At 37.0% G+C, this 288,358-nt stretch overlaps 3 protein-coding genes across 7 annotated transcripts; all 3 read right to left on the bottom strand.

Moving 5' to 3' along the window:
• Nucleotides 1-154,981: 154,981 nt before the first annotated feature.
• Nucleotides 154,982-232,658, bottom strand: LOC311296864 (E3 ubiquitin-protein ligase rnf213-alpha). Of its 5 annotated transcripts, none has more exons than XM_084418844.1 (72): nucleotides 232,454-232,658; nucleotides 230,506-230,612; nucleotides 225,284-225,438; nucleotides 224,392-224,909; nucleotides 224,235-224,310; nucleotides 223,907-224,046; nucleotides 223,737-223,812; nucleotides 223,402-223,532; nucleotides 223,199-223,265; nucleotides 222,225-222,373; nucleotides 221,981-222,151; nucleotides 221,692-221,903; nucleotides 221,327-221,616; nucleotides 220,356-220,615; nucleotides 219,118-219,336; nucleotides 218,784-218,976; nucleotides 217,192-217,247; nucleotides 216,728-216,887; nucleotides 216,465-216,617; nucleotides 216,273-216,371; nucleotides 215,741-215,863; nucleotides 211,347-211,539; nucleotides 210,695-210,868; nucleotides 210,464-210,616; nucleotides 209,791-210,377; nucleotides 209,525-209,684; nucleotides 209,213-209,430; nucleotides 208,992-209,129; nucleotides 208,107-208,271; nucleotides 206,742-208,017; nucleotides 206,371-206,552; nucleotides 206,128-206,283; nucleotides 202,426-206,025; nucleotides 200,490-200,614; nucleotides 200,297-200,392; nucleotides 200,089-200,210; nucleotides 199,879-200,010; nucleotides 199,698-199,792; nucleotides 199,462-199,615; nucleotides 199,236-199,371; nucleotides 198,908-199,099; nucleotides 196,463-196,584; nucleotides 196,125-196,282; nucleotides 195,087-195,296; nucleotides 194,820-195,007; nucleotides 194,088-194,208; nucleotides 193,903-194,003; nucleotides 193,109-193,291; nucleotides 192,494-192,660; nucleotides 192,260-192,365; nucleotides 188,831-188,945; nucleotides 184,453-184,666; nucleotides 183,377-183,573; nucleotides 183,167-183,289; nucleotides 181,306-181,416; nucleotides 180,715-180,957; nucleotides 180,548-180,623; nucleotides 179,492-179,526; nucleotides 179,228-179,328; nucleotides 178,320-178,476; nucleotides 176,345-176,516; nucleotides 176,155-176,249; nucleotides 175,540-175,791; nucleotides 172,159-172,297; nucleotides 171,861-171,944; nucleotides 171,394-171,574; nucleotides 170,018-170,219; nucleotides 160,913-160,990; nucleotides 159,417-159,614; nucleotides 157,320-157,409; nucleotides 156,919-157,097; nucleotides 154,982-155,830 (listed from the first exon to the last, which is right to left on the bottom strand). In XM_084418844.1, the coding sequence occupies exons 2-72, from the start codon at nucleotides 230,609-230,611 to the stop codon at nucleotides 155,677-155,679; spliced, it is 15,960 nt and encodes a 5,319-aa protein (XP_084274970.1). In that variant the 5' UTR covers nucleotide 230,612; nucleotides 232,454-232,658; the 3' UTR covers nucleotides 154,982-155,676. The 5 variants fall into 5 exon arrangements, with proteins under 5 accessions (XP_084274970.1, XP_084274972.1, XP_084274971.1 ...); XM_084418846.1 differs by having other exon boundaries at nucleotides 199,725-199,792; XM_084418845.1 differs by having other exon boundaries at nucleotides 223,402-223,529.
• Nucleotides 232,659-234,742: 2,084 nt separating this feature from the next.
• LOC311276593 (guanine nucleotide-binding protein G(o) subunit alpha-like) lies at nucleotides 234,743-246,628 on the bottom strand. Its single transcript, XM_084386373.1, has 10 exons — nucleotides 246,497-246,628; nucleotides 246,300-246,408; nucleotides 245,490-245,581; nucleotides 243,757-243,849; nucleotides 241,687-241,847; nucleotides 240,070-240,198; nucleotides 238,005-238,134; nucleotides 237,849-237,920; nucleotides 236,784-236,871; nucleotides 234,743-235,051 (listed from the first exon to the last, which is right to left on the bottom strand). Exons 1-10 carry the CDS (start codon nucleotides 246,530-246,532, stop codon nucleotides 234,861-234,863), a joined length of 1,101 nt encoding a protein of 366 aa, XP_084242499.1. The 5' UTR covers nucleotides 246,533-246,628; the 3' UTR covers nucleotides 234,743-234,860.
• Nucleotides 246,629-250,908: 4,280 nt separating this feature from the next.
• Nucleotides 250,909-278,916, bottom strand: LOC311296856 (ethanolamine-phosphate cytidylyltransferase-like). Its single transcript, XM_084418833.1, has 13 exons — nucleotides 278,647-278,916; nucleotides 266,287-266,375; nucleotides 264,226-264,387; nucleotides 263,844-263,910; nucleotides 263,676-263,760; nucleotides 261,917-261,958; nucleotides 259,036-259,174; nucleotides 256,332-256,414; nucleotides 254,630-254,707; nucleotides 254,470-254,535; nucleotides 252,603-252,668; nucleotides 252,431-252,519; nucleotides 250,909-251,163 (listed from the first exon to the last, which is right to left on the bottom strand). Exons 1-13 carry the CDS (start codon nucleotides 278,718-278,720, stop codon nucleotides 251,061-251,063), a joined length of 1,143 nt encoding a protein of 380 aa, XP_084274959.1. The 5' UTR covers nucleotides 278,721-278,916; the 3' UTR covers nucleotides 250,909-251,060.
• Nucleotides 278,917-288,358: the final 9,442 nt, after the last annotated feature.

The following is a 288,358-nucleotide window of genomic DNA, read 5'->3' as shown; positions in this document are numbered from 1 at the left end:
TAATCATTTACTTCTGATGTTTCTTCAGCCATACAGTAGTCCAGATTTGACATGTTGAACATATTTCTGACCAAAGAGATTTTGATCTTGAACTTTCTATTCATAATTATAGACTCTTTCAGAAAGTTACATCGGACAGACAATTGTCCATATTAATTATTAAACATATTTCTGGCCAACAAGTCCATGAACTTGAACATTCTGTACATGCTAATTGACTCCTTTTAGTGTTTCATCAGCCAATTCATCATAGTGAATCATCATTCAATTATTAGTCCATAATTGACCTACTGAACATATTGCTGCCCGAAGAGTCTTGAACTTGAACTTTCTATATAGGCTCATTGACTCCTTCTGATGTTTCACAAGCAGACAATAGTCCATAATTGACCCTCTGAACATATTTATAGTAAAAGAGTCCTCTGTCTTGAACTTTCTATAGATTCTCAGTGACTCCATATAGATAATTGACCCACTGAACATATTTCTACCTGAAGAGTCTTTGAACTTGAACTTTCTATTCATAATCTTCTTCCTCAATCTTCATTGACTTCTGATTCATCAGCCAGACAGCAGTCTATATTTGACCCACTAAACATATTTCTGGCAAAAGAGTCCTCGATCTTGAACCTTTTAAACATACTCATAGACTCTTTCTGGTGTTTCATCAGCCATGCAGTAGTTCTGATTTGACATAATGAACATATTTCTGACCGAAGAGTCCTCGATCTTGAACTTTCTATTCATACTTATAGACTCTTTCAGATAGTACATCGGCCAGACAATTGTAGATATTGACTATTGAAGTAAAAGAGTTCTCGATCTTGAACTTTCTATACATTCTCAGTGATGCCTTATTTTGTTTCTTTAGCCATACAGAAGTCCAGATTTGTACATGCTAATTGACTCCTTTTAGTGTTTCATCAGCCAGACAGTAGTCAATAATGGACCTACTGAAAATATTTCTGGTAAAAGAGTCCTCGATTTTGAACTTTCTATACATTCTCAGTGACGCCTTATTTTATTTCTTTAGCCATAAAGTAGTTCAGATTTAACATGTTGAACATATTTCTGACTGAAGAGTCCTTGATCTTGAACTTTCTATTCACACTTATAGACTCCTTCAGATAGTACATCGGCCAGACAACTGTCCATAATGACTCTTTTTTTTTTTTTTTTTTTTGGCCAACGAGTCTATGTACTTGAACTTTCTATACATGCTCATTGACTCCTTTTAGTGCTTCATCAGCCAGAGAGTACTCCATAATTTACCTACTGAACATATTTCTAGTAAAAGAGTCCTCGATCTTGAACATTCTATACATGCTCATTGACTCCTTATGCTGTTTCTTTCTACACATAGTCGTTTACTCCATCTGATGTTACATCAGCCATAAAGAAGTCCATAATTGACCCAAGGGACATATTTGTGGCCAGTCTTGAACTTTCTATACATACTCATAGTCTCCTTCTGATTCTTCATAAGCCATATTTATGTCCATATTTATGACTTATTATTATTTCTGGTCAAAGGTTCCTCAAAAGTTTTTAAACTATGTAAAATTATAGACTCCATCTGATGATAAATCAGACCAAAAGAGGTCAAATTTTGACTCTTGAGTCAATATGTATAGAGAGTTAATGTTCAATGATTCTTTGGCCAAAAATATATTCAGAGGGTCACATACCTGTTAAAGTGATGTATCATCAGAAGAAGTCTATGAGTATTTAGTAAGTTAACTTGTGAGGACCTTTTTGCCAAAAATATTTTCAATTCGCCAGATATGGACATCTATATAGCTAATGAAGAATCAGAAAGAGTCAATGAGTATATATAGAATGGTCAAGTTGAGACTCTTTGACCAGAAAAAATTTCAGTATGTCAAATATGGACTTTTGTCATGATGATATAACATCCGAAGATATCAATCTGAATGTATAGTGTTAATCTTTAAGGACTCTTTGGCCAGTAATATTTTCGGACATCAGAAGGAGTCTATAGATTATGACAGACAAAATCCTTTTGAGAACTCTTTGGTCAAATTTTTTTTCAATCGGTCAAATATGGACTACTGCCTGCCTGGTTTGGCATTGCAAGAAGTCAGTCTATATTGTATAGTGAGTTAATGTTCACGGACTCTGGCCAGAAATATTTTCAGTAGGTCAAAAATAGACTACTGGCTGGTTAATATAACATCACAACAAGTCAATCTGTAGTCAAAAGTCAAAAGTTCAAGCAACTCTCAAACTCTTTGGCCAGAAATATGTTCAAAAGGTCAAAAGGTGACCTTTGTATAGCTGATTTATCATCAGAAAGAGTCTATAACTTTATATAGTTTAAAAACTTTTGATGACCAGAAATAAGTTCAAAAGGTCAGATATGGATATCTATATGGCTTATGTAACATTAGAAGGAGTCTATGAGTATGTATAGAAAGGTCAAGATCGAAAACTCTATGGCCATAAATATATTCCTTGGGTCAAATATGGACTTCTGTATGGCTGATTTAACATCAGAAGGAGTCTATGAGTTTCTAAGAGTAAAAAACATTTTGAGGATTCTTTGGCCAAAAACATGTTAAATCAGTCAAATATGGCTACAGTCTGGCTGACATAACATCACGAGAAGTCTTTATGGTAGGAGAAATATAAATAGTAAGGTAAATGTTCAAGGTCTCTGGCCAGAAATATGTTCAGAAGGTCAAATATGGACTTCTGTATGGCTGATTTAACATCAGAAGGAGTCTAAACATTTATGATAGACAAAATCCTTTAGAGAACTCTTTGGTCAAATTTTTTTTCAATCAGTCAAATATGGACTACTGTCTGCCTGATTTTACATTACGAGAAGTCAGTCTATATGTATAGTGAGTTGATGTTCACGGACTCTGGCTAGAAATATGTTCAGTAGGTCAAAAAAAGACTACTGGCTGGTTAATATAACATCACAACAAGTCAATCTGTAGTATAGCAAGATAATGTTCAAGAACTCTTTGGCCAGAAATATGTTCAGAAGGTCAAAAGGTGACCTTGGTATAGCTGATTTATTATCAGAAGGAGTCTATAACTTTATATAGTTTGAAAAATTTTGAGGACACTTTGACCAGAAATAAGTTAAAAAGGTCAGATATGGACATCTATATGGCTTATGAAGCACCAGAAGGAGTCTATGAGTATGTATAGAAATCCCAATATCGAGGACTCTTTGGCCAGAAACATGTTCAGGAGGTCAAAAGGGGACCTCTGAATAGCTGATTTATCATCAAAAGGAGTCTATAACTTTATATAGTTTGAATTTTTTTATGACACTTTGACCACAAATAAGTTCAAAAGGTCAGATATGGACATCTATATGGCTTATGAAGCATCAGAAGGACTCTATGAGTATGTATAGAAAACGCAAGATCGAAGACTCTTTGGCCAGAAATCTGTTCAGTAGGTCAAAAGGGGCCCTCTGTATAGCTGATTTATCATCAAAAGGAGTCTATAACTTTATATAGTTAGAATTTTTTTTAGGAAACTTTGACCACAAATAAGTTCAAAAGGTCAGATATGGACATCTATATGGCTTATGAGGCATCAGAAGGAGTCTATGAGTATGTATAGAAAGCATAAGATCGAGGACTCTTTGGCCAGAAATATGTTCAGTAGTTCAAAAGGGGCCCTCTGTATAGCTGATTTATCATCAAAAGGAGTCTATAACTTTATATAGTTTGAATTTTTTTTTAGGACACTTTGACCACAAATAAGTTCAAATTGTCAGATATGGATATCTATATGGCTTATGAAGCACCAGAAGGAGTCTATGAGTATGTATATAAATCCCAATATCGAGGACTCTTTGGCCAGAAACATGTTCAGGAGGTCAAAAGGGGACCTCTGTATAGCTGACTTATCATCAAAAGGAGTCTATAACTTTATATAGTTTGAATTTTTTTATGACACTTTGACCACAAATAAGTTCAAAAGGTCAGATATAGACATCTATATGGCTTATGAAGCATCAGAAGGAGTCTCTGAGTATGTATAGAAAGCATAAGATCGAGGACTCTTTGGCCAGAAACATGTTCAGGAGGTCAAAAGGGGCCCTCTGTATAGCTGATTTATCATCAAAAGGAGTCTATAACTTTATATAGTTAGAATTTTTTTTAGGAAACTTTGACCACAAATAAGTTCAAAAGGTCAGATATGGACATCTATATGGCTTATGAGGCATCAGAAGGAGTCTATGAGTATGTATAGAAAGCATAAGATCGAGGACTCTTTGGCCAGAAACATGTTCAGGAGGTCAAAAGGGGCCCTCTGTATAGCTGATTTATCATCAAAAGGAGTCTAGAACTTTCTATAGTTTGAAAAAATGTTAGGACACTTTGACCACAAATAAGTTCAAAAGGTCAGATATGGATATCTATATGGCTTATGAAGCACCAGAAGGAGTCTATGAGTATGTATAGAAAGCCCCAAGATCAAGGACTCTTTGGCCAGAAACATGTTCAGGAGGTCAAAAGGGGATCTCTGTATAGCTGACTTATCATCAAAAGGAGTCTATAACTTTATATAGTTTGAATTTTTTGTTTTAGGACACTTTGACCACAAATAAGTTCAAAAGGTCAGATATGGACATCTATATGGCTTATGAGGCATCAGAAGGAATCTATGAGTATGTATAGAAAGCATAAGATCGAGGACTCTTTGGCCAGAAATATGTTCAGTAGTTCAAAAGGGGCCCTCTGTATAGCTGATTTATCATCAAAAGGAGTCTAGAACTTTCTATAGTTTGAAAAAATGTTAGGACACTTTGACCACAAATAAGTTCAAAAGGTCAGATATGGACATCTATATGGCTTATGAGGCATCAGAAGGAGTCTATGAGTATGTATAGAAAGCATAAGATCGAGGACTCTTTGGCCAGAAATATGTTCAGTAGTTCAAAAGGGGCCCTAAGTATAGCTGATTTATCCTCAAAAGGAGTCTATAACTTTATATAGTTTGAATTTTTTTTTATCACACTTTGACCACAAATAAGTTCAAAAGGTCAGATATGGACATCTATATGGCTTATGAAGCATCAGAAGGAGTCTATGAGTATGTATAGAAAGCATAAGATCGAGGACTCTTTGGCCAGAAATATGTTCAGTAGTTCAAAAGGGGCCCTCTGTATAGCTGATTTATCATCAAAAGGAGTCTAGAACTTTCTATAGTTTGAAGTTTTTTTAGGACACTTTGACCACAAATAAGTTCAAAAGGTCAGATATGGACATCTATATGGCTTATGAAGCACCAGAAGGAGTCTATGAGTATGTATAGAAAGCATAATATCGAGGACTCTTTGGCAAGAAATGTGTTCAGTAGTTCAAAAGGGGACCTCTGTATAGCTGACTTATCATCAAAAGGAGTCTATAACTTTCTATAGTTTGAAAAAATGTAGGACACTTTGACCACAAATAAGTTCAAAAGGTCAGATATGGACATCTATATGGCTTATGAAGCACCAGAAGGAGTCTATGAGTATGTATAGAAAGCATAATATCGAGGACTCTTTGGCAAGAAATGTGTTCAGTAGTTCAAAAGGGGCCCTCTGTATAGCTGATTTATCATCAAAAGGAGTCTATAACTTTCTATAGTTTGAAAAAATGTAGGACACTTTGACCACAAATAAGTTCAAAAGGTCAGATATGGACATCTATATGGCTTATGAAGCACCAGAAGGAGTCTATGAGTATGTATAGAAAACCCCAAGATCAAGGACTCTTTGGCCAGAAATATGTTCAGTAGTTCAAAAGGGGCCCTCTGTATAGCTGACTTATCATCAAAAGGAGTCTAGAACTTTCTATAGTTTGAAAAAATGTTAGGACACTTTGACCACAAATAAGTTCAAAAGGTCAGATATGGATATCTATATGGCTTATGAAGCACCAGAAGGAGTCTATGAGTATGTATAGAAAGCCCCAAGATCAAGGACTCTTTGGCCAGAAACATGTTCAGGAGGTCAAAAGGGGATCTCTGTATAGCTGACTTATCATCAAAAGGAGTCTAGAACTTTCTATAGTTTGAAAAAATGTTAGGACACTTTGACCACAAATAAGTTCAAAAGGTCAGATATGGATATCTATATGGCTTATGAAGCACCAGAAGGAGTCTATGAGTATGTATAGAAAGCCCCAAGATCAAGGACTCTTTGGCCAGAAACATGTTCAGGAGGTCAAAAGGGGATCTCTGTATAGCTGACTTATCATCAAAAGGAGTCTATAACTGTATATAGTTTGAAGTTTTTTGTTTTAGGACACTTTGACCACAAATAAGTTCAAAAGGTCAGATATGGACATCTATATGGCTTATGAGGCATCAGAAGGAGTCTATGAGTATGTATAGAAAGCATAATATCGAGGACTCTTTGGCAAGAAATATGTTCAGTAGTTCAAAAGGGGCCCTCTGTATAGCTGATTTATCATCAAAAGGAGTCTAGAACTTTCTATAGTTTGAAAAAATGTTAGGACACTTTGACCACAAATAAGTTCAAAAGGTCAGATATGGACATCTATATGGCTTATGAAGCACCAGAAGGAGTCTATGAGTATGTATAGAAAAGAAATATGTTCAGTAGTTCAAAAGGGGCCCTCTGTATAGCTGATTTATCATCAAAAGGAGTCTAGAACTTTCTATAGTTTGAAAAAATGTTAGGACACTTTGACCACAAATAAGTTCAAAAGGTCAGATATGGACATCTATATGGCTTATGAAGCATCAGAAGGAGTCTATGAGTATGTATAGAAAGCATAAGATCGAGGACTCTTTGGCCAGAAATATGTTCAGTAGTTCAAAAGGGGCCCTCTGTATAGCTGATTTATCATCAAAAGGAGTCTAGAACTTTCTATAGTTTGAAGTTTTTTTAGGACACTTTGACCACAAATAAGTTCAAAAGGTCAGATATGGACATCTATATGGCTTATGAAGCATCAGAAGGAGTCTATGAGTATGTATAGAAAGCATAATATCGAGGACTCTTTGGCAAGAAATGTGTTCAGTAGTTCAAAAGGGGCCCTCTGTATAGCTGATTTATCATCAAAAGGAGTCTATAACTTTCTATAGTTTGAAAAAATGTAGGACACTTTGACCACAAATAAGTTCAAAAGGTCAGATATGGACATCTATATGGCTTATGAAGCACCAGAAGGAGTCTATGAGTATGTATAGAAAGCCCCAAGATCAAGGACTCTTTGGCCAGAAATATGTTCAGTAGTTCAAAAGGGGCCCTCTGTATAGCTGCTTTATCATCAAAAGGAGTCTAGAACTTTCTATAGTTTGAAAAAAATGTTAGGACACTTTGACCACAAATAAGTTCAAAAGGTCAGATATGGATATCTATATGGCTTATGAAGCACCAGAAGGAGTCTATGAGTATGTATAGAAAGCCCCAAGATCAAGGACTCTTTGGCCAGAAACATGTTCAGGAGGTCAAAAGGGGATCTCTGTATAGCTGACTTATCATCAAAAGGAGTCTATAACTTTATATAGTTTGAATTTTTTGTTTTAGGACACTTTGACCACAAATAAGTTCAAAAGGTCAGATATGGACATCTATATGGCTTATGAGGCATCAGAAGGAGTCTATGAGTATGTATAGAAAGCATAATATCGAGGACTCTTTGGCAAGAAATATGTTCAGTAGTTCAAAAGGGGCCCTCTGTATAGCTGATTTATCATCAAAAGGAGTCTAGAACTCTCTATAGTTTGAAAAAATGTTAGGACACTTTGACCACAAATAAGTTCAAAAGGTCAGATATGGACATCTATATGGCTTATGAAGCACCAGAAGGAGTCTATGAGTATGTATAGAAAGCCCCAAGATCAAGGACTCTTTGGCCAGAAACATGTTCAGGAGGTCAAAAGGGGATCTCTGTATAGCTGACTTATCATCAAAAGGAGTCTATAACTTTATATAGTTTGAATTTTTTGTTTTAGGACACTTTGACCACAAATAAGTTCAAAAGGTCAGATATGGACATCTATATGGCTTATGAGGCATCAGAAGGAGTCTATGAGTATGTATAGAAAGCATAATATCGAGGACTCTTTGGCAAGAAATATGTTCAGTAGTTCAAAAGGGGCCCTCTGTATAGCTGATTTATCATCAAAAGGGGTCTAGAACTTTCTATAGTTTGAAAAAATGTTAGGACACTTTGACCACAAATAAGTTCAAAAGGTCAGATATGGACATCTATATGGCTTATGAAGCACCAGAAGGAGTCTATGAGTATGTATAGAAAGCCCCAAGATCAAGGACTCTTTGGCCAGAAACATGTTCAGGAGGTCAAAAGGGGATCTCTGTATAGCTGACTTATCATCAAAAGGAGTCTATAACTTTATATAGTTTGAATTTTTTGTTTTAGGACACTTTGACCACAAATAAGTTCAAAAGGTCATATATGGACATCTATATGGCTTATGAGGCATCAGAAGGAGTCTATGAGTATGTATAGAAAGCATAAGATCGAGGACTCTTTGGCAAGAAATATGTTCCTTGGGTCAAATATGGAATTCTGTATGTCTGACGTAACATCAGAAAGAGTCAACAATTCTGTATGGAAAGGTCAAGTTTCGAGTACTCCTTGGCCAGAAGAAAATTCAGTATGTCAAATATGGACTTTTGTTAGGAAGATATAACATCCGAAGATATCAATCTGAATGTATAGTGTTAATCATTTAGGACTCTTTGGCCAGAAATATGTTCAGTAGGTCAAAAGGGGTCCTCTGAATAGCTGATTTATCATCAGAAAGAGTCTATAACTTTATATAGTTTAAAAACTTTTGATGACCAGAAATAAGTTCAAAAGGTCAGATATGGATATCTATATGGCTTATGTAACATTAGAATGAGTCTATGAGTATGTATAGAAAGGTCAAGATCGAGAACTCTATGGCCAAAAATATATTCCTTGGGTCAAATATGGACTTCTGTATGGCTGATTTAACATCAGAAGGAGTCTATGAGTTTCTAAGAGTAAAAAACATTTTGAGGATTCTTTGGCCAAAAACATGTTAAATCAGTCAAATATGGCTACAGTCTGGCTGACATAACATCACGAGAATTCTTTATGGTAGGAGAAATATAAATAGTAAGGTAAATGTTCAAGGTCTCTGGCCAGAAATATGTTCAGAAGGTCAAATATGGACTTCTGTATGGCTGATTTAACATCAGAAGGAGTCTATAAATTTATAAGAGAAAAAAAAAAACATTTCGAGGCCTCTTTGGCCAAAAATGTGTTCAATCGGTCAAATATCGACTACTCCTTGCCTGAGTTAACATCACGAGAAGTCAATATGTACGTATAGTAAGTTAAGTTTCATGGTCTCTTGGCAGAAATATGTTTAGTAGGTCAAAAATGTACTTTTTTTATGGGTGATGTAACATCAGAAGGAGTCTATAAGTTTGTTTAAAAAACTTTGAGGACCCTTTGACCAGAAATAAGTTCAATAGGTCAAATGTGCACCTCTATATGGCTGATTTAACATCAGAAGGAGTCTATAAGTTTATAATATACACAAAATACCTTTTGAGGACTCTTTTTCCAAAAATATGTTCAATCAGTCAAATATGGACTACTGTCTGGCTTACTAAACATACAAGACTGACTTCTTGTGATGTTATATAAGACAAGAGGGACCTCTGTAGGCCTGATTTGACACATGACATATGTGCATTGGCATTGCACAATAACTAACTTATTCATTTATTCTTTTAAGGGAAATTATTGCATTTACCTCTTGCATTACAATGCATAGAATAAACTACTTCATACCTCATGTGCAATGAAAACATAACATGAGTGTTGCATTGCACAAACGATCTAAGAATTAGCGTTGAATAATAATGTATTATTATTATATCTAACTATATCAGTTAGATATTTTATGCAGTGGAATGTAGATAGTTGAGATAGTTATTGTATGTTTGTGATGCACTCATAGCTTATATGTTATTCTTCAATGCACAAAGTTTGATCTTGTGTGAAATGCAATGCAATAGCACATAATGTATTTCCTCAAAGCAAAACGCAATGTAGTTTGGGAATGAGTTACTTCTGGTGTGTAATGCAATGCAAGAAGTGCATAGCCTATATGTTATTCTTCAATGCACAACGTTAGATCGTTAGTGCAATGCAATGCAATGCAATGCAATGCAATTGCAACAACACGTTTATCTCTTTAATGACCATGGGAATGATTTAGTAGTCTGGAATGCAATGCAATGCAATGCGAAAAGTGCATAACCTATATGTTATTCTTCAGTGCACAACGTTAGATCGTTAGTGCAATGCAATGCAACAACACACGTACCATCTCTTTAATGAACATGGGAATGGTTAAGTTCTAGTGTGCAATGCAATGCAAAAAGTGCATAACCTATATGTTATACTTCAGTGCACAAAGTTAGATCGTTAGTGCAATGCAATGCAATGCAATGTAATGCAATGCAATGCAATGCAATGCAGTACAAGGCATTGCAAATCAATGCAATGCAACAACACACGTTATGTCTTTAATCAACATGAGAATGAGGTAGTTCTGGTGTGCAATGCAATGAAATGCAAAAAGTGCATAACCTATATGTTATTCTTGAGTGCACAACGTTACATCGCTAGTGCAATGCAATGCACCAACAAACGTTATCTCTTTAATGAACATGGGAATGGTTAAGTTCTAGTGTGCAATGCAATGCAAAAAGTGTATAACCTATATGTTATTCTTCAGTGCACAACATTAGGTCGTTTGTGCAATGCAATGCAACAACACATATGTTATCTCTTTAATGAACATGGGAATGGTTAAGTTCTAGTGTGCAATGCAATGCAATGCAAAAAGTGCATAACCTATATGTTATTCTTCAGTGCATAACGTTACATCGCTAGTGCAATGCAATGCAACAACACACATATCATCTCTTTAAAGAACATGGGAATGATTTATTTCTGGTGTGCAATGCAATGCAATGCGAAAAGGGCATAACCTATATGTTATTCTTCAGAGCACAACGTTAGATCGTTTGTGCAATGCAATGCAATGCAATGTAATGCAATTGCAACAACACACGTTATCTCTTTAATGAACATGGGAATGATTTAGAAGTCTGGTATGCAATGCAATGCGAAAAGTGCATAACCTATATGTTATTCTTCAGTGGACAACGTTAGATCATTAGTGCAATGCAATGCAACAACACACATACCATCTCTTTAATGAACATGAGAATGGTTAAGTTCTAGTGTGCAATGCAATGCAATGCAAAAAGTGCATAACCTATATGTTATTCTTCAGTGCACAAAGTTAGGTCGTTAGTGCAATGCAATGCAATGCAATGCAATGCAATGCAGTACAAGGCATTGCAAATCAATGCAATGCAATGCAATGCAATGCACCAACAAACGTTATCTCTTTAATGAACATGGGAATGATTTAGGTCTGGTGTGCAATGAAATGCAAAAAGTGCATAACCTATATGTTATTCTTTCTTGCACATAGTTAGATCGTTAGTGCAATGCAATGCAATGCAATGCAGTGCAAAGCAATGCAAAGCAATGCAATGCAATGCAATGCAATGCAATGCAATGCAATGCAACAACACACATATCATCTCTATAATGAACTTGGGAATGATTTTGTTCTGGTGTGCAATGCAATGCGAAAAGAGCATAACCCATATGTTATTCTTCAGTGCACAACGTTAGATCGTTAGTGCAATGCAGTGCAATGCAATGCAATGCAATGCAATGCAATGCAAAGCAATGCAATGCAATGCAATGCAATGCAATGCAATGCAAAGCAATGCAAAGCAAAGCAAAGCAATGCAAAGCAATGCAAAGCAATGCAAAGCAATGCAAAGCAATGCAAAACAATGCAAAGCAATGCAAAGCAATGCAATGCAAAGCAAAGCAATGCAAAGCAATGCAATGCAATACAATGCAATGCAATAACACACGTTATGTCTTTAATGAACATGGGAATGATTTAGTTCTGGTGTGCAATGCAATTCAATGAGAAAAGTGCTTAACCTATATGTTATTCTTCAGTGCACAACGTTAGATCGTTAGTGCAATTCAATGCAATTCAATGCAGTGCAAAGCAATGCAAATAAATGCAATGCAATGCAATGCAATGCAATGCAATGCAATGCAACAACACACGTTATGTTTTTAATCAACATCGGAATGAGGTAGTTCTGGTGTGCAATGCAATGCAAAAAGTGCATAACATATGTTATTCTTCAGTGCACAACGTTAGATCGTTAGTGCATTGCAATGCAGTGCAAAGCAATGCAAATCAATGCAATGCAATGCAATGCAATGCAACAACACACGTTATGTCTTTAATGAACATGGGAATGATTTAGTTCTGGTGTGCAATGCAATGCAATGCGAAAAGTGCATAACCTATTTGTTATTCTTCAGTGCACAACGTTAGATCTTTAGTGCAATGCAATGCAGTGCAAAGCAATGTAATGCAACGCAAAACATTGCATTGCATTGCAATACAATACAATGCAATGCAATGCAATGCAATGCAATGCAATGCAAAGTAATGCAAAGCAATGCAAATCAATGCAATGCAATACAATGCATTGCAACAACACACGTTATGTCTTTAATGAACATGGGAATGAGGTAGTTCTGGTGTGCAATGCAATGCGAAAAGTGCATAACCTATATGTTATTCTTCAGTGCACAACGTTAGACCGTTAGTGCAATGCAATGCAATGCAATGCAATGCAATGCAATGCAATGCAATGCAATACAATACAATGCAATGTAATGCAATGCAATGCAGTGCAAAGCAATGCAAATAAATGCAATGCAATGCAACAACACACGTTATGTTTTTATTCAACATGGGAATGAGGTAGTTCTGGTGTGCAATGCAATGCAAAAAGTACATAACATATGTTATTCTTCAGTGCACAACGTTAGATCGTTAGCAAAAAGTGCACCAACAAACGTTGTCTCTTTAATGAACATGGGAATGATTTAGGTCTGGTGTGCAATGCAATGAAATGCAAAAAGTGCATAACCTATATGTTATTCTTTAGTGAACAAAGTTAGATCGTTAGTGCAATGCAATGCAATGCAATGCAATGCAATGCAATGCAATGCAATGCAATGCAATGCAATGCAATTCAATTCAATTCAATTCAATTCAATTCAATGCAATGCAATGCAATGCAATGCAATGCAATTCAATGCAATGCAATGCAATGCAATGCAATGCAACAACACACATATCATCTCTATAATGAACTTGGGAATGATTTTGTTCTGGTGTGCAATGCAATGCGAAAAGAGCATAACTTATATGTTATTCTTCAGTGCACAACGTTAGATCTTTAGTGCAATGCAATGCAGTGCAAAGCAATGCAAATGAATGTAATGCAACGCAAAACATTGCATTGCAATACATTGCAATGCAATGCAATGCAACAACACACGTTATGTCTTTAATGAACATTGCAATGATTTAGTTCTGGTATGCAATGCAATGCAATGCAAAAAGTGCATGACCTATATGTTATTCTTCAGTGCACAACGTTAGATCGTTAGTGCAATGCAAAGCAATGCAAGGCAGTGCAAAGCAATGCAAATCAGTGCAATGCAATACAATGCAATGCAACAACACGTGTTATGTCTTTAATGAACATGGGAATGATTTAGTTCTGGTGTGCAGTGCAATGCAATGCAAAAAGTGCATAACCTATATGTTATTCTTCAGTGCACAACGTTAGATCGTTTGTGCAATGCAATGCAATGCACCAACAAACGTTATCTCTTTTATGAACATGGGAATGATTTAGTTCTGGTGTGCAATGCAATGCAGTGCAAAAAGTGCATACCTATATGTTATTCTTCAGTGCACAACGTTAGATCGTTAGTGCAATGCAATGTAATGCAACAACAAACGTTATGTCTTTAATCAACATGGGAATTAGGTAGTTCAGTTGTACAATGCAATGCAAAAAGTGCATAACCTATATGTTATTCTTCAGTGCACAACGTTAGATCGTTAGTGCAATGCAATGCAATGCAATGCATCAACACACATATCATCTCTATAATGAACATGGGAATGATTTAGTTCTGGTGTGCAATGCAATGCGAAATATGCATAACCTATAAGTTATTCTTCAGTGCACAACTTTAGATCATTTGTGCAATGCAATTGCAACAACACATATGTTATCTCTTTAATGAACATGGGAATGAGTTAGTTCTGGTGTGCAATGCAATGCAATGCAAGAAGTGCTGTTAACTCTGTTATTCTTCAATGCACAACGTTAGATCGTGTGTGCAATGCAATGCAATTAATGAACATGGGATCGAGTAGTTCTGTTGTGCAATGCAATGCAAGTAGTGCACAGACTATATGTTATTCTTCAATGCGCAACGTTAGACAGTTTGTGCAAAGCAACAACACATATGTTATCTCTCTAATGAACATGGCATTGAGTTACGACACACGAAGTGCATAACCTATGTTTCTTTAATGATGCTCAACGTTAGATCGTTTGTGCAAAGCACATAATGTTATAAGAATGAGCTATACATAGGTACGCTTTTGACCTGCTGAACATATTTCTGGCCAAAGAGTCCTTAAAGATGTTATATCATCCTGACAAAGGTCCAAATTTGACACTGAATTTTTTTCTGTCCAAGGAGTACTCGAAACTTGACCTTACCATTTATACTCGTTGACTTTTTCTGATGTTACGTCAGCCATAAAGAAGTCCATATTTGACCCAAGGAACATATTTTTGGCCAAAGTCTTGGGCTTTCTATTCATATAGTCCAACTCCTTCTGATGCTTCATAAGCCATATAGATGTCCATATCTGACCTTTTGAACTTATTTCTGGTCAAAGTGTCCTCAAAATTTTTCAAACTTTATAAAGTTATAGTCTCCTTCTGATGATAAATCAGCTATACAGAGGTCCCCTTTTGACCTACTGAAAATATTTCTGGCCAAAGAGTCCTAAAAGATTAACACTATACATTCAGACTGATATCTTCGGAGTTATATCATCCTGACAAAAGTCCATATTTGACCTACCGAATTTTTTTCTGGCCATGGAGTGAGTACTCGAAACTTGATCTTTCCATATATACTTGTTGACTCTTTCTGATGTTACGTCAGACATACAGAATTCCATATTTGACCCAAGGAACATATTTCTGGCCAAAGAGACCTCTATCTTGGGCTTTCTATACATACTCATAGACTCCTTCTGATGCTTCATAAGCCATATAGATATCCATATCTATCCTTTTGAACTTATTTCTTGTCAAAGTGTCCTAAAACAAATTCAAACTATATAAAGTTATAGACTCCTTTTGATGATAAATCAGCTATACAGAGGGCCCCTTTTGACCTACTGAACATATTTCTGGCCAAATAGTCCTCGATCTTGGGCTTTCTATACATACTCATAGACTCCTTCTGGTGCTTCATAAGCCATATAGATGTCCATATCTGACCTTTTGAACTCATTTGTGGTCAAAGTGTCCTAACATTTTTTTCAAACTATAGAAAGTTATAGACTCCTTTTGATGATAAATCAGCTATACAGAGGGCCCCTTTTGACCTCCTGAACATATTTCTGGCCAAAGAGTTCTCGATCTTATGCTTTCTATACATACTCATAGACTCCTTCTGATGCCTCATAAGCCATACAGATGTCCATATCTGACCTTTTGAACTTATTTGTGGTCAAAGTGTCCTAAAAAAAATTAAAACTATATAAAGTTATAGACTCCTTTTGATGATAAGTCAGCTATACAGAGGTCCCCTTTTGACCTCCTGAACATATTTCTGGCCAAAGAGTCCTCGATCTTGGGCTTTCTATACATACTCATAGACTCCTTCTGGTGCTTCATAAGATATAGATTTCCATATCTGACCTTTTGAACTTATTTGTGGTCAAAGTGTCCTCAAAATTTTTCAAACTATAGAAAGTTATAGACTCCTTTTGATGATAAATCAGCTATACAGAGGGCCCCTTTTGACCTCCTAAACATATTTCTGGCCAAACAGTCCTTGATCTTGGGCTTTCTATACATACTCATAGACTCCTTCTGATGCCTCATAAGCCATGTAGATGTCCATATCTGACCTTTTGAACTTATTTGTGGTCAAAGTGTCCTAAAAAAAATTCAAACTATATAAAGTTATAGACTCCTTTTGATGATAAATCAGCTATACAAAGGTCCCCTTTTGACCTCCTGAGCATATTTCTGGCCAAAGAGTCCTTGATCTTGGGCTTTCTATACATGGTCATAGACTCCTTCTGGTGCTTCATAAGCCATATAGATGTCCATATCTGACCTTTTGAACTTATTTGTGGTCAAAGTGTCCTCAAATTTTTTCAAACTATAGAAAGTTATAGACTCCTTTTCATGATAAATCAGCTATACAGAGGTAAACTTTTGACCTCCTAAACATATTTCTGGCCAAACAGTCCTTGATCTTGGGCTTTCTATACATACTCATAGACTCCTTCTGATGCCTCATAAGCCATGTAGATGTCCATATCTGACCTTTTGAACTTATTTGTGGTCAAAGTTTCCTAAAAAAAAATTCAAACTATATAAAGTTATAGACTCCTTTTGATGATAAGTCAGCTATACAAAGGTCCCCTTTTGACCTCCTGAACATATTTCTGGCCAAAGAGTCCTCGATATTGGGATTTCTATACATACTCATAGACTCCTTCTGATGCTTCATAAGCCATATAGATGTCCATATCTGACCTTTTGAACTTATTTGTGGTCAAAGTGTCATAAAAAAATTCAAACTATATAAAGTTATAGACTCCTTTTGATGATAAGTCAGCTATACAGAGGTCCCCTTTTGACCTCCTGAACATGTTTCTGGCCAAAGAGTCCTCGATCTTGGGCTTTCTATACATACTCATAGACTCCTTCTGGTGCTTCATAAGCCATATAGATTTCCATTTCTGACCTTTCGAACTTATTTGTGGTCAAAGTGTCCTCGATATTGGGATTTCTATACATACTCATAGACTCCTTCTGGTGCTTCATAAGCCATATAGATGTCCATATCTGACCTTTTGAACTTATTTGTGGTCAAAGTGTCCTCAAAATTTTTCAAACTATAGAAAGTTATAGACTCCTTTTGATGATAAATCAGCTATACAGAGGTCCCCTTTTGACCTCCTGAACATGTTTCTGGCCAAAGAGTCCTCGATCTTGGGCTTTCTATACATACTCATAGACTCCTTCTGGTGCTTCATAAGCCATATAGATTTCCATTTCTGACCTTTCGAACTTATTTGTGGTCAAAGTGTCCTAAAAAAACTTCAAACTATATAAAGTTATAGACTCCTTTTGATGATAAGTCAGCTATACAGAGGTCCCCTTTTGACCTCCTGAACATGTTTCTGGCCAAAGAGTCCTCGATATTGGGATTTCTATAAATACTCATAGACTCCTTCTGGTGCTTCATAAGCCATATAGATTTCCATTTCTGACCTTTCGAACTTATTTGTGGTCAAAGTGTCCTAAAAAAACTTCAAACTATATAAAGTTATAGACTCCTTTTGATGATAAGTCAGCTATACAGAGGTTCCCTTTTGACCTCCTGAACATATTTCTGGCCAAAGAGTCCTTGATCTTGGGCTTTCTATACATACTCATAGACTCCTTCTGATGCTTCATAAGCCATATAGATGTCCATATCTGACCTTTTGAACTTATTTGTGGTCAAAGTGTCATAAAAAAATTCTAACTATATAAAGTTATAGACTCCTTTTGATGATAAGTCAGCTATACAGAGGTTCCCTTTTGACCTCCTGAACATATTTCTGGCCAAAGAGTCCTTGATCTTGGGCTTTCTATACATACTCATAGACTCCTTCTGGTGCTTCATAAGCCATATAGATGTCCATATCTGACCTTTTGAACTTATTTGTGGTCAAAGTGTCCTAACATTTTTTCAAACTATATAAAGTGATAGACTCCTTTTGATGATAAATCAGCTATACAGAGGTCCCCTGTTGACCTACTGAACATATTTCTGGCCAAACAGTCCTTGATCTTGGGCTTTCTATACATACTCATAGACTCCTTCTGATGCTTCATAAGCCATATAGATGTCCATATCTGACCTTTTGAACTTATTTGTGGTCAAAGTGTCCTCAAAAGTTTTCAAACTATAGAAAGTTATAGACTCCTTTTGATGATAAATCAGCTATACAGAGGTCCCCTTTTGACCTCCTGAACATATTACTGGCCAAAGAGTCCTTGATCTTGGGCTTTCTATACATACTCATAGACTCCTTCTGATGCTTCATAAGCCATATAGATGTCCATATCTGACCTTTTGAACTTATTTGTGGTCAAGGTGTCCTAACATTTTTTCAAACTATATAAAGTGATAGACTCCTTTTGATGATAAATGAGCTATACAGAGGTCCCCTTTTGACCTCCAGAACATATTTCTGGCCAAAGAGTCCTCGATCTTGGGCTTTCTATACATACTCATAGACTCCTTCTGATGCTTCATAAGCCATATAGATTTCCATATTTGACCTTTTGAACTTATTTGTGGTCAAAGTGTCGTCACAATTTTATCAAAGTATATAAAGTGATAGATTCCTTTTGATGATAAATGAGCTATACAGAGGTCCCCTTTTGACCTCCAGAACATATTTCTGGCCAAAGAGTCCTCGATCTTATGCTTTCTATACATACTCATAGACTCCTTCTGATGCCTCATAAGCCATATAGATTTCCATATCTGACATTTTGAACTTATTTGTGGTCAAAGTGTCCTAAAAAAACTTCAAACTATATAAAGCTATAGACTCCTTTTGATGATAAATCAGCTATACAGAGGTTCCCTTTTGACCTCCTGAACATATTTCTGGCCAAAGAGTCCTTGATCTTGGGCTTTCTATACATACTCATAGACTCCTTCTGATGCTTCATAAGCCATATAGATGTCCATATCTGACCTTTTGAACTTATTTGTGGTCAAGGTGTCCTAACATTTTTTCAAACTATATAAAGTGATAGACTCCTTTTGATGATAAATGAGCTATACAGAGGTCCCCTTTTGACCTCCAGAACATATTTCTGGCCAAAGAGTCCTCGATCTTGGGCTTTCTATACATACTCATAGACTCCTTCTGATGCTTCATAAGCCATATAGATTTCCATATTTGACCTTTTGAACTTATTTGTGGTCAAAGTGTCCTCAAAATTTTATCAAAGTATATAAAGTGATAGATTCCTTTTGATGATAAATGAGCTATACAGAGGTCCCCTTTTGACCTCCAGAACATATTTCTGGCCAAAGAGTCCTCGATCTTGGGCTTTCTATAAATACTCATAGACTCCTTCTGGTGCTTCATAAGCCATATAGATGTCCATATCTGACCTTTTGAACTTATTTGTGGTCAAAGTGTCATAAAAAAATTCAAACTATATAAAGTTATAGACTCCTTTTGATGATAAGTCAGCTATACAGAGGTCCCCTGTTGATCTTATGCTTTCTATACATACTCATAGACTCCTTCTGATGCTTCATAAGCCATATAGATGTCCATATCTGACCTTTTGAACTTATTTGTGGTCAAAGTGTCCTAACATTTTTTCAAACTATATAAAGTGATAGACTCCTTTTGATGATAAATCAGCTATACAGAGGTCCCCTGTTGACCTACTGAACATATTTCTGGCCAAACAGTCCTTGATCTTGGGCTTTCTATACATACTCATAGACTCCTTCTGATGCTTCATAAGCCATATAGATGTCCATATCTGACCTTTTGAACTTATTTATGGTCAAAGTGTCCTCAAAAGTTTTCAAACTATAGAAAGTTATAGACTCCTTTTGATGATAAATCAGCTATGCAGAGGTCCCCTTTTGACCTCCTGAACATATTACTGGCCAAAGAGTCCTTGATCTTGGGCTTTCTATACATACTCATAGACTCCTTCTGGTGCTTCATAAGCCATATAGATGTCCATATCTGACCTTTTGAACTTATTTGTGGTCAAGGTGTCCTAACATTTTTTCAAACTATATAAAGTGATAGACTCCTTTTGATGATAAATCAGCTATACAGAGGTCCCCTCTTGACCTACTGAACATATTTCTGGCCAAAGAGTCCTCGATCTTGGGCTATCTATACATACTCATAGACTCCTTCTGATGCCTCATAAGCCATATAGATGTCCATATCTGACCTTTTGAACTTATTTGTGGTCAAAGTGTCCTAAAAAAACTTCAAACTATATAAAGTTATATAAAGTTATATAAAGTTATATAAAGTTCAAATTATAGAAAGTTATAGACTCCTTTTGATGATAAATCAGCTATACAGAGGTCCCCTTTTGAACTACTGAACATATTTCTGGCCAAAGAGTCCTCGATCTTATGCTTTCTATACATACTCATAGACTCCTTCTGATGCTTCATAAGCCATATAGATGTCCATATCTGACCTTTTGAACTTATTTGTGGTCAAAGTGTCCTAACATTTTTTCAAACTATATAAAGTGATAGACTCCTTTTGATGATAAATCAGCTATACAGAGGTCCCCTGTTGACCTACTGAACATATTTCTGGCCAAAGAGTCCTCGATCTTGGGCTATCTATACATACTCATAGACTCCTTCTGATGCTTCATAAGCCATATGTCCATATCTGACCTTTTGAACTTATTTGTGGTCAAAGTGTCCTCAAAAGTTTTCAAACTATAGAAAGTTATAGACTCCTTTTGATGATAAATGAGCTATACAGAGGTCCCCTTTTGACCTCCAGAACATATTTCTGGCCAAAGAGTCCTTGATCTTGGGCTTTCTATACATACTCATAGACTCCTTCTGATGCTTCATAAGCCATATAGATGTCCATATCTGACCTTTTGAACTTATTTGTGGTCAAAGTGTCCTCAAAAGTTTTCAAACTATAGAAAGTTATAGACTCCTTTTGATGATAAATCAGCTATACAGAGGTCCCCTTTTGACCTCCAGAACATATTTCTGGCCAAAGAGTCCTTGATCTTGGGCTTTCTATACATACTCAGACTCCTTCTGATGTTTCATAAGCCATATAGATGTCCATATCTGACCTTTTGAACTTATTTGTGGTCAAAGTGTCATAAAAAAATTCAAACTATATAAAGTTATAGACTCCTTTTGATGATAAGTCAGCTATACAGAGGTTCCCTTTTGACCTCCTGAACATATTTCTGGCCAAAGAGTCCTTGATCTTGGGCTTTCTATACATACTCATAGACTCCTTCTGATGCTTCATAAGCCATATAGATGTCCATATCTGACCTTTTGAACTTATTTGTGGTCAAAGTGTCCTAACATTTTTTCAAACTATATAAAGTGATAGACTCCTTTTGATGATAAATCAGCTATACAGAGGTCCCCTGTTGACCTACTGAACATATTTCTGGCCAAAGAGTCCTCGATCTTGGGCTATCTATACATACTCATAGACTCCTTCTGATGCTTCATAAGCCATATAGATGTCCATATCTGACCTTTTGAACTTATTTGTGGTCAAAGTGTCCTCAAAAGTTTTCAAACTATAGAAAGTTATAGACTCCTTTTGATGATAAATCAGCTATACAGAGGTCCCCTTTTGACCTCCTGAACATATTACTGGCCAAAGAGTCCTTGATCTTGGGCTTTCTATACATACTCATAGACTCCTTCTGGTGCTTCATAAGCCATATAGATGTCCATATCTGACCTTTTGAACTTATTTGTGGTCAAGGTGTCCTAACATTTTTTCAAACTATATAAAGTGATAGACTCCTTTTGATGATAAATGAGCTATACAGAGGTCCCCTTTTGACCTCCAGAACATATTTCTGGCCAAAGAGTTCTCGATCTTGGGCTTTCTATACATACTCATAGACTCCTTCTGATGCTTCATAAGCCATATAGATTTCCATATTTGACCTTTTGAACTTATTTGTGGTCAAAGTGTCCTCAAAATTTTTTCAAAGTATATAAAGTGATAGACTCCTTTTGATGATAAATGAGCTATACAGAGGTCCCCTTTTGACCTCCAGAACATATTTCTGGCCAAAGAGTCCTCGATCTTGGGCTTTCTATACATACTCATAGACTCCTTCTGATGCTTCATAAGCCATATAGATGTCCATATCTATCCTTTTGAACTTATTTGTGGTCAAAGTGTCCTCAAAATTTTTCAAACTATATAAAGTTATAGACTCCTTCTGATAAAAAAGAGTCCTCAATCTTGAACTTTGCATTCTCACTCCTAGACTCCTTCTGATGGTTCATAAGCCACATATAGAATTCCATATTTGACCTACTGAACTTATTTCTGGTCAAATGGTCCTCAAAGGGTTTCTTATTATGTTAATTCAGCCATACAGAGGTTCCTATTTGAACTACTGAACACATTTTTGGCCAAAGAGTCTTTGAACATTAACTTTCTCTGCTTATTGACTTCTCTTAATAATACATTAGCCATACAAAAGTCCATATTTGACCTACTAATATATTTCTGGTCAAAGAGTCCCTGATCTTGACCTTTCTGTACATGCTCATTGACAGCTTCTGATGTTTCATCAGCCTGAAAGATGTCCATACTTGACCCATTGAATATATTTCTGACCATAGAGTCCTCGATCTTGAACTTTCTAAACATACTTGTAGACTTGTTAATTAATTATCTGCTATCCAATGTATTTGAACAGTAGTTCAAATTTTATATTTTGAACATATTTCTAGACATGAGACATGAGACTAATTGCTTTTACAATCCTTCTGATGTTTCATCAGCCATACAGTATAGTTCAAATTTGACCTATTGAACATTTCTATAACCAAAGTGTCCTCGATCTTGATCGTTCTATACATAATCATAGGCTTGTTCTGATGTTTCATCATTGAGACAGAAGTCAGTTATTGACCTACTGAACATATTTCTGGCAAAAGAATCATCAAAGTTTAACTTACTGTTCCTTCTCCTAGACTATTTTTGATTTTACATCCACCATACAGTAGTCCATATTTGACCAAGAGAACATATTTCTGGCCAAAAGAGTCGTCAAAAGGTATGTTTATATGCATTCTCATCGACTACTTTTGATGTTAAATCAACCATATTGTTAGTCCAAATTTGACCCATTGAACATATATCTGGCCAAAGAGACCTAGAACTTTAAATATCTATACATAATTACTATCTCCTTCTGATTTTTCATCACCCAGGCTATTATCCATATTTGACAATTGAACATATTTCTGGCTGGAAGAGTCCTTGATCTTTCTATACGTACTCATAGACGCTTTCAGATAGTACTTCAGCCAAAAAATGATCCATAATTGACTACTAAACTCATTTCTGAGCGATGGGTTTATAATCTTGATTTCTCTATACATTGACTCCTTCTGATGTTACAATAGCAAAACATTATTGTATTGTATTGTATCAATATGACCTATTAAACCTATTTCTGACCAATGAGTCTATGAACATTTTTCAATACATACTCAATGACTCCTGATTTTACAACAGCAATATAGTATTTCAAAATTTGATCAATTGAACATATTTCTGGCCAAAGAGACCTTGATCTTATTCTTTCTATACATACTCCTTCTGATGTTTCATCAGCCAGATAATTGTCCACAATTGACCTACTGAACATTTTTCTGCCCGAAGAGTCTATGAACTTGAACTTTCTATACATAATCATTTACTTCTGATGTTTCTTCAGCCATACAGTAGTCCAGATTTGACATGTTGAACATATTTCTGACCAAAGAGATTTTGATCTTGAACTTTCTATTCATAATTATAGACTCTTTCAGAAAGTTACATCGGACAGACAATTGTCCATATTAATTATTAAACATATTTCTGGCCAACAAGTCCATGAACTTGAACATTCTGTACATGCTAATTGACTCCTTTTAGTGTTTCATCAGCCAGACATTAGTCCATAATTGACCTACTGAACATATTGCTGCCTGAAGAGTCTTGAACTTGAACTTTCTATATAGGCTCATTGACTCCTTCTGATGTTTCACAAGCAGACAATAGTCCATAATTGACCCTCTGAACATATTTATAGTAAAAGAGTCCTCTGTCTTGAACTTTCTATAGATTCTCAGTGACTCCATATAGATAATTGACCCACTGAACATATTTCTACCTGAAGAGTCTTTGAACTTGAACTTTCTATTCATAATCTTCTTCCTCAATCTTCATTGACTTCTGATTCATCAGCCAGACAGCAGTCCATATTTGACCCACTAAACATATTTCTGGCAAAAGAGTCCTCGATCTTGAAACTTTTAAACATACTCATAGACTCTTTCTGCTGTTTCATCAGCCATGCAGTAGTTCTGATTTGACATAATGAACATATTTCTGACCGAAGAGTCCTCGATCTTGAACTTTCTATTCATACTTATAGACTCTTTCAGATAGTACATCGGCCAGACAATTGTAGATATTGACTATTGAAGTAAAAGAGTTCTCGATCTTGAACTTTCTATACATTCTCAGTGATGCCTTATTTTGTTTCTTTAGCCATACAGAAGTCCAGATTTGACATGTTGAACATATTTCTGACTTGAAAATTTTGTACATGCTAATTGACTCCTTTTAGTGCTTCATCAGCCAGAGAGTACTCCATAATTTACCTACTGAACATATTTCTAGTAAAAGAGTCCTCGATCTTGAACATTCTATACATGCTCATTGACTCCTTATGCTGTTTCTTTCTACACATAGTCGTTTACTCCATCTGATGTTACATCAGCCATAAAGAAGTCCATAATTGACCCAAGGGACATATTTGTGGCCAATCTTGAACTTTCTATACATACTCATAGTCTCCTTCTGATTCTTCATAAACCATATTTATGTCCATATTTATGACTTATTATTATTTCTGGTCAAAGGTTCCTCAAAAGTTTTTAAACTATGTAAAATTATAGACTCCATCTGATGATAAATCAGACCAAAAGAGGTCAAATTTTGACTCTTGAGTCAATATGTATAGAGAGTTAATGTTCAATGATTCTTTGGCCAAAAATATATTCAGAGGGTCACATACCTGTTAAAGTGATGTATCATCAGAAGAAGTCTATGAGTATTTAGTAAGTTAACTTGTGAGGACCTTTTTGCCAAAAATATTTTCAATTCGCCATATATGGACATCTATATAGCTAATGAAGAATCAGAAAGAGTCAATGAGTATATATAGAATGGTCAAGTTGAGACTCTTTGACCAGAAAAAATTTCAGTATGTCAAATATGGACTTTTGTCATGATGATATAACATCCGAAGATATCAATCTGAATGTATAGTGTTAATCTTTAAGGACTCTTTGGCCAGTAATATTTTCGGACATCAGAAGGAGTCTATAGATTATGACAGACAAAATCCTTTTGAGAACTCTTTGGTCAAATTTTTTTTCAATCGGTCAAATATGGACTACTGCCTGCCTGGTTTGGCATTGCAAGAAGTCAGTCTATATTGTATAGTGAGTTAATGTTCACGGACTCTGGCCAGAAATATTTTCAGTAGGTCAAAAATAGACTACTGGCTGGTTAATATAACATCACAACAAGTCAATCTGTAGTCAAAAGTCAAAAGTTCAAGCAACTCTCAAACTCTTTGGCCAGAAATATGTTCAAAAGGTCAAAAGGTGACCTTTGTATAGCTGATTTATCATCAGAAAGAGTCTATAACTTTATATAGTTTAAAAACTTTTGATGACCAGAAATAAGTTCAAAAGGTCAGATATGGATATCTATATGGCTTATGTAACATTAGAAGGAGTCTATGAGTATGTATAGAAAGGTCAAGATGGAGAACTCTATGGCCATAAATATATTCCTTGGGTCAAATATGGACTTCTGCATGGCTGATTTAACATCAGAAGGAGTCTATGAGTTTCTAAGAGTAAAAAACATTTTGAGGATTCTTTGGCCAAAAACATGTTAAATCAGTCAAATATGGCTACAGTCTGGCTGACATAACATCACGAGAAGTCTTTATGGTAGGAGAAATATAAATAGTAAGGTAAATGTTCAAGGTCTCTGGCCAGAAATATGTTCAGAAGGTCAAATATGGACTTCTGTATGGCTGATTTAACATCAGAAGGAGTCTAAACATTTATGATAGACAAAATCCTTTAGAGAACTCTTTGGTCAAATTTTTTTTCAATCAGTCAAATATGGACTACTGTCTGCCTGATTTTACATTACGAGAGGTCAGTCTATATGTATAGTGAGTTGATGTTCACGGACTCTGGCTAGAAATATGTTCAGTAGGTCAAAAAAAGACTACTGGCTGGTTAATATAACATCACAACAAGTCAATCTGTAGTATATCAAGATAATGTTCAAGAACTCTTTGGCCAGAAATATGTTCAGAAGGTCAAAAGGTGACCTTGGTATAGCTGATTTATTATCAGAAGGAGTCTATACCTTTATATAGTTTGAAAAATTTTGAGGACACTTTGACCAGAAATAAGTTAAAAAGGTCAGATATGGACATCTATATGGCTTATGAAGCACCAGAAGGAGTCTATGAGTATGTATAGAAATCCCAATATCGAGGACTCTTTGGCCAGAAACATGTTCAGGAGGTCAAAAGGGGACCTCTGACTAGCTGATTTATCATCAAAAGGAGTCTATAACTTTATATAGTTTGAATTTTTTTATGACACTTTGACCACAAATAAGGTCAAAAGGTCAGATATGGACATCTATATGGCTTATGAAGCATCAGAAGGACTCTATGAGTATGTATAGAAAACGCAAGATCGAAGACTCTTTGGCCAGAAATCTGTTCAGTAGGTCAGAAAGGGACCTCTGTATAGCTGATTTATCATCAAAAGGAGTCTAGAACTTTCTATAGTTTGAAAAAAATGTTAGGACACTTTGACCACAAATAAGTTCAAAAGGTCAGATATGGACATTTATATGGCTTATGAAGCACCAGAAGGAGTCTATGAGTATGTATAGAAATCCCAATATTGAGGACTCTTTGGCCAAAACATGTTCAGGAGGTCAAAAGGGGACCTCTGTATAGCTGACATCATCAAAAGGAGTCTAAAACTTTATATAGTTAGAATTTTTTTATGACACTTTGACCACAAATAAGTTCAAAAGGTCAGATATGGACATCTATATGGCTTATGAAGCACCAGAAGGAGTCTATGAGTATGTATAGAAATCCCAAGATCAAGGACTCTTTGGCCAGAAACATGTTCAGGAGGTCAAAAGGGGACCTCTGTATAGCTGACTTATCATCAAAAGGAGTCTATAACTTTATATAGTTTGAATTTTTTTTATGACACTTTGACCACAAATGAGTTCAAAAGGTCAGATATGGACATCTATATGGCTTATGAGGCATCAGAAGGAGTCTATGAGTATGTATAGAAAGCATAAGATCGAGGACTCTTTGGCCAGAAATATGTTCATTAGTTCAAAAGGGGACCTCTGTATAGCTGATTTATCATCAAAAGGAGTCTATAACTTTATATAGTTTGAATTTTTTTTATGACACTTTGACCACAAATAAGTTCAAAAGGTCAGATATGGACATCTATATGGCTTATGAAGCATCAGAAGGAGTCTATGAGTATGTATAGAAATCCCAAGATCGAAGACTCTTTGGCCAGAAACATGTTCAGGAGGTCAAAAGGGGACCTCTATATAGCTGACATCATCAAAAAGAGTCTGTAACTTTATATAGTTTGAATTTTTTTATGACACTTTGACCACAAATAAGTTCAAAAGGTCAGATATGGACATCTATATGGCTTATGAAGCATCAGAAGGAGTCTATGAGTATTTATAGAAATCCCAATATCGAGGACTCTTTGGCCAGAAACATGTTCAGGAGGTCAAAAGGGGACCTCTATGTAGCTGACATCATCAAAAAGAGTCTGTAACTTTATATAGTTTGAATTTTTTTATGACACTTTGACCACAAATAAGTTCAAAAGGTCAGATATGGATATCTATATGGCTTATGAAGCACCAGAAGGAGTCTATGAGTATGTATAGAAAGCCCCAAGATCAAGGACTCTTTGGCCAGAAACATGTTCAGGAGGTCAAAAGGGGATCTCTGTATAGCTGACTTATCATCAAAAGGAGTCTATAACTTTATATAGTTTGAATTTTTTGTTTTAGGACACTTTGACCACAAATAAGTTCAAAAGGTCAGATATGGACATCTATATGGCTTATGAAGCACCAGAAGGAGTCTATGAGTATGTATAGAAAGCATAAGATCGAGGACTCTTTGGCCAGAAATATGTTCAGTAGTTCAAAAGGGGCCCTCTGTATAGCTGATTTATCATCAAAAGGAGTCTAGAACTTTCTATAGTTTGAAAAAATTTTAGGATACTTTGACCAAAAATAAGTTCAAAAGGTCAGATATGGACATCTATATGGCTTATGAGGCATCAGAAGGAGTCTATGAGTATGTATAGAAAGCATAATGTCGAAGACTCTTTGGCAAGAAATATGTTCAGTAGTTCAAAAGGGGCCCTCTGTATAGCTGATTTATCATCAAAAGGAGTCTAGAACTTTCTATAGTTTGAAAAAATGTTAGGACACTTTGACCACAAATAAGTTCAAAAGGTCAGATATGGACATCTATATGGCTTATGAAGCACCAGAAGGAGTCTATGAGTATGTATAGAAAGCCCCAAGATCAAGGACTCTTTGGCCAGAAACATGTTCAGGAGGTCAAAAGGGGACCTCTGTATAGCTGACATCATCAAAAGGAGTCTATAACTTTATATAGTTTGATTCTTTTTTTAGGACACTTTGACCACAAATAAGTTCAAAAGGTCATATATGGACATCTATATGGCTTATGAGGCATCAGAAGGAGTCTATGAGTATGTATAGAAAGCATAAGATCGAGGACTCTTTGGCAAGAAATATGTTCCTTGGGTCAAATATGGAATTCTGTATGTCTGACGTAACATCAGAAAGAGTCAACAATTCTGTATAGAAAGGTCAAGTTTCGAGTACTCCTTGGCCAGAAGAAAATTCAGTATGTCAAATATGGACTTTTGTTAGGAAGATATAACATCCGAAGATATCAATCTGAATGTATAGTGTTAATCATTTAGGACTCTTTGGCCAGAAATATGTTCAGTAGGTCAAAAGGGGTCCTCTGAATAGCTGATTTATCATCAGAAAGAGTCTATAACTTTATATAGTTTAAAAACTTTTGATGACCAGAAATAAGTTCAAAAGGTCAGATATGGATATCTATATGGCTTATGTAACATTAGAATGAGTCTATGAGTATGTATAGAAAGGTCAAGATCGAGAACTCTATGGCCAAAAATATATTCCTTGGGTCAAATATGGACTTCTGTATGGCTGATTTAACATCAGAAGGAGTCTATGAGTTTCTAAGAGTAAAAAACATTTTGAGGATTCTTTGGCCAAAAACATGTTAAATCAGTCAAATATGGCTACAGTCTGGCTGACATAACATCACGAGAATTCTTTATGGTAGGAGAAATATAAATAGTAAGGTAAATGTTCAAGGTCTCTGGCCAGAAATATGTTCAGAAGGTCAAATATGGACTTCTGTATGGCTGATTTAACATCAGAAGGAGTCTATAAATTTATAAGAGAAAAAAAAAACATTTCGAGGCCTCTTTGGCCAAAAATGTGTTCAATCGGTCAAATATCGACTACTCCTTGCCTGAGTTAACATCACGAGAAGTCAATATGTACGTATAGTAAGTTAAGTTTCATGGTCTCTTGGCAGAAATATGTTTAGTAGGTCAAAAATGTACTTTTTTTTATGGGTGATGTAACAGAAGGAGTCTATAAGTTTGTTTAAAAAACTTTGAGGACCCTTTGACCAGAAATAAGTTCAATAGGTCAAATATGCACCTCTATATGGCTGATTTAACATCAGAAGGAGTCTATAAGTTTATAATATACACAAAATACCTTTTGAGGACTCTTTTTCCCAAAATATGTTCAATCAGTCAAATATGGACTACTGTCTGGCTTACTAAACATACAAGACTGACTTCTTGTGATGTTATATAAGACAAGAGGGACCTCTGTAGGCCTGATTTGACACATGACATATGTGCATTGGCATTGCACAATAACTAACTTATTCATTTATTCTTTTAAGGGAAATTATTGCATTTACCTCTTGCATTACAATGCATAGAATAAACTACTTCATACCTCATGTGCAATGAAAACATAACATGAGTGTTGCATTGCACAAACGATCTAAGAATTAGCGTTGAATAATAATGTATTATTATTATATCTAACTATATCAGTTAGATATTTTATGCAGTGGAATGTAGATAGTTGAGATAGTTATTGTATGTTTGTGATGCACTCATAGCTTATATGTTATTCTTCAATGCACAAAGTTTGATCTTGTGTGAAATGCAATGCAATAGCACATATTGTATTTCCTCAAAGCAAAACGCAATGTAGTTTGGGAATGAGTTACTTCTGGTGTGTAATGCAATGCAAGAAGTGCATAGCCTATATGTTATTCTTCAATGCACAACGTTAGATCGTTAGTGCAATGCAATGCAATGCAATGCAATTGCAACAACACACGTTTATCTCTTTAATGACCATGGGAATGATTTAGTAGTCTGGAATGCAATGCAATGCAATGCGAAAAGTGCATAACCTATATGTTATTCTTCAGTGCACAACGTTAGATCGTTAGTGCAATGCAATGCAACAACACACGTACCATCTCTTTAATGAACATGGGAATGGTTAAGTTCTAGTGTGCAATGCAATGCAAAAAGTGCATAACCTATATGTTATACTTCAGTGCACAAAGTTAGATCGTTAGTGCAATGCAATGCAATGCAATGCAATGTAATGCAATGCAATGCAATGCAGTACAAGGCATTGCAAATCAATGCAATGCAACAACACACGTTATGTCTTTAATCAACATGAGAATGAGGTAGTTCTGGTGTGCAATGCAATGAAATGCAAAAAGTGCATAACCTATGTTATTCTTGAGTGCACAACGTTACATCGCTAGTGCAATGCAATGCACCAACAAACGTTATCTCTTTAATGAACATGGGAATGGTTAAGTTCTAGTGTGCAATGCAATGCAAAAAGTGTATAACCTATATGTTATTCTTCAGTGCACAACATTAGGTCGTTTGTGCAATGCAATGCAACAACACATATGTTATCTCTTTAATGAACATGGGAATGGTTAAGTTCTAGTGTGCAATGCAATGCAATGCAAAAAGTGCATAACCTATATGTTATTCTTCAGTGCATAACGTTACATCGCTAGTGCAATGCAATGCAATGCAATGCAATGTAATGCAATTGCAACAACACACGTTATCTCTTTAATGAACATGGGAATGATTTAGAAGTCTGGTATGCAATGCAATGCGAAAAGTGCATAACCTATATGTTATTCTTCAGTGGACAACGTTAGATCATTAGTGCAATGCAATGCAACAACACACATACCATCTCTTTAATGAACATGAGAATGGTTAAGTTCTAGTGTGCAATGCAATGCAATGCAAAAAGTGCATAACCTATATGTTATTCTTCAGTGCACAAAGTTAGGTCGTTAGTGCAATGCAATGCAATGCAATGCAATGCAATGCAATGCAGTACAAGGCATTGCAAATCAATGCAATGCAATGCAATGCAATGCAATGCACCAACAAACGTTATCTCTTTAATGAACATGGGAATGATTTAGGTCTGGTGTGCAATGAAATGCAAAAAGTGCATAACCTATATGTTATTCTTTCTTGCACATAGTTAGATCGTTAGTGCAATGCAATGCAATGCAATGCAATGCAGTGCAAAGCAATGCAAAGCAATGCAATGCAATGCAATGCAATGCAATGCAATGCAACAACACACATATCATCTCTATAATGAACTTGGGAATGATTTTGTTCTGGTGTGCAATGCAATGCGAAAAGAGCATAACCCATATGTTATTCTTCAGTGCACAACGTTAGATCGTTAGTGCAATGCAGTGCAATGCAATGCAATGCAATGCAATGCAATGCAATGCAATGCAATGCAATGCAATGCAATGCAATGCAAAGCAATGCAATGCAATGCAATGCAATGCAATGCAATGCAAAGCAATGCAAAGCAAAGCAAAGCAATGCAAAGCAATGCAAAGCAATGCAAAGCAATGCAAAGCAAAGCAATGCAAAGCAATGCAATGCAATACAATGCAATGCAACAACACACGTTATGTCTTTAATGAACATGGGAATGATTTAGTTCTGGTGTGCAATGCAATTCAATGAGAAAAGTGCTTAACCTATATGTTATTCTTCAGTGCACAACGTTAGATCGTTAGTGCAATTCAATGCAATTCAATGCAGTGCAAAGCAATGCAAATAAATGCAATGCAATGCAATGCAATGCAATGCAATGCAATGCAATGCAATGCAACAACACACGTTATGTTTTTAATCAACATCGGAATGAGGTAGTTCTGGTGTGCAATGCAATGCAAAAAGTGCATAACATATGTTATTCTTCAGTGCACAACGTTAGATCGTTAGTGCATTGCAATGCAGTGCAAAGCAATGCAAATCAATGCAATGCAATGCAATGCAATGCAACAACACACGTTATGTCTTTAATGAACATGGGAATGATTTAGTTCTGGTGTGCAATGCAATGCAATGCGAAAAGTGCATAACCTATTTGTTATTCTTCAGTGCACAACGTTAGATCTTTAGTGCAATGCAATGCAGTGCAAAGCAATGTAATGCAACGCAAAACATTGCATTGCATTGCAATACAATACAATGCAATGCAATGCAATGCAATGCAATGCAATGCAATGCAATGCAATGCAAAGTAATGCAAAGCAATGCAAATCAATGCAATGCAATACAATGCATTGCAACAACACACGTTATGTCTTTAATGAACATGGGAATGAGGTAGTTCTGGTGTGCAATGCAATGCGAAAAGTGCATAACCTATATGTTATTCTTCAGTGCACAACGTTAGACCGTTAGTGCAATGCAATGCAATGCAATGCAATGCAATGCAATGCAATGCAATGCAATACAATACAATGCAATGTAATGCAATGCAATGCAGTGCAAAGCAATGCAAATAAATGCAATGCAATGCAACAACACACGTTATGTTTTTATTCAACATGGGAATGAGGTAGTTCTGGTGTGCAATGCAATGCAAAAAGTACATAACATATGTTATTCTTCAGTGCACAACGTTAGATCGTTAGCAAAAAGTGCACCAACAAACGTTGTCTCTTTAATGAACATGGGAATGATTTAGGTCTGGTGTGCAATGCAATGAAATGCAAAAAGTGCATAACCTATATGTTATTCTTTAGTGAACAAAGTTAGATCGTTAGTGCAATGCAATGCAATGCAATGCAATGCAATGCAATTCAATTCAATTCAATGCAATGCAATGCAATGCAATGCAATTCAATGCAATGCAATGCAATGCAATGCAATGCAATGCAATGCAATGCAATGCAATGCAACAACACACATATCATCTCTATAATGAACTTGGGAATGATTTTGTTCTGGTGTGCAATGCAATGCGAAAAGAGCATAACTTATATGTTATTCTTCAGTGCACAACGTTAGATCTTTAGTGCAATGCAATGCAGTGCAAAGCAATGCAAATGAATGTAATGCAACGCAAAACATTGCATTGCAATACATTGCAATGCAATGCAATGCAACAACACACGTTATGTCTTTAATGAACATTGCAATGATTTAGTTCTGGTATGCAATGCAATGCAATGCAAAAAGTGCATGACCTATATGTTATTCTTCAGTGCACAACGTTAGATCGTTAGTGCAATGCAAAGCAATGCAAGGCAGTGCAAAGCAATGCAAATCAGTGCAATGCAATACAATGCAATGCAACAACACGTGTTATGTCTTTAATGAACATGGGAATGATTTAGTTCTGGTGTGCAGTGCAATGCAATGCAAAAAGTGCATAACCTATATGTTATTCTTCAGTGCACAACGTTAGATCGTTTGTGCAATGCAATGCAATGCACCAACAAACGTTATCTCTTTTATGAACATGGGAATGATTTAGTTCTGGTGTGCAATGCAATGCAGTGCAAAAAGTGCATACCTATATGTTATTCTTCAGTGCACAACGTTAGATCGTTAGTGCAATGCAATGTAATGCAACAACAAACGTTATGTCTTTAATCAACATGGGAATTAGGTAGTTCAGTTGTACAATGCAATGCAAAAAGTGCATAACCTATATGTTATTCTTCAGTGCACAACGTTAGATCGTTAGTGCAATGCAATGCAATGCAATGCATCAACACACATATCATCTCTATAATGAACATGGGAATGATTTAGTTCTGGTGTGCAATGCAATGCGAAATATGCATAACCTATAAGTTATTCTTCAGTGCACAACTTTAGATCGTTTGTGCAATGCAATTGCAACAACACATATGTTATCTCTTTAATGAACATGGGAATGAGTTAGTTCTGGTGTGCAATGCAATGCAATGCAAGAAGTGCTGTTAACTCTGTTATTCTTCAATGCACAACGTTAGATCGTGTGTGCAATGCAATGCAATTAATGAACATGGGATCGAGTAGTTCTGTTGTGCAATGCAATGCAAGTAGTGCACAGACTATATGTTATTCTTCAATGCGCAACGTTAGACAGTTTGTGCAAAGCAACAACACATATGTTATCTCTCTAATGAACATGGCATTGAGTTACGACACACGAAGTGCATAACCTATGTTTCTTTAATGATGCTCAACGTTAGATCGTTTGTGCAAAGCACATAATGTTATAAGAATGAGCTATACATAGGTACGCTTTTGACCTGCTGAACATATTTCTGGCCAAAGAGTCCTTAAAGATGTTATATCATCCTGACAAAGGTCCAAATTTGACACTGAATTTTTTTCTGTCCAAGGAGTACTCGAAACTTGACCTTACCATTTATACTCGTTGACTTTTTCTGATGTTACGTCAGCCATAAAGAAGTCCATATTTGACCCAAGGAACATATTTTTGGCCAAAGTCTTGGGCTTTCTATTCATATAGTCCAACTCCTTCTGATGCTTCATAAGCCATATAGATGTCCATATCTGACCTTTTGAACTTATTTCTGGTCAAAGTGTCCTCAAAATTTTTCAAACTTTATAAAGTTATAGTCTCCTTCTGATGATAAATCAGCTATACAGAGGTCCCCTTTTGACCTACTGAAAATATTTCTGGCCAAAGAGTCCTAAAAGATTAACACTATACATTCAGACTGATATCTTCGGATGTTATATCATCCTGACAAAAGTCCATATTTGACCTACCGAATTTTTTTCTGGCCATGGAGTGAGTACTCGAAACTTGATCTTTCCATATATACTTGTTGACTCTTTCTGATGTTACGTCAGACATACAGAATTCCATATTTGACCCAAGGAACATATTTCTGGCCAAAGAGACCTCTATCTTGGGCTTTCTATACATACTCATAGACTCCTTCTGATGCTTCATAAGCCATATAGATGTCCATATCTATCCTTTTGAACTTATTTCTTGTCAAAGTGTCCTAAAACAAATTCAAACTATATAAAGTTATAGACTCCTTTTGATGATAAATCAGCTATACAGAGGGCCCCTTTTGACCTCCTGAACATATTTCTGACCAAAGAGTCCTTGATCTATGGGCTTTCTATACATACTCATAGACTCCTTCTGGTGCTTCATAAGCCATATAGATGTCCATATCTGACCTTTTGAACTCATTTGTGGTCAAAGTGTCCTAACATTTTTTTCAAACTATAGAAAGTTATAGACTCCTTTTGATGATAAATCAGCTATACAGAGGGCCCCTTTTGACCTCCTGAACATATTTCTGGCCAAAGAGTTCTCGATCTTATGCTTTCTATACATACTCATAGACTCCTTCTGATGCCTCATAAGCCATACAGATGTCCATATCTGACCTTTTGAACTTATTTGTGGTCAAAGTGTCCTAAAAAAAATTAAAACTATATAAATTTATAGACTCCTTTTGATGATAAGTCAGCTATACAGAGGTCCCCTTTTGACCTCCTGAACATATTTCTGGCCAAAGAGTCCTCGATCTTGGGCTTTCTATACATACTCATAGACTCCTTCTGGTGCTTCATAAGCCATATAGATGTCCATATCTGACCCTTTGAACTTATTTGTGGTCAAAGTGTCCTAACATTTTTTCAAACTATATAAAGTGATAGACTCCTTTTGATGATAAATCAGCTATACAGAGGTCCCCTGTTGACCTACTGAACATATTTCTGGCCAAACAGTCCTTGATCTTGGGCTTTCTATACATACTCATAGACTCCTTCTGATGCTTCATAAGCCATATAGATGTCCATATCTGACCTTTTGAACTTATTTGTGGTCAAAGTGTCCTCAAAAGTTTTCAAACTATAGAAAGTTATAGACTCCTTTTGATGATAAATCAGCTATACAGAGGTCCCCTTTTGACCTCCTGAACATATTACTGGCCAAAGAGTCCTTGATCTTGGGCTTTCTATACATACTCATAGACTCCTTCTGGTGCTTCATAAGCCATATAGATGTCCATATCTGACCTTTTGAACTTATTTGTGGTCAAGGTGTCCTAACATTTTTTCAAACTATATAAAGTGATAGACTCCTTTTGATGATAAATGAGCTATACAGAGGTCCCCTTTTGACCTCCAGAACATATTTCTGGCCAAAGAGTCCTCGATCTTGGGCTTTCTATACATACTCATAGACTCCTTCTGATGCTTCATAAGCCATATAGATTTCCATATTTGACCTTTTGAACTTATTTGTGGTCAAAGTGTCGTCAAAATTTTATCAAAGTATATAAAGTGATAGATTCCTTTTGATGATAAATGAGCTATACAGAGGTCCCCTTTTGACCTCCAGAACATATTTCTGGCCAAAGAGTCCTCGATCTTATGCTTTCTATACATACTCATAGACTCCTTCTGATGCCTCATAAGCCATATAGATTTCCATATCTGACATTTTGAACTTATTTGTGGTCAAAGTGTCCTAAAAAAACTTCAAACTATATAAAGCTATAGACTCCTTTTGATGATAAATCAGCTATACAGAGGTTCCCTTTTGACCTCCTGAACATATTTCTGGCCAAAGAGTCCTTGATCTTGGGCTTTCTATACATACTCATAGACTCCTTCTGATGCTTCATAAGCCATATAGATGTCCATATCTGACCTTTTGAACTTATTTGTGGTCAAAGTGTCATAAAAAAATTCTAACTATATAAAGTTATAGACTCCTTTTGATGATAAGTCAGCTATACAGAGGTTCCCTTTTGACCTCCTGAACATATTTCTGGCCAAAGAGTCCTTGATCTTGGGCTTTCTATACATACTCATAGACTCCTTCTGATGCTTCATAAGCCATATAGATGTCCATATCTGACCTTTTGAACTTATTTGTGGTCAAAGTGTCATAAAAAAATTCTAACTATATAAAGTTATAGACTCCTTTTGATGATAAGTCAGCTATACAGAGGTCCCCTTTTGACCTCCTGAACATGTTTCTGGCCAAAGAGTCCTCGATATTGGGATTTCTATAAATACTCATAGACTCCTTCTGATGCCTCATAAGCCATATAGATGTCCATATCTGACCTTTTGAACTTATTTGTGGTCAAAGTGTCCTAACATTTTTTCAAATTATAGAAAGTTATAGACTCTTTTTGATGATAAATCAGCTATACAGAGGGCCCCTTTTGAACTACTGAACATATTTCTGGCCAAAGAGTCCTCGATCTTATGCTTTCTATACATACTCATAGACTCCTTCTGATGCCTCATAAGCCATATAGATTTCCATATCTGACATTTTGAACTTATTTGTGGTCAAAGTGTCCTAAAAAAACTTCAAACTATATAAAGCTATAGACTCCTTTTGATGATAAATCAGCTATACAGAGGTTCCCTTTTGACCTCCTGAACATATTTCTGGCCAAAGAGTCCTTGATCTTGGGCTTTCTATACATACTCATAGACTCCTTCTGATGCTTCATAAGCCATATAGATGTCCATATCTGACCTTTTGAACTTATTTGTGGTCAAAGTGTCATAAAAAAATTCTAACTATATAAAGTTATAGACTCCTTTTGATGATAAGTCAGCTATACAGAGGTTCCCTTTTGACCTCCTGAACATATTTCTGGCCAAAGAGTCCTTGATCTTGGGCTTTCTATACATACTCATAGACTCCTTCTGATGCTTCATAAGCCATATAGATGTCCATATCTGACCTTTTGAACTTATTTGTGGTCAAAGTGTCATAAAAAAATTCTAACTATATAAAGTTATAGACTCCTTTTGATGATAAGTCAGCTATACAGAGGTCCCCTTTTGACCTCCTGAACATGTTTCTGGCCAAAGAGTCCTCGATATTGGGATTTCTATAAATACTCATAGACTCCTTCTGATGCCTCATAAGCCATATAGATGTCCATATCTGACCTTTTGAACTTATTTGTGGTCAAAGTGTCCTAACATTTTTTCAAATTATAGAAAGTTATAGACTCTTTTTGATGATAAATCAGCTATACAGAGGGCCCCTTTTGAACTACTGAACATATTTCTGGCCAAAGAGTCCTCGATCTTATGCTTTCTATACATACTCATAGACTCCTTCTGATGCCTCATAAGCCATATAGATTTCCATATCTGACATTTTGAACTTATTTGTGGTCAAAGTGTCCTAAAAAAACTTCAAACTATATAAAGCTATAGACTCCTTTTGATGATAAATCAGCTATACAGAGGTTCCCTTTTGACCTCCTGAACATATTTCTGGCCAAAGAGTCCTTGATCTTGGGCTTTCTATACATACTCATAGACTCCTTCTGATGCTTCATAAGCCATATAGATGTCCATATCTGACCTTTTGAACTTATTTGTGGTCAAAGTGTCATAAAAAAATTCTAACTATATAAAGTTATAGACTCCTTTTGATGATAAGTCAGCTATACAGAGGTTCCCTTTTGACCTCCTGAACATATTTCTGGCCAAAGAGTCCTTGATCTTGGGCTTTCTATACATACTCATAGACTCCTTCTGATGCTTCATAAGCCATATAGATGTCCATATCTGACCTTTTGAACTTATTTGTGGTCAAAGTGTCATAAAAAAATTCTAACTATATAAAGTTATAGACTCCTTTTGATGATAAGTCAGCTATACAGAGGTCCCCTTTTGACCTCCTGAACATGTTTCTGGCCAAAGAGTCCTCGATATTGGGATTTCTATAAATACTCATAGACTCCTTCTGATGCCTCATAAGCCATATAGATGTCCATATCTGACCTTTTGAACTTATTTGTGGTCAAAGTGTCCTAACATTTTTTCAAATTATAGAAAGTTATAGACTCTTTTTGATGATAAATCAGCTATACAGAGGGCCCCTTTTGAACTACTGAACATATTTCTGGCCAAAGAGTCCTCGATCTTATGCTTTCTATACATACTCATAGACTCCTTCTGATGCCTCATAAGCCATATAGATTTCCATATCTGACATTTTGAACTTATTTGTGGTCAAAGTGTCATAAAAAAATTCTAACTATATAAAGTTATAGACTCCTTTTGATGATAAGTCAGCTATACAGAGGTTCCCTTTTGACCTCCTGAACATATTTCTGGCCAAAGAGTCCTTGATCTTGGGCTTTCTATACATACTCATAGACTCCTTCTGATGCTTCATAAGCCATATAGATGTCCATATCTGACATTTTGAACTTATTTGTGGTCAAAGTGTCCTAAAAAAACTTCAAACTATATAAAGCTATAGACTCCTTTTGATGATAAATCAGCTATACAGAGGTTCCCTTTTGACCTCCTGAACATATTTCTGGCCAAAGAGTCCTTGATCTTGGGCTTTCTATACATACTCATAGACTCCTTCTGATGCTTCATAAGCCATATAGATGTCCATATCTGACCTTTTGAACTTATTTGTGGTCAAAGTGTCATAAAAAAATTCTAACTATATAAAGTTATAGACTCCTTTTGATGATAAGTCAGCTATACAGAGGTTCCCTTTTGACCTCCTGAACATATTTCTGGCCAAAGAGTCCTTGATCTTGGGCTTTCTATACATACTCATAGACTCCTTCTGATGCTTCATAAGCCATATAGATGTCCATATCTGACCTTTTGAACTTATTTGTGGTCAAAGTGTCATAAAAAAATTCTAACTATATAAAGTTATAGACTCCTTTTGATGATAAGTCAGCTATACAGAGGTCCCCTTTTGACCTCCTGAACATGTTTCTGGCCAAAGAGTCCTCGATATTGGGATTTCTATAAATACTCATAGACTCCTTCTGATGCCTCATAAGCCATATAGATGTCCATATCTGACCTTTTGAACTTATTTGTGGTCAAAGTGTCCTAACATTTTTTCAAATTATAGAAAGTTATAGACTCTTTTTGATGATAAATCAGCTATACAGAGGGCCCCTTTTGAACTACTGAACATATTTCTGGCCAAAGAGTCCTCGATCTTATGCTTTCTATACATACTCATAGACTCCTTCTGATGCCTCATAAGCCATATAGATTTCCATATCTGACATTTTGAACTTATTTGTGGTCAAAGTGTCATAAAAAAATTCTAACTATATAAAGTTATAGACTCCTTTTGATGATAAGTCAGCTATACAGAGGTTCCCTTTTGACCTCCTGAACATATTTCTGGCCAAAGAGTCCTTGATCTTGGGCTTTCTATACATACTCATAGACTCCTTCTGATGCTTCATAAGCCATATAGATGTCCATATCTGACCTTTTGAACTTATTTGTGGTCAAAGTGTCATAAAAAAATTCTAACTATATAAAGTTATAGACTCCTTTTGATGATAAGTCAGCTATACAGAGGTTCCCTTTTGACCTCCTGAACATATTTCTGGCCAAAGAGTCCTTGATCTTGGGCTTTCTATACATACTCATAGACTCCTTCTGATGCTTCATAAGCCATATAGATGTCCATATCTGACCTTTTGAACTTATTTGTGGTCAAAGTGTCATAAAAAAATTCTAACTATATAAAGTTATAGACTCCTTTTGATGATAAGTCAGCTATACAGAGGTTCCCTTTTGACCTCCTGAACATATTTCTGGCCAAAGAGTCCTTGATCTTGGGCTTTCTATACATACTCATAGACTCCTTCTGATGCTTCATAAGCCATATAGATGTCCATATCTGACCTTTTGAACTTATTTGTGGTCAAAGTGTCATAAAAAAATTCTAACTATATAAAGTTATAGACTCCTTTTGATGATAAGTCAGCTATACAGAGGTCCCCTGTTGACCTACTGAACATATTTCTGGCCAAACAGTCCTTGATCTTGGGCTTTCTATACATACTCATAGACTCCTTCTGATGCTTCATAAGCCATATAGATGTCCATATCTGACCTTTTGAACTTATTTGTGGTCAAAGTGTCCTCAAAAGTTTTCAAACTATAGAAAGTTATAGACTCCTTTTGATGATAAATCAGCTATACAGAGGTCCCCTTTTGACCTCCTGAACATATTACTGGCCAAAGAGTCCTTGATCTTGGGCTTTCTATACATACTCATAGACTCCTTCTGGTGCTTCATAAGCCATATAGATGTCCATATCTGACCTTTTGAACTTATTTGTGGTCAAGGTGTCCTAACATTTTTTCAAACTATATAAAGTGATAGACTCCTTTTGATGATAAATGAGCTATACAGAGGTCCCCTTTTGACCTCCAGAACATATTTCTGGCCAAAGAGTCCTCGATCTTGGGCTTTCTATACATACTCATAGACTCCTTCTGATGCTTCATAAGCCATATAGATTTCCATATTTGACCTTTTGAACTTATTTGTAGTCAAAGTGTCCTCAAAATTTTATCAAAGTATATAAAGTGATAGATTCCTTTTGATGATAAATGAGCTATACAGAGGTCCCCTTTTGACCTCCAGAACATATTTCTGGCCAAAGAGTCCTCGATCTTGGGCTTTCTATAAATACTCATAGACTCCTTCTGGTGCTTCATAAGCCATATAGATGTCCATATCTGACCTTTTGAACTTATTTGTGGTCAAAGTGTCATAAAAAAATTCAAACTATATAAAGTTATAGACTCCTTTTGATGATAAGTCAGCTATACAGAGGTCCCCTGTTGATCTTATGCTTTCTATACATACTCATAGACTCCTTCTGATGCTTCATAAGCCATATAGATGTCCATATCTGACCTTTTGAACTTATTTGTGGTCAAAGTGTCCTAACATTTTTTCAAACTATATAAAGTGATACACTCCTTTTGATGATAAATCAGCTATACAGAGGTCCCCTGTTGACCTACTGAACATATTTCTGGCCAAACAGTCCTTGATCTTGGGCTTTCTATACATACTCATAGACTCCTTCTGATGCTTCATAAGCCATATAGATGTCCATATCTGACCTTTTGAACTTATTTGTGGTCAAAGTGTCCTCAAAAGTTTTCAAACTATAGAAAGTTATAGACTCCTTTTGATGATAAATCAGCTTTGCAGAGGTCCCCTTTTGACCTCCTGAACATATTACTGGCCAAAGAGTCCTTGATCTTGGGCTTTCTATACATACTCATAGACTCCTTCTGGTGCTTCATAAGCCATATAGATGTCCATATCTGACCTTTTGAACTTATTTGTGGTCAAGGTGTCCTAAAATTTTTTCAAACTATATAAAGTGATAGACTCCTTTTGATGATAAATCAGCTATACAGAGGTCCCCTCTTGACCTACTGAACATATTTCTGGCCAAAGAGTCCTCGATCTTGGGCTATCTATACATACTCATAGACTCCTTCTGATGCCTCATAAGCCATATAGATGTCCATATCTGACATTTTGAACTTATTTGTGGTCAAAGTGTCCTAAAAAAACTTCAAACTATATAAAGTTATATAAAGTTATATAAAGTTATATAAAGTTCAAATTATAGAAAGTTATAGACTCCTTTTGATGATAAATCAGCTATACAGAGGTCCCCTTTTGAACTACTGAACATATTTCTGGCCAAAGAGTCCTCGATCTTATGCTTTCTATACATACTCATAGACTCCTTCTGATGCTTCATAAGCCATATAGATGTCCATATCTGACCTTTTGAACTTATTTGTGGTCAAAGTGTCCTAACATTTTTTCAAACTATATAAAGTGATAGACTCCTTTTGATGATAAATCAGCTATACAGAGGTCCCCTGTTGACCTACTGAACATATTTCTGGCCAAAGAGTCCTCGATCTTGGGCTATCTATACATACTCATAGACTCCTTCTGATGCTTCATAAGCCATATAGATGTCCATATCTGACCTTTTGAACTTATTTGTGGTCAAAGTGTCCTCAAAAGTTTTCAAACTATAGAAAGTTATAGACTCCTTTTGATGATAAATCAGCTATACAGAGGTCCCCTTTTGACCTCCTGAACATATTACTGGCCAAAGAGTCCTTGATCTTGGGCTTTCTATACATACTCATAGACTCCTTCTGGTGCTTCATAAGCCATATAGATGTCCATATCTGACCTTTTGAACTTATTTGTGGTCAAGGTGTCCTAACATTTTTTCAAACTATATAAAGTGATAGACTCCTTTTGATGATAAATGAGCTATACAGAGGTCCCCTTTTGACCTCCAGAACATATTTCTGGCCAAAGAGTTCTCGATCTTGGGCTTTCTATACATACTCATAGACTCCTTCTGATGCTTCATAAGCCATATAGATTTCCATATTTGACCTTTTGAACTTATTTGTGGTCAAAGTGTCCTCAAAATTTTTTCAAAGTATATAAAGTGATAGACTCCTTTTGATGATAAATGAGCTATACAGAGGTCCCCTTTTGACCTCCAGAACATATTTCTGGCCAAAGAGTCCTCGATCTTGGGCTTTCTATACATACTCATAGACTCCTTCTGATGCTTCATAAGCCATATAGATGTCCATATCTATCCTTTTGAACTTATTTCTGGTCAAAGTGTCCTCAAAATTTTTCAAACTATATAAAGTTATAGACTCCTTCTGATAAAAAAGAGTCCTCAATCTTGAACTTTGCATTCTCACTCCTAGACTCCTTCTGATGGTTCATAAGCCACATATAGAATTCCATATTTGACCTACTGAACTTATTTCTGGTCAAATGGTCCTCAAAGGGTTTCTTATTATGTTAATTCAGCCATACAGAGGTTCCTATTTGAACTACTGAACACATTTTTGGCCAAAGAGTCTTTGAACATTAACTTTCTCTGCTTATTGACTTCTCTTAATAATACATTAGCCATACAAAAGTCCATATTTGACCTACTAATATATTTCTGGTCAAAGAGTCCCTGATCTTGACCTTTCTGTACATGCTCATTGACAGCTTCTGATGTTTCATCAGCCTGAAAGATGTCCATACTTGACCCATTGAATATATTTCTGACCATAGAGTCCTCGATCTTGAACTTTCTAAACATACTTGTAGACTTGTTAATTAATTATCTGCTATCCAATGTATTTGAACAGTAGTTCAAATTTTATATTTTGAACATATTTCTAGACATGAGACATGAGACTAATTGCTTTTACAATCCTTCTGATGTTTCATCAGCCATACAGTATAGTTCAAATTTGACCTATTGAACATTTCTATAACCAAAGTGTCCTCGATCTTGATCGTTCTATACATAATCATAGGCTTGTTCTGATGTTTCATCATTGAGACAGAAGTCAGTTATTGACCTACTGAACATATTTCTGGCAAAAGAATCATCAAAGTTTAACTTACTGTTCCTTCTCCTAGACTATTTTTGATTTTACATCCACCATACAGTAGTCCATATTTGACCAAGAGAACATATTTCTGGCCAAAAGAGTCGTCAAAAGGTATGTTTATATGCATTCTCATCGACTACTTTTGATGTTAAATCAACCATATTGTTAGTCCAAATTTGACCCATTGAACATATATCTGGCCAAAGAGACCTAGAACTTTAAATATCTATACATAATTACTATCTCCTTCTGATTTTTCATCACCCAGGCTATTATCCATATTTGACAATTGAACATATTTCTGGCTGGAAGAGTCCTTGATCTTTCTATACGTACTCATAGACGCTTTCAGATAGTACTTCAGCCAAAAAATGATCCATAATTGACTACTAAACTCATTTCTGAGCGATGGGTTTATAATCTTGATTTCTCTATACATTGACTCCTTCTGATGTTACAATAGCAAAACATTATTGTATTGTATTGTATCAATATGACCTATTAAACCTATTTCTGACCAATGAGTCTATGAACATTTTTCAATACATACTCAATGACTCCTGATTTTACAACAGCAATATAGTATTTCAAAATTTGATCAATTGAACATATTTCTGGCCAAAGAGACCTTGATCTTATTCTTTCTATACATACTCCTTCTGATGTTTCATCAGCCAGATAATTGTCCACAATTGACCTACTGAACATTTTTCTGCCCGAAGAGTCTATGAACTTGAACTTTCTATACATAATCATTTACTTCTGATGTTTCTTCAGCCATACAGTAGTCCAGATTTGACATGTTGACCATATTTCTGACCAAAGAGATTTTGATCTTGAACTTTCTATTCATAATTATAGACTCTTTCAGAAAGTTACATCGGACAGACAATTGTCCATATTAATTATTAAACATATTTCTGGCCAACAAGTCCATGAACTTGAACATTCTGTACATGCTAATTGACTCCTTTTAGTGTTTCATCAGCCAGACATTAGTCCATAATTGACCTACTGAACATATTGCTGCCCGAAGAGTCTTGAACTTGAACTTTCTATATAGGCTCATTGACTCCTTCTGATGTTTCACAAGCAGACAATAGTCCATAATTGACCCTCTGAACATATTTATAGTAAAAGAGTCCTCTGTCTTGAACTTTCTATAGATTCTCAGTGACTCCATATAGATAATTGACCCACTGAACATATTTCTACCTGAAGAGTCTTTGAACTTGAACTTTCTATTCATAATCTTCTTCCTCAATCTTCATTGACTTCTGATTCATCAGCCAGACAGCAGTCCATATTTGACCCACTAAACATATTTCTGGCAAAAGAGTCCTCGATCTTGAAACTTTTAAACATACTCATAGACTCTTTCTGCTGTTTCATCAGCCATGCAGTAGTTCTGATTTGACATAATGAACATATTTCTGACCGAAGAGTCCTCGATCTTGAACTTTCTATTCATACTTATAGACTCTTTCAGATAGTACATCGGCCAGACAATTGTAGATATTGACTATTGAAGTAAAAGAGTTCTCGATCTTGAACTTTCTATACATTCTCAGTGATGCCTTATTTTGTTTCTTTAGCCATACAGAAGTCCAGATTTGACATGTTGAACATATTTCTGACTTGAAAATTTTGTACATGCTAATTGACTCCTTTTAGGAGTCATCAGCCAGAGAGTACTCCATAATTTACCTACTGAACATATTTCTAGTAAAAGAGTCCTCGATCTTGAACATTCTATACATGCTCATTGACTCCTTATGCTGTTTCTTTCTACACATAGTCGTTTACTCCATCTGATGTTACATCAGCCATAAAGAAGTCCATAATTGACCCAAGGGACATATTTGTGGCCAATCTTGAACTTTCTATACATACTCATAGTCTCCTTCTGATTCTTCATAAACCATATTTATGTCCATATTTATGACTTATTATTATTTCTGGTCAAAGGTTCCTCAAAAGTTTTTAAACTATGTAAAATTATAGACTCCATCTGATGATAAATCAGACCAAAAGAGGTCAAATTTTGACTCTTGAGTCAATATGTATAGAGAGTTAATGTTCAATGATTCTTTGGCCAAAAATATATTCAGAGGGTCACATACCTGTTAAAGTGATGTATCATCAGAAGAAGTCTATGAGTATTTAGTAAGTTAACTTGTGAGGACCTTTTTGCCAAAAATATTTTCAATTCGCCATATATGGACATCTATATAGCTAATGAAGAATCAGAAAGAGTCAATGAGTATATATAGAATGGTCAAGTTGAGAGAAAAATTTCAGTATGTCAAATATGGACTTTTGTCATGATGATATAACATCCGAAGATATCAATCTGAATGTATAGTGTTAATCTTTAAGGACTCTTTGGCCAGTAATATTTTCGGACATCAGAAGGAGTATAGATTATGACAGACAAAATCCTTTTGAGAACTCTTTGGTCAAATTTTTTTTCAATCGGTCAAATATGGACTACTGCCTGCCTGGTTTGGCATTGCAAGAAGTCAGTCTATATTGTATAGTGAGTTAATGTTCACGGACTCTGGCCAGAAATATTTTCAGTAGGTCAAAAATAGACTACTGGCTGGTTAATATAACATCACAACAAGTCAATCTGTAGTCAAAAGTCAAAAGTTCAAGCAACTCTCAAACTCTTTGGCCAGAAATATGTTCAAAAGGTCAAAAGGTGACCTTTGTATAGCTGATTTATCATCAGAAAGAGTCTATAACTTTATATAGTTTAAAAACTTTTGATGACCAGAAATAAGTTCAAAAGGTCAGATATGGATATCTATATGGCTTATGTAACATTAGAAGGAGTCTATGAGTATGTATAGAAAGGTCAAGATCGAGAACTCTATGGCCATAAATATATTCCTTGGGTCAAATATGGACTTCTGTATGGCTGATTTAACATCAGAAGGAGTCTATGAGTTTCTAAGAGTAAAAAACATTTTGAGGATTCTTTGGCCAAAAACATGTTAAATCAGTCAAATATGGCTACAGTCTGGCTGACATAACATCACGAGAAGTCTTTATGGTAGGAGAAATATAAATAGTAAGGTAAATGTTCAAGGTCTCTGGCCAGAAATATGTTCAGAAGGTCAAATATGGACTTCTGTATGGCTGATTTAACATCAGAAGGAGTCTAAACATTTATGATAGACAAAATCCTTTAGAGAACTCTTTGGTCAAATTTTTTTTCAATCAGTCAAATATGGACTACTGTCTGCCTGATTTTACATTACGAGAGGTCAGTCTATATGTATAGTGAGTTGATGTTCACGGACTCTGGCTAGAAATATGTTCAGTAGGTCAAAAAAAGACTACTGGCTGGTTAATATAACATCACAACAAGTCAATCTGTAGTATATCAAGATAATGTTCAAGAACTCTTTGGCCAGAAATATGTTCAGAAGGTCAAAAGGTGACCTTGGTATAGCTGATTTATTATCAGAAGGAGTCTATACCTTTATATAGTTTGAAAAATTTTGAGGACACTTTGACCAGAAATAAGTTAAAAAGGTCAGATATGGACATCTATATGGCTTATGAAGCACCAGAAGGAGTCTATGAGTATGTATAGAAATCCCAATATCGAGGACTCTTTGGCCAGAAACATGTTCAGGAGGTCAAAAGGGGACCTCTGAATAGCTGATTTATCATCAAAAGGAGTCTATAACTTTATATAGTTTGAATTTTTTTATGACACTTTGACCACAAATAAGGTCAAAAGGTCAGATATGGACATCTATATGGCTTATGAAGCATCAGAAGGACTCTATGAGTATGTATAGAAAACGCAAGATCGAAGACTCTTTGGCCAGAAATCTGTTCAGTAGGTCAGAAGGGGACCTCTGTATAGCTGATTTATCATCAAAAGGAGTCTATAACTTTCTATAGTTTGAAAAAAATGTTAGGACACTTTGACCACAAATAAGTTCAAAAGGTCAGATATGGACATTTATATGGCTTATGAAGCACCAGAAGGAGTCTATGAGTATGTATAGAAATCCCAATATTGAGGACTCTTTGGCCAAAACATGTTCAGGAGGTCAAAAGGGGACCTCTGTATAGCTGACATCATCAAAAGGAGTCTAAAACTTTATATAGTTAGAATTTTTTTATGACACTTTGACCACAAATAAGTTCAAAAGGTCAGATATGGACATCTATATGGCTTATGAAGCACCAGAAGGAGTCTATGAGTATGTATAGAAATCCCAAGATCAAGGACTCTTTGGCCAGAAACATGTTCAGGAGGTCAAAAGGGGACCTCTGTATAGCTGACTTATCATCAAAAGGAGTCTATAACTTTATATAGTTTGAATTTTTTTTATGACACTTTGACCACAAATGAGTTCAAAAGGTCAGATATGGACATCTATATGGCTTATGAGGCATCAGAAGGAGTCTATGAGTATGTATAGAAAGCATAAGATCGAGGACTCTTTGGCCAGAAATATGTTCATTAGTTCAAAAGGGGACCTCTGTATAGCTGATTTATCATCAAAAGGAGTCTATAACTTTATATAGTTAGAATTTTTTTTAGGAAACTTTGACCACAAATAAGTTCAAAAGGTCAGATATGGACATCTATATGGCTTATGAGGCATCAGAAGGAGTCTATGAGTATGTATAGAAAGCATAAGATCGAGGACTCTTTGGCCAGAAATATGTTCAGTAGTTCAAAAGGGGCCCTCTGTATAGCTGATTTATCATCAAAAGGAGTCTATAAATTTATATAGTTTGAATTTTTTTTATGACACTTTGACCACAAATAAGTTCAAAAGGTCAGATATGGACATCTATATGGCTTATGAAGCATCAGAAGGAGTCTATGAGTATGTATAGAAAGCATAAGATCGAGGACTCTTTGGCCAGAAATATGCTCAGGAGGTCAAAAGGGGCCCTCTGTATAGCTGATTTATCATCAAAAGGAGTCTATAACTTTATATAGTTTGATTTTTTTTTTAGGACACTTTGACCACAAATAAGTTCAAAATGTCAGATATGGATATCTATATGGCTTATGAAGCACCAGAAGGAGTCTATGAGTATGTATATAAATCCCAATATCGAGGACTCTTTGGCCAGAAACATGTTCAGGAGGTCAAAAGGGGCCCTCTGTATAGCTGATTTATCATCAAAAGGAGTCTATAACTTTCTATAGTTTGAAAAAATGTTAGGACACTTTGACCACAAATAAGTTCAAAAGGTCAGATATGGACATCTATATGGCTTATGAGGCATCAGAAGGAGTCTATGAGTATGTATAGAAAGCATAAGATCGAGGACTCTTTGGCCAGAAATATGTTCAGGAGGTCAAAAGGGAACCTCTGTATAGCTGATTTATCATCAAAAGGAGTCTATAACTTTATATAGTTTGAATTTTTTTTATGACACTTTGACCACAAATAAGTTCAAAAGGTCAGATATGGACATCTATATGGCTTATGAAGCATCAGAAGGAGTCTATGAGTATGTATAGAAAGCATAAGATCGAGGACTCTTTGGCCAGAAATATGTTCAGTAGTTCAAAAGGGGACCTCTGTATAGCTGATTTATCATCAAAAGGAGTCTAGAACTTTCTATAGTTTGAAAAAATGTTAGGACACTTTGACCACAAATAAGTTCAAAAGGTCAGATATGGACATCTATATGGCTTATGAAGCACCAGAAGGAGTCTATGAGTATGTATAGAAAGCCCCAAGATCAAGGACTCTTTGGCCAGAAATATGTTCAGTAGTTCAAAAGGGGACCTCTGTATAGCTGATTTATCATCAAAAGGAGTCTATAACTTTATATAGTTTGAATTTTTTTTATGACACTTTGACCACAAATAAGTTCAAAAGGTCAGATATGGACATCTATATGGCTTATGAAGCATCAGAAGGAGTCTATGAGTATGTATAGAAAGCATAAGATCGAGGACTCTTTGGCCAGAAACATGTTCAGGAGGTCAAAAGGGGCCCTCTGTATAGCTGATTTATCATCAAAAGGAGTCTAGAACTTTCTATAGTTTGAAAAAATGTTAGGACACTTTGACCACAAATAAGTTCAAAAGGTCAGATATGGATATCTATATGGCTTATGAAGCACCAGAAGGAGTCTATGAGTATGTATAGAAAGCCCCAAGATCAAGCACTCTTTGGCCAGAAACATGTTCAGGAGGTCAAAAGGGGATCTCTGTATAGCTGACTTATCATCAAAAGGAGTCTATAACTTTATATAGTTAGAATTTTTTGTTTTAGGACACTTTGACCACAAATAAGTTCAAAAGGTCAGATATGGACATCTATATGGCTTATGAAGCACCAGAAGGAGTCTATGAGTATGTATAGAAAGCCCCAAGATCAAGGACTCTTTGGCCAGAAACATGTTCAGGAGGTCAAAAGGGGACCTCTGTATAGCTGACATCATCAAAAGGAGTCTATAACTTTATATAGTTTGATTCTTTTTTTAGGACACTTTGACCACAAATAAGTTCAAAAGGTCATATATGGACATCTATATGGCTTATGAGGCATCAGAAGGAGTCTATGAGTATGTATAGAAAGCATAAGATCGAGGACTCTTTGGCAAGAAATATGTTCCTTGGGTCAAATATGGAATTCTGTATGTCTGACGTAACATCAGAAAGAGTCAACAATTCTGTATGGAAAGGTCAAGTTTCGAGTACTCCTTGGCCAGAAGAAAATTCAGTATGTCAAATATGGACTTTTGTTAGGAAGATATAACATCCGAAGATATCAATCTGAATGTATAGTGTTAATCATTTAGGACTCTTTGGCCAGAAATATGTTCAGTAGGTCAAAAAGGGGTCCTCTGAATAGCTGATTTATCATCAGAAAGAGTCTATAACTTTATATAGTTTAAAAACTTTTGATGACCAGAAATAAGTTCAAAAGGTCAGATATGGATATCTATATGGCTTATGTAACATTAGAATGAGTCTATGAGTATGTATAGAAAGGTCAAGATCGAGAACTCTATGGCCAAAAATATATTCCTTGGGTCAAATATGGACTTCTGTATGGCTGATTTAACATCAGAAGGAGTCTATGAGTTTCTAAGAGTAAAAAACATTTTGAGGATTCTTTGGCCAAAAACATGTTAAATCAGTCAAATATGGCTAAAGTCTGGCTGACATAACATCACGAGAATTCTTTATGGTAGGAGAAATATAAATAGTAAGGTAAATGTTCAAGGTCTCTGGCCAGAAATATGTTCAGAAGGTCAAATATGGACTTCTGTATGGCTGATTTAACATCAGAAGGAGTCTATAAATTTATAAGAAAAAAAAAAAAACATTTCGAGGCCTCTTTGGCCAAAAATGTGTTCAATCGGTCAAATATCGACTACTCCTTGCCTGAGTTAACATCACGAGAAGTCAATATGTACGTATAGTAAGTTAAGTTTCATGGTCTCTTGGCAGAAATATGTTTAGTAGGTCAAAAATGTACTTTTTTTTATGGGTGATGTAACAGAAGGAGTCTATAAGTTTGTTTAAAAAACTTTGAGGACCCTTTGACCAGAAATAAGTTCAATAGGTCAAATATGCACCTCTATATGGCTGATTTAACATCAGAAGGAGTCTATAAGTTTATAATATACACAAAATACCTTTTGAGGACTCTTTTTCCAAAAATATGTTCAATCAGTCAAATATGGACTACTGTCTGGCTTACTAAACATACAAGACTGACTTCTTGTGATGTTATATAAGACAAGAGGGACCTCTGTAGGCCTGATTTGACACATGACATATGTGCATTGGCATTGCACAATAACTAACTTATTCATTTATTCTTTTAAGGGAAATTATTGCATTTACCTCTTGCATTACAATGCATAGAATAAACTACTTCATACCTCATGTGCAATGAAAACATAACATGAGTGTTGCAACGATCTAAGAATTAGCGTTGAATAATAATGTATTATTATTATATCTAACTATATCAGTTAGATATTTTATGCAGTGGAATGTAGATAGTTGAGATAGTTATTGTATGTTTGTGATGCACTCATAGCTTATATGTTATTCTTCAATGCACAAAGTTTGATCTTGTGTGAAATGCAATGCAATAGCACATATTGTATTTCCTCAAAGCAAAACGCAATGTAGTTTGGGAATGAGTTACTTCTGGTGTGTAATGCAATGCAAGAAGTGCATAGCCTATATGTTATTCTTCAATGCACAACGTTAGATTGTTAGTGCAATGCAATGCAATGCAATGCAATGCAATTGCAACAACACACGTTTATCTCTTTAATGACCATGGGAATGATTTAGTAGTCTGGAATGCAATGCAATGCAATGCGAAAAGTGCATAACCTATATGTTATTCTTCAGTGCACAACGTTAGATCGTTAGTGCAATGCAATGCAACAACACACGTACCATCTCTTTAATGAACATGGGAATGGTTAAGTTCTAGTGTGCAATGCAATGCAAAAAGTGCATAACCTATATGTTATACTTCAGTGCACAAAGTTAGATCGTTAGTGCAATGCAATGCAATGCAATGTAATGCAATGCAATGCAATGCAGTACAAGGCATTGCAAATCAATGCAATGCAACAACACACGTTATGTCTTTAATCAACATGAGAATGAGGTAGTTCTGGTGTGCAATGCAATGAAATGCAAAAAGTGCATAACCTATATGTTATTCTTGAGTGCACAACGTTACATCGCTAGTGCAATGCAATGCACCAACAAACGTTATCTCTTTAATGAACATGGGAATGGTTAAGTTCTAGTGTGCAATGCAATGCAAAAAGTGTATAACCTATATGTTATTCTTCAGTGCACAACATTAGGTCGTTTGTGCAATGCAATGCAACAACACATATGTTATCTCTTTAATGAACATGGGAATGGTTAAGTTCTAGTGTGCAATGCAATGCAATGCAAAAAGTGCATAACCTATATGTTATTCTTCATTGCATAACGTTACATCGCTAGTGCAATGCAATGCAACAACACACATATCATCTCTTTAAAGAACATGGGAATGATTTATCAATGCAATGCGAAAAGGGCATAACCTATATGTTATTCTTCAGAGCACAACGTTAGATCGTTTGTGCAATGCAATGCAATGCAATGCAATGCAATTGCAACAACACACGTTATCTCTTTAATGAACATGGGAATGATTTAGAAGTCTGGTATGCAATGCAATGCGAAAAGTGCATAACCTATATGTTATTCTTCAGTGGACAACGTTAGATCATTAGTGCAATGCAATGCAACAACACACATACCATCTCTTTAATGAACATGAGAATGGTTAAGTTCTAGTGTGCAATGCAATGCAATGCAAAAAGTGCATAACCTATATGTTATTCTTCAGTGCACAAAGTTAGGTCGTTAGTGCAATGCAATGCAATGCAATGCAATGCAATGCAGTACAAGGCATTGCAAATCAATGCAATGCAATGCAATGCAATGCACCAACAAACGTTATCTCTTTTATGAACATGGGAATGATTTAGGTCTGGTGTGCAATGAAATGCAAAAAGTGCATAACCTATATGTTATTCTTTCTTGCACATAGTTAGATCGTTAGTGCAATGCAATGCAATGCAATGCAGTGCAAAGCAATACAATGCAATGCAATGCAATGCAATGCAACAACACACATATCATCTCTATAATGAACTTGGGAATGATTTTGTTCTGGTGTGCAATGCAATGCGAAAAGAGCATAACCTATATGTTATTCTTCAGTGCACAACGTTAGATCGTTAGTGCAATGCAGTGCAATGCAATGCAATGCAATGCAAAGCAATGCAATGCAATGCAATGCAATGCAATGCAAAGCAATGCAAAGCAAAGCAATGCAATGCAATGCAATACAATGCAATGCAACAACACACGTTATGTCTTTAATGAACATGGGAATGATTTAGTTCTGGTGTGCAATGCAATGCAATACGTGCATAACCTATATGTTATTCTTCAGTGCACAACGTTAGATCGTTAGTGCAATGCAATGCAGTGCAAAGAAATGCAAATAAATGCAATGCAATGCAATGCAACAACATACGTTATGTTTTTAATCAACATGGGTAGTTCTGGTGTGCAATGCAATGCAAAAAGTGCATAACATATGTTATTCTTCAGTGCACAACGTTAGATCGTTAGTGCAATGCAATGCAGTGCAAAGCAATGCAAAGCAGTGCAATTCAATGTAATGCAATGCAATACATTGCATTGCAATACATAGCAATGCAATGCAATGCAATGCAATGCAATGCAATACAATGCAATTCAGCAACACACGTTATGTCTTTAATGAACATGGGAATGATTTAGTTCTGGTGTGCAATACGTGCAATGCAATACGTGCACAACGTTAGATCGTTAGTGCAATGCAATGCAGTGCAAAGCAATGCAAATCAATGCAATGCAATACAATGCAATGCAATGCAATGCAATGCAACAACACACGTTATGTCTTTAATGAACATGGGAATGATTTAGTTCTGGTGTGCAATGCAATTCAATGAGAAAAGTGCTTAACCTATATGTTATTCTTCAGTGCACAACGTTAGATCGTTAGTGCAATGCAATGCAATTCAATGCAATTCAATGCATGCAAAGCAATGCAAATAAATGCAATGCAATGCAATGCAATGCAATGCAACAACACACGTTATGTTTTTAATCAACATCGGAATGAGGTAGTTCTGGTGTGCAATGCAATGCAAAAAGTGCATAACATATGTTATTCTTCAGTGCACAACGTTAGATCGTTAGTGCATTGCAATGCAGTGCAAAGCAATGCAAATCAATGCAATGCAATACAATGCAATGCAACAACACACGTTATGTCTTTAATGAACATGGGAATGATTTAGTTCTGGTGTGCAATGCAATGCAATGCGAAAAGTGCATAACCTATTTGTTATTCTTCAGTGCACAACGTTAGATCTTTAGTGCAATGCAATGCAGTGCAAAGCAATGCAAATCAATGTAATGCAACGCAAAACATTGCATTGCATTGCAATACAATGCAATGCAATGCAATGCAATGCAATGCAAAGTAATGCAAAGCAATGCAAATCAATGCAATGCAATACAATGCATTGCAACAACACACGTCATGTCTTTAATGAACATGGGAATGATTTAGTTCTGGTGTGCAATGCAATGCAAAAAGTGCATAACATATATTTTATTCTTCAGTGCACAACGTTAGAGCGTTAGTGTAATGCAATGCAATGTAATGCAATGCAGTGCAAAGCAATGCAAATCAATATAGTGCAATACAATGCAATGAAAAAACACTCGTTATGTCTTTAATCAACATGGGAATGAGGTAGTTCTGGTGTGCAATGCAATGCGAAAAGTGCATAACCTATATGTTATTCTTCAGTGCACAACGTTAGACCGTTAGTGCAATGCAATGCAATGCAATGCAATGCAATGCAATGCAATGCAATACAATACAATACAATGCAATGTAATGCAATGCAATGCAGTGCAAAGCAATGCAAATAAATGCAATGCAATGCAATGCAACAACACACGTTATGTTTTTATTCAACATGGGAATGAGGTAGTTCTGGTGTGCAATGCAATGCAAAAAGTACATAACATATGTTATTCTTCAGTGCACAACGTTAGATCGTTAGCAAAAAGTGCACCAACAAACTTTGTCTCTTTAATGAACATGGGAATGATTTAGGTCTGGTGTGCAATGCAATGAAATGCAAAAAGTGCATAACCTATATGTTATTCTTTAGTGAACAAAGTTAGATCGTTAGTGCAATGCAATTCAATGCAATGCAATTGATTTGCACTGCATTGCATTGCACTAACGATCTAACTATGTGCACTGAAGAATAACATATGTTATGCACTTTTTGCATTGCATTGCACACCAGAACTACCTCATTCCCATGTTAAAGACATAACGTGTGTTTTTGCATTGTATTGCATTGCATTGCACTGCATTGCATTGCATTGCATTGCATTGCATTGCATTGCATTGCATTTATTTGCATTGCATTGCACTGCATTGCATTTGCTTTTATTTGCATTGCATTGCACTGCATTGCTTTGCATTGCACTAACGATAGATCAGTGCACGTTGTGCACTGAAGAATAACATTTAGGTTATGCACTTTTTGCATTGCATTGCACAACAGAACTAAATCATTCCCATGTTCATTGAAGAGATAACGTTTGTTGGTGCATTGCATTGTATTGCACTGCATTGCTTTGCATTGCATTGTATTGCACTGCATTGCTTTGCATTGCACTGCATTGCTTTGCATTGCACTAACGATCTAAAGTTGTGCACTGAAGAATAACATTTAGGTTATGCACTTTTTGCATTGCATTGCACACCAGAACTAAATCATTCCCATGTTCATTAAAGAGATAACGTTTGTTGGTGCATTGCTTTGCACTGCATTGCACTAAAGATCTAACGTTGTGCACTGAAGAATAACATATAGGTTTTGCTCTTTTCGCATTGCATTGCACAGCAGAACAAAATCATTCCCAAGTTCATTATAGAGATGATATGTGTGTTGTTGCATTGCATTGCATTGCATTGCATTGCACTTATGATTTAACGTTGTGCAATGAAGAATAACATATGTTATGCACTTTTTGCATTGCATTGCACACCAGAACTACCTCATTCCCATGTTGATTAAAGACATAACGTGTGTTGTTGCATTGCATTGTATTGCATTGCTTTTATTTGCATTGCTTTGCATTGCTTTGCACTGCATTGCACTGCTTTGCACTGCATTGCACTGCATTGCACTGCATTGCACTGCATTGCACTGCATTGCACTGCACTGCATTGTATTGCATTGCATTGCACTAACGATCTAACGTTGTGTACTGAAGAATAACATATAGGTTATGCACTTTTCGCATTGCATTGCACACCAGAACTACCTCATTCACATGTTGATTAAAGACATAACGTGTGTTTTTGCATTCAATTGCATTGCATTGCATTGCATTGCATTGCATTGCATTGCATTGCATTGCATTGCATTTAATTGCATTGCATTGCATTGCATTGCATTTGCTTTTATTTGCATTGCATTGTATTGCATTGCATTTATTTGCATTGCATTGCACAGCATTGCATTGCTTTTATTTGCATTGCATTGCACTGCATTGCTTTGCATTGCACTAACGATCTAACGTTGTGCACTGAAGAATAACATTTAGGTTATGCACTTTTTGCATTGCATTGCACACCAGAACTAAATCATTCCCATGTTCATTAAAGAGATAACGTTTGTTGGTGCATTGCATTGTATTGCATTGCACTGCATTGCAATGTATTGCAATGCAATGTTTTGCATTGCATTACATTGATTTGCATTGCTTTGCACTGCATTGCACTAAAGATCTAACGTTGTGCACTGAAGAATAACATATAGGTTATGCTCTTTTCGCATTGCCTTGCACACCAGAACAAACTCATTCCCAAGTTCATTATAGAGATGATATTTGTGTTGTTGCATTGCATTGCATTGCATTGCATTTCATTGCATTGAATTGCATTGCATTGCATTGCACTAACGATTTAACGTTGTGTACTGAAGAATAACATATAGGTTATGCACTTTTCGCATTGCATTGCACACCATAACATAACATTCCCATGTTGATTAAAGACATAACAAAGTGTTTTTGCATTGCATTGTATTGCACTATATTGCATTGCATTGCATTGCACACCAGAACTAAATCATTCCCAAGTTCATTATAGAGATGATATGTGTGCTGTTGCATTGCATTGCATTGCATTGCATTGCATTGCATTGCATTGCATTGCTCTAACGATCTAACTTTGTGCACTGAAGAATTAACATATGTTATTCACTTTTTGCATTGCATTGCACACCAGAACTACCTCAATCCCATGTTGATTAAAGACATAACGTGTGTTGTTGCATTGCATTGCATTGCATTTATTTGCATTGCATTGCATTGCACTGCACTGCACTGCACTGCACTGCATTGCATTGCATTGCATTGCATTGCATTGCTTTGCACTGCATTGCACTAACGATCTAAAGCTGTGCACTGAAGAATAACAAATAGGTTATGCACTTTTCGCATTGCATTGCATACCAGAATTACCTCATTCCCATGTTGATTAAAGACATAACGAGTGTTTTTGCATTGCATTGCGTTGCACTATATTGATTTGCATTGCTTTGCACTGCATTGCATTGCATTGCATTACACTAACGCTCTAACGTTGTGCACTGAAGAATAACATATAGGTTATGCACTTTTTGCATTGCATTGCACACCAGAACTAAATCATTCCCATGTTCATTAAAGACATAACGTGTTTTGTTGCATTGCATTGTATTGCATTGCATTGCATTGCAATGTATTGCAATGCAATGTTTTGCATTATATTACATTGATTTGCATTGCTTTGCATCTAACGTTGTGCACTGAAGAATAACATATAGGTTTTCGCATTGCACACCAGAATAAAATCATTCCCAAGTTCATTAAACAGTTCAATGTTCAAATAACATCATTGCTTTGCATTGCTTTGCATTGCTTTGCACTGCATTGCATTGCACTAACGATCTAAAGTTGTGCACTGAAGAATAACATATAGGTTATGCTCTTTTCGCATTGCATTGCACACCAGAACAAAATCATTCCCAAGTTCATTATAGAGATGATATGTGTGTTGTTGCATTGCATTGCATTGCATTGCATTGCATTGCATTGAATTGCATTGCACTAACGATTTAACGTTGTGCACTGAAGAATAACTTATGTTATGCACTTTTTGCATTGCATTGCATTGCATTGCATTGCATTACACCAGAATCATTCCCAAGTTCATTATAGAGATTATATGTGTGTTGTTGCATTGCATTGAATTGCATTGCACTGCACTAACGATTTGACGTTGTGCACTGAACGTTGTGCACTTTGCAATGCTTTGCAATGCTTTTGCATTGTATTGCATTGCATTGCATTGCATTGCATTGCATTGCATTTATTTGCATTGCATTGCACTGCATTGCATTTGCTTTTATTTGCATTGCATTGCATTTATTTGCATTGCATTGCACTGCATTGCATTGTTTTTATTTGCATTGCATTGCACTGCATTGCTTTGCATTGCACTAACGATCTAACGTTGTAAGCACTGAAGAATAACATATAGGTTATGCACTTTTTGCATTGCATTGCATTGCACACCAGAACTAAATCATTCCCATGTTCATTAAAGACATAACGTGTTTTGTTGCATTGCATTGTATTGCATTGCATTGCATTGCAATGTATTGCAATGCAATGTTTTGCATTACATTACATTGATTTGCATTGCTTTGCACTGCATTGCACTAAAGATCTAACGTTGTGCACTGAAGAATAACATATAGGTTATGCTCTTTTCGCATTGCACACCAGAATAAAATCATTCCCAAGTTCATTAAAGAGTTCAATGTTCAAATAACATTGCTTTGCATTGCTTTGCACTGCATTGCATTACACTAACGATCTAAAGTTGTGCACTGAAGAATAACATATAGGTTATGCTCTTTTCGCATTGCATTGCACACCAGAACAAAATCATTCCCAAGTTCATTATAGAGATGATATGTGTGTTGTTGCATTGCATTGCATTGCATTGCATTGCATTGCATTGCATTGCATTGCATTGCATTGCATTGAATTGCATTGCACTAACGATTTAACGTTGTGCACTGAAGAATAACATATGTTATGCACTTTTTGTATTGCATTGCATTGCATTGCATTGCATTACACCAGAATCATTCCCAAGTTCATTATAGAGATTATATGTGTGTTGTTGCATTGCATTGAATTGCATTGCATTGCATTGCATTGAATTGCATTGCATTGCACTAACGATTTAACGTTGTGCACTGAAGAATAACATATGTTATGCACTTTTTGCATTGCATTGCATTGCATTGCATTGCATTACACCAGAATCATTCCCAAGTTCATTATAGAGATTATATGTGTGTTGTTGCATTGCATTGAATTGCATTGCACTGCACTAACGATTTAACGTTGTGCACTGAACGTTTTGCACTTTGCAATGCTTTGCAATGCTTTTGCATTGTATTGCATTGCATTGCATTGCATTGCATTGCATTGCATTTATTTGCATTGCATTGCATTGCACTGCATTGCATTTGCTTTCATTTGCATTGCATTGCACTGCATTGCATTGTTTTTATTTGAATTGCATTGCACTGCATTGCTTTGCATTGCACTAACGATCTAACGTTGTGCACTGAAGAATAACATTTAGGTTATGCACTTTTTGCATTGCATTGCACACCAGAACTAAATCATTCCCATGTTCATTAAAGAGATAACGTTTGTTGGTGCATTGCATTGTATTGCATTGCATTGCATTGCATTGCAATGTATTGCAATGCAATGTTTTGCATTGCATTACATTGATTTGCATTGCTTTGCACTGCATTGCACTAAAGATCTAACGTTGTGCACTGAAGAATAACATAGGTTATGCTCTTTTCGCATTGCATTGCACACCAGAACAAACTCATTCTCAAGTTCATTATAGAGATGATATGTGTGTTGTTGCATTGCATTGCATTGCATTGCATTGCATTGCATTGCATTGAATTGAATTTGCATTGCATTGCATTGAATTGCATTGCATTGCATTGCACTAACGATTTAACGTTGTGCACTGAAGAATAACATTTAGGTTATGCACTTTTTGCATTTCATTGCACTACACACCAGAACTAAATCATTCCCATGGTCATTAAAGAGATAACGTTTGTTGGTGCATTGCATTGTATTGCATTGCATTGCACTAATGATCTAACGTTGTCCACTGAAGAATAACATATAGGTTATGCACTTTTCGCATTGGATTGCATTGCACACCAGAACAAAATCATTCCAATGTTCATTATAGAGATGATATGTGTGTTGCATTGCATTGCATTGCATTGCATTGCATTGTGCATTGCATTGCACTAACGATCTAACGTTGTGCACTGAACAATAACATATATGTTATGCACTTTTTGCATTGCATTGCACACCAGAACTAAATCATTCCCATGTTGATTAAAGACATAACGTGTGTTGTTGCATTGCATTGTATTGCATTGCATTGCATTGCATTGCATTGCTTTGCATTGCTTTGCTTTGCTTTGCATGGCATTGCATTGCATTGCATTGCATTGCACTTAGCGATCTAACGTTTTGCACTGAAGAATAACATAGGTTATGCACTTTTTGCATTGCAATGCATTGCACACTAGAACTACCTCATTCCCATGTTGATTAAAGACATAACGTGTGTTGTTGCATTGTTGCATTGCATTTGTGCATTGCATTGCACTAACGATCTAATGTTATGTTGTGCACTGAAGAATAACATATGCACTTTTCGCATTGCATTGCACTGCATCGCATCGCATTGCACACCAGAACAAAATCATTCCCATGTTCATTATAGAGATGATATGTGTGTTGTTGCATTGCATTGCATTGCATTTCGTTACATTACATTACATTACATTGCATTGCATTGAATCGCACTGCACTAACGATCTAACGTTGTGCACTGAAGAATAACATATGGACTTTTCGCATTGCATTGCATTGCACACCAGAACTAACTCAATCCCATGTTCATTAAAGACACGACATGAGTGTTGGGTCATTGCATTGCATTGCACTAACGATCTAACGTTGTGCACTGAAGAATGACATATGCACTTTTCGCATTGCATTGCACACCAGAACTAACTCAATCCCATGTTAGAGAGAGAGATAACATATGTGTTGTTGCTTTGCACAAACTATCTAATTGTGAATTGTGTGAACTAATTGTTTATTGAAGAATAACATATAGTCTGTGCACTACTTGCATTGCATTGCACAACAGAACTAACTCAATCCCATGTTCATTAAAGAGATAACGTGTGTTGTTGCATTGCATTGGATTACATTGCATTGCACACACGATCTAACGTTGTGTATTGAAGAAGGCTTTGCACTTCTTGCATTGCATTGCACTAACGATCTAACTTTGTGCACTGAAGAATAACATATAAGTTATGCACTTTTCGCATTGCATTGCAGAACTAACTCAATCCCATGTTCATTCAAGACATATGTGTGTTGTTGCATTGCATTGCATTGCATTGTTAGATCGTTAGTGCAATACAATGCAATGGAATGCAACAACACACACATCATCTCTTTAATGAACATGGGATTGAGTTAGTTCTGGTGTGCAATGCAATGCAAATTTGACTAGTAAAAACAGAGTTTGTGTTGTTGAATCATATTTTTTTCTAGTACCTCTTAAATATAGGCTCATGACAAATAAAAGTTCCAGATGGACAAACATTAACTGCAAAACCCAGTGTGAATACCAATATCTTAAAATAAACTAGAGAGTGGATACACAGATATGGCCTATTTATGAATGAAATTCATGCATTTATTTGTCATTTAAACTTATGCAAACAGGGAAAGAGAGTAGAAAACACTTATTGTCCTGTCGCCCCCTCTAGTGGACAGCATTAAGTATTACGGCCTTCATTACTCAGAGAACGCAAGTCAATGGATTTTTTGGGGAAAGTAAGTCTTTTTTTTAATTTTTTTTTTTTTATTAATGTTTATTACAAACTCTCGTGGAGACAACAGCAAAGAAAAAGGCAAGGTATCAACAAAATGCAGTTTTGACAATGAAAAAGATAAAAAAAATAAAATAAAATAAGGCATTGTTCTCAAATAAATATTATGTGTTACAGGACCAAAAACATTTCAGCAGCATAACAAATAGCTTCTACAGTTTGTTTAGAATTTTTTTACAAGGTTCAAGGAGGATAATAACATAAGAAATTCATTTTTAAAACAGTTTACAATTTGGCAATTGTTTTTTCCATTTATTTTTGTGAATGTTCAAACCCATAATGATGATAAGGTTAATCAAAAGTGAAATGTCCCTCGTCAGTTTAGAATTATAAATAAGAATATCTTCGATTGTAAATTGTTCAAGTTCACTAATTTTATGGAAAAGCTGGTTGAACAAAGACTTTTTGTTTGATACAAATTACTCTATTATTCCACAAGGTGGCACAATGAGGGGTAAAGTTATGGGTAAAATACCATCTTCCAATGATGCAAACTTGTTTATGAAACTCAGATAATTTAAAAAAAATTAGAAAATTTCAAAGTCACATTTCAAAAGAAAGTTTAACCCACCGAACCTCTTGAAAATACTTTTTGGAATTTGAAACCATATTGAATCCGGCTTCAATAGAAACTCTTTCAACCACTTTATTTTAAATAAAGTTTGTTCCTAACATTGCCTCAAAATCCAATGTTTTGATCCCCCCCTTTAACCAACATAGTAGGTCTTATTTCTCCACATAAATTTATATATAGTTAATTTTCCTCGCGTTTTTTGGAGCAATGTAAAGAGATTGACATGGATAAATCAGTTTGGATACCCTCAGCGTTGGACAATAAGTAACGCCCAAAAATGGAAAGATCTCTACTAAGCCAGTGGTTTAAGGAAAATTGATATTTGATCAATTTTTTCTTTCATATTAATTTCCTCTCTTTGTTTTTCATCTTTAACCATCTTAACTCCAAGATATTTAACTTATTTTTTTAACAGGGATTTCTGTATCTATACAGTCATATAACGCAAGTAGTTCACACTTTCATATTTAAACGAAGACCTGAAGCTTTGGAAAAAATTGAAATTATTTGCAATGAATTGCTAACCATAGATTTATCCCATTAAAGATTCGCGCAAAACTTTTGCGATTTTTTCTAAATATCGATAAAAAACTATTGCGAAATGACGGCGTTTCCATTAACCGATGTTATGCGACTGAAACGTCATTTCTTCCTCTCGCGATAAGTCATTCCAACGGACGATCATGGCAACGGACGTTGGTAAGTTTATATATATATAACAGCCACGTACCGCACTAGACATTATTATTATTATTAATGGAAGGAAACGTAGGTGTGTTATCCAAGCATTAATGGCAAGGAAAGACCCTTATACTGTGAGCGGCACATATGAGGTGTTTCTGGGTGTTTCTCCCTCATTTCTGCTTCGAGGTCTTGATTGTGGCATTTCTTTGAGGTTTAGAATCCAGTATTTCTATCATTATTTTGTCTTTTATGAATTTAATAAAGAACTCTGTCTCGTAGGCTATTCTGTCCAAACACACCGCGTCATCTACGTCAGGTGACCTGTATATGCGCAAAAACTGTTTCCATTGCAGTTTTGGGAAATATTTATTTTTCGAATTGCTTGAAAAACCAGCGGAAAAACTTTTTTGCAATAAATGGGAGTTTTGGCGAAATTGACGTGTTTCCATTGGGCGTATTTTCAATTCGCAATTTCAGTTTGCGCTATTTGAAGGGTAATGGAAACGCGGCTAGTGTCGTCTGCAAACTGACTAAGGCGAAATTCGTAATCAAAAAAATGTATAGGCTACCCTGAAAATTTGGATGATTTAATATCAGATATACTAGTAGCTGTGAACATAAAACGAACAACTTTGGACTAATTGGACATCCTTGTCTTATTCCGCAAGTTATATTTATTCTTGGTGTTAGTCCTGCGTTTAAGGAGACATAACTGCAAATATCAGTATAGAACATATTGATTACTGAACAAAATTTTTTGTCGAATCCAAAATTTTCTAAAGTAGAAAATAAAAAAATCGAGTTCTATAGAATCGAAAGCTTTGTAAAATAAAATCAGGCTTTCCGATTCCAGAATAGACCGATAGTCCAGCATGTCCAATATTAATCTCACATTATTACATAGGCCTACTTCTACCTTTTATAAACGCAGACTGAGTTTCATCTACTATTTTATCAATTACTGTTTTCAATCTCTCTGCATATATTAACGCTAATAACTTATAGCCTATAATATAACTTAATAATAGGCCTCCAATTGTCTAAATTTGTTTAATCTTTTTTTGTTGTTTTGGGGAGTAGGGTTATTATACCAGTTTTCATTGTTGGAGTAAGACATTCGATAAATGCATTCAATAACAATTCTTTGATATCTTCCCCAAAAAACGTAAAAAATTCCGAGGTAAACCCATCAATTCCAGGTGACTTCCCATGTTTCAGTTTTTTTCAGGGCATTTTCTATTTCTTGCAGATTTATTTTGCCGTCTAACCTTTTTTTTTTGTCATTCTCCCCAATCCTCAGAGTAAAAGAGTTGAACTTCCTCCTGTATTTGGCTTTAGGCTCTTCTATGACTGTGTCATTTTCTGTTAATTTGCAGATTCTTTTTTTAGACTACCTAGACTTTTCTAAGCCATAGAAATATGTTGTGGTGTTCTCACCTTCTTCGATCCATCTAGCCCTGGATCGTACACTTGCTTTTTCTTGCTGTTTTTGGAGGGAATTCAACTCCGTTAGTTCTTCCTCCGAAGCATTAGTTTTACCACAGAGTATGTTAATCCTTTTCAGTATTTCTTTCTGTTTAAGTTTACTTGTTTTTTGACATGCTTTTTCCCGTTTCAATTGCCAACCTCTTTGTTTCAAATTTAAACCATTCCCACTTCCCTTTATTTGACATATCCATTCCTTTTACTTTTAGACAGAGGGATTTTATTTGTTTGCAAAAACCATCATTTGATAAAAGTATATTATTTAGTTTCCATATATTACCCGAAGAGCGGGAAAGTAAGTCAGACCAGTTAGAAAAGATATAAGCGAGTCAGACCAGTTTAAAGGTCTGAGCTGAGTTTGGTGAAGCATTAAGGCGGAGGCAATTTCTCATAATAATAATAATAATAATAATAATAATAATAATAAAAATAATAATAATAATGTTTAAATATATGCTGGCTTTCTAAAGCCAACATAATAAAGAAAACTCAGAGAAACATCGACCAATTCAGTATGTAATAACATTTTATTAGTTTTATAATAAAACTAATAACATTTTAAAGGTAGGCCTATGCCGTGCTCTTCAACCGACATGATTTTAATTAATCCCAAACCTGCTAATTTTGTCAGTATTAATGTACGTTCACTAGCTTCTTACACATGCATACATTCATAAATATACATTTTGTGTCTATTAAAATTTCTAAATTATTTATAGCCTACATATGTCACACACGTCTACCTGCCTTTTGATGAAAATAAAAGACGAGAGTGGTAAATGTTACGGACATATGGTCCGTACTGTAGGCTACATATGGTACAGTTCAGCCTATTATTGCCTCATTTTTATTTCCACTTTCCTTTTACACAAAGAAACGGAACTATTTGCACCGTATTTATCAATGGGAAATACATCATGCTAAAATAATCTGTCATATACTGTGGTTCACATTATTGGGGTCGCTTGCAAGTCTCAGCAGCGCGAATTACGTGACCAGCAACATATTTCTGCTTCAAATATTGTAGTTAGTTAACAGTGAGTGGTGGTTTCGGACATTTTATATTTTATTACAGTGCATTTGTCAGTGCCGCACTCGTACCGACTCTTATTCTGCCTGACAGAAAGAAAAGCTCGTCGCTTACTGAAGGCGGAGCGTTTCGACCAATCAGATGAAAGGGGCGTTTCTGCGCCGCCCACGTGTGCAAATGAAATATCTAACCCATAAACCGATTTGTAAACCACAAACGAAAAATGAAAAATCAAGCCAAAACCTCATTTTTCATTTTTTAAACTAAACTAAAAAACGAATAAACGAGCTGGTTTTCATTTCTCGTTATTCCATTCCAAACAGGAAATCAAATGATCAAAAAGTTTTTATTTTTATTTTTTATGTTTTATTGAACACCAAAAACGTAACAAAAACAGAATATACATCTATAATGGCACTGACAAATACAGATAACTGAGTAGGCACATGTCAGTCAAATAAATGGATAATGACAATGACATAATGACATATATATTTGAAGGAAAAAAAGAAAAAAAGAACAAGAAGGGGTCTCTTCATTCCTCTTCTAAGAGATCAAGGTCTCTTATTATTCTAGCCAATTTCTGGGCTTTTTTACTTTTCATACATTGCAACGATGGAAAGAAATTACAAATAAAGTCTCTTTTAAATACAGAAAAATAAGGTTTCGTCTTCGCATTTATGAATAAAGAATTTGCCCAGAATCAACATTACATTAATAAAAAATTCATTTTTTTTTCTTGTGAATTTGGGAGTTTTTAATTAGGAGAGCCAACATCTCTGTAGCCAGAATAAACAATGAGGGTGAGATGGGGCATCCTTGTTTAACTCCTCTCTTAATATCAAATCTGGGTGAAGTACCTGTTGGTAGGGCCACTGAACTATTGGTATTTGTGTAGAATAACTGAATAACATTACAAAAATGTTCACCAAACCCATACATTTTCAAACATTTAAAAATAAATGAATGTTCTAACATATCAAAGGCTTTATAGAAATCTAAAAATAAAATAACCCCATCATCCTCTGTTTCTTGATTATACTCCAGCAAGTCCAAAACCAGTCGAATATTGTTATGTATAGATCGGCCTCTAATGAATCCAGTTTGTGTCTCCCCAATCATTTTTGATAAACCAAGTTTTAAGCGATTATTATATGTGGGTTAGTAATTTATAGTCATTGTTTAGTAAAGGTATAGGTCGTAAATTGTCTTGTCTCATTGAATTAGGCAAAACCACGGTTTTAGTGATTTCCTGAAAAGCTGCAAAAAATAAATTCCCTTAATAAGTCCCAAAAATGACGCTAAAAATTAGACGTAATACCGTAATACCGTAGGCCAGGTGATTTATCCAATGACAAACACATAACAGCAGAATCAAGCTCTTCGATTGTTAATTCTGCATCACATATCATTTTGAACTGTTCATCTATATGAGGAACAAATTCTCCGTATTTTTAAGGATTTAAATTGCCATTATTTTATATAAAAAGTTAATAATTTTATTTTATTGACAAAATATTTTATTTTGTCTTTTGTATATATTTTTTATTAGATCAGATAACATTTTAATCTGTCATATGATCATGTGATAATGTCTACTTGGGGCATGTCTCATTTCACTTCATTCATTCAGGGTAAATCAAGAGAAAAGTATACGCTGTAATGAAACAAAACCACTAGGCTACTAGACGTGTGAAATTAAGGGGAAAATAAATACTCTGAACCTTAAGTAGATTTACACAAACTGAGAAAGTCTAAAAGCGTAAGGTTGTGCCCCGCTCTCCCCTATCTGTAAACACTTTTTTTTTTTTTTTAATGTAGGCCTATGTCTCAAAAAAAAATAAAAAAAATAATAATAATAAAAAAAAAATTATGTACAATTTAACATTTGCTTCTTTAATAAAAAAAAGACAAGGACAAGCGTTAATGTCGAGCCCTGGTATGTTTTCCTTGACTGGTTTTCCCTGCAGAATTACGTTGTTGAAAACGAAAAGCGAGTGTTTCTGCATTAAACAACTATCTCAACTGTTAAATAACAGATGTAAGATTAAAATAATATCAGATCTGTCTTATTTTAAATAAACACACACAAAAAAAAAACAAACAAAACAACCAGAGATGAAAAATTAACATGAGTAAGAAATGTTCATTTGCTCCATCTAGTGGCAATCGTCATGAAATGCCATGTTATACTATTTTTGTCCACAAGAGGTCGGCAGAGCAAAGCAATGCAATGAGTTATTTTGTATTTAAATTAAAGAATGTGGAAAATGTGCTTTTTTTTTGTTAAAATGTAATATTGTTTTATCTTGTTTGAGAACAATGACTCAAGGACTTGTCATTCTGATGGCAGAGTTCACTGACATAAATACTGACTTTTGAGAGGTGAATTAAGGGTTTTTAGGCTTTTGCAGATAATCCATTGTGTTCTGCGGTTTGTATTGTTTGGAGAATTGCACTTACTGGTTTGCAAATGTTTTTTTTTTTTTCTCACTTTATTTAAATTTTCCATTTAAACAAAATATAACATACACTTACAAAACATATACTTATATAACCTTCATATATATATATATATACACACACATATACAGTATATATATATATATATATTGTTAATAAAAGGATCCACACAACAAATAACAAAAGAATACAATTTATACTAAAAAAAAAGAACAATAATAATATTAATAATAATAATAACAACAAGATAGTAAGACAAGCAAATAGTAAAAAAAAAAAAAAACTATGGTCATCCAAACCTATAAATAAATGAATAAAATAATAATAATTAAAAAAAAGAATAATTTCACAGGTACAAAAAGGTGCTAAACATCCTGAGCACATCCGACATATCCCTAAAGCAGGGTACCAATCTATATACCGGGGGAGGGAAATAATTACTACCAGAGGAGATGTGTAGTCAGGTGAATGAAGGCCTTTCATTTCCCTACATATCCTATAGGAAAGATCCCCAAATTCTATTGAAATTATCCAAGGATCTCTTCATTGTGTGTCTGATTTTTTCTAGCTTAATAAAATGGAAAATATCTTGAATCCGTAAAGAATGAGTCGATTTCCAGTTTAATAAAATTAAACGCCTTGCCAGCAGTGTGACAAAGGCTACGAAGTCAGACTTGTATTTGGGCATATCAAGAGAAGTGGGAAGAGTACCGAATAAAGCAGTGAAAGCCAGAGGTTCAATATGATTTGTTAGAACTTCAGATAATGTTTTACAAATTAATTTTGTAGGGAGGGACAGGACCAAAACATGTGTGCAGTAGTTGCGTGGGCCTGGTGACAACGGTCACATGTGGGATCCACTTCAGGATATATTTTTAACAGTCTAACTTTGGTCCAGTGGGTACGGTGGAGAATTTGAAACTGAATCAGAGCATGTCTGGCACAAAAAGATGAAGAGTGCACACTTTCCACTGTTCTTCTGACATGTTTTCTCCAATGTCCTCCTCCCACTGAGATTTAATAGTTGCAAGTGCTGGGCAAAGTGCAAATGGCATTATAAAGATATGAGATCATACCCTTCATAATATGGGTGGGCTTGAAAAAAAAGTCAATAGGAGTAGCTCTAGGGAGATTGAGGGTGCATGTCTCGAACGAAGCTACGAACCTGCAAATACCTAAAAAAGTGGTGTGTACATTTTTCTGCTAGTTGCTGGAAAGATGCAAAGACATTATCTATATATAGATCGTTAAATGTTATAATGCCCAGTGCTGACCACTGTGAAAAAGTGCTATCATCAATGATGGTGGGAAAGCAACATTTGCTGCTACAGGTGCGAAGATAGAATAGGTTTGTTATCCAAAGTGGTGTCTGAATTGCCTCCAGATTCTCAGCGTAGTTTTAACAATGACATTTTTAGCACAGGGAGACGAAGAGCATTTAATGGGGGCATGTCAGTGAAGTGGGCATGCATGAAGTAGCCTCCATATTAAACCACCCAGATCCTGATCCTGATTTAACCAGTATTGCATGACTCTGAGATTTGAAGCCCAATAATAACATTGTAAATTAGGTAGAGCCATTCCCCCCAAGTATTTTGGGTCTATGAAGGAATGTCTTAAGAATTGTGGGTATCTTTTTATTCCAGATAAATCCTAGGATCAGGGAATCAATTTTACGAAAAAAAAAGTGTTCAGGCAGGAAAATGGGTATACACTGAAAATAACAGGAGAATTTGGGAAGAATATTCATTTTAACTGCTTCCCCTATCCTTGGCTGGAAGAATTAATTCAAAGACCAGCGCTCAAAATCTTTCTCCATCTGGAGTAACAAATTAGCAAAGTTAAATAAGTAAATATATGGTGTGCAATCATAAATGGAAAATTATAGTCCATAGCTGCAGAATTCAGTGGAGAAATTTCACTCTTGCTCAGATTTAATTTGTAACCAGAAATTATTCCGAATGATTTCAAAATATTAAGAGCTGCCGATATCGATCTAGCTAAATCAGAAATATAAAGGAGGAGATCATCCGCATACAAAGACACTTTTTGCTCTGTACCCATTCTTTTTATACCTTTTATAGTTGAATCAACCCTCAGTGCAAATAGCAAGGGGTTCGATAGCGATGGCGAAGAGGAGTGGACTCAAGGGACATCCCTGACGAGTGGACCGCGGTGGAGGGAAAATAGTCAGAACGGGCATTGTTGGTTCTGACAGACGCTTGGGGGGCGGAATATAATAACCTCACCCAAGAAATAAAGTTATCACCAAAACCAAATTTCTCTAGTGTGTAAAAGAGGTATTTCCACTCCACCCAGTCAAAAGCCTTCTCTACATCTTCTCTGCATTCTCTGTGACAGTAAATAAAGTCAGTCTGGTTAGCAATAAAAAGTGAAGCTGGTAATGCTGTTTGTGGAGTTGTTTAGTCAGATCTTCAGAGAGAGTTTATGTCTTTTATCTTCAGTTCAAGGCTGTGTCTGAATAAAGTTGTAGTTTGTGTTCTTATTACTCTTTTGAAAGCTGATTGAAAGAATGTTTCAGGAACATCACACTAACCATTCAATAACATTCCAGCAACATTCAGGAAACTGGACATTTTTATGTTCTTGGAATGTCACGTTTCAACAAGAACGTTTCAGGAACATTATACCTTTTAAAACACGTTCCTCTAACGTCAAGAAAGCTGGACATTTTTACTCTTTTACTTTCTTTTTCAACGTAATTCTCCTCAGGGAAAGGGAAAACAACACACAAAAAAGCACATTTTCCACATTCTTTCATTTAAACACAAAAACCACAAAATAACTCATTGCATTGCATTGGGTGTCTCTGCCGACCTCTTGTGGACAAAAATAGTATAACATGGCATTTCATGACTATTGCCACTAGATGGAGCAAATGAACATTTCTCACTCATGCTAATTTTTCATTCTTTCATTACTGTAAAAAAGAGGGAGAATTGATGCTAAATTTATGTTTTTGATTAAAGATTAAAGTGCACACGAATTAAACAATAAGAATAATGATAAACATTGCAATATTCTGTTAAAAAAATATGATCATGGTGACTTTAAGTGAATGTCGTCACTTCCTCAGTTCCCGTCACTATGGTTACGGTAAACAGACACGGCAGAACAGCAGTGGGTGGAGCTGAACTAATGTTCATTCGCATCATTTATAATCTAACAAACAAACAAACAAACAAACAAACAAACAAACAAACAAACAAACGGCCTCCACTTTCGTCTTGTTATGAAAGCGACGGAGGCAGGTGAGAAAACTGATTTTTATTTTCTCTCACTAAGTATAAATCATTCGAGCGATTAATAACGCGGTGTATATTGGGAAATAGTTTGATAAATTATGTTTTTTCCCCTGTTTTGCAGAGGAAGACATGAACGAGTCATCCAGTTAGAACTATGAAGAACTATTATAAGGTTATTATAACTATATAATAGTTATAAACTATTTTTTTAACCTTTATAAAGGGCATTTTTTATAAAGGGCATTTTTTCCCTAATTTTATTAAATGCATGCTCCATCTTTCATTTCAAATTCTTAAATTTGATCAATACATTCAATTACAATAATAAGACACTAGGCTGTTACCAATCAAATAAAATAATTAACATTGAAAAATTACTGTATTAAATGAGATTATGGGAGTGTAAATATTTTTTGAATAAACAAATAAGGAATGTTGAAAAGAATGATACTTTGAAACTAAACCGCCAGTAGGAGGCGGCAGGCGACCGTGTTAATGAGCGAGTCATTGAGTCATTCATTCAAACGATTCATTCAATGGGCCATTGAATCTTTGAGTCAACCGATTCGTTCAAAACGCTGAATCATGGCTGAGTGTTCATGTGAGATGCGCGTGATCTGTGCTATCAATCGCCACTTACATTAAATGAAATAAAACCAGAATCATCCTCGCGGTGTCGGTGATTCCCTAGTAATTTTTTTTTATTTTTTATTTTATGTTAAAAATTATTTTAATCGTGGCATTTGTCCGGTTGGGCGAATCAATTCTATTGAGAAACCATGAGAAAAACGTGGTTGAAAACGAAAGTAAAAAAGGGGGACGCACGTTCATTGCGTTTTACAGTGATGACTTTATTAAACTCAACACATTATAATGATTTATCTGTCATCCACCCTCGATTAATTAGAATGTTTTTTTTTTATTACTTGGCTCGCCCGACCCGCGGGTTATGATGATCCGCAGCGCTATCGGCAAACTATACGGTTTGCATTGCACTGCTTTGGGTGTCTCTGCCGACCTCTTGTGGACAAAAATAGTATAACATGGCATTTCATGACTATTGCCACTAGATGGAGCAAATGAATATTTCTTACTCATGTTAATTTTTCATCTCTGTTTTTTGTGTTTATTTAAAATAAGACAAATCTGATATTATTTTAATCTTACATCAGTTATTTAACAGTTGAGATAGTTGTTTAATGCAGAAACACTCGCCGGGTTTAAAAACCGGTTTAAAGTGCACACGAATTAATTAGCATGTTGTCACAATGAATGTTACTATTAGAACTATATATGCTATTCTATACTTTTATCAATTCTATTGAGAAACCACGAGAAAAAGGTGAATAAAGACTGAAATTATTCATTATTATTATGTTTTGAACTATGCTGTATAGCTGTGTTTTGCAGTGTGTGTGTTGTCAAAATGTATTTTTAATTATTAAAATTGCAAAAAAAAATTTTTTTTGGTCTTTTTTATATTTTTTGATTAGATCAGATAACATTTTAATCTGTCATATGATCATGTGATAATGTACTCCACCTATGGGGCATGTTGTCTCATTTCACTTCATTCATTCAGGGTAAATCAAGAGAAAAGTATACGCTGTATTAATGAAAGTTCCGTGTATCTTTTGATCATTTCATTTCCTGTTTGGAATGGAATAACGAGAAATGAAAACCAGCCCGTTTATTCGTTTTTTAGTTTATTTTAAAAAACGAAAAATTAGAGTTTTGGCTTGATTCATTTGCACACGTGGGCGGCGCAGAAACGCCCCTTTCATCTGATTGGTCGAAACGCTCCGCCTTCAGTAAGCGACGAGCTTTTCTTTCTGTCAGGCAGAATAAGAGTCGGTACGAGTGCGGCACTGACAAATGCACTGTAATAAAATAATGTCCGAAACCACCTCTCACTGTTAACTACGCACAATATTTGAAGCAGAAATATGTTGCTGGTCACGTAATTCGCGCTGCTGAGACTTGCAAGCGACCCCAATAATGTGAACCACAGTATATGACAGATTATTTTAGCATGATGTATTTCCCATTGATAAATACAGTGCAAATAGTTCCGTCTCTTTGGATAAAAGTGAAGTGGAAATAAAAATCAATAATAGGCTGCTGAACTGTACCATGATGATAATATGTCCGTAACATTTACCACTCTCGTCTTTTATTTACATCAAAAGGCAGGTGTGTGTGACGTATAAATCATTTTGAAAATTGAACAGAAATAAAGTTTATATTAATGTAAGCATGTGTAGCCTACTCAAGTTCACATGCTAGAATCAGTGAACGTACATTAATACTGACAAAATTAGCAGGTTTGGGATTAATTAAAATCATGTCGGTTGAAGAGCACGGCATACCTTTAAAATGTTATTAGTTTTATTATAAAACTAACACAATTTTATTAAATACTGAATTGGTCGATGTTTCTCTGAGTTTTCTTTATTATAATTCGTGAAAATGTTACGCAAAACGCTGATTTCACGCAGCCGTTATTTTGAAATCGAAATCGAAATCGGTGGGAAGAAAATGGGAAGTATCGCCTTTCAGGAGAGTCGTGAATGCGATGGCGTATTGTTGTGTTTAATGATGTTGTGTCAATTCTAAAACTGTACATTTCTTTCATACGAGTGATGAAAAGTAAAAAAGTGGACTATTGTAAATGACTATATACAGTGAAATTCATTTATAAATAAAATATTTTATATATATATATATATAATTCAGATAGTAAAAAAAGAAGCAGGAATGAACTATAGTTATCCTACATATCCTATATTGGATATTAAAATCCAATAGTGTAAATCGCCACACATCAACATAACATTAACCCTTTCATGCATAGAGGGTCACTACAGTGGACAGCTATTAAAAAAGCATTTTCTTGAATTTGCACGGGTTTCGATGGCCTCTTCAGTGGACACTGGTGCATCATCATATACATTGCAACCAAGTGGCAAGCCGTTGTGTGTCGATTTTTTCCCTCCAAACCAAGATGGCCAATGGTCAGTCAGAGTTGCTCCGGAATAAGTTGCTCCATTCCTTCTGTCCTAGGTCCTTGTAGGTAAAACAAATATTGCAGCATCAAGCAATATCTAATGAGTCCTATCACAGTTATATTTTCCAAGTTTTGATGTTAGATTGGGAGAAAAATCTGATCTGTCCACTATAGTGGACCTCGTGCATTAATGGTTATATTCCAGCTACAATTCATACTTATACTGTGAATGTTGTTTTTGAAAATACTTAATCTGCAGTGACTTTTTTGACTGTAAATACATTTATTTGTATTATTAGAATGTAATTTTCATTGACATCAAAAAAAGTTACGTGATTACATAATGTATGTGACTTCTAATGCATTACTTTACTTGTTAGATCAAAAAGTAATCTGATTACGTCGTGCACGTTATTGTAATGCGTTTCTTTACTCGTAACATCAAAAAGTAATCTGATTTCATAATGCACATTACTTGTAATTAGTTACTTTACTTGTTAGATCAAAAAGTAATCTAATGCATGTTACTTGTAACACATTATGTCACTCAATAACGTCTTGTAACATATTATTCATATTTTTAATGAACACTCGTAACATTAAAAAAATCTGTACATCAAAAGTAGTACATCCGTTTGTTAATGGTTTTGATTACCTAGGAATTAAAATAACCCCCAAAATAGCCTCACTCAGTTCAGCCAACTATGAACCTTTAATGGCGAAGGTGTCTGAGGAGACGACTAGATGGCCCCTGTCTTTAATGGGAAGAATAAATGTGATAAGATGAACGTATTTCCCAGATTTTTATATGTCTTTCAATCGTTACCACTTGCCCCTCCTCCTGCTTTTTTCCAAAAAGTGAGTAAGCTTCTTTCTAATTTTGTCTGGAGCAACAGGAAGCCTAGACTTCGACTTTCCCTTTTTTTAGGACAATATCTGCCCTATGATGGGGAGGGGCTGCTCAAATGAGGGCTGCGATGTTCTGGTTCTCTAGAGATACCAATATGCCTTGGTTACAGGTTGAAATGTTGGCTGTAAAAGGCTTGACACTGGACAGCTTTTTACATTCAGCACCCCTTCAAGAACTAAAACGAAAAACAGACAATCCATTTGTGAAGAATACCATTATGATCTGGTACGAAGTTCATAAATGTCTCGGAGAGGCCCCATTGCTGTCTTGCTTCTCCCCAATTTGGAGGAATGAATATTTCACTCCAGCTAAAAATGATATGGGGTTTAAACTGGTTAAATAAGGGTTAGATTGATGGATTGATTCAGAATATGAAGACAATATTTTAATGTCATTTGACAATCTGGTATCAAAGGAAACATTTTTTTTTTTAATACCTGCAGCTTAGAAGGTCTATTTTGTTAAAACTAAAGAATTCTGTGCAACTCCCTTCATTATCTACACTGGAAACCTTTTCCACACAAGAATGTGGAACACACAACGGCTTGATGCTAATTCGTAAAGGGCGAATTACCCAATTATATAATATAATATAGTACAGAATCATAAAGAAAATACTGAAAATAAAAGACGAGAATGGATGCAGGATTTAAATAAAGACATTTCATTAGATGAGTGCGGTAAAAGCACAAACTCAAACTATAAATACTCGTTTGAGACTTACAGTATAACTGTAGAACTTATATCACTCCTGTGAGAAATTTAACCCGAGTATTTCTGACTTATGGTTTAAATGCAATAATTACCAAGGCACATTTTTTCATTGTGTGTGGGAATGCGCCGCGGTGAGGTCCAAAAGTTTTGGAGGAAAGTGACTCTGATGTATCTCAATTTACTACTACCCCTATCTCTTTAAGCCCGGTAATATGTGTATTGGGTAAATATGTGGACAATTGCTCTCTGCCCGTCAAAGAGAAAAAACTGGTGGATTTGTGCCCACTACAAGCCAGGCGTTCAATTGCCCTTTGCTGGAAGAATACAAGTTGTCCTTCCCTTGAACTTTGGCTGAAAAACTTGATATCCAGTTTGGCCCTTGAGAAACTAACATATGTGATTAAGGGCAAGTCTTCTGAATTTTACGAAATTTGGGAGATGTTCTTGAGATTTGTCAAAGAAGGAGATATTGAAGAGGCTATAGATGTGTGAAGTTGTAGTAAATGCAGATTATATCTTAACAGATATAAATCACTCTGTGTTTAAGGATTTTTTTAAATTTTTTTATTTTAATTTATTTTATTATTATTATTTCTGTATTTATTTATTTTTTTTTTTAACCAACTGCCAGGCTTATTGTGGAGGGGGAGGGATTTGAGTAAGTTATGTTTGTATTTAAGAGGACTATGTTTGTTCGTTTGTTAAATGTGTTGTAAAATTCAATAAAAAATATGTTTGCAAAAAAAATCTGATTAGGTAATGCATGTTACTTGTAACACATTACTTTACTCGTTACATCAAAAAAAGTCATCTGAATGCGTAATGCATGTTACTTGTAAAGCGTTTCCCCCAACACTGCTCATTTCAGATGAGACTGATAAAAACATATCTCTAGATTTTCTCAGAGGAGGACTGTGCTAGAAATGTGTCCATCTTGACCATAAAATCTCTTTATGAGATTCTCACCTTGAAAATCTCTTTGAAAAATGTGTAAAAAATAAATAAAAAAAAACCTTTTTCATGCCCTAAGAGCAATAAAAACACATAGGAAAAAAATCCTGACTGAGGTTATCACAATTCATGCATGAAAGGGTTAATTTAGTTTGATATCATGTTTTTTCTTATATGATATTACAGACATTAATATCCCCATTTTCCCCATTGATGTAAATATCAGCTTTTCACGGGTTTCGCTTACAAATTAGAATAAATAAAATTCCATAAAAATAATGCAGATATGCAAATAAAATACATTTGAATAGTTTTAATAAGAACATGTGTTAGTGGAGGATAAAAAAGCACATGTTATGTGTAAGTGCAAATCTCGTGTGCAATGAGTGGAAATTATTGAGATCGCTTGTGCATTTGAAGAAGTATTATCTGCAATAAAAAAAAAAAAAAAAAAAAAAAAAGCCATTTCTCATATGGTTGTTATAGAGCTTTTAACCACAGCAATAATTCGTCTTTGCTTGTTAGTTCTTTAACTAACTATCTTTAAGAAATCTCAACACAACAACATTCTTTGATAATAGAAATCTATGAAATAGAGTATATCTGATGCTGTCATCGAAACAAAAGCTTATAAAATGAAAATAATGTGCAATTTCAGATAAAGCCACTAGATGGCATCAATGGTATGGAAATGGATGATACCATTTCCATACAATAATAAATCTTTACACAAGTTTCCCATTTACATTTTTACTTAGACATTAGAAACATAACACTACTATTTAGTACTATTTAGTACTATTTACTATTATCCTAATTTAAACTTTTCTCCTTTGCCAGAAATGTCAATTAAACAGGAGTCAATTATACATTGTTAATTTCCAATTGGATAAAGCCACTAGATAGCTGCTATAAATAAAGAAACAGTTATGAATAGGTTATATTCACCAACAATACTTTCTTGCCACAGATCAGACATTCTGCATATGAATATCAACAATTGTGACATGCTTCGTGCCGCAATGCATGCTGGGAGTCACCATAGTATAAAACTCATTGCTCCCAGCATGAAACATGTCACCATTGTTGAGATTCATTTGCTCAATCTTGATGTCTGTGTGTGTCTAAAAGTAGGCTACATATTTTACTACACACAATGTATAAAAAAGTCTGATCTGGAGCAAGAAAGCTTTGTTTGATGAAAATAATCTATTAATAACAAATATCCACTATTGGTCAGTGATAAGATGAATGAATTATTCATTACGTATCATTTATGACATCATTTATGATGCTGAAAAGTATATCACCTGATCATCTTTGTTTCTGGTTCCCTTTGCAACATATTATGTGTTTTGGTTCACTGTTACAAAGACCATAACTCGCATAAAAAGGACCATGGTGTAATGGTGACCAAACATTTTCAATAAAAAAACATCTGAATCTGTTAATTCTCAAATGATGTTCTGTAGACTGTAGACGTGTGTTTGTGATGATCTTTTTTCTGTTCTTTTTCCTCTTTCCTTCAGTGATTCTGCTTGTTAACAGCAGGCGTTCATCACTAATGCTCAATCAGAACTTAATCCGTTATTCATCTCATTATCTTTAACTCTGTGAGTGTGGATTCAGAGAGTGATTTAACTCTGGGGGTTTTGCTGTGAACAAGTATCAGTCTCTTATGTCTGATATTAAGGACAGTGGCTCAGTGGGAAACACTGTCGCCTCAGAGCGAGAAGGTTCTGGTTTGAGTCCCAGCTGAGCCAGAACGTCTTTACCCTCACACCTGAGATGTGTGAATCATCTGAATGTGTGCCTGTCGATGGATCCACGGCTGAGTTTCTTGGTGTCACTGGGCTAAAATCTGGGTAGAATACTGCATTTCTGAATTATGAGAGTTGTTGACCCATCATATGACAGTACACAGAGCTGTTTATGAACCATCATATTACAGTATACAGAGCTGTATATGAACCATCATATTGACAGTACACAGAGCTGTTTATGAACCATCATATTACAGTATACAGAGCTATATATGAACCATCATATGACAGTACACAGAGCTGTATATGAACCATCATATTACAGTATACAGAGCTGTATATGAACCATTATATTACAGTATACAGAGCTGTATATGAACCATCATATTACAGTATACAGAGCTGTATATGGACCATCATATGACAGTATACAGAGCTGTATATGAACCATTATATTACAGTATACAGAGCTGTATATGAACCATCATATTACAGTATACAGAGCTGTATATGAACCATTATATTACAGTATACAGAGCTGTATATGAACCATCATATTACAGTATACAGAGCTGTATATGGACCATCATATGACAGTACACAGAGCTGTATATGAACCATCATATTACAGTATACAGAGCTGTATATGAACCATCATATTACAGTATACAGAGCTGTATATGAACCATCATATTACAGTATACAGAGCTGTATATGAACCATTATATTACAGTATACAGAGCTGTATATGAACCATCATATTACAGTATACAGAGCTGTATATGAACCATCATATGACAGTACACAGAGCTGTATATGGACCATCATATTACAGTATACAGAGCTGTATATGAACCATCATATTACAGTATACAGAGCTGTATATGAACCATCATATGATAGTACATAGAGCTGTATATGAACCATCATAACAGCTGTATATGAACCATCATATGACAGTACACAGAGCTGTATATGAACCATCATATGACAGTAGACAGAGCTGTATATGAACCATCATATGACAGTACACAGAGCTATATATGAACCATCATATGACAGTAGACAGAGCTATATATGAACCATCATATGACAGTAGACAGAACTATATATGAACCATCATATGACAGTACACAGAGCTGTATATGAACCAACATAAGAGCTGTATATGAACCATCATATGACAGTACATAGAGCTGTATATGAACCATCATATGACAGTACATAGAGCTGTATATGAACCATCATATGACAGTACATAGAGCTGTTTATGAACCATCATATGACAGTACATAGAGCTGTTTATGAACCATCATATGACAGTAGACAGAGCTGTATATGAACCATCATATGACAGTAGACAGAGCTGTATATGAACCATCATATGACAGTAAACAGAGCTGTATATGAACCATCATATGACAGTACACAGAGCTGTATATATGAACCATCATATGACAGTACACAGAGATGTATATGACCCATCATATGACAGTAGACAGAGCTGTATATGAACCATCATATGACAGTACACAGAGCTGTATATATGAACCATCATATGACAGTACACAGAGTTGTATATGAACCATCATATGACAGTACACAGAGCTGTATATATGAACCATCATATGACAGTACACAGAGCTGTATATGAACCATCATATGACAGTACACAGAGCTGTATATGAACCATCATATGACAGTACATAGAGCTGTATATGAACCATCATATGACAGTACATAGAGCTGTATATGAACCATCATATGACAGTACACAGAGCTGTATATGAACCATCATATGACAGTACACAGAGCTGTATATGAACCATCATATGACAGTAAACAGAGCTGTATATGAACCATCATATGACAGTACACAGAGCTGTATATATGAACCATCATATGACAGTACACAGAGATGTATATGACCCATCATATGACAGTAGACAGAGCTGTATATGAACCATCATATGACAGTACACAGAGCTGTATATATGAACCATCATATGACAGTACACAGAGCTGTATATGAACCATCATATGACAGTACACAGAGCTGTATATGAACCATCATATGACAGTACATAGAGCTGTATATGAACCATCATATGACAGTACATAGAGCTGTATATGAACCATCATATGACAGTACATAGAGCTGTATATGAACCATCATATTACAGTATACAGAGCTGTATATGAACCATTATATTACAGTATACAGAGCTGTATATGAACCATCATATTACAGTATACAGAGCTGTATATGGACCATCATATGACAGTACACAGAGCTGTATATGAACCATCATATTACAGTATACAGAGCTGTATATGAACCATCATATTACAGTATACAGAGCTGTATATGAACCATCATATTACAGTATACAGAGCTGTATATGAACCATTATATTACAGTATACAGAGCTGTATATGAACCATCATATTACAGTATACAGAGCTGTATATGAACCATCATATGACAGTACACAGAGCTGTATATGGACCATCATATTACAGTATACAGAGCTGTATATGAACCATCATATTACAGTATACAGAGCTGTATATGAACCATCATATGATAGTACATAGAGCTGTATATGAACCATCATAACAGCTGTATATGAACCATCATATGACAGTACACAGAGCTGTATATGAACCATCATATGACAGTAGACAGAGCTGTATATGAACCATCATATGACAGTACACAGAGCTATATATGAACCATCATATGACAGTAGACAGAGCTATATATGAACCATCATATGACAGTAGACAGAGCTGTATATGAACCAACATAAGAGCTGTTTATGAACCATCATATGACAGTACACAGAGCTGTATATGAACCAACATAGAGCTGTTTATGAACCATCATATGACAGTACATAGAGCTGTTTATGAACCATCATATGACAGTACATAGAGCTGTTTATGAACCATCATATGACAGTAGACAGAGCTGTATATGAACCATCATATGACAGTAGACAGAGCTGTATATGAACCATCATATGACAGTACACAGAGCTGTATATGAACCATCATATGACAGTAGACAGAGCTGTATATGAACCATCATATGACAGTACACAGAGCTGTATATATGAACCATCATATGACAGTACACAGAGATGTATATGACCCATCATATGACAGTAGACAGAGCTGTATATGAACCATCATATGACAGTACACAGAGCTGTATATATGAACCATCATATGACAGTACACAGAGCTGTATATGAACCATCATATGACAGTACACAGAGCTGTATATGAACCATCATATGACAGTACATAGAGCTGTATATGAACCATCATATGACAGTACATAGAGCTGTATATGAACCATCATATTACAGTACACAGAGCTGTATATGAACCATCATAAGAGCTGTTTATGAACCATCATATGACAGTACACAGAGCTGTATATGAACCATCATATGACAGTACACAGATCTGTATATGAACCATCATATTACAGTACACAGAGCTGTATATGGACCATCATATGACAGTACACAGAGCTGTATATGAACCATCATATGACAGTACACAGAGCTGTATATGAACCATCATATGACAGTACATTGAGCTGTTTATGAACCATCATATGACAGTACATTGAGCTGTTTATGAACCATCATATGGCAGTACACAGAGCTGTTTATGAACCATCATATGACAGTACACAGAGCTGTATATGGACCATCATATGACAGTACACAGAGCTGTATATGAACCATCATAAGAGCTGTATATGAACCATCATATGACAGTACACAAAGCTGTATATGACCCATCATATGACAGTACACAGAGCTTTTTATGAACCATCATATGACAGTATACAGAGCTGTATATGAACCATCATATGACAGTACACAGAGCTGTATATGAACCATCATATAACAGTACAAAGAGCTGTTTATGAACCATCATATGACAGTACACAGAGCTGTTTATGAACCATCATATGACAGTACACAGAGCTGTATATGAACCATCATATGACAGTACATAGAGCTGTATATGAACCATCATATGACAGTACACAGAGCTGTATATGAACCATCATAAGAGCTGTTTATGAACCATCATATGACAGTACACAGAGCTGTATATGAACCATCATAAGAGCTGTTTATGAACCATCATATGACAGTACACAGAGCTGTATATGAACCAACATAAGAGCTGTTTATGAACCATCATATGACAGTACATAGAGCTGTATATGAACCATCATATGACAGTACATAGAGCTGTATATGAACCATCATAAGAGCTGTTTATGAACCATCATATGGCAGTACACAGAGCTGTAAATGAACCATCATATGACAGTACATAGAGCTGTATATGAACCATCATATGACAGTACACAGAGCTGTTTATGAACCATCATATGACAGTACACAGAGCTGTATATGAACCATCATATGACAGTACACAGAGCTGTTTATGAACCATCATATGGCAGTACACAGAGCTGTTTATGAACCATCATATGACAGTACATAGAGCTGTATATGAACCATCATATGACAGTACACAGAGCTGTTTATGAACCATCATATGGCAGTACACAGAGCTGTTTATGAACCATCATATGACAGTACATAGAGCTGTATATGAACCATCATATGACAGTACACAGAGCTGTTTATGAACCATCATATGACAGTACATAGTATTTGAACCATCATAAGAGCTGTTTATGAACCATCATATGACAGTACACAGAGCTGTTTATGAACCATCATAAGAGCTGTTTATGAACCATCATATGACAGTACACAGAGCTGTTTATGAACCATCATATGACAGTATACAGAGCTGTATATGAACCATCATATGACAGTACACAGAGCTGTATATGAACCATCATATGACAGTACAAAGAGCTGTTTATGAACCATCATATGACAGTACACAGAGCTGTTTATGAACCATCATAAGAGCTGTTTATGAACCATCATATGACAGTACACAGAGCTGTATATGAACCAACATAAGAGCTGTATATGAACCATCATATGACAGTACACAGAGCTGTATATGAACCATCATATGACAGTACACAGAGCTGTATATGAACCATCATATGACAGTACACAGAGCTGTTTATGAACCATCATATGACAGTACACAGAGCTGTTTATGAACCATCATATGACAGTAAATAGAGCTGTATATGAACCATCATATGACAGTACACAGAGCTGTATATGAACCATCATATGACAGTACACAGAGCTGTATATGAACCATCATATGACAGTACACAGAGCTGTATATGAACCATCATATGACAGTACACAGAGCTGTTTATGAACCATCATATGACAGTAAATAGAGCTGTATATGAACCATCATATGACAGTACATAGAGCTGTATATGAACCATCATAAGAGCTGTTTATGAACCATCATATGACAGTATACAGAGCTGTTTATGAACCATCAAATGACAGTACACAGAGCTGTATATGAACCATCATATGACAGTACACAGAGCTGTATATGAACCATCATATGATAGTACACAGAGCTGTATATGAACCATCATATGACATTACACAGAGCTGTTTATGAACCATCATATGACAGTACACAGACCTGTATATGAACCATCATAAGAGCTGTATATGAACCATCATATGACAGTATACAGAGCTGTTTATGAACCATCATATGACAGTACACAGAGCTGTATATGAACCATCAAATGACAGTACACAGAGCTGTATATGAACCATCATATGACAGTACACAGAGCTGTATATGAACCATCATATGATAGTACACAGAGCTATATATGAACCATCATATGACAGTATACAGAGCTGTATATGAACCATCATATGACAGTAAACAGACCTGTATATGAACCATCATAAGAGCTGTATATGAACCATCATATGACAGTACACAGAGCTGTATATGAACCATCATATGATAGTACACAGAGCTGTATATGAACCATCATATGACAGTACACAGAGCTGTATATGAACCAACATATGATAGTACACAGAGCTGTATATGAACCATCATATGACATTACACAGAGCTGTTTATGAACCATCATATGACAGTATACAGAGCTGTATATGAATCTTCATATGACAGTACACAGACCTGTATTTGAACCATCATAAGAGCTGTATATGAACCATCATATGACAGTACACAGAGCAGTACATGAACCATCAGTACACAGAGCAGTACATGACCCATCATATGACAGTACACAGAGCAGTACATGAACCATCATATGACAGTACACAGAGCTGTATATGAACCAACATATGATAGTACACAGACCTGTATATGAACCATCATAAGAGCTGTATATGAACCATCATATGACAGTACACAGAGCAGTACATGAACCATCAGTACACAGAGCAGTACATGACCCATCATATGACAGTACACAGAGCTGTATATGAACCATTATATGACAGTACATAGAGCTGTATATGAACCATCATATGACAGTACACAGAGCTGTATATGAACCATCATAAGAGCTGTTTATGAACCATCATATGACAGTACACAGAGCTGTATATGAACCATCATAAGAGCTGTTTATGAACCATCATATGACAGTACACAGAGCTGTATATGAACCAACATAAGAGCTGTATATGAACCATCATATGGCAGTACACAGAGCTGTATTTGAACCATCATATGACAGTACACAGAGCTGTTTATGAACCATCATATGACAGTACATAGAGCTGTACATGAACCATCATATGACAGTACATAGAGCTGTATATGAACCATCATAAGAGCTGTTTATGAACCATCATATGACAGTACACAGAGCTGTATATGAACCATCATATGACAGTACACAGAGCAGTACATGAACCATCATATGACAGTACACAGATCTGTATATGAACCATCATATTACAGTACACAGAGCTGTATATGGACCATCATTTGACAGTACACAGAGCTGTATATGAACCATCATATGACAGTACACAGAGCTGTATATGAACCATCATAAGAGCTGTTTATGAACCATCATATGACAGTACACAGAGCTGTTTATGAACCATCATATGACAGTTCACAGAGCTGTTTATGAACCATCATATGACAGTACACAGAGCTGTATATGGACCATCATATGACAGTACACAGAGCTGTATATGAACCATCATAAGAGCTGTATATGAACCATCATATGACAGTACACAAAGCTGTATATGACCCATCATATGACAGTACACAGAGCTGTTTATGAACCATCATATGACAGTATACAGAGCTGTATATGAACCATCATATGACAGTACACAGAGCTGTATATGAACCATCATATAACAGTACAAAGAGCTGTTTATGAACCATCATATGACAGTACACAGAGCTGTTTATGAACCATCATATGACAGTACACAGAGATGTATATGAACCATCATATGACAGTACATAGAGCTGTATATGATCCATCATATGACAGTACACAGAGCTGTATATGAACCATCATATGACAGTACATAGAGCTGTATATGAACCATCATATGACAGTACACAGAGCTGTTTATGAACCATCATATGACAGTACACAGAGCTGTATATGAACCATCATATGACAGTACATAGAGCTGTATATGATCCATCATATGACAGTACACAGAGCTGTATATGAACCATCATATGACAGTACATAGAGCTGTATATGAACCATCATATGACAGTACACAGAGCAGTACATGAACCATCAGTACACAGAGCTTTATATGAACCATCATATGACAGTACACAGACCTGTATATGAACCAACATATGACAGTACACAGAGCTGTATATGAACCAACATATGACAGTACACAGAGCTGTATATGAACCAACATAAGAGCTGTATATGAACCATCATATGACAGTACACAGAGCAGTACATGAACCATCAGTACACAGAGCTGTATATGAACCATCATATGACAGTACACAGAGCTGTATATGAACCATCATATGACAGTACACAGATCTGTATATGAACCATCATATTACAGTACACAGAGCTGTACATGAACCATCATAAGAGCTGTTTATGAACCATCATATGACAGTACACAGAGCTGTATATGAACCATCATATGACAGTACACAGATCTGTATATGAACCATCATATTACAGTACACAGAGCTGTATATGGACCATCATATGACAGTACACAGAGCTGTATATGAACCATCATATGACAGTACACAGAGCTGTATATGAACCATCATATGACAGTACATAGAGCTGTTTATGAACCATCATATGACAGTACATAGAGCTGTATATGAACCATCATATGGCAGTACACAGAGCTGTTTATGAACCATCATATGACAGTACACAGAGCTGTATATGGACCATCATATGACAGTACACAGAGCTGTATATGAACCATCATAAGAGCTGTATATGAACCATCATATGAGAGTACACACAGCTGTATATGACCCATCATATGACAGTACACAGAGCTTTTTATGAACCATCATATGACAGTATACAGAGCTGTATATGAACCATCATATGACAGTACACAGAGCTGTATATGAACCATCATATAACAGTACAAAGAGCTGTTTATGAACCATCATATGACAGTACACAGAGCTGTTTATGAACCATCATATGACAGTACATAGAGCTGTATATGAACCATCATATGACAGTACACAGAGCTGTTTATGAACCATCATATGACAGTACATAGTGTTTGAACTATCATAAGAGCTGTTTATGAACCATCATATGACAGTACACAGAGCTGTTTATGAACCATCATAAGAGCTGTATATGAATCATCATATGACAGTACACAGAGCTGTTTATGAACCATCATATGACAGTATACAGAGCTGTATATGAACCATCATATGACAGTACACAGAGCTGTATATGAACCATCATATGACAGTACAAAGAGCTGTTTATGAACCATCATATGACAGTACACAGAGCTGTTTATGAACCATCATAAGAGCTGTTTATGAACCATCATATGACAGTACACAGAGCTGTATATGAACCAACATAAGAGCTGTATATGAACCATCATATGACAGTACACAGAGCTGTATGTGAACCATCATATGACAGTACACAGAGCTGTATATGAACCATCATATGACAGTACACAGAGCTGTTTATGAACCATCATATGACAGTACACAGAGCTGTTTATGAACCATCATATGACAGTAAATAGAGCTGTATATGAACCATCATATGACAGTACACAGAGCTGTTTATGAACCATCATAAGAGCTGTTTATGAACCATCATAAGAGCTGTTTATGAACCATCATATGACAGTTCACAGAGCTGTTTATGAACCATCATATGACAGTACACAGAGCTGTATATGGACCATCATATGACAGTACACAGAGCTGTATATGAACCATCATAAGAGCTGTATATGAACCATCATATGACAGTACACAAAGCTGTATATGACCCATCATATGACAGTACACAGAGCTGTTTATGAACCATCATATGACAGTATACAGAGCTGTATATGAACCATCATATGACAGTACACAGAGCTGTATATGAACCATCATATAACAGTACAAAGAGCTGTTTATGAACCATCATATGACAGTACACAGAGCTGTTTATGAACCATCATATGACAGTACACAGAGATGTATATGAACCATCATATGACAGTACATAGAGCTGTATATGATCCATCATATGACAGTACACAGAGCTGTATATGAACCATCATATGACAGTACATAGAGCTGTATATGAACCATCATATGACAGTACACAGAGCTGTTTATGAACCATCATATGACAGTACACAGAGCTGTATATGAACCATCATATGACAGTACATAGAGCTGTATATGATCCATCATATGACAGTACACAGAGCTGTATATGAACCATCATATGACAGTACATAGAGCTGTATATGAACCATCATATGACAGTACACAGAGCAGTACATGAACCATCAGTACACAGAGCTTTATATGAACCATCATATGACAGTACACAGACCTGTATATGAACCAACATATGACAGTACACAGAGCTGTATATGAACCAACATATGACAGTACACAGAGCTGTATATGAACCAACATAAGAGCTGTATATGAACCATCATATGACAGTACACAGAGCAGTACATGAACCATCAGTACACAGAGCTGTATATGAACCATCATATGACAGTACACAGAGCTGTATATGAACCATCATATGACAGTACACAGATCTGTATATGAACCATCATATTACAGTACACAGAGCTGTACATGAACCATCATAAGAGCTGTTTATGAACCATCATATGACAGTACACAGAGCTGTATATGAACCATCATATGACAGTACACAGATCTGTATATGAACCATCATATTACAGTACACAGAGCTGTATATGGACCATCATATGACAGTACACAGAGCTGTATATGAACCATCATATGACAGTACACAGAGCTGTATATGAACCATCATATGACAGTACATAGAGCTGTTTATGAACCATCATATGACAGTACATAGAGCTGTATATGAACCATCATATGGCAGTACACAGAGCTGTTTATGAACCATCATATGACAGTACACAGAGCTGTATATGGACCATCATATGACAGTACACAGAGCTGTATATGAACCATCATAAGAGCTGTATATGAACCATCATATGAGAGTACACACAGCTGTATATGACCCATCATATGACAGTACACAGAGCTTTTTATGAACCATCATATGACAGTATACAGAGCTGTATATGAACCATCATATGACAGTACACAGAGCTGTATATGAACCATCATATAACAGTACAAAGAGCTGTTTATGAACCATCATATGACAGTACACAGAGCTGTTTATGAACCATCATATGACAGTACATAGAGCTGTATATGAACCATCATATGACAGTACACAGAGCTGTTTATGAACCATCATATGACAGTACATAGTGTTTGAACTATCATAAGAGCTGTTTATGAACCATCATATGACAGTACACAGAGCTGTTTATGAACCATCATAAGAGCTGTATATGAATCATCATATGACAGTACACAGAGCTGTTTATGAACCATCATATGACAGTATACAGAGCTGTATATGAACCATCATATGACAGTACACAGAGCTGTATATGAACCATCATATGACAGTACAAAGAGCTGTTTATGAACCATCATATGACAGTACACAGAGCTGTTTATGAACCATCATAAGAGCTGTTTATGAACCATCATATGACAGTACACAGAGCTGTATATGAACCAACATAAGAGCTGTATATGAACCATCATATGACAGTACACAGAGCTGTATGTGAACCATCATATGACAGTACACAGAGCTGTATATGAACCATCATATGACAGTACACAGAGCTGTTTATGAACCATCATATGACAGTACACAGAGCTGTTTATGAACCATCATATGACAGTAAATAGAGCTGTATATGAACCATCATATGACAGTAAATAGAGCTGTATATGAACCATCATAAGAGCTGTATATGAACCATCATATGACAGTACACAGAGCTGTATATGAACCATCATATGACAGTACACAGAGCTGTATATGAACCATCATATGACAGTACACAGAGCTGTATATGAACCATCATATGACAGTACACAGAGCTGTATATGAACCAACATATGATAGTACACAGAGCTGTATATGAACCATCATATGACAGTACACAGAGCTGTATATGAACCATTATATGACAGTACATAGAGCTGTATATGAACCATCATATGACAATACACAGAGCTGTATATGAACCATCATAAGAGCTGTTTATGAACCATCATATGACAGTACACAGAGCTGTATATGAACCATCATAAGAGCTGTTTATGAACCATCATATGACAGTACACAGAGCTGTATATGAACCAACATAAGAGCTGTATATGAACCATCATATGACAGTACACAGAGCTGTATTTGAACCATCATATGACAGTACACAGAGCTGTTTATGAACCATCATATGACAGTACATAGAGCTGTATATGAACCATCATATGACAGTACATAGAGCTGTATATGAACCATCATAAGTGCTGTTTATGAACCATCATATGGCAGTACACAGAGCTGTATATGAACCATCATATGACAGTACACAGAGCTGTTTATGAACCATCATATGACAGTACATAGAGCTGTATATGAACCATCATATGACAGTACACAGAGCTGTTTATGAACCATCATATGACAGTACATAGAGCTGTATTTGAACCATCATAAGAGCTGTTTATGAACCATCATATGACAGTACACAGAGCTGTTTATGAACCATCATAAGAGCTGTTTATGAACCATCATATGACAGTACACAGAGCTGTTTATGAACCATCATATGACAGTATACAGAGCTGTATATGAACCATCATATGACAGTACACAGAGCTGTATATGAACCATCATATGACAGTACAAAGAGCTGTTTATGAACCATCATATGACAGTACACAGAGCTGTTTATGAACCATCATAAGAGCTGTTTATGAACCATCATATGACAGTACACAGAGCTGTATATGAACCAACATAAGAGCTGTATATGAACCATCATATGACAGTACACAGAGCTGTATATGAACCATCATATGACAGTACACAGAGCTGTATATGAACCATCATATGATAGTACACAGAGCTGTATATGAACCATCATATGACAGTACACAGAGCTGTTTATGAACCATCATATGACAGTAAATAGAGCTGTATATGAACCATCATATGACAGTACATAGAGCTGTATATGAACCATCATGAGAGCTGTTTATGAACCATCATATGACAGTATACAGAGCTGTTTATGAACCATCATATGACAGTACACAGAGCTGTATATGAACCATCATAAGAGCTGTATATGAACCATCAAATGACAGTACACAGAGCTGTATATGAACCATCATATGACAGTACACAGAGCTGTATATGAACCATCATATGACAGTACACAGAGCTGTTTATGAACCATCATATGACAGTAAATAGAGCTGTATATGAACCATCATATGACAGTACACAGAGCTGTTTATGAACCATCATATGACAGTAAATAGAGCTGTATATGAACCATCATATGACAGTACATAGAGCTGTATATGAACCATCATAAGAGCTGTATATGAACCATCATATGACAGTACACATAGCTGTATATGAACCATCATATGACAGTACACAGAGCTGTATATGAACCATCATATGACAGTACACAGAGCTGTATATGAACCATCATATGACAGTACACAGAGCTGTTTATGAACCATCATATGACAGTAAATAGAGCTGTATATGAACCATCATATGACAGTACATAGAGCTGTATATGAACCATCATAAGAGCTGTTTATGAACCATCATATGACAGTATACAGAGCTGTATATGAACCATCATATGACAGTACACAGAGCTGTATATGAAATATCATATGATAGTACACAGAGCTGTATATGAACCATCATATGACAGTACATAGAGCTGTTTATGAACCATCATATGACAGTACACAGAGCTGTATATGAACCATCAAATGACAGTACACAGAGCTGTATATGAACCATCATATGACAGTACACAGAGCTGTATATGAACCATCATAAGAGCTGTATATGAACCATCAAATGACAGTACACAGAGCTGTATATGAACCATCAAATGACAGTACACAGAGCTGTATATGAACCATCATATGATAGTACACAGAGCTGTATATGAACCATCATATGACAGTATACAGAGCTGTATATGAACCATCATATGACAGTACACAGACCTGTATATGAACCATCATAAGAGCTGTATATGAACCATCATATGACAGTACACAGAGCAGTACATGAACCATCATATGACAGTACACAGAGCTGTATATGAACCATCATATGATAGTACACAGAGCTGTATATGAACCATCATATGACAGTACACAGAGCTGTATATGAACCAACATATGATAGTACACAGAGCTGTATATGAACCATCATATGACATTACACAGAGCTGTTTATGAACCATCATATGACAGTATACAGAGCTGTATATGAATCATCATATGACAGTACACAGACCTGTATTTGAACCATCATAAGAGCTGTATATGAACCATCATATGACAGTACACAGAGCAGTACATGAACCATCAGTACACAGAGCAGTACATGACCCATCATATGACAGTACACAGAGCAGTACATGAACCATCATATGACAGTACACAGAGCTGTATATGAACCAACATATGATAGTACACAGAGCTGTATATGAACCATCATATGACATTACACAGAGCTGTTTATGAACCATCATATGACAGTACACAGAGCTGTATATGAACCATCATATGACAGTACACAGAGCTGTATATGAACCATCATATGACAGTACACAGATCTGTATATGAACCATCATATTACAGTACACAGAGCTGTATATGAACCATCATAAGAGCTGTTTATGAACCATCATATGACAGTATACAGAGCTGTATATGAACCATCATATGACAGTACACAGAGCTGTATATGAACCATCATATGACAGTACAAAGAGCTGTTTATGAACCATCATATGACAGTACACAGAGCTGTTTATGAACCATCATATGACAGTACATAGAGCTGTTTATGAACCATCATATGACAGTACATAGAGCTGTATATGAACCATCATATGACAGTACACAGAGCTGTATATGAACCATCATAAGAGCTGTTTATGAACCATCATATGACAGTACACAGAGCTGTATATGAACCAACATAAGAGCTGTATATGAACCATCATATGACAGTACACAGAGCTGTATATGAACCATCAGTACACAGAGCAGTACATGACCCATCATATGACAGTACACAGAGCAGTACATGACCCATCATATGACAGTACACAGAGCAGTACATGAACCATCATATGACAGTACACAGAGCTGTATATGAACCAACATATGATAGTACACAGAGCTGTATATGAACCAACAAATGACAGTACACAGAGCTGTTTATGAACCATCATATGACAGTACACAGAGCTGTATATGAACCATCATATGACAGTACACAGAGCTGTATATGAACCATCATATGACAGTACACAGATCTGTATATGAACCATCATATTACAGTACACAGAGCTGTATATGAACCATCATAAGAGCTGTTTATGAACCATCATATGACAGTATACAGAGCTGTATATGAACCATCATATGACAGTACACAGAGCTGTATATGAACCATCATATGACAGTACAAAGAGCTGTTTATGAACCATCATATGACAGTACACAGAGCTGTTTATGAACCATCATATGACAGTACATAGAGCTGTTTATGAACCATCATATGACAGTACATAGAGCTGTATATGAACCATCATATGACAGTACACAGAGCTGTATATGAACCATCATAAGAGCTGTTTATGAACCATCATATGACAGTACACAGAGCTGTATATGAACCAACATAAGAGCTGTATATGAACCATCATATGACAGTACACAGAGCTGTATATGAACCATCATATGACAGTACACAGAGCTGTATATGAACCATCATATGACAGTACACAGAGCTGTTTATGAACCATCATATGACAGTAAATAGAGCTGTATATGAACCATCATATGACAGTACATAGAGCTGTATATGAACCATCATAAGAGCTGTTTATGAACCATCATATGACAGTATACAGAGCTGTTTATGAACCATCATATGACAGTACACAGAGCTGTATATGAACCATCATATGACAGTACACAGAGCTGTATATGAACCATCATATGATAGTACACAGAGCTGTATATGAACCATCATATGACATTACACAGAGCTGTTTATGAACCATCATATGACAGTACACAGACCTGTATATGAACCATCATAAGAGCTGTATATGAACCATCATATGACAGTATACAGAGCTGTTTATGAACCATCATATGACAGTACACAGAGCTGTATATGAACCATCAAATGACAGTACACAGAGCTGTATATGAACCATCATATGACAGTACACAGAGCTGTATATGAACCATCATATGATAGTACACAGAGCTGTATATGAACCATCATATGACAGTATACAGAGCTGTATATGAACCATCATATGACAGTACACAGACCTGTATATGAACCATCATAAGAGCTGTATATGAACCATCATATGACAGTATACAGAGCTGTTTATGAACCATCATATGACAGTACACAGAGCTGTATATGAACCATCAAATGACAGTACACAGAGCTGTATATGAACCATCATATGACAGTACACAGAGCTGTAAATGAACCATCATATGACAGTACACAGAGCAGTACATGAACCATCATATGACAGTATACAGAGCTGTATATGAACCATCATATGATAGTACACAGAGCTGTATATGAACCATCATATGACAGTACACAGAGCTGTATATGAACCAACATATGATAGTACACAGAGCTGTATATGAACCATCATATGACAGTATACAGAGCTGTATATGAACCATCATATGATAGTACACAGAGCTGTATATGAACCATCATATGACAGTACACAGAGCTGTATATGAACCATCATAAGAGCTGTATATGAACCAACATATGATAGTACACAGAGCTGTATATGAACCATCATATGACAGTACACAGAGCTGTATATGAACCATCATATGATAGTACACAGAGCTGTATATGAACCATCATATGACAGTATACAGAGCTGTATATGAACCATCATATGACAGTACACAGACCTGTATATGAACCATCATAAGAGCTGTATATGAACCATCATATGACAGTACACAGAGCAGTACATGAACCATCATATGACAGTATACAGAGCTGTATATGAACCATCATATGATAGTACACAGAGCTGTATATGAACCATCATATGACAGTACACAGAGCTGTATATGAACCATCATATGACATTACACAGAGCTGTTTATGAACCATCATATGACAGTATACAGAGCTGTATATGAATCATCATATGACAGTACACAGACCTGTATTTGAACCATCATAAGAGCTGTATATGAACCATCATATGACAGTACACAGAGCAGTACATGAACCATCAGTACACAGAGCAGTACATGACCCATCATATGACAGTACACAGAGCAGTACATGAACCATCATATGACAGTACACAGAGCTGTATATGAACCAACATTATGATAGTACACAGACCTGTATATGAACCATCATAAGAGCTGTATATGAACCATCATATGACAGTACACAGAGCAGTACATGAACCATCAGTACACAGAGCAGTACATGACCCATCATATGACAGTACACAGAGCAGTACATGAACCATCATATGACAGTACACAGAGCTGTATATGAACCAACATATGATAGTACACAGAGCTGTATATGAACCATCATATGACAGTACACAGAGCTGTATATGAACCATTATATGACAGTACATAGAGCTGTATATGAACCATCATATGACAGTACACAGAGCTGTATATGAACCATCATAAGAGCTGTTTATGAACCATCATATGACAGTACACAGAGCTGTATATGAACCATCATAAGAGCTGTTTATGAACCATCATATGACAGTACACAGAGCTGTATATGAACCAACATAAGAGCTCTATATGAACCATCATATGACAGTACACAGAGCTGTATTTGAACCATCATATGACAGTACACAGAGCTGTTTATGAACCATCATATGACAGTACACAGAGCTGTATATGGACCATCATATGACAGTACACAGAGCTGTATATGAACCATCATAAGAGCTGTATATGAACCATCATATGACAGTACACACAGCTGTATATGACCCATCATATGACAGTACACAGAGCTTTTTATGAACCATCATATGACAGTATACAGAGCTGTATATGAACCATCATATGACAGTACACAGAGCTGTATATGAACCATCATATAACAGTACAAAGAGCTGTTTATGAACCATCATATGACAGTACACAGAGCTGTTTATGAACCATCATATGACAGTACATAGAGCTGTATATGAACCATCATATGACAGTACACAGAGCTGTTTATGAACCATCATATGACAGTACATAGTGTTTGAACTATCATAAGAGCTGTTTATGAACCATCATATGACAGTACACAGAGCTGTTTATGAACCATCATAAGAGCTGTATATGAATCATCATATGACAGTACACAGAGCTGTTTATGAACCATCATATGACAGTATACAGAGCTGTATATGAACCATCATATGACAGTACACAGAGCTGTATATGAACCATCATATGACAGTACAAAGAGCTGTTTATGAACCATCATATGACAGTACACAGAGCTGTTTATGAACCATCATAAGAGCTGTTTATGAACCATCATATGACAGTACACAGAGCTGTATATGAACCAACATAAGAGCTGTATATGAACCATCATATGACAGTACACAGAGCTGTATGTGAACCATCATATGACAGTACACAGAGCTGTATATGAACCATCATATGACAGTACACAGAGCTGTTTATGAACCATCATATGACAGTACACAGAGCTGTTTATGAACCATCATATGACAGTAAATAGAGCTGTATATGAACCATCATATGACAGTAAATAGAGCTGTATATGAACCATCATAAGAGCTGTATATGAACCATCATATGACAGTACACAGAGCTGTATATGAACCATCATATGACAGTACACAGAGCTGTATATGAACCATCATATGACAGTACACAGAGCTGTATATGAACCATCATATGACAGTACACAGAGCTGTTTATGAACCATCATATGACAGTAAATAGAGCTGTATATGAACCATCATATGACAGTACATAGAGCTGTATATGAACCATCATAAGAGCTGTTTATGAACCATCATATGACAGTATACAGAGCTGTTTATGAACCATCATATGACAGTACACAGAGCTGTATATGAACCATCATATGACAGTACACAGAGCTGTATATGAACCATCATATGATAGTACACAGAGCTGTATATGAACCATCATATGACATTACACAGAGCTGTTTATGAACCATCATATGACAGTACACAGACCTGTATATGAACCATCATAAGAGCTGTATATGAACCATCATATGACAGTATACAGAGCTGTTTATGAACCATCATATGACAGTACACAGACCTGTATATGAACCATCAAATGACAGTACACAGAGCTGTATATGAACCATCATATGACAGTACACAGAGCTGTATATGAACCATCATATGATAGTACACAGAGCTGTATATGAACCATCATATGACAGTATACAGAGCTGTATATGAACCATCATATGACAGTACACAGACCTGTATATGAACCATCATAAGAGCTGTATATGAACCATCATATGACAGTACACAGAGCAGTACATGAACCATCATATGACAGTACACAGAGCTGTATATGAACCATCATATGATAGTACACAGAGCTGTATATGAACCAACATATGATAGTACACAGAGCTGTATATGAACCATCATATGACATTACACAGAGCTGTTTATGAACCATCATATGACAGTATACAGAGCTGTATATGAATCATCATATGACAGTACACAGACCTGTATTTGAACCATCATAAGAGCTGTATATGAACCATCATATGACAGTACACAGAGCAGTACATGAACCATCAGTACACAGAGCAGTACATGACCCATCATATGACAGTACACAGAGCAGTACATGAACCATCATATGACAGTACACAGAGCTGTATATGAACCAACATATGATAGTACACAGAGCTGTATATGAACCATCATATGACAGTACACAGAGCTGTATATGAACCATTATATGACAGTACATAGAGCTGTATATGAACCATCATATGACAATACACAGAGCTGTATATGAACCATCATAAGAGCTGTTTATGAACCATCATATGACAGTACACAGAGCTGTATATGAACCATCATAAGAGCTGTTTATGAACCATCATATGACAGTACACAGAGCTGTATATGAACCAACATAAGAGCTGTATATGAACCATCATATGACAGTACACAGAGCTGTATTTGAACCATCATATGACAGTACACAGAGCTGTTTATGAACCATCATATGACAGTACATAGAGCTGTATATGAACCATCATATGACAGTACATAGAGCTGTATATGAACCATCATAAGTGCTGTTTATGAACCATCATATGGCAGTACACAGAGCTGTATATGAACCATCATATGACAGTACACAGAGCTGTTTATGAACCATCATATGACAGTACATAGAGCTGTATATGAACCATCATATGACAGTACACAGAGCTGTTTATGAACCATCATATGACAGTACATAGAGCTGTATTTGAACCATCATAAGAGCTGTTTATGAACCATCATATGACAGTACACAGAGCTGTTTATGAACCATCATAAGAGCTGTTTATGAACCATCATATGACAGTACACAGAGCTGTTTATGAACCATCATATGACAGTATACAGAGCTGTATATGAACCATCATATGACAGTACACAGAGCTGTATATGAACCATCATATGACAGTACAAAGAGCTGTTTATGAACCATCATATGACAGTACACAGAGCTGTTTATGAACCATCATAAGAGCTGTTTATGAACCATCATATGACAGTACACAGAGCTGTATATGAACCAACATAAGAGCTGTATATGAACCATCATATGACAGTACACAGAGCTGTATATGAACCATCATATGACAGTACACAGAGCTGTATATGAACCATCATATGATAGTACACAGAGCTGTATATGAACCATCATATGACAGTACACAGAGCTGTTTATGAACCATCATATGACAGTAAATAGAGCTGTATATGAACCATCATATGACAGTACATAGAGCTGTATATGAACCATCATGAGAGCTGTTTATGAACCATCATATGACAGTATACAGAGCTGTTTATGAACCATCATATGACAGTACACAGAGCTGTATATGAACCATCATAAGAGCTGTATATGAACCATCAAATGACAGTACACAGAGCTGTATATGAACCATCATATGACAGTACACAGAGCTGTATATGAACCATCATATGACAGTACACAGAGCTGTTTATGAACCATCATATGACAGTAAATAGAGCTGTATATGAACCATCATATGACAGTACACAGAGCTGTTTATGAACCATCATATGACAGTAAATAGAGCTGTATATGAACCATCATATGACAGTACATAGAGCTGTATATGAACCATCATAAGAGCTGTATATGAACCATCATATGACAGTACACATAGCTGTATATGAACCATCATATGACAGTACACAGAGCTGTATATGAACCATCATATGACAGTACACAGAGCTGTATATGAACCATCATATGACAGTACACAGAGCTGTTTATGAACCATCATATGACAGTAAATAGAGCTGTATATGAACCATCATATGACAGTACATAGAGCTGTATATGAACCATCATAAGAGCTGTTTATGAACCATCATATGACAGTATACAGAGCTGTATATGAACCATCATATGACAGTACACAGAGCTGTATATGAAATATCATATGATAGTACACAGAGCTGTATATGAACCATCATATGACAGTACATAGAGCTGTTTATGAACCATCATATGACAGTACACAGAGCTGTATATGAACCATCAAATGACAGTACACAGAGCTGTATATGAACCATCATATGACAGTACACAGAGCTGTATATGAACCATCATATGATAGTACACAGAGCTGTATATGAACCATCATATGACAGTATACAGAGCTGTATATGAACCATCATATGACAGTACACAGACCTGTATATGAACCATCATAAGAGCTGTATATGAACCATCATATGACAGTACACAGAGCAGTACATGAACCATCATATGACAGTACACAGAGCTGTATATGAACCATCATATGATAGTACACAGAGCTGTATATGAACCATCATATGACAGTACACAGAGCTGTATATGAACCAACATATGATAGTACACAGAGCTGTATATGAACCATCATATGACATTACACAGAGCTGTTTATGAACCATCATATGACAGTATACAGAGCTGTATATGAATCATCATATGACAGTACACAGACCTGTATTTGAACCATCATAAGAGCTGTATATGAACCATCATATGACAGTACACAGAGCAGTACATGAACCATCAGTACACAGAGCAGTACATGACCCATCATATGACAGTACACAGAGCAGTACATGAACCATCATATGACAGTACACAGAGCTGTATATGAACCAACATATGATAGTACACAGAGCTGTATATGAACCATCATATGACATTACACAGAGCTGTTTATGAACCATCATATGACAGTACACAGAGCTGTATATGAACCATCATATGACAGTACACAGAGCTGTATATGAACCATCATATGACAGTACACAGATCTGTATATGAACCATCATATTACAGTACACAGAGCTGTATATGAACCATCATAAGAGCTGTTTATGAACCATCATATGACAGTATACAGAGCTGTATATGAACCATCATATGACAGTACACAGAGCTGTATATGAACCATCATATGACAGTACAAAGAGCTGTTTATGAACCATCATATGACAGTACACAGAGCTGTTTATGAACCATCATATGACAGTACATAGAGCTGTTTATGAACCATCATATGACAGTACATAGAGCTGTATATGAACCATCATATGACAGTACACAGAGCTGTATATGAACCATCATAAGAGCTGTTTATGAACCATCATATGACAGTACACAGAGCTGTATATGAACCAACATAAGAGCTGTATATGAACCATCATATGACAGTACACAGAGCTGTATATGAACCATCAGTACACAGAGCAGTACATGACCCATCATATGACAGTACACAGAGCAGTACATGACCCATCATATGACAGTACACAGAGCAGTACATGAACCATCATATGACAGTACACAGAGCTGTATATGAACCAACATATGATAGTACACAGAGCTGTATATGAACCAACAAATGACAGTACACAGAGCTGTTTATGAACCATCATATGACAGTACACAGAGCTGTATATGAACCATCATATGACAGTACACAGAGCTGTATATGAACCATCATATGACAGTACACAGATCTGTATATGAACCATCATATTACAGTACACAGAGCTGTATATGAACCATCATAAGAGCTGTTTATGAACCATCATATGACAGTATACAGAGCTGTATATGAACCATCATATGACAGTACACAGAGCTGTATATGAACCATCATATGACAGTACAAAGAGCTGTTTATGAACCATCATATGACAGTACACAGAGCTGTTTATGAACCATCATATGACAGTACATAGAGCTGTTTATGAACCATCATATGACAGTACATAGAGCTGTATATGAACCATCATATGACAGTACACAGAGCTGTATATGAACCATCATAAGAGCTGTTTATGAACCATCATATGACAGTACACAGAGCTGTATATGAACCAACATAAGAGCTGTATATGAACCATCATATGACAGTACACAGAGCTGTATATGAACCATCATATGACAGTACACAGAGCTGTATATGAACCATCATATGACAGTACACAGAGCTGTTTATGAACCATCATATGACAGTAAATAGAGCTGTATATGAACCATCATATGACAGTACATAGAGCTGTATATGAACCATCATAAGAGCTGTTTATGAACCATCATATGACAGTATACAGAGCTGTTTATGAACCATCATATGACAGTACACAGAGCTGTATATGAACCATCATATGACAGTACACAGAGCTGTATATGAACCATCATATGATAGTACACAGAGCTGTATATGAACCATCATATGACATTACACAGAGCTGTTTATGAACCATCATATGACAGTACACAGACCTGTATATGAACCATCATAAGAGCTGTATATGAACCATCATATGACAGTATACAGAGCTGTTTATGAACCATCATATGACAGTACACAGAGCTGTATATGAACCATCAAATGACAGTACACAGAGCTGTATATGAACCATCATATGACAGTACACAGAGCTGTATATGAACCATCATATGATAGTACACAGAGCTGTATATGAACCATCATATGACAGTATACAGAGCTGTATATGAACCATCATATGACAGTACACAGACCTGTATATGAACCATCATAAGAGCTGTATATGAACCATCATATGACAGTATACAGAGCTGTTTATGAACCATCATATGACAGTACACAGAGCTGTATATGAACCATCAAATGACAGTACACAGAGCTGTATATGAACCATCATATGACAGTACACAGAGCTGTAAATGAACCATCATATGACAGTACACAGAGCAGTACATGAACCATCATATGACAGTATACAGAGCTGTATATGAACCATCATATGATAGTACACAGAGCTGTATATGAACCATCATATGACAGTACACAGAGCTGTATATGAACCAACATATGATAGTACACAGAGCTGTATATGAACCATCATATGACAGTATACAGAGCTGTATATGAACCATCATATGATAGTACACAGAGCTGTATATGAACCATCATATGACAGTACACAGAGCTGTATATGAACCATCATAAGAGCTGTATATGAACCAACATATGATAGTACACAGAGCTGTATATGAACCATCATATGACAGTACACAGAGCTGTATATGAACCATCATATGATAGTACACAGAGCTGTATATGAACCATCATATGACAGTATACAGAGCTGTATATGAACCATCATATGACAGTACACAGACCTGTATATGAACCATCATAAGAGCTGTATATGAACCATCATATGACAGTACACAGAGCAGTACATGAACCATCATATGACAGTATACAGAGCTGTATATGAACCATCATATGATAGTACACAGAGCTGTATATGAACCATCATATGACAGTACACAGAGCTGTATATGAACCATCATATGACATTACACAGAGCTGTTTATGAACCATCATATGACAGTATACAGAGCTGTATATGAATCATCATATGACAGTACACAGACCTGTATTTGAACCATCATAAGAGCTGTATATGAACCATCATATGACAGTACACAGAGCAGTACATGAACCATCAGTACACAGAGCAGTACATGACCCATCATATGACAGTACACAGAGCAGTACATGAACCATCATATGACAGTACACAGAGCTGTATATGAACCAACATTATGATAGTACACAGACCTGTATATGAACCATCATAAGAGCTGTATATGAACCATCATATGACAGTACACAGAGCAGTACATGAACCATCAGTACACAGAGCAGTACATGACCCATCATATGACAGTACACAGAGCAGTACATGAACCATCATATGACAGTACACAGAGCTGTATATGAACCAACATATGATAGTACACAGAGCTGTATATGAACCATCATATGACAGTACACAGAGCTGTATATGAACCATTATATGACAGTACATAGAGCTGTATATGAACCATCATATGACAGTACACAGAGCTGTATATGAACCATCATAAGAGCTGTTTATGAACCATCATATGACAGTACACAGAGCTGTATATGAACCATCATAAGAGCTGTTTATGAACCATCATATGACAGTACACAGAGCTGTATATGAACCAACATAAGAGCTCTATATGAACCATCATATGACAGTACACAGAGCTGTATTTGAACCATCATATGACAGTACACAGAGCTGTTTATGAACCATCATATGACAGTACATAGAGCTGTATATGAACCATCATATGACAGTACATAGAGCTGTATATGAACCATCATAAGAGCTGTTTATGAACCATCATATGACAGTACACAGAGCTGTTTATGAACCATCATATGACAGTACATAGAGCTGTATATGAACCATCATATGACAGTACACAGAGCTGTTTATGAACCATCATATGACAGTACATAGAGCTGTATTTGAACCATCATAAGAGCTGTTTATGAACCATCATATGACAGTACACAGAGCTGTTTATGAACCATCATAAGAGCTGTTTATGAACCATCATATGACAGTACACAGAGCTGTTTATGAACCATCATATGACAGTATACAGAGCTGTATATGAACCATCATATGACAGTACACAGAGCTGTATATGAACCATCATATGACAGTACAAAGAGCTGTTTATGAACCATCATATGACAGTACACAGAGCTGTTTATGAACCATCATAAGAGCTGTTTATGAACCATCATATGACAGTACACAGAGCTGTATATGAACCAACATAAGAGCTGTATATGAACCATCATATGACAGTACACAGAGCTGTATATGAACCATCATATGACAGTACACAGAGCTGTATATGAACCATCATATGACAGTACACAGAGCTGTATATGAACCATCATATGACAGTACACAGAGCTGTTTATGAACCATCATATGACAGTAAATAGAGCTGTATATGAACCATCATATGACAGTACATAGAGCTGTATATGAACCATCATAAGAGCTGTTTATGAACCATCATATGACAGTATACAGAGCTGTTTATGAACCATCATATGACAGTACACAGAGCTGTATATGAACCATCAAATGACAGTACACAGAGCTGTATATGAACCATCATATGACAGTACACAGAGCTGTATATGAACCATCATATGACAGTACACAGAGCTGTTTATGAACCATCATATGACAGTAAATAGAGCTGTATATGAACCATCATATGACAGTACACAGAGCTGTTTATGAACCATCATATGACAGTAAATAGAGCTGTATATGAACCATCATATGACAGTACATAGAGCTGTATATGAACCATCATAAGAGCTGTATATGAACCATCATATGACAGTACACAGAGCTGTATATGAACCATCATATGACAGTACACAGAGCTGTATATGAACCATCATATGACAGTACACAGAGCTGTATAAGAACCATCATATGACAGTACACAGAGCTGTTTATGAACCATCATATGACAGTAAATAGAGCTGTATATGAACCATCATATGACAGTACATAGAGCTGTATATGAACCATCATAAGAGCTGTTTATGAACCATCATATGACAGTATACAGAGCTGTATATGAACCATCATATGACAGTACACAGAGCTGTATATGAAATATCATATGATAGTACACAGAGCTGTATATGAAACATCATATGACATTACACAGAGCTGTTTATGAACCATCATATGACAGTACACAGACCTGTATATGAACCATCATAAGAGCTGTATATGAACCATCATATGACAGTAGACAGAGCTATATATGAACCATCATATGACAGTAGACAGAGCTATATATGAACCATCATATGACAGTACACAGAGCTGTATATGAACCAACATAAGAGCTGTATATGAACCATCATATGACAGTACATAGAGCTGTATATGAACCATCATATGACAGTACATAGAGCTGTTTATGAACCATCATATGACAGTACACAGAGCTGTATATGAACCATCATATGACAGTACACAGAGCTGTATATGAACCATCATATGACAGTACACAGAGCTGTATATGAACCATCATATGACAGTACACAGATCTGTATATGAACCATCATATTACAGTACACAGAGCTGTATATGAACCATCATAAGAGCTGTTTATGAACCATCATATGACAGTACACAGAGCTGTATATGAACCATCATATGACAGTACACAGAGCAGTACATGAACCATCATATGACAGTACACAGATCTGTATATGAACCATCATATTACAGTACACAGAGCTGTATATGGACCATCATATGACAGTACACAGAGCTGTATATGAACCATCATATGACAGTACACAGAGCTGTATATGAACCATCATAAGAGCTGTTTATGAACCATCATATGACAGTACACAGAGCTGTTTATGAACCATCATATGACAGTTCACAGAGCTGTTTATGAACCATCATATGACAGTACACAGAGCTGTATATGGACCATCATATGACAGTACACAGAGCTGTATATGAACCATCATAAGAGCTGTATATGAACCATCATATGACAGTACACAAAGCTGTATATGACCCATCATATGACAGTACACAGAGCTGTTTATGAACCATCATATGACAGTATACAGAGCTGTATATGAACCATCATATGACAGTACACAGAGCTGTATATGAACCATCATATAACAGTACAAAGAGCTGTTTATGAACCATCATATGACAGTACACAGAGCTGTTTATGAACCATCATATGACAGTACACAGAGCTGTATATGAACCATCATATAACAGTACAAAGAGCTGTTTATGAACCATCATATGACAGTACACAGAGCTGTTTATGAACCATCATATGACAGTACACAGAGCTGTATATGAACCATCATATGACAGTACATAGAGCTGTATATGATCCATCATATGACAGTACACAGAGCTGTATATGAACCATCATATGACAGTAGAGCTGTATATGAACCATCATATGACAGTACACAGAGCTGTTTATGAACCATCATATGACAGTACACAAAGCTGTATATGAACCATCATATGACAGTACATAGAGCTGTATATGATCCATCATATGACAGTACACAGAGCTGTATATGAACCATCATATGACAGTACATAGAGCTGTATATGAACCATCATATGACAGTACACAGAGCAGTACATGAACCATCAGTACACAGAGCTGTATATGAACCATCATATGACAGTACACAGACCTGTATATGAACCATCATAAGAGCTGTATATGAACCATCATATGACAGTACACAGACCTGTATATGAACCATCATAAGAGCTGTATATGAACCATCATATGACAGTACACAGAGCTGTATATGAACCATCATATGACAGTACACAGAGCAGTACATGAACCATCATATGACAGTACACAGAGTTGTATATGAACCAACATATGACAGTACACAGAGCTGTATATGAACCAACATAAGAGCTGTATATGAACCATCATATGACAGTACACAGAGCAGTACATGAACCATCAGTACACAGAGCTGTATATGAACCATCATATGACAGTACACAGAGCTGTATATGAACCATCATATGACAGTACACAGATCTGTATATGAACCATCATATTACAGTACACAGAGCTGTATATGAACCATCATAAGAGCTGTTTATGAACCATCATATGACAGTACACAGAGCTGTATATGAACCATCATATGACAGTACACAGATCTGTATATGAACCATCATATTACAGTACACAGAGCTGTATATGGACCATCATATGACAGTACACAGAGCTGTATATGAACCATCATATGACAGTACACAGAGCTGTATATGAACCATCATATGACAGTACATTGAGCTGTTTATGAACCATCATATGACAGTACATAGAGCTGTATATGAACCATCATATGGCAGTACACAGAGCTGTTTATGAACCATCATATGACAGTACACAGAGCTGTATATGGACCATCATATGACAGTACACAGAGCTGTATATGAACCATCATAAGAGCTGTATATGAACCATCATATGACAGTACACAAAGCTGTATATGACCCATCATATGACAGTACACAAAGCTTTTTATGAACCATCATATGACAGTATACAGAGCTGTATATGAACCATCATATGACAGTACACAGAGCTGTATATGAACCATCATATAACAGTACAAAGAGCTGTTTATGAACCATCATATGACAGTACACAGAGCTGTTTATGAACCATCATATGACAGTACACAGAGCTGTATATGAACCATCATATGACAGTACATAGAGCTGTATATGAACCATCATATGACAGTACACAGAGCTGTATATGAACCATCATAAGAGCTGTTTATGAACCATCATATGACAGTACACAGAGCTGTATATGAACCATCATAAGAGCTGTTTATGAACCATCATATGACAGTACACAGAGCTGTATATGAACCAACATAAGAGCTGTTTATGAACCATCATATGACAGTACATAGAGCTGTATATGAACCATCATATGACAGTACATAGAGCTGTATATGAACCATCATAAGAGCTGTTTATGAACCATCATATGGCAGTACACAGAGCTGTAAATGAACCATCATATGACAGTACACAGAGCTGTTTATGAACCATCATATGACAGTACATAGTAGGGGTGTAACGATTCGTTTTAACAACGATTCGATTCGATTCGCGATTCATGGTTGTCGATACGATTCAAGGACGATATTGGTTCATTTAGAACGATCCGATCCGAAACGATTCAGTGACTTGAAATCGATTCAGTAACTTTTTAGCCAAAAATTCTTGTAAGGGAATCAGGTATCAATTAATTATAGATATAAACAAACAAGTAAACAACAATTAATGTAAAATGTATTCACATTTTATTTTAATAAGTAGGACTGAACGATTATGACAAAAATGATAATTGTTGATTATTCCCTTGAAATTGTAATTGTGATTATTAATTACGATTATCACAACATAGAATGATGTTTTGAATAGTTTGGCCATGGGACCCACATTTCCGCATGGTCATCAAGCCGTGACCCACCTTTTTAGGAATTATATAAGCCTATTATAATACATTTGTTTACACAAAAATTGTTGACACACAAGTTCTGTCCCCCTTTACGTAACAATTTTTTTTTAAGAATATGACAAATACTGATAGACAGTAGGCACTGCGAGGTTAAGCTATTAAATAGCAGTCCCAAACTAGTTTTTGTTAATACAATCTTGGTATGAGCCACCACAGTCATATAAAAATATACAAAACCAGTAAGTGGCATTTTGTTATGGAAACAAACAACAATTAGGCTACCATGGTGATACAATACTTAGAAGAACTGGTAAAGAAACATGGAAACTGCTCCTGATAAATAGCAACACACATGACGTACCAATAACGTAATTTATTGGTATTTTACTTTTATTTCTTAACTTACTAATTTACGACGTTGCATTCTCGTATTTCTTTTGCGCTTTAGTGAAGTGATACAGCGCGCTCCACCGCATTTGCGCTTGCAATTGAAGAGTGCGCGCTACTGCAGTATTAGTCCAGGCGTTTTAAGCCAAAATGGGGGTCAACCGTGAACAAATTGCAACAGAATCAAACTCAACTGATTTTATATCCTCAATATGTCATGAGTAAGGAAAAAAAAGCCCCGAAGAATCCCATTAGGGGAAAGTTCCGAAAAAGACCCAAATATATCCTATTCATACGCCTATTCATTATTTTTCTCACATGAATAGGGTAATTTTTTTAACCTTTAGATATCACCATGAAAATTACTGAGTTGATTACTTATATCAAGACATACAAAAAATGTATTACAAGTTTTTTTTAATTGTTTGTTAACATGGACAAACGGTGCATAATCTAATTACAGATGTGCTAATTTGCATAAATACCACAACAGATCTAAACATTGGGTCTAGCCGGGTGAAAATGTCTTGTTGAATCTTGTTGACAAATAACAGTAAAATACTTAATGTTAAGGTCTGAATGGAACCCATTTAGGCTACCCATGAGCATTAATACATAGAGGCAGGAAGAAGTACTTTAAACCAGCCTTTATTAATTATTATTGCAGAGATGGGGTTTGGGGCTGGGTCCGTGGGACTGTTTCTGGGGATTTACTTTTTATTTTACTTACCTTTTGTCTTCTGCATTCTCCTTACCATTGTCTCCTGTGCTTGCCTCAGACTCGTCCCCCAGAAACAGTCCCATGGACCCAGACCCAAACCCAATCTCTTAAAAATTAATAAAGGCTGGTTTCTAAAGTACTTCTTCCTGCCTCTATGTATTAATGCTCATGGGTAGCCTAAATGGGTTCATTCAGACCTTAATATTAAGTATTTTACTGTTATTTGTCAACAAGATTCAACAAGATATTTTCACCTGGCTAGACCCAATGTTTAGACCTGTTGTGGTATTTATGCAAATTAGCACATCTGTAATTAGATTATGCACCGTTTGTCCATGTTAACAAACAATTAAAAAAAACTTGTAATACATTTTTTGTTTGTCTTGATATAAGTAATCAACTCAGTAATTTTCATGGTGATATCTAAAGGTTAAAATTTGTACCCTATTCATGTGAGAAAAATAATGAATAGGCGTATGAATAGGCGATATTTGGGTCTTTTTCGGAACTTTCCCCTAATGGGATTCTTCGGGGCTTTTTTTTCTTTACTCAGGACATATGGAGGATACAAAATCAGTTGAGTTTGATTCTGTTGCAATTTGTTCACCCTTTTTTCCTAAAACGCCTGGACTATATAGCGGCTGAGAGGACAGGACAGTCCGTTTTTCTGAGGTGAGAGACTTTGCGCTGCTTGTTGTCTTTGCGCTGCTGCTGGCGCGTCACGCATGGCGACGACGACACAGATAGGCAGACTTAATCGAGTAACGTTTAACGCCTTTATCATTAAAAGTGCAAAGAAAAAACATCCATATAAAGTCTAACGTGCTTAAATCCAATGCGCTATTTCCTAGTATCGATACAATCGATTCATTACCTTTTAAAACGATATTAGATCGATATATGTCGTCCGGAAGGCCAACTTGCCGAGCACAGATCGATCCAGTTGGATCGTAGGAATATAAATCGATACATCGATGTAGTTGATGAATCGTTACACCCCTAGTACATAGAGCTGTATATGAACCATCATATGACAGTACACAGAGCTGTTTATGAACCATCATATGACAGTACATAGTATTTGAACCATCATAAGAGCTGTTTATGAACCATCATATGACAGTACACAGAGCTGTTTATGAACCATCATAAGAGCTGTTTATGAACCATCATATGACAGTACACAGAGCTGTTTATGAACCATCATATGACAGTATACAGAGCTGTATATGAACCATCATATGACAGTACACAGAGCTGTATATGAACCATCATATGACAGTACAAAGAGCTGTTTATGAACCATCATATGACAGTACACAGAGCTGTTTATGAACCATCATAAGAGCTGTTTATGAACCATCATATGACAGTACACAGAGCTGTATATGAACCAACATAAGAGCTGTATATGAACCATCATATGGCAGTACACAGAGCTGTATATGAACCATCATATGACAGTACACAGAGCTGTATATGAACCATCATATGACAGTACACAGAGCTGTTTATGAACCATCATATGACAGTACACAGAGCTGTTTATGAACCATCATATGACAGTAAATAGAGCTGTATATGAACCATCATATGACAGTAAATAGAGCTGTATATGAACCATCATAAGAGCTGTATATGAACCATCATATGACAGTACACAGAGCTGTATATGAACCATCATATGACAGTACACAGAGCTGTATATGAACCATCATATGACAGTACACAGAGCTGTATATGAACCATCATATGACAGTACATAGAGCTGTATATGAACCATCATATGACAGTACATAGAGCTGTATATGAACCATCATAAGAGCTGTTTATGAACCATCATATGGCAGTACACAGAGCTGTAAATGAACCATCATATGACAGTACACAGAGCTGTTTATGAACCATCATATGACAGTACATAGAGCTGTATATGAACCATCACATGACAGTACACAGAGCTGTTTATGAACCATCATATGACAGTACATAGTATTTGAACCATCATAAGAGCTGTTTATGAACCATCATATGACAGTACACAGAGCTGTTTATGAACCATCATAAGAGCTGTTTATGAACCATCATATGACAGTACACAGAGCTGTTTATGAACCATCATATGACAGTATACAGAGCTGTATATGAACCATCATATGACAGTACACAGAGCTGTATATGAACCATCATATGACAGTACAAAGAGCTGTTTATGAACCATCATATGACAGTACACAGAGCTGTTTATGAACCATCATAAGAGCTGTTTATGAACCATCATATGACAGTACACAGAGCTGTATATGAACCAACATAAGAGCTGTATATGAACCATCATATGACAGTACACAGAGCTGTATATGAACCATCATATGACAGTACACAGAGCTGTATATGAACCATCATATGACAGTACACAGAGCTGTTTATGAACCATCATATGACAGTACACAGAGCTGTTTATGAACCATCATATGACAGTAAATAGAGCTGTATATGAACCATCATATGACAGTACACAGAGCTGTTTATGAACCATCATATGACAGTACACAGAGCTGTTTATGAACCATCATATGACAGTAAATAGAGCTGTATATGAACCATCATATGACAGTAAATAGAGCTGTATATGAACCATCATAAGAGCTGTATATGAACCATCATATGACAGTACACAGAGCTGTATATGAACCATCATATGACAGTACACAGAGCTGTATATGAACCATCATATGACAGTACACAGAGCTGTATATGAACCATCATATGACAGTACATAGAGCTGTATATGAACCATCATATGACAGTACATAGAGCTGTATATGAACCATCATAAGAGCTGTTTATGAACCATCATATGGCAGTACACAGAGCTGTAAATGAACCATCATATGACAGTACACAGAGCTGTTTATGAACCATCATATGACAGTACATAGAGCTGTATATGAACCATCATATGACAGTACACAGAGCTGTTTATGAACCATCATATGACAGTACATAGTATTTGAACCATCATAAGAGCTGTTTATGAACCATCATATGACAGTACACAGAGCTGTTTATGAACCATCATAAGAGCTGTTTATGAACCATCATATGACAGTACACAGAGCTGTTTATGAACCATCATATGACAGTATACAGAGCTGTATATGAACCATCATATGACAGTACACAGAGCTGTATATGAACCATCATATGACAGTACAAAGAGCTGTTTATGAACCATCATATGACAGTACACAGAGCTGTTTATGAACCATCATAAGAGCTGTTTATGAACCATCATATGACAGTACACAGAGCTGTATATGAACCAACATAAGAGCTGTATATGAACCATCATATGACAGTACACAGAGCTGTATATGAACCATCATATGACAGTACACAGAGCTGTATATGAACCATCATATGACAGTACACAGAGCTGTTTATGAACCATCATATGACAGTACACAGAGCTGTTTATGAACCATCATATGACAGTAAATAGAGCTGTATATGAACCATCATATGACAGTAAATAGAGCTGTATATGAACCATCATAAGAGCTGTATATGAACCATCATATGACAGTACACAGAGCTGTATATGAACCATCATATGACAGTACACAGAGCTGTATATGAACCATCATATGACAGTACACAGAGCTGTATATGAACCATCATATGACAGTACACAGAGCTGTTTATGAACCATCATATGACAGTAAATAGAGCTGTATATGAACCATCATATGACAGTACATAGAGCTGTATATGAACCATCATAAGAGCTGTTTATGAACCATCATATGACAGTATACAGAGCTGTTTATGAACCATCAAATGACAGTACACAGAGCTGTATATGAACCATCATATGACAGTACACAGAGCTGTATATGAACCATCATATGATAGTACACAGAGCTGTATATGAACCATCATATGACATTACACAGAGCTGTTTATGAACCATCATATGACAGTACACAGACCTGTATATGAACCATCATAAGAGCTGTATATGAACCATCATATGACAGTATACAGAGCTGTTTATGAACCATCATATGACAGTACACAGAGCTGTATATGAACCATCAAATGACAGTACACAGAGCTGTATATGAACCATCATATGACAGTACACAGAGCTGTATATGAACCATCATATGATAGTAGACAGAGCTGTATATGAACCATCATATGACAGTATACAGAGCTGTATATGAACCATCATATGACAGTACACAGACCTGTATATGAACCATCATAAGAGCTGTATATGAACCATCATATGACAGTACACAGAGCAGTACATGAACCATCATATGACAGTACACAGAGCTGTATATGAACCATCATATGATAGTACACAGAGCTGTATATGAACCATCATATGACAGTACACAGAGCTGTATATGAACCAACATATGATAGTACACAGAGCAGTACATGAACCATCATATGACAGTACATAGAGCTGTTTATGAACCATCATATGACAGTACATAGAGCTGTATATGAACCATCATATGACATTACACAGAGCTGTTTATGAACCATCATATGACAGTATACAGAGCTGTATATGAATCTTCATATGACAGTACACAGACCTGTATTTGAACCATCATAAGAGCTGTATATGAACCATCATATGACAGTACACAGAGCAGTACATGAACCATCAGTACACAGAGCAGTACATGACCCATCATATGACAGTACACAGAGCAGTACATGAACCATCATATGACAGTACACAGAGCTGTATATGAACCATTATATGACAGTACATAGAGCTGTATATGAACCATCATATGACAGTACACAGAGCTGTATATGAACCATCATAAGAGCTGTTTATGAACCATCATATGACAGTACACAGAGCTGTATATGAACCATCATAAGAGCTGTTTATGAACCATCATATGACAGTACACAGAGCTGTATATGAACCAACATAAGAGCTGTATATGAACCATCATATGACAGTACACAGAGCTGTATTTGAACCATCATATGACAGTACACAGAGCTGTATATGGACCATCATTTGACAGTACACAGAGCTGTATATGAACCATCATATGACAGTACACAGAGCTGTATATGAACCATCATAAGAGCTGTTTATGAACCATCATATGACAGTACACAGAGCTGTTTATGAACCATCATATGACAGTTCACAGAGCTGTTTATGAACCATCATATGACAGTACACAGAGCTGTATATGGACCATCATATGACAGTACACATAGCTGTATATGAACCATCATAAGAGCTGTATATGAACCATCATATGACAGTACACAAAGCTGTATATGACCCATCATATGACAGTACACAGAGCTGTTTATGAACCATCATATGACAGTATACAGAGCTGTATATGAACCATCATATGACAGTACACAGAGCTGTATATGAACCATCATATAACATTACAAAGAGCTGTTTATGAACCATCATATGACAGTACACAGAGCTGTTTATGAACCATCATATGACAGTACACAGAGATGTATATGAACCATCATATGACAGTACATAGAGCTGTATATGATCCATCATATGACAGTACACAGAGCTGTATATGAACCATCATATGACAGTACATAGAGCTGTATATGAACCATCATATGACAGTACACAGAGCTGTTTATGAACCATCATATGACAGTACACAGAGCTGTATATGAACCATCATATGACAGTACATAGAGCTGTATATGATCCATCATATGACAGTACATAGAGCTGTATATGAACCATCATATGACAGTACACAGAGCAGTACATGAACCATCAGTACACAGAGCTTTATATGAACCATCATATGACAGTACACAGACCTGTATATGAACCATCATAAGAGCTGTATATGAACCATCATATGACAGTACACAGAGCAGTACATGAACCATCAGTACACAGAGCTGTATATGAACCATCATATGACAGTACACAGAGTTGTATATGAACCAACATATGACAGTACACAGAGCTGTATATGAACCAACATATGACAGTACACAGAGCTGTATATGAACCAACATAAGAGCTGTATATGAACCATCATATGACAGTACACAGAGCAGTACATGAACCATCAGTACACAGAGCTGTATATGAACCATCATATGACAGTACACAGAGTTGTATATGAACCAACATATGACAGTACACAGAGTTGTATATGAACCAACATATGACAGTACACAGAGCTGTATATGAACCAACATAAGAGCTGTATATGAACCATCATATGACAGTACACAGAGCAGTACATGAACCATCAGTACACAGAGCTGTATATGAACCATCATATGACAGTACACAGAGCTGTATATGAACCATCATATGACAGTACACAGATCTGTATATGAACCATCATATTACAGTACACAGAGCTGTATATGAACCATCATAAGAGCTGTTTATGAACCATCATATGACAGTACACAGAGCTGTATATGAACCATCATATGACAGTACACAGATCTGTATATGAACCATCATATGACAGTACACAGAGCTGTATATGAACCATCATATGACAGTACACAGAGCTGTATATGAACCATCATATGACAGTACATAGAGCTGTTTATGAACCATCATATGACAGTACATAGAGCTGTATATGAACCATCATATGGCAGTACATAGAGCTGTTTATGAACCATCATATGACAGTACATAGAGCTGTATATGAACCATCATATGGCAGTACACAGAGCTGTTTATGAACCATCATATGACAGTACACAGAGCTGTATATGGACCATCATATGACAGTACACAGAGCTGTATATGAACCATCATAAGAGCTGTATATGAACCATCATATGACAGTACACAAAGCTGTATATGACCCATCATATGACAGTACACAGAGCTTTTTATGAACCATCATATGACAGTATACAGAGCTGTATATGAACCATCATATGACAGTACACAGAGCTGTATATGAACCATCATATAACAGTACAAAGAGCTGTTTATGATCCATCATATGACAGTACACAGAGCTGTTTATGAACCATCATATGACAGTACATAGAGCTGTATATGAACCATCATATGACAGTACACAGAGCTGTTTATGAACCATCATATGACAGTACATAGTGTTTGAACCATCATAAGAGCTGTTTATGAACCATCATATGACAGTACACAGAGCTGTTTATGAACCATCATAAGAGCTGTATATGAATCATCATATGACAGTACACAGAGCTGTTTATGAACCATCATATGACAGTATACAGAGCTGTATATGAACCATCATATGACAGTACACAGAGCTGTATATGAACCATCATATGACAGTACAAAGAGCTGTTTATGAACCATCATATGACAGTACACAGAGCTGTTTATGAACCATCATAAGAGCTGTTTATGAACCATCATATGACAGTACACAGAGCTGTATATGAACCAACATAAGAGCTGTATATGAACCATCATATGACAGTACACAGAGCTGTATATGAACCATCATATGACAGTACACAGAGCTGTATATGAACCATCATATGACAGTACACAGAGCTGTTTATGAACCATCATATGACAGTACACAGAGCTGTTTATGAACCATCATATGACAGTAAATAGAGCTGTATATGAACCATCATATGACAGTAAATAGAGCTGTATATGAACCATCATAAGAGCTGTATATGAACCATCATATGACAGTACACAGAGCTGTATATGAACCATCATATGACAGTACACAGAGCTGTATATGAACCATCATATGACAGTACACAGAGCTGTATATGAACCATCATATGACAGTACACAGAGCTGTTTATGAACCATCATATGACAGTAAATAGAGCTGTATATGAACCATCATATGACAGTACATAGAGCTGTATATGAACCATCATAAGAGCTGTTTATGAACCATCATATGACAGTACACAGAGCTGTATATGAACCATCATATGATAGTACACAGAGCTGTATATGAACCATCATATGACATTACACAGAGCTGTTTATGAACCATCATATGACAGTACACAGACCTGTATATGAACCATCATAAGAGCTGTATATGAACCATCATATGACAGTATACAGAGCTGTTTATGAACCATCATATGACAGTACACAGACCTGTATATGAACCATCAAATGACAGTACACAGAGCTGTATATGAACCATCATATGACAGTACACAGAGCTGTATATGAACCATCATATGATAGTACACAGAGCTGTACACAGAGCTGTATATGATAAACCATAAACCATCATAAACCATCATATGACAGTATACAGAGCTGTATATGAACCATCATATGACAGTACACAGACCTGTATATGAACCATCATAAGAGCTGTATATGAACCATCATATGACAGTACACAGAGCAGTACATGAACCATCATATGACAGTACACAGAGCTGTATATGAACCATCATATGATAGTACACAGAGCTGTATATGAACCATCATATGACAGTACACAGAGCTGTATATGAACCAACATATGATAGTACACAGAGCTGTATATGAACCATCATATGACATTACACAGAGCTGTTTATGAACCATCATATGACAGTATACAGAGCTGTATATGAATCATCATATGACAGTACACAGACCTGTATTTGAACCATCATAAGAGCTGTATATGAACCATCATATGACAGTACACAGAGCAGTACATGAACCATCAGTACACAGAGCAGTACATGAACCATCATATGACAGTACACAGAGCTGTATATGAACCAACATATGATAGTACACAGAGCTGTATATGAACCATCATATGACAGTACACAGAGCTGTATATGAACCATTATATGACAGTACATAGAGCTGTATATGAACCATCATATGACAATACACAGAGCTGTATATGAACCATCATAAGAGCTGTATATGAACCATCATATGACAGTACACAGACCTGTATATGAACCATCATAAGAGCTGTATATGAACCATCATATGACAGTACACAGAGCAGTACATGAACCATCATATGACAGTACACAGAGCTGTATATGAACCATCATATGATAGTACACAGAGCTGTATATGAACCATCATATGACAGTACACAGAGCTGTATATGAACCAACATATGATAGTACACAGAGCTGTATATGAACCATCATATGACATTACACAGAGCTGTTTATGAACCATCATATGACAGTATACAGAGCTGTATATGAATCTTCATATGACAGTACACAGACCTGTATTTGAACCATCATAAGAGCTGTATATGAACCATCATATGACAGTACACAGAGCAGTACATGAACCATCAGTACACAGAGCAGTACATGACCCATCATATGACAGTACACAGAGCAGTACATGAACCATCATATGACAGTACACAGAGCTGTATATGAACCATTATATGACAGTACATAGAGCTGTATATGAACCATCATATGACAGTACACAGAGCTGTATATGAACCATCATAAGAGCTGTTTATGAACCATCATATGACAGTACACAGAGCTGTATATGAACCATCATAAGAGCTGTTTATGAACCATCATATGACAGTACACAGAGCTGTATATGAACCAACATAAGAGCTGTATATGAACCATCATATGACAGTACACAGAGCTGTATTTGAACCATCATATGACAGTACACAGAGCTGTATATGGACCATCATTTGACAGTACACAGAGCTGTATATGAACCATCATATGACAGTACACAGAGCTGTATATGAACCATCATAAGAGCTGTTTATGAACCATCATATGACAGTACACAGAGCTGTTTATGAACCATCATATGACAGTTCACAGAGCTGTTTATGAACCATCATATGACAGTACACAGAGCTGTATATGGACCATCATATGACAGTACACATAGCTGTATATGAACCATCATAAGAGCTGTATATGAACCATCATATGACAGTACACAAAGCTGTATATGACCCATCATATGACAGTACACAGAGCTGTTTATGAACCATCATATGACAGTATACAGAGCTGTATATGAACCATCATATGACAGTACACAGAGCTGTATATGAACCATCATATAACATTACAAAGAGCTGTTTATGAACCATCATATGACAGTACACAGAGCTGTTTATGAACCATCATATGACAGTACACAGAGATGTATATGAACCATCATATGACAGTACATAGAGCTGTATATGATCCATCATATGACAGTACACAGAGCTGTATATGAACCATCATATGACAGTACATAGAGCTGTATATGAACCATCATATGACAGTACACAGAGCTGTTTATGAACCATCATATGACAGTACACAGAGCTGTATATGAACCATCATATGAAAGTACATAGAGCTGTATATGATCCATCATATGACAGTACATAGAGCTGTATATGAACCATCATATGACAGTACACAGAGCAGTACATGAACCATCAGTACACAGAGCTTTATATGAACCATCATATGACAGTACACAGACCTGTATATGAACCATCATAAGAGCTGTATATGAACCATCATATGACAGTACACAGAGCAGTACATGAACCATCAGTACACAGAGCTGTATATGAACCATCATATGACAGTACACAGAGTTGTATATGAACCAACATATGACAGTACACAGAGCTGTATATGAACCAACATATGACAGTACACAGAGCTGTATATGAACCAACATAAGAGCTGTATATGAACCATCATATGACAGTACACAGAGCAGTACATGAACCATCAGTACACAGAGCTGTATATGAACCATCATATGACAGTACACAGAGTTGTATATGAACCAACATATGACAGTACACAGAGTTGTATATGAACCAACATATGACAGTACACAGAGCTGTATATGAACCAACATAAGAGCTGTATATGAACCATCATATGACAGTACACAGAGCAGTACATGAACCATCAGTACACAGAGCTGTATATGAACCATCATATGACAGTACACAGAGCTGTATATGAACCATCATATGACAGTACACAGATCTGTATATGAACCATCATATTACAGTACACAGAGCTGTACATGAACCATCATAAGAGCTGTTTATGAACCATCATATGACAGTACACAGAGCTGTATATGAACCATCATATGACAGTACACAGATCTGTATATGAACCATCATATTACAGTACACAGAGCTGTATATGGACCATCATATGACAGTACACAGAGCTGTATATGAACCATCATATGACAGTACACAGAGCTGTATATGAACCATCATATGACAGTATATAGAGCTGTTTATGAACCATCATATGACAGTACATAGAGCTGTATATGAACCATCATATGGCAGTACACAGAGCTGTTTATGAACCATCATATGACAGTACACAGAGCTGTATATGGACCATCATATGACAGTACACAGAGCTGTATATGAACCATCATAAGAGCTGTATATGAACCATCATATGACAGTACACAAAGCTGTATATGACCCATCATATGACAGTACACAGAGCTTTTTATGAACCATCATATGACAGTATACAGAGCTGTATATGAACCATCATATGACAGTACACAGAGCTGTATATGAACCATCATATAACAGTACAAAGAGCTGTTTATGATCCATCATATGACAGTACACAGAGCTGTTTATGAACCATCATATGACAGTACATAGAGCTGTATATGAACCATCATATGACAGTACACAGAGCTGTTTATGAACCATCATATGACAGTACATAGTGTTTGAACCATCATAAGAGCTGTTTATGAACCATCATATGACAGTACACAGAGCTGTTTATGAACCATCATAAGAGCTGTATATGAATCATCATATGACAGTACACAGAGCTGTTTATGAACCATCATATGACAGTATACAGAGCTGTATATGAACCATCATATGACAGTACACAGAGCTGTATATGAACCATCATATGACAGTACAAAGAGCTGTTTATGAACCATCATATGACAGTACACAGAGCTGTTTATGAACCATCATAAGAGCTGTTTATGAACCATCATATGACAGTACACAGAGCTGTATATGAACCAACATAAGAGCTGTATATGAACCATCATATGACAGTACACAGAGCTGTATATGAACCATCATATGACAGTACACAGAGCTGTATATGAACCATCATATGACAGTACACAGAGCTGTTTATGAACCATCATATGACAGTACACAGAGCTGTTTATGAACCATCATATGACAGTAAATAGAGCTGTATATGAACCATCATATGACAGTAAATAGAGCTGTATATGAACCATCATAAGAGCTGTATATGAACCATCATATGACAGTACACAGAGCTGTATATGAACCATCATATGACAGTACACAGAGCTGTATATGAACCATCATATGACAGTACACAGAGCTGTATATGAACCATCATATGACAGTACACAGAGCTGTTTATGAACCATCATATGACAGTAAATAGAGCTGTATATGAACCATCATATGACAGTACATAGAGCTGTATATGAACCATCATAAGAGCTGTTTATGAACCATCATATGACAGTATACAGAGCTGTTTATGAACCATCATATGACAGTACACAGAGCTGTATATGAACCATCATATGACAGTACACAGAGCTGTATATGAACCATCATATGATAGTACACAGAGCTGTTTATGAACCATCATATGACAGTACACAGAGCTGTATATGAACCATCATATGACAGTACACAGAGCTGTATATGAACCATCATATGACAGTACACAGAGCTGTTTATGAACCATCATATGACAGTACACAGAGCTGTATATGAACCATCATATGACAGTACACAGAGCTGTATATGAACCATCATATGACAGTACACAGAGTTGTATATGAACCAACATATGACAGTACACAGAGCTGTATATGAACCATCATATGACAGTACACAGAGCTGTATATGAACCATCATATGACAGTACACAGAGCTGTATATGAACCATCATATGACAGTACACAGAGCTGTATATGAACCAACATAAGAGCTGTATATGAACCATCATATGACAGTACACAGAGCTGTATATGAACCATCATATGACAGTACACAGAGCTGTATATGAACCATCATAAGAGCTGTTTATGAACCATCATATGACAGTACACAGAACTGTTTATGAACCATCATATGACAGTACAAAGAGCTGTTTATGAACCATCATATGACAGTACAAAGAGCTGTTTATGAACCATCATATTACAGTACACAGAGCTGTATATGAACCATCATAAGAGCTGTTTATGAACCATCATATGACAGTACACAGAGCTGTATATGAACCATCATATGACAGTACAAAGAGCTGTTTATGAACCATCATATGACAGTACACAGAGCTGTTTATGAACCATCATATGACAGTTTACAGAGCTGTTTATGAACCATCATATGACAGTACACAGAGCTGTATATGGACCATCATATGACAGTACACAGAGCTGTATATGAACCATCATAAGAGCTGTTTATGAACCATCATATGACAGTACACAGAGATGTATATGAACCATCATATGACAGTACACAGAGCTGTATATGAACCATCATATGACAGTACACAGAGCTGTTTATGAACCATCATATGACAGTACATAGAGCTGTATATGAACCATCATAAGAGCTGTTTATGAACCATCATATGGCAGTACACAGAGCTGTATATGAACCATCATATGACAGTACACAGAGCTGTATATGAACCATCATATGGCAGTACACAGAGCTGTATATGAACCATCATATGACAGTACACAGAGCTGTATATGAACCATCATATGACAGTACACAGAGCTGTATATGAACCATCATATGACAGTACACAGAGTTGTATATGAACCATCATATGACAGTACACAGAGCTGTATATGAACCATCATATGACAGTACACAGAGTTGTATATGAACCAACATATGACAGTACACAGAGCTGTATATGAACCAACATAAGAGCTGTATATGAACCATCATATGACAGTACACAGAGCAGTACATGAACCATCAGTACACAGAGCTGTATATGAACCATCATATGACAGTACACAGAGCTGTATATGAACCATCATATGACAGTACACAGAGTTGTATATGAACCAACATATGACAGTACACAGAGCTGTATATGAACCATCATATGACAGTACACAGAGCTGTTTATGAACCATCATATGACAGTACATAGAGCTGTATATGAACCATCATATGACAGTACACAGAGCTGTATATGAACCAACATAAGAGCTGTATATGAACCATCATATGACAGTACACAGAGCTGTATATGAACCATCATATGACAGTACACAGATCTGTATATGAACCATCATATTACAGTACACAGAGCTGTATATGAACCATCATAAGAGCTGTTTATGGACCATCATATGACAGTACACAGAGCTGTATATGAACCATCATATGACAGTACAAAGAGCTGTTTATGAACCATCATATGACAGTACACAGAGCTGTTTATGAACCATCATATGACAGTTTACAGAGCTGTTTATGAACCATCATATGAAAGCACACAGAGCTTTATATGGACCATCATATGACAGTACACAGAGCTGTATATGAACCATCATAAGAGCTGTTTATGAACCATCATATGACAGTACACAGAGATGTATATGAACCATCATATGACAGTACACAGAGCTGTATATGAACCATCATATGACAGTACACAGAGCTGTTTATGAACCATCATATGACAGTACATAGAGCTGTATATGAACCATCATATGACAGTACATAGAGCTGTATATGAACCATCATATGACAGTACACAGAGCTGTATATGAACCATCATATGACAGTACACAGAGCTGTTTATGAACCATCATATGACAGTACACAGAGCTGTATATGAACCAACATAAGAGCTGTATATGAACCATCATATGACAGTACACAGAGATGTTTATGGACCATCATATGACAGTACACAGAGCTGTATATGAACCATCATAAGAGCTGTTTATGAACCATCATATGACAGTACACAGAGATGTATATGAACCATCATATGACAGTACATAGAGCTGTATATGAACCATCATATGACAGTACACAGAGCTGTTTATGAACCATCATATGACAGTACATAGAGCTGTATATGAACCATCATATGACAGTACATAGAGCTGTATATGAACCATCATAAGAGCTGTTTATGAACCATCATATGGCAGTACACAGAGCTGTATATGAACCATCATATGACAGTACACAGAGCTGTTTATGAACCATCATATGACAGTACATAGAGCTGTATATGAACCATCATAAGAGCTGTTTATGAACCATCATATGACAGTACACAGAGCTGTATATGAACCATCATATGACAGTACATAGAGCTGTATATGAACCATCATAAGAGCTGTTTATGAACCATCATATGACAGTACATAGAGCTGTATATGAACCATCATAAGAGCTGTTTATGAACCATCATATGACAGTACACAGAGCTGTATATGAACCATCATATGACAGTACATAGAGCTGTATATGAACCATCATAAGAGCTGTTTATGAACCATCATATGACAGTACACAGAGCTGTATATGAACCATCATATGACAGTATACAGAGCTGTATATGAACCATCATATGACAGTACACAGAGCTGTATATGAACCATCATATGACAGTACACAGAGTTGTATATGAACCATCATATGACAGTACACAGAGCTGTATATGAACCATCATATGACAGTACACAGAGCAGTACATGAACCATCATATGACAGTACACAGAGTTGTATATGAACCAACATATGACAGTACACAGAGCTGTATATGAACCAACATAAGAGCTGTATATGAACCATCATATGACAGTACACAGAGCAGTACATGAACCATCAGTACACAGAGCTGTATATGAACCATCATATGACAGTACACAGAGTTGTATATGAACCAACATATGACAGTACACAGAGTTGTATATGAACCAACATATGACAGTACACAGAGCTGTATATGAACCAACATAAGAGCTGTATATGAACCATCATATGACAGTACACAGAGCAGTACATGAACCATCAGTACACAGAGCTGTATATGAACCATCATATGACAGTACACAGATCTGTATATGAACCATCATATTACAGTACACAGAGCTGTACATGAACCATCATAAGAGCTGTTTATGAACCATCATATGACAGTACACAGAGCTGTATATGAACCATCATATGACAGTACACAGATCTGTATATGAACCATCATATTACAGTACACAGAGCTGTATATGGACCATCATATGACAGTACACAGAGCTGTATATGAACCATCATATGACAGTACACAGAGCTGTATATGAACCATCATATGACAGTACATAGAGCTGTTTATGAACCATCATATGACAGTACATAGAGCTGTATATGAACCATCATATGGCAGTACACAGAGCTGTTTATGAACCATCATATGACAGTACACAGAGCTGTATATGGACCATCATATGACAGTACACAGAGCTGTATATGAACCATCATAAGAGCTGTATATGAACCATCATATGACAGTACACAAAGCTGTATATGACCCATCATATGACAGTACACAGAGCTTTTTATGAACCATCATATGACAGTATACAGAGCTGTATATGAACCATCATATGACAGTACACAGAGCTGTATATGAACCATCATATAACAGTACAAAGAGCTGTTTATGATCCATCATATGACAGTACACAGAGCTGTTTATGAACCATCATATGACAGTACATAGAGCTGTATATGAACCATCATATGACAGTACACAGAGCTGTTTATGAACCATCATATGACAGTACATAGTGTTTGAACCATCATAAGAGCTGTTTATGAACCATCATATGACAGTACACAGAGCTGTTTATGAACCATCATAAGAGCTGTATATGAATCATCATATGACAGTACACAGAGCTGTTTATGAACCATCATATGACAGTATACAGAGCTGTATATGAACCATCATATGACAGTACACAGAGCTGTATATGAACCATCATATGACAGTACAAAGAGCTGTTTATGAACCATCATATGACAGTACACAGAGCTGTTTATGAACCATCATAAGAGCTGTTTATGAACCATCATATGACAGTACACAGAGCTGTATATGAACCAACATAAGAGCTGTATATGAACCATCATATGACAGTACACAGAGCTGTATATGAACCATCATATGACAGTACACAGAGCTGTATATGAACCATCATATGACAGTACACAGAGCTGTTTATGAACCATCATATGACAGTACACAGAGCTGTTTATGAACCATCATATGACAGTAAATAGAGCTGTATATGAACCATCATATGACAGTAAATAGAGCTGTATATGAACCATCATAAGAGCTGTATATGAACCATCATATGACAGTACACAGAGCTGTATATGAACCATCATATGACAGTACACAGAGCTGTATATGAACCATCATATGACAGTACACAGAGCTGTATATGAACCATCATATGACAGTACACAGAGCTGTTTATGAACCATCATATGACAGTAAATAGAGCTGTATATGAACCATCATATGACAGTACATAGAGCTGTATATGAACCATCATAAGAGCTGTTTATGAACCATCATATGACAGTATACAGAGCTGTTTATGAACCATCATATGACAGTACACAGAGCTGTATATGAACCATCATATGACAGTACACAGAGCTGTATATGAACCATCATATGATAGTACACAGAGCTGTATATGAACCATCATATGACATTACACAGAGCTGTTTATGAACCATCATATGACAGTACACAGACCTGTATATGAACCATCATAAGAGCTGTATATGAACCATCATATGACAGTATACAGAGCTGTTTATGAACCATCATATGACAGTACACAGACCTGTATATGAACCATCAAATGACAGTACACAGAGCTGTATATGAACCATCATATGACAGTACACAGAGCTGTATATGAACCATCATATGATAGTACACAGAGCTGTATATGAACCATCATATGACAGTATACAGAGCTGTATATGAACCATCATATGACAGTACACAGACCTGTATATGAACCATCATAAGAGCTGTATATGAACCATCATATGACAGTACACAGAGCAGTACATGAACCATCATATGACAGTACACAGAGCTGTATATGAACCATCATATGATAGTACACAGAGCTGTATATGAACCATCATATGACAGTACACAGAGCTGTATATGAACCAACATATGATAGTACACAGAGCTGTATATGAACCATCATATGACATTACACAGAGCTGTTTATGAACCATCATATGACAGTATACAGAGCTGTATATGAATCATCATATGACAGTACACAGACCTGTATTTGAACCATCATAAGAGCTGTATATGAACCATCATATGACAGTACACAGAGCAGTACATGAACCATCAGTACACAGAGCAGTACATGAACCATCATATGACAGTACACAGAGCTGTATATGAACCAACATATGATAGTACACAGAGCTGTATATGAACCATCATATGACAGTACACAGAGCTGTATATGAACCATTATATGACAGTACATAGAGCTGTATATGAACCATCATATGACAATACACAGAGCTGTATATGAACCATCATAAGAGCTGTTTATGAACCATCATATGACAGTACACAGAGCTGTATATGAACCATCATAAGAGCTGTTTATGAACCATCATATGACAGTACACAGAGCTGTATATGAACCAACATAAGAGCTGTATATGAACCATCATATGACAGTACACAGAGCTGTATTTGAACCATCATATGACAGTACACAGAGCTGTTTATGAACCATCATATGACAGTACATAGAGCTGTATATGAACCATCATATGACAGTACATAGAGCTGTATATGAACCATCATAAGAGCTGTTTATGAACCATCATATGGCAGTACACAGAGCTGTATATGAACCATCATATGACAGTACACAGAGCTGTTTATGAACCATCATATGACAGTACATAGAGCTGTATATGAACCATCATATGACAGTACACAGAGCTGTTTATGAACCATCATATGACAGTACATAGAGCTGTATTTGAACCATCATAAGAGCTGTTTATGAACCATCATATGACAGTACACAGAGCTGTTTATGAACCATCATAAGAGCTGTTTATGAACCATCATATGACAGTACACAGAGCTGTTTATGAACCATCATATGACAGTATACAGAGCTGTATATGAACCATCATATGACAGTACACAGAGCTGTATATGAACCATCATATGACAGTACAAAGAGCTGTTTATGAACCATCATATGACAGTACATAGAGCTGTATATGAACCATCATATGACAGTACATAGAGCTGTATATGAACCATCATATGACAGTACACAGAGCAGTACATGAACCATCAGTACACAGAGCTTTATATGAACCATCATATGACAGTACACAGACCTGTATATGAACCATCATAAGAGCTGTATATGAACCATCATATGACAGTACACAGAGCAGTACATGAACCATCAGTACACAGAGCTGTATATGAACCATCATATGACAGTACACAGAGCTGTTTATGAACCATCATATGACAGTACACAGAGCTGTTTATGAACCATCATATGACAGTACATAGAGCTGTATATGAACCATCATATGACAGTACACAGAGCTGTATATGAACCATCATATGACAGTACACAGAGCTGTTTATGAACCATCATATGACAGTACACAGAGCTGTTTATGAACCATCATAAGAGCTGTTTATGAACCATCATAAGAGCTGTTTATGAACCATCATATGACAGTACATAGAGCTGTATATGAACCATCATAAGAGCTGTTTATGAACCATCATATGACAGTACACAGAGCTGTTTATGAACCATCATATGACAGTACACAGAGCTGTTTATGAACCATCATAAGAGCTGTATATGAACCATCATATGAGAGTACACAGAGCTGTTTATGAACCATCATAAGAGCTGTTTATGAACCATCATGAGAGCTGTTTATGAACCATCATATGACAGTACACAGAGCTGTATATGAACCATCATATGACAGTACACAGAGCTGTTTATGAACCATCAAAAGAGCTGTATATGAACCATCATATGAGAGTACACAGAGCTGTATATGAACCATCATATGACAGTACACAGAGCTGTATATGAACCATCATATGACAGTACACAGAGCTGTATATGAACCATCATATGACAGTACATAGAGCTGTTTATGAACCATCATAAGAGCTGTATATGAACCATCATATGACAGTACACAGAGCTGTTTATGAACCATCATATGACAGTACACAGATCTGTATATGAACCATCATATGACAGTACACAGAGCTGTTTATGAACCATCATATGACAGTACACAGAGCTGTTTATGAACCATCATATGACAGTACACAGAGCTGTATATGAACCATCATATGACAGTACACAGAGCTGTATATGAACCATCATATGACAGTACACAGAGCTGTTTATGAACCATCATATGACAGTACACAGAGCTGTATATGAACCATCATATGACAGTACACAGAGCTGTATATGAACCATCATATGACAGTACATAGAGCTGTTTATGAACCATCATAAGAGCTGTATATGAACCATCATATGACAGTACACAGAGCTGTTTATGAACCATCATATGACAGTACACAGATCTGTATATGAACCATCATATGACAGTACACAGAGCTGTTTATGAACCATCATATGACAGTACACAGAGCTGTATATGAACCATCATATGACAGTACACAGAGCTGTATATGAACCATCATATGACAGTACACAGAGCTGTTTATGAACCATCATATGACAGTACACAGAGCTGTATATGAACCATCATATGACAGTACACAGAGCTGTATATGAACCATCATATGACAGTACACAGAGTTGTATATGAACCAACATATGACAGTACACAGAGCTGTATATGAACCATCATATGACAGTACACAGAGCTGTATATGAACCATCATATGACAGTACACAGAGCTGTATATGAACCATCATATGACAGTACACAGAGCTGTATATGAACCAACATAAGAGCTGTATATGAACCATCATATGACAGTACACAGAGCTGTATATGAACCATCATATGACAGTACACAGAGCTGTATATGAACCATCATAAGAGCTGTTTATGAACCATCATATGACAGTACACAGAACTGTTTATGAACCATCATATGACAGTACAAAGAGCTGTTTATGAACCATCATATGACAGTACAAAGAGCTGTTTATGAACCATCATATTACAGTACACAGAGCTGTATATGAACCATCATAAGAGCTGTTTATGAACCATCATATGACAGTACACAGAGCTGTATATGAACCATCATATGACAGTACAAAGAGCTGTTTATGAACCATCATATGACAGTACACAGAGCTGTTTATGAACCATCATATGACAGTTTACAGAGCTGTTTATGAACCATCATATGACAGTACACAGAGCTGTATATGGACCATCATATGACAGTACACAGAGCTGTATATGAACCATCATAAGAGCTGTTTATGAACCATCATATGACAGTACACAGAGATGTATATGAACCATCATATGACAGTACACAGAGCTGTATATGAACCATCATATGACAGTACACAGAGCTGTTTATGAACCATCATATGACAGTACATAGAGCTGTATATGAACCATCATAAGAGCTGTTTATGAACCATCATATGGCAGTACACAGAGCTGTATATGAACCATCATATGACAGTACACAGAGCTGTATATGAACCATCATATGGCAGTACACAGAGCTGTATATGAACCATCATATGACAGTACACAGAGCTGTATATGAACCATCATATGACAGTACACAGAGCTGTATATGAACCATCATATGACAGTACACAGAGTTGTATATGAACCATCATATGACAGTACACAGAGCTGTATATGAACCATCATATGACAGTACACAGAGTTGTATATGAACCAACATATGACAGTACACAGAGCTGTATATGAACCAACATAAGAGCTGTATATGAACCATCATATGACAGTACACAGAGCAGTACATGAACCATCAGTACACAGAGCTGTATATGAACCATCATATGACAGTACACAGAGCTGTATATGAACCAACATATGATAGTACACAGAGCTGTATATGAACCATCATATGACAGTACACAGAGCTGTATATGAACCATTATATGACAGTACATAGAGCTGTATATGAACCATCATATGACAATACACAGAGCTGTATATGAACCATCATAAGAGCTGTTTATGAACCATCATATGACAGTACACAGAGCTGTATATGAACCATCATAAGAGCTGTTTATGAACCATCATATGACAGTACACAGAGCTGTATATGAACCAACATAAGAGCTGTATATGAACCATCATATGACAGTACACAGAGCTGTATTTGAACCATCATATGACAGTACACAGAGCTGTTTATGAACCATCATATGACAGTACATAGAGCTGTATATGAACCATCATATGACAGTACATAGAGCTGTATATGAACCATCATAAGAGCTGTTTATGAACCATCATATGGCAGTACACAGAGCTGTATATGAACCATCATATGACAGTACACAGAGCTGTTTATGAACCATCATATGACAGTACATAGAGCTGTATATGAACCATCATATGACAGTACACAGAGCTGTTTATGAACCATCATATGACAGTACATAGAGCTGTATTTGAACCATCATAAGAGCTGTTTATGAACCATCATATGACAGTACACAGAGCTGTTTATGAACCATCATAAGAGCTGTTTATGAACCATCATATGACAGTACACAGAGCTGTTTATGAACCATCATATGACAGTATACAGAGCTGTATATGAACCATCATATGACAGTACACAGAGCTGTATATGAACCATCATATGACAGTACAAAGAGCTGTTTATGAACCATCATATGACAGTACATAGAGCTGTATATGAACCATCATATGACAGTACATAGAGCTGTATATGAACCATCATATGACAGTACACAGAGCAGTACATGAACCATCAGTACACAGAGCTTTATATGAACCATCATATGACAGTACACAGACCTGTATATGAACCATCATAAGAGCTGTATATGAACCATCATATGACAGTACACAGAGCAGTACATGAACCATCAGTACACAGAGCTGTATATGAACCATCATATGACAGTACACAGAGCTGTTTATGAACCATCATATGACAGTACACAGAGCTGTTTATGAACCATCATATGACAGTACATAGAGCTGTATATGAACCATCATATGACAGTACACAGAGCTGTATATGAACCATCATATGACAGTACACAGAGCTGTTTATGAACCATCATATGACAGTACACAGAGCTGTTTATGAACCATCATAAGAGCTGTTTATGAACCATCATAAGAGCTGTTTATGAACCATCATATGACAGTACATAGAGCTGTATATGAACCATCATAAGAGCTGTTTATGAACCATCATATGACAGTACACAGAGCTGTATATGAACCATCATATGACAGTACACAGAGCTGTTTATGAACCATCATAAGAGCTGTATATGAACCATCATATGAGAGTACACAGAGCTGTTTATGAACCATCATAAGAGCTGTTTATGAACCATCATAAGAGCTGTTTATGAACCATCATATGACAGTACACAGAGCTGTATATGAACCATCATATGACAGTACACAGAGCTGTTTATGAACCATCATAAGAGCTGTATATGAACCATCATATGAGAGTACACAGAGCTGTATATGAACCATCATATGACAGTACACAGAGCTGTATATGAACCATCATATGACAGTACACAGAGCTGTATATGAACCATCATATGACAGTACATAGAGCTGTTTATGAACCATCATAAGAGCTGTATATGAACCATCATATGACAGTACACAGAGCTGTTTATGAACCATCATATGACAGTACACAGATCTGTATATGAACCATCATATGACAGTACACAGAGCTGTTTATGAACCATCATATGACAGTACACAGAGCTGTTTATGAACCATCATATGACAGTACACAGAGCTGTATATGAACCATCATATGACAGTACACAGAGCTGTATATGAACCATCATATGACAGTACACAGAGCTGTTTATGAACCATCATATGACAGTACACAGAGCTGTATATGAACCATCATATGACAGTACACAGAGCTGTATATGAACCATCATATGACAGTACATAGAGCTGTTTATGAACCATCATAAGAGCTGTATATGAACCATCATATGACAGTACACAGAGCTGTTTATGAACCATCATATGACAGTACACAGATCTGTATATGAACCATCATATGACAGTACACAGAGCTGTTTATGAACCATCATATGACAGTACACAGAGCTGTATATGAACCATCATATGACAGTACACAGAGCTGTATATGAACCATCATATGACAGTACACAGAGCTGTTTATGAACCATCATATGACAGTACACAGAGCTGTATATGAACCATCATATGACAGTACACAGAGCTGTATATGAACCATCATATGACAGTACACAGAGTTGTATATGAACCAACATATGACAGTACACAGAGCTGTATATGAACCATCATATGACAGTACACAGAGCTGTATATGAACCATCATATGACAGTACACAGAGCTGTATATGAACCAACATAAGAGCTGTATATGAACCATCATATGACAGTACACAGAGCTGTATATGAACCATCATATGACAGTACACAGAGCTGTATATGAACCATCATAAGAGCTGTTTATGAACCATCATATGACAGTACACAGAACTGTTTATGAACCATCATATGACAGTACAAAGAGCTGTTTATGAACCATCATATGACAGTACAAAGAGCTGTTTATGAACCATCATATTACAGTACACAGAGCTGTATATGAACCATCATAAGAGCTGTTTATGAACCATCATATGACAGTACACAGAGCTGTATATGAACCATCATATGACAGTACAAAGAGCTGTTCATGAACCATCATATGACAGTACACAGAGCTGTTTATGAACCATCATATGACAGTTTACAGAGCTGTTTATGAACCATCATATGACAGTACACAGAGCTGTATATGGACCATCATATGACAGTACACAGAGCTGTATATGAACCATCATAAGAGCTGTTTATGAACCATCATATGACAGTACACAGAGATGTATATGAACCATCATATGACAGTACACAGAGCTGTATATGAACCATCATATGACAGTACACAGAGCTGTTTATGAACCATCATATGACAGTACATAGAGCTGTATATGAACCATCATATGACAGTACATAGAGCTGTATATGAACCATCATATGACAGTACACAGAGCAGTACATGAACCATCAGTACACAGAGCTTTATATGAACCATCATATGACAGTACACAGACCTGTATATGAACCATCATAAGAGCTGTATATGAACCATCATATGACAGTACACAGAGCAGTACATGAACCATCAGTACACAGAGCTGTATATGAACCATCATATGACAGTACACAGAGCTGTTTATGAACCATCATATGACAGTACACAGAGCTGTTTATGAACCATCATATGACAGTACATAGAGCTGTATATGAACCATCATATGACAGTACACAGAGCTGTATATGAACCATCATATGACAGTACACAGAGCTGTTTATGAACCATCATATGACAGTACACAGAGCTGTTTATGAACCATCATAAGAGCTGTTTATGAACCATCATAAGAGCTGTTTATGAACCATCATATGACAGTACATAGAGCTGTATATGAACCATCATAAGAGCTGTTTATGAACCATCATATGACAGTACACAGAGCTGTTTATGAACCATCATATGACAGTACACAGAGCTGTTTATGAACCATCATAAGAGCTGTATATGAACCATCATATGAGAGTACACAGAGCTGTTTATGAACCATCATAAGAGCTGTTTATGAACCATCATGAGAGCTGTTTATGAACCATCATATGACAGTACACAGAGCTGTATATGAACCATCATATGACAGTACACAGAGCTGTTTATGAACCATCAAAAGAGCTGTATATGAACCATCATATGAGAGTACACAGAGCTGTATATGAACCATCATATGACAGTACACAGAGCTGTATATGAACCATCATATGACAGTACACAGAGCTGTATATGAACCATCATATGACAGTACATAGAGCTGTTTATGAACCATCATAAGAGCTGTATATGAACCATCATATGACAGTACACAGAGCTGTTTATGAACCATCATATGACAGTACACAGATCTGTATATGAACCATCATATGACAGTACACAGAGCTGTTTATGAACCATCATATGACAGTACACAGAGCTGTTTATGAACCATCATATGACAGTACACAGAGCTGTATATGAACCATCATATGACAGTACACAGAGCTGTATATGAACCATCATATGACAGTACACAGAGCTGTTTATGAACCATCATATGACAGTACACAGAGCTGTATATGAACCATCATATGACAGTACACAGAGCTGTATATGAACCATCATATGACAGTACATAGAGCTGTTTATGAACCATCATAAGAGCTGTATATGAACCATCATATGACAGTACACAGAGCTGTTTATGAACCATCATATGACAGTACACAGATCTGTATATGAACCATCATATGACAGTACACAGAGCTGTTTATGAACCATCATATGACAGTACACAGAGCTGTATATGAACCATCATATGACAGTACACAGAGCTGTATATGAACCATCATATGACAGTACACAGAGCTGTTTATGAACCATCATATGACAGTACACAGAGCTGTATATGAACCATCATATGACAGTACACAGAGCTGTATATGAACCATCATATGACAGTACACAGAGTTGTATATGAACCAACATATGACAGTACACAGAGCTGTATATGAACCATCATATGACAGTACACAGAGCTGTATATGAACCATCATATGACAGTACACAGAGCTGTATATGAACCATCATATGACAGTACACAGAGCTGTATATGAACCAACATAAGAGCTGTATATGAACCATCATATGACAGTACACAGAGCTGTATATGAACCATCATATGACAGTACACAGAGCTGTATATGAACCATCATAAGAGCTGTTTATGAACCATCATATGACAGTACACAGAACTGTTTATGAACCATCATATGACAGTACAAAGAGCTGTTTATGAACCATCATATGACAGTACAAAGAGCTGTTTATGAACCATCATATTACAGTACACAGAGCTGTATATGAACCATCATAAGAGCTGTTTATGAACCATCATATGACAGTACACAGAGCTGTATATGAACCATCATATGACAGTACAAAGAGCTGTTTATGAACCATCATATGACAGTACACAGAGCTGTTTATGAACCATCATATGACAGTTTACAGAGCTGTTTATGAACCATCATATGACAGTACACAGAGCTGTATATGGACCATCATATGACAGTACACAGAGCTGTATATGAACCATCATAAGAGCTGTTTATGAACCATCATATGACAGTACACAGAGATGTATATGAACCATCATATGACAGTACACAGAGCTGTATATGAACCATCATATGACAGTACACAGAGCTGTTTATGAACCATCATATGACAGTACATAGAGCTGTATATGAACCATCATAAGAGCTGTTTATGAACCATCATATGGCAGTACACAGAGCTGTATATGAACCATCATATGACAGTACACAGAGCTGTATATGAACCATCATATGGCAGTACACAGAGCTGTATATGAACCATCATATGACAGTACACAGAGCTGTATATGAACCATCATATGACAGTACACAGAGCTGTATATGAACCATCATATGACAGTACACAGAGTTGTATATGAACCATCATATGACAGTACACAGAGCTGTATATGAACCATCATATGACAGTACACAGAGTTGTATATGAACCAACATATGACAGTACACAGAGCTGTATATGAACCAACATAAGAGCTGTATATGAACCATCATATGACAGTACACAGAGCAGTACATGAACCATCAGTACACAGAGCTGTATATGAACCATCATATGACAGTACACAGAGCTGTATATGAACCAACATATGATAGTACACAGAGCTGTATATGAACCATCATATGACAGTACACAGAGCTGTATATGAACCATTATATGACAGTACATAGAGCTGTATATGAACCATCATATGACAATACACAGAGCTGTATATGAACCATCATAAGAGCTGTTTATGAACCATCATATGACAGTACACAGAGCTGTATATGAACCATCATAAGAGCTGTTTATGAACCATCATATGACAGTACACAGAGCTGTATATGAACCAACATAAGAGCTGTATATGAACCATCATATGACAGTACACAGAGCTGTATTTGAACCATCATATGACAGTACACAGAGCTGTTTATGAACCATCATATGACAGTACATAGAGCTGTATATGAACCATCATATGACAGTACATAGAGCTGTATATGAACCATCATAAGAGCTGTTTATGAACCATCATATGGCAGTACACAGAGCTGTATATGAACCATCATATGACAGTACACAGAGCTGTTTATGAACCATCATATGACAGTACATAGAGCTGTATATGAACCATCATATGACAGTACACAGAGCTGTTTATGAACCATCATATGACAGTACATAGAGCTGTATTTGAACCATCATAAGAGCTGTTTATGAACCATCATATGACAGTACACAGAGCTGTTTATGAACCATCATAAGAGCTGTTTATGAACCATCATATGACAGTACACAGAGCTGTTTATGAACCATCATATGACAGTATACAGAGCTGTATATGAACCATCATATGACAGTACACAGAGCTGTATATGAACCATCATATGACAGTACAAAGAGCTGTTTATGAACCATCATATGACAGTACATAGAGCTGTATATGAACCATCATATGACAGTACATAGAGCTGTATATGAACCATCATATGACAGTACACAGAGCAGTACATGAACCATCAGTACACAGAGCTTTATATGAACCATCATATGACAGTACACAGACCTGTATATGAACCATCATAAGAGCTGTATATGAACCATCATATGACAGTACACAGAGCAGTACATGAACCATCAGTACACAGAGCTGTATATGAACCATCATATGACAGTACACAGAGCTGTTTATGAACCATCATATGACAGTACACAGAGCTGTTTATGAACCATCATATGACAGTACATAGAGCTGTATATGAACCATCATATGACAGTACACAGAGCTGTATATGAACCATCATATGACAGTACACAGAGCTGTTTATGAACCATCATATGACAGTACACAGAGCTGTTTATGAACCATCATAAGAGCTGTTTATGAACCATCATAAGAGCTGTTTATGAACCATCATATGACAGTACATAGAGCTGTATATGAACCATCATAAGAGCTGTTTATGAACCATCATATGACAGTACACAGAGCTGTATATGAACCATCATATGACAGTACACAGAGCTGTTTATGAACCATCATAAGAGCTGTATATGAACCATCATATGAGAGTACACAGAGCTGTTTATGAACCATCATAAGAGCTGTTTATGAACCATCATAAGAGCTGTTTATGAACCATCATATGACAGTACACAGAGCTGTATATGAACCATCATATGACAGTACACAGAGCTGTTTATGAACCATCATAAGAGCTGTATATGAACCATCATATGAGAGTACACAGAGCTGTATATGAACCATCATATGACAGTACACAGAGCTGTATATGAACCATCATATGACAGTACACAGAGCTGTATATGAACCATCATATGACAGTACATAGAGCTGTTTATGAACCATCATAAGAGCTGTATATGAACCATCATATGACAGTACACAGAGCTGTTTATGAACCATCATATGACAGTACACAGATCTGTATATGAACCATCATATGACAGTACACAGAGCTGTTTATGAACCATCATATGACAGTACACAGAGCTGTTTATGAACCATCATATGACAGTACACAGAGCTGTATATGAACCATCATATGACAGTACACAGAGCTGTATATGAACCATCATATGACAGTACACAGAGCTGTTTATGAACCATCATATGACAGTACACAGAGCTGTATATGAACCATCATATGACAGTACACAGAGCTGTATATGAACCATCATATGACAGTACATAGAGCTGTTTATGAACCATCATAAGAGCTGTATATGAACCATCATATGACAGTACACAGAGCTGTTTATGAACCATCATATGACAGTACACAGATCTGTATATGAACCATCATATGACAGTACACAGAGCTGTTTATGAACCATCATATGACAGTACACAGAGCTGTATATGAACCATCATATGACAGTACACAGAGCTGTATATGAACCATCATATGACAGTACACAGAGCTGTTTATGAACCATCATATGACAGTACACAGAGCTGTATATGAACCATCATATGACAGTACACAGAGCTGTATATGAACCATCATATGACAGTACACAGAGTTGTATATGAACCAACATATGACAGTACACAGAGCTGTATATGAACCATCATATGACAGTACACAGAGCTGTATATGAACCATCATATGACAGTACACAGAGCTGTATATGAACCATCATATGACAGTACACAGAGCTGTATATGAACCAACATAAGAGCTGTATATGAACCATCATATGACAGTACACAGAGCTGTATATGAACCATCATATGACAGTACACAGAGCTGTATATGAACCATCATAAGAGCTGTTTATGAACCATCATATGACAGTACACAGAACTGTTTATGAACCATCATATGACAGTACAAAGAGCTGTTTATGAACCATCATATGACAGTACAAAGAGCTGTTTATGAACCATCATATTACAGTACACAGAGCTGTATATGAACCATCATAAGAGCTGTTTATGAACCATCATATGACAGTACACAGAGCTGTATATGAACCATCATATGACAGTACAAAGAGCTGTTTATGAACCATCATATGACAGTACACAGAGCTGTTTATGAACCATCATATGACAGTTTACAGAGCTGTTTATGAACCATCATATGACAGTACACAGAGCTGTATATGGACCATCATATGACAGTACACAGAGCTGTATATGAACCATCATAAGAGCTGTTTATGAACCATCATATGACAGTACACAGAGATGTATATGAACCATCATATGACAGTACACAGAGCTGTATATGAACCATCATATGACAGTACACAGAGCTGTTTATGAACCATCATATGACAGTACATAGAGCTGTATATGAACCATCATAAGAGCTGTTTATGAACCATCATATGGCAGTACACAGAGCTGTATATGAACCATCATATGACAGTACACAGAGCTGTATATGAACCATCATATGGCAGTACACAGAGCTGTATATGAACCATCATATGACAGTACACAGAGCTGTATATGAACCATCATATGACAGTACACAGAGCTGTATATGAACCATCATATGACAGTACACAGAGTTGTATATGAACCATCATATGACAGTACACAGAGCAGTACATGAACCATCAGTACACAGAGCTGTATATGAACCATCATATGACAGTACACAGAGCTGTATATGAACCATCATATGACAGTACACAGAGTTGTATATGAACCAACATATGACAGTACACAGAGCTGTATATGAACCATCATATGACAGTACACAGAGCTGTTTATGAACCATCATATGACAGTACATAGAGCTGTATATGAACCATCATATGACAGTACACAGAGCTGTATATGAACCAACATAAGAGCTGTATATGAACCATCATATGACAGTACACAGAGCTGTATATGAACCATCATATGACAGTACACAGATCTGTATATGAACCATCATATTACAGTACACAGAGCTGTATATGAACCATCATAAGAGCTGTTTATGGACCATCATATGACAGTACACAGAGCTGTATATGAACCATCATATGACAGTACAAAGAGCTGTTTATGAACCATCATATGACAGTACACAGAGCTGTTTATGAACCATCATATGACAGTTTACAGAGCTGTTTATGAACCATCATATGAAAGCACACAGAGCTTTATATGGACCATCATATGACAGTACACAGAGCTGTATATGAACCATCATAAGAGCTGTTTATGAACCATCATATGACAGTACACAGAGATGTATATGAACCATCATATGACAGTACACAGAGCTGTATATGAACCATCATATGACAGTACACAGAGCTGTTTATGAACCATCATATGACAGTACATAGAGCTGTATATGAACCATCATAAGAGCTGTTTATGAACCATCATATGGCAGTACACAGAGCTGTATATGAACCATCATATGACAGTACACAGAGCTGTATATGAACCATCATATGGCAGTACACAGAGCTGTATATGAACCATCATATGACAGTACACAGAGCTGTATATGAACCATCATATGACAGTACACAGAGCTGTATATGAACCATCATATGACAGTACACAGAGTTGTATATGAACCATCATATGACAGTACACAGAGCAGTACATGAACCATCAGTACACAGAGCTGTATATGAACCATCATATGACAGTACACAGAGCTGTATATGAACCATCATATGACAGTACACAGAGTTGTATATGAACCAACATATGACAGTACACAGAGCTGTATATGAACCATCATATGACAGTACACAGAGCTGTTTATGAACCATCATATGACAGTACATAGAGCTGTATATGAACCATCATATGACAGTACACAGAGCTGTATATGAACCAACATAAGAGCTGTATATGAACCATCATATGACAGTACACAGATCTGTATATGAACCATCATATTACAGTACACAGAGCTGTATATGAACCATCATAAGAGCTGTTTATGGACCATCATATGACAGTACACAGAGCTGTATATGAACCATCATATGACAGTACAAAGAGCTGTTTATGAACCATCATATGACAGTACACAGAGCTGTTTATGAACCATCATATGACAGTTTACAGAGCTGTTTATGAACCATCATATGAAAGCACACAGAGCTTTATATGGACCATCATATGACAGTACACAGAGCTGTATATGAACCATCATAAGAGCTGTTTATGAACCATCATATGACAGTACACAGAGATGTATATGAACCATCATATGACAGTACACAGAGCTGTATATGAACCATCATATGACAGTACACAGAGCTGTTTATGAACCATCATATGACAGTACATAGAGCTGTATATGAACCATCATATGACAGTACATAGAGCTGTATATGAACCATCATATGACAGTACACAGAGCTGTATATGAACCATCATATGACAGTACACAGAGCTGTTTATGAACCATCATATGACAGTACACAGAGCTGTATATGAACCAACATAAGAGCTGTATATGAACCATCATATGACAGTACACAGAGATGTTTATGGACCATCATATGACAGTACACAGAGCTGTATATGAACCATCATAAGAGCTGTTTATGAACCATCATATGACAGTACACAGAGCTGTATATGAACCATCATATGACAGTACATAGAGCTGTATATGAACCATCATATGACAGTACATAGAGCTGTATATGAACCATCATAAGAGCTGTTTATGAACCATCATATGACAGTACATAGAGCTGTATATGAACCATCATATGACAGTACATAGAGCTGTATATGAACCATCATATGACAGTACACAGAGCTGTATATGAACCATCATAAGAGCTGTTTATGAACCATCATATGACAGTACACAGAGCTGTTTATGAACCATCATATGACAGTACATAGAGCTGTATATGAACCATCATATGACAGTACATAGAGCTGTATATGAACCATCATAAGAGCTGTTTATGAACCATCATATGACAGTACATAGAGCTGTATATGAACCATCATATGACAGTACATAGAGCTGTATATGAACCATCATAAGAGCTGTTTATGAACCATCATATGACAGTACATAGAGCTGTATATGAACCATCATATGACAGTACATAGAGCTGTATATGAACCATCATAAGAGCTGTTTATGAACCATCATATGACAGTACATAGAGCTGTATATGAACCATCATATGACAGTACATAGAGCTGTATATGAACCATCATAAGAGCTGTTTATGAACCATCATATGACAGTACATAGAGCTGTATATGAACCATCATATGACAGTACATAGAGCTGTATATGAACCATCATATGACAGTACACAGAGCTGTATATGAACCATCATAAGAGCTGTTTATGAACCATCATATGACAGTACACAGAGCTGTTTATGAACCATCATATGACAGTACATAGAGCTGTATATGAACCATCATAAGAGCTGTTTATGAACCATCATATGGCAGTACACAGAGCTGTTTATGAACCATCATATGACAGTACACAGAGCTGTTTATGAACCATCATATGACAGTACATAGAGCTGTATATGAACCATCATAAGAGCTGTTTATGAACCATCATATGGCAGTACACAGAGCTGTATATGAACCATCATATGACAGTACACAGAGCTGTTTATGAACCATCATATGACAGTACATAGAGCTGTATATGAACCATCATAAGAGCTGTTTATGAACCATCATATGACAGTACACAGAGCTGTATATGAACCATCATATGACAGTACATAGAGCTGTATATGAACCATCATAAGAGCTGTTTATGAACCATCATATGACAGTACATAGAGCTGTATATGAACCATCATAAGAGCTGTTTATGAACCATCATATGACAGTACACAGAGCTGTATATGAACCATCATATGACAGTACATAGAGCTGTATATGAACCATCATAAGAGCTGTTTATGAACCATCATATGACAGTACACAGAGCTGTATATGAACCATCATATGACAGTATACAGAGCTGTATATGAACCATCATATGACAGTACACAGAGCTGTATATGAACCATCATATGACAGTACACAGAGTTGTATATGAACCATCATATGACAGTACACAGAGCTGTATATGAACCATCATATGACAGTACACAGAGCAGTACATGAACCAACATATGACAGTACACAGAGCTGTATATGAACCAACATAAGAGCTGTATATGAACCATCATATGACAGTACACAGAGCAGTACATGAACCATCAGTACACAGAGCTGTATATGAACCATCATATGACAGTACACAGAGCTGTATATGAACCATCATATGACAGTACACAGAGTTGTATATGAACCAACATATGACAGTACACAGAGCTGTATATGAACCAACATAAGAGCTGTATATGAACCATCATATGACAGTACACAGATCTGTATATGAACCATCATATTACAGTACACAGAGCTGTATATGAACCATCATATGAGCTGTTTATGAACCATCATATGACAGTACACAGAGCTGTATATGAACCATCATATGACAGTACAAAGAGCTGTTTATGAACCATCATATGACAGTACACAGAGCTGTTTATGAACCATCATATGACAGTTTACAGAGCTGTTTATGAACCATCATATGAAAGTACACAGAGCTTTATATGGACCATCATATGACAGTACACAGAGCTGTATATGAACCATCATAAGAGCTGTTTATGAACCATCATATGACAGTACACAGAGCTGTATATGAACCATCATATGACAGTATACAGAGCTGTATATGAACCATCATATGACAGTACACAGAGCTGTATATGAACCATCATATGACAGTACACAAAGCTGTATATGAACCATTATATGACAGTACACAGAGCTGTATATGAACCATCATATGACAGTACAAAGAGCTGTTTATGAACCATCATATGATAGTACACAGAGCTGTTTATGAACCATCATATGACAGTACACAGAGCTGTATATGAACCATCATATGACAGTACACAGAGTTGTATATGAACCAACATATGACAGTACACAGAGCTGTATATGAACCATCATATGACAGTACACAGAGCTGTATATGAACCATCATATGACAGTACACAGAGTTGTATATGAACCAACATATGACAGTACACAGAGCTGTATATGAACCATCATATGACAGTACACAGAGCTGTATATGAACCATCATATGACAGTACACAGAGTTGTATATGAACCAACATATGACAGTACACAGAGCAGTACATGAACCATCATATGACAGTACACAGAGTTGTATATGAACCAACATATGACAGTACACAGAGCTGTATATGAACCAACATAAGAGCTGTATATGAACCATCATATGACAGTACACAGAGCAGTACATGAACCATCAGTACACAGAGCTGTATATGAACCATCATATGACAGTACACAGAGCTGTATATGAACCATCATATGACAGTACACAGAGTTGTATATGAACCAACATATGACAGTACACAGAGCTGTATATGAACCATCATATGACAGTACACAGAGCTGTTTATGAACCAACATATGACAGTACATAGAGCTGTATATGAACCATCATATGACAGTACACAGAGCTGTATATGAACCATCATATGACAGTACACAGAGCTGTATATGAACCATCATATGACAGTACACAGATCTGTATATGAACCATCATATTACAGTACACAGAGCTGTATATGAACCATCATAAGAGCTGTTTATGGACCATCATATGACAGTACACAGAGCTGTATATGAACCATCATATGGCAGTACAAAGAGCTGTTTATGAACCATCATATGACAGTACACAGAGCTGTTTATGAACCATCATATGACAGTTTACAGAGCTGTTTATGAACCATCATATGAAAGTACACAGAGCTTTATATGGACCATCATATGACAGTACACAGAGCTGTATATGAACCATCATAAGAGCTGTTTATGAACCATCATATGACAGTACACAGAGATGTATATGAACCATCATATGACAGTACACAGAGCTGTATATGAACCATCATATGACAGTACACAGAGCTGTTTATGAACCATCATATGACAGTACATAGAGCTGTATATGAACCATCATATGACAGTACATAGAGCTGTATATGAACCATCATATGACAGTACACAGAGCTGTATATGAACCATCATATGACAGTACACAGAGCTGTTTATGAACCATCATATGACAGTACACAGAGCTGTATATGAACCAACATAAGAGCTGTATATGAACCATCATATGACAGTACACAGAGATGTATATGAACCATCATATGACAGTACATAGAGCTGTATATGAACCATCATATGACAGTACACAGAGCTGTTTATGAACCATCATATGACAGTACATAGAGCTGTATATGAACCATCATATGACAGTACATAGAGCTGTATATGAACCATCATAAGAGCTGTTTATGAACCATCATATGGCAGTACACAGAGCTGTATATGAACCATCATATGACAGTACACAGAGCTGTTTATGAACCATCATATGACAGTACATAGAGCTGTATATGAACCATCATAAGAGCTGTTTATGAACCATCATATGACAGTACACAGAGCTGTATATGAACCATCATATGACAGTACATAGAGCTGTATATGAACCATCATAAGAGCTGTTTATGAACTATCATATGACAGTACACAGAGCTGTATATGAACCATCATATGACAGTACATAGAGCTGTATATGAACCATCATAAGAGCTGTTTATGAACCATCATATGACAGTACACAGAGCTGTATATGAACCATCATATGACAGTATACAGAGCTGTATATGAACCATCATATGACAGTACACAGAGCTGTATATGAACCATCATATGACAGTACACAGAGTTGTATATGAACCATCATATGACAGTACACAGAGCTGTATATGAACCATCATATGACAGTACACAGAGCAGTACATGAACCATCATATGACAGTACACAGAGTTGTATATGAACCAACATATGACAGTACACAGAGCTGTATATGAACCAACATAAGAGCTGTATATGAACCATCATATGACAGTACACAGAGCAGTACATGAACCATCAGTACACAGAGCTGTATATGAACCATCATATGACAGTACACAGAGCTGTATATGAACCATCATATGACAGTACACAGAGTTGTATATGAACCAACATATGACAGTACACAGAGCTGTATATGAACCATCATATGACAGTACACAGAGCTGTTTATGAACCAACATATGACAGTACATAGAGCTGTATATGAACCATCATATGACAGTACACAGAGCTGTATATGAACCAACATAAGAGCTGTATATGAACCATCATATGACAGTACACAGATCTGTATATGAACCATCATATTACAGTACACAGAGCTGTATATGAACCATCATAAGAGCTGTTTATGGACCATCATATGACAGTACACAGAGCTGTATATGAACCATCATATGGCAGTACAAAGAGCTGTTTATGAACCATCATATGACAGTACACAGAGCTGTTTATGAACCATCATATGACAGTTTACAGAGCTGTTTATGAACCATCATATGAAAGTACACAGAGCTTTATATGGACCATCATATGACAGTACACAGAGCTGTATATGAACCATCATAAGAGCTGTTTATGAACCATCATATGACAGTACACAGAGATGTATATGAACCATCATATGACAGTACACAGAGCTGTATATGAACCATCATATGACAGTACACAGAGCTGTTTATGAACCATCATATGACAGTACATAGAGCTGTATATGAACCATCATATGACAGTACATAGAGCTGTATATGAACCATCATATGACAGTACACAGAGCTGTATATGAACCATCATATGACAGTACACAGAGCTGTTTATGAACCATCATATGACAGTACACAGAGCTGTATATGAACCAACATAAGAGCTGTATATGAACCATCATATGACAGTACACAGAGATGTATATGAACCATCATATGACAGTACATAGAGCTGTATATGAACCATCATATGACAGTACACAGAGCTGTTTATGAACCATCATATGACAGTACATAGAGCTGTATATGAACCATCATAAGAGCTGTTTATGAACCATCATATGGCAGTACACAGAGCTGTATATGAACCATCATATGACAGTACACAGAGCTGTTTATGAACCATCATATGACAGTACATAGAGCTGTATATGAACCATCATAAGAGCTGTTTATGAACCATCATATGACAGTACACAGAGCTGTATATGAACCATCATATGACAGTACATAGAGCTGTATATGAACCATCATAAGAGCTGTTTATGAACCATCATATGACAGTACACAGAGCTGTATATGAACCATCATATGACAGTACATAGAGCTGTATATGAACCATCATAAGAGCTGTTTATGAACCATCATATGACAGTACACAGAGCTGTATATGAACCATCATATGACAGTATACAGAGCTGTATATGAACCATCATATGACAGTACACAGAGCTGTATATGAACCATCATATGACAGTACACAGAGTTGTATATGAACCATCATATGACAGTACACAGAGCTGTATATGAACCATCATATGACAGTACACAGAGCAGTACATGAACCATCATATGACAGTACACAGAGTTGTATATGAACCAACATATGACAGTACACAGAGCTGTATATGAACCAACATAAGAGCTGTATATGAACCATCATATGACAGTACACAGAGCAGTACATGAACCATCAGTACACAGAGCTGTATATGAACCATCATATGACAGTACACAGAGCTGTATATGAACCATCATATGACAGTACACAGAGCTGTATATGAACCAACATAAGAGCTGTATATGAACCATCATATGACAGTACACAGATCTGTATATGAACCATCATATTACAGTACACAGAGCTGTATATGAACCATCATAAGAGCTGTTTATGAACCATCATATGACAGTACACAGAGCTGTATATGAACCATCATATGACAGTACAAAGAGCTGTTTATGAACCATCATATGACAGTACACAGAGCTGTTTATGAACCATCATATGACAGTTTACAGAGCTGTTTATGAACCATCATATGAAAGTACACAGAGCTTTATATGGACCATCATATGACAGTACACAGAGCTGTATATGAACCATCATAAGAGCTGTTTATGAACCATCATATGACAGTACACAGAGATGTATATGAACCATCATATGACAGTACACAGAGCTGTATATGAACCATCATATGACAGTACACAGAGCTGTTTATGAACCATCATATGACAGTACATAGAGCTGTATATGAACCATCATATGACAGTACACAGAGCTGTATATGAACCAACATAAGAGCTGTATATGAACCATCATATGACAGTACACAGAGATGTTTATGGACCATCATATGACAGTACACAGAGCTGTATATGAACCATCATAAGAGCTGTTTATGAACCATCATATGACAGTACACAGAGATGTATATGAACCATCATATGACAGTACACAGAGCTGTATATGAACCATCATATGACAGTACACAGAGCTGTTTATGAACCATCATATGACAGTACATAGAGCTGTATATGAACCATCATATGACAGTACATAGAGCTGTATATGAACCATCATAAGAGCTGTTTATGAACCATCATATGGCAGTACACAGAGCTGTATATGAACCATCATATGACAGTACACAGAGCTGTTTATGAACCATCATATGACAGTACATAGAGCTGTATATGAACCATCATAAGAGCTGTTTATGAACCATCATATGACAGTACACAGAGCTGTATATGAACCATCATATGACAGTACATAGAGCTGTATATGAACCATCATAAGAGCTGTTTATGAACCATCATATGACAGTACACAGAGCTGTATATGAACCATCATATGACAGTATACAGAGCTGTATATGAACCATCATATGACAGTACACAGAGCTGTATATGAACCATCATATGACAGTACACAAAGCTGTATATGAACCATCATATGACAGTACATAGAGCTGTATATGAACCATCATAAGAGCTGTTTATGAACCATCATATGACAGTACACAAAGCTGTATATGACCCATCATATGACAGTACACAGATCTGTATATGAACCATCATATGACAGTACACAGAGCTGTATATGAACCATCATATGACAGTACACAGAGCTGTATATGAACCATCATATGACAGTACACAGAGCTGTATATGAACCATCATATGACAGTACACAGAGCTGTTTATGAACCATCATATGACAGTACACAGAGCTGTTTATGAACCATCATATGACAGTACACAGAGCTGTATATGAACCATCATATGACAGTACACAGAGCTGTATATGAACCATCATATGACAGTACACAGAGCTGTTTATGAACCATCATAAGAGCTGTATATGAACCATCATATGGCAGTACATAGAGCTGTTTATGAACCATAATATGACAGTACACAGAGCTGTATATGAACCATCATATGACAGTACATAGAGCTGTTTATGAACCATCATAAGAGCTGTATATGAACCATCATATGACAGTACACAGATCTGTATATGAACCATCATATGACAGTACACAGAGCTGTATATGAACCATCATATGACAGTACACAGAGCTGTATATGAACCATCATATGACAGTACACAGAGCTGTTTATGAACCATCATAAGAGCTGTTTATGAACCATCATATGACAGTACACAGAGCTGTTTATGAACCATCATATGACAGTACACAGAGCTGTATATGAACCATCATATGACAGTACACAGAGCTGTATATGAACCATCATATGACAGTACACAGAGCTGTATATGAACCATCATATGACAGTACACAGAGCTGTTTATGAACCATCATATGACAGTACACAGAGCTGTTTATGAACCATCATATGACAGTACACAGAGCTGTATATGAACCATCATATGACAGTACATAGAGCTGTATATGAACCATCATATGGCAGTACACAGAGCTGTTTATGAACCATCATATGAAAGTACAGAGCTGTTTATGAACCATCATATGACAGTACACAGAGCTGTATATGAAACATCATATGACAGTACACAGAGCTGTATATGAAACATCATAAGAGCTGTTTATGAACCATCATATGACAGTACACAAAGCTGTATATGAACCAAAATAAGAGCTGTATATGAACTATCATATGACAGTACACAAAGCTGTTTATGAACCATCATATGACAGTACACAAAGCTGTATATGAACCAACATAAGAGCTGTATATGAACCATCATATGACAGTACACAGAGCTGTATATGAACCAAAAAAATGAATATATAGAAAGGCTCAAATGAACAGCCAACCATCCAAGGTGTTTCTACACTTATAAGGAGAGTTTCCAGAATCCCCACAACCCTACATATGACAAGTGAGGTTTGGAGAATAGATGGATGGAGATTATAATTCAACAATAAATGAGGAGAAGATGGTAAAAACAATGGTAGCAGGAGAAAGCAGAAATGGGTTTGAGGACATTACAAGAAAGGTGTTGTAACAGAACAGAAGAGAAGAAACCATCATCTTCAGACATGCAGCCTTTAATATTAAACTGTCAGGACGAGACAGCAGAACATGTGACGATGATCTGACCCAAATATTATTTGAACAACTTTATTCAAACCCATGTTTATCATAGAAAAAGACAAACAAACACACAGTTTTGCACACAGCATAGTTCCAGCATATGTGTTGGTACACTGAAACATTGCTTTTAGCAGAGAACGAGATAAAGTGCAAAAAAACATGAGGTTGGTAAGGACATAAGAGCGTCCGGTTCTGGGCTCATGGTGCGCAGTTTATATTTCAAACCAGTTTACATCTTTAAATCAGTCTATACGGATTCTCAAGTAAACAAATACAGAAGGAATGGTAATACAATTGTTAGCAACTTCCCAAAACTGGAAGGAAAAAAAGTTACAGCACAGGTTTAGCAATGGATTCATGATTGTTTTGAACTTTGAAAAGATTTTAAGCAAGTACATCACAACTTATTACAATCAAAATCAAAAGATTACTTTGACAGACCGGACCGTCATATGACAGTTTATGAACCATCATATGACAGAGCTGTTTATGAATGAGTAAATATACCGCAGAACACTGAACCTCAGGTGCATACAAGGCACAGTTTTCCAAAGTCTGTAATGAGAATGGCATTTGTAAATGAAAGCGAATCTTTCCCTGATACGAGTGATTGGGTAAGCCAACAGAAGCTCTTCATCTTTGGTTTCGTTCTTGTCTGACGTGGACCGAGAACTTCCACGTGTCGGTGTATTGCGCGAGCAGGATCTCTTCAGGGAAGAACTCTTCCACCTCGGGAGGAACGTCCAGATCTTTACGCTCCATGTAGGACACAACCGTGTCTTTCAGACTGCAGACACACACAGATCAGTGAGTTCAGCCAGAGCTTTAGAGACACATCAACACAGTCTTAACCAGGCTCACAGTTTATGTAGAATAGGAATATTTCCCCATATTCCCCACCAAATGTGTGTTAATTTACTAAATATTTTGCTTAAATTGATTATAGTAATTTAAGTAAGTATTTTCCACTTCATGATTACCACAGTTTTATGGAATGGTCCTTTTTTTGTCAAAATGGATCAACGAAAAAAGCTACATTTATACTCTGATATTCTTACAAACTGTAGTCGTTTTCGTGCTGCTAAGACGACCAACGTCCACGTATACACTGCATTTAAAAGTGTTTGTCTCTCCTGAAACTCTGCAGAGTGAATCCGCTAAAATATCCCCAATATTATAAACACAGTGAAGGCTCATATTTAGCTATATGTTCTTTTAATTTATGGAAACATCTAAGCATTTGTTATACACGCCTGTGGTGTGATTTATGCACATTTGTTTGAAATAGCCTACATCATGTGATCAATCTGCCCATACAGGCTCAGATTTTGTATTGTTTACACGACGGATACACACTCTCATTTTTGTTCTGTTAATTATTACCATGTTGGGGTGCGTGTCTATTTTTCATAAAATGCATCAACTCGGAATTCATAATGTTGGTTTGATTGCTTGTGTTACATGAGAAAATAAATCATTTGAGTCTCCCGGATGTATTAGATTCAATGGTCCGGGTCGCTGTATTTATGTCAAACGGGCCGGGAATTAAAAGAGTGGTGCTGTCGGATAACGGGTCGGTGTTCTGTTAGGTAGAACGTGTGCGGGTTCACCAAACGTGAAACAGCTTCATAAAGAAATAAAGACAAAAATACAGTTATCCTTAATGCACTTTTTCAGAACACTTGACAGATTCGCTCAGATCTCTCAAATAGGAATGAAAAGTTGACATATATATATGCATCTATACACCTGTAATTTAGGAATTATATGTAAATTTTGAACTGAGGCAAAACTGAACCCCCTGCAAAAGAAGAAAAGCGAAAATTGGTCTAAAAGTTGCAGCAGAGCTACTATCATCCCATCATGAGGGCTCACCCCCAGTCAGGCTTGAAGGTGTCCGTGGCTTTGGGGTCCTTCAGGACCAGGAGCAGGAACTCGTGCATCTCCAGCAGGAAGGCGTCAGCGCTGGACTTGGTGAAGAAACTCTTGAGCAGAGTCTTGTGTTCCTCCTGCAGAGGATGCTTGTACTCTTTGCTGATTCCCACAAACGGGTCCTGAAGTGCAGATGAACACAGTCATTTTCACACACACACACACACACACACACACACACACACACACACACACACACACACACACACACACACACACACACACACACACACACACACACACACACACACACACACACACACACACACACACACACACACACACACACACACACACACACACTGAATATGGCAGAACACGGTTTAGTGTGTTGAGTGTCTCACCCTCTTCAGACGAAGCATGGTCTCAGATTTCAGAGAGCTGAGCATCTGCCACAGCGCCACACAGTGTTTCAGACTGCACCTGCTCAATGCCTGCGCACACACACACACACACAGTCGTCAATTAGTTAAATTATGAATGAGTAAAACACTGCTGTGAGGATGTTTCGGTAACACTTTACAATAAGGTTCATTAGTTAGCATTAGTTAACTACATTAGTTAGCATGAACTAATAATGAACTGCACTTATACAGCATTTATTAATCTTTGTTCATGTTACTTTCAACATTTACTAATACTTCATTAAAATCTTGTTAGCATTAGTTAATGCACTGTGAACTAACATGAACTAACAATGAACAGCTGTATTTTTATTAACTAACGTTAACAAAGATGGAAAAAATACAGTAACCAATGTATTGCTCATAGTTAGTTCATGTTAGTTAATACATTAACTAATGCTAACTAATGAACCATATTGTAAAGTGTTACCGATGTTTCAATACGTTTTATTCAGTTCCATCACACTGTTTTATGAACCAATCTAACTATACACAGCTTCCTTGAGGCGAGTGCTCCTAGTCAGAGATGCACCGAAATGAAAAATCTGGGCCAAAAACCAAAACCGATAATTTAGGATACACTGAAACTGAGTTATACAAGCATTTAAATTACACATAAGGCAGTTTTTATCTCAACTGTTTCATAGCAGAACTATTTCTTGTTTTCATGACTGATTACATTAAATAATGAAGACAGGTTAAGTAAAAAAATATTGAAGACAGGTTAAGTAAAAAATATAATGAATATGTAATACAGTGCATATATTTATCAAAATGCTCGTCTCTAGAGTTGTTTTCTAGCTAACTAATGAGTTTATGGACACTGAATAGCTTTCTTGAGGTGAATGTAAGGTTAACTGTCTTACTGACGTCTTTCCCCGGTTGAAACACTGATAAACAGCGATTACATGAGACAGGATTCATTTTGGTAAGTTGTAATGTATCTTTGTTTCCTATGGAAGCTTGTTTCCGCCACAGAATAAAACATTTTAAAAGATAATTGCGACTTTTTATCTCACAATTGCGTGAAATAAAGTTGCAATTGCGTGTTATAAAGTCAGAATTGCGTGATATAAAGTCAGAATTGAGAGATATAAAGTCAGAATTGAGAGATATAAAGTCAGAATTGAGAGATAAAAAGTCAGAATTGAGAGATAAAAAGTCAGAATTGAGAGATATAAAGTCAGAATTGCGAGATATAAAGTCAGAATTGCGAGAAATAAAGTCAGAATTGCGAGAAATAAAGTCCAATTCCAAGGAATAAAAAAACAGACTTTTTTTTTTTTACCTCAGAATAGTTTATATCTCACAATTCTGACTTTATATCTCCCAATTGCGTATTATAAAGTCAGAATTGCGAGATATAAACATGCAATTCTGAGAAAAAAAGTCTGAATTTCAAGTATATTACTCGCAATTTTGACTTAATAACACACAATTGCGACTTTATATCACGTAATTCTGAGATAAAAAGTCAGAATTGTGAGATTAAAAAGTCGCAATTACCTCTGTTTACACACCCTCTGCTGTTCACCCATGTTTATTGCGTGCTGTAACTAGTAAAGAGGAGATGAGATGATCGGTTCTCATGCCGCTTGAACTGAGGTTACAGCGATCCGTCACGCCGTATTAAAGAGCGCCAAAACGACATTTACTGTTTGAATTTCATAATAAAATCGACAGAGCACAAAGCCTTTCGTGATTATTGGATGGCGCACTCCAAGTTCACTCCAAGTGTGATGAATCAGCAGAGACTAAAAGATTTTAGATTTAAGAAACCATATGGTTACCGATTAAAATCGAGATATTAAGATTGTCAATCAATTCAGAGCCAGTGTCCACACAGCTGACATGTTTAACTGTTGTAGCTTATTGACATTATCAGCACTTCTCTGATGACGTTCTGACTGTAGCCTTGTTTCCACCACAGGGTCTTTCCCCAGGAACTAGGGACTTTGGGCTGGTACTCGGTGTGTTTTGACCGAAGGAACCAGGGGCTAAATGAAGTTACGGGTAAATACTGTGCTCATGACCCACCTTGTAGATGTGCGAGCCCATGTGGTCCGTCATCTGCAGCACCTCTTTGAGATAGGAGCTCAGCTGCATGTGTGGGTCAGCGCCGGTCATGGCGAGGAAGCCCAGGGCCAGCTGGACGGTGGACAACGCCTCACACACGTCGCTGTAGGACTGCAGATCCTTTACCAGGTCGTGCTGCGTCAGCGGCTGCAATGGCTCCTGCCACACACAACACAACACAACTTGAGGAACGCTTTCAAATCTCACAAATATCATTGATTTCATTAAATATACAATTTAAAAGGTGCATTTAAACAACAGAAATGTTCATTAAGAGCATTACGCACTATACGCTTGCTAGGAACGGGTTTTCTTCGTGGAAGTTTTGCATTTGGTGAGCTGATAAAATATTAAAACTCAGTCAAATCAATATTTTGTGTACAGTTATTTAATTACGCCATCTCGCTCTCTCGTTTCATACAAACACAGTGACTTAAAAAAAGCGACATTTTGCGACTAGTGTTTTGTACACTGTTGGATTATAAAATACAAACAGGTATGATTTTAAACCAGTTCATTTTGAAATCAATATTTCTTATCTCCATAATTATTTATGTTGTGAAATGCTGTGTAATAAGTGTTATGATTGTACCATATCTCTTAAATGTCCGTCTAGTTTGAACTTGCCGCTGAAACTGCTCTCTCCGCGGAAGCTATGCATTTAAAGACCCAACTCAGATCAATACTTCTAATTATTTGTGTCTATGTGTTAAATGTGTCTAATTATTTACTTATGTGGCAAGTAGCTGTGTAATAAGCAGGATAATGTACATCCAGCTGGTTGTTATCTCAGAATAAACCCCCTTCAGGCTGATGAAGACCTGATCCTGATCACCCCGTCAGGGTTTTTTCTGAGATAACAACCGGCTGGATGTACATACATAACCAACACAAAATATAAGTATGGAATGATTGGAGTAAGGAATAAAAAGTAAATTATTCCAGTTGTACTACGGTTACGGTTTAAAGACAGCCCTACTGTGAGCTACGAAGTTGTTAATCGATAGTATTTGTTACTGTTAAAGCCGTTAGCCCGCATTATTTCAACTTCTTTAACTTCATTTAACAGCACAATTTTTGTTGAAAAACTACATTACCCATAATGCTGTACAGAAAATTCCACCAATCAGAGTCAAAACAAGCAAAAAGCACCAAAGGATCTCAATAGCCCCGCCCACTCCCATGAATCACTGCGAAAGACGTAATCGAAGCAACCTCTCTACGCTCTCAAATTAGGCTAGACTTGGTTCATGGCTGATAATGCTTCAATGAAGACTTCTTAAAAAATCCCTATGGGCGAAATGATTGGAAAAATACTTCTGGAACCAAACCAGCACTGCTTTGAAAACGTGGACGGGTGATATTGCTTTATGATACACTATCGCACACGTTAGAACATCCGTCAACCAATCAGAATCCAGCATTAAATAAGATACAGATTAAACAATGTGACTTACTTGTTGAACTTTGCCCTTCACATCTTTTAATATGATCTCATAATTTCTGTCCTGTCTGTTCACCAATGTCGGAATCCCCTGAAAAACAAAATGAGAATAAATAAATCAGTAAATACAACTTTTCTAATACATATACTCTGCAGAAGCCTGAAGAACTCCTATAAACCGCACTGAGCAGGCATTAGTCAGTGGTGCAGTGACGTACAGTAATGCTGATGTGAGTCAGTGGTGCAGTGACGTACAGTAATGCTGATGTGTGTCAGTGGTGCAGTGACGTACAGTAATGCTGATGTGTGTCAGTGGTGCAGTGACGTACAGTAATGCTGATGTGTGTCAGTGGTGCAGTGACGTACAGTAATGCTGATGTGTGTCAGTGGTGCAGTGACGTACATTAATGCTGATGTGAGTCAGTGGTGCAGTGACGTACAGTAATGGTGATGTGTGTCAGTGGTGCAGTGACGTACAGTAATGGTGATGTGTGTCAGTGGTGCAGTGACGTACAGTAATGGTGATGTGAGCCAGTGGTGCAGTGACGTACATTAATGGTGAAGTGAGTCAGTGGTGCAGTGACGTACAGTAATGCTGATGTGAGTCAGTGGTGCAGTGACGTACATTAATGGTGAAGTGAGTCAGTGGTGCAGTGACGTACAGTAATGCTGATGTGAGTCAGTGGTGCAGTGACGTACAGTAATGGTGATGTGTGTCAGTGGTGCAGTGACGTACATTAATGGTGAAGTGAGTCAGTGGTGCAGTGACGTACATTAATGGTGAAGTGAGTCAGTGGTGCAGTGACGTACAGTAATGGTGATGTGTGTCAGTGGTGCAGTGACGTACAGTAATGGTGATGTGTGTCAGTGGTGCAGTGACGTACAGTAATGGTGATGTGTGTCAGTGGTGCAGTGACGTACAGTAATGGTGATGTGAGCCAGTGGTGCAGTGACGTACATTAATGCTGATGTGAGTCAGTGGTGCAGTGACGTACATTAATGGTGAAGTGAGTCAGTGGTGCAGTGACGTACAGTAATGCTGATGTGAGTCAGTGGTGCAGTGACGTACAGTAATGGTGATGTGTGTCAGTGGTGCAGTGACGTACATTAATGGTGAAGTGAGTCAGTGGTGCAGTGACGTACATTAATGGTGAAGTGAGTCAGTGGTGCAGTGACGTACAGTAATGGTGATGTGTGTCAGTGGTGCAGTGACGTACAGTAATGGTGATGTGTGTCAGTGGTGCAGTGACGTACATTAATGCTGATGTGAGTCAGTGGTGCAGTGACGTACATTAATGGTGAAGTGAGTCAGTGGTGCAGTGACGTACATTAATGGTGAAGTGAGTCAGTGGTGCAGTGACGTACAGTAATGGTGATGTGTGTCAGTGGTGCAGTGAAGTACAGTAATGGTGATGTATGTCAGTGGTGCAGTGACGTACAGTAATGGTGATGTGTGTCAGTGGTGCAGTGTGTACATTAATGCTGATGTGAGTCAGTGGTGCAGTGACGTACAGTAATGGTGATGTGTGTCAGTGGTGCAGTGACGTACAGTAATGGTGATGTGTGTCAGTGGTGCAGTGACGTACATTAATGGTGATGTGTGTCAGTGGTGCAGTGACGTACAGTAATGGTGATGTGTGTCAGTGGTGCAGTGAAGTACAGTAATGGTGACGTATGTCAGTGGTGCAGTGACGTACAGTAATGGTGATGTGTGTCAGTGGTGCAGTGTGTACATTAATGCTGATGTGAGTCAGTGGTGCAGTGACGTACAGTAATGGTGATGTGTGTCAGTGGTGCAGTGACGTACAGTAATGGTGATGTGTGTCAGTGGTGCAGTGACGTACAGTAATGGTGATGTGAGTCAGTGGTGCAGTGACGTACAGTAATGGTGATGTGTGTCAGTGGTGCAGTGACGTACAGTAATGGTGATGTGTGTCAGTGGTGCAGTGAAGTACAGTAATGGTGACGTATGTCAGTGGTGCAGTGACGTACAGTAATGGTGATGTGTGTCAGTGGTGCAGTGTGTACATTAATGCTGATGTGAGTCAGTGGTGCAGTGACGTACATTAATGGTGAAGTGAGTCAGTGGTGCAGTGACGTACATTAATGGTGATGTGTGTCAGTGGTGCAGTGACGTACAGTAATGGTGATGTGAGTCAGTGGTGCAGTGACGTACATTAATGGTGATGTGTGTCAGTGGTGCAGTGACGTACATTAATGGTGATGTGTGTCAGTGGTGCAGTGACGTACAGTAATGGTGATGTGTGTCAGTGGTGCAGTGACGTACATTAATGGTGATGTGAGTCAGTGGTGCAGTGACGTACATTAATGGTGAAGTGAGTCAGTGGTGCAGTGACGTACATTAATGGTGATGTGTGTCAGTGGTGCAGTGTGTACATTAATGCTGATGTGAGTCAGTGGTGCAGTGACGTACATTAATGGTGAAGTGAGTCAGTGGTGCAGTGACGTACATTAATGGTGATGTGTGTCAGTGGTGCAGTGACGTACAGTAATGGTGATGTGTGTCAGTGGTGCAGTGACGTACAGTAATGGTGATGTGAGTCAGTGGTGCAGTGACGTACAGTAATGGTGATGTGTGTCAGTGGTGCAGTGACGTACAGTAATGGTGATGTGTGTCAGTGGTGCAGTGAAGTACAGTAATGGTGACGTATGTCAGTGGTGCAGTGACGTACAGTAATGGTGATGTGTGTCAGTGGTGCAGTGTGTACATTAATGCTGATGTGAGTCAGTGGTGCAGTGACGTACATTAATGGTGAAGTGAGTCAGTGGTGCAGTGACGTACATTAATGGTGATGTGTGTCAGTGGTGCAGTGACGTACAGTAATGGTGATGTGAGTCAGTGGTGCAGTGACGTACATTAATGGTGATGTGTGTCAGTGGTGCAGTGACGTACATTAATGGTGATGTGAGTCAGTGGTGCAGTGACGTACATTAATGGTGAAGTGAGTCAGTGGTGCAGTGACGTACAGTAATGGTGAAGTGAGTCAGTGGTGCAGTGACGTACATTAATGGTGATGTGTGTCAGTGGTGCAGTGACGTACATTAATGGTGAAGTGAGTCAGTGGTGCAGTGACGTACAGTAATGGTGAAGTGAGTCAGTGGTGCAGTGACGTACATTAATGGTGATGTGAGTCAGTGGTGCAGTGACGTACATTAATGGTGAAGTGAGTCAGTGGTGCAGTGACGTACAGTAATGGTGAAGTGAGTCAGTGGTGCAGTGACGTACATTAATGGTGATGTGTGTCAGTGGTGCAGTGACGTACAGTAATGGTGATGTGTGTCAGTGGTGCAGTGAAGTACAGTAATGGTGACGTGTGTCAGTGGTGCAGTGACGTACAGTAATGGTGATGTGTGTCAGTGGTGCAGTGTGTACATTAATGCTGATGTGAGTCAGTGGTGCAGTGACGTACAGTAATGGTGATGTGTGTCAGTGGTGCAGTGACGTACAGTAATGGTGATGTGTGTCAGTGGTGCAGTGACGTACAGTAATGGTGATGTGTGTCAGTGGTGCAGTGACGTACAGTAATGGTGATGTGTGTCAGTGGTGCAGTGAAGTACAGTAATGGTGACGTGTGTCAGTGGTGCAGTGACGTACAGTAATGGTGATGTGTGTCAGTGGTGCAGTGTGTACATTAATGCTGATGTGAGTCAGTGGTGCAGTGACGTACATTAATGGTGAAGTGAGTCAGTGGTGCAGTGACGTACATTAATGGTGATGTGTGTCAGTGGTGCAGTGACGTACAGTAATGGTGATGTGAGTCAGTGGTGCAGTGACGTACATTAATGGTGATGTGTGTCAGTGGTGCAGTGACGTACATTAATGGTGATGTGAGTCAGTGGTGCAGTGACGTACATTAATGGTGAAGTGAGTCAGTGGTGCAGTGACGTACATTAATGGTGATGTGTGTCAGTGGTGCAGTGACGTACAGTAATGGTGATGTGAGTCAGTGGTGCAGTGACGTACATTAATGGTGATGTGTGTCAGTGGTGCAGTGACGTACATTAATGGTGATGTGTGTCAGTGGTGCAGTGACGTACAGTAATGGTGATGTGTGTCAGTGGTGCAGTGACGTACATTAATGGTGATGTGAGTCAGTGGTGCAGTGACGTACATTAATGGTGAAGTGAGTCAGTGGTGCAGTGACGTACATTAATGGTGATGTGTGTCAGTGGTGCAGTGTGTACATTAATGCTGATGTGAGTCAGTGGTGCAGTGACGTACATTAATGGTGAAGTGAGTCAGTGGTGCAGTGACGTACATTAATGGTGATGTGTGTCAGTGGTGCAGTGACGTACAGTAATGGTGATGTGTGTCAGTGGTGCAGTGACGTACAGTAATGGTGATGTGTGTCAGTGGTGCAGTGACGTACATTAATGGTGATGTGTGTCAGTGGTGCAGTGACGTACAGTAATGGTGATGTGTGTCAGTGGTGCAGTGACGTACATTAATGCTGATGTGAGTCAGTGGTGCAGTGACGTACATTAATGCTGATGTGAGTCAGTGGTGCAGTGACGTACATTAATGGTGAAGTGAGTCAGTGGTGCAGTGACGTACAGTAATGGTGATGTGTGTCAGTGGTGCAGTGACGTACATTAATGGTGATGTGTGTCAGTGGTGCAGTGACGTACATTAATGGTGAAGTGAGTCAGTGGTGCAGTGACGTACAGTAATGGTGAAGTGAGTCAGTGGTGCAGTGACGTACATTAATGGTGATGTGAGTCAGTGGTGCAGTGACGTACATTAATGGTGAAGTGAGTCAGTGGTGCAGTGACGTACAGTAATGGTGAAGTGAGTCAGTGGTGCAGTGACGTACATTAATGGTGATGTGTGTCAGTGGTGCAGTGACGTACAGTAATGGTGATGTGTGTCAGTGGTGCAGTGAAGTACAGTAATGGTGACGTGTGTCAGTGGTGCAGTGACGTACAGTAATGGTGATGTGTGTCAGTGGTGCAGTGTGTACATTAATGCTGATGTGAGTCAGTGGTGCAGTGACGTACAGTAATGGTGATGTGTGTCAGTGGTGCAGTGACGTACAGTAATGGTGATGTGTGTCAGTGGTGCAGTGACGTACAGTAATGGTGATGTGTGTCAGTGGTGCAGTGACGTACAGTAATGGTGACGTGTGTCAGTGGTGCAGTGAAGTACAGTAATGGTGACGTGTGTCAGTGGTGCAGTGACGTACAGTAATGGTGATGTGTGTCAGTGGTGCAGTGTGTACATTAATGCTGATGTGAGTCAGTGGTGCAGTGACGTACATTAATGGTGAAGTGAGTCAGTGGTGCAGTGACGTACATTAATGGTGATGTGTGTCAGTGGTGCAGTGACGTACAGTAATGGTGATGTGAGTCAGTGGTGCAGTGACGTACATTAATGGTGATGTGTGTCAGTGGTGCAGTGACGTACATTAATGGTGATGTGAGTCAGTGGTGCAGTGACGTACATTAATGGTGAAGTGAGTCAGTGGTGCAGTGACGTACATTAATGGTGATGTGTGTCAGTGGTGCAGTGACGTACAGTAATGGTGATGTGAGTCAGTGGTGCAGTGACGTACATTAATGGTGATGTGTGTCAGTGGTGCAGTGACGTACATTAATGGTGATGTGTGTCAGTGGTGCAGTGACGTACAGTAATGGTGATGTGTGTCAGTGGTGCAGTGACGTACATTAATGGTGATGTGAGTCAGTGGTGCAGTGACGTACATTAATGGTGAAGTGAGTCAGTGGTGCAGTGACGTACATTAATGGTGATGTGTGTCAGTGGTGCAGTGTGTACATTAATGCTGATGTGAGTCAGTGGTGCAGTGACGTACATTAATGGTGAAGTGAGTCAGTGGTGCAGTGACGTACATTAATGGTGATGTGTGTCAGTGGTGCAGTGACGTACAGTAATGGTGATGTGTGTCAGTGGTGCAGTGACGTACAGTAATGGTGATGTGTGTCAGTGGTGCAGTGACGTACATTAATGGTGATGTGTGTCAGTGGTGCAGTGACGTACATTAATGGTGATGTGTGTCAGTGGTGCAGTGACGTACATTAATGGTGAAGTGAGTCAGTGGTGCAGTGACGTACAGTAATGGTGAAGTGAGTCAGTGGTGCAGTGACGTACATTAATGGTGATGTGAGTCAGTGGTGCAGTGACGTACATTAATGGTGAAGTGAGTCAGTGGTGCAGTGACGTACAGTAATGGTGAAGTGAGTCAGTGGTGCAGTGACGTACATTAATGGTGATGTGTGTCAGTGGTGCAGTGACGTACAGTAATGGTGATGTGTGTCAGTGGTGCAGTGAAGTACAGTAATGGTGACGTGTGTCAGTGGTGCAGTGACGTACAGTAATGGTGATGTGTGTCAGTGGTGCAGTGTGTACATTAATGCTGATGTGAGTCAGTGGTGCAGTGACGTACAGTAATGGTGATGTGTGTCAGTGGTGCAGTGACGTACAGTAATGGTGATGTGTGTCAGTGGTGCAGTGACGTACAGTAATGGTGATGTGTGTCAGTGGTGCAGTGACGTACAGTAATGGTGATGTGTGTCAGTGGTGCAGTGAAGTACAGTAATGGTGACGTGTGTCAGTGGTGCAGTGACGTACAGTAATGGTGATGTGTGTCAGTGGTGCAGTGTGTACATTAATGCTGATGTGAGTCAGTGGTGCAGTGACGTACATTAATGGTGAAGTGAGTCAGTGGTGCAGTGACGTACATTAATGGTGATGTGTGTCAGTGGTGCAGTGACGTACAGTAATGGTGATGTGAGTCAGTGGTGCAGTGACGTACATTAATGGTGATGTGTGTCAGTGGTGCAGTGACGTACATTAATGGTGATGTGAGTCAGTGGTGCAGTGACGTACATTAATGGTGAAGTGAGTCAGTGGTGCAGTGACGTACATTAATGGTGATGTGTGTCAGTGGTGCAGTGACGTACAGTAATGGTGATGTGAGTCAGTGGTGCAGTGACGTACATTAATGGTGATGTGTGTCAGTGGTGCAGTGACGTACATTAATGGTGATGTGTGTCAGTGGTGCAGTGACGTACAGTAATGGTGATGTGTGTCAGTGGTGCAGTGACGTACATTAATGGTGATGTGAGTCAGTGGTGCAGTGACGTACATTAATGGTGAAGTGAGTCAGTGGTGCAGTGACGTACATTAATGGTGATGTGTGTCAGTGGTGCAGTGTGTACATTAATGCTGATGTGAGTCAGTGGTGCAGTGACGTACATTAATGGTGAAGTGAGTCAGTGGTGCAGTGACGTACATTAATGGTGATGTGTGTCAGTGGTGCAGTGACGTACAGTAATGGTGATGTGTGTCAGTGGTGCAGTGACGTACAGTAATGGTGATGTGTGTCAGTGGTGCAGTGACGTACATTAATGGTGATGTGTGTCAGTGGTGCAGTGACGTACAGTAATGGTGATGTGTGTCAGTGGTGCAGTGACGTACATTAATGCTGATGTGAGTCAGTGGTGCAGTGACGTACATTAATGCTGATGTGAGTCAGTGGTGCAGTGACGTACATTAATGGTGAAGTGAGTCAGTGGTGCAGTGACGTACAGTAATGGTGATGTGTGTCAGTGGTGCAGTGACGTACATTAATGGTGATGTGTGTCAGTGGTGCAGTGACGTACATTAATGCTGATGTGAGTCAGTGGTGCAGTGACGTACAGTAATGGTGATGTGTGTCAGTGGTGCAGTGACGTACATTAATGCTGATGTGAGTCAGTGGTGCAGTGACGTACATTAATGGTGAAGTGAGTCAGTGGTGCAGTGACGTACAGTAATGGTGATGTGTGTCAGTGGTGCAGTGACGTACATTAATGGTGATGTGTGTCAGTGGTGCAGTGACGTACAGTAATGGTGAAGTGAGTCAGTGGTGCAGTGACGTACAGTAATGGTGAAGTGAGTCAGTGGTGCAGTGACGTACAGTAATGGTGAAGTGAGTCAGTGGTGCAGTGACGTACAGTAATGGTGATGTGTGTCAGTGGTGCAGTGACGTACATTAATGCTGATGTGAGTCAGTGGTGCAGTGACGTACATTAATGGTGATGTGTGTCAGTGGTGCAGTGACGTACAGTAATGGTGAAGTGAGTCAGTGGTGCAGTGACGTACAGTAATGGTGAAGTGAGTCAGTGGTGCAGTGACGTACATTAATGCTGATGTGAGTCAGTGGTGCAGTGACGTACATTAATGCTGATGTGAGTCAGTGGTGCAGTGACGTACATTAATGGTGAAGTGAGTCAGTGGTGCAGTGACGTACATTAATGGTGAAGTGAGTCAGTGGTGCAGTGACGTACATTAATGGTGATGTGAGTCAGTGGTGCAGTGACGTACATTAATGCTGATGTGAGTCAGTGGTGCAGTGACGTACATTAATGGTGAAGTGAGTCAGTGGTGCAGTGACGTACAGTAATGGTGAAGTGAGTCAGTGGTGCAGTGACGTACAGTAATGGTGAAGTGAGTCAGTGGTGCAGTGACGTACAGTAATGGTGATGTGTGTCAGTGGTGCAGTGACGTACATTAATGCTGATGTGAGTCAGTGGTGCAGTGACGTACATTAATGGTGAAGTGAGTCAGTGGTGCAGTGACGTACAGTAATGGTGATGTGTGTCAGTGGTGCAGTGACGTACATTAATGGTGAAGTGAGTCAGTGGTGCAGTGACGTACATTAATGCTGAAGTGTGTCAGTGGTGCAGTGACGTACATTAATGGTGATGTGAGTCAGTGGTGCAGTGACGTACATTAATGCTGATGTGAGTCAGTGGTGCAGTGACGTACATTAATGCTGAAGTGTGTCAGTGGTGCAGTGACGTACATTAATGGTGAAGTGAGTCAGTGGTGCAGTGACGTACATTAATGGTGAAGTGAGTCAGTGGTGCAGTGACGTACATTAATGGTGAAGTGAGTCAGTGGTGCAGTGACGTACAGTAATGGTGATGTGTGTCAGTGGTGCAGTGACGTACATTAATGGTGATGTGTGTCAGTGGTGCAGTGTACATTAATGGTGATGTGAGTCAGTGGTGCAGTGACGTACATTAATGGTGATGTGTGTCAGTGGTGCAGTGACGTACAGTAATGGTGATGTGTGTCAGTGGTGCAGTGACGTACATTAATGGTGATGTGTGGTTTGCCCTGTAGGAAGCGGGTCAGAATCTGCTGCTGGATCTGGGGCAGGTCGTACTCCAGCAGGGTCTCTTGCCCGCGCTCCATGCTGTACTGGCAGTGGGACAGCACCAGCGGCAGCAGGTCCCGCTCGTACTCGTAGCGGATCACGTGCAGATCGGTCAGGTCCGCTGGGCTCACCGTGTAACTGGAGGAAACAGGGCAGAGAATGAGCTGGAGAAACTGGGAAACTTTAACTGCTAGCTCTGACAGGACAAAGGTTCAGAACAGAGGAGGTCCGAACAATGCTTTTTTGGAAAAGTTACTTTTCATCGAAGCCATAGTACTTTGTAAAAGAAAAAAACCACGAAACACTTAAAATAGTCATCAAAGATGAGAATCTTGGGCCCAGAGAGCCAAAACAGTGATGTTCAAGAATATTTACCATAGAAGTAAATATTTCTCCCGACTGGATATGAAAATAAAATTGTCCGTTAAAACATCTGATCTAACCTTTTTATATTTTACATTTAAAATTTACAGAGGATACCCAAATCCAGGTGTGAAAAACTTGTTGCATCTTTCCCAAAAAGACTCATGGCTGTATTAGATCAAAAGGGTGCTTCTACTAAATACTGAGCAAAGGGTCTGAATACTTAGGACCATGTGATATTTCAGTTTTTCTTTTTTAATAAATGTGCAAAAATGTCAACAATTCTGTGTTTTTCTGTCAATATGGGGTGCTGTGTGTACAATAATGAGGAAAAAAAATGAACTTAAATGATTTTAGCAAATGGCTGCAATATAACAAAGAGTGAAAAATTTAAGGGGGTCTGAATACTTTCCGTACCCACTGTATATAGAGTGGAAAGGGCTTCAATAAAGCACTTTTGGCTCTAGATAATTTCTTATAGACCCATAATCAACCCTGTGGTGTGAACCGCTCCTTTGTTTTGACGCGCTGCTCGCTTTAATCTGCAGAAACGGTAAAATGGCGCAATTATGTCCTGCAGTCCGGATGGAAACAGGCCTCGATCCAGATCCGCCGTTTGAATAACGCTGGTCTAGACTCTAGATATGGCTCAAAACCCTGCTTTAAAGCAAGTCTGAGGGTGTTTTTTCCCTCATCCCTCATCCTGCATCGAGCATATAATATGCCAGGTGGAAATCGTGAGTGTGATCATTCAGAAAAGTAATAGTTATTATCCACAAGCCACATGATTTGAAATATCTCCCACATCCACTAACGTTATAGGAAGAGTTATAGGAAGAGTTGCATCATGAAGATTAAAACTTGGGTTATGGGTTTCAGTAACCCCACATGAGCAGTGACTACTTTAGCAAACCCTAGAATGCCAGGGGACAGCGTCTGAAGCTCTTACCCAGACTCCTCTCCGGTGTGTTTCTCCACAGCGTACACCAGGTCATTGTGAAGCGTGATGAGGTAGCTGACGAGCGCAGTGGAGCACAGGCCCAGACCGTGTCTCTGAGGCAGCAAAACCTGCAGGTCAGCGTCCAGACCCAGATCCTCCTGAGTGTAGTCAGCCGGCAGCTTCAGCTCTCCTGACACACACAATAAAACATTACAATAAATCACATCTGTGTCCATGAAATTACTTTACAGTGGTCTAAAACAGGGGCAATATGAAAATAAATTCAGATCAGACCTCATTCAGAAATCCACGTCACAATTATAGACAAATACAATCTGACTAAACTAATAACGTTCAAACAATTGTGACTTGGATGAAGATCAGAACACATTTTATGAGTAGTCAATGCAGAAATCCAGTTATTTTCAAAGGGTTCACAGACTTATTCTCGCCACTGTAAGTAGTAGTCGGCTTACCTGTGGTAGCCAGAGACACCCTGATCTGGTTCCATGTTGACAAAAAGATTTTTATGCGCTTTTCATACCAGGCAGAGAGGGAAGCTGTTGAATGAAAACATGCAATGTTTGCAATGAACTTAATCTTTATTTATAGAGAAATGGCATATTCTTGCATGATTACTCAAGCACATTTGTGCTGAAATGGGTAAATCAACCATCAACAAGCTTCCTGAAATAATTTATCATAACTCAATCATGAATGCCCCACACTGACCCGATGGCAAATGATCTCTTAAATGTGTGATATGGGCAGTACCTGCTCTCTGGCTGTTCAGGAACTCTCCTATGGTGGTCTGTCTGTCTGTCAGGTCTGTCACGTTCTGGAACTTCTTTACCAAATCCCTCTGGAGAGCCAAGATGTCAGGCAGGAATCTCACCAGCCGAAGCTCTGCTTCCTAAAATAAACACTTGGTTAACATACAATACAATACAAATTTTATTTCTTTAGCACATTTAAAACTGCCATTGACCAAAGTGCTTACTAGCATAGATAATACAACAAAAGCTATTACATACATTCACACAAACAAAATTAAAAGCCATACTAAAAAGATACGACTTCAAACCAGACTTAAAAGCATCCACAGATGGGGAAGATTTAATGTGCATTGGAGGAGGTTTCATAAGGTTTGGACTAGGGGTGTCCATGGTTAACCGATTAACCGATTAACCGTTAAAAATTGCGTAACCGAGTGAAACATTTTGCTCGGTTAAGTGGCGTCAATGGCGAGCACTGAATTTAGTTGTAATACATTTTTGCACCACCAGAGACCGCTAGACCAGTTTTCTAATATGAAGCGGGCAAAGAAAGCGCGCGTCCGAGAGTGAAGGCTGTGCGCGAGCCAGAAACAAACATAGTATCCGCGCCACTGATGGCAGCACAATAATATCTGTCTGCAGAGCCGCAGAGCCACAGCTTTACCCCAGCAGTTTTACCTCGAGCATGCGCAATTTCATCACAACAGTTTTACCCGCAGAGTCCGTTTACCGTTACATTAACCCATACAATTTGTATTATGCATTTCCTAAACATGTACTTGCTAATCAAACACTTTATCTGAACAAACTATTAATCTATAAAACACAATCGGTCTTCCGACCTTTTACTATTGTGTTGATATGCGCGAGGGAGAGAGAGCAATACAGCGCTCGTGTTGTTTGAAGGCGGTGAGAGTGCGCGCGCGCGCGGCCGGGGCTCTCTCACTGTTTGTTCTTATGCTCCCTGTCCACTGATCTAAATAATTAGTTGTTACGACGACTTATTTGTTCCCTCGTTTTAATAAATCGTGGACACGTTGAACAAATTCCCTCCCTCATTTTGATTTAACGAATTACAACGTGGCCAAAAACAGTTTGATAATTAATTAGTGAATGCTAAAGACCTATTTTTTGTGAATTGGTGAATATTCAGGTGAATTATTTCGTGGCCACGAATTAATAATAATTATTAAACTGTTTTTCTTACCTGTGAAGATAGCTCTTCAGTGAAGGTCGACTATTCTCGTACAGCTTTTTATTCCTTTTTTTGGTGTGTGTGTGTGTGTGAACTGGTGAATATTCAGGTGAATTGTTTCGTGGCCACGAATTAATAATACCTCAACACGTTTTACAAGACCCTTCTCGATCGCAGCGGCAACGAGCACTTTGATCACTTGATTTAAAAAACAAAACATTTCAGCGCTAGATCGCCTAAAAAAAAAACGAACGAAATGAATGCTCTGCTAGTTAACTGGAGATGTTTTGTTTATTTGTATTGGTATTCCTGCCGCGAGATGTTTCAAAAGTGGTGGGGACAATACAATATCGACCTTAGAAAATAGTGGTGGGGATATGTCTCACCCGCAAATTACGCCTATCTCGGGGTTGCGGCACGCACACTATGGTTAACCGAGTATTAACCGCTAAGGGCCTCGGTTAACGGTTAATGAAAAACTTGAAAACGTGCAGCCCTAGTTTGGACTTTAATCTAGTTTTAGGAACAAAGAATCATCTGACTAGAAGATCTCATATTACTTGTGTATCAAAAGGTCAACAATATATTTTGGGGCAATACCATGCAATGCTTTAAAAACCATAAAACTCAATTCTGAATTTTTCAGGCAGCCATTGTAAAGAAACCAAACCTGGAGTAAATTCTCTCTCTCTCTTCTTTGTACGGGTCAAAAGTCTGGCCGCAGCATTTTGCACTAATTGTACACAAGATAATTGACCCTGTGAGATACCTATATATGAAGAACCACAGTAATTAATGCGTGATGCATGACTAACAGTGAATGCATGACTAACAGTGAGTCAATGCATGACTAACTGTCTCCAGGTCCTTAAAGGAGAGAATTGGTTTCAGCTTAGAAATAGTTCTGAGTTGATAAAAAAAACCAGCCTTAACAACACTAGTGACCTGTTTATCTAAAACCAAAGCCGAATCCATGATAACGCCAAAATCCTTGACATGATCTGAAAAACTTATCGACAGACTGTCCAACCTACTTATAATTTTCTTAGAGGCAGAAGAGGGTCCAAAGACAACACACTCAGTCTAATTGGTATTAAGATGAAGAAAATTGCTTGCCAACCATGCTTTAATCTCACCTAAACACTGTACAAGTGCATCAAAAGATTGAGAGCCTTTCGGATCTATTGCAATATATATAACTGAGTGTCGTCTGCGTTTCAATGATACATAATATTGTATTTAAGATTGCCCAAAGGGCACATGTACAAAGAAAATAAAAGAGGCCCAAGTATGGAGCCCTGTGGCACACCACAGTGTAAATTAGCTGATGCAGAATGCAAATTTCCAATGCAAACCAAAAATGATCTATCCTTCAAGTATGATTTAAACCACTTTAATAACTACCTTTCCAGAATCAGCTGCTATCAATAAAATATCATTAAAAACCTCAAGGAGGGCAGATTATGTGAACAGTCAGTAATAACGTAAGAACAAATACACAAATTACAAGCATTTATAAATACAATATATTAAAGTTACAAATAATGTAATGTCTAACAGTATTCAGGTACAGAAATGTAATCATTAAATGTAAAATAACACTATAGTGTTCACTGTATTAATTACACATAGATTAATCTTTGTAAAAGATGTGTTTTGTTGTTTGATTAACATTAATGACTCAGACAGCAGCAGATATTTATAGGCTGCTGTCACTTTAAGACCTAATGAATGGATCCAAATATGATACACAACCGATTTCTTTCTCAACCGTTTACATTCACTTAAGACATAACGACTGTTTTTACGAGAATACTTGCTGAGATGTGCATTTTAACATTGACGTTTTGTGTGTATGAGTCCCTTCAAGCACAAGGAGGTGCAAAAGAGGAATCAATTTGGTGAGTGTGTGGGTGTGTACGACTGTGCGCTCAGATAACAGTGCGCGATTGAGTTCTCTTTCGCCTCTTCTTGTGCTTGAATGGTTTAAAATCGCTTTAATGTGTAAATTGCTAATAAAAAACACGTGCAAATGATAAACTTTCACTCTGTGATGGTTAAACAACTGCAATCCATTGCAACCCTAGTGCTATTATCCAAAAGTCTGACTACATCTAGGAAGTAGCTGTAGTGTCTGGTTGTTCAACAGAGAGAGAGAAACACTCTGGTTGATGTATATCTTACCCGTTGAAGAAACCTCCAGAGCACAGGCAAAGTGTCCCGGCCGTTGTTCTGCTCCACAATGTGTGTCAGACTCAACATGGAGACCTTCCTCCGGCAGCTCCAGATGGAGGAATTATGGATGAGGGATTTCTTTGGAAGAGAGCGCAGGAAAAGCCCTGGTTCCCCAAATGTCAACTTCATCACCTGATTGGAAGACACTCGCTCATCTTCCCTGACGAATTCGTTCACTTCCTTTAGCTGATGCTCCAAAACCTGAGAGAAAAAGAAAAATACAATAATGGAAAGCAGAGCTTCAACTAAATAATCAGCCAATCTAGCGGTTATTAGAAGTACTCGGCTAATGAGGTAATTAGAGAAACAACTAATCAACGGCTCTTAATCAATGGCTCAGCTTTTGCTTTATGTTATGTGATCAAACTACTCAACAAAGAAAAAAGCTTTTTTTATTGTCGATACATTTCTAAATTAGTTTCAGACAAAAGACAAAAATGACGGAAATAAAAGGAAAAATCAAGCATTAAAAACACAACTAAATGAACCAAGAAATGAAGAACTTTAAGTTGCATAATTCATTCTGGGGTGCAGTGACTTACTAAAAGACGGCGTGTTGTTTACCTTCAGCTGATGTGTGATGACATCAGTATTCATGGCAGTTTCCCACGCATTTCTTGCATCTTTAGTGGAAAGGTTTTGATCATAACGAACAGGCCCTGTTTAGAATAACATAAATGTTACATTACTTGAATTTCTGAAGCAGCTCAATATGGCGCGTGTTGAATGTCATGTGAGTAGTGTGGGCTCTTACACTGGCTGTGATGGGGCTCCAGTAGACTGTGGATGGTCAAATGGACGGTACTGACCGTATCATCCACTCCTTTACCCAGAGCTCTGCTCAGCTGCTCCATGTCCTTCAGAAGATGGGCCATCAGGAACCGACCAGGATCCTGCACTGCAGGCTTGATGATCTGCATGACACTCTAGACACAAACATGCACATACCTGGGATGAGCAACTCCTCAGTTCTTCAATCGCATGTGTGTCTCTGATCTGGATTGAGTTGTCTGAGAGATAACTCAATGTCTGTATGCTTCACATGTACAGGGACGCCAACTTTTGAGTTTAGCATCGGGTAAGAAATGTAAAAAACTTGCATCATAATAAGTGTATTGTGATTGTTAAAACATTTGGTAACTGAACAATTTTATTAAGATCAGTGACAAAGTTACAATGTTTCCATGGTACAATAACTGGTAGGCAACTGTTTTTATTAGTGCTTGACACAAATTTCACGATTTCAATTCATAAGTTTGATTCAATATTGATTCATTTAAATGGTCTTTAAATGGCTTTCCTGAGGTAAATGTAACAGTACGTGTTATAGACTGATTGTTCCAGCTGTTTTATTGACATCTTTCCACTGATTGATCAATTACATGTGACGTTACTTTACCTTCCAACATTCACTGTATCTTTCACCTTCTAATGTTCATTCATATCTTCTATTAACTAGTAGTAAAGAGGAAAAGATGAGGCGCTACAACGATCTGTCATGTTTCAGGCGAGACACTACCGGTGAATAGGGTAAAATTTTAAAATAATAGATATCACCATGAAACTTCCTCAGTTGATCACTTACACAAGTATATAAAAAAAATGTATTACAAGTTTTAGAGATTTGTATGTTTAATTATGCAAATTAGGCATTATCTCATTAAATATGCACGATTTTGCATATATTATCGGTAGATAGATCTGAACATATGATATAGCCAGGCGCAAAATTATTTTTTCATTTTGTTTACACACAAGATGAAAATAAAAATTCAGAGGGATTTCAGGATATATGCTTTCATTACCTAGGAAATCAAAATATACTGTCCATAGCCTTAAAAAAAAAAAAAAGATCTTCGCCATTTTTTTTTTATTAAAATGTCACATAAATCAGGCCAGGAATGATTTATTAACAAATCCCTCTGAAAATATCTTCAGAATACTGCTAAGTATATAACTGGAAAGTTTGGTGTACACAGGTGCTACATAGGTTGAGATGTTTGTACTGAAGAATGACAAAAAACTCATTTTGAGAAAACAGCAGTTAAAGATTTAAATAGCTGTAAATTAGATTTTGTCATTAGCTTTAAATCCCCCTTTGGACATTCACGATTGGTTACTGATAGAAAGGAAATGCTCATATTTGGGATAGCGTTGTGCAGGAGACTCGGAGCTTTACAACGATACCGGTCATGACAGACTTCAGTGACCAGACGGATCTCGGCATGTCGCGCTGGAATGATAACTTCTTGGTAAATTCGGGAGAAACTCACTGCCGCAAGCAAACAAAATGTAATAAAATAAACATCTTAATGTATATTTTCAACGTTTTCTTTATAGCAGCTTGAAAGAACACATATTGAAGGAGTAAACTAGCCCAAAATCTCAAAACTGACCACTGCATGAAAAATCAATGTTTTTGTCTGCCGTGTCTCGCCTTAAGAGCGCCAAAACAGTATTTATTGCTTGAATTTCATAAGAAAATGAACATAATTGGAAAACTGAGATGTTATTTCATATCAGAGTAACCCTCCTTTTCTGTCGGTGTCAGTGTCCTCGTTGCGTGAGAAAATGGATGTGTGGCGTGAGAGCATGACAAAAGTGTAAAGTCTCATGTGAGAGAGTCCTACATGTATCGATACTCAAAACCAAAATAAGCATACTTTCATAAATATTTAAAAACACATAAAAAAATATGAAAAGCATGGCAGGCAGAAGGAATGAAGCACCTGAGGGTTGTTTTGAGCTCCCAGCAGCATGGACATGTGTGTGAGCAGTCTGAGAAGAGCGAAGGGGGCCGGAGACATGTTCTTGGTGTCCTGCATGTCAGGGTGATCACGACGGTGTGCGTCGCCCAGGATGTGTCCCGACTTGGTGCGGTCCCCTCTGCAAAGAGGAACAAGAGCCTCAAATTTAATGACAAACGGCTTAAACAATTACCTCTAACACCCGGGTTCACAGACAAGGCTTTAGCTATGTTTGAGCTGTTGAGCAACTTACACTGACAAATCTTAAAATATGACAGTGCCATTGTTTTGTCTCAAAATTCACACCAGTAATGGTTTTATTCTAAGGCCCGTGTATTAAAGCTACTTAAATGCTCTAATTGAACTAAATCCTAATACTGGCTTAATCTAAACCCTGTCTGTGAAACACGGCCTAAAACATTATACATTTGCATTAGTAAATGTATTATGAACAGACAAGAATAACAAAGAACAACAGTATATTAATAAATTAATAATAACCTATATTAAGAAATGATAGAAAAAAATATGTTGTCCATTGTTAGTTCATGATGCATGTTAACAAACTGAACTTTACTGTTTAGTGTTACCAGAAATTCATACTAGGGCACAAATATATTTGTCCACACAACTATTTATAAGCATTTAAGTATAAACCTTTGGATGAAAGGTTTTTAAGATCATGAGAAACAAATTTAATGGCAGAATATTGGCTGTCTGTGACAATGGTCAATTATACAGTTTAAAGGTTATTATATTAAATATTTAACTGCAGAATGCAGTCAGAATCAATATTTCAGAGAGACAGGTAATACATTATATTTACCAAAACTAGCAAGAATAAAAGAGGAACAACAAGCATTCGCTGCAAGAAAAAAACTAAAACGTACTGTGTCTGCATGGTTTGGAAGCCCTGAACAGGGATGTGGTTGCTGCCACCTATCTCTGCATTACAGTCTGGACAGCGACCAAGCTCCATGGGTTGACCACACTGGACAGATGCGGGAGGAAAATACATATATCTTTAATTTGAGGTGACATAAATAAATAAATAAATAAATAAAGATTCGATGACTAAATCTAATTCTGTGTTCTGTGACTTAATATATAGTCAATGCACAAGCCAAATCATAGGAATTAAGACATGACCCTACCTCACCAACAGTGCATGGATGACCATTAGGACAGACTGTCAAGATAAAAAGAACAACAGAGATTAGGAAATGATCAAAAAAAGTTATATCTAATCCTCCCAAATCAGAAAGCCTTGTCAATGTCAAAGACCTGTCAAAATTTCCCCACCTTTAGAGCTTAAATCAATTCTATTGGCTCAAAGACATTTTTGGAGATTTAACTTGTGCAACTGAGTAGAAATCCTGCAATAATCACATGTTTGTCTATGCACTCTTAACAGTCTAAATGTGTACATCAAAAAGGTTTTCCCTTTTACTTTATAAATACATGTTTCTAGTCTTGTAAATTATTCTTCAGTAAAAATGCTTTTTCAAAATCCTGCCGTACATTTTCCCCTCTTTTTTTTGAATATCCAATTTCATGGCTTGGAAAAACAGTTTTATGTTCTGCCACAAGTAATTATACATAATCACAGGCTATTTTTCGCTGTGTATAAAACATACAATACGCTTCAAATAACTATTAATATACACCTATATTGCTAAAAGTATTGGGACACCCCTCCAAATCATTGAATTCAGGTCTTCCAATCACTTCCATGGCCACAGGTGTATAAAATCAAGCATCTAGGCATGCAGATGCTTCTACAAACATTTGTGAGAGAATGGGTCGGTCTGAGGAGCTCAGTGAATTCAGGCGTGGTACCGTGATAGGTTGCCACCTGTGCAATAAGTCCATTTGCGAAATTTCCTACTAAATTACTAAAAACTAAACTACTAAATATTCCACAGTATTAACATTGTCCATAAAAGCAATTGGGAACAACAGCCACGGAAAATCCCAGAGCGGGGTCAGCGCATGCTGAGATTCACAGTGCGCAGAAATCGCCAACTTTCAACCATTCTCCTCTATTATGATTCTGATAATGACGTTCTGTTTAATTATGATTACATTAACATGAGGTACAACAGGCTATCGCGTTTCTGATCAGGCATTAACATTCATTTTGACAGGTCATGAGTTTTGCATGTCACTGGATCTTGTGTATATGTGTGTTCTGTGGTGCTGCCACTTACAATACCAATGAAGTTGTCCCATGGCCTGCTGGGCAACTACCAACATGTCATCAGGCATAGTTGGGATGAATGAAGCCTGTGAGGAGAACATGACAGAAATAATCACAACTCGGTCACATTCCTGTCACCATGTGACTACATGATGCCACGGCGTGAAGCGTTCGTACCATCATGTTGTTCGGGGACAACGCCAGTCGCTGCAGTGGCTGCAGTAAAGGCAGATTTCCACACAGCAGGACTGCAGCCATATGAACTGTGACCTCCACCAGCACGAACTCTCTGCCTGACGTCTGCGCTTGAACTTGCAGAGCCTGCAGTCGATTATTCACCAGCGCTTCAGCAAACCCTCGCATTTCATCATTGACGAAGACGTCTGTGCTCCTGATAAAACCTCCAAGGCCAGCACATTGCTACAGAAAACAAACGCAACATGAATATCAGAGGCATGGGGATAAACATTTGTCAAAAAGTATTCATCTTTTTGAACTGGGGTCCAAATTGGGACCAGAGTTTTGAATTCTGGAACTTACAGTATGTTTTCATAAGACATCATGCTCTTTAATCTCAAAATATGAAACAATAATTATTACTTTTTTTAAAGTAATTCCCCATATGACATATTATGATAATTCCCCATATGACTTTAAATCATGGCTTTTTATTATTAATTATTATTCCCTTGTACGTTTGAGCATCTATAAACTGTTTTTCCAAGATGATGAAGCAGAACTCTAACAGATTGTTGTTGGTGTTTTTACCTCAGGTTTAGGGTGCATGTTTCTGTTTGCGCTTCTGTACAGGGAGGTGACTTCTCTGAACAAAGCCATTAGCAGATAAACAGCTTTCTTCATGGGTGTGCACTTGCAATCCTTCAAACAAAGATGTTTCGAAAGACATGTCAATGGATCAGCGCTGATAAAGCAGTTTAACAAAGTGAGGTAGAGAAATGCCAAGAATTTGACTGCATAATAAGCATTTAATTACAGTGTTCATGTAGTGGACATAATTGCTCCATTCCAATCCCCAGTGAACCACCTCACTACTGTCTTAATGGGGCGTCCTAACCCAACTGGGACTTCACATGTCACTGAACTGAGACTCTGTTAATGTTCACTGCCAGAGTCAGAAATAAACTTTTCTATTAAGGGCCAATCTGACATCCAGGGGCAATTTTTATAATGACTGCATTAAATGTATCTGTGCTCTCTTTTACTTGAATTTAACCAATTACTTTAATCAGAGAACTATATGTTACCAGTACAATTTTACCAACATCAACAAAAGCCATCATTACACTGCAAAGGTGGAACCGAAACTGCAACTGACATGACATTTACAGCACCTGTCAAAAGTTTGGAAACACTAAAAATGTTTGATTTTGTTGAAAGAAGTCTCTTATAAATCACCAAGGTTGCATTTATTTGGTCACAAATGCAGTACAAACAGTTATATTGCTAAATATTATTACAAATTAAAAGAACTGTTTTCTATTTAAATACACTGTATGTTAAAATGTAATTTATTCCTGTGATCAAAGCTGAATTTTCAGCATCATTACTCGAGTCTTCAGTGTCACATGATCCTTCAGAAATCCTTCTAATATGACGATTCGCTCCTCAAGAAACCTTTATTATTATTATTATTATTATTATCAATAATGAAAATAGTGGTGTTGCTTAACATCTTTGTGGAAATGGTGGTACTTTTCTTTACCGGATTCTTTGACGAATAGAAAGTTCAATGAACAGCATTTAATACAATTATTTATTCAATTTATTAAAAGCATTTATTAAATAGAAATATTTTGTAAAATTATAAATGTCTTCACTGTCACTTGATTAAAAGTATTAAATTTATCTCCTGTTGAATGGTATCACTGCCTCCACAAAAATGTTTTCAAAATTGATAATAATAATGAATGTTTCTTGAGCATCAAATCATCATATTAGAATGATTTCTGAAGGATCATGTGACACTGAAGACTCGAGTAATGATGCTGAAAATTCAGCTTTGATCACAGGAATAAATTAGTTTTAAATTGATAAAAATTATTCTAAATTGTAATAATATATCACAATATTACTATTTTTACTGTATTTTTGATTAAATAATTGCAGCCTTGGAGTGCAGAAGAGACTTCTTTCAAAACCATTACAAAACATTTCCAAACTTTTGACAGTATGTTTGACTGTATGATTGTTTAAAAGATTGTAAAAGGTGGTATAAATGTGTTAACACAACAACTGCATAATGTAATAGCCTACATAAAGTATATAAATTATCAAATTGAAAAACAGAAACTAATTACTGGGTAGGGCTGCAATAATATGATCATGATCAAAATCATGATAGTCGATTATTGCTCTTGATATTGATGGTGTTTTCAGCTGTGACTCGTATGAGCACCTCCAGTTGGCCATTGCATTCATAAGCTCAACAGAAACGTGTGATTAGTTATAATGTTTACGATAATAGAATTCATAAGATTGCAGAATACAGCCAGTGAGCGCGAGTACTACAACATTTCATTCATAACAGAAACAGAAACATCAATAGATATATGTGTATATACGCTGTGTCTCACTGTGTGTGTGTGTGTGTAAAGGAGTAAATAAATACCTCTATGGCTTTCTGTATTCCATTCATGTTGCAATCTAGCATGGCTTTGGCTACAGCATCTCTGATAGTTTTGTAGTCCATTCCACATGCTAGATACTGGTCAATCTGGCTGCCATCTTGATCCTGAGAGAAAGAAATGTATCGGTTAAAGCACAAAATAAGCACAAATACTCATATCAGCATTATGAAATTAATCCGACTAAAACCCACCGACTCAAGGATCTCCTGAGGAAACAGCCACCTGAAGCTTTCCTGTGGCAGAAGTTTCTGCACATATTCCACCCCATGAAGACTGCAGATCTTCCTGATGAGGTAAACCCTGTACCAGTCGTTCCTGCTCCGGCAGCACAGATTAACCACACTGTTCAAAAACTCTGTGCCAGAAGCCGAAGGATCATCGTGTACACCTAAAACGAGAGATCCAATATCAATACCAACAGAAAAAAAGATTGTTACACTATTTTAAGGTGTCATTGTTACGGTGTAATTATATATTTAAGTACTGAGTAATATTAATTAACATGTACTTCCTATAGGGTTAGGGTAGGATTAGGGTTTGGTTGAGGGTTAGTTGCATGTAAATATGCATAATTTACTGTTATTACTACGGTAAGTACATGTAACATATGTAACGAGGACACTGTAAAATTAAGTGTTACCAAAAAGATTTCTCAAGGTCGTAAAAGAAGGTTCATTTACTTTATGCACAATATAACTGTCGATTTGTGGGTGAAAAAAAATGTGACTTGGATATGTTCTTGACAGGGTTGGTGAGATCATGTCAGGCACTAAATGAATTAAAGGTGCAGTGTGTAATTTTTAGCGGCATCTAGTGGTGAGGTTGTGAATTGGACCCAACAGAAGTTATGGTGGCTGACAGGAAGTGATGTCGTCGTCTGAGACAGCAAAGAGTAGCCAGTTAAGCAATGAGGTTTCTTTACAAAGATAAATCAAGAAATTAGGTTTACTTTTACTGTGATTATTATTGTTACCTGTTCATCATTGTGTCAGTGTCTTATTCGCTGACTTTAGCTATAGCTTCTTTGCACGAAGAACAACATAGTGACGAAACGCGTTTGTCCGTTTAGGGCCACTGTAGAAACATGTCGATGTAAGCGGATGTGTGTGTAGATAGAAACGGCTTATATAAGGTCTTTATACACCACTGAAAATGATATATGATATTGCATTTCTGTCAACAGATCCTCCTAAATATTACACAATGCACCTTTAATAGAACAGCATTTATTTGCATGATTATTAAAGCACAAGCACTAAAGACTTGCATTCTGCAGCACCGGTCCCTCTGTTGACCAGCAGGTCAGCGGCCACATCCAGGCCCAGTCGAACCCTGGCCACCCGCTGCAGGTGCTCTATAGACGCGGTGTGTGAAGACACGGAGTCAGAGCCAGCGAACTCCAGGAGAAAGTGTGTTTCCTCCTGCAAACAGGTCTGCTGCTCCGCCACGGAGTGCCACTGTGTTCGGTCGTACATCGAGTCCTGCACACACAGGAGGAACGTACTGTACTCATAACCAAACTTATGTGTTTTCATACTGATTCTTAAGAAAGTAACCAAAATGCTTTGTAAGTTAATTGGTAAAACTTTACAATAAGGTTCATTAGTTAACATTAATGTATTAACTAACATCAACTAACAATGAGCAATACATGTGTTACTGTATTTATTCGACTTTGTTAATGTTAGTTAATACAAATATAACTGTTCATTGTTTGTTCATGTTAGTTCACAGCGCATTAACTAAGTTAACAAATACAACCTTTGATTTTAATAATGTATTAGAAAATGTTGAAATTAACATTAACTAAGATTAATAAATGCTGTAAAAGTACTGTTCATTCTTAGTATATGTTAGCTAATGAAATTAATTAATGTTAACTCCAAGAAGGCTCCAAGATGGCGCTGCGCGAGTGGTAGCCTGTTGCTGCAGCTCTGAGCTTTTTTTTTTTTTTTTTTTTTTCTTCTTCTTCTTTAAAATTTTCTTTCTTTAATGTATGGGCACATGGATGTAACTTTGCAATGGGAGAATCATTCGGCTGCGGCTCCATTGTTTACACATGGGAACAGCTGTTAGCACTGAGGCACACAAGGATATCTTCTACTGAAAGACAGGTGATCCCGGAGGATTTACTTAAAAGAAGAAGGGGATGCAGAGGTGGAGTTAAGCGTCGAGAAAGGAAAAGACGGTACAAACCATGCATCCCGTCTGTTATTATGGGGAACGTGAGATCTCTCCCCAATAAGATGGAAGAGCTAACGGCGCTAACCCGGCTGCAGAGGGAATACAGGGAGTGCAGTGTCATGTGCTTCACGGAGACGTGGCTGAATGAACTCACTACGGACTCACTGGTTACACTGGATGGCTTTCAACTTGTGAGAGCAGACAGGAGAGTAAAGGAGAGCGGTAAGAGGAGAGGTGGGGGAATTGTGATGTTTGTGAACAATAGATGGTGTAACCCTGGGCACATCAGTGTTAAGGAACAGCTCTGCACTAAAGACATTGAATTGCTAGCGGTTAGCATGCGGCCATATTACATCCCGAGGGAGTTTTCACACATTATTGCGATAACTGTCTACATCCCCCCCTCGGCTGATGCTTCAGCTGCATGCGAGCTTCTTCACTTACTTGTGTCACAGCTGCTGACATCACATCCACAGTCCTTCTTCCTCATCTCCGGAGACTTTAATCATGCTCTCTTGTCTTCAACACTTCCTACCTTCACCCAGTATGTTAAATGCCACACAAGGGACAATAGAACATTGGATATGTTGTATGCCAACATTAAAGAGGCATATAACTCTTTTCCCCTCCCCCCGCTGGGCCGCTCAGATCATAACCTGGTCCATCTTCTGTCTGCTTACATACCTTTGGTGAGTAAACAACCTCCCACCACTAAGTATGTGAGAAAATGGTCTGAGGAGGCCAGTGAAGCACTGAGAGACTGCTTTGAGACCACAGACTGGGAAATGTTCTGTAATTCTCATGGGGAGGACATTGACACTCTCACTCACTGTGTTACTGACTACATAAATTTCTGTGTGGAGAACACCATACCTAAGAAGAAGGTTCGGTGTTTCTCCAACAACAAACCTTGGGTGACTTCAGAACTTAAAGCCCTGCTGAATGAAAAGAAAAGACTTTTTAAATCTGGGGAAAAAGAAGAGTTGAGGACGGTCCAAAAACAACTAAGATGGGAGATTAGGAAAGGAAAAGACAGTTACAGGAAGAAGTTGGAGTCACGCCTCCAACAAAACAACATAAGGGAGGTTTGGAGGGGTCTGAAAACCATCTCTGGTCAGAACAAAGTCAGTGGAAGAGGCTTTGTTTCTGGTGACTGTGACATGGCAAATGAATTAAATCTTTTTTTCAATAGATTTGATTCTACACCCTCTCCTCTTCCCACCTCTAACCCGTCTTCAGACCTGTCGGGAACTTCTATACCTCCCTCTAGCAGCCTCTCTCTGACAGTCAATCAGGTGAGGAAGGAGCTAAAAAAGATCAAGGCAAGAAAGGCACCAGGCCCGGATGGAATCTGCCCCAGAATGCTTAAAGATTGTGCAGATCAGCTCAGCGAAGTCATCCTGCACATCTTCAACTTGAGCCTGAGTCTGGAGCGAGTTCCAGTCCTGTGGAAGACTTCGTGTGTTGTTCCAGTTCCAAAAACTGCACATCCCAGGGAGCCCAATCACTTCAGACCGGTTGCCTTAACTTCACACCTGATGAAGACCTTGGAGAGGATTGTACTACGACATCTGAGAACCGTGGTGAGTTCAGAATTGGATCCCCTACAGTTCGCTTACCAACCAGGCATAGGGGTGGAGGATGCCATCATCTATCTTTCACACAGAGCACTGTCACATCTGGAGAGCACTGGGAGCACTGTGAGAGTCATGTTTTTTGATTTTTCCAGTGCTTTCAATACAATTCAACCATCACTGCTCTGGGGGAAGCTACTGGGGGCTGGTGTTGACCAGCACCTGTCTGCATGGACCATCAGTTACCTCACTGACAGACCACAGTATGTGAGGCTCCAGGACTGTGTGTCTGATGTAGTGATGAGCAGCACAGGAGCACCACAGGGGACAGTGCTCGCTCCTTTTCTCTACACCCTGTATACAGCGGACTTCAGGCACAACACAAACAGCTGTCACATGCAGAAGTTCTCCGACGATACTGCCATTGTTGGGAGGGTTTCAGAGGAGAATGACCAAGAGTACCGGGAGGTCATCTGGGACTTTGTCAACTGGTGTGAGTCAAACCATCTTCACATCAACGCCAGCAAGACAAGGGAGATGGTAGTTGATTTTCGCCGGAGGCCACCTGGTGCTACACCAGTGAACATCCAGGGTGTTGACATTGAGATGGTGGAGACATATAAATATCTGGGTGTTCACCTTAACAAGAAACTTGACTGGTCCACAAACACAGATGTCCTGTACAAGAAGGGCCAAAGCCGTCTCCACCTGCTGAGGAGGCTGAGTTCCTTCGGTGTGTGCAGGTCTCTGTTAAAAACTTTTTATGACTCTGTGGTGGCATCTGCAATTTTTTATGCAGTAGCCTGCTGGGGAGCTGGGAGTACAGAAAGGGACAGGAAAAAGCTTAACAAACTGGTGAAGAAGGCTAGCTCTGTTCTGGTCTGCCCTCTGGACACCATAGAGGAGGTGGGGGAGAGGAGGATGTTAGCCAGGTTGACATCTATTATGGGCAACACTTCTCACCCCCTGCATGAGACTGTGATCTCCTTGAGCAGCTCCTTCAGTAGCAGACTGCTGCACCCTCAGTGTAAGAAGGAGCGCTTCCGCAGGTCCTTTATTCCAGCAGCAGTCAGACTTTTTAATGCAACATCATAATGCAGCACTGCTAGCTGCTCTGAACTTCGAGCAGCACCGGACAATTATTCTGCATTATGTGTATTTCTTTAATCTATTTATTACTTGTGTCATCTACAATTGTGCAATATGTTACCTCCGTTCATTTACATTACACTTATCTGTATACTTGTATACTTGTATATTTGTATTTATATACTGTCGGTTTACATAAGGTTGGTTATTGTGTGAATACAGTTGTTTTCTAATCATTATTATTATTGTTATTGTAACTAATTTTATTTTATTTTATTGCTCATTCCTTATATTTTGTATTTCTTACTTTATTCTTTATTTCTTGAGCTGCTGTAACATAGAAATTTCCCCAGTGTGGGATTAATAAAGTCTATCAATCAATCAATCAATCAATCAATTAACTAATGGACCTTATTGTAATGAACCTGATCCCCCCACCCCCCAAAAAACTCTTAAATCAGTCAAAATCAACCTTAAAAACATACATTTTCTTTAGAACTTACATTCTCTTTACATTTTTACATCTTAAATCATAAACTTTGGTAAAATTTGGTTAGGGTTATTTTTAAATTACAAACTACACTTACACTAACAGTCACACTAGACTGAATTTATTGTTTACATAGACTAAAAACATTTTGATCTAAATGTTGCTTGAATTTGACAACATGTAACATGTAATCCAATTCCTCTTCTAAGAGAAAGCCTAGAATATGCAGAGTGAGAATCTAGAAAACTGCAACTAAGCTGTAAAATATGGCAAGCGAGCTGAGTTGGTGAGGGCAGGGATATACACACCTCCAAACAGTTTATGTACAAGCAGTAAAGCTCAGTTTTATCAGTCTCCTCCATGATGTTGCTTTGCTCAACCTCTGTCAGATGCCGCTGAAGATAGTGCTTCACATCATCAAAGCTGAAATAGGAAACCACAATGATTATTATATACATATATAAATGTGTAAGAAGGGTTGCCTTATTCAAAGAACATATATTTCCATCAGACAGTAATGACTTGATTATACAAATCAACACTAATGACCATAAAATCAGAAGATCCTTTCATGTGACACCAGCCAGTCTAGGAAACCAACAAACTCCTCCACAACTTTGAAACAAAGAGCTATTAGAAATGTCAATTAGGCAGTTCAACATCGACAAATGGGTTCGGAGATGGCACATCTTCAGTCTCACAAGGAAAATCACGAAAGGAGGATGATTCCCAAGACAGAGACTTAAAACAGACCTTCGTTTTGACCTCTTGAACACAGGACTGAAATCCTCTCTAAAACCCACATATCAAAATGCATCAGATCATTCAAAAACAATGCTAGAAAGTCTTATAATCAAATATCATTTCACTGCATAATTCTAAATCATGTCCACATCCCACACTATCATGTTGTTATCACTCATTGTCCTTTTGAGTAACTATTTGGTAGCTCAAAGGAAGTATGGTTGGTGTCGGTGTGAATGGTTTTCCATTTCTCAAATTATGTTATGAATCAAATTAACCTGATCTCTTAACTTTCCCACTCTAATAGGGTTTAAAAGTTAAGAGATCATGTGAATAATAAGATAGCATGTTGATTTATGTATGAAGAGGAGAAATGGTTACGCCCGAACTAAAGGCGATGTCTAATTGGTCAGCACTCCTCCAGGGTTTGGACACACATCTGAGTTTAAAAACTCAGGACATAAACAAAGCATTAGTTTAAACTGAGTCTAAGGATGCTGAAATGCATCATGAAGAAATAACTCATCTAGCCTCATTTCACTTCTTTTCTTCCTTATCTTATTTTGCCTTAAAGCTTCAGTCCATGACTCAATATGGCATTTCCTCGCCTTAAACTACAACTTCAACCTGCAGAGACTCCGCTCCATTCATCAGCCAACACAACAACTGATCGGCTTCCTAAGACGTCACTCAAGATACGAAAAGACCTCCAACGAATCAACAACGAAGAAGGGAATCCCCATTCAAAGACGCAAGTAATGCCTCCAGATTCTCGCATTAAGAAAGTCAAAGCCTCACTGAAGACTCAATGCAAGGGCTGATTAATGACTGATGGCTCGTTCAGGTCCTAGTAATTGCATACATTGCTAAAAACATGGGATTTCATTATTTCACTCTCTTAAACTTTCCTCACTTGCTTGCTTTCTTTCTGCAACTGTGAATGATTGAATGCGTGAGTTAATGCGATATTAGTTTCTGTGTATTAGAATAGTTCAATTACTATATGTGACCCTGGATCACAAAACCGGTCTCGAGTCGCACGGGTATATTTATGGCAATAGCCAACAATACATTGAGTATGGGTCAAAATTATAGATTTTTCTTTTATGCCAAAAATCATGAGGATATTAAGTAAAGATCATGTTCCATGAAGATATTTTGTAAATTTCCTACCGTAAATATATAAAACATGTATTTTTGTGAGTGAATGCTGCACAATCACCAACATAAATGCACAACTTTAAAGGAGATTTTCTCAATGTTTAGATTTTTTTACACCCTCAGATTCCAGATTTTCAATAGTTGTATCTTAGCCAAATATTGTCATATCATAACAAACCACACATCAATGGAAAGCTTATTTATTCAGCTTTCAGATGTTCAAAAAAATTACCAATGTGACTGGTTTTGTGGTCCAGGGTCACATACTTAAAAAGAAGTATGTTGTGTTATGTGTAGGGATGCACCGATCCACATTTTTTCACTTCCGATCCGATCCCGATACCTGAATTTGGATATCGGCCGATACCGATACTATTCCGATACCAGAGCTGTGTTTGATTTAATATTATTATTATCATTTTTGTTTATTTTATGTTGCTGAAATAAACTTCTCTTAACAGGCAAGTATGAATGATATGTTATGTACGTATGTATGCATGTATGTCCCAAAAGGCAACTTGAGGTAAGTATAAGGTCAGAAAAGGAAGTCAGAAAAACAGGAAATCCTGTTAACAGGAAAAATTCCATTTTGAAAACAAATATGCAACTGTAAGGGTTTCAAATTGATTGTCATGTCAATATTTATTACATTCCCAAAATGTCAAATACTTGCGTCTTGAAATATAAGAAAAGTGCAAGTGTAAACATCTTACACACACACTATCTGAAGGGTGATCCTCGCTCCGATGCAGTAACTCTCTCGATGAATGCTCGATCAACATCAGCATCGTGCAAACAAACAAGCGGATTTCGCCTCAGACGCGCGTCGATTTCGCTTCAAACTTTTCGGTCGCGCGAATGGATTCAAAATATTCAAGCGTCCAAGTAGACGCGAATTTGACGCGCTATTCGCGTTTGGTGTGAACGCACAGTAACGTGGTGCTTTTTTAAATGTTTGATTGCGTTCGTTGTGTTGTACGACGCGAGGGAGCTTCAAAGGACTCTGAATTACAGCTTTGCAAACATTGCATTTTGCTGTCTTGCTCTGCGGTGTTTCCAGTGTGAAGTATTTCCACACAGCGGACGTTGTTGGCTAGCCGCAAACCGTGGAATGGATTTCCTGAGCGGGGGCGTGTCTCATAACTCTGTGTCTCATTGAGCCGCGCCTCCGTTCAGGAAATCCATTCCACAGTTTGCAGCCAGCTAGCAGACTCGCCGGCGGGAATCACTTTTGGACTATGGAGTCATTTCAGCAAACGTTAAAGCGAGCGCAGACATGACTCATGGATATCGGATATCTCAGCAGTTTGGATCGGGAAAATCCGATACGTGAATTACGCTGGTATCGGGTCCCGATACCGATACTGGATCGGATCGGCCCCATCCCTAGTTATGTGCTTATGAATTTAATGTCTTTAAACTGCTGATCTTGTTACCTAATAATAGTATTAATAATTATAATAACAATTGAGAAATTAAGGCAATATTTTTTACACTGAAACTGACTGCCTTAAAGTGAAACTCCCAAAAATTTAGGCAACTTCCAGCATCAGAACTGAGTATTTTGAACTCAACTAATTTGTGTTTGACCAGTTAGACTTTACACCCTTAAGTAATACCAACAAAACTTTCCCTGTAAACTCAACTCAAATACTTGGTGTAGCAGAAACATAACTTAAATGAGTTAAAGTAACTCATGTGAATGCACATTAGTGGCAATTCCTTATGTATTATTCAATATATTAACGAAATATATTTTTCAAAAGTAATATATTGACCATAAATATATGGAAATATGTTTTCTTTGCGTAAGGATATGTCCTTGCACTCACCTGTATTTGAGCAGGAGTTTCAGCACCACTGAACGCACCACTGGATTTTTATCCACAGAGTCATCGAAGGGAGAAAGCGCCTTGGTCAGGAACCTGCGGTCTTGCCCTGAGAGCACGAGGAACAGCGTTCTGATCATTTACTCATTTATTCCTCCACACACACACACACACACACACACACACACACACACACACACACACACACACACACACACATATTACTACCAGACGTACCTCTAATCTGAGGGAGCGAGCAGGCCTCGACCATCAGAAGAGACAGCAGGTGGAGTATGATGTCTCTGCTGGGAGGAGTGTTGTCCTTGAAGCACACGCTGGACACCACATCAATGAAGAACGCATTACATCGCATTCTGAACGACGCGTTTTGGTTGATGAGACCCCTAATGACCAAAACAAGCACACAATCTTTTAGACTGACTGAGATACAGGCAAACAGAAAGATACAGAGCGCAACTACTCAGCACAAGTCAAGTCACATGTATTTATATAGCGCTTTTTACAGTACAGAGTGTTTCAAAGCAGCTTTACAGAGATAACAGGAAAATAATGCAGAAGAAAATAGCGTCACAGTCCAGCTTAAGTAAGTTCAGTGATGGTTAATTTCTGTTGTAAAAAAGTTATTAATTTAGATCATTTATATATATACATATACATATATATATATATATATATATATATATATATATATATATATATATATATATACAGTATATACTGTATATATATAGCCGCTCTTGAGAAAACCGTTCAGTTCAGTCATATAATGGTGTCAATGCAGGCAGACCAATAATATTGTTGAATATTCAGCACAGACAACTATTAGGTTACCGTATTGTGTCAGAGGCCTTGAGCTCAAAGTCATCAGGCACTTCCTGTACACACAGAGGGCAGTGCATCTGACCAGGCACCAGCCACTGCTTGATGCAGCTCAGGCAATAGATGTGGTCACACGGCAGATTTAAAGGGTCCCGAGGGTCTCCCATGCACACTGGACAAAGCTGGATGCCAAACCTGGGTAAACAAACAGAAGCTGTGTTTACATGGACCCTAATAATCTGTATGTAAGCACAATCCAAACAAAAGTTGCATGGAACCACGTCAATCAGACTAAAATTTAATCCGGATTGTTAAGGGGTGGTTTAAACATTTGGTAACACTTTATTTTAAGGTGTCATTGTTACGGTGTAATTATATATTTAAGTACTGAGTAATAATAATTAACTACATGTACTTACTACAGGGTTAGGATAGGATTAGGATTTGGTTGAGGGTTAGTTGCACGTAATTATGCATAATTTACTGTTATTATTATGGCAAGTACATGTAACATATGTAATGAGGACACTGTAAAATAAAGTGTTACCAAACATTAATCTGAATCTCTTCAGGTGTGCGCATGTCAAAAGATCAATATGTTATATAAACAAGCACATCAACTTTACTTAACGTTCATGTAAACACTACGTTTGGATTAATCAATAGGAATGATTAAAACAATTCTGATTGAAACAAAGGGTGTTTATGTAAATATAGCTAGAGCCAAATCACCAAAATCCTGTAATAGCAGCCTCTTACTAAATCCTTCGACAAAAAAAAAAAGAATAACTATCATCAAATCAAACCTAAAAATGCTCTGAGATGCTTCATCTTTGCAGGCTTTGAGTACGGTGATCACTGCCTCGAACGGCTGCTTCTTTTTGAGGTCCGAGTTCTTCTCTAGGACCTTCAGCATACAGAGGAGTATCAGAGATAAACAGTTCCTTCAGGAGTTTCATTTCAGCTTGAGGAAGGAGTATAATCGACTCACTTGTGCTAGGCGTCGAGTGTGTTCCAGAACCAGCGGCCTGAGTTTCAGCTGCAGCTCTCCAACGCCCAGTAGCATGTGCTCCACAAACAGGGCCAGAGAGTAAATGCGCTGCCAGCCTTGTCTGAAAATTAATAATACAATGATGCAAATGACCATACATGATAATATTGATAATTACAAGTTTTGTTAGCAGCAGCACTGTGCACATGGGTTGAGTGTCATTCGGAAATGAACTGGGAACACCTTGAAAATTCCAATTAATTTCCCAAATGAGGCAGCAAACAGGAATTACATAATTGTATTTAAATTTTGAATCTATGGAATATACAAGTGAAATTCAGAATAGAATAGAAGAAAATGCATTATCATACACACACTCACACACAAAAACACAACACACATTTACAGCAGCATCAAGTTAGATAATAATATGAAAAGTATAAGACTCCTTCCTTGGCCATGAAAAAAATATTTTCATGGCCAAGGAGTCTTATACTTTTCATTACAGCTGATGCACCAGAGGAAACATATTAGCCTACATTATGGGGGGAAAGTGGTCAAATAATGTGGAAAATGGGAGTTTTCGAAGTTCAAACCAAAGATCTACAGTACCCAAGTCCCACACAAATAGACTGAGAACAGCTATTATGCAATAAATATAACTGAAATATACAGATAACCTGTTACTTGTAAAAGATAGGACAACATATTTTCTAGCTCATAATAACTCACTGGATGTGGGTGACCATCAGTTTGCTCTTCTCTCCGTAGTGGCGTACGCTCTCCTCACAGCAGACCAGCTCGATCGGCACCTGGAGCTTTTTCACACGCCTCAGCCAGGCCAGACTTTCAGCATCTCCATTTAGATTCTGGGGCTCCAGGTATTCAATACAGGCCAGAGCGGCGTACGCATCTAACGCCTGAGAAACAGAGGGAAGTAAGCAAAGAAGAACATCCAGATCCGATCCCCGTAATATCATGTAAACCTCAAGCACTTACAAGTTCTCTGCCCTCTCTTGCGGGTTTGTTATCTTGCAGCATCTGAGCTATCTGAGGCTGTATACTGATCATCCGGTAGAGGTTCTGTATTCGGTTCTTGAAGTGATGGTAGGCAGCATGAACCCACGGCAGGGAAATGACTTCATCCTCGTGGGCTTCCTCACCATCTCTAAGCTCATGTACACTGCAAGTAAGGGCTCCACACAAGAGCTAAAATGTAAAAACAGACACACATGAACAAGTGTACGTGAACTGTCACGTCTGCTAATGTAGACACCAAGGCATAAGCAATGCATTGTCAGAATGTGATGCTGTTTTACATTACATATTTAAAGGGGTCCTATTATGCCCTGTTAAAAAGTCTTGATTTTGTTTTTGGGGTGTACAAATTATGCTTTCATGTTTGATTGTTCACATATGTGTCCCTGGACCACAAAACCATTCACATTGGTAAATTTTATTTTTATTAATACTATTATTAGGTAACAAGATCAGCAGTTTAAAGACATTCAATTCATAAGCACATAACACAAGATACTTCTTTTTAAATATGTGATCCTGGACCTCAAAACCAGTCACATTGGTCAATTATTTGATAATCTGAAAACTGAATAAATAAGCTTTCCATTGGTGTATGTTTTGTTAGGATAGGACAATATTTGGCTGAGATACAACTATTGAAAATCTGGAATCTGAGGGTGCAAAAAAATCTAAACATTGAGAAAATCTGCTTTAAAGTTGTCCATTTATGTTGGCGATTGTGCTGCATTTACTCACAAAAATACATGTTTTATATATTTACGGTAGGAAATTTACAAAATATCTTCATGGAACATGATCTTAAAATCCTCATGATTTTTGGCATAAAAGAAAAATCAATAATTTTGACCCATTCAATGCATTGTTGGCTATTGCCACAAATATACCAGTGCGACTCGTGACTGGTTTTGTGATGCAGGGTCACATATTTTATGGTATGTGCTTGGACGTGCAGATGGTGGGTATCAAAAAGTATCTTTAAAAGGGTCTGACTCTCACCTCGAGGTCCACCTTCGATATTACATTCATGGTCATGGAGACGAAATCCTGGAGATACCTGTGGAAAAACTCCATCTGCATCTCTTGGGATGCTTCAGAGATGTACCTGCCCAAGGGCGTCTTCCAAAAAAACTCTTCAAATTGCTTTAGAGAGTGTCCTGGTGACAGAAATGCAAAGACAGCATTTATTGTTTAGTTTTTAATTTGAACTGTAAATAAAAGAGTTAAGGAATGGGAAAACTGTGAAAATGAGAAAACTAACCACACTGATTTAAGCTTGATTGCTCAGGGGGAAAAAAAACCATAGCATAAAAAGGAAAGCAATTAAGCAAAACTACCTTCTCGCTGCAAAGCATGTACCCAGAGGTCCTCTAGACAGTCTTTAATTCTCCAGCTGAAAGGCATGGTGCAACCCATGTTCCTGTCAACGGCAATGTAGTTCTGAACCAAGATCGTCGAGCTGTTAAGATGGAGGGTTTTCAGTTATAATAATGACATTGCTTTAAAGTCAGAAATATACTGTACCATCCACGTGTGCTAATGTAGACACCAAGGCATGAGCAATGTGATCCTGTTTTACATGATATATTTAAAGGGGTCCTATTATGCCCTGTTACAAAGGCTTGATTGTGTTTTTGGGGTGTATTAAAATATGCTAACATGGCAAATTTTCCTAAGGGGTGGTGAACAGCCTTACAAAAGCGAGAGCTTACAAAAGCTACAGTAAACACTACATCAATGCTGTGATGTTAGACAGCAGGCTAGCGAATGCCCTTTATTTACATCATAGCAGCTACATAAAATGTATTATTGTAGTTGTGTTTTCTATTAACAGTTCCAATTATAAGACATACTTACACAGGGTTTCTGCACACTTTTTAAAGTCAAATTTAAGACCTTTTTAAGACCCGAAGAAATCAAAATTAATACCATGCATTAGGGGTGTGCAATATTGACAAAATATGTCAAGTTTTGTTGATAATAAGTAGATAATATTTTACTGATTGTGTTTCTGTGCTTGGCGCCATGGCTGGTTTAGGCCTGTTGTTGACAGCTGACTGACGAAGATATTCATATTTTTCATATTCTATGCAGTGGTCAGTTCACAGCAGTGACAGAAATTATTTTTTTTTTATTAAGGGGTAATATTTGCCACCTTAAATTGATTTCCAGGGGCATTTTCACCTATATATGGACATTTGTAGATGTATGCATCACCTTTTATGTCAAATTCTAACATTCAAATTAAATTATATTAGAATAATTACACAATACCACTGTTACCAATCAAATTAAATCATTAAAATCCATCTTTGCAGTGCAGAGGTGACACAGAAGTCACATCAAATCTGGAATTAATATATTTACACTGCATTTACAATTGCATAAATAAAGCTATGAGATTGTTAAATATGAACTGATTTCTAATTTTAACGTTCTAATTAAAGGGTACTTTAAATGTGAAACTAAAACTGCCAGTAGGTGGCGGCAAGTCACTGTCTTAATAAGTGAGTTGAGGGAGTCATTCATTCAACCTATTCATTCAAACGGCTGATTCATTCGGGAAAGAAGCAAGTGATTGTTCATTTAATCATTAAATTGAATCATTCAAAACGCGGATTTCATTCAAAAAATCATTGCTGCATTGAGACTCTGCTATGGCTTAATTTAGAAATTCTCATCAGCGAAATAAATTGAAAACAAACAATATTGACAATATTGTTTATAAAATTTATTAATTTTTAATTTATTAATTTATTAATGTTAATTTATTGTTAATTTAACTGGTATGTAAAATAAAAATATCACATTTGCAACTGTGCACGGGAAAACGGAACTCTTGCTCATGTGATATTGTAGGCCTATGATAACAACATAATATTATATAAATATAAGACAAAAACTCATTTGGGAACATAGGCTACCTATAACTGCACACATCACGCAGTGAAAGCATGAGAGACAAAAGCGATGTCAGCTCGAAAAACAATGATTACAATATCATAATAGACAATATACATCGCACACCACTACGCACATAAAGAACGAACTTAGAATTGAACTGACATTTACCAACTTGCTTCTCCTTCTCTCCTCCTGTTTCGCGTGCAGGAGACAGAGTTAATTCCTTATTCGCTGCCGTGAAAGTGACGCGCAATGTCACGTGAACAAGCAAATCCACAAAGAAAGAATAATAAATAAAAAAGTACGCTAATTAGATGGTTCTAATTCGGAAAACATTTAGATATTTAGAAAATTTAAGACCTTTCATAAGTAAAAAATAACACTTTTTAAGACTTTTTATGGATCCGCGGACACCCTGTTACAAGCTGTGAACTGGAAAAAACTTCTTGTAGTTCTTGAAAAGTGGATTCTGTTAAATAAAATATCTACCTTTGGAATGGACTTTGAGCTTTGTAACCTTGAATATCTTTTTTTTATGCTCAAACAGCAACATTACACACTAACTAAAGTTGAAAAAGTGAAAAAGCATAATAGGACCCCTTCAGTGTTCTTGCTTTCCATTTGAGACGGCGATTTACATTGCGTTACCAAAAGGTTCAGGTTAATGGAAGGTTAATGTTAACATTCTAGCTAAAAAACATATCAACATTAACTTTCTGAAATGCCAATAATGATGAAAATGCAACGCATATTTGCCTTGCATAATGAATTGCTGTTGAAAACATTGTAAAACAAAACATAATAAAGCCTGTGTAGCTAAGAGCATTAGTGTTACAAAAGGCTTACGAAATGTCTCTTGAAATCAAATGATCACATACTTGTTTTTCACATTTGTGTGAGGAACATTCAGTAACATGACATCTCCAAAAATATTCAACCACAGTTTCTTCAAGGATTCTTCAGCGTTTGTATCCAGCAAGAGGTCTAGATTGCAGTCACGGTCAATAACTGAAACAAGCTGAGCCAAGAAGGGAGTTACTACAGCTTGAACTCGCCTCCACAGGGCGTGCCTACAAAACAAAAACAAACAAACTTTGAAAGTAAAATTGTTTTAGGTATTAGGTATAGAGATTCACAGAGAGCTAAGTAAGGCCTAGTCAAAATCTGAAACATCTGAAATACAATCCAAAATACAATGTAATTTACCTAAAAGTTCCACCCTCTTGCAAGGCATCAGTATTTAGAGCTTCCCTGGAGACCCAGCTATTGGCGGAGATTGCGTTTTCATCGTGAGCCATCAATAGAGAATGAATTCGCTTCTTTAACGTTTTCAGAAATTCAGCTGGTAACATAAATATATAAATATGAGTAACCACTTACAGAGCAATTAATGAAAGCTTTGAATAATAACAGAAACAGCGATACATCTCACCTTGTAGAGTCTCATTGTCAGCCAGGAGCATGAGCAGGATTTGTACTCTCTTGGTGCTGCGGGTGCCCGCCTCGGTCTGATCTCTCAGCATGCCAACTGCACTCTGAACACAGCTGCGCACCAGCGCTGTGGTGTCCACAACATTCTCCAAGCCCTAAAGAGCACAAGAAAATTACCTACTGAGTCAACGTAGAAGCCAACTGAACTCAACAGGGTGAAAATAGTACTGAAAATACATTGCTGTTGTTGAGGTTGTGACTCACAGTATTGTCTTCTACTTCCATCTTCTCTTCTTCTCCTTCTTCTGCGTACATTTCCTCAACCTCCATTGCTGCAAGCAGTAAAAAAATATTTGGATTGTTTGAGAAAGTTGATAATCACTTAAAGAGAACTCTCAATATTTGATTGAGACGTCACCTTCAGGCTCAGGTACTTTCTCTGCTTTCTCTTCAAACAATTGACTGATGGTCAGACCCTGCAATGCTTTTATATCAGAGGCGATATCTTTCGATTTTCTGAGGTCATCGATGTGGACTGACTTCCACGGGCCTAATCAAAAGAATTTTAAATGAGATTTTCCATAAAACAAACAAGTTTTGGTCAGTGATGAAATCAAACTCGTCTTACCGCCATGAAAGCCAATGTAAGAAGTTCCACCATCCATTCTTGGCAGTTTAGTGACGAAGTACATAAAAGTCTTTCCATGGCCCTCTTTCCTGAATTTGTTGATCTCATTGATGGAAGAATACCTGGAAATATATTTCAGGTTCAAATCATGCTGCTTTCATTGCATTTACTGAACAAACAAATGTGCCACCAGCCACATTCAACTCACTTCGCAGATGCAATGACATTTAAACTTGGGGAGCCTTCATCAAAATCGGTTTGGATGATGAGTATCTTGTCCCCGGTGGTGTTCTCCAAATAATTTCTGAATACAGAAAATGAGTTTTAATTCATTTAATTAAGGATAAGTGTGCTTTTTGTTGTGATGTGATATAAATGTAGTGATGTTGTGAACACAATACTTGATTTTCTTGAGGAATGAGTGTTCTGTGTCAAACTGCTGTAGAGAGAGGAGCTCTACGTTTTGGACCACGTTTTGTAGCGGTTCAATTTCAGCTGCGGTCAGAAGCCTTGAGAAGGTGGTCACCTAAAGGATCAGGACAAAGATTGCAAGTTTAGTGTACAATATTTCTTCTCACAAAGACTGAAATGTAATGGATTTTTCAAGAGTAGTGGTTCTCAACCTTATTGTCTCCAAAGCCCCATCTAGCCCCCATGTAGACTAAGACATTTCGGGTACTTCTGCTATTTTTTACTCACAAATAGCAAATTATCAGTGCTTTCTACCCAATAAAATATTTTACATCTTGACATAACTAAAATAAAAATTATACTCATTAGGGCTGCACGATATTGGAAAAAAATTACATTGCGATATTTTTTTTCCCAACGATATATATCGCGATATTGCGAGCCATCAATCCAGGCTAAAGTCAATAATTACCATTCCATGTTATTAATAATTTCACTAATAAGCAAGCTTCATTACAAGTAAAAAAAAGGCCACTTAATATTTTATTCCAGAAACATATTTCTCTCAGAATTCGGTGAACGTTCTACACAGGACCTAACATTCTTCAGGTTCTAGGACCCGAAAAATTATGTTTTCTGTGCTGATTCAGTGACGCGTTCATGTAAACGGCACCTAGAACCAGCAAAAGTAATGATTAATAATATGTAAAATATTGCGATGTGACATTTTAATTGTTTATTAATAAACAAGTGTTTTCTGTAAAGATTAAGTTGACAATACTGACTCGCGATCTTCGCAGCAGTGATCAGGAGAAATACACTTTTCATACAGATTAGGCTATTATTATAATTTTTTTAATGGTTCTGTTTAAAAGTAGAGATTTCTGTAGATAATAGTAATATTTCTATTTTATTATTATTATTATTATTATTATTATTATTATTATTAGGTGTGTGAGGCGAGTAGGCTACCTTTTATGCTGAGTTGCGGTTCATGGATGATAGCTTATAATCTCCAGTTCAGGCGCTGGCTGCTATAGGCTATTTAATATTTATTTATTAAATCCAGGAAATTGGATAATGAAATACTGATTAAAATTAAGATACAATTAATACGAAACGAAATTCGTTTTAAAGAAAGGCTTTGTGCTTTCTGTTTGAGGTATCTGTGAAAGTTTTAAAGCAGTCTTTTACTGCCGCTTTCATAACGGTCGCGTCCTTAATAACATTGTTTTTTCCTCATAAATGCGAACACGAAAAATAAACGACTTAAAAAAAAAAAAAACATCCACAACTTTATAACACTCCAGCAAAGTAGCCTACCTCTTTTTGGTCAACATCCTCCTTTTTGTAGACGAAATAGGCTAGTCCCAAATTTTGAATTTGTTGCGGAGGATCCTCTTCGTCGCGCATTTTTAGCTATAGGATTGCCAGTGAATGTTGGCTGTGAGCGGTGAGCTGCGGCACAGCGAACCAATCACTGTGCAGGCACGCGGAACGCGTATGTCACCCCAGCAAAAAGCCATACAACAATCTATGTTTACTGTGTGCTACTAACGTTACTCTTCACATCGCATGTTCCGGCGATGTGACTATCGCTCATTCGCACATCGCGATGTCGGTGTTAAAACAGAATATCGTTCAGCCCTAATACTCATTATAGAAATGTTCATGACCTTTTAAAATGTTATATATTTTCATTACTTCATTATTTCCAAGTCTAGAAATCATGCTTTTAAAATTCTAGCATATATCCAGGTTTTTTCAAGACCTTAAAATTGACAGTTGTTGAGGGAATTAATTAAAATAAGAAATATTGTTTTGATTTTTAGGTGGCTTGGCTTATTTTAAAGCTTGTTTTAAACCATCTTGTCAGCCCTGATTTAGAACCACTATTCTAGAGTAATAGTCAAAGTATTGCTTTACCTCTGTGAAAAAGGCATGGCTAGGCCCTGCTTGCTGTATGTGGGAAAGGATGAAGTCAGCAAGGGAACTATGCTTCTGCTCTTCAAAGTACATCCTTGACAAGTGATCAGTTTCTACACTGGACAGGGAAGTGCAGTCTAGCCGAACCACGGCATCTGGTGTTGCACAGTTCAAAAGGATCATTTTGGCCTCATCTAAGATTCTAGGATCGGAGAGCTCCATTTTCCCTTTGAGCTGCTCTGTGACTTGCAGTACAACAGATGCACATGTGTCCGAGTGGTAGCCAATGAAAGCATCAGCTGGATGATAATGACGTGCTTGGGGAGCAATTGGGAGCTTGCTTCTAGCAGAAATGAACCATTTAACCCACTCTTTAAGCTTCTCAACATGGTCCTTTTGCTCACTCTTTAGTACAGTATTGATGTCAAGATAATGTTTCTCCAATCTGTTGATCAGTGGAATGGGAAACTGCTTGTACACGACATCCTTCTCCTCAATGACGATGAGCCTGAAGTCCTTGTGCACTCTGCATTTGACTCTATGGGTTCCAAGCCCCAAATCCACATATTTCTGACCTCCAAGGCTGACGTAATATTGGTTGAGAGCATCATACAAGCTTTCGTACAAGTTCTGCAAGTTCAGAAGCACGATGGTTTGACCAGTTTCCATACAAATCTTCACACGGTTGATGTTGCGGCAGATCTGAGTATACTCCTGGTCTTTTGGAAAGCTTGAACCAAAGATAATCTCTGGTTGGCATTGGTCTGCAAAAAACGTCTGCTGTAGAATTCGAAGGGCTGCATAGTTTTTGGTCAGAACAAGCAGGTATCTGCATTCCTCATCTTGGCCAATGGCTGTGATGTTCTCTCTTACAAGCTCAATGGCACTGATATTCTCAAGCTTCGTTTGGATACTTAGTCTGCTGGTGAAAACTGAGACAGCATCCACATTATCCTTCCCACTGAAGTTCCTTAGCACAGCCTTCACAATCTGGTCTGCACTAGGCTTCTGATTAGAAGCTTTGACAACAGCAAACATCATCTTTATCAAGCTGTAATAGTCTCGCAGACCAAAGAAACCTCTTCCCTGTTTCCTACAGATGTTCAGGTAAGCACGGGCAAATGGCTGAAAGAAATCTCTCACCCTTTCAAGGATCATGGGATCCGAGGAACATATTCCTTTTGCACTCTCAATCAATTCCTTTTCATCGGGATCGCCACGTGAAACAAATATCCCTCTGTTCATCTTGGCAGGGTCCAAAGCCCAGTTCGAGATGCCGATGAATCCCACCTTCTTGTGGGGTACTGGCTGATCATCTATGCATCCCTCTTCCAGCAAAGGATGTAAAGTTTTCAGAGGCATTTTCTGGGAATCTTCAGCCAAGCCTATCTCATCTAGCACTACGACCGATACATACTCTGTTAGATTCTTGCCTTCCTGAAAACGACCACATTGCTTGAATGTATTGATGATCCCCTCTGGTGTAGAATGAGGACTGCACTGAAAGGAAACGAGATGGATCTGCTTCAGTTTTCTAAACAAATCCGAATGGGCTGCTTGGCCTTGCATGCCATCTGCAACCAGAGTTTTAGACAAGGACTTGGAGCTCCCAGGTTTTCCAACCAAAAAGAGAGGTATTCGTAGCTCGATGCAAATCACCATCATGAAGACATTTTCCTTCAAGGCATTGTTTCGGGCAATGGTTTCACCCAATGGAACTCCACTCAGAAAGAGATCCTGAATGACTGAAATCTCCTGCATCACTTTCAATGGGGTGTAGGTCTCTGGAAGGCACTTGCAAATTTTTCTTCTGTATTTCTCTTTATCCTCCAAGCAGGCATGGTAACACACACCAACAGCCATCAGTAATGACCAAAGAATTGGGTTTCTGTCATCAGTATTCCTCTGATTTTCATTTCTCTCTGTCCGCTGCATGCTCTCAAACTGGTCAAGCTCTGAGAGTATCATTGGGTGGTTTTTGTAGAACCAGCCAAAGACTTGCATGCAGCGCTCTACATCCCTCAGACTCACAAAACTGCATTCATCCTCTCTTGTTCGCATATACATCTGCGAGGACGAAAGAACATCAGTGATGGTTGTGATGTAATCTAAACTAATGGAATTGGTTTCAACTACCCTTTCGACTATTTGCTTGATGTACATTTTCTCAGTATGGTCATTGAGCTGTCCAAAGTCCCAAACTAGTGGAATCATACTAGGTGGTAAAGCCTGCACTCTGTACACTAGCTGGCGAAGTGGAATGGATCCAAGTTTTTCATCTGTTTCCTCAGCACGAACTCTGTATCCCAAACCAGCGGACTCCAATCTCTTGATCATCACGTCTGTGTGTTTTCTGTACGGGTTGCAAGCAGCAATGATCTGCAAGCCAGTGTCACCTGTCAAATGCTGGCCATCAGCAGTGTTGTCGCAGAGAATTTCCTTAATGCTGCTAATGGCCTCTGTTGTGTTTGCTTCATCAAAAAACAACACAGATTCAAACCCATAATCCACCTTGTTTCTTAACGCCATGGCCTCTGCTTCTCTTACTTTGGTGTAAATCATGTCTGAACTTGTCCCTCCATGAACCTTGACTAGTTTCATGTTGTCAGTGGCAACTCCACCTCTGTGCATCTCACAAAGGAATTTGATTAGCCTGGTCTTCCCACATCCTGTCTCACCCATGATTATAACAGGAATCCCACAGCGGAAGCGCATGTGAATTGCCAACATTTTCAATATGTTGTCTGTGGTGAGCTCGTACGTTTCGTCTGGATCAAGAGGCCACTGTATTCCCAACACCCTGGAAAGCCTCTCAATTTTCTCCCATCTTGGGAGCTGGTCAAAATCGATGTTGAAAGGGACCCTCTGAAGTTTAAGGCCCTCATAGAGCTCTTTGGTCATGATGTTCTGCTTGATCACTCTATTTGTTGATGGATCAATCGCATCAATCCCATTCTGTGCATTTGGCTGAAGATGAAAGCCAATGAATGTCATGGACTCATGGTCATCATTGAAGAAAATGTATGGATGTGGTTCTGACTCCCATCGTTTTCTTATCCTAAAGGGAGCTAGATCCTCCTCATTGGCAGAAGAAAGGTCATTGTGCAGTCTTCCTGGACTCTGGTCAGAGATACTAAGTGAAGGAGTGGCAAAATCCTTTGCCATAAGAATCATGAAATCAACGACAAAGTTTTTGAATCCCATCAAAGTATCCCCAATGAAAGACACATCACAGAAAACCGTTCTCTCACAATCCCGAAGTTGTAAGTTCAGGAACCAAGCAAAATTACGCAACTCTGCCCAGGAGGGGTCTATGATGCCGCAGTACACGAACAACATCTGCAGGCATTCAACATGACTGCCCTCCACTCCTTGGTACATGAAGGCATCTAAATTTTCACCATTGTAGAAACGTCGCAGGTACTGATAAGGCCGCTGGTAAGCTTCACTTCGGAACTCTTGGTCATCCATAAGAGGACCTTCATCCTCCATTATTGATGGATTTTCCTGGATTCTCATTTCCAACTCAAGTACCTCTTTGGGAGGACGGCAATAGACACTTGGGAACACATCCAAGTAAGCAGATGGAGCTTTTGCACCCTACCAAGATAAAAAGGCACATTAATACATGAGGCATTTGTCTGATTAATGACAAAAAATTCCTATGTGATTTAATGAAATGATTTATATCCATTTACTTACAGCTCTTCGGTCATTTCGGGATGTGCTGGCATCAGGTCTCAGGATCTCAATGACATACAAGTGCTTATTACTTGTTTTCCACATGTTTCCTTCTGAGTCTGTGAGGTATCCAAGGATCAACAGCCTGAACAGAAATTCATGAAGTCCTTTTTTTACCTGTAAGTATATAAAACATATTGAAAAACAGCAGCAACATATATTTCTATTTGTTCATCGAATTAAATTAATAAATAAAGTAACTACCATGGTGGTGACATCAAAATGATAGACCGAAAGCTCCTTTTTCTTGGGGCTGTTAAGCAAGGACTGAAGGATGACATTTTCATCAATTCTTGGGTCAATTAACCTGATGCACTTCAGCTGCGAAGGCTTCTTGGTGTTCTTCTTCAAGTTCTCATACATTCTTTTAATGTAAAGTGATTTTCCTAAAATGAACCATATAGATTATAATTCTGCATCTTACACGTTTTGCAAAATATATTTATATTCATACACACACAGAAAACAAAGTCTCTTTTTTTCTGTAAGTGTCAGAAAATCTGAAGCTATACAGTCAACTAACATGAATTCTGAAAACTAATTAATTTAAATCCATTACTTGAATGCATACTCACCAACTCCTGATCTTTCTGAGGATACAATTCCCACACATTGTCTGTTTTTGAACACAGCAGCAGCACTGGATATGTCAGCTGGGACTGTAAAATGCCTAGCAAGGTATCGTTGAATAACGATTATTGGTTCTTGGGGAATCAAGTGCAATCTAAATTGACTAAAAGCTGAGGGAAGGTATGCATGTTCTCTATTAGAGCTGCAGACCAACACCAGCCTGTAATCATTTCTGCTCAGTGCATTTTGACGCTGAAAAAATTGCTCCACTTTGTAGCTCACTTCGTAGGTGAGTTGGTCCACATAGAGCATTGTGTATATCTTCTTTCCCCTGTAGCCAGCAGAAAGACAGCGCCTGAGGAAAAGTTCCACTTCTTCATAAGGAGTGGAAGAACTACAGAGGAGTACTTCATCATAGGTTGGTAGAGGCTCATTCTTGCTTCTCATGTAAATTGAAATGCATGATGTCAGAATTTCTTCAGAAGGGCAGATGATTAGATTTGGTCTTCCAGTAGCCAATCCATTTGGAAGTTCCCTCTGGATGTTCCTTGTTCTCTCATCCTGTAAAAACCCATCACCCTCAATTTCACTGGGGCTGTTGGCCAAAATTTCAAGAAGATTTCCAAGACTACCGACATCAAGGGAGTCTGGCAGAAAATTCTTCATGTCTCGCATGTACGCATTCCAAATCACATCGAGCTTTTCCGATCCATTAGCATTACCCAAGAGATTTTCCAAGTCGTCAAACGTTGGGCATGGCTCCTCAGTACTATCATTTTCAATCACACTGGGGACTTCAACAAAGGTTTGGAAGTCTAAGTCATCATTTTGCTCAGGACCCCTCTTAATTGCTTCATACTGAAGCCTGTGCCAAGCCCGTCTTAAATGTGAAGTGGAGCAATCAGGTTTGATAAAGGAGAGCATCATAAGAACTTGATCTTCCATTTCGGTCAGATTGTTCTGGCTGAGCTGACGGCACATGTAGACTACTTGTTCTGCAGTGTAATAGTTTAAGTAGTAATGCTGAGATCTCTGCTTGGCCATAAAAATCTTCCAGAAGTGTAGGCACCTCTCGATTTTCTTACAGACTTCAGGCAACTGTTCTGTGACATCACCTTCCACCACGATGGTACTGACAACACTCCCTAAGTTGAAGTCCATTACGATGCATGCATCTTTACTTTTAGAGTTGATATTTGCCTCCCAATGCCTGAACAATGGATTTCCAGCAACAAACAAATCAATAAAAGCAGAGGCCAACCTCTGTACATTGGCAAAGACCTGGAAACAAGGAGGAAGTTAATTCAGGGATAATTACAATAGCACTGTGAAATATAACAGAGTAAAACAGCTAAAAGCTGAAAGGTCACCTCTGCAAACTGATCGACTTCACACTGGCCTTGATCTCCTTTGCCAGACATTAGCATCAATTTATTCTGAAGATCCCTGAGGTCTTCAAGAGAATAAGTGCGTGTCTCATAGCCCTCATCGTGCTCTTCCATAATTTGAAGCTTCAGAATATTTTCCAAGCATAACTGAAAAAAAAAGAAGCAATATTCATGGGCTGATATTTCTAAAATATTATCTGTATCAATTAGGCTATTCGATGATGATAAAGACAGCTAAAAATAAGCATTGTGCTAATTAGGCATGTCATTGCTCCTGAAGGAAACTTAGCTAAAGCTTAAGCAGTGTTTTGGAACCTAATAACTGGTTTTGTAGCTGGTCCAAGCTAGTTAGTTAGTAAGTTGCTGGATTATTAGCCTGGGGTGCGCTTCCCAAAGCCAATTACGGTCGTAAGTTCCGTCGTTACCAATAGAGTTCAATGGAAATTGCAAGCAATGCTTTTGGGAAACGCACCCCTGGATGGGGACCGGGATGAGCTGGTAACCCATCTTGGTCTAGCAACTAATCAGCTGCCATTTTTGTCAAAAATCGGCATGACTGCTTTTCATCCCACCTGATTTATTCGAGCAAGGACCTTGATCATAATGACGAGGTCTCTATTAGCTTATAGTCCTGCTTGTCAATTGCCTAAACCTGCTTGGACTAACTAGAAACCTGATTTTCCCAGCAATGCCCCTGACAAAGAATGGTCAACCAGCTTGGACCAACTAGAAACCAGTTAGCATGTTCCAAAACACACAACAAGATTTTTGACTACCGTAAAATCAATTTATATTCATGAGTATTTCAAACTGTTTGTGTGTATGATCTGTGCAACATCTATTTGAACTCAAACAGTAATGACAAACCTTCTTTTGGTTTTGTGCACTGATAATGTAGATGCCGTTTGTGTTGATAGCTGATGCCAGAGATAGAGAGGACAGTTCCACTGACCCATGGCTATCCTTGACTGTCTTCAACCATTCAATGTGTCTTGCAGAGTCACACTGAAAAAAAGAAAATGTTTTTGATGAACAAAAATACAAACAATCTTGTTTTCTTCCTTGTCAAAGCTGGCAGATACTCTTACCAATTTTTTGGGGAGGTTGGGGTCATTGTCAAGTGCCTTCCAAAGTTTTTTCAGCATATCTTTAAAAAGCCTGAAGTCAGTCTCTGGCTTTAAATCATAGAGCATTGAGGAGTAGCCAAGAACTGCGTCATGAAAACAGGCCACCCGATCCACATCCAAATCATTCTCTCCAGCAGAGATGGAAGCCAAATCCACAAAGACTTTCAACTCATTGATGTCTGAAGTGATAAAGAGGAATAACATTTGCTTACAAAAGAGCATTCAAATAATAAAATCACATTCAATTACCAGTGCAAACACTTATTTGGTTACCTTCAAGAGCCTCTTTAACCCATATAACAAAGTTCTTCCTTAGGCCAAGCTCATGAAGGCACAGTCTACGGGAATCTGTGATGTCCACAAGCACAGTCTTTGCCTGCATCAACTCATTGTCAATGCTGTCAAGACGCTCTTGTTTAAAATCCACCTGTGTCTAAAGGAAAGAAAGCCTCATGGGTTAAACATATCCCTTACTTATTTTAATCAAAATTAACTAATTTAACAACAGGAAGCATATTGGCAAAAATTAGATGACTTACAGTAATAAGCAACTTCTCCAAGACTTGAAAGTCTCCTTGTAGGCAGAGCGTCTGTTTGACCAACATGACCACCTGAGCCGACTCTACTGCCAGATGAAGCTCATGGTACTGCTTGATCTGCAGGATTCTTGTCTGGACCCAACGCTGATCATCACTGAGATTTAGTTTGCAAATGATTGCAACTTCCGCTGCAAGTTCTTCATATTTTCCCTTGTAGGCCTTGAATGTTGCATCAACCTTTTCAAAAGTTATGCTACCGTCTTTGAGGGTTGTGTATATGTTTCTGTAGGAATCATGACATGATTCGAATATTTCTCTGTTAAGATCTTCGAGAGTGATTTCCAATTCCTCCTCATTCTCTGCAAACTCTTTTGCCTTATTCACCCAACAAGATTTGAAAATGTAGCTGTCTTTATAGGTATTTAGGACCTCCGCCATAGATCGAACATCATCATCAAGCTCAAAGTAGGTGACTCCTTGTGACACTGGAGAGGGAATTTGATTTAATGATTGAACGTCCATGAACTCGTCCAGGTCCATCTCATCTATGTCAATATGGTGTTTTTCTTCCAACTCTTCAAAATCAACTGTAAATAACAACAAATATTATAGTATTAACATCTCTCTATAAAAACAATCTGTTATTCTCAGGTGTTCAATAGACGGCGTTTACCAGTCACATGCTCCTCTAGACTGCGGCACATTGTAATGAGAGAATCCACCAATGCACTCTCATGCTTGATAGCCTTCACCTCCTCTTGTCTACAATGAAGAAGCCTCTTCATGGCGTTGGTGTCCTTGTATTGTTCATTTTCACAAAAACACTCTGAAAAAACAGTAGGGTCATGACTCTTCACATTATAGTATGTTAAACGGGTAAAATCTCATGTGTGTGGTATTTTACCTAAATTAAGCAGCTCAAAGAACGCATTCCTCTTCAGCAGGATGAGATTGAGAAGCTTTATCTTCATTTTCCCTGTTACAAGTTGATGTAAAATGCTTGTGAATAATGATGTTGCCATGGCTAATCTCTCTTTAGCTTCTTCAGAAAGCTTATCGATCAGTTTTTCATCAGCACCTGCAGCCAAAACATAAATAATATCTCCGTCATCATACTGTTTCAGTCTTTCAGTCCATTCTTTTTTAAATCTCTCCTCATTATTTGTGCAAGGTTCTTCAAAATGATAGGGCCTGATAGCACCTGATAGGGCCATTATGGGAGGGTCTTTGTCTTTCTCAGGTGTGAAACACATCAATATTCATGATGATTCACGCCTCACACCTTATTTCAGTGACAATTATTTTTATTTTTTCACAAACCACGCAAAAAAATTATCTCAAAACTACAAACATTTACATACATGCTGCTGACATATTATTGTAGCAGAGTTTGAGCTGAATACAGTGTAATCAGACTTTAGCCATGAAAATGTCACAAGTAACAGAAATAAGCACAAATGTCAGAGCATGTCAGAACACCTCCAGGGCCCAGAAAACACCTCAGACCCCAGAGGGTTAAACTTAGAATGACATGTGGATGGAAACCATATAATTACCATGAAGCTGAAAGATATTTTTGGCTGCTGTCCAGTCCAGAAGATGTTTGAGAACAGCTTCTTCTTCCTCCAGATATTTTCCTTTGTCATCTTTTGGCCAGGACTTTAGGATGATGGTGGACACAAGCTTTCCAAATTTCCAGTTTATCCGGTATTTATTTAATGTATCAAAAAGTTTTCCCTCAGATTTATTCTGTTAAAAGAAGTCTGAACAGTAACTAAAGTGTACATTTGTCTTATTAAAATGCATAAAACAAAGTAATTTGAAAGTGTACTTTAAAACAGATTTGCTCAAACAGACACTGCAATTCCCAAAGAACAGGAAAGTCTACATCAAATTTATTTCCATCTCTATGTCCTAATGACTTTTGAAAGTAATAGTTCACCCAAGTGAACACTAGCTATGTTTCCATCCAAAGTTGTGAATATAACTTATGCTCAAAATTGGAATATATCGCCTTAAACATTTGCGAATAAAGAACCGTTTCCATCCACTGAGCCGAAGAAAACAAAATCATCACTTCCTGATAAACTGGTGATAAATATCTCTAGAAAAAATGGAAGTTGCTGCAGTAGGAGAAGCCATTGTATATAATAATTTTCGTATAAAATATATTACTCCTCAGATCGCGCAGACAAACGTAATAAACACAGTCATGTGAACTTGCTGTCGGAGGCAGATGCTGCTGTTTGGGATCGCAGTTGTATTAGACAGTTCTGGGAGGTAAATATACTGAACCACTTTGATGACAGATGTTGCTCAGGCATTTTATAATAACCAAGACAGTATTTCAGATTCTGTGCAACGAGATCCGGTTATGCCGTGCAATCGCAAAGTCACGTCTTTTTTTATGCATATCGAGGAATTTATTCAGTAAGTATTTCGAGGAATTTATTCAGTAAGTATTTCCATTGTAGTTTATGCATGTTTGTTTATTGGATACATTTTTTTATCCGACTCAGTTGAGTGCATAATGCGTTTTTTTAATGCGCATTTTTAGACTTTATGCGCAACTTGCCATTTCAATCCAGTAGTTTTTTATGCGATATACCAAAAATGCACATATAAATAGGTGGATGGAAACATAGCTATTATCACCATTTACTTCACTTCGCATCATGTGGTTTTCGTGTCGCATCAAGTGGCCTCCATGTTGTGAATTAAAATAGTTTATTACACAGCTCCCTAGATTACATGATTCTGATTTGTCAATTGCAGCATTCAGAGGTCAGATATTTCTGAATATTGACCACTTTCCAAGGCAACGCTGCATATCAGACCTGCTCATGCTCTGCGTCGAGAGAGATAATTACAGACCGACTTTATCCCTGACATTATGACTTAAATTTCGGTCTGTTCATCTCACAAGGTTGCCTTATGCATTCATTAGACTTTAAAATATATTGAGCAAGCTATATGGACTACTAAAAAAAAGAAAGGAAAAAAAGCCCTTTTAGAAGCTTAAAAAATAACCTTCCTAACTGCATGCAAAAGAGTGACTAGTACAAAAAGAAAGAAAAGTGTTTGAAACGACATGAGGGCAAGTGAATTTCATTTTTGGTGAACTATTCCTTTCCATGAACACATACAGTTGTAATCAAAATTATTCAACCCCCATTGAAAATCTGGTATATGGCAAAAATGTACAGACTTTCAGCTGTTTGCAATAAACAAATCAAACAAAAGTAATTGAAATAGCTCAACACAACAACTGTTTCAAGTGGTTTCCTCAAATTCAACTGAAAATGCAACTTTTAATAACTTCTGCAGTCTCAAAATTATTCAACCCCCTGAATAGAATCCCTCACAACAGCACAAATCTGCTAAACAGGTGTTGTCTCATTAATCAAGGGCTTCATTAGTTGCACTAGGTTTGCTTGAGTTAGAACACATGAAAAACTGGCTAGGTTTGTTGAGTGTCACGTTTGACTGCATGTTAGAAATATGGCTAAGTCAAAAGAATGGTCTAAAAAGTTAAGAGAAGGTATCATCGCCCTTCACAAACAAGGAACAGGATACAAAAAGAGCGAAGGGACTAAATGTTCCTAGAGACACCGTTGGAAGCATAGTCCGCAAGTTCAAAGTTAAAGGAACAGTGGTTACACTACTTGGACGGGGCAGAGAAAGGAAGCCACCAACGGCTGCAACTGAGAAGGTAGGTTCCCTCGAGTGAACCCTTGACTGCAAAAGACCTGCAGCAAGACTTGGTGGCAACAGGCACTGAAGTTTCAGCTTTCATATAGGCGATTACTAAACGCATCCCAGAACTCCAAGACTACACCACAAGCCCAAAAGCACAAGAAAAGTCGGCTCCAATTTGCTCAAAATCATATAAACAAATCGCAGAGGTTTTGGGATTCTGTTCTGTGGAGCGGTGAAACAAAACTGGATCTTTTCAGCCTTTACATCTTGTTTGCAGCTGGTCATAACAGCAAAAGGGTGTTCAACTAAGTACTAAAGATGCTTGACATGAAGGGGTTGATTAATTTTGAGTCATTAAAAGTTGCATTTTGAGTTGAATTTGGGGAAACCACTTGAAACATTTGTTGTGTTGAGCTATTTCAACTACTTTTGTTTGATTTGTTCATTGCAAACAGCTGAAAGTCTGTACATTTTGCCAATAAACCTGATTTGCAATGGGGGTCAAAATTTGTAACTGTATATACTATATATTGGCCATATAGCCCACTCCTAGCACAAGCATGTCAAACAAGCACACATTCACAACTAAATTCTGCGAAATAATAGGTTTTAAAATACTTAATTACACAGCTATCAACGTGATACATGATTCTGATTCGTCAATAGGTTACGTGCACAAGCGTCGTCACGAACTTCCGCTATTGTCAGAAGTCGGCATATCAGTTTCTGGTTTACGACTGTCTTCATCGGCATCTGCTATAAACGAACAAGATGAGTGCTGCTGTTGTAGGCTACGAAACAAAGAGTTATAATGTGCGTGACACAGCTAAGTTTATAAGAACTGTAGGTGGATCTAACGCCCGTTTCACACATACTCCGTGTGCAGTGTGTGTGTGTGGTGCAGGCGCTATAGTGCTTCACATATGATGCGTTTGCAGTGAATAACTGATTCACGGCTGTACCACAAACACTTACTTACTATTTTTATTTCAAATCCAGAAGTTATGCTGCAACTTTTATTTAAAAAAAAAGTTTTGTCAGCATCGCGATTCTCTTTGTACACATATAGCCTACACTCTTTAATGGACGCATGCACGTTTAAACACAATTTAAACAACGTAGGGCTATTATTCCATGCATTACTTATATTAAATTGCTCCAGCAAGTGGTCAAATATTTAACTGTAAATTGACAAAAACAGCCGACTCTCATGCCTTTTCTTTTGCATTTAAATTTTAATAAAATAAATCTTGCATGTCACAAAGAACTTGTTTTTCCACCTCCACAAATGAGACGAGTGTTGTTCATTATGTCGCCTTGTTGAAGTAAATTGTAGCCTAGTTTAGAGATCAGAGATCGTTTCTGCACCGAGTCTATTTTTACTGTGCTGCAAACGCTGAATTAAAGTGACAGCGCATGTTTCGTGTGGTCAAAATTTAATTTAATTATATACTACTATTTTTCACAGTCATCTTTTTACTTTTAGAAGACCGGGGTAAAGCAAGGAATACTACAATTTACTTCAGCAAGGCGACATTATGAACAACACTCGTCTCATTCGTTTAAATTTAAATGCAAAAGAAAAGGCATGAGAGTCGGCTGTTTTTGTCAATTTACAGCTAAATATTTGACCACTTGCTTGAGCAATTTAATATAAGTAATGCATGGAATAATAGGCCTACATTGTTTAAATTGTGTTTAAACGTGCATGCGTCCATTAAAGAGTGTAGGCTATATGTGTACAAAGAGAATCGCAATGCTGACAAAACTTTTTTTTAAATAAAAGTTGCAGCATAACTTCTGGATTTGAAATAAGAATAGCAAGTAAGTGTTTGTGGTACAGCCGTGAATCATGCAAACGCATCATATGTGAAGCACTATAGCGCCTGCACCACACACACACACTGCACACGGAGTATGTGTGAAACGGGCGTTAGATCCACCTACAGTTCTTATAAACTTAGCTGTGTCACGCACATTATAACTCTTTGTTTCGTAGCCTACAACAGCAGCACTCATCTTGTTCGTTTATAGCAGATGCTGATGAAGACAGTCGTAAACCAGAAACTGATATGCCGACTTCTGACAATAGCGGAAGTTCGTCACGACGCTTGTGCACGTAGCCTATTGCAGCATTCAGGGGTCAGACTAGGTTTTGGTCCTAATCTCATTTAATTAAGTGTCCCAATGTATGCGTGTATGATGTTGTATGACTCATAATGTCAGTGAGAATGAAGTGCAAGACCTTTACCTGGCATATTGTGGTAACAGCCTGGAGAGCACACTTCTCTACACTATCCACCAAAAATGGCTGGGAGCCGTTAAGTTCCTCAATCTTTGAGCAATAAACCTGGATTTGATCCAGCTTATCTTCCTAATAAAAGTGAAAACAAATAGCTTATTAACAAATACAGAAAATCTGCAACTTTTTAATATCAACAATTACAGTGATTTACATCTGATGAGCCTTAAGTTCATATAAATCGATAATATATTAATATGATCAATTCATACTGCAAGTTCAGAACTCTAAAGCTAAGACATAATTTCTTTTGCCATTTTACTGTAGATTCAGTAGTGTGCAGGAAACACTGTCAAGAGTATTTTAGTACATTATTCCCTGTACAGTGGAATTATGCAGAATGTTAACACAACATAAAAAAAAAAAGTCAAGAAAGTCAAGCATTTTTTATTATTAGTATTTTTATTTTATTTTATTGAAATATGTAATTACTTGACTCCCAACCAAACTAGATGTGTACACTGGAACAGTGTTGTATTACCTGTTGATATTTCCCCTCAAAGTCCATTGTAAATGTCTCTCTCCATTCTTTAATGAAGTCCTTACTCATGAAATCTATGGCAATAATGTTATTCCAAATCTGTAAAACAGAACATAAAATATCACAATAAATGATATAGATTTAAAATTTGTTGACTAAATTGGTTAGTTTGGATGAACATGTTCTGCATACCTCAACCTCTGTAGTGAAGCTGCTACCTGTAACATAACTTCTGTTCAAAAGCCTGTTTTTGAAAGTTTGTCTGATCCACGCTCTCATGGTCCGCTTGGCATCATTGAGTAACGCAAGAGTCTTCTCAGAAAAAGTGTCTGCTTCTTGCGTTGCCTTAGGGTTGAATTTGAAATTGACATTGAATCAATTTGATGTCTTCTAAATGTTTATTGGCTTTAATCAGTAATTTTAAACAAAGATAATATGATCTTAGGATGGATTACCTGGGCAAATCCTGATACAGAGGCCACAAGGTTCATGCAAGCAACAGGAATATCAGTGTAATTATGTGCATAGCCGTAGTAATGAATTAGATTGCAGATCTTCTCGAGAAGTTTGCAAGTTGCTTGTATGCACTGAATGCCATAATCCTCATTCAGACAGCTGCAACAGTAATGGAAGCAAGTTAACCAGTACAACTTGATCAGGCTATTAGATCTAAATTTCTCTTCTGTATTTTCTTGCATTTTCTTGCATTCTTGCAAAAAGCCCCCATTTTTTATTTTATTCTTCTTTTTAACTTTAACTTAAAAGTTAACTTTCTCCACTTCTCCAATTGCAACTTCAACACCAAATTATTACAAATATTTTATTGACAGAAAAGGCAATGAAACCTGAACTTATTCAAATATAAAAGTCATTTTTAAATGGAAATGAATTAATTGTACCTTTAGTGGAAAAACTTTACCTGTATCTTTGTTCGAGCAAGTGACTTTGAATGAGTGCCAGAGTATCCGCTACACTCTAAGGGAAAAAAATAATAATTAAATATGGACACTCCAAACGGCACCATTTTTCTCGGTTACAGTTCCTTTTATTTGTTTTATTTATATATATATATATATATATACAAGCTCTTAAAAAAAAAAAAAAAAAAAAAAAAAAAGAGACCAAGTGCTGCAAAATGATCAGTTTCTCTGGTTTTACTATTTATAGGTCCATGTTTGGGTAAAATTAACATTTTTGTTTTATTCTACAAACTACTGACAACATTTCTCCCAAATTCCAAATAAAAATATTGTCATTTAGAGCATTTATTTGCAGAAAACGGCAACTGGTCAAAATAACAAAAAAGATGCAGTGTTGTCAGACCTCGAATAATGGAAAGAAAATAAGTTCCTGGAGAAAAAATTCAAGCAGCTCGGCTTTGTTTGATGGCTTGTGACCATCCATCTTCCTCTTGATCACATTCCAGAGGTTTTCAATGGGGTTCAGGTCTGGAGATTGGGCTGGCCATGACAGGGTCTTGATCTGGTGGTCCTCCATCCACACCTTGATTGACCTGATTGTGTGGCATGAGCATTGTCCTGCTGGAAAAACCAATCCTCAGAGTTGGGGAACCTAGAAGTGTTCTTCCAGGACAACCTTGTACGTGGCTTGATTCATGCGTCCTTCACAAAGACAAATCTGCCCGATTCCAGCCTTGCTGAAGCACCCCCAGATCATCACCAATCCTCCACCAAATTTCACAGTGGGTGCGAGACACTGTGGTTTCTAGGCCTCTCTAGGTCTCCGTCTAACCATTAGACGACCAGGTGTTGGACAAAGCTGAAAACTGTACTCATCAGAGAAGATGACCTTATTCCAGTCCTCTACAGTCCAATCCTTGTGGCCTTTTGCAAACCTCAGCCTGGCTCTTCTTTGGTTCTCATTGATGAAGGGTTTTTTTTCTAGCTTCGCCCGACTTCAGCCTTGCCCCTAGGAGCTGGTTTCGAACCATGCTCACCGTGCACTTCACCCCAGTTTGCCATTCACCCCATTTGCCATTCTTTTTATAGGTCACTTGATGTCATCCTACGGTTGTTGAGTGACATTCGAATGAGTTGGAAATTTTTTTCTTTGAAATTTTAAGGATGGAAGCAACCCGACGCTCACTGTATCCCTCTGCCAGTAAAGCCAGAATTGAACCCTTCTTTTCCTCACTCAAAACTTTCCTTTTCAACTCTTTTGGCATGGTCAATAGTTATTATTCGATTCCAATTACTTTTGAGGTACTACTACCACTGTTTTTGCCATCCAGCTGGTCCTACTGAAAGAGGATAGTGAGGACCACAGCAGTGTATAATATTTGGTTCAGGTGATCACCTAATTACCACCTCATTCTACTGTGCCTATGTTGGATTTCAACAGACACTGGAATGGAATGTCTGCCATACATGTAGATATGCTGATTTAAGAAAAATTTGCTGTGGTCTCTTAATTTATTCCAGAGCTGTATATACATTATATATATATATATATACACATTATATATATATATATATATGGCTTGATACTCACGGTGGAAGTGCTGTAGTTTATATCATTGGGGCATTTCATGGAGAAAAGCTGCAGGATGTCCAGGAGCTCTACATGGATGATGGAGCTGCACTCTGCCCACTCATCTACAGTCATCAGATACATCCAAGACCGGGCCAGCAGTCTATCTACCTCAACCAAATGTCCATATGTCTTCATGAGATTGAACATTGCCCTAAAGTAGAAGGATTCGACAATGACGTACATTTAAAAAAAATAAAATCACAAAAAATGAAACCTAACTGTTTAACCAAAATTTTTATACCTGGAAGTAGCACAGAAAAAACATTTGGAAACCTAAAGACAAATGTAATACCTTCTATCTTGTGTTCTGAGGGAAGGTCCAGCAGCTGATCCCCTGAGTCCCTGCAGTCCAGCCCAGCTCAGCTCAGACTTTGAGCTGACCTTAGTAAACACTGGCTGAAATGGTTTTGAAGTGCCTTTGAGAAGGTGCAGAAGTGGAATTACGATGATCCATCTAGGCATGTCCTCGGCTCTCACTCGGTTGATCAGCGCTTCCACCATGTCAGGCAAGCTGAAGAATGTAATCAATGTTATCAAGACCTTTTAGATACTGATACTTTTCTCAAAACAAGCTGGACCCAGGTCTGTTCTTGGTACATTAAACTGTATAAGCTTCCTTGACAGCATTTGTGACGTGTTGTCAGAAAATAATTTTGGCAATTTGTAAAAAACAAATTGTGCTGGAACAAGTTTGCTGTAAAAGATTTCATATTTTGTTTAATTTGATAACAGATTGAATTGTTTGATGTCTGTAATTCTTGGCTTTAATTCTCCTATTCACTTTATTTATGGTTTGGAGCTCCAGCTAGTGGCAAGTTTGACATTGCTTTAATTCTGCGAATTCCAGGATTCATGTGAATCAGGAAGTAGTGAGTGTTCCATGCGGGCAGCGGTAACGATGGCTCTCGTTAATCGCCACATATCTCTGTAATCTTAAACCTTGCAACAGCAAGTGAGTATTTATTGATTTGCATGGATGTTTATTAATACTTACATATAAATGTGAACTGTTCCAGTTAAATAAACATCCATGCAAATCAATAAATACAAGCGATGCTGTTGCAAGGTTTAAAGGGTAACTTTCGCCAAAATGCAACCTATGGTCTTTCTGTTAATCTACCCGAGGCATAACTAGAATGGAAATAATCACTTAAATTTCAGATTGATCCACACACAAAGCTATTGTATTAAAGAAGACTTAAAAATAACAAGCAAGAACTGCTTTTGTAGTATTTGAGTATAATTTCACACACAAAAAAAGCAGCGTAAAGATTTTGCTGAACCTTTCATTTTGTATTCCATGAAAAAAAAAAAAGCTAATGTTTTTGTTGAGGAATAATTCTTCCCTAAAAACTATCATTTGAACTGTCAACATGTCAAACTTATTTAAGTAAAAATTAGGTAAAATATATATATATTTTACCTTTATCTAAAGAATTAAAAAGAACATAGCACATATAGCACCTCTTTAATCTAGAGGTGTTTTGCTTTGCAACACAATCTCTATATAACCAAAATAACTGTACTCACTTTTTTATTTCTGAGAATGATTCTGTCAAGTCAGTCCAGAAGGACAGGAATTCATCCTTAGGTAATTTGGGCAGGCAGAGGGCAGTGCAGAGACAAGAAAGAGCTCCATTGTCTAATTCCAGACCATACTGTCTCCACACATACAGCATGATGAGGGCAGCCTTCAGTGGCTCCTTGATGAAAGAAGCCTTTCCCTCGCTGTCCTTCTGTAGCTCTGGGGTCACTCGCTCCAGCATGAACTGCTTCAGAAGCCTGCTCACCTGATAGGATGAAATGAGACATTTTTACATTTTAACACTAGATTACGTCTTCTGGTCTGTGCTCTTATTTACATTATTGTCCTTCAGATCAGGCTATGTTTTTCCAGTCTTCAACTGTACAGTTTTGGTGAGCCTCAGCCCACTCCAGTGTCTCAGTTTCATGTTCTTGTCTGACAGAAGTTGAACCCAACATGGTCTTCTGCTGTTGTAGGCCATCCGCCTTACAGTTTGATGTGTTTTGTGTTCTGACACGCTATTCCGCACACCATAACAGATTGATTATCCGAGTTGCCGAAGCCTAAGTTTTCTGTCAGCTCCAACCAGTCTGGCCATTCTCCTTCGACCTCTTTCATCAACAAGACATTTTGGTGTGCAAAACTGCCCCTCACTGGATGTTACACCATTCTGAGAAAACTCTAGAGACTGTTGTGCATGAAAATCCCAGGGAGATCAGCAGGAACACTCATGCCAGCCTGTCTGGCACCAATCATCACTGTCAAAACCACTGAGATCACCATTCTGAACATTTACTGAAGCTCCTGACCCATATATGCATAGTTTTATACACTGCTGCTACCCGACTGGCTGATTCGCAAGAATACGTTGTTCTCAGTGCTCAAGTGAGTGTATGTAATAAACACAACTTTGAATAATATGTAGTACTTTTTTGCATGTGTTCAGTATATGTCAAGATACAAATGGTTTACTTACATCTTTTTTACTGTATTCGAGTTGGTACCATTGCGTCTGTTTCCTTTCATATACATAAGGGTTTCCATAGATCTCATAAAACTGTCGGAGTTGACTAAAGAAGTTGTTGAGGTTCACTTTGCTCCAGCTTGTCAGGAGGTCAAAGATATTTTCAAGCATGATTGTACCAGCGATTTTTCTTCCCTGGAGAACATTTTTCTTCTGATCAGGCCAAACAGCCTTTTTGATCCATTCAAACATATTATTAGATGGTTCTGCGCAGATGATATCATCATACTGATGCCATTCCCCTGAAACACACCAAAAGAACAAATCAAGTCTCTTATAAAAAAAAAAAAAAAAAAGTTCTGGTGAGCTTCACCTACCTTCATCATTTAGGAAATGTGGTTTGACAAACAGACATCGGTTGGTGGTTTCATTTGAATCCAGTTTGTAGATGTATTCATAATGTAATTCAAACTTCTGACGCTTTTTAGCTTTATACACTACGTACTTGTAGGGGATGGACACAGTTTCAACGTCAGCTTTTTTGCAAACAAATTTCCCTTCAACAAGAAATCCATGCTCTCCGAGATTCCTGAAATCAAATTATTCTTAAAAAAACTGGTTATAGTAATGAATAATCAAAAACGTATCCTGAAAATCTTTACTAACCGTGACACAGACAGTTCGACAAGATCTTTATCCCAGTTACCAATGTGACTACCGGCCCTTACAAAAACAAAATCCTCTTCTGGGTTAAACTTGAAGTCTTTTGACAGGACTGCATGAAAGTAAATGGTGAGTCTGTCACTGGAACTTATATGTTGAGTTGATGCTGGATTTCTGCAATTTCAAAAATATGAATGAGATAATACAGGGGGAGAAAAATTATACCTTAAGTGCTATGAAAACCAACCTTTTTGGGGGCTCAACACACTGACTCTCTGTATCACCACTTTCTTTGCCTTTCTGGTCTGCAGCAGAATCTTTCTTTCCCGGGGCAGACTGTTGCTTCTGACTCTGCTCAACCTTCACTGATGAATCTCCACTGGAACCTTGATTCTTCTAAACGCAAAATAAACACAAAACATTTAACTCCATGTTTGTAATTTCTAGTAACAGACCAAATATATCAGTCTGGCCAATGAATCAACTATATTGGGTAACACTTTATTTTACAGTGTCCTTGTTACATATGTTACATGTACTTATCATAGTAATAACAGTAAATTATGCATAATTACATGCAACTAATCCTCAACCAAACCCTAATCCTACCCTAACCCTATAGTACATGTAGTTAATTAATATTACTCAGTACTTCAATGACAATGACACCTTAAAATAAAGTGTAACCAAATATAGATATAGAGCCTTATTACACGGCTCTGTGGAATACTTGTTTCTTATTGGTCAATTGCGCCATCCAGTGTGGTATGTTATGCAAGCACACATACACACACTCGCACAGAAACGTGTTGTCAGCACTGATCTGACGATTTTATCAGTCAAATATTTCAACTCAGATCAATATTTCATGTCTAATTATTTACTTATGTGGCAAGTAGCCGTGTAATAAGCGGGATAATGTACATCCAGCCGGTTGTTATCTCAGAATAAACCCCGACAGGGTGATCAGGACGTGAAGCGCATGGGTCCTGCATGACACTGAAGGGGTTGAAATATTTGACTGATAAACTATTTGACTGATAAAATCGTCAGATCAGCGCTGACAACACGTTTCTGTGTGAGTGTGTGTGCGTTTGAGTGGGAGAGAGAGCAGGAGAAAGAGTATGTGCTTTTCCATATTAAATAATAAATACATAATAAAACACATTTTTGTGTTTTTATCCTATTGTTTATTATATTTATTTGCTTGTTCGGTTTTACCTTGGATTTATTCTGTGGGCCAGATGCCCCTTCCTGTGATGGCTTCTGTGGTTCATTCTTCTGATTTCTGTATTTTTTAAGTGCAAGTACACATTATTATTTGACATAAAAAAATAAAAAATAAAAAAAAAAGACATGAAAAACCCATTTTAAAAAGAAGACAAAGAAGCACTAATCAAAATACATCAAAGGCTCTGTTATACTTTTTGTTTTTAGATGAAACTTGCTGAACTCCTTTATTGGTGTCTGTTTCCCCACTTTCAGTGTGTTTGTCAGATTCAGCAGACTTCTGCTTCTCGCTCATCACCGAATCTCCACTGGAACCTGGACTCTTCTAAACGCAAAATAAACACAATGTCATGGTTTAACTCCATGTTTGCCATTTCCAGTAACAGACCAAATACATCAGTCTGGCCAATGAATCAACTAACATTTGGGCTCGTTGAGGTAGACAATGTTAGCTGATAACCATGTCTGATTTATATATATACATTTATATTTATATATATATAAAATATATATTTATTAACATGTTTACCTTGGGTTTACCCTGTTGGCCAAATACCATTTCCTGTGATGGCTTCTGTTGTTCATTCTTCTGATTTCTGTCATTTCTAAAGTCAAAGTATACAGTATTATTGGACATTTCAATGAAAAAAGACATAAAAAAGCAGCATTTATCAAAATACATCAAAGGCTCTGTCATACTTTTTGTTTTTAGATGAAACTTGCTGAACTCCTTTATTGGTGTCTGTTTCCCCACTTTCATTGTGTTTGTCAGATTCAGTTTTCTGGTCAGACTTCTGCTTCTCACTCATCACCGAATCTCCACTGGAACCTGGACTCTTCTAAACGCAAAATAAACACACAATGTCATCGTTTAACTCCATGTTTGCCATTTCCAGTAACAGTCTGGCCAAAGAATCAACTAACATTTGGGCTCGTTGAGGTTGACAATGTTAGCTGATAACCATGTCTGATTTATATATATACATTTATATTTATATATAAAACAAAAATGTATTAACATGTTTACCTTGGGTTTACCCTGTTGGCCAAATACCATTTCCTGTGATGGCTTCTGTGTTTCATTCTTCTGATTTCTGTCATTTCTAAAGTCAAAGTATACAGTTTTATTGGACATTTCAATGAAAAAAGCAGCATTTATCAAAAAAACAAAGGCTTTTCCATACTTCTTTGTTTTACCAGGCTGAACCCCTGTATTGGTTTCTGCTTCCCCACTGTCAGTGTGTTTCTCAGGCTCTGTATTCTTCTGTTGACTGGACGGTTCCTCATCCTGACGGTCCGTCTCCATCTGACTGCTCTTTACGTTGGCATTCTGGTCCATGTTGGTGTTCTGATGGAGAGCAGTGGATTTACTCGTCTTCTGTTCAGCTTTCTCTTTCTCGGTGTGCTGATCTGCTTCTTCTGACGCTGGTGTAGAAGCGCTGGTGCTGATCAGCTCTTCAGTCGCTCCACTACTATCAGACCGAGCTCTCCCAGTGGTGTGGGTCTCAGGCGGGCTCAGATGAGAGGAGGACTCGGCTGCTTTAGGCATGTCCTCTGCAGCGCAGTAAGAGCCATCACTGTCAGAAGAGTGATCTTCCTCCATCTTCTTCTCTTTATCAGTCAGAGATATATCAGAGAGTTCAGAGCTCAGAGACGAAGGCTCCTCTGCAACACCAGCTTTTTTCTTCTTTTTCTTTCTTTTCTGTAGGAGCACGATGAAGAAAAATAATTAATCACCAACAACACAACCTCAGAATAAAAAAACATTTAAAAAAAAACTCCTTGCACACTGAATCTGAAATTTTCGTACAGTATGTGTTTTTTCGTATTCATGATTCGGTGGCTCTGAATTGTCAAAACTCCTCTCAAAATGCCTGCGATATGGATGTGAAAAACGCAGAAAATCGAACCCGATCCGAATTATTTTATGACGGAGTAAACGTGATTGACACAACGTGAGGTCGTGTTTTTTTTTTAAACCTGTGAAAATTTCGGACTCGGTGTGCAAGGACCTTAAGAAGAAGAAAACTTAATCCAGGACTATTTAAATGTTAAACTGATTTTCATCTCCGGCACCTTTTTCTTCGGGCTCGGGAGGGCATCTTCATTTGGACGCTTCGGAGAAACATTGGCATTCTGGAGATCCAGCGCTTCAGACTCAGGTCTGAGATCAGTCATTACTGCATCCGTGTCAATGCTTGAGGATGACTGAGACTCGTCTTGTGCCTTGGCTGATAAACACAAAAGCAAAGGTCACACACACACACACACACACACACACACACACACACACACACACTCTGACTAAAACTACTGATATCCTCTTACGAAGGCTTTGTTCACACTTCACCTAATCACTGTTTTCTCCAGAGCAGATATATATATACAGTACAGGCCAAAAGTTTGGAAACATTACTATTTTTAATGTTTTTGAAAGAGGTTTCTTCTGCTCATCAAGCCTGCATTTATTTGATCAAAAATACAGAAAAAAAAATGTAATATTGTAATATATTACAATTTAAAATAATTGGTTTTCAATTTATTATACTTTAAAAAATAATTTATTCCTGTGATGCAAAGCTGAATTTTCAGGATCATTACTCAAGTCTTCAGTGTCACATGTGACATCCAGTCTATCACATGATCCTTTAGAAATCATTCAAATATTCTGATTCATTATGAGTGTTGGAAACTAATATATTTGATGAATAAAAGGTTAAAAAGAACTGCATTTATTCAAAATAAAAAAATATTTTCTAAAAATATAAATCTTCTTTACTATCACTTTTTATCAATTTAACACATCCTTGCTGAATAAAAGTATTGATTTATTTCAAAAAAAGAAAGAAAAAAAATTACTGATCAGTAGTGTCTATTGTTGTTACAAAAGATTTCTATTTTTAAAACATTTTCTTTTTTTTTTCTTTTTTTTTTTACTTTTTATTCATCAAAGTATCCTAAAAAAGTATCAACGGTTATGAAAAAATATTAAGCAGCAGAACTGTTTCCAACTTTGATAATAAATCAGAATATTAGAATGATTTCTAAAGGATCATGTGATAGACTGGAGTAATGATCCTGAAAATTCAGCTTTGCATCACAGAAATAAATGATAATTTAAAGTATAATAAATTGAAAACCAATTATTTTAAATTGTAATAATATATCACAATATTACATTTTTTTCTGTATTTTTGATCAAATAAATGCAGGGCTTGAGCAGAAGAAACTTCTTTCAAAAACATTAAAAATAGTAATGTTTCTAAACTTTTGGACTGTACTATATATAAATTAACTAAATGAATAACTTTTTTACAACAGAAATGAACCATTACTGAACTTACTTAAAGGGATAGTTCACTTTGAAATTAATTTTTGATATGTTTTAGCTTACCTCAAGGGCATCCAAGATATAGGTGTCTTTGTTTCCGCAGTAGTTTCAATTTTGATATTTTTAGGTCAAACCGTTCTTGTCTGTCAGTCATATAATGCAGGTCGATGGTCACTGTCTCAAAACACAAGCACAGAGTCCAAATTAAAACAATTCCCCATCGTCCAAATGAAACAATTCCCCATCATAAGTACACATTGATGGCCTAAGACACGAAACGAGCGGTTTGTGTGAGAAAACGAACAGTATTTATATCGTTGTTATCTCTTGAACACAGCACACGTCCAAATGATCTGACGGCGCTGGCGGGTATAGATATATACATAGATGTCGCCTTGGCTACGGTTTCGTTCCAATGAACTGCAGTAGCGAAGGCGACATCTAGTGTATACATCTATACCCGTCCGCTGGCGGGTATAGATGTATACACTAGATGTCGCTTGGCTACGGTTTCGTTCCAATGAACTGCAGTAGCCAAGGCGACATCTATTTATATATCTATACCCGCCAGCGCCGTCAGATCATTTGGACGTGTGCTGTGTTCAAGAGATAACAACGATATAAATACTGTTCGTTTTCTCACACAAACCGCTCGTTTCGTGTCTTAGGCCATCAATGTGTACTTATGATGGGGAATTGTTTCATTTGGACGATGGGGAATTGTTTTAATTTGGACTCTGTGCTTGTGTTTTGAGACAGTGACCATAGACCTGCATTATATGACTGACAGACAAGAACGGTTTGACCTAAAAATATCAAAATTGAAACTACTGCGGAAACAAAGACACCTACATCTTGGATGCCCTTGAGGTAAGCTAAAACATACAAAAATTTTATTTCAAAGTGAACTATCCCTTTAAGCTGGACTGTGACAAACTTTGTTGCATTATTCTCCTGTTTTGGTGTGTAGTGTACACTGTGCACTGTAAAAAGCGCTATATAAAAAAAGCTGACACGTGAAACATCGTTCTCAACCCATTTTGGTTCTGTAATGTGAAGTATTTCTAAGTGGAACTGGATGTTCAACAGAAAACACATGTAGGGCAAGACCTGACTTCACTCCTCTGGAATTCACTGAATGATGAAAAGTGTCTTGTTGGGTTTCCGTCTAAATGCTTTGTATATTTTAAAGGAGTCATAACCTGCAATTTTCACTTTTCCACGAGAATCAATGTATGTTATGATCGACTAACGATTAAACACTGGCCGGGAAGCCGATATTTAAAAGTGAAGCGTTTGTTTCCCTCAGGGTAAATAAACCGCACGCGCACTCAAATACGAGATTTTGATTTCAGCTCCCTCTTGACGTCATGAGGTAGTAGGATATACCATATATGGACACCGCAGCAGGAAGCCCCCCTTCCCCTCTCCCCCTCATATTCAGTTCAGTCGAGAAAGATGGAGAAACCGAGTGCACACCGGACTTGCTCTGTGGTTGATTGCCATAAAAAACATGTAAATGTGTTTTATCTCCCAAAATCGGACGAAACTATCAGGGACCAGTGGATGAAATTCATTTTTAATGACGCTGTCCCAACAACCCTTTCAACTGGCGTGCAGAGCCATATAGAGCGTCCACGACAGCCAAAACATCGCATTGATCTCGCGAGACAATAATGCCTTCAGAAATAAGGGTAAAAGTAGGTCTGTGTTTATTTTTTTTCCACTTTTCTTTTTTAGAAGGGCCTGAAAGACTATAATACAGCAGTAGGTATCCAATGTAATACTAGGTTATGACTCCTTTAAAGCACATTTCTGAAAATTTGACTGAATAAAATGCTAAATATTTTGCGTTTCCAGTTTCAAGCACCAAAGAGAAGATACTATATTTCCAGATTCTGATCTGAAACGTGCGGCAACTTATATTCCAAAGCGAGTTAACCATTAATGCTATTGACTTAAAGCACACACACACACACACACACACACACACACACACACACACACACACACACACACACACACACTTATCTGCCTTCACACACAGCCTCCGGCAGAGGTGTGTCCGCTGTACGGTACTTTCGTTTCAGAAATTTGTTTAGGCTTGGCATTTAGAATAAATATTGTTTAAATGAACACCACTATGTTAAATATGCACTGGTAGTTTACACACTTTCTGAATGTAATAATACAACGTGACCTATACACCAAATGCAACTTCAATCACTTAGTAAATTTAAATGGTTATTCATTCTCAAATTAAATTTAAGCATTGTTCATCTCATGTACACAGAGCCCAAATAAAATATGGGGCCGGTTTCACAAAGCTATTTTAGTCCGGTCTATAGTGTTAGACAAGTCTAACGTGTGCTCATAGACTAGTCTAATGCAAGTAAAAAAAATAGACTGACTTAATTTAGACCAAAAACATTAGACCCCTGACCCCCAGGCTAACTCAGGTCTAAGACTCTGGTACCTTGGCAACCAGCAGTAACAATCAGTTACATTACAAACAGCCAAAAGAAAAGGGAAAATGGCTCATAATGTAAACATTTCTTCTTGTTACTACATTCTCCGCTAAATTCCCCAAGTAAAATGTCCTTGTAACTGTTATACTCCTCCAACAAACACATGTTTTCCACTGGGGTAAACTGCACCGAGCGGTTGAATGCGCTTACTCGATCCGCCATGTTTTTTTGTTTTGAAAAGTGTCTTATTTTACCCAGAATGCATTGCAGTGTAGTCCTACTTTTAAGATAGTCAGAGTCTTCAGTGCTTTGTGGAACGGTCTGATTTAGATGTCTATCTGAAGTCTGACTATCTACTATATCTAAGCCATAGTCAAAGTCTAGCTTTGTGAAACCGGCCCCTGGTGTCACATCAATAACATCAATTTTTTTAATTAATTTATGTGACACAAAGAACCAATTTGATGTTATTAGTTGTATGAATTCATTTCATGAAACCTTTATGTCCTTTTTGGAGCTTGAAAACTTTCATTGTACAGACAAAAACAACTTCTGTGGTCCGCAGAAGAAAGCAAATCAAGTTTGGAAACACATGAGGGGCGTTTCCATTCAAATTATACATATTATGCATAATATTAGTTAACCCTAACATACTAGTCAAGTCAAGTCACCTTTACTTATACCACACTTCTAACAAAACACAGATTGTTTCGAAGAAGCTTTATTTGGCTTCACAGCAGATCTAGAATAAAGTTATTGTCCAGCTAAAGTAAGTTCAGCATTTAATTCATTTCCATTGTATAAATAATTGGTTATAATTTAGTGGCAAAAACAGAAAACTTTGAATGCGTTCTGGCCGTTCACTTCACACGACATCAGCCTTGAGAAGTTGAGAAGTTTTTGGAAACGATACCGTTATCATCTCTGTGTAAACTTCACTCTGACATGTGGTTGGGGGAGGGGTTGAAAAGTGAAATTTGTGGGAAAAATCTATATTTTGATGGAGATTGCAAAGGAAAATTGTCCCCCCTTTGGAAAAAGCCGTTTGAATGAATCACGCACAAGAAGAGCAGAAACACGTGTATTGATTTCATGTTGACTTTAAGCATCAGCACAATAACAAGAGACTTTCCTCAACAACAACTGATAAATAACAGCTGTGTGGAAAGGAACAAATGGTAATAAGGTTCATTAGTTAACGAACATGAACTAACACTGAGCAATACATTTGTTACAGTATTAATCTTTGTTAATGTTAGCTAATAAAAATCCAGCTGTTCATTGTTTGTTCATGTTAGTTCACAGTGGATTAACTAATGCTAACAAATACAACCTTTGATTTTAATAACGTATTAGTAAATGTTTAAATTAATATTAACTGAGATTAATAAATGCTGTAGGAGTATTGATCATTCTTAGCTCATGTTAACTAATGAACCTTATTGTAAAGTGCAACAGAAGGTACAATCGTAGCGAGAGAGATGTGATGTATGACTCACCCGGTGCTGTGTCACATGACTCTGACATCATCAGCTTACAGCCACACTCACTGCAGAATTTGGGTGTCTTGTCCAAAGACTCATGACTGCAATCGGGACACTTCATGCTGAGGAGCAAAAGCATGAGGTTTAAGGGGATGTGCCCACTTTTAAATAACATAATAATCACACACACACACACAAAAGGTCACATGATTTCTAAGAACTCCGTATTGCTTTCAATTTCCATTTGCTTATAAATCAAAGTTCATCATCTAGAAACTCAGTAAGTCAGTAGGCACATGTCCCACTCCCGCCAGTGTTCGGGAACTCGGAGGGAAAGTGGGAAACATCTCACAGCGAGAATGGAAAAATACTGCAGGCCACACACACACCAGACACTCACTGTGGCAAGACCGTTTGACCCTCATTCAATCATGACGTCACTCACAAAAATACAAATTCTTGATATCAAAAGTTGCAGTTCAACTAGTAAAAACTATAATTCTTGATATCTGTAATTGTGTGTTCACTAGTTAAATGTCACCCTGAGCTGCCATTCAAATTCAGTTGTTGTTTATCAGGAACTGATTTCTTCCTATTCCAATTTCACATATCAGAAATTAATAAATGTAAAAGTACATATATTTATAGAATGTAAAATGTCATTGTTGATATCAAGAATTAACATTTTAACTAGTGAAAATTTTAATGTTGATATCAGTAATTCATATCCTGGGAATGAATAAAAGTCAAAACGGCTTGCCATATACAGACCGCTACTTTTGATTTGACCCTATATATATATATATATATATATATATATATATATATATATATATAGAGAGAGAGAGAGAGAGAGAGAGAGAGAGATTTTGTTTATTTTTTCTACATTACATCATCATTATTCAATATATTTTGCACTGCTATTGTTAACTGGAAAGCATTTTGTAAACACATATTTCCGTCTCTATGTTCTGTTTGGATGAGTCGTGACAAACACACACACACACACACACACACACACACACACACACCTGAATATCAAAGCATCAATCATTCGAATTGTGATTTTTTTTAAATTATGTTTCCTATCAAACATTAACAGATAAGTGATTTTATAAAAGTACCAAGCCGCATATGTTGCTTCACCTAGTCTTGCTCAACCCTCTTTGGGAATTGTGGGAAAAGCCCGCGCTTTTTGTCCCGACTTCCGTGGAAATTTTCACAACAGAAACATTATCGAAACTAAGAACCGATTAAAACAAATAAATTAAAACGGATAACACATGAATTGAACGAAAATTAATATAGAAATGAGTAAAAAAAAAAAAAAAAAACTTGTTGACTGCAACAAGTCCCCAATAGAGGCCGCTGTCGCTCAACTCACCGTGAATTAAAAGTATTGCGAGCAAGAAGAAAACGACCATAAAATGAAACTATAATAATTTACAGACATTACGAGTTTAATCATCAAGCGTAGATGGATATATAATATTTACACATAACTGTTATATTATTTGACGTCAGACATGACGTGTCTGAATGGTGAAGCTGTATTTCACATCTTTCACCATCTTCTAATCTATCTAACCTATTAAACAACACAAAACTTACACGTCTCACATCTATTGACAGATTAACATCGCGGTCTGTGCATAATAAGCTAGTATTATATCAGTAAAACTGCACAACAGCCCGAAATGAACAAACACGACACCGCTAGTTCACAGGCAAGCTAACCAGAAATCAGCTCTGACAAGTTTAACTTACTTACAATAATAAAGAGCCAGTGCGAGAGTTATTTTAGCTGAAGAGACGATATGATGTATGATTTATTATTAATGGCCGATCCAGACGAACTAGCAGCTGAGCTCTTCCTTGTGTGTGTGACATGCTAAAGCTAAACACACACACAGATGATTATTATTATAAAGGAGGCAAGTGGACCCTGAGGTTTGCGTCTTACCTGTAGTGCAGGTGTGCTCAGTTGTCACAGGTCAACACACATGCCATCACAACACACACAGATCTGATCACGTCCACACACTCCAGCTGTCTCGCAGTGAAGACACTGAGGAAGTTCAACATCTCTGAACTTTCGTTTCGTGAAAAATGGGCGTGAGTTTCACGATCATCCAAAAACTACAAGTCAATAACACCATGGCTTCTTCAGAAATCATGAGATGAAACTGATATTTTAATACACCGGCTGCTAAAACGGTCAAATTCTTGCTCATAATTATGTTATATAATATTTTATAATTGCTCCTTTACAGTTCCTTTAGAAAATACCCCCACACTCCCCTCAGTTATTTTTCATTCAGGTTAAAGTATATTAAATGTATTATTTCCCCCCAATTATAAAACTGGCAAAAAAAACAACAACAACAACAAAAAAACAATCTTCCAGACAGGTGAAAGTGAAACCCATTGACTGAAAATAAACTATATTTCTTTTTTTTTTTGCCTTATTTAAAGACAGTTATTTATACTACATGTTCCGCTTACTGTGGTTGGAGGCCCTCAGCTTCTGAACTAAACATAAACTAAAACATAATGCAATGTAAATAATAAATAAATAAATAAATAAACAGAATAAATGTGATTAATAGGATTACTTAATAAATGCACTTAAAGTCACCATGAAATAAAATGGACATTTCTTTTTTATTTTTTATTTTATGCATTATTATAAATTGCATGGTTTATCCGTGCTCATCATTATTTATTTATTTTAATTCATGTGTAAAATTAAATTCATAGTAATCTTTATATATATATCTCCCCAGATCACACACAGTAAAATGTGTTTTCTATCAAAACAATGTTTTTTAAAAAATGTAATGCCACTCACTTTATTAATGTTTTGACTGTACAGTTTTGCAGTTTTATGGGAATTTCTGGCATTTTTTTATGTATTTTCCTCAAATTGTACTAATGTAAGCCGCCACTAGATGTCTACAGAGCATCACTTATTGGCTTATTCGCCATTTCAATGTTGTTTAAACATTATAAAATCATTATAACAATAAAAAACGACTTTGTTTAGAATTTTATTTTTAATAGAAGTATAATTGTTTCGCAATTATTTCACAATATTAGTCACACCTAAACATGGTGTTATGTGTGTTAGTGTATGTGTGTCATTCATTAATTTTTGTTTGGCTAAAATGTGAACAATCTCTTTGCTGTTGTACTGAACATAATACACTGTGAATTCTGAAAATAATTTATTTCTGTATTTGTTTCCATGTGTGCATAAATTTAAGAATTATATGGACTCCTTATACAGTATAATTAGGTGCCCTTTTGGAGTCTCCAAAGTGTCTTTTTTTGGAAAGACACCTAAATTTACTTGAAAAAAGCAGTAACACTTTATTTTAGTGTCCTTGTTACATATGTAACATGTACTTAAATTATGCATAATTACATGCAACTCAACCAAACCCTAATCTACCCTAACCCTATAGTAAGTACATGTAGTTAATATTACTCAGTACTTAGATATATAATTACACTGTAACAATGACACCTTAAAATAAAGTGTAACCAAAAAAGCTGGCAGAAAACAGTTTTGTGGGAATCACCCTTCAATCTGATGCTTACTTTGCTGGATATAGCAAATGATGACAAAATGAACATGTTAAACAAGGTAAATGGTGTATGCTTAATTTCATAGTAAGTGTGTAATTAAGCGCACAAAAGGTGCAATTAAAAATGAGTGAACCATAAGGCAACCCTGATCCAATCACAGCGTGTTACAATATTAAGCAGTATTTTATAATCTGCATTATCATCATGTCCTATGAGTGTTTTTCTCTCTGTAGCGCATGAGTGTGAAGACTGTCTTCCTGAAACTGCAGAGTTTATCCAGGACCGCAGCTTTCCTCAGTCTGGACTCGAGACTCTGGCCTGTGGATCATGAAGTCCAGCTCAGACAGGAGTCCTGGAATAACCACAGATGTGCAGTTTCATCACCGGTCTCGAGTCCCACGGAGGAACTCCTGAAGGATAAGAGGAGTGTCGAGAGAGAGGACCAGACCTGGGACACTTATGCTGGTGTGTTTTAGTTTATTCAGCAGCCACTTGCTTATTTTACAAGGCAAAAATGGCTCCTAATGTGAGTGCACTAACTTTGATGGGTTAAATGCAGAGTTACCATACTTATCCTTCACATGTCACTTTCACCTTCCATTAAACAACGCCAATACTTGGTCTTGTTTTGAGCAGATCCACAAATCAAAGATAGCCATAATTAAAATCTTAAAATATATTTATTGCTTTAAAATATGCTTTACATGATCAATTAAAATGAAGAAATCTTACAATGGGCACAGTAAAAGACAAAAATAAAAATGTTCTAGATAAACAGGTCAGAGAAGCGAGCCGGCGTGAAGGTTGTGTTTGAGGACAGTGCTGACGGTGAACTGAAAGGCGTCCTGTACGCTGGAGCGGTCCGTGGCGTTGGTGAAGTGAGGGAACACCAGCTTTCCTGAGGCGGAGGCACACGACACGAACTGATCCGTCACGTACTGAGCAGCGCAACTCACATCACGCTCAGGGCCTGCAACACACACACAAACACATCAATATCAGTTTCTCTGCTTCAAATTGTACTGAACATCAAGAAGAAGTGACGACAGACAATGAAGGCCTTGTGCGTTTGTGCATTTTTATACTACTAGTACATTCAGTATGCTGTATAATTAATACAATTTATCTTTGTTAGTGCTACAAGCGTCATTTTCTCTTGGTCTCTTGTTGTTTGATTAACATCGGGGACACAGAAAGCTGCAGGTTTATTAGGCTGATGTCACTTTATCAGTATACACTGAGCTAAATAAGGAACCATTTGACCCATCGGAAAAGCTTTTCTCTGATACCAGTCTATTGAAGTGTGTGTCTGGATGTGTTATAAACTCAGCTGTACAGAAATGAAATGAAAATATGGTTAAATGTAGTTTCTAGGGCTCTTCCAAGCGATCCAGAGAGGATACATTGCAGTCTCTGCAGTTTTTATCTGTCAACTAGACATGGACGGATAACAAAACAATAAAAGACTGCTGAGAAAAACCTTCTATGGTCATTAATTGCATACTTGGCAACTTCAGCAAGTTTATCAGCAAACCCTATAAAGGTAATGCTATAGACATCACTGTTTTGGTCTGGTTCTGAAGGAGATGCTGCTTGATACTCATACTTTACGCGACACTTCTCCTACAAGCTGTCCTCCTCACCATCTTCTGCTTTATGGTTTTATTCAGGTAAATCTAACGGTATTCGGTACAGACATTGAATAATCAAAGTATTCAAATTAAATATAATTAATTCAAGTGATTTTCTCTTTCTCGTCTGTTTGATTAGCATTGGTGGTGACAAACAGCCGTGGGTTTATTAGCCTGCTGTCACTTTAAGACGAATGCACAGATCCAGTATACTGATACACACCCGGTTTTCTTTCTCAGTTGTTTACAACACATAACCGACTGTGTTTATGAGGAAACTCGCCAAGACAGGCATTTTGACTTAATTTTGTGCGCATGTGTCCGTTCATATATGATATATTATATGCTTAAACTGACAGGACTTGAAAACACATCTCCCTACTCCAGTAAGTAAACGTGTAATTTTGGTACTCAAAAGCGCTTCCCTCCATGTTTTCTGCTGCACATAATTTATTTTTAATTAATAGAATTGTTATTAGCAATAATAATCATCATTTTTAATTTTTTTCATTTTACAGAACAATAAAATTACAATACTAGCATTTATGGTTGTCTTAATTTCTTTGCTTTCAAACATTGAACCACTTTTATTTTAGCAGGAAAACAGCAGAAAGATCTTAAAGCTTCAACAGATTTAAAAAGATTCTCATTACAAATTTGGGACGACGATTGGCGCATGTTGCTTTACCAAACACGCAGCACTTGCAGAGTAGCATTTACTGTGAATCGAAACTCTGAAACATGCAGCGAGTCAGACTATATCTATATTTATATGATTACATCACAAGCGCCGTGGTTCACATTCTCACATCCATGTATTGTCAAAATTCATAAAAAAAAAAAAAAAAAAAAAAAAAAAAGTTACCAGGCAACTGGCGAGTAACCGTTTCAACGCCGATTTTTACTCACATTTGGCTCTTTGAACCCTGGCTAACATGCTAATCTGTGCATGAAATAAGTGTATTATAAAATGTAACATTTAGCAGTTTATTTTTGTAATTTAAGGACATTTCACGATTTAAATAATCATACAGAAACCAGATTGTGTAAAAAAAAATAAAAAAAGTTTACCTTTGTAGTCTGGCTGATAAAGTCGCAGATGTCTCCCAGAATACAGTATTTTCTCACCAAACAGATCAATTTTGTTCATAAACAAAACCTGAAAAAGAGTTACAAAATTCTCATGAACTAAATTCTGACCTACATTAATATAAAATCGAGGTTTTGTATTTACAACTATGTCTTTATTTGTACAAAATGCTGCAAATTCATGCAATTCTGAATTTTGCTCACACAAGTTGTAAAGTATTAGTTTAAATGTAGAAATGCTCATTTGTCAAATAGATAGGTAGTTGTGCACACATTAATGAATAGCACCAGGCCTATTGAATTATAGTTGTTTGTGTGTGGGTTGTGAAATGCTTGAAAACCATGAAAATAAAGTCTCAAAATCCAAATGAAATCAAATGAGATCGACACAGAAAAGATGTCAATGAATGAACGTGTGTCACCTGATCCACACATGCACATCTTTGTTGCTTGCACAAATTATGAATCACTAATACATTTGCATTAACAAAAATGTCTCTGTTTGTACAAATTGCTGCACATTAATTCTCATATTTTGCACACGCAAGTTGAAAGGCATTTGGTTGTGGATAGTAAAACACACCTTGAACATTTATCAAGTTCATGGATAATTGTGCATGCATTTATTAATCATTTTGAGATTAAATTAATCCCATATCCCACTGGCGTGTTTGTGAGAAGAGCGACAGGATCCTAATTCTTGAATGCAAATCCTCATGTTGTTCCAAACCTGCATGCATTTCTTTTCAAAAGATGATATTTTAAAGAATATTTGAAACCACACAAATGACCCATCATTGAGTTCCATAGTATGAAAAATAAATAAATACAATGGAAGTCAATGGGGACCAGAAACGGTTTGGTCACCAACATTCTTTAAAATATCTACTTTTGTGTTCAGCAGAGGAAAAATTCATACAGCTTTCGAACAACTTGAGGGCGAGTAAAAGACAGGATTTTCATTTGTGGGTGAACTTGAGCAGGATTAAGTATAGAGATGTCAGATGTACACCGGTTTCATGATGTAGGGCCTGAAGTGAAGCTCACCAGTGAAGCTCCTTTGAAGAAAGCACTGTGGCATGTGGAGCTGAAGCACTCCAGGCTTTCATGGAGACGGTTCTGTTGGGGGAAAGAGAAAAAGTGATAGAGTTACAGAGTAGAGTTAAACGCTCCTGTCCTCTGAAGATCCGGCATGTTTCTCACCGTGGAATGATGTTCATCGAGGTTTTGATCGTATCCACTGAGAGCCACCATGAACAGCACGGCCTGGACATTGTCAAAATAACTGTACCACTTCTTTCTTTCTGAACGCTGGCCACCAACATCGATTAGCCTATAAACAAAAGATTATTTACACAGAAATCAGTCAAGTGGTCTACTTCACCCCAAGAGCAGAAGAGGTAAAATAACTTAAAAGAACAGGACTGTATTTGTCTGCATAATTTGTATAGACATCACATATGAACAATAAATCCCTTTGAGAAAACCTCACAGTAAGATCCTCATACATATACAATGAGCTGCCTTTCACTCGCCTACTACTTTTTATACAATACAACAGCCTGTTCCTCACAAAGCGCGATCATGTGACTAGCACAGAAGACTTGGGATAGAGTGCGTGTGTCTTAAAGGCAATTATTTTGTTGTTGATTATTTTGTGTTTTATCCTCTTTGGCGCTAACAGACCCTGGTCACTGCATGCTGTCTTTGTATAGAAATAAGCAACAAACATTCTGATTAACACCATCTGTTATGAAAATTAAAGTGAATATGTAAGCCTGGACCACAAAACCAGTCAACAATAGCCAACAATACATTGTATGGGTTAAAATTATCGATTTTTCTTTTATGCCAAAAATCATTAGGATATTAAAGTAAAGATCATGTTCCATGAAGATATTTTGTAAATTTCCTACTGTAAATATATAAAACATGTATTTTTGTGAGTGAATGCAGCACAATCACCAACATAAATGCACAACTTTAAAGGAGATTTTCTCAATGTTTCGATTTTTTGCATCCTCAGATTCCAGATTTTCATAATAGTATCTCGACCAAATATTGTCCTATCATAAACCACACATCAATGGAAAGCGTATTTATTCAGCTTTCAGATGATGTATAAAACTCAATTAAAAAAAACTGACCCATGTGACTGGTTTTGTGGTCCAGGGTCACATATAGGAAATAAAGGTAATTTTGGGGATAACAATGTTCGAAGTCGTCCAACAACATGCCTATATTTAATTTGATCAGATCCATAGGAAAGATTCTGCAACGAATAACTAGGCACGTTTCCATTACAGATTTGCACAAAACTTTTGCGATTTTTAAATGTCTACAAAAAACTATTGCGAAATGACGGCGTTTCCATTAACCGATCTTGTGCGACTAAAACTGAATTTTTTCCTCTCGCGATCAGTAAAATCATTCCAAAAACCATGGCAACAGACGTTAGTAGGTTTATGTACTATATCCCAGCCACTGCACTGGCCATTATTATTAATCAAAGGAGATGTATGTGTGTTTTCCAAGCATTAATGGTAAGGAACGACCCTTATATTATACTTGTGAGCGGCACATATGAGGTGATTCTCCCTCATTTCTGCTTCGAGGTCTTGATAGTGGCATTTATTTGAGGTTTAGAATCCGTTATTCCAGTAATTATTTTGTCTTATATGAATTCTTAAGAACTCTGTCTCGTATTCTGTCCAAACACACCGCGTCATCTACGTCAGGTGACCCGTAAATGCGCAAAAACTGTTTCCATTGCAGTTTTGCGAAATATTTCTTTTTCGAATTGCCTGAAAAAGCACCTCATGCGAGCGGAAAAACTTTTTTGCGATAAATGGGAGAGTTTTGCGAAATTGACGCGTTTCCATTGGCCATATTTTCAATTCGCAATTACAATTTGCGCAATTTGAAGGGTAATGGAAATGCGGCTACTCTCAATTAAAATTGGGGCTCAATCAAGATCCTATTAAAAGAGCCATTGAGAATGGATGAGTGGGATGAGGTTTCAAAAGCCCGTCATCGTTCAAATATTTCCCAAGCAGTTTTAGTGTTTATTAAACATATGTGTGGCAGTGCATCTCTGTAAAGAGCTGGTGGTGATCTGAACCACTGAGGAAAATATGGATAAAGGTCTTTGTTTCTCATCTTGGTCTTTGCAAGCGAACCACTAAGGTTATAGGTTTGGTTCTAACATCGGACGGGCCATTTTAAATATGAAGCATGACAGCTATGATGATATTGTAGAAATGTTTACCTGTAGAGCAAGTTGTTGACTCTGATCTGGGTTTCAACGACACCACGGGTCCGCACTCGAACTCTGAGAACATCGGTTTCAGTGGGGATGTAGTTTGGTGCGATGATACGACTAATGTTCTCGAAGAAACTAGAGATGTGGCACATGCAACAGAGAGGGGAAAACAAAAGAACAAAACCAGACAACACGCTTAGTCCAATTTCACACACATTGACAACTCTTCAACAAGAACGCAACTAATCCACACCCATAAACAGAGGCACTAGAATTAGTAGAAATGTTCTCTTTTTTATTTTACCTTTGCTTCTAGCTTGTGTACTACTCCAGTTTATACTGTAAAAATGGTTTGTAGTGCACAATGCCAAGGCAAGTCACTTGCGATGATCTACATTTACTGCTTTTGGTTAAAACTGTCTACTAAATGAATAAGTGTAAATGTAAGACAATATGGATTCTAAAAGACTTCAAATCCAACGTTAAAATTGGAAGATGAGTTGGTTAAACGAAGATTTCATTCAGGGAAGTAAATTACTGGAAACAGTTTAACATTCTATGGCCTCGCTGTGTATTGATACAAAGACAGAGAGGTGGTAAAATATGGTGCGTTCAAGTCATCTTGTAAAGATCGTATTTACAAGTTGAACGCCACCTCAATGTCGTAAATACGAGTGGGAAGCTCGGGATTTTCTTTAAGCCCCGATCTGTACGAGTTTTGGTCGTATCAGTGAGAAACATGGCGGAATAACACAACACTTAAGGTATTTAGCAGTGATATTGTTACGCTTTTCTATTTACAGAAAAGTAAGCTACAGAATATGAAGGCATTATAATATAACACTGTAATATGTAACGAGAAAGTTTGCAATGGCATCATAAATTATTAAAAACATAAAAAAAAAACAAAGTACACCTGATGCACATTTCTTTGTTCTTCATTTTCTAAAACTAGAGTTTAAAGGGTAACTAAACCCTAAAACAACTTTTTTTTTAGTTAATGATTTGTAAGACTGGGGGCTTTATTAGTGCTGTTCATTGACTCGAGTAAATGTTTTGACATTTGAGTGTTTTAATTCTACAATATATGGTGTAAAAGCGTCTGAGTGCTGCCCTCTTCAGGTTGAACGGTGGCTACTGCAGTTGAATTTTCCTATTGGAAGTTGTTTCCCCACGTGACCTGTGCTGGCTCTGCAACGGCTCACTTCCCACGCCCTTCGCCAACATCCTTGGCATCGGGAGTTAAGAGTTAAGCCAGCGGCTCGAATTGATAAGGCTCTGGCCCTGTGTCCACAGGCAATTCACCCTCCTCCACCTCAGGTGAGGGTGCGGGAGAAAAGTCCTCGACTTCAAAGGACCGCTCTGTTGCAAAGCTACTTGGCGACACTCCAGTCACTCTCCATCTTTGAGAGTCTAACAGCTGTCAATCACTCCGTCACGCCCCCACACTCAGCCCCGCCCTCGGCCCATCCCCTCTGTCTCTGCTCAGCCCCACCCACTTTACAGCATTTTTCAAATATTGCCAGTGGGTGAAGTCAGGCTCTGACCAGTGGGTGGAGTTACACTTTAAGAACCTTACTTTACTTTTGTGTAATTAAGAGAACGTACACCACCAGTACTCACTAACGAGCGGAGTCGTTGAGCTGGAACTCGTGTCCTCGGGCCACTGCGGTCCTGAAGCCCAGATCCCCCCAGAGACTGCAGAACGCATGAGCCACGAACGGCAGCAGCTCCAGATCCGCTCCCACACAGCACTCGCACGACAGAACCGCACGCGCATGACCCTGAAGCACACAGGACATAAGATCAATCTATGCTCCGCAAACTTTAACATGGCCTGGTCATGAGGTTACAAATAAATGTTATTAAAGGGTTAGTTCACCCAAAAATGAAAATTCTGTCAGTAATTACTCTCCCTCATGTTGTTCCAACCCCGTAAGACTTTCATTGGTGAACGTGATTACATCTTTGTTGATCCTGGAACAACTTTCCAATCAACCAATCAGATAGGAGGGACAAGTTTACAGTTTGTGTCAAGTTTAGGCTTAGAACCAGGGTGCTTCAACATTTAGGCTTCAACGTCACCGTTATTCACCTATCATTTCCCTCTGACTTTAGGGAAAAGTTATGGGTAGGGTTAGGTTTAGGGGTAGGGATCGGGTAAGGACTAAATTTTGGGACAGGAATGTTATTCCAGGATCAACAAAATATGCTGATCCAGGAACATGTCTTACTTGGCAAAATCACGGTGACCGACTTTCGTTCATCTTGGAAACACAAATTAAGATATTTTTGATTAAATTGACAGCTGTCTCACTTCTCCATAGGCTTCTATGTTATTGAAACTTGCCTGTCCAGAAAGTTAGTAAAGACAATGTTTAAAATAGTCCAAGCTCAACCTTAAGTTTATCAAGCGACGAGAATACTTTTTGTGCGCAAAACAAACAAAAATAACGACTTTATTCAACTATTCATGTTCTTCTGTGTGTGTTTCTGTGTGTTTCTCTGAGTATATTCACGTAGTGTTGTACATCAGAACGTAGGCTCACTATCACTATCTCAGATTTGATCAAAAATATCTTAATTTGTGTTCTGAAGATGAATGAAAGTCTGACGGGGTTGGAACAACATGAGGGAGAGTAATTGACAGAATTTTCATTTTTGGGTGAACTAACCCTTTAACCCTCATCCTTCCCTCGCGTTCTGTAACAAATCCTTCCCTCGTGGGTCAAAATGACCCGAAGCCCTAAAATTATAATAATTTTTTTTTTGTCCAGAAAGCTTATTCTATTTCATTTTATTATTTTTTTAATGCAATTTTTACCTTTTTTTTTTTTTTACACCTTTAAATAACTAGATTTGATCAATAAATTAAGCACATTCCTCACATTCTTTCAACTTAAGTTCAAAATAACTCAATTTCATGCATAAACCTTTTAATTCAGCTCAAAATATCTTACATTGGGTGTGTTTGCCGACCTCTTGTGGAAAAATAATAATATAACATGATATTTCATGACTCTCGCCACTAGATGGCCTTATAGCTCTATATGAGCTGTTCCTCTGGGTCCTAAAGTCAGTTCTCCTCAGTGTGCATTCAGATACACATGTAGACATTCTAAAATAGTTTTTTGGTAGTTTTATCATTTTTAGTTTGAATTTTGCACCTTTTTAGGTTTTTCTATGTGTACGGAAGCATTCCTCGATTTCCATTCATTCCTAAGGGGTCAAATTGACCCGCAAGCGAAGGATTTGTTACTTTTTTCAAATTCAGCCACAAAACTCATCAAATATATTCAATTTTATTTTGTGTATTCGTGGTTCAAGTGTGCCAAAAGTCATTTTAAATAAAAAATAAAAACGCCAGAGGGAAGGCTGAAGGTTAAAATGGAAAATGGATCATATTACGTCAATAACAGCATTCAACTCACCCATATCATTAGTTTTGGGTACATTGTTTAATAATGTGAATTACAAATGGTCACCCAGTGTCAAAGGTCACGGTACATCCGTACCTACATTCCCTTGGCAAGGATATCGTTGCTTGTATAATATTTAATATAATATTCTTGCAATATTCTCCTACAATACTTTGGAGAGGTTAAAAACAGTGGCAAGATATTAATAAGCCAATACAGTATTGGGGTCTAACAGAGCTGCTATGATCATAATGACCAGTTCTGTGTGCCTGACCTTGTTCTTCTTGTTAGACAGATTAATACGCAGCATTCCCATGCCATGCAGCACAAACTTCAGAGACGTCAGCAGGTTATCCAACACAGCAGCCTGTACAATTAGACAAAACAATAAACTTAAATATCAAACGAAGCTTTTGGAGAATACAAGTAAATGACTAATCCTGTAGTTACAGCAGAGTCGAGTACAGTTTATGGATCATATTATTATACAAGCGTGACACATACTTTACAGCAAAGCACAGAACATGGCCGTTATCCTCAATCTGAAAAGTTTAATTGAACATGCTATTGTGTTTAATATCAAACATTGCTAAAAATAGCACAAATGCTAAAGTTACATTTATCAAATGTTTCTTATCAAGTTGCTGTGTTATTCATTTAATAACTGTCAAATTCAAGATATGAAATCAATATTTGGCTCAAAACACAGCCCTACTTTCTATGTTCTTTAACATTTTTGACAGATGTTAATATGCGAGTTATGAACTGTGGCATGTTGTGTACATATCAATTCATGTTCAGTGCTCTAATTTGATGTTTAAACAGATTGCAGGTTAAAGGCTGTTATTTGCTTTAAGACAATAAATGTATGATTCATGTGTATGTTTTATGAAAACAATATAATCGTTTAGCACTCCTTCCTTCGTGTTGTGAATTTGGCAGAAAGTTTTCATGAGAAGTTCAAACGTGCGTATTAATTTGAATAGTGTACGCAATTATTAGTGAATGAGACGCCATTTTGGAAAGTATTCATGTGAACACAGTGGGTTATGTCTTAAGTAAACATACTGTACACAGTTCAGAAAGAAAATGCGTGTGTCACGGTATATCGGATCTGTGCATTAGCTCTTAAAGTGACAGCAGCCTAATAAACCTGTGTCATTAACGATAATCAAACAACAAATGACGAAGGAAAATCCCTCGCTGATCTTGACTGAATAACTTAAGTAGCTTTAATAAGGATTAATCAGCATTTAATGTGTACAGTAAGACTATGCAGTGTTTTACATTTGATTATTACAATTTTTTGTTGTAGGTTATTACTTATCTGAATACCGCTGTTAGTGCATCGTTTGTAATAATAGTTTCTTTGTTTTTATTGTACTGCTGACCGTTTACTTGTCTTATGTAATAATTCATGTTTTTAGATCATCATGCTTGGACTTCTGCAATTCACTGTATATAAACGCCACTTCATTGGTCCAAAATGCATCAGCAAGACTTTTTTAATGGGCCTCCATAAATACACTCACTTGTATTTGATTTCACTTGTGAATTTATCTTTCTACTTCCTTTGCCTCGACTTACATGATGTTGTAAAGAACATTGGTCAGCTGTTGCTGTTTTAATAGTGCAAAGGTAAAATTGAGGACTTTTTTCTTACATTAGTTAACCTAGTATTAGTTTTTGCTGAAGCAACGATAATTGTGAAATTTCACTGATATTTAAAATTACTCATATTGTGAAATAAGAAATATCACCCAGCAATAATAGTGATTTCAATATTAACCAAAAAAACTGATTATGATTTTTGCCATAATCGAGCAGCCCTAAGTTCTAGCGTTTGAGTCTTACGCAAAACCATCAGACAAAGAACAAATAACCATTACCACAAGAACCTGACAGAAACCAGTGAACATAAGAATGCATGTTTTGGCATTATACTTCGCCAAACACTAACTGCCAAGGCTAACGACTGTCATGGTAATAAACAGAGGAGTGCTGCACCTTGAAGCTGAGGAGCTCTTGCTTGTTAAAGCCATGGCTGTAGATGATCTTCATCTGCTTGACTAATGTGCTTTTGCCGCTCTCAGGAGTGCCTATATGTTCGAAAGAGAATATTGCAGAGCACACAGCAATATATGAATAACTGTCCAAACCATTAGATAAATCAGTTTAAAAGTAATAAAAATAAAAAATAAAAAATAAAATAATAATCTCGGCTTCTGATTTCACAAATCAGAATTGTTAAGTTAAAGATTCAAGGAAGGGTTAACAAACCCAAAATTGCACTGTGAAAGATTTTACAAATCACAATAGTAAAGTTAAGGACTCAAGAAAGGTTTAACAGATTATTGTGAGTCATTTCATGAATACAATAGTCTTTGAGCCAATATGTCCTGATTAATAGAATAATTAATATTTTAAAATATGGAGTTATGCTGCAATCCAGACAGTTCAGAATTTGATTCGTAAACTTTTGGTGTCCACAGAGCTTTTTTTTTTTTTTTTTTTTTGTGCATAATCCAAAAGCCTATGGGAAAAAAACCCAATAGGATTTGTCAAGGGAACCAGTGTGATGCGAACTGCTGGTTGTAAAAAACAAAATGTAACATTAGATATTAAGTTTATGTAATAATACCTTCGTTTATGCTTTTCAAAGTGATTTATGTTGTTTTTAATTCAATTTTAATAGAATATAATTGTGGTCAACACGTGACCGTTACGTCTGAACTCAAACACCTGTAATTCACTGATTGCATATTGTGATGAATCCGATTGCGCGTGCATTATTTGTATTATTATTTGCGTTATTACCCAGAATGAGCACTCTGTGCGCGTGCAGCTCTGTTCGCACACTCTGATTGAAGGATGTTTTCTCCTCATTCCTCGGTTTCACACACTTCTGCATCGCCGCGAGACAAGCCTATAATAGAGATCAACTCTACATCAATTCCCACTCAATTCAGCATTGCCTTTCTTCTTCTTAAAGTAGAACTCCATAATTCACTTACCTGCAGGGATGTTGGAAAGTCAAAACATCGAAACATTTCTAAAACGATAGAGTTAAAATCGTGTTTAAAACGCCAGGTATTAGCGGTAACCCTCGCGCACCACACCTGTTTAAATCTGCATCTCACGGACGTGACGTCACAGGACACAATTAGGGAACTTTTTAAAGTGACTTGAAACGGAAACGGAAGTTGCGATACTTTTTTACTTTCTTATTGTGACGTTTATCCTCGAGTGAAACGGCTTCTCGAACAAGAAACAATGTACAGTAAGGCGAGGCTTGATTTTGTGCATTGGAGATTGAATGGGCGAATATAAACGGACCATTATAGTTAAATTATTTGTATGATTTGTGTGGAATTAATTGTATGTCATATGAGTGTAATCCTATTAAACCAGACAAGGAGTAAAAAAAAACAACACACCATGATGTTGTTATTGATGAGGGTGGGTGATATATTTTTGAAATTATTATGAAAATGTTTTATACTTCAAAGTATTTAATTTCCAAGGACATACACAAAATACATATAGCCTACATTACAAGTGTGCCACAAAACTTTCTGATTACAATAAAAGAAAAAATCATGCTCCGACAAAAAAAAAAAAAATTTATTTTTATTTTTACATAACCAACCAGCATAATGTGATAATTACCTGCTTAAAATATAACAACACCCAATTAACAACCTTTTAAGTTTTAAATAAATTAAAATTAGTTAATAAATAAAACTTGATGAAAGTCAGTTCAAAACTGACTTGAATAATCCCTGAAACCATTATTAAAATGTCAGAGAGAGGTTTCTTGTTTCAAATATTACCTAGTTATTATTAAACACTTTATATAACATGTCACATTAAAACAGTTAGGTTTCAGAGTGGTGATTTTATTTAAAGATACAATCTAAACTAAATAAGAGCATTGTTGAGTCCTTGTTTGAGGTGGCGTGAGAGTTGCATGTGCTGCGTCAATCTTTTTAAAACAAATTAAATATCCCGTGTTTATTTTTAAAACACAGATTTATTTTTACAAAGAAACATTGTGATAAACTTTGTCAACATGTTTCATCGCATGGGTGGGGGTATTTATGCTGCTTGAATCTTTGTAGAAATAGATAGACTTAGACGACTAAGCATTTTTTGTTTTAAAATGTAAAAAAATATAAAGTATTGGAACAGGTACTGTTTACACTTTAGGTTAGATTTAAACAAAACTTTATACAGCTTCTATAGAACATTTGATTTTATTAAAACTTTAAAGATTTAATTTAAAGAATCTTTTCATTTTGAAAGATCATATTTAAACTCTGAGATTTCACATTTCAATTTAAACTACAGTATTTGTAAGCCTTTCATTTACAGTATGGATATCATTGCACTTACTTCACTCTCAGAAAAATGTAAGATATTTGCATTTTTTATTTATATGTTCATTTAGCTAAACTATAATAATTGTTTTGCTTTTTATTTTGATATGTTTATATTTTTTATATTTTGCGTGTTATATATAATTATATATTTTATTTATTACCATCTTCTTTAAAATAGAGAAAAGTTCCTTTTATAGAACCAATGTGTGTGTGTGTGTGTGTATTCTAATTCATTATGGTTTGCGATGTCGAAGTTCAAAATGAACAAAGCTCATATTAATCACCAGGTAACAGGTGCAACATATCATAAAAATATGCAAAAGTCTCTGGAGAATATGATAGGTCAAAGGTGGGGAGGTGTCCCGCGTAAGTAATTCTAATTTGTAAGTAATACTTATTTATTCAAGCTTGCCAAGCTTATTGCCTTTTTGTTTATTTTCTAATATATATTTCTAATTACCGATGGGTACACAGATTACACTGTTAAAAGGAATGCTTATAAGAGAGCATAGATCTGAAACTGCTGAGACTGTGAAGAAGGGTTTTGATTACATTACCTCAGTGTCCTGTCATTCTTAAAAAGAAAACAATGCGTTTTTGTGTGTGAATATGAATTAAAATGTGTTGTTTTTCAGAAAGACAAACTAAAATCAGAGTGCAGAGACAAGCACAGAAGAGAGTAAGTATGTTTTGATATCATATCACGTCTGTATTGAGATTTTGGGAAAACGTTAGCAACATGTCCATTTCAGGGGGATCATTCCCGTCCTTCCTTTGAGTCGTTCATGTTAAAATCTTTTTGTTTTGAATTGTTTTTGTATTTGGTAAAGCTGCAGGTCACTTGTTAGTCGACCTGGCATATGCCATTTTGCACGACTTCTAATTTCCTTAAATCTTTGCAATAGAGATTTTTGCATGATCACAATAGACACATTAATGGGAACCACAATAATCTACAACATATACAACATACATGTGCCTTAACACACCCTAACCCTAATCCTAACCTAACCTAACCTAACCTAACCCTAACCTAACCTAACCTAACCTAATGCACACTGGTTGCAAATAACAACATCAGTGACTATGTGATGTTCAGTGTAACTCATAGAGTGCTGTATCGTGACGACAGACAAGAGGATAAAAATGGACACTCATATGTCAAGCTTGATGAGGATATAGTCAAAGCTTTGAAAGGGTAAACTGAGAAGTCAACGAAATTCTAATGCATATCTATACAAATTATAATACATATATTCAAACATGGATTCAAAAATGTAAGTTATTCATTAATATGTCTCAATTTGATAATTATGTATCAATTTCTGCACAGAAGATGTTGTAGCATTTATGGAAGATCTCAGAACTTCAGTCTTAATGCATTACAGGGATCTTTCTATCACAACAGCTGAATTTATTTTTATTTAGTTCATTAATGCTTCAACTTCGTAAATATTTAAGTCAGTCATGAAACTACAGAAAAAGCAGTTGTTTAAACCACTTTAATGCAATCATTTGATTGCTATTACAGCAGACATGTTGATCTGCCTTTTCGCAAATCCCTTTCTTAATCAATGCAGAAACACTATTGCAACTGCTGAAAGAGAAATAAACTAACACAAGTCAATGACCAAGAGCCCAACTAAAGCAAACACCGATCACCATAATCGTGACTACGACGAAAAAAACATTTAATAAAACATCAACATCAAAAACCTCAATAAGAACTTCGGTAGACATATGACAGAAATAAAGTCAAACTTTAATCACTTAATTAACTGCAGTTGCTTCAGTGTTACGTTAACACTCTTTAGATTGGACCCATATAGATATTAGAACATTAGTGTTCGTTTACACTGAGAATTTTTTGCTGTGACGAATGTTGAGTTGTTAATAAAAAAAAAAATAAGTTGAAAGAATGTTTCAGGAACATCATACTGACCTTAAAAAAAAACATTCCACGAACATTTAAAAAACTGGACATTCCATAAGCAAACCAGAATATTTGGGAAAACATTCTTGTTTGCTGGGATGACGGATTTTTTCTTTTTGGATAAACTATCCAAACTATCCACAAGAATGTGACATTGAGGAAAATCCATCTAACAAAAGAGCCATCCTGAAACATGTTCCTTTATCCTTTTGAAGTAAGATAAAGGAAATAAAATTATGTTAAAAATAATAAACATAAAAAATGTTTTTTAAGAACATGTTAAAATGCATGTTTGTTAAATAGCTTATCCTAGCTATTCATTTTTCTTATACAGTTTAATTTGCTGGAGTGCTTTACAATGCAAAAAAAATAAAAATAATATGAGGATTAGCCATTGATTATGACAGATATATATATATATATATTAATAATTTATCATGAATACATGTTAGGACAGAAGACTGTAATGCTCTTCCAGTGGATTCAGGAGTGTTGCTTTCCAAGCGAAACAGGAGTCTCTGGACTTGCATGTAGAGGTAAAGGTCATGTAAGTCATCTTGGTTTCTTCCTCGGTGAGTAGATCTGATCAGACTGATGATGAGGAAGGACATGATGAAGAGGTCCTTTGATTGTGGAGAGAGGTTCACAAAACAGATGTCACACACCGACACAATCTCATGGCAGGTCGTAATTATTTTACGTTTTGGCAAATAAGAATTTGTGCAATCTCTCATACGATCTTCTTATGCCCCATTCACTCTCAGAAAAAAAAGGTACAAAAGCTGTCACTGGGACAGTACCCTTCAAAAGGGTTCTAATATGTACCATTTAGGTACTAATATGTACACGTTTGGTACCAATATGTACCTTTGAGGGACTTGAGGTACCTTTGTACCTTTGAGGGCACTCACAAAGGTGTACCTTTTGAAAAGGTAACGCCACAGTGACAGCTTTTGTACCTTTTTTTCTGAGAGTGTTGATGGTTATGTTTGAGGTGTGGTTAGCTAGGGGTGGATTGCTTTTGTCCCCCTCAAAATTGTATGTTTTCACACGAAATCGCCACCTCGTAAAATAGTTGCGTTTCCCCATGAGATCGGGTTAAACACACAGCTCCCAAAACAACACGTGCTAATTCAGCAATAAAAGGTGCTTCCAGCTGCTGGTGTTGTGATAGTATGTAAGTCCAGTATGTAGAAGAAACATTAGAAAAGAGTCAACTGCATGTACTGGGTTTTGTTAGTCTTTGAGGATGTGTTTTCCCCCCTACAGCACAGCCTGTGCCCTCTCCTCTTCTTGTCGCTTCATGGCCTGGATCACTGCCATCTCTTTGGCCTCCTTTTTCTGGTTTCTTGCCTCAAACAGCAACCTGGCAGAAACAAGAGGTAATATTACTAGCGTTGCATTGGTAATTGCTGACAGTGTTTGTCCATTCCAACATCTCACATGACCAGCCAAATATTACTTGCTTTCTATTGTTATTTTACTCAAACCTGACGGTGCATTTCTACAACTTACTTTATAATTGAAATGTTTGGAGTTTTGGAAGTATAGCCACAACATTTTATCATTAAACATGACATAAAACTACTCCTGTTATGAGCTTGCACAGTACACTCTAAAAAATGCAGGGTCGTTTCAACCCAAATTTGGGTCAAATATGGACAAACCCAACTTGAAACGACCCTGCATTTTTTAGAGTGTAAGCTGTTATACATGCCATAGGATATGGCCAAAACATGTCTGAAAGAAGTTTTTTTGTTGTTGTTGGAGATGTAATATAGGCACTTTAACAAAGATACGAGTTGCAAATGTCTGAAACTGAACCATTGTAAGTGCATTAAAAATGTTTCCAATTGATATATGCATACTGAGATATTCAATTTTGTGTCATAACAGCGTGTTATAGATGCAGTCAAAAGAGCTTGTCTTGTTTGGAAGCTGAAACGGTAAACCTACACTTTGAAGCACAGACCATGGGCCTCGTGTACAAAACGTTCTGTAGATTTCATCCTAAAAATGTGCATACGCACAAAAGCTAGATTTTGCCAGAACCTGCACAAAATTCTCTTTATAAAACCCAGTCATCGGAAAATTGTGTGTGTGCATGCATCTCCACCCCATCTCCTCCCCGAAATAACCAGATATGGAGCTTACAAAGCCTCGTTTTACAATGCATATGCATATTCCCATTCCCAATGTGATCCTTGACGATACAAGACATTAGGAAAATATGAGATAAGTACTATGCCCCGTCACTTTACATTACTAAAAATCATTCAGTATCCGTGACTTATTTTAGAAAAAATAAATCAAAATTGTATAACATTTAAGTGAAAGTTTTCAGAGAAGAGTTATTCTCAATCTTTTCCACTGGCCAAAAAGTATTTTTAATTGCTTTAAGCAAATCAAATGCATGCAATTTTTCCTAGAAGGTAAACATATATTTTAGGATGTTTATATAGGCTATTTTTTAATGGAAACAAATAGACCTTATTTTTTGCAGTGTAAATAATTGTCTGACTCAGCGCGTCACTGACAAAACATTTTAAAAATAAAACGTGCATAACTTTCGATTGATGTGTGTTTGGTCAAGATTTAATAACTGTGCATTATTACAGAGACAATTGCAACACCTGTTTTTGATGATCCTCTGCACAATGTTGTCAGTGGTGAGACTGTTTCCACTATCCACTGTCCGCAATATTCCCATTTTCCTGGGTACCTGTGTGTAGAAAACATGCACAGATGATCAAATGTTGTCAGTAACTGTGCTGTATTTTGAGTAATTATTGATGTGGCACTTACAGCATATGGGTCTGATCCATCTCTGTCTAGAAACACTTCAGTTTCGCCATGGCACACCAGGTCTACCTACACCATGAGGACAGTGTATTACTCTATGGCCACGTTTACACAGGCAAAAGGTAGGCTCAGTCTCAGATGGCATGACTGCACTGTAAAACTTTGACTTGTAAATGAATGGTGTTGCCAGTTCTTTACTGTAATCTACAGTATGTTGCCGTAAAGATCCCATGCACTAAATTAAAACTCGAGTTAATTCGTTTCATTTGCAGACACCGACTGCCTTAAATTGATCAACTGCCATTAGATTTAAAAACTAATATTTATAATGCGAGCATATTATTACTGTGAACTTATTTCAACTCTTCAGCAAAATGGTGACCCACAAACAGTGCTGCCAGTATATAACTGTTTTTTTTTTTACTTACAATAGTAGTGAGATAATTAAGTGAATATGTAAGTGATGATTACGAGCATTAGTGATGAACGCCTGCTGTTAACAAGCAGAATCACTGAAGGACAGAAAACAGAAAAAAGAGGAGATGAGCAGAAACACAAAAACTACAACTGACTTCCAGCCATTACACATTACACAACCAGTGTTGATGTTTAATTGAAAATGTTTGGTTTAATGTCACCATTATGGAGGATCAGTGTTTGTTTTAGGTGGGCTCTTGACCCTTAACTGTTTAACATCATTTTTTTTTTCTTTGGCTGCTTTAACTGTATTTGCAAGCTATATATTGATGTATTGATGATGACAACCATCAAGTAGTCAACTGATTCACTGATATCATCCAGTGTTTAATCCCTTATCAAAAGTGTCGCATTATTAACAGACTTAAATTTTACATTATCACTACTGTGAAACAACAGCAAGAGTTCCAGCGGCAAACAGTTATAATTAAAAATGTTGTTTGAAACACACCATAGAGCTACAGCCTCATTTAGCACATGGATCTCAGCAATGGTGGCAATATAAAAAGATCATTCAGCTGCATAATTTATTCATGCTGCAGTGCATGCTGGGAGTTTTGTACTATTCTGGTAACCATCATGCATTGCGACATGAAACTTTTGATTGTCAGCATTGTTGAGATTCATATGCTGATTGTTGATGTCTGTGTGTTTAAGTCAACAGTTTTTTTGCACTATAGAAATCAGAAATTAGTTTTAGAAATTTTAGTTTTATCATCTTCTTGGCTTTTTCTTGCCTTAATAAATGTGTTTTATGAACTCGCTGCCAAAGAAAAACTAATGTTAAAGAGTCAAGAGCCAGACTAAATCAAACACTGATCAGCATAATGATGACTACACACTTTATTATTTTCAATAAAACATCTAAATCTCTGTTAATTCTCATCAAGAACTTCATTACATGTATGAAATAAATATTGTTAAACTGGTTTGTAAACTGATTTCACACTCAGTGTGGCTGGAAGTCAGTTGTAGTTCTTGTGTTTCTCCTCGTTTCTTTTTTTTTCTGTTCTTGTCCTTCAGTGATTCTGCTTATCAGGTGTTCATCAGTGTCTGAATTCACTCTGTCAACTGGACAATATTAGTGAACTAATGTAGGGAATAGTGAATGAGGGTAGAAAGGGTGTGATTTGGAAAACAGCCTCTGAGTGTCGACTTTGAGCACTGTTAATTCACAGTATATTCCTGTAGGCTACTTTCTAGAAAATGACAAATATTACCCTAAATGCATTGTTTTCTATGGTATATTATTGTTTTAATGGAAAATTGTATGATAACGTCAGAATATGGCCATTTTTTTACAGCAAGGTTTTACAGTGTTGTCGATATGGTCTCTGTCAAAAGCAGGTCTGACAAAAAGTCAGAAGTCAAATTCAACACAAGAAGGGGATACCTTAAAATGGTCCAGTAAGTCTTTTGTTACAGCATATGGTGCTCCTATAACAACCTCAGAGACATACTGAGAGATTTGAAGACAAAAGAAAGACATTCATATTACACAATTAATTTCAAGACATAAACAGGCATTACCTGCGATCAGATCAAACACTCACTCGACAGGCCAGCACACTCAGAGTCCTCTCATGGATGTTCATGATGGGATAGTTTTTTCCCTTGTAACGATTCACCTCCTAGAATAATAGTAAAAAGCAAACAAACATGCAGTTACTCCTGCTTCTAACACATCTCTCCTCTAATATTACTGAGCATTATGCTCAACTGAGAAAATAATTGTGTGTGTGTGTGTGTGTGTGTGTGTGTGTGTGTGTGTGTGTGTGTGTCAGAGAACAGCAAGAACTCTCTGATCCGTTCCCAATCACACATGTGGAAAGATGATCTGGTCCACATGCGGCGTGGAATGATGGGACTTGGGCGGCTCACTCCTGTTTGCCAGATCTGGGCTACAAGCAGGCCATAGCAATGCCACATGTCAGCCAAGAGCAAAGAAATAAACCAGAACTGGACCTTATCTGAGCCAAAAAACCTGTGGTTACCTGTTGATGGTTTTAAAATCATCATGCAATGGCCTTGTCCAGTGATGCACTGTTTGAATCTAATCACGTCAAACATTTTTATTTATTTATTTATTTATTTTATTTTATTTTATTTTTTTAATTTCTCCCTCCGCTGATATGGAGACACACACAGACATCAACAATCAACACATAAATCTCAACAATGGCGACAATCATAAGTGCTATGCTGCAATGCATGCTGGGTATTCACATAGTACAAAACTTTAACTTCTTTTTTTTCTGTATTTTTTGTTGTGACATTTAGTATCTTTTTTTTGGTGATGTCCAGAGTTGATCTGATTATCTGAATATTTTGTTTATTGTCACCATTGTTGAGATTCATGTGCCGATTGTAGATGTCTGTGTGTGTCATAGTAAATAACATTTTAGTGCTCATGTTTGTTAAAATCTTCTAACTTATTGCTGCAGTGCAGTTTTATGTAGCAAAAACATAATTTGTAATGTAGGCCAAATGTATCAACTGAACAAAATAGTTATTAGATTCAAATGAGATTAGTGAATCAGGCTATTTCATGATGATTATAAAACCATCAACAGGTAATAATCATCACCTGATCTCATTTCACTTTAGCTTCCTTTGTTACTGCAAATATGTTTAACAAACACACTGTCACAGCAGCAAAAAAAAAGACATATTAAGAGTTAAGAGCCCAACTAAAGGAAACACTAATCACTGTTATGGTGAATTCAAATGAAACACATTAGAGTTAAATTTCTGTAGACGTATATTTCAGGAATAAAGTCAGACTGGTTAGTAATAAGTGAAGCTGGTAATGCTGTTAGTGGGGTTGTTTAATCCTCCTCTGCTGAGATCTTCACAGATTTAATGTCTTCTTTTCTCTTCAGTTGATTTCATCTAAGGCTGTGGCTGAAGTCAGTTGTAGTTCTTGTGTTTCTACTCGTCTCTTTTTCTGTTCTCCTCTTTCTTTCAGTGATTCTGCTTGTTAACAGGCTTATTAAGGCTGAAATGACTATTTAATATACACAGGTTTTGTGGCTCAGATAAGGTCCAGTTGTGGTTTATTTCTTTGCTCTTGGCTGACATGCGGCATTGCTATGGCCTGCTTGTGGCCCAGATCTGGCAAACAGGAGTGAGCTGCCAAAGTGCCATCATTCCACACTGCATGTGGGCCGGATCATCTTTCCATATGTGCCAGACGTGGGCCGAAACAATGTTGCTATCTGGGATATATCAAATACTTTCCTGTATCCAGCCTACCTGATCAAAGTGCAACCCCACGATAACATATGGCTTCTCTGAAAGCTGGGACACCGCATCCAGGAAATCCACATGGCCGATGTCTGATGTGCATCGGGTCAAAAAGGACAACTTTAACATCGTCTTAGTGTTTGGTAAACCAAATACACACAAGGTGGAAGGTAAAGCAAGGTGGAAAACAACACAAGGTTCTCGAGAAGTGTTTTTAATGTCCATGTTGTTACCGGCTATTCATGAAGTAATGACAGCTGCTAACTATACAACTTTCCAAGCAGACTGTAATAGTTTCCTGACAATGTTGTGAGTAACAGTTTCCCACCAGATCTTCTGCTGATATACCTTAAATTAATAATTTACACCAAAATTCAGTCGTTTTGATTCAGTCTGTTCAGTCTTTGGGCCCTATCTTGCACCCAGCGCAATTGACTTTGTACACCGACACATGTATCATTCCTATTTTGCACCCGCGCAAAGCGGACTTTTCCCTCCACAGACGCACGTCGGTTAACTAAGAAATACACTTGCGCTCCCCGGGGCGGTTCAGCGCAAAGAGGAGGCGTGTTCCGGCGCAAACGTTCCCTCATGCTATTTTACAGGTTTAGAAAACAATTGCGCCACTGACCGAAAAAAACCTGTTTAAAGTCAGTGGCGCGTTGCGCATGTTATTCATATGCTATTTTAAGGGCGCATGCTTGGCCTTAATCAATGTAGCGTGTGCACAACGCGTATACACTTTGATTCTCTCATCTACACACAGACGCAGCAGTTATCATTTTTGCAAATCATACATTATTACGATAGATAGATGGATAGATAGATAGATAGATAGATAGATAGATAGATAGATAGATAGATAGATAGACATTTTATTATAAAAGCATACATCTAGCTTACACGTTTACCCAAATTATCATACGCCTGTTTAACCGAAGTTAATTTGGGTGTGTTTCTCCATCCCCAACGTCCCTGACGAGAACGTCGGCCTCCTCGGCTGTGAACCGCTCCTCGCGTGCGCCTGGCAAATCCGCCATTATAATAGGAATCCGCTTTAGAACAAGCGCGACTGCTCTTAAAAGGAATGTGAGATGTCGCTCTGATTGGTTTATTTCACGTTACGCCCAAACCACACCTATGAATAATGAAGCTACTTCAGACCAACCCCTTTTAGATTTGCGCCGGGTGCAAGAGTCATTTATCCCGCCGGGAAAATAGCAACAGCGCCCAAGACCCGCCCACAAAGTTACTTGCGTTTCAGATCGTTAAAATAGGGCCCTTTGTGTGAGCCATCAGATATACCTTGTTATTTAGTGACGTCCCGGCAAACAAAGTATGTCAGGACTGTTATATTTTGGTTGAAAATGAAAGTCGGGTTGACGTCTAAACCCAACGTTTGTTTGACGTCAAGCTCCAACGTCAGATAGACGTCAGAATTTTGGTTGGAATAAGCACCACACTGCAAAAAAGGTTGAAATGCATGGCAGCACATAAAAATCTCTGAAGATCTCAGCAGAGGAGGATTAAACAACAAAAACAGCATTGCCAGCTTCACTTATTACTAACCAGAAGCTCTTATTGAGATTAACAGATGTTGATGTTTTATTGAAAATAATAGTTTGGTTTGAAGTCACCATTATGGTGATCAGTGTCTCATTTAGTTGGGTATTCCATTAGTTTTTCTCTGGCAGCTGTAACTGTGTTTGTTATGGTGAGAAAAGCAAAAGAAAATGTGATCAGATGATATTGTTTACTTGATGTATGATATATGCGTCAAATAGTGGTCTGATTCACTGATGACATCCAGTATCTAATCTTTGGATTCACTATCATTTCGTATTTTTCATTATAGCAAACCTGAAATTCTGTTTTCCACTTAACATTTTGAACTCCAGCATCTATTAGACTCACTCAGACATCAATAATCAGCATATGCATCTCAACAATGGTGACATGTTTGATGCCACAATGCATTCTGGGAGCCATGGATGAGTTTTGTATGATGCACCCAGAATGCATTGCGGCATGTAACCTTTATTGAGATTCAAACGCTGATTCTTTAATGTCTGTGTGTATCTTTAAAACTTCTATCATAGGACTATTACAAACAATGATGTGAAATTAATATCATGATATCTAAACAAAGAATAGACTCTGCACATGATCAGTGAATCAAACACTGCATGATGATCATGTCTTTATTATCATCAAGCTACCATCATCTGAAGACAATTTCTCTTGCACTTCTTCCCGTTACAAACACAGTTACAACAGCAAGAGAAAAACGAATGTTAAAAAGTCAAGAGTCAAAAGCAACACTGATCACAATGATGGTGACTTCAAACCAAACATTAACATCTAAACAACTTCTGTATACGTCTGACACAGAAATAAAGTCAATCTGGTTAATAATAAGTAAAGTGTACTGCCAAGCATTTCACCCTTTTTTATGTTTTTTTTTTTTTTTTTTTTGGTGTTTATTCCCACCAGAGCTTGACGTCAAACAAACATTGGATTTAGACGTCAACCCGACTTTCATTTTCAACCAAAATCCAACGTCTTCCTGTGCCTGCTGGGAATCTTCCCTTCCACCAGATATTTTAACAGCCCCAGTCTTCATTATAGAGAAGATAACACTGGATATTTGACAGTATTTGTTCTTTTGAGTTTAACAGGAGAAACTCTGGGAGCAGAAAGCATGAAAGGATACGGAACAGGTCGAAGGCTCCCGCCACATAGATGATGGTGTCTCCTGGCTGCGGCTCCTGGCCCGAGGCAAACTGGATGATTTTCTGAGACGTCTGCAGGAACTGTGACACTCCTGTCCAGGGACTGTGGCCCTTAGGACCCTGTGGCCAACGGTACAGAAATGATAACAAACAGACATTACAGCAATATATGCCAAAAGAGGGGTTACAATGAAATCATTCCTCTTTCAGTGACGTCACTTACGATCTACGCATACCTGCACATGCCAGGTTTAGAAGGGTAGAAGTGCTTCCTATGGAGTCATCGTTGGTGTATGTGAATTTTTTTTGTCAATGTTGTGTTTAGAATTGAACTCTTTTCCCGCCATTGATGGAAATTTCCGTCATTTGTGAGAAAACGCTTTCAACACCATTGACAGAATTTTCCAGCTATCCATGTTTTTTGACTGTTATACGCTAGGGGGCGCTATTACACATCTTCTGAAAGAGTACAGAATCTCCTGATCAAAACACAGGAGAAGAAGAAGCAGCAGAACCAAGCGATAGCATATGTACCCTTACGGAAACAAAATTATATTGGAATATACTGCAAATATATTATTAATATACTGCGATATATTACATAGTACATTTCCATATATGGGAAACTAGTGCTTATATTTTTCAATATTCTGCAATATATGCATTGATCATGTATGGTAATATATTAATGAATATAAAATATTTATAAATGAAGACAAAAATAGCATTACATGTAATATTCACAAAGTTTTATCCTTTATTGTGCACATATTGCACATAAATGTTCCCATATAAATGTGAATGTATGTTCACACACACATATACACACACATTCACGGAATGAGTTACAACAGATTTCTAGTCTTAAAGGAGAGTAAATGTTGAAATTAAGTGTTATTTAATGTGTTTTGCTCATTATTAATATAGGGGGAGATATGTTAGTTTTTAATGCTCTATTATTTTTTAATTTAAAAAGGTTTTCTGTGAGTTTTTGGGGTTACTAATGCGCTGAAGAGTAGAGCCTGTGGTTTGGTTAACGATTGGCCAAAAATCATTAATACTATAATGACTATATTTTACAAGTATTGATTGTGCACTCCTCAGTACAGTGATAGTCTCTTGGCTAATAACTTTAGTGCATGCAGGTGTGCTTGTGCTATTGTCAACTAGCTTGAAAATATGAAACAACTTATAATGTAAATAATAAAAAAGAATATTAGAAATATATTACATTAAAATATTTCTCTATAAATGTGTTTATGTTGCATGAGTAAATATATCTGCATTAAATTACACATGCAGTCCCATATCTGATCACATATACATCTATATATTATGAAGTATATTACTGAATATTAAATTACATACATTATGATGTATTAGTAAATATATTGTAACATATTTTTCAATATATGAAAAGCGGCAAAAAAAAAAAAAAAAGCACACTATATTATTCCGTATATTTTCAAATATACTGTTAAACCGTTTAATATATTGATAACTCATACATAGGAAATATATTTTTGTTCCGTAAGGTTAATCATATGCATATGTATAATAACACAATCATCAACATTAAACAGCATGTAAATCAAAACTGCGTAATGTTACTGAATGAAATGTCGACCCAGAAAGGGTTAATGACTGTAAAGCATTAGAGGTGTTGATGGACTCGATCGACTCCTTCTGTGTTTTAATTATCGTTCTGAATCTGATCCAGATGTAGTCTTTGACAAAAACATGATTTTCTCAACTTTTTGCTCAAAATGTTGCTTTTTTATGAAACACATTCAAATGTTGATTAAAAAAAAAAAATGCACGAAGCTAGAATGAAACACTTTTTTTGTTTAAAGCAAAGTTCTTTCTTTTGATATATTGCATGTTCAGATATTCATAAAAACAAATATTCTGGGAGCCATGAAAATTTTGTGAAAATTATGATTTGCGAACTTAAAAAAAACACGCTGGCGGGGAAAGAGTTAATCTCTGATATACAATAATTAAAAGGAATTATATTGGTTTACTATATTGGTTATATTTGCGTTTGTGATAGATAATCTAACTAGCCAACCATGATCTTGAATACATAAAGCAAATTATAACACAGAATGGTATTTACTGTCTTTGGTTTGTTATATCACTTACACGTTGAAACCACTGTATAGTTTACCATCCCTGTTTGTGATACTCCAGCCAAAAATGATTTTACTCACCCTCATGCCCTCGTCCCAGATGTATATGGCTTTCTTTCTTCAGATGAACACAAACAAAGATTTTTAGAAAAATAATCCATCTTTTGCGAGTCCACATAAAGCAAGGACCTCTAAAGTAGACACTTCAAAAACCACACAAAATGAATATGACAGTAATCCATATGACCCCAGTTGATGTAAAAAAAAAGCACAATGGTAGCTGTGTGTCCGAAAAATACTAATATTTTAAATTCTTTAATCTATAAACCATCACTTCCAGCCATCTGTTATACATTTTTTGCAATTTTGCTTATGGAAATGTATAACTCAGAAATGTATAACTATTACAATTAAAATTGTAAGATTGTTTAGATCTGACAATTTTCTTTGTATCCTTGATAAATATTATCTATGGTGTGCAACTTGAATGCTGAAGTATAAAAACTTTTAAATCTTCAATTGTGTGATAAATATACAAGCAGCAACAAAAACGCTTTGGTCTCATTATAGTATTTAATCAATGAACCACTCCAGCTTCTTGGCTCTGTTGGAAATGCAAAGTAATGCCTAGAAACATATTTTCGGTGATATTTGTGTCAAGTGTAAGTGACATCACTGACAGAGGAAGTTATTCTCTGTATAGAAGAGCCAAAGGGAATAAAACACTCACTCTTCCAAAGTTGTCTGTGTGTTGTTGATAGTCTGAACTGCCCTAAAGAGGAAAGAAAGATAAAGAAATAAACGTCCATTGTAAATACAAGTTTGAGGTCTCTACGATTTATGGGGCCCTATTTTAACGATCTGAAACGCAAGTATCAAGCGCGAAACGCAAGTAACTTTGTGGGCGGGTCTTGGGCGCTGTTGCTATTATACCGGCGGGATAAATGACTTTTGCGCCCGACGCAAATCTAAAATGGGTTGGTCTGAAGTAGCTTCATTATTCATAGGTGTGGTTTGAGCGTAACGTGAAATAAACCAATCAGAGTGTCATCTCACATTCCCTTTAAGAGCAGGCGTGCTTGTTCCATGGCGGTTTGCTATTATAACGGCGGATTTGCCAGACGCACGCCAGGAGCGGTTCACAGCCGAGGAGACCGACGTTCTCGTCAGGGCCGTAAAACACAGAGAAGTGACATTGGGCATGGAGAAACACACCCAAATTAGCTTCGGTTAAACAGGCGTATAATAATTTGGGTAAATGTGTAAGATAGATTTATGCCTATTTTTTCACATCTTCATGGACACAACAATGATTTCCCTCGTGTGGAATATTTTTCCTTGTAATAATGTATGGTTTTCTAAAAATGAGAACTGCTGCGTCTGTGTGTAGATGAGAGATTTAAAGTGTATGTGCATTGTGCACACGCTTCATTGATTATGGCCAAGCATGCGCCCTTAAAATAGCATCTGAATAACATGCGCAACGCGCCACTGACTTTAGACTAGGTTTTTCCTGCTCTGTGGTGGAATTGTTTTCTGAAACTGCAAAATAGCACCAGGGAACGTTTGCGCCGGAACACGCCTCCTCTTTGCGCTGAACTGTCCCCGGGAGCGCAAGTTCATTCCCTAATTTACTGACGTGCGTCTGTGGAGGGAAAAGTCCGCTGTGCGTCGGGCAGAGGCGGACAGAGTACACAGCTTCATTACTTGAGTAAAAGTACAGATACCCCTTGCTAAATTTTACTCAAGTACAAGTAAAAGTACTACAGTCAGATGTCTACTTAAGTAAAAGTACTGAAGTACTTGTTTTTAAAAGTACTTGAGTATCAAGAGTACAAGAGTACATTTTCTAAATATTGCATTACTACTGCCACAGTGCTTACATTGGTAAACACAGCAAACACTTGAAGCGAAAACTATCATTAACTTGTTCAGAAAATTTAAATAGTCTGGCGAGGTGGAGCCATGGGTTGGCACATTCCCGGGATGGACCTGCTGCGTCTTCATCCATTGTTTCGTCCATGGTTTCGTCTCTTATCTAAATCTGACCATGGAGTTGACTTTGGCGGAAAGCTGAAGGTGATTGCTGATAGGCTGTCCCAATCAGTGGTGCCAGCACAATCCAATCACGTTTGAGAGGGAAACAACAAATTTAGTTTTTATTTTATTTATTTTTTAGAAGTAGTAACGGGTACTCACGGTTATGGATAGAAATGTAGTGGAGTAAAGAGTACAATATTTGCCTCTCAAATGTACTTGAGTAAAGTCATGAGTACTCCCCAAAAATGATACTCGAGTAAAGTACAGATCCCTCAAAATTGTACTTAAGTACTGTACTCAAGTAAATGTACTCCGTTACTGTCCGGCTCTGGCGTCGGGTGCAAAATAGGAATGAAACATGCGTTGTATACAAAGTCAATTGCGCTGGGTGCAAGATAGGGCCCATGGTCTCATACACTTGTATTATTTGTGTGTGTTTGTGGCCTCACCATGTTGCTGTGATGAGCTTTGGTCATGAGCAGCATGCGGCCCACCAGGTCAGTAGTGGACACTCCCTGGGTCCTCTTACACTCTCTGCAAACATCAACTCTGGGTGAGAACCGGACTGAACATGCACAACACCAGCAGCATTAAAGCCAGGTGTGTGACGGGCTTACCTGTACCTACCAGACCTTTTCACTTCTTCATATGTGTCTTTTCCATCCACAGTAAGAGTGATGTCATCTGTGAAGACAGAACCACACTTAAGCTTATCAAAAGTGCTTCTTATTGTAGGTTTAACCCTACATGAAGTGCCAAACAGATTGATCCCAGTTGGTGTGTGGTATAATGTGCCCAAAATATTGTGCATGGAGGACCAAGACTAAAACCATGAACATGACGTGAAAATGAAAACTGCGTCGGACTGAAACTAGCAAAACACACTTGCGCCTGGCGCTGCATTGAGTCGAGTGTATGATAGGGCCCAATGACTTCTCTTTACTGACTTCATCAACACTTTACCACAGGTTATTATGGTTATTATACTCAAGCTCTGACCTCCATGAACACAGAAATCACAGGTATATTTGTCCAGAGTCTCGAGCGTGGTCACGTATGGAGCTCCTTCCACGATCTCATCCACCCACTTGATGGCTCGCACCATCTTATATCTCTCCGCCTGAGTGAACACTGGAGGACCTTTGTGCTTAGAGATCTCATCTGCACACAGAGAGAGAGAGAGAGAGGGAGAGAGAGAGAGAGAGAGAGAGAGAGACTATTGGTTTGTTCAATGATCTCAGTTTTGATATCGCGTCTGATAATCCTGTTTTTCAAAAATATGAAATGAAAGTCCATGTTGAGAAACTCTACAGGACCACCTATATCCTATGGAAGCTTGTTTCTGCCACAGAATAAAACATTTTAAAAGAAAATGTACAACTTTACATCTTGCAATTCTGAATATATTTCTATTTATATCATGCAGATCTCTGACTTTATAACACTATTGACTCTATATCACGCAATTCTGACTTTATAATATGCAAATGCGACTTTATATCACGCAATTCTGACTTTATAACACACAATTGCGACTTTATATCACACAATTCTGACTTTATAACACAATTGCGACTTTATATCATATAATTCTGACTTTATAAATTGCAATTGCAACTTTATATCACGCAATTCTGACTTTATATCATGCAATTCTGAGTTTATAACTTGCAATTGCAACTTTATATCACGCAATTCAGAATTTATATCACGCAATTCTGACTAAATCACGCAATTCTGACTTTATAACACAATTGCGGCTTTAAATCACGCAATTCTGACTTTATAACACTCAATTCTGACTTTATATCACGCAATTCTGAATTTATATCACGCAATTCTGACTAAATCACGCAATTCTGACTTTATAACACAATTGCAACTTTATATAACGCGATTCTGACTATAACACGCAATTCTGACTTTATATTACGCACTTGCGACTTTATAACACATTTGCGACTTTATATCAGACAATTCTGACTTTATAACGCAATTGCGACTTTATATCTTCAATTCTGACTTTATAACACAATTGCGACTTCACATCATGCAATTTTGACTTTATAACTTGCAATTACGTCTTTATATCACGCAATTCTGACTTTATAACACAATTGCGACTTTATATCAGACAATTCTGACTTTATAACACAATTGCGACTTTAAATCACGCAATTCTGACTTTATAACACGCAATTCCAATATTTATATAACGCAATTGCGACTTTATATCTTCAATTCTGACTTTATAACTTGCAACTGGAACTTTACATCAAGCTATTCTGACTTTATATCTCGCAATTCTGACTATAACACGCAATTGTGACTTTATATCACGCAATTCTGACTTTATAACTCGCAATTGCGACTTATATCATGTAATTCTGACTTTATAACACACAATTGCAACTTTATATCATGCAATTCTGACTTTATATCACACAATTGCAACTTTATATCATGCAATTCTGACTTTATATCACACAATTGCAAGTTTATATCACTCGCCATTGATTGAAAAGCCTGTTGTTCTATCATGATCAAATGCACCATGCAAAAAGAAAAAAGAAGCACCTTCTCATGGGATACACTCTTAAATATAAAGTTTCTTTATTGGCTTTATTGGTTCCATGAAGAACCTTTAACATCCATGGAACCTTTCCATCTGTTAGACGTTGTAAAAGGTTCTTTAGATTTTTTAAATGTTCTTTACACTAAGAGAAAAAAATATATATTTTATGAACTGTTCTCTGAAAGGTTCTTTGGGAAACCAAAAATGGTTCTTCAATGGCATCCCTGCAAAAAAACTAATTTTGGAACTTTTATTTTTGAGAGTGTACGGCCAAGACAATGCTGTTGTGCACTATAATGTGTATATTTATAACTTAAATCATAAAATTTAAACTTAATTCACACACAAGTCTGCTTAAGTAATATTAAAACGTTGAGAACTAAGTTGTGTCAGTAAATAATCAGAAATAATTGTGAGATTAATTGATCAAACACTGCCTGACACTGACACTACATGACTGTGTTTGTGTGTGTGTGTGTTCTCACCGTCAGTGTGCACTCCAACAATGAGGTAGTCCCCCATAGCCTTGGCTTGTCGAAGCTGGTTGGAATGACCATAATGGACCATGTCATAGCTAAGAAGAAGGGAAGATAGATGAAGACAGATGTTAAGGAGGCTGGAAAGGTGGTAGCAGTTGACCCAAGCCGATTGCAAAATACTCTGTTGATAAAGTACACCTTCGGTGAGTGGAAACCTTATTATTAAAATAATTTTGATATCCACAAATAAATAGTTCACATTAGAAAGCGAAAACAAATCTGCAAATAAATTATGATACAGCTTATACTCAACAATCTATCTATCTATCTATCTATCTATCTATCTATCTATCTATCTATCTATCTATCTATCTATCTATCTGTCTATCTATCTATCTATCTATCTATCTATCTATCTATCTATCTATCTATCTATCTATCTATCTATCTGTCTGTCTGTCTGTCTGTCTGTATATCTATCTATCTATGTATCTATCTATCTATCTGTCTATCTATCTATCTGTCTGTCTGTCTGTCTATCTATCTATCTATCTATCTATCTGTCTATCTATCTGTCTGTCTGTCTGTCTGTCTGTCTGTCTATCTATCTATCAATCTATCTATCTATCTATCTATCTATCTATCTATCTATCTATCTATCTATCTATCTATCTATCTATCTATCTATCTATCTATCTATCTATCTGTCTGTCTGTCTACCTGTCTGTCTGTATATCTATCTATCTATCTATCTATCTATCTATCTATCTATCTATCTATCTATCTATCTATCTATCTATCTATCTATCTATCTATCTATCTATCTATCTATCTATCTATCTATCTATCTGTCTATCTATCTGTCTATCCATCGTCCGTCCGATCTATCTATCTATCTATCTATCTATCTATCTATCTATCTATCTATCTATCTATCTATCTATCTATCTATCTATCTATCTATCTGTCTGTCTGTCTGTCTGTCTGTCTGTCTATCTATCTATCTATCTATCTGTCTGTCTGTATATCTATCTATCTATCTGTCTATCTGTCTGTATATCTATCTATCTATCTGTCTGTCTGTCTGTATATCTATCTATCTATCTGTCTGTATATCTATCTGTCTGTCTGTCTGTCTGTCTGTCTGTCTGTCTGTCTATCTATCTATCTATCTGTCTATCTATCTGTCTATCCGTTCGTCTGATCTATCTGTCTGTCTGTCTGTCTGTCTGTCTATCTATCTATCTATCTATCTATCTATCTATCTATCTATCTATCTATCTATCTATCTATCTATCTATCTATCTATCTATCTATCTATCTATCTATCTATCTATCTATCTATCTATCTATCTATCTATCTATCTATCTATCTATCTATCTATCTACCCAGCCAGCCAGCCAGCTAACAGATTTTTGTTATAAGAACGTTCTCCAAATATTCAGTGTTGGTTCTGGGAACGTAAAAAATGTCCCGTTTTCTTGACCGTTAGAGGAACGTGTTTTAGGAGGTGTGATGTTCCTCAAACGCTCTTTCAACTTAATTTTGATCAACAATTCAATATTCTAGGAACATTGATTTCTAACAATCCAAGAACATAAAAATGTCCAGTTGCCTGAATGTTAATATAATGTTATTTAAAGGTTAGTATGATGTTCCTGAAACGTTCTTTCAATCATAAGAACACAAACTACAACTTTCTTCAGACACAGCCTTCGATGAACTGAAGATAAAGGAAGACATTACAGTTTTTCTCAGTCGCTTTGGTGCATTTCTCACATCACTATTTACATTTGCACAACAGTTAGTTCAACCTCCACAACATTTAGTCATTTGTGCACATCATAGTAGCAGTTTCTCATTCCTTCCAACAAATTGCAAATGCTTTTGGACATGCAACAACTGCTTTCATACAACTCTCTGCTGTTTTATAACATTATCATTTTCTTATGTCATGTCAGTCAAAATTAACTATACTTGTGAATGCTGAATAGTCATTCCATATAAAACTAATAGTCCTCATTTCATTGCTTGAGTCATTACATACAAAAATGTTGAACTAGTTGTCAAAATAAAAAAATAAAAAAAATAAAAAAATAAATAATTCCAGAAAAAGTCTCCTAAATTGAACAATTTGCAATTGAGCAAGAGATGATATTCGCTGTGATGTAGATTAAATTATGTGACCAGACAGAGAGGTACGTCTGGATGTGCATGAATGATTACAGTCCTATGTATGTTGTATGTTCAGTTCCAATACAGTATATAGGCCTACTGCAATATTGTGTACAGTTGTGCACAGCTCTACCCAAAGGGAGTTTATGTTTGTTGTAAATAATGGTGTATTTTTTCTTTTGCACAATGCTGTGAACAAACTAGAATGGCAAAGAGCATATGCAGTAAAAATGTGAAACATACATATATTCAGTGTCTTGTACTCAGTTACCTCATAAATACAGTAATGTGTAACTTTACTGTATTTTTTCAAATGGCTGTGCAAATAGTATTTAGTGCTGTATTGAGCATTTTCAGGTAGTGTCACCAAGATCTGACTTTTATCATTGGAAAACATTTAGAGAGTAAACTGTCATAATGAAAACATGACTAAGCCATTTGACTATCTTGTTCATAAACGATGGTGTCAGGACTTTTTATTTTGATGACACTGACACTTTCATTGACATAAATACTTGCTTTTGAGGAATGGGCTATCCATTTTGAGCAAGTGACAAGCTTTTGCAGGTTATCAACTAGGTTTTGCAGTTTGTACTAATTGTTTTGAGAACTGCATTAACTGTTGTGCAAATGTAAATAGTGATGTGAGAAATGCACCAAAGCGACTGAGAAAAACTGTAAATGGCTCTGCTGTATCTTCAGGATCATGAGCATGAAATATTTACTACTGAAACTGGTTTCCAGCGCCCAAACTGCAACTGAGCTCTGCGTGTTTGATAGAGAATGCCTTCACATGCAGCAGGAACCAGCAGAAACATGCAGCAGAAACCAGCAGAAACCGGCAGAAACATGCAAAAACCAGCAGAAACATGCAGCAGAAACCAGCACTATGTGAGAAAGCACTATGAATTTGATGTATTTCTTACAGTATTATAGTAATGGGAGTCTAATGATCATAAAGTGCGACAATCAGATTATGGTAATGTGAAGGGGGGGCAGGGGAACTGTCTTTCGTGTTCAAAGGTCTTAAAGGTCTTAAAATACATTCAATACATTTGTTAGCTTTAACTTTGGAGATGTTTTATGAGATTCTCAGCAGAGCACATGCTAGTACTGAGGAAAGACTGAGTGATTGATTGACCCGGCGTCAGCTGTAGGGCTGCAACTAACGATTATTTTGATAATCGATTAATCGGTAGATTATTTTTTCGATTAATCGATTAATCGGTTTATGTACTTATATTTTAGTTTTGCCCATTTTTTTCCCAAGTAAATTATTAATAAAGGGTCTTTATCATTCAACATAGACTTTTTAGAGATTTTAACCATTTTGCATTGTCATATCCTCATCAAAAACATACCTGTGTTTTATTATGTGTTACTAATCCTTTGTCGAACTCTTCTGCAATCAAAACACTGACCCATACGTACTCTAGCAAATTTCACAAGGAGATTTCAAATAATGTTTTCACCATGGCTGTCCTTAGGGCTACTAAAGTAGTTTAACATCCCGAACAAAGCTTATTAAGGAATCTTTCAGAACATATTTTCACTAAGAATAAGAATAAAACAGAATAAAATTGCAGTAAATTGCATTTTATTTTATTTTTTCCTGTAAACACATAGCTTATACCTGGGAAACAGCTTTATAGCTTATGCTGTGAAATTGTAAACAATCCTTCGAATAAAGTGCCAATGGCATGAAACCTGAATGGAATTCACATTTTAAAATAAAATTTAAAGTAAAATCCATCAGAAGGTTGTCCAGAAAAAAATTGGACACACACAAAAAAACCTGCTGTATGAAAAAGAGCAGTGCATACTTAGAAAAAAAGTGCATTTCAAATACATTTAAACATTTACCTCTCTCATTCAGTCATAATTAGGCTGCAAGACTGAATTATGAACTGGTAAACGACAAACTGATCACAGAACATGTTTGCAAAGCTTTAAACAGCAATGTTATCAGCTTTTACGACTAAACATTTGCAAACAACATTGTACTGCAGAATCTGCGTATCAAATGATTTTGATTAATATGCGCGAGGGAGGGAGAGAGAGAGCAAGACAGCGCTCGGGTGAGTGCGCGCGCGCGGCCGGGGCTCGCTCGCTCTCTCTCTGCTCGTTCATATGCAAATGATACACTTTCACTCTATGATAGTTAGACTGTGCAATTAATTATTTTTTCTGAGAGAAGCCAGCTTCCATTGAAAATGAATGACTTCCGGTAACTTTGGAAGCTCAAGTCGGCAGCGGTGTGAACGTACAGTTACTCCACTGCCGCCTGCCTCCGCCATCTCGCTGAATACTGCAGAGACGCTGTGCGGGACGCACGTGACATAAAACGAGGCCAGCTATTGGCTATTCGCTACTTCTCCTGCTGTACTGGCTGAGTAAAACCTCCGATGGCTCATTACTGCCACACTTTGGTCACCGCAGATTTAAAATATGCACGAAATGAGCCGCTTACGGCAAATAAAAGTTATTTAGCAACTAATCGATGACTAAATTCGTTGACAACTATTTTAATAATCGATTTTAATCGATTAAATCGATTAGTTGTTTCAGCTCTAGTCAGCTGATCAGACCTGTCATGTGGTTAATGCACACCTCGACATGCTTTGACTATTCTTCAGAGGTCAATCAAACCCATTAACACAGCTGTTAAAAGATACACCGACCAGACTGCCCTCATTTTACCTTAATCACATAACATGCTATTTATAGTTGTCTTCCTGAAGGCTTTCTCAAAGAGGAATCCACTGTCTATGTGCTGACAAAGTGCTGACCATTGCTCAACACGGGCTTAATGTGTTCTTGAGCGTCAAACATTACCTGATCTCGGTCTCTGCGCTGGTCACGATATAGCAGGGAGGGGTTAAATTACATTTTACTATGAAAGGAGTTCAGCATAGACATCCTGACCATTCAGGGTTGGAGATGCACTTTTTTGTATCATAAAAAGCTATTTATAAAGAAATGTAACTTGACTTGACTTGTACTTTGCTTTAGGCTTTAGAGTAAGTGTACGTTATTTTAAAATGGAGCATTAAGATTAGCGCCACTCATGGACATTTCAGCTCAGAACTCAACACTTATAATTGGACTCACATGTGAGCTTCGTTGAGAATTCAGAGTACATTTTTGCCTTTATTTCTTCTTAGACAACTTGGTGGCCTTGGAGTTAGTCAGCATAGAACTTGAGTACAAATCTATTGTAGAGAGTGTATTAAAGGGGTGGTATTTTCACAAGATGTAAAATAAGTCTCTGATGTCCCCAGAGTGTGTATGTGAAGTTTTAACTCAAAATACCCTACAGATATTTTTATATAGCATGATAAAGTTGTCACTTTTTGAGGGTGAGCAAAAACGCACCGTTTTGTGTCTGTTCCTTTAAATGCAAATGAGCCGCTGCTCCCGGCACAGGGGGGCGGAGCTTCAACAGCTTGTGTCCTTTTACCTCACACACACATGCACTGGAAATTTCAGAAACTTTTAGCCTTTTATGTTCAAACCGGATTCAGACAATGATGGAGAGACTCAAGAAGAAGTGACAACATGTAGAAGCAACAGGAATGGTTAGTTGATGAATTTATGTAGCTTATGTGTAGTTATCTTCTAGTCTTGATTAGCATATTCTGTCTTGATAATCTATAAATCGTGTTCAGGGGGCGTGATGTCACTAACCCGGGAGGAATGTCGTGTAGTCTCTACCAGTCGTTTGTTGTAGTCCTTAAAAAGAGATTTCTGTAAAAGCAAATATCTCCCTTTGCTTTGAACTTTGAGCGTTGTAACTTTGCAGATGTTGTTTATGCTCAAACAGCAACATTACACACTAACTAAAGTTAGAAAAGTGAAATCATAATCAACCACCCCTTTAACTTTTCATCTCCCCCTCCCAGCCTGGCAAACTGCAGATCTAAGAACAAACTCTTAGCACAACTCTATGCTGAAAGGGCAAAGAAGGAGGCCAGGATTGAGTTATCAACTCTCTCTTTACTCAGTTCGAGTCCTTGAAATCAGGAAAGCGCTACAGAATCCCTCTAGCGAATAAAAATGTGTTTAAGAGGTCTTTTATTCCGAACGCTATTAAAATTCTCAACTTCCAATGGATCCCAATGGAGCTTACTGAAATGTTGTTAATAATAGCTAAACTGTATTGCTTTGAAATGGAAAGCAGACACTGATGTGACACTGATCAGAGATTTGCAGCTGTGTACCCTTAGAGAAGATCACATATCAAACGAGAAGCAGGGGTGAATTATTGTACAAAATCTGGAAAAACTTTTTGAATGATATAAATACAGTATAATGTCACATGACTTGAGTTGATAAAGTAGATTTTCTAACTGTTTTACAGTGTATCTCCCTTTTCCTTTTTGTTGTTGTGTTTTTTTGTTGTTGCCTCCTTTGTGTCTTGTCTGATTGTTTGCTATTGTTATTATATTTGAGAAAAGCGATATAATATATCTCAACTCCGCAAGCGATCGATAAATGACAGTGGCATGGTATTTTTGTAATGTGAATCTGTCTGTGTTTTTATCTTTGTTTTACTATACTACTGCCTGTATAGTTATTTTATGTCCTGGTGAGCCAAAGATACTTCTCCACCAATAAAGAAATACAATACAATACAATAGTTTTACTTAAATGGTTAGATTTTTTTAAATGGTTCTCATAAAAGAAAAAACACCATATGATTTGCCGTACACAGCACGCTTTCCCAGGTTTCTTTAGCATGTACTAGTGCTCTCATCTCCTGATTTATCAGTCTGTCAGTCTTGGTTGTGTTACTCCTTCCTTCGGCCCAGTTCCTCCATCGGATCCCTTTCCTCGCCTGAACACCCGGACATCGAGACTGTCCATCTCGGTGTTGACCCCTGGCTTCGTCTCGGGTTCGGGCTCTCAGGTTTCTCTGAGGTCTGTCTGAGGATACGATCTCCATTCTCCAGGCTTCAACACGAACCTTAGAGAAGATCTGTGCCTAGATTTAACCAGCGTGGTATATGCCAACGCTATCTCACCACCAATGGTTAAAAGGTGGCTAATTCGTACAAATTGGTACGACCTCACTCTAAACTAATTTGTCTAAACCCACGTGATGGGTAGGTTTAGGGGCGGGGTCAGGGGTCAGGGGTCAGAATTTGGTAACTCGTAAAATATGTACAAATTAGAAGCTTGTTCTGTGCCTAAAAGTAAAATGTGGCGCACTTACTTCAACCTGGCTTGTTGTCTGTCCTGACATTTCTGGACGATCTGAATATAAAAATATATCTTTCAGGGCCCGTATTTATCAAGCTTCTTAAAGTGCCATTTTAGTCTTAAGTGCTGAGAATTCATTGAATGTACTCCTACTTTCACACTTAAGAATAAAAGCAAGTTATCAAATGGCTTAAAGCTAAGAATCACTCTTACTCTCCCAGTTATTTGAGACAGCTCGAGAGGTCTCTCAAGAATGTTTCTGAAAATGTTTGACGACGAGCAGTTCATCAAACGCTATCGTTTGGACAGAACATCTTTCCTTATCTTTCCCAGCGCTGGGTTAATGTTGGGCTGAACCTTTTATAACATGTTTTTGCTGTTCGACTCATTCAGCAAAAGTAGCGCTTCTTTCTCCCGCCGGTTCGGGTTTCTTTTGCGAATCCATGTTGGCTGATTATATCATAAAATCTAGCTTATATATCGACAGGCCAGTTAACAGCACACCGGTTTAACATTTGTATTTAAGTGTTTATCTTTCATTTTCCATAATATATTCTCTTGAAAATGATTTATTGTCAAATGTATGTTGAATGTAAACTCAACACCAACAATTACACCATTCAATGTGAATTTATCTGAGAATATTCTTAAATACAGAAATCTATTCAGTGATTGGTCCATGCATATGTCATCATCCAATATCCCGTTTGTGGCACAGCAAAGTGTCTTGAATCATCTCTAAGACTGACACTCAAGATTTAGTCCTAGACCTCACTTAAATTACGACTGAGATGCTTGATAACTAACTTTTAAGCGCAAAATTTAAGTCTGTATACCAGAGGAACTGGTATACTGTAAGTCACCTTCATTTATATAACGCTTTTACCAATATCTGGATTGTTTCAAAGCAGCTTTACAGTGATAATAGGAAATTACAGTAACAGATTGTTTAGGCTTTACAGCAGCTCTAGAATAAATTGTCCAGCTAAAGTTAGTCTTGATTGATTCACTTCCGTCGCAACGATCATTAGTTATTAACTTAGGGGCCACTAACACGACACCGTTCTAACAGAAAACTGAAAACTTTTAATGCGTTCTGGCCGTTCATCCGCACAACAACAGTGTTTGGGGCTCGAGAACTCACACTTTGAAACGGTCCAAGGCGCAAGTTTTGATTTAAAAAAAACAACAAAAAAAAAACATTAGTATGTCTGTGTAAACTTCAAAAACGTGAATCTGTGAAAACGGCGATACCAACTGGTATACTAACCAGCACAAATCTGTGTCTTTCAGGACTTCAACTTGATATATACCTGCATGTCCACCATTGACACATATTATAGCCATTTAGGACTTCAGGACCTCCATGATGAGACAACGAGGGACACCGTTGCTAAGGCTCAATCCCAATTCACCCCTTGCCCCTACCCCTTGGCCCTACCCCTCCGTTTTGCGCGTTCCTGTGAAGGGGTAGGGTTGTCTCGATTCTCTTTTGGTTGGAGGGGTAGGGGTAGGGGGAAGGGCCAGATAGCCCTTGAAATGAAGATTTTTCGGGACCACACTTCTAACGAAGGGGTATGAGAAATGTACCTGCATACACCGGCTACAGAGGCAACATGGCTGCCAATAATCATTTTCTTTATGTCACATTCAATCTTGTGTTCATATTTACGGTCATGTTCTTCAAATAAATGGTTGCAAAAAAATCGCTAAAGTTCGTTAACAATATGACGCGTGTTAAAAGCAAAAGTTTGAAGTGAAGCGAATGAGGCGAATTCGCGTCCACCGTCTAAACGCCTCATTCGCGCCGCAAGACCTCCAGACGTGCGTAAACGCGTCTTAACATTGAAATCACTCGCGCCAGACGCTCTACTTGCATTTGGTGTGAACGCAGCATTAGGCGTCGGAGATATCGTCATCTCCGTTGTTTTCTGCGAACTTAAGAAGAAAAATGCTAAAAAATAGCTGTATCTCACGCAAGACTACAGCTGACGACGGCATCTTGGAAGTTTGTGATAAACATTGGCGCATCTCCTGTGACGTAGGTGCTAGCAACGACGTATAATGACGTGTAACGGTGTAGTAGTGGTGTCCCATTTCTTAATGGAATATTTTCACCCCCACGCCTTGCCACTCTGTTTCAAGGGGCAAGGGTAAGGGGTAGGCGAAGGGTTAGGGGTAGGCGAAGGGGTATAAAATAGAATTGGGATTGGGCCTAAGCCTGAGATGTTGGTGAAGTCAGAGATAGCTGGGTTAGTGATGTGTGCTGAAAAAAAGGACTGTTTCCATGACCATGAGATCTCCTAATGTTGATCCTGCAAAAGTATAGTCAAGTCAAGTCACTTGAAGCACTTTCACTTTAAACTCATCACCGTGTGTGCAGTTTAACAAACGTTAAGCACAGCTTGAGCTTGACCAAAGCCCAAACACTCAATGCATTTACCATGAGGGGCTTCCCATTTTTGTGCATATCCGATTGGAATCCGATGATATTTAGCAAAAAATTACATGAAATGCGATTTTTACAAATCCATTTTGAGACATAAGGGGTTTAAAATCCTGCGTGTCTGGAAATCCGTTTCAGTCTGACCGCCCTGATCGGATTTCACATGGTTTATGTCACTTTCTCACGCCTAGTTAAATGTAAACATCACATGTTGTTAAAGGAAACATGCTTTAAAGGCCCCCTGAAATCAAAATGTAGTTTTTTTTAGCTTTTAGTTTGAATATGTTAGCCTTAAGGTTATGAATAAGCTGGTGTGCTCCAAAACAATGACAAAATTCACATTTATGAGATATATGCATTCAAAACTCACAGTCTCTCACTTCCGCTAAAATGGATCACGGAGTTTATGACATCACCGCACACTTCAGCTTCTCATCACATCGTCTGTCCAATCAAATGCTCTCTAGAATCTGAAGCTCCGCCCCCTGTGCTATAAACACCACCTGGCCGAAGCAAGTTTTATCCCGTTTTCCAACCGTACGTTAGTTAAGAATGAAATGGCTAGAATTTATTCACTTCTACTATTGAATCCAGCGCTCGGATTCACTTCCATGGTGCCGTCAAGTACAACTCGCAGTCTGTGAGGGAAACTAAACGCTATTGGCTGTTTGAAAAGGGGGAGGAGCCATTCAATATGTCCCGCCTTTCAGTGGAAATTACGTCAACACATCAAACAAAGCTGCGCGATCCAAGGCACTTCAGTGGGATTTAAAAAGGATAGTTTACCCAAAAATGAATTTTTTGTTTGTTTTTCCAAACCTGTATAATTTTCTTTGTCCCGTTGAACACAAAAGAAGATATTTTGAAGAATGTGGGAAACTGAACAGTTCTGTTGCACCATCCATTGTATTTTTTTTTTTTTTTTACTACTATGGAAGTTAAAGCGGCCTGGTGACAAACTTTCCTCAAAATATTTTCCTTTGTTTGAGGCAATTGTGATTTCATACGGGCTTCAAACAATCGTCACACCTGGAAGGTGCTTTAGTTACTGACGCAGCGCCACAGAGAAACAGCATCATCACAATCTCTGTCCGACTGTGACATTCTCCTATTATGCAGTGAAGGGATTTATGGGAAAAGGTGTGGGGGGGTGGGGGGTCTGTGTTTACACTGCCTCTCATTGGTGCTTCATTCCGCTGTCTAATATTCTGGCATCCCAAACATTCGGCAACATTCGGGGAAAAAAACCATCACACAGGCAGACAGAAATGGCTGGAATTCTGAAAGAGAAAGGCTCAATAATCCTGTTCATCATGCATTGCACATGAATCCAAACACCTCTTTTCAGCCACACACACTCTCACGGTTAGATTAATCAGACACAGCCTGCTTTTAGAAAGAAATAATATACTACTAATATCTCAACTTAGACACCCAAACCAAAAAGCACGTTAGATAGCGAGCTTATTACTCCACGTGTGTGTTCTAGAACATGTGTTAGTGTGCATATGTGAGAAATGGCTAGTGTTTTTCAGTGTGCAACTATTAAGTGAAACTTACAATAAATCCAACAAATAATATTTTCGATATAATCATCACTATTGTTTTTTCTGTTATTGTATAAAGCAGTTATTGTTATTAAAACATATGCACATTATCTTCTCACTGTATTGGTCAGTAGTTTGATTTCAGAACAGAGAAAACTCCATAAAGTCAGCAGAGATTTAGTTCACATAAAATCAAAAGTCATGTGGAGACTCCCAATATCATGTTGTATTGGAATCTATTAACCTCACAGGGAAATCAACCTTCATAGCATTCATCATTTACCTGCATTAATAAAGACTATTACTCTTAGTAGGGTCTCAAGTCAAGACATTACTCTTACATATATATTAGGGATGCACGATATATATATCGGCCACCATATCGGTATCGGCAGAATATGTTCGTTGTTCGTTTTTAATGTTATCGTTATCGGCCTAATAAGAAAAATTTGTCCGATATATTAAAGCTGATAAATAATGTATTATTTCCTTCAGCTGAGACACTTCAGATGCGCACTGTTCAACATGATTGATTTGAATTGCTTGAAATATGATTGAAATCACTTCAATAAAGGAAAATACAGTAAAGTGCAACATTTAAGTCTGTCAAATAGGCTACATAAAATTATAATGAGAGCATTATAATTGTGTGATTGGGAAATGGATTTTAATGGTGAGACAATAATATATCGGTTATCTGCTTTCAAATATATAGAATTAAAATGTTAATGTTAATGCATCCCTAATATATATATATATATATATATATATAAATGGAAACAGTAAAAACTTCTTGAGCATTCAATGTTTAAAGACTTTATATTAGATGTGTTGCAGCATCAAATCTATAGTCCGGTCACATTCTCTTATTTCAGAGTGATCAGAGTCGTGGGCTCTGGTGTTTCTCCTGCAGAATCATATATATATATATATATATATATATATAGGCCAGTATATCAGATATATATGCCAGTATATCGCAGTATCTCACTCACCATCCATCGCACCAGACGCGCACCGCGCGCCTCCTCTTCTCCGGACTGATCACATGATGCCCGTTCTTCATCATCTCATAAAGCCCTTTTCGCAAGCACTAACCAACGGCAAAACACTGATAATACACTATATAGGTATTCAGAGTGTGTTTCAGGACCGGGAACCCTCCAGGATAGCCGGCTTCTGCATTAAACGATGGTGACGCTGTAATAAGAGACAACGCCTCCTCGACCGGCCAGCAGAATTACGCATCGCACTACAGTGAAGGCTTTCTCATGAATATTAGCCATGTGAGGTGACGTGTGGCATAATTAATTTGCTGAAAGGCTAAGAGGCGTGGGCGAATGAACGAATCCCGCTAGTCATGGCGTTGCTCGTGAATATTAATTTGCGTGCTGCATGCAGCGTCAGCACGACCACATGTATATTAATTTAACGCGCCTTTGCAATAGTAGGGTTTGTGAGTTCGCTTCTTGGGAAGTGGCGTCATATGGCACGGACTCGTACGATAAGCGACATTATACTCTTACATAATCACAGCTCTCGTGTCATGTGACCAGTTGAAATCCATACCAGCTCTGGGACACGCGTCTCGTTTACCATACAGGATAATGAACAGTGCACGAGTCCAGTTAATAATTATGATGAGACGAGCCCAAGTGTTTTTCAATAATAATGATTGTATTATTATTTAAAATTTTCGTGCACTTTTGTTGGCCTTAACATGCCCAGAAGCTCTTGAAAATGTGCACACATATTCTGCTATGCTTCTGATCTGTGTTGGTGTTGTTTGCATCACCAACATCACCAAATTTTAAAGGTGCTGTATGTAAGTTTTTGACTGTACTAAAGTAGGCTATTAAAATACCATAATGTGTTTTCAGATATTTAGGAAACATGCTGAGTTTACAAACACTTCTTCAGCCAGTTATTTTACTTTGAAATGTGCATTCTGTGTTGGAATGTGTGTTTTTGTTTTGATCTGTGTGACTCTGCCCACTGCCAGTTCAGCCAATAGTATTTCAACACCACAGGTTGCCAATTGGCGGAAAACACAGCAAATTGTTGCCATGGAAGCCAGCGAACGAACTGGGTCAGAGATCACAGATTCTACCCAACCTAAAGCTTCCGCACCCATCTAAAAAACTAATATTAGCATATTAACAACGTTATATCAACTCATCATAAATCAATAAATCAACTCATCAACTTACAGTTTGCAAGTATCCTCACATTCCATTGTAAATTGTGCTCGTTCCTGTTGCGTGTCCTCAATCTGGCAACCCTCGAGTCTGAGGAGGAGGGGGCGGGGGAACAACTCTCTGATATTGTGAATTTTGACTGCAGTACCCATTTCAACCACTAGTTGTCAATCTCACATACTGCACCTTTAAATTTTGTAAATTTCACCCGGTTGATGGAAAAGTTTTCTTAAAATGCCTTCTAAAAATCTGAATAATTTGTTATAAATAATTATTCACAGTATTTTGAAGTGCCCACGATAACAATACCATGCATCATGTTCATTATCGTGATGTATACTGTATATCTACTTCCCTACTACTATGTTAGGTGAAAAACAGTATGTAATAAAAAGAAGTATGTCTGAATTCACTCAAAAGAGTAGGAAAAAGCCCCCGGATGACCTACTTCTGACGTGTGGATATGATGGACACTTTACTATCCCATGAGGCAACAGGAGAGGATTTGTGAATGTCAGTGAAGCGACACAACTGACTGTAATAAAAAGTAAAGTAAATTACAGAAGTTAATTTGTTGACTGGAAGGGCAACATGGAAAATGTAGTACGTCCAGATTACATTCATACGACACACATTCATACTCTTTTAGCAGTTGTGAAGTAATTTCTTATTTTAAATAAGTACCTACTCAATTAAGTATGCTTTTTAGTAAGCATCAATATAGACCTCATCGTGCCGAACAACTTTCGCAATCATAGTCACAAGCTCCGCCCCCAACAGGAAGTCAGCTATTATGGGTTGTTTGAAAAACGCATGCTCTGGAATTTGATATACTCCTCCGAGGGAATTCATCCGATCGCCACCAAACTCGGTGTGCATGAAGCCAAGACAATGAGAATGTTAAATGCGGACGGATTTTTGATATCTCAAACCGTGACGAGGAAACAAATTCATGTCGAGGAAAGGGAAACAGGAAGCATGTTACAACTTCTGCATATATTAACTGATCTTGATGAAACTTCAGCAGTGTGTTTGTTGTAAGACGCCTATCACATTGATATGACTATTGTGAGTCAAAGTTATAGCGCTACCAACTGGCAGCAGGAGTCTTAGCATGCTTCAAATTGCATGAAACTCGACACACACACACAAGAAACGGATGGTTAAACACTCATTAAAATTGGTACGTATATTGTTCTCATCGAGCTGGACAACTTTCTGATTTACAGTCATTAGCTCCGACCAACAGGAAGTCAGATATTTTGGTTTGATTGTGGATAAAAAAAAATAAAAAAACAAGCTCTGAATTTTTAACTACTCTTCAAAGGGTCTTCATTCTGCAAATACATGATGCTAATACATGATGCTACATTGTGATCATTGAAGATGCTAAATTGTGAACAGATATTGGATATCTTCAACAGTGTTGCCATGGTGAGGGATTAAAGTAATGACAAAAAAGGTAAACAGGAAGAGTCTCATATCTAGCAAACAATAAATTATACACACTATATTTCCATATGAAAAAAATAGGGTATTAGGGGAATAAGTATTAGGGGAAAATACATTTTATTCTATATTTTTCAATGAATGCTGCATGTATACGTTACAAATATGCTGAAGAATACTCTCTAGTTGAAAGAAATAAGTAAAATCAAATGTACAGTAGTACACATAAACAGAGTTGTACCATGTTGCTGACAACAGTGGGTTCAAAACAAAAACACTGCAACACAATAACTTCAATGAACAATCAGCCAAAAGTTCAACTAAAATGTTTTTATATACATGATTTATATACAGTACATAAATCTAATAAAAACTCCAATAATACCATTTTCACACATTCAGTACACATTCAAACCCCAAAACACTAAACAACAAAACAATTAACAGCGTATAAAATGCAATGAATGATACATAAATGAATAAAATAAATAAGCAAATAATATAAATAAAAATAAATATAAAAAATAAATAAGAAAAAAAGGAAACAAAAAAAAATATTCTAAAACCCCCAAAAAACACACACAAGCTTTCACTTCACCCCATCTAATTTTTATTCCCCTGTTCCTTCTAATGACTTTTTCTATCAGAATTTTTGTATTCTTGCTTTTTGAGAAGCAAAGTCCTCTATAATGGATGTTGATTTAATGATATAATGGATGGATGTTGAATATTGATTTTCGACAGGTTTGAGGCAACCCTTTACAATAAGGTTCATTAGTTAACATTAGTTAATTACATTTGTTAATTTAAACATTTAGTAATACATTACTAAAATCAAAAGTTGTATTTGTTAGCATTAGTTAATGCACTGTGAACTAACATGAACAAACAACGAACAGCTGGATTTTTATTAACTAACATTAACAAAGATTAACAAATACAGTAACAAATGTATGGTTAATTTTAAGTCTATGTTAGTTAATACATTAACTAATGTTAACAGATGAAACCTTATTGTAAAGTGCTAACAGATTTGAAATCTGAATGATCCTATTTTTTCTACCAATGACTCAGCATCATTTGTTTCATCCCTGACTTCAGTCAAGTCCTCTCTGCCTTTCTCAGTTTGGTAGCGTATAGGCTCAATGCTGTTGACTCTACTCATCTTTTTGGGATGGGAATCTTGTCTCACTCCATGACTTGAGATTGATCTGGTCATGCTGGTTAAGAATGGCCCATATGAGGAGCAGTAAAGTAAAGTAAACACCGATCACCATAATGACGACCCCAAATGAAACAAACACGAGAGTTAAACTTCTGTTAGTTCTCAATAAGAGCTTCTGTAGACGTCTGACAGAAATAAAGTCAGTCTGGTTAGTAATAAGTGAAGCTGGTAATGCTGTTTGTGGAGTTGTTTAATCAGATCTTGAGAGAATTAATGTATTTTATCTTCAGTTCATCGAAGGCTGTGTCTGAAGAAAGTTGTAGTTTGTGTTCTTATTTCTCTTTCTTTCAGTGCTTGTTCACAGCAGGTGTTTGAATGATTGAAATAATGTTTCATATTTCCTTTAAATAACATTATATTAACATTCAGTAAACTGGACATTTTTATGTTCTTGGAATATTACAAAATCAACGTTACTAGAATATTTTCTTTTTGATCAAAATTAAGTTGAAAGAACGTTTGAGGAACATCACACCTTTTAAAACACATTCTTCTAACGTCAAGAAAACTGGACATTGTTTACGTTCCCAGGACCCACACTGAATATTTGGAGAACGTTCTTATAACAAAAATCTGTTAGCTGGGAAGTTGTAAAGTTTCTGAACTCTGCCAAAGAAGCTGATGGCATTTACCGACTGCTTTGCTGAATCTGCAACCATTAGATTTCTTCCACATGGAGCATAAAGAGCACGAGCATTTCTCCTTTATTTTCCCCTTCATATTGGATTCATTATCATATGACTGACCCCTGCAGTCTTGAAAACCGATGCCCAGCTCCTCCAGCTTCTTCAAACTCACTGAAGAAAGGCCAAGGCCAGTGGAGTCTGGAGCAGGTACAGTAGGAAACCCAGAAAGTGCTCTTTAATCTCTAGGTGTTGAAGATGACGTAGTGATGATTCTGACAACAATCGAAATAGAAAAATAGATTCGTAACATCTTTAGTTGATTGGAACTTCTTAATGATTGCCCTGATGGTGGAAATGGAGATTTCCAATGCTTTGGCTATTTTCTTCCCAGCTAACACAGAACGTTCCCCTAATGTTATTTTTTGGTTATTTTTTTGGGAACCAAATACTTACGTTAGGGGAACGTTCTTTTTTGGTTTTATTTTTATGTAACAATAAAATAACGTTCCCAGAACGTTGCTGGGTGGTTACCATAAAAAATAACGTTCTGGGAACCATAAACTAACATTCTGAGAATGTTCTGGGTACCAAAAACTAACGTTATGGGAACCAAAAATTGTTAGCTGGGTTACAAACACTTTCTATTATCATAATGATTTATTCATGTTTCATGTTATTCATGAAGTAATTATGTATATATTTATTTATGTCTATTTAGCCTCCCTCTGCCATCCAGCACCACTTATCTCATCTAATATCCAATATCTATCTCAACATGCACCAACGCTACATTTTTATAAATGTCATAATCATAAGTTAACAAACAAATATTCATTACTTCAATGAGCTTATTGTTTCTGCATTAAATTATTACATTGTTTAAATTAATAAATTTTCCGCTAACTGTGATTTTGTATATGTACATTAACATTTCTGAAATACATAACTTAGACAGTTTCCTCTGATAACAGACTCTAAATTTTTATGTGGACTCATGCACTTTCTGTAAAGCTGCTTTGAAACGATGTGTATTATGAAAAGCACTATACAAATAAATGTGAATTGAATTGTATTGAATCTTGCATTTAACACTGCTGCTCATATTTTACCCGGGGTTAACAATTAATCCTGGGTAAGTTGACATCTCACATTGTACATTCCTGAAACCTGGGCTAATGTTCTTATTTGTTACCCGTCAGTGTTGGTCGGCTCTCGTGTTCGCCAAGTGATCATGTTGAATCCGCATTTTTTGGGTCGTGGAATGACTTAGAAGTGATTGTTGGCATTGGTTGTGTGAACTGGCCTTTAACTCCAATTGGAAGTGGCCTTTAACAAGTGTGTGTTATAAATTCACACATAAAAACTGAAGCACCTCACATAATCGCAAAATCATTGCGTTGGCATTAAATGTTATTACCGTTATTGGTAATCTCTTTCTATTGTCCATTGCTGGCAGCCTTCTAGAAGTGTAATTTTATTAGTTAGGGTAAAGGCATTACATTTTGGGGTTAATGATTCTCACCTTAAAGGCAAAGTTCACCCAAAAATAATATTGTCATTTACTCATCATCATGTTGCTTCAAACCCGTATGATTTTCTGCTCTGGAAAACGAGAAGATAAACAGCATGACACCATTCACATCACTGTACATATTGACACATTTCTGTATGAAAATACCTTTAACACCACAGGAGAACAGCCTTTATCCAGCAGAGGGCACTCTTGTTTTTCTTAAAAACTAATCTGCTTTAAGCAAATATCTTAGTTTCTAAGCTAAAGACCATAACTAAGGCTGATAAGTTTTTATATATTTTAGATTTTTCACCCTCAGATCAACCCTAAATGAAGAACAGATGATAATAATGAGAATACTGGCAAGTGGGATAAACACAGGCTGTGTTTAAAATAGATAGCTATTATTCTTCTGCTTTTTTCACTATTCCTGTAGTAGGCTATATATAGTGTATTCCAATGTTCAGTGTACACAGAATATTTGTACTTATGTAGGCTTGACAACGGGTCTTTAATGTTTAATGACGGGTCTTTAATGACAAAGCCATACTGACCTACTATTTAAGCTGCTGCTGTTTCTTCTTCTGAGACCAAAGTTTCTTAAAGGGATACTTCACCCAAAAATTTTTCTCACCCTCAAGTCATCCTAGGTGTATGTGACTTTCTTCTTTCAGACTAATCAGAGTTATATAAAAAAATGTCTTGGCTAATCCAAGCTTTATAATGGCAGTGAATGGGAGCACAAAATTTGAAGCCCATAAAAGTGCATCTATCCATCATAAAAGTGCATCTATCCATGATAAAAGTGCATCTATCCATCATAAAAGTGCATTTATCCATGATAAAAGTGCATCTATCCATCATAAAAGTGAATATATCCATGATAAAAGTGCATCTATCCATGATAAAAGTGCATCTATCCATCATAAAAGTGCATCTATCCATCATAAAAGTGCATTTATCCATGATAAAAGTGCATCTATCCATCATAAAAGTGCATTTATCCATGATAAAACTGCATCTATCCATCATAAAAGTGCATCTCCATCATAAAAGTGCATATATCCATCATAAAAGTGTATATATCCATGATAAAAGTGCATCTGTCCATTCTGAAGTGAAGCCATGTGTTTGTGTAAGAAAAATATCCATATTTAAAACTTTATAAAGTAAAATAACTAGCTTCCAGTGCTTATAAACATCTGGTTATCTGGTTTATTTGCACGATATGGTTTTGTATTGTTTATCTTGGGGAGATCACCTAGTCCATATAAGGGAGTTTTCTGTTCGTCTGACGGATCACTCTTTAACTCTGAATCTGGCAAAATGCGAATTTGGAAAAGCTACTGTCACTTATTTAGGTAAAATAGAGGGAAACGGACATATTCGCCCCATTGAAGCCTTATCTGTGCCTTTCCAATGCCTAAAGAGATTGTGTAGGTTTCTGGGAATGTCTGGGTATTATCATGGGTTTTACCCAAATTTTTCAACAGGCCTTGGATGGAGTAGAACATCCAATCTGTTATTTCTCAAAAAAATTCAATTCTTGACATTAAACATTAAAGACCCGTATGCCTTTGAGTGAACTCTTTCTTCTCTCATATATGTATATATCTTTCTCCTAATATTTTCTTTTCTCTATTTATTTTCAGTGCCCGAGATTATGCACATTTAGTAACCACACACACGTTTTTTTGAAAACAGTGACCTGAGTTTGGAGAAATATGTCAAATAGATTGAGAAAAACTGTAAAAAAATGTTAAGGACATACTAGAAACATGTTAGCAGAATGCTAAGACATGATAACAATAAGCTAACAACATTACTAAACACTAAACTACACACACTAAAACATGTTTTTTAAAACAAGATTTTATTACTCTGTCTGACTTTTTCAACTTTTCTCAGTAAAAACCTTCCAACTTAAAGCTTTTAAAATTTCAGACAAGGCTTTGTCAAGTCAACATTAAAATTGTCATCAAACTTTACTCATCTACTTTTAAAACCAATTTTTTTATCACATAAAATCTAACTTAAAAATGCAAAATAACCATTTAATTTCCAAGATGATAACCGTACTGAACATCATGTAGCACACTATATTGTTTGCAGCAAATATTGTTGCATTATATGATCCATTTTACACACTATTTGTTACGAATCTTCAAGTATTTTTATTCCTAATATTTCTCCCTCAGGGGTCAGCTGCTAAGTTATTAGATATGAAAATCTTTATTTCGATCTATATAAAAAAGAAAGAAAGACACACTTAAATAAAATATACAAATGAGTAAAAAAAAAGAAAGAAAAGAAAATATATAACAAATTAAGCAAATCACAATCAAACAAGAAAAAATCAGGCATACCATTTTACATAACACAAAAACACTAAACCAATGTACATCCTACTTTATCTAGCTATTAAGATAAGGAAGAATCAAACAAAAACCAAAATCAAGCAGCATTAACAACAGTCCCCACTTCTGTACTTTTCAAAACTAAATCTTTTGTACCTTTTTTTAAATTGCAGTATATTTACACTTTATTTAATCGATTTGTTCAGACTATTCCCCAAACGCACCCCACAAATCGAAATACACACACTTTTGAGCTTTGTCTGAGCATTCTGTCGTCTCGAGTTATAACCCCCCTCTCTCTCTCTGTGGAAGTTGTTGTGTGTTTCCAGACAGCTGTTTATTGTTTGATTTAAGAAGAGATAAGGAAGAGTGAATGTGTAGGTGTTGATGGTGGTGCTTGAGCCCCATTAGTCGTGCCAGTGTCTCCAGGCTGAGAGATCTGGGGCGAGCACCTGCTGCAGAAGTGGGTGAGGATGACGAATGCTGTCCTACATCACCTCTCCCCTGCATGAGCCAAATTACTCACGCGGGGACGGAGAGCAGTCTGGGCTCTCCTCTGGGGGACAGCGTTTCTCTCCGTCTCACGAGCGGTTCAAGTCGTGCAGATCGCTCAGCCACTGTGATCTGTGGTCGCATGTGTGAGATGTATCACTCTTAAAGGGATAGTTCACCCAAAAATGAAAATTAGCCCATGATTTACTCAACCTCAAGTCATCCTAGGTGTTTATGACTTTCTTCTTTCAGACGAACACAATCAGAGTTATATTAAAAAAATGCCCTGGCATTTTGAATGGCTGATCTATCCATCATATAAATGCATCTATCCATCATAAAAGTGCATCTATCCATCACATAAATGCATCTATCCATTATAAAAGTGCATCTATCCATGATAAAAGTGCATTTATCCATGATAAAAGTGCATCTATCCATCATATAAATGCATCTATCCATTATAAAAGTGCATCTATCCATGATAAAAGTGCATTTATCCATGATAAAAGTGCATCTATCCATGATTAAAGTGCATCTTTCCATGATAAAAGTGCATCTGTCCATCATAAAAGTGCATCTATCCATCATAAAAGTGCATCTATTCATCATAAGTGCATCTATCCATCATAAAAGTGCATCTATCCATCATAAAAGTGCATCCATCCATCATAAAAGTGCATCTATCCATCATAAAAGTGCATCTATTCATCATAAGTGCATCTATCCATCATAAAAGTGCATCTATCCATCATAAAAGTGCATCTATCCATCATAAAAGTAAATCCATATACATATCACTAAGCCACTAAGTCTCTTAAGAAGCTCTCTACGTATTCTTGTTTTT

This window comes from Rutilus rutilus, assembly GCF_951802725.1.
Source record: "Rutilus rutilus genome assembly, chromosome: 1".
Classification (NCBI taxonomy): Eukaryota; Metazoa; Chordata; class Actinopteri; order Cypriniformes; family Leuciscidae; genus Rutilus; species Rutilus rutilus.
The sequence above is the reverse complement of the archived record's forward strand: the minus strand, read 5'-3'. Positions and strand labels throughout refer to the sequence as shown.

Bases quoted from the DNA above. Each gene is read 5' to 3' on its own strand.
- LOC311296864 (XM_084418844.1), bottom strand. From the start codon at position 230,611: ATGAAGTGTCCCGATTGCAGTCATGAGTCTTTGGACAAGACACCCAAA. The intron at 225,439-230,505 runs GTGAGTCATACA...TGTGTTTATCAG, and splicing joins GTCATGTGACACAGCACCGG to CCAAGGCACAAGACGAGTCT. The intron at 209,431-209,524 runs GTAACCAAATAA...TTATCACTTCAG, and splicing joins GGTTAAAGAGGCTCTTGAAG to ACATCAATGAGTTGAAAGTC.
- LOC311296856 (XM_084418833.1), bottom strand. From the start codon at position 278,720: ATGATGAAGAACGGGCATCATGTGATCAGTCCGGAGAAGAGGAGGCGC. The intron at 266,376-278,646 runs GTGAGTGAGATA...CCTTCTTCTTAG, and splicing joins CGCGTCTGGTGCGATGGATG to CTATGACATGGTCCATTATG. The intron at 251,164-252,430 runs GTGTTGCAATTG...TGTTTCTGCCAG, and splicing joins CAGAGGATCATCAAAAACAG to GTTGCTGTTTGAGGCAAGAA.
- LOC311276593 (XM_084386373.1), bottom strand. From the start codon at position 246,532: ATGTTTCGATGTTTTGACTTTCCAACATCCCTGCAG. The intron at 240,199-241,686 runs GTGAGTACTGGT...CCACATCTCTAG, and splicing joins CTCAACGACTCCGCTCGTTA to TTTCTTCGAGAACATTAGTC. The intron at 235,052-236,783 runs GTAAACTTTTTT...TGTGTGTTGCAG, and splicing joins TTATCAGCCAGACTACAAAG to GCCCTGAGCGTGATGTGAGT.